The sequence below is a fragment of the Agelaius tricolor genome, unplaced genomic scaffold (genome assembly GCF_023055355.1).
Source record: "Agelaius tricolor isolate 1412-34295 unplaced genomic scaffold, bAgeTri1.0.p SCAF_12, whole genome shotgun sequence".
Classification (NCBI taxonomy): domain Eukaryota; kingdom Metazoa; phylum Chordata; class Aves; order Passeriformes; family Icteridae; genus Agelaius; species Agelaius tricolor.
This window is the reverse complement of record NW_027269272.1, coordinates 25,350,300-25,596,884: the sequence shown is the minus strand read 5'-3', so window position 1 is coordinate 25,596,884 and position 246,585 is coordinate 25,350,300. Positions and strand designations below refer to the sequence as shown.

The window sequence follows — 246,585 nt, the reverse complement described above, 5'->3', positions numbered from 1 at the left end:
ATCTCTGATACAATAACTTTGTTGGCTGCACAGCTGTTCCTGTAAGAATCCGATCTGGCTTGGTTCTGCTAACTATATCCATCCATCTGATCTCATGGAAATAATTTCCAGCAGGAATCATGTATTCCTGACAAGACAGTCTGACCTTCAGGGGCTGGGATCCTTCCAGGCCCAGCTGCCACAAGCAAGGGCAGCAAGTCATTGTGCTCACACCAGTTTGGGTGCTGCTCACACCAGTTTGGGTATTGCTCACAGCAGTCTGGGTGCTGCTCACACCAGTCTGGGTATTGCTCACCCCAGGTTTGGGTGCTGCTCACACCAGTTTGGGTATTGCTCACACCAGGTTTGGGTGCTGCTCACCCCAGTTTGGGTATTGCTCACACCAGTTTGGGTATTGCTCACACCAGTCTGGGTGCTGTTCACCCCAGTTTGGGTATTGCTCACACCAGTCTGGGTGCTGCTCACCCCAGGTTTGGGTGCTCTCCCCATGAGTGCTGCCCTGCACGTCCACAGCTGGACTCAAAGGAGATCAAAGCTGGAACTGCAGCAAAGACAGTAACAATATAGACATTATTTAAACAACACATCTTCTGTTGGGAACTGAGGAATGAACTGCAGACATCAATTCCACAATAGACCTCAGTCCAACAGCCCAAAAACAAAATAGCAGAGGGACAGTTTCAAAATATAAGAACAAGGAGAGGACACAAGGCTTAAGAAAACACCCAGAATGATCTGTGGTAAAATGCAGCCACTGCTCTGCAGCTGAAGAACAATCCCCAAGAACAATCCCCTCATTTCTATTTGTGTGAGCAATTACGTGCCCTTGGTTGATGTTTGTCCCCCTCTGTCTGGGACACTGAGACACCCAATCTGCACAGTCACACGTGGATGGGCAGCTGGGCTCAGAAATGAGATTCCTCTTTAGTCTCCAGCTCACTGAGGTGCTCAGACAGATTGGGCTCAGGGCAGCCTTTGGGGCAGCCTCCAGGGCTTCACTGCCATGAACTGCTCCCAGCTGGGAATCCCTTCAGATGCTGTAAATGTCTGCAGTGCTTCAAGGGAGTTAGGGCCAGCATTAGGAGGAGGAGCAGGGTAAGGCAGCAAGGCTTTCTGTGAGAGAAGTGATTTCAAGGGGAGAAATCCTTTTAGTGCCTGGTGTTTGGGCAGGAACTGTCAGAACCTCACTGACCTCCCCCACTTTGCAAAGCAAATTGGCCATTTTTAGTGTTAAAATACCCAATACGTTCAGAGCACATCCCAGTCTTCATCACTGTATCAGTAGCCAGAGATCAAATACTGGAATGTCACATTTCTGTCTTTGTTGCTGTACTTGTAACCTCTGGGAATCTGAACCCACGTCCAAGAGGCTGGCAAAGAAATGTTTTGTTTTACAAATTCTATATGATCCCGATAAATAACTGCAGCCTACACAGCTTTAGAGGGGATTAGAAGGACAGACCAACTCATCTTCACAAAGGGAATGCTCCAAGCAATAAAATCTTTATAGCTTTGTAATACTGGTATTAATTTTTAAATCATATTTCTTTTAATTGATCTTTTTTCCTTTAAGAGAAAACCCTGATTTATTAGTGAATCAAAAGCCAAGTTTATATGCCTTGAATTATTTTATGACTTTCCCATACTCTCTTGTGACCTGCAGACTAACATATGAGAATATCAGATTATTGCATTCACAAAATAGGTTTATGTGTGGAGAATTTGTCGAATGACATGCATTTTATTAGTCACACCAATCTTCACATTTGAAAGCTCCCTTAAAAATTGCTAGACATTACTTCTAGTCACATTCACATCATGAAAATAAAGGCTGATTTATTTGATAACTATGCAGCCAAAGACCTGAAAAAATCCATGTATTAAGCTATTAAATAATTAATTCCACATGCTGCTTCCTAAGGCTCTGGGTGTACACATCCTTTCTGCTGGCAGAGAGCAGCATCACTCAGCTGAGTGCTGAGGTACCTGCAAAACCCAGCAGCAGATATGAGGGAAAGAGCAGCGCAGAGATCCCCATGAGCACTGCTGGGCCAGTCCCCACTGGGGTCCCAGAAGAGCAGTGAATGAGGTTAATAATTACTCCATTCTGTTTCTCTGGATGAGAAAAAAGAACCTGCAGTGCACTCTGTGAGCAGCAAAGAGCTTGAGGAGGCTCCCTGGCGCAGGCACAGGGGGTGGTTTTGGCCCCAGTCACCCCTTGCACAGCTCCATGGGGCTGGCACCAAGCTGGGAAGAGCCCCAGGGCACCCCCAGAGCACCCCCAGGGCTCCCCAGGGCTCCCCAGGGCACCCCCAGGGCTCCCCAGGGCTCCCCAGGGCACCCCCAGGGCTCCCCAGGGCTCCCCAGGGCACCCCCAGGGCTCCCCAGGGCACTCCCAGGGCACTCCCAGGGCTCCCCAGGGCACCCCCAGGGCACCCCCAGAGTGCCCATCAGCAGCCACAGCCCAGTGAGCAGCGCTGCTCAGCTGCCAGGGCAGGCTCAGGCGCGGGCAAAGCTTCCCCCGGAGGCGGCTGGGGAGGGGAGGCACAGGGCAGCAGGCTGGAGCCACCGGGGACGCTCCCCCAGGGCTCTGACCCCGCTGCTCTGCTGATCTGAGACTGGCACACGGCTCTGGCTGCTGCTTTGTTCCTGCTCCTGAAAAACAGGGGATGTGCTCAGCTGGGATGTGCGTCCCAGCTCTGGGTTCAGCCCCACGATTCCTGGTGGAAAACAGCTGAGTGAAGATGCTGCACTCACAAACCACCACTGACCTGTGTAACTCAGCTCATGTGCTGGGCAAAGTCAGACTCAGGCTGAAAACATCTTTATTTGATCTTACTGTGTCCTCTGAAAGAGCATGGGCTTGTGCCAGCAAGGAACACAATGGCAAAACACAAACTGGCTGGAGAAAAAAGGGTGTGCTCATAAACTGTGAAAGACTTTCTCAAATGTCATGTTTGTCTAAGATTTATTTCTTGATTTGACCATTCTAGTTGACCATAAACACTGGATAAAATGGAGCAAGCTAATTTCAATGTCCTCTTTAGAGCAAAATGAATGATTTCTTCAGGATCTTTTATTCTAAATTTTTGTAGAATCCGGGAATGGTTAATGTTGGAAAAGACTTTCAAGATCACCAAGTCCAACCACTGGAGATGTTCCTTCCTTTCCATCTACCTGAAGGAGAACATGAGAGTGATCCTTGTCCTTGCTTTTCCTATAGCTTATATTCTCCTTTTTAAATGAACCTTCTGTGCTGGGAAAAATGCGCTTTTAAATTTACCATGGCAAATTAATTAATTCAAAAAAGCCTTTTCAAGCCTTAAAAAGCTGTGAAGATATTACCAAGTTTTGCCTGACCAGAAACAAAGTTCTCAAAAGCAATAAAAATGGACAATTTCATGCACGAATTAAAAGACAATCTTATTTGTAAGAATGGAGCAATTTTAGGAGGAAGATGACGGCAGCCACCGAGTCCTTGCAGAAAAGGTGTGTGAAGAGCAGCAGCTCCAAACTGGTGCTGCAGTTCCCTCTTGTGACAGCCAGAGCGAATTCCCGTGTGCAGGGAAGCAGAGGCTCGGTCAGCAGAGCCACACACAGAGGTGTGGGCTGGGGGTTCCCTGCTGGCTTTGAAACATCCCTCAGGGAAGATGTGCTCACTCTTTTGGGGCTTTGGAAAAGGAGATTCCCCACCCGGGGTGCCTTTGGCCCTGTTCCCATGAATCTCACAACAGCTGGAGGAAATGAAGCCCCTGAAGCCCCTGAAGCTCAGCCTGAGGTCCCTCTGGCACTGCCAGGATGCTCCAAAGTGAGAGGCAAGGGCACTCTGCCTGCTGGTGAGACCCCTGAGTAACCAGGGCAGTATTTGCAGGCAGAAACAGAGACTGGCTGCTGGTCTGGCAGGAGTTCTCCCTGCCCTTCTCATGTCTCCAGGTTCTTCACCATATTTCACCCCAAACTGAGCTCCCAGAACTGACTGGGTTGAGCTTTTGGAAGCCAGTTCTTGGTTTAGGCTCTCTGGTTTCACCCCCTGCCATGGGCAGGGACACCCTCCAGAGACCAGGATGCTCCAAGCCCTGTGCAACCCTTTAATGTTTGCAGGGATGGCACCGAGTGCCAGGGACACAGCCGAGGGTCAGACACCTGCAGGGTGGCACCAAGTACCAGCTGTGCCCTGCTCACAGCTGTCAAACACCTGCAGGGTGGCACCGAGTGCCAGCTGTGCCCTGCTCACACCTGCAGGGTGTCCCTGAGTGCCAGCTGTGCCTGCTCACACCTGCAGGGTGGCACCAAGTACCAGCTGTGCCCTGTTCACAGCTGTCAAACACCTGCAGGGTGTCCCTGAGTGCCAGCTGTGCCTGCTCACACCTGCAGGGTGGCACCAAGTACCAGCTGTGCCCTGTTCACAGCTGTCAAACACCTGCAGGGTGTCACCGAGTGCCAGCTGTGCCTGCTCACACCTGCAGGGTGGCACCGAGTGCCAGCTGTGCCCTGTTCACAGCTGTCAAACACCTGCAGGGTGGCACCGAGTGCCAGCTGTGCCCTGTTCACAGCTGTCAAACACCTGCAGGGTGTCCCTGAGTGCCAGCTGTGCCTGCTCACACCTGCAGGGTGGCACCGAGTGCCAGCTGTGCCCTGTTCACAGCTCTCAAACACCTGCAGGGTGGCACCGAGTGCCAGCTGTGCCCTGTTCACACACAGCTGTCAAACACCTGCAGGGTGTCCCTGAGTGCCAGCTGTGCCTGCTCACACCTGCAGGGTGGCACCGAGTGCCAGCTGTGCCCTGTTCACAGCTCTCAAACACCTGCAGGGTGTCCCTGAGCGCCAGCTGCGCACTCTGGCTCCTGGCACACTCCAGGCCCCCAGCCCTGCCCCAGGCCGTGCCCCCGGGCACTCTGGCAGCCCGGAGCCGCGGGCCCTGTCCCTGCCCAGCTCAGGGGGCCCTGCCGGGTGCCAGCAGGGGCTGGGCACTGGGAATGGCCCCGGGGAGCTCGGCTGCTCCAGGCAGGGCCTGCTGCCTGCAGAGGGCAATCCCTGCCCGCAGAGCCGGGCCTGCCGCGCTGCCAGCGCCTGGGAAAACTCCTCGGAATGGGTAAACAAATGACAAATAATGAAGCATTCCTAGAATTAATTACATTACAGGATAAATATTATATTGTCTGTGATTTCTGGATGCAAACCCCTCCTCTTGGGATACAGAACCTACAGAGAGCAAACAGCGCGGCGGCTCTCCCCGCCCCTCAGCCACCTCAGGGAATTATTTAAAATAACCACCAGGGAGAGAAGATCAGCCCTGGAAAGGGAAGGGAGCCCCTCCTGCCCTGGAAAACATTTCCATGGCCCACATTTCTGTTACCCCACCTCTCCAGCCCTTCACTTGTTTTTAGGGAGCAAAGAACAATGCCTGAACTCACCTGTGTCACCCCACAAATCAGCAATTCAGTGTTCTGCAATGCTCCTCAAGTGACAAAAGAGGTCACAAGTGACATTTCCCCAAATTGGTGCTATATTTTGAAGAATAATGGGTCTATAAAATCCTCCTTCAAAAGATAAAAGGCCAATGATCCTTTTTCCAGGCCCTTCCCCGCACACAGAAATTTACCACTTTAATTACTCCATTTTTAAGGTAATTGCTGCAAAAATACTGAAATTCTTATTTCAGTAAAAGGCTTTCCTTGGAGTCAGTTTATTCTGGGTTCATTTAAATTAATCTGAAATAAGCTATCTTTAAACCTCATCAAGAGCATGTTATCTTTTGTAAGGACTTAAGAGCTTTATGATCATGCTGCCAGTAAAAGCACAGGCAGAAAAGCCTGAAGGCTGGGAGGAAAAAAGATAGTTTTTAAGGTTTTTATAGGCATATCATCTCTAAAAATAGTCTTTTGATAAGTTATCTTGAAGTTTGGATTTAAAGCAAAAATGGAGGCAAATCACCCTCCTGGGGTGTGATAATCTCTGCTGGATCATCTTATCAGCAGATAGCAAGATCTTGTTTTCTAAATGAGTGTCAGAACTTTTCATGGATTTTTACCTGAGCACCAGCCTTTGCCATTCAGCAGGTGCTCTGAACTGCCATCGAGTTTTCTAGGCTACAAAAATCCCCAAGAATACTGAAGTCAAAATATTCCACGTGTTACATGAAGAGTTACCATCATCACCAACCAACAGCAACAGTTTAGACTATACAAAATCCCCAAAAGAAGGACAAAAATCACTTACTTCCCCTCTCCAAAGAAACTGATGCTGCTGCAGCTGATACAAATATATTCAGTGAATGTTATTGTTATTGTTATTGTTGATATTATTGTTGTTGTTGTTGTTGATGATGATGATGATATTGCTGTTATTATTATTAGATACATTCCCTCATGTAAATTGAGGATTCTAAAACCCCAAGGCTTATTTTTGTATGAGCAGACACATGGGAAGGGAAATAAAGCAACAGTTTAATTTCCAAATAGTTTGGGATTTTTCAGACATTCCCTAAGTGACTTTTTTCCCTGGGGAGTTACTTCTGAATAAGCAACACAAAGTTTAAATGCTGTCAAATGCCAAAGGATGTTTTCTTCTAAATGAATGCTAATTAAATTAGTAGCAAAGGTAATTACATTGACCTTAAATTCTGGATGCATGAAGCGACATTCAAATGGAGACAGTTAATATTCAGTGTCATGTCTCTCTGTGCTGACACATTAGCATACAATTCTTGATGTGCAGTTATTAAATGAAGGATGTGTGATGTACTGACCTTGTCCTTGATCTGTGTTTGTGCAGCTCCTTGAGGCACTGACAGGTGACACAGGTGACACAGGTGACACAGGTGACACAGGACTTGGCGCCATGGCTCTGAACTCCTAAAATAAGCTCAGGTGAGTTAAAACTGATCCCAGAGAACTCCATTCAAAACAGTGTCCTTCACACAGCTTAAAGGAGCCTTCAGGCCATCCCTTCTGTGTCTCCTTCAGGAGTCTGGAGCTGTCACAAGGATGCCACCCTTGTCCTTCCAACAGCTGCACGGCAGCAGGGCCCAGGAAAGGGCACAGGAGCCTGGAAAGACCAAAGGAGCTGGAGGGACAGGACAGGGGGAATGGATTCCCACTGCCAGGGGCAGGGCTGGATGGGATGTTGGGAGGGAACTGTTCCCTGCTCTCCATGGGGAAGAACAAGGGCAGCCCAAACCTCAACGTCCAGATTTACTCAAATCCCATCACAGCCTCCAGTGTGCCAACGCTCACGGCAATGACAGCATTAAAAACCCAATGAAAACAGAGTAAAACAGTCCTAAAAGGCCATTCTTTGGCCTTTGTCCTGTGCCTGACAACTGCCCCTGCCAGCTGGAGAGAGAGGGGCCTTTGTGGCACCCAGAGCAGCCCATGCCCTCACGTGGAAACAATTCCAGACGGGCATTTCGGGCAGCAGAGCCGAGCAGAGCTGCTCCCTCCCTCATTGCCAGGGCACCTGGGGCTCCTCTGGGACAGCTGACTGGCAGTGCTGAGTTCAGCTTTGTTGATGGACAGGCTATTTCTAGCTGATTTATTTTTAATTTGCTGTCTGCACTACACTTACTGCTGCAAGGTCCCTGGAGTGCATTTCCAGTGCAGTGCTCACCCTGTCCCACTGCACCTCGTCCCCCAGCCACTCCAGAAGCATGACCTTAGGCATGTATTATATTGGTTATATATTGGTGTGCATAGGAGTCACTAAGATCACAGCTTTGCTCTCTTTGTGCTCTGCCCTAAGCTCTGACACTGGAATGATGACATAAAAAAACCTACACAATGGAGATATTGCAAAGTTTGATCCTCTAGCCTCCCCAGAGTAGTCAATATGTTTTAAAATGTCAATAAATTAATTTTCTCCTACTAAAATTAAAAGTTTTGGATGGTTCTCTCCAGGCTGGTCAATAATACTGACAGAAGGAGCTGCTTTTGGAGCTCTTCACTGATTTAGACAAACATCACAGGAGAGCCTGGGCCTTAAACCACAACTATTTCTATTGCCTCTGACAAACTATTGATTTCCTTGCTTTTCTGGCTGTGAGGAAAGCTCTCCCTGCCCATACAGGTATATCCACCAAGCTCCTCCCAACCTTGTCTCACCACAGCAATATCTACCCAAGCACAGCTCAATCCCATCCCTGCAGTGACAGCTCCCAGCCACAGGGAAGCCAATGATCCCCCCACTTAAACATCCTCATCTTTAAATGCTGCACCTGGAAATGCATTTTAAATTTTAGCATGAGATATTATTAACAAATTCCCAGTGTTGCACTTATCCCTTATTTAAAAGGCTTAAGATATATCCCTTTCTCCTTGTATAAACCAATTCAAGTTATATAATGTATGTGGATTTACTTTGCCCCAGCTCCAGCTGGCAATATATTGCTAAGCCAAGGCTGTACAATTGCAATTTGGCAGAAAACAGGTCAGGGTTATATTACACATCAAAACTCTCCAACTGTTCTGAATGCTTCGAATTAAAAAGGCAAATATAAATAACCCTTGTGTCAGAATGAGCCTATTCCATTACCTTGCTCATAAATTTATACCGGGGACGCTTTTTATTGGTTCTTTTGCTGCTTTTCCACATCTGTAGGTGCAGTTTGCTGTGACAGATCCTGGGACAAAGGGAGGCTGGGAGTGCATGGGTACAGGAGGGGGGACACCTGCACCCGGCCACTCCTGCCCTGCCTGCCACGGGAAGGGCTCCGGCTCAGGCCCTGCAGGGAAAAGGAGCAGGGAGGCAAAGAGAGATGGGGGAAACACCTTACAGTGCTGGGCTGAGGCTTTGGTCATCCTGGCTGGACACTGGGCTGTGACCCTGGCAGTGAGGAACAATGGGCTGTGACTCTGGGCACAGGGGGACACTGAGCTGTGACCCAGGGCATGGCAGGGACACTGGGCTGTGACCCTGGCAGTGAGGGACACTGGGCTGTGACCCAGGCCACAGGAGGACACTGGGCTGTGACCCAGGGCATGGCAGGGACACTGGGCTGTGACCCAGGGCATGGCAGAGACACTGGGCTGTGACCCAGCCATGAGGGACACTGGGCTGTGACCCAGGGCATGGCAGAGACACTGGGCTGTGACCCAGGGCATGGCAGGGACACTGGGCTGTGACCCAGGCCACAGATACCCAGGAAATCCAAGGATCTGCAGCCCTGTCTTTGCCTGGCACAGGGGGTAAATGCTGCCTGTGAGCTGTGGTGCTGCTTTGGGCAGATTCACTTTGCCTTGTGCCACCCCGCTGCTCAGCCTCTTCCTGGCCTGCCTTAATCCTCTCAACATTATATTTTTAGCATAATTACAGCTGTTCACTAATTTGCTGCTAACAGATGATTCCAAGTTCATTGAAGGAGATACCAGAACTACAAAGAGACTCTTTATGCTCCACTGCCAATTTTAACAAATATTAAGGAGTCTCTAGTAAGTCATGTAAATACTGAAATTAAGCTGCATATTGGCTCTTTTGGGAAAATATCTTCCTAACAATATAGATCTTGAACTAATTACAGATCTTAAATTATGGGACTGTCTTCCACCAAACATGACATCCCAATATAAGCATGTCTCAATACAAGTTCCTACTGCCTCTGAACTCTGCTTACTCCACCCTTTGACCTCTGTGATGTCACACTGTGGGCCTCAATTTCATAAACAGCAGCTGCTCCTGGAAAACAAAACACAGATCATTTCCTTCCTCATTAAATCTCCTTCCCAACTTGTCTTCTGGGTTTTCAAACAGCCTGCTGCTGAATGATCCCTCTACACATGTTGATATCCTGAGCCTCAGACTGCTTCCCTGCCACACCTACACATTGATTTTTTGAGGAGAAAAACAGGACTCTTTTTTAATTTTTCCTCAATACATTGCAAAGCTGACAATCTAATCTTAAAGCCAAATGAAAGCATGCAAAGGCTGGAATGCTGTGCCCCTGGCTCGGGGCAGTGCAGGGTGGGATGGATGGATGGATGGATGGATGGATGGATGGATGGATGATGAATGGATGGATGGATGGATGATGGATGATGGATGGATGGATGGATGGATGGATGGATGGATGGATGATGGATGGATGGATGATGGATGGATGGATGGATGGATGGATGGATGATGGATGGATGGATGGATGGATGGATGGATGGATGATGGATGGATGGATGGATGGATGATGGATGGATGGATGGATGGATGGATGGATGGATGATGGATGGATGGAGGGATGGATGGATGGATGATGGATGATGGATGGATGATGGATGGATGATGGATGGATGATGGATGGATGGATGATGGATGGATGGATGGATGGATGATGGATGGATGGATGATGAATGGATGGATGGATGGATGGATGGATGATGAATGGATGGATGGATGGATGGATGGATGATGGATGGATGGATGGATGGATGATGGATGATGGATGGATGATGGATGGATGATGGATGGATGGAGGGATGGATGGATGGATGATGGATGGATGGATGATGGATGGATGGATGGATGATGGATGGATGGATGGATGGATGGATGGATGGATGGATGGATGATGGATGGATGGATGATGGATGATGGATGGATGGATGGATGGATGGATGGATGATGGATGGATGGATGGATGGATGATGGATGATGGATGGATGATGGATGGATGATGGATGGATGGATGATGGATGGATGGATGATGGATGGATGGATGGATGATGGATGGATGATGGATGATGGATGGATGGATGGATGATGGATGGATGGATGGATGGATGATGGATGGATGGATGATGGATGGATGGATGATGGATGATGGATGGTGGATGGATGATGGATGGATGATGGATGGATGATGGATGGATGGATGATGGATGATGGATGATGGATGATGGATGGATGGATGGATGATGGATGGATAGATGGATAGATGATGGATGGATGGATGGATGGATGGATGGATGATGGATGGATGGATGGATGGATGATGGATGGATGGATGATGGATGGATGGATGATGGATGGATGGATGATGGATGGATGATGGATGGATGGATGGATGGATGGATGGATGGATGGATGGATGATGGATGGATGATGGATGATGGATGATGGATGGATGGATGGATGGATGGATGGATGGATGGATGATGGATGATGGATGGATGGATGATGGATGATGGATGGATGGATGGATGATGGATGATGGATGGATGGATGATGGATGATGGATGGATGGATGATGGATGGATGGATGATGGATGGATGGATGGAAGGATGGATGGATGGATGGATGGATGCATGGATGGATGGTGGATGGATGGATGGATGATGGATGGATGGAAGGATGGATGATGGATGGATGGATGGATGGATGGATGGATGGATGGATGGATGGATGATGGATGATGGATGGATGGATGGATGGATGGATGATGGATGGATGGTGGATGGATGGATGGATGATGGATGATGGATGGATGGATGATGGATGATGGATGGATGGATGGATGGATGGATGGATGATGGATGGATGGATGATGGATGGATGATGGATGGATGGATGGATGGATGGATGGATGGATGGATGGATGCATGGATGGATGGATGGATGGATGCATGGATGGATGGATGGATGATGGATGGATGGATGATGGATGGATGGATGGATGGATGATGGATGGATGGATGGATGGATGGATGGATGGATGGATGCATGGATGCATGGATGGATGGATGGATGGATGGATGATGGATGATGGATGGATGGATGGATGGATGGATGGATGGATGGCACCCCAGGGGTGGGCAGGGGCGGTTTGGGCAGGAAGGGAGCCAGGGCTGGCAGGGGACAGAGGCAGGGACAGGGAGCAGCTGCAGGGGGAGGGCAGATGGAGGTGAGCACCACCGGCTCTGCTCTGGCTACCAGAGCAATGCTTGCTCCAAGGACACAATGATGCACAGGACCCCAGCACTCACTGCTGGTTTTTAGGGCCAGGGAGGGATTTCTTAGCCTGAAGTGAGGCAGAGCTCCCCAGGGAGAAGAGGAAGGTGCAGCACCTCTGTCTGCATGGCTGCACAACCCACACCTGAGGCTGCCCACCAGCCCAGGGCCTGGGCAGCATCCCAAGGGAATTCCGGGTTCTGCCACGGCTCCTTGGCTTCAGAGAAAAGCATTCAGAGCCCCCCTCTGCCATTAAACTGCCTGGAAGAGTAAGGGTGGCTCAAGCCTGTCGAAACAGTTGTCATTTATTAACTTATGTTTTATGGCACCAGCTCTACTGCTGCAAGGAATTAGTCATTTATTTAGTACTGACATTTCCTCTCCTGTCATTAAATTCAGTCTTCTGTATAATACAGAGAAAAGAAAACAATTCCCCCATAGCTACTCAAACTTTATGTATAACAATTCTCTGAAGGAGATGATGATTGTGTGGGCTGAAATCTCACAGAACTGCAGTGCGACTCAGGATCGTTTCCAGATAACTTTAAAAATCCCATTAAAATTCATCCATATCCATTATTCGTGCCTCCTGACATGTGACAACTCATTGCACCACAAATCAATGAATTTTCATTGCCACAAATGCATTTCCCAGCACATCTTTGCACTCAGGGCTCGTTCCCTTCTCCCTCCCTGCTGGGAGGGATTGCTGCCACACCAGGGAGCTGAACATTCCTGTGCACACCAGCCAGACCCTGACATTCCTGGGCTCTGGGATGCAGTAAAACACACTCTGCTCCACAATGCCCCATTTCCTGCTGGCACGGGAAGGGTGCAGGGCATTCCCAGCCTGCAGGGCACTCCCAGCCTGAGGAGTGAGGCAGTGGAGGAGCAGGAAGCCATGGGCTCTCCTTAAGGGATGGCTTTATTGCTGTTTCACTGAACTATCTGCTCCACATCCAGGAAATATTCTCTCTTCAGTTCACCTCCCTCCATGGAGGGAAGCCAGGAGTGCTGGAGGGGAGAGTTCCTGCTGGGAGCTGGGCCAGGGCAGCTCAGCTGCCTCAGGGATGTGCCCTGGACACTGAAATCACAGACCCCAGCTCTCTGGGGGACTCGTCAGCCACAGACAGCAGGGAAACTGAGCTCCTACCATGAATTACAGAAATAAAACACCCGACATTTTTCTCTGCTGCCATATCCCAAATTAAACACACTGCGATTCAATGCTGAGGAAATAAATTCTGCTCTCTGAACATGAATGTGAGGAACTAAGGATGACAACAAAGTTGTTGATCATCTAACAAAACTAAGGCAAGACCATGTGCACATTTAGCAGAATGATTAGCTCAAGATGCAGGAATGCTAAACAAAGTCAGGCTTCACTGCACTGATCCTCAGAGCTCTCCCCTTCAAGCTGGACCTGGCACAAAGCAATCCTGCCACAGTGGGAACAATTAATCATGGCAAGTCAGATGACAGAGACTTTCCTATCTCTATCCAACAGTTTACAGATTCAAATATATGTATGACTAATGAGATATTTTCCATCATATTTTTCCACCTCCTCAGTTTCTGTCATTTCCAGGTACAGGTCATCTTGCTTTTGTTTTATAGAGAAGGAAGAGATCTGCTGTACCTGCTCATTTTCCTGGCATATACCCTCCATGTTCAGAGCAGGGGCTGTGGGAGAGGAGCTTTGGAGTTACCCTTTGTTTTCAAATGCAGATCCACTCACGTTTATCCCACTGAACTTTCATTTGAAGTGTAATATTCTGCAGGTGCTGCTCGGATTCCTTGTTCCAGTTTCCCGACAGCAAAAGGATTTGACAAGGGGCCAAAAGAGGCAGAAATGTCTGAGCGAGTTCCAGCTGCACCTCGATAGCTCCAGCTCTGCTTTAGGAAGCTCCTGGTCTCCATGGTTACAGAGGAGTTGAAAAATAATGATCAAATCTCACCTTAAATGCTCCCATCCAGCATGAAAAAATAACCCTGCCCAGGATGCAGCACACTGACAGCCCAGTGGAGCATGACCCCACACCCTGCACATCCTGCCCAGGGCTGCTCCAGAACGAGCTGCTGATGGACACGGCCCTTGATGCTGCTGGGCACTGCCCCTGCTGCTGCTGGGCACTGCCCTTGCTCCTGTGCTGGGCACTGCCCTCGATGCTGCTGGGCACTGCCCTGGATCCCCTTGGTCTGAGCCCCCAGAGCTGCCCAGCCCAGCCCCTGAGCCCCCAGCCCAGCCCAGCCCCAGCCCAGCCCCAGCCCCAGCCCCAGCCCAGCCCCAGCCCAGCCCAGCCCCAGCCCAGCCCCTGAGCCCCCAGCCCAGCCCCAGGGACAGCCCAGCCCAGCCCCAGCCCCAGCCCAGCCCCAGCCCAGCCCCAGCCCCAGCCCCAGCCCAGCCCAGCCCCAGCCCAGCCCAGCCCCAGCCCAGCCCCAGCCCCAGCCCCAGCCCAGCCCAGCCCAGCCCCAGCCCAGCCCAGCCCAGCCCAGCCCCAGCCCAGCCCAGCCCCAGCCCAGCCCCTGAGCCCCCAGCCCAGCCCCAGGGACAGCCCAGCCCCAGCCCAGCCCAGCCCCAGCCCCAGCCCAGCCCAGCCCCAGGGACAGCCCAGCCCCAGCCCCAGCCCAGCCCAGCCCCAGCCCAGTCCCCCGAGCCCCCAGGCCAGCGCCATCAGCTGGGGCAGCAGTGGGAGGCTCCAGTCCCACCCTGGGTCAGAGCCAGCCCTGGAGCCCGAGCTGCTCCTCAGGCTGAGACACAGGAGGGAAGGACATGCCAGGAGAGCAAAGCCACCCCGCAGCTCCTCCAGCACAGATGGCATTTGTTTCATTTATTAAAGGGCAAAGAACAAAGCCGCTGATTCACATTAAAAAAAACCCCAAGGAACCAAACTCCAAAGCGCAAACCAAACCCCCAAACATTTCAGAGAGCCCAATTCTCCCCACGCTGCTCTCCTGGAGCAGTGGGAGCTGTGATGGAGCCAGGGAAGGACTGACCCTGCTCACCTGGTGTGACTCAAGCCCATCTCTGCTGCCAGATCCTCTCTGGCTCCTCCTGCTCACACCTGGGTGAGGGTGAGCAAGAGTAAGAGGTCCCCAGGGTGGAGGGGCACTGACCTCATGTGTGCCACCAAGGAGAGCTCGCTCATCTCTGGCTCCTACAGATGCTGACTCAGACATTTATGTTCACCTACTATCCCAGCTGATCAACAGGTGTACTGAGTCTTGACAACATGATGAATTCACCAGTGAGAAGTGACATTCACCAGTGAACAGGGACATATGCCAGGGATGCCACATGGAGACACCATGAGGGTAGCTCAGTGACAAAAAACAAAAATCACCATTTTTTTGTATATAGCATGGAATAGCAAAAAAAGGGGGAGCCACACATGAGAAATTGAGGAGAAAAACTCCAGACAAATTCTGACCCCAGAGAACACATCACTTCATTGAGTCCTACAAACCTGACACCCCTGAGTATCTGCAAACAGGTTTATGAAACACACTGGGGTTTAACTGTCCCCTGGAAACAAAGGCTCATTCCAGCTGGAGGAGCTGGGTGTTACTCAGACACTCACAAGGAGGCAGCAAGGTGGCACCACAGCTGTGCCAATCTGTTCTGCAGACACTCGGGTCCCTGCCAGCACTGGCAGCAGACAGGACAGTGACAGAACCCGGGTGTGCAGCCCCAGAGCTGGATCCACACTCAGAGGCTGAGGGATTAATTAAACTTTAACGAGTGTCTGGCTGGCAGCTATTTAGCTCTTGTGCCCAGCTCCAGCAGGTGTTTTGTGGCTCAGGGAGCCCAGTTAAACCCAAGGGGTTTCTGTGAAATCCTCCCCTGCTGCTGCTGCCACCCCCAGTCCATTGCTGCTGCCTCTGAGCCCTCCAGGCCCGGGTGTGCCCAGGTGTGCCCAGGTGTGCCAGGCCCAGGGTTCAGCAGAGAGGCTGCAGTTGCTGAAGAGATACAAGATCTGGAGAGACTCCCAGCCAAAGAAAGCTGTGTGTGTAATTCTGGGTGGCTCAGGAGCTGCCTGGATGGAAAAGCCTTTGGCAGGAGGGTCACATCCATGTCAGATGGGCAGCCCTGGGCTCCCTCGGCCCCTGAGCTTCCCCATCACATTCTGGATTGGTCTTGGAAAGGTCTCCAGCCATCCCTGCTCCTTTTTTCTTCTTTATTTCTTTAAGCTTCAGAAAAGGCTGCTGCCAATGCATTCAGCAAAGCCCTGTCAGCCAGTCTGCCTTGCTGTGCAATATTAGCAAACAAGCACTGATGGTAACACAGCCAAGTTTAACAAGATCTCCACTTATTATCCTGTCAATTTTGGTAGGAGAATATGGCATTGCTGTTGGATCCATCTGTTCAGTGCACAGCCCATGCATAGAAATCACCTCGTCTCACACTTGGGGAAAGATTGGGGAGAAATCTGATGGTAAGAGTGGAAGATTAATTAAAGATCTGTTAATAAATATGAGAAGTCAGTTAAGGTAATTGACCATCTGAGGGCAGCCAGGGTTTGTTCTGGTGTGGGGGGGTGAAAATTCTGTCTCTCTGGTGCCACACAAACAGGATTTGTTGCAGCCTGCACAGATCAAATGTTATCCACAGCTTGCATCACCACAAAGTGATATGGACAGGAGGCACAGGAGCATGGCTGGGAAAAGCCATGGAAGGAAAGCCTCTGAGAAGGTATCGATTTAAACATGTTTGTTTTTTTAAATCAACAAATTAACCTGCTCACTGGTCATGAAAATCACTGCTGAAGTTGGAGTAACTTCCTAGGAAGAAGTGGAAATTAAATGGAAAAACTAACAAATGCTAGAGAAACTTCTGGGGAAACAACAACAAAGAAACTTCAAGAAACTAACAGAATTCCATTATTGTTTATCCTGTTCCATCAAAGAGGCTGAAGGAAAGCTGCTGGGCAAGAGAAGAGCTGGTGGAATGAATTCCTCAGCAAAAGCTGCCATTGGATTCTGCTGGGGTGAAAACTGTGAGCTCCAAGGGGTTGTGTTCCTGTCCCTCCTGCAGAGGAGATGCCTCAGGAAAAGTGTCTGGGAAATCCAAACTGGAGATCACATTCCAGTTCTCATCAATCAGTAATGGTTTGACTACTCTAAAACCATTTCAATAAAAAATTAAGAGAAATACATTCAGCAGCTGCAGCCTCTGGACTGTTGAGCCTGGGAAGGCTCTGGTGGATCAGCACTGCAGGACTGCCAGCACTCCCCACAATTCTTCCACTTGGTAACAAATGAGAATATATGGGATGTGAATGACCACCAACTCAGAATTTTGGCCTCATTTAGATTATTATATACCTCAAACCAAACACATGGAGTTACTCCTTGTTTAAAGCTTCTCCTCAGAGCAGCACAGGGCCTGCAGTGTGAATTCCTCCTGCTGAGCTTTCAGCATCTCCATTATGTGCAGCAGGAGGTGCTGCCAAAACCATCCCAGAGAGAGGAACCATTTCCTCCTGCTCTGGACTGAATCCCTCTGCACCGCTCCTACAGCAGAGCAGGGCCTGCAGATGGATGGACCTGAGTTACTGCAAGTGAAACACCTCCCTTGAGTCAAAGCAAGGGCTTTTGTGCAAGGAGATCAAAGGGGCAATCCTGGACATGTGTGCATCAGCCCTTTTCCCTCGCTGCTGCTCTCAGTGTGCCTGGAACACAGAGCAGAGGAGCTGCTGAGGATTTATCCTTCCAATTAAAAACTGCATGGATTGCTAAATCTTGGTTTCTCTCATGGAAGCACACGCTGGTTTCAGGAAATGTTGAAAGATGAAATCCTCTGCAGTTTTCTCTCTCAGTTTGGCTGGGGAAGGATCTCACTGCAACCAGGGCTGCATGGCCCCAGTGCTTCCACAGCTCCCCCTCTAAATTAGCTTTAGAGAGCCAACAAGCACCCAGTTAAGAGCAGTCCCCCTGCACACCCTGTGCACACAGCCAGAGCCCAAATCCATCCAGGAGGCTTAAGCCATAGCAGAAATGTGGCTCACCCTTAGAAGGCCAGGCACATTCTAAATATTTAACATCATAGTCCCAAGACAAAACAAATACAAGAATATTAATTACCATCTGACTCACTCAGCACCACCTCTGTTTGGAAATCAAATATGAAAGAGTACAAGAAACCTGACACATGCTTTAAACCAAACTGCCACCTCTGGTGCCTTTGGAACAGCCTTAGATGGACCAAGCCTGGACAAGCAGACAAGAAACAGAGCCCACCCCAGCACGCACCTGGGGAAACTCCACCCATTGCACCAGTTACACTGAGTGTTACATTTGGGTGCTGCTTAAAGCACCCAAAACCCAAATTTAACACAAATTTAACACTCAGCTGTGTTCCCTCATCCTGCTGAACTCTGCACTGCAAGAGGATCCTCTTGGATGCAGCTGAATTTCCATGTTACTGAAAAAATGTTACCAGCCCTGGAAATAAGAAAGTCAAATTAACATGACTTGTAGCACTCTGCAACTATTCATATTCTGTTCTCTGAGCAGTGTTCATTTGCAGAACTTCACTGAATTTAAAAGTATCACTTTAGACAAACACATCCTTAACTGAAATAAGATTTTGACTATAAATGTTTAAGACGTGAAACACTAAATTAAAAAATCCACTTTAAAGAGCTTGTATGTTAAATGAGTGCTTGAAAACTCAGCACAAATTAATCATCTGCTTCCAGACATCTGTTACCTTAAAAATGTGCTTCCTTGAGTCTATTACTCCTTGAAATGGGATCACATAAATACTGTCTGACTGCACGGGGAGCTGCAGCCTGCCCCCAGCTGCACTTTAATTATCCACCCAAGGAATGCCTGGAGCTGGGGCTGGAGCAGAGCTGCAGAGCTCCAGGGGCATCAATCAGTGCCACCCCCAGGCCTTGGGGAGCTCAGTGCCCCAGGGCAGGTCCTGAGGGGACCCTGCAAATCCCCCCGGTGCTGCAGCAATGTTTGATTCATCCCAGCTTCCCAGGAATCTGCTGCTCCTGGTGCAACAGCCCAGGGCAGCGGGCCAGGGAGGGCTTCCTCAAGGAAGGTCACAGCCCTCCCTCACACCCACAGGGCTGCACCACACCCAGAGTTTGGGGCTGTCAGACACCAGAGTTCCCAGCCCTGGGGTCACTTTGTACGTGGCTGCATTCCCTGTGTGCTGGGATTAGATTGGAGAATAGTGGGGTTTGGAAATGACCTGACCATAAAGGAACTGTTTCTGTGTCATTATGAACTGTTTCTGTGTCATTATCAAGTCCAACATGGCAGTTCCCATTTCTTCTAAAGGCACCCACCAGGAAGAATGGGATTTATCTTTCTTTGCAAGTGCCCAGCCAAGCAACCAGTGAGATTCAGGCTGTTCAGAGCCTCGAGCTCCCTTTTCAGCATCCCTTAGCTGTGTTTTCACTGCACACACACACACACGGAACCAGAGCAGCAAATCCAAGTGGCTGCACCTGCAGAGAGGCTGCAGAGCTCCTCAGGCAGGAGCTGGACCCTCCAAACACTGCTGGGATGCAGCAGTGACAGGGCAAGGCTCTGCTGCAGAGGCTTTCATGTTAAACCCCCAACTGCTCCTAAAGCAAGGACTAACAAAGCACTGACTGCAGCTCCCTGCATCCCCCCCTACACACAAACACAGCCGTGCCCATCTGCCAGGCCAGCACTGGGAGGAGACACAAGGCCAGGTAACTCAGCTGCACCCAGACTGCAAACTCTCCTGGCTGGTCCACAGCTAGACTAAAGTCACGTGCAAAAGAAGATATTTCCACTTCCATGGCTTTCTACAAGCACAAAATCCCACCTCAACTAGGCCAGCCAGGCACTGTTCATTTTAATTTCTTTCTGTCTGAACCAACACAGGACTTTAAAAGATAATCTCTGGTAGAAATTCAATTTGTTTCTCCTCTTGCATGTCTAAGCAGATCTGTAATCAGTGTAATCACTGTGCCACTGTCTCATGTGACTGAGGGTCCTGCATGATTTTCCCTGTTGCAAAAAGGAACAGCATTAAAATCTTATCAAAACAAATCCAAATGAGCATCAGTCCAAGAACAAAATTGATCCAACATGCTCCTGGGTGAAAACCTGGCTGTTCTTTCACAAAATGTTTTATTCCTACGTACCTTAATCTCATTTACGATGCGAATGGGAAACTCAGGATGAAAGCCCTCCTACCTAAAAATCAGAACAGGGGCTCCTGTGCAGGAGTGAGTGATGTAGAATGGCTCCTGACACCTGGAACATTCTGTACAACTGTTTAAAGCAGGGGCTGTTGATATTCCAGTAAACAATCATATAAATGTAACTGGACACTCTTCCTGGCTTTGAATTAGAAAATATATAATTTCTCAAAAGTAATATTCCAAACCCATCTGTTCTCTGCAGATTCTTGAACAGCTTAATTTATGCCTTCTGTCATGAATTAGCAAAGCAATTTAAGCCTGCTAACCCAGGATGTGAGCCACAAGCCTTTACTAGGCTGAAGTGGTTGTTTATTCTGTGTTGGTGCAGATTCTGCACCAAAAAAGTCTTCACTAGATGAATGTCCAACAAGCTGCAGCCTTGTTCAGACAGTTTAATTAATCTGGGGAGAGAACTAAAACTGAATGGCCATCTAGATGTCTGAAGTGCAGATTGCTGGTCTGTCCCACCCAGGAGTGTAAAACCCTGGCTCTGTACAGTGCTGCTGGGACCACACACCAGCTGTTCCCAGAGTTTCAAGGCTGAATTTCTGAACCCAGCATCCCTTCAGTTCATGATGCAGGGCACAAAGCTGGAGAAGGAGGCATTTGCAGTTCTCCCAAAGTGCCCCATTCCCAGGGAGTTTTGGAGTTGCTGCTCAGAGCATGGCACCCCCAGGCTGGATTTTCTGGGACCCCAAATTGCTGCAGCAGCAGCATGGATTCACAGTGACACAAACATTCAGAGTGTCCCACACCAGCTGGGGGCTGGCATCACCAGTACTCACCAGTAACACACATCACTGGGCACAGGAGGATCAGCAGGGTGGTTCAGGTACCCCAGGGCACTGCATGGCAGGAACATCCCCACAGGAGCAGCTGGATTGGCAGCAGGTGCATTTGTTTGTGTTGCTTCCACTCCATGAAAGAAAATGAAGCTTGTTCATTTAAACTAAAAACTGAAGAAATATTTTATATATATAAAGGCTGATGTGTATTTGGCTTCTGGACTACAGAAACCCTGCCCTGCTCCATTAGCCAAATGTCACTGTCATACAAAAAACTGTCCCCATCTGGATTAACTTCTAAAATTAAGAGAAATATAAGAGATTATGTGATAAAACACTGCTGCAATAATCTATCCTGACCTCCTGCAAGCGCCATACAATTTTTCTAAATTAATTCCAATTAAAGCAAGTTTTTTCACCTCTCACAATGAAGATCTCATTTGCTTCCTTACCAGGCACTTTTGCTAGGCCTCAGTCACACCTCCCAAACTTCATCCTGGCTATGAGAAATCCAGGTCCAAAGCTTAAGGGGTTAATCCAGTGTCTGGTTCTGGTCCTCCATGGAAAAATGCTTTTTGTGTTAAAAATCCACTGTTCTGTCCCAAGTGATGCCACAGCACTCTCCTGTTAGAGCCTGAGTGGAGCAGTCAGACAAACTCAAGTGTGGCTCCTGACCCAGAAAGGAGGCCAGAGCTCAGCTGCCACCTCCAGCCAAGAACCACCCCGTGAAATGAAGGGTCCTCCCTCCTTGCACCTCCTGCCAAGACAGATGTGTGCAGCCACTAACTGCTGCTGGATTCAGCACCAATCTGTTTGGATAGATTTTTTTCAGAAAACATGTAACCAAGTGCTTAAAAATCTATTTTAATGACGTTTTCAAGAATAATAATATTCTGCATTACAAAAGAAAGAGGTAAAAGGTACGTCTTTGACATATCAGAAAAACTTACAGCAAAGGCATAGAGTATCTTCCAACCAAAATAAAGCTATGTTGTTCCCTACGGGGAAGCTTTAGGTGTCTGAGATTCCTTCACCCAATTCACTTTCAGCCTTCATAGAAAAAGGTGAACAGTCAAAATAGTCACTCTACCATGTCAGTTTAAATATTCCACTGACTATCGACAATTTAGCAATAAAATTACAAATATACAGAAAATGGATCTACTGTACCGAAGCTACTCACACAACCAACAGCAAAAATACATAACAAAATAAGCAGAAATAAAGTGTTTTCATTCATAAAAGCAGAATTACTCCCACATTCCACTCTGTCCCAAATCAACACAGTAACCAAAAAGGAAGACAACTGTTGTCACACTTTGTAGAGAGGGCAGAAGACAAATCTACACAGGACTCACAAATCTGGACTAACCCTAATTCTACAAACCATTTGCTGCAGACTCACAGTTCATACATGAAAACATGTAAAATTTATAGTAACAATTCAGAACAAGTGATGCTAATAAAGGGTTGCTGCCTGTTGGGCAGAACAAGCCCCAGTCCAGCATTCCAGACACCACAGTGCTTTGGAGAATCCTCACAAAAGGCCAAAAGTGATCACCAAAAGTGTTTTTCCAAGCAGGAGGACAAGACACAAGGAAACCAGTATTGCCTTCAGTGCAACGTCAGGCTTTGGAGCACGGCACGACAGACACAGAACGCTACAGATGCACACGGGCTCCATCAGCAGCACCCCTAAGGATGGAGGGCGGCTCCTGCCGCCCTGAGCTCCGGCAGGAAAGGACGCGTTAAACCGCCCCTGACTCCTTGGCATCACACTGCGTTCAGAAATACCCCGTGGGCTCCGAGCAGCTCCTGTACCCCTGCAGAGCAGCAGCCGGGCCGTGCCTAGAGCCGGAGCAGGAAATAGATCTCGGGCTGCTCCTGCGCGCCGGGCGGCAGCGGCAGCTCCCCGCAGCCGTGCTGCTGCACTGCGGAGCAGGCGCCCTCGGGCACGCCGCGCCGCTCGCCGGGGCAGCCGCGCAGGTAGCGGCCGATGCAGGAGCCCGTGGAGTGCCGGTTGGCGGCCAGCGGCGGCCCCGGGGCCTTGCTCCGCAGCACCACCCCGGGCACGGCGCCGCCGCCGCACGGCCGCGGCTTGCCCGCCGCCTCCTGCCGCTCCCGGGCGCGGCTGGCGATGTTCCGCACCCGGCTCTGGCTGCGGGACGACAGCTTCCTCACCAGGGCCCGCGGGCAGTCCTCGTCCGGCTGCCTGGGGCACAGCGGCTCCCGGCCGTCCTCCTGCTCCGGGGACAGCAGCCTCCGCAGCTGCTCCGTCAGCGCGTCCGTCGAGTGCGGCCTCACGCCCTGCACGGCGGCCAGCTTCCCGTCCCTCAGGCCCGAGGAGATGAAGCTCCTGCTGATGTACTGATACTTACTCTCAAAGTTGCAGGAGATGTCCTCCGAGGTCAGGTCTCCCAGACTCTTGGACTTGCAGGGGCTGCTCTGCTGGATGGCCGGGTATGTGGGGAACGGCAGAGCCCCGGGGCGCAGGGGGCAGGCTGAGCCGGCCTGGAGGGCACACACGGCGGCCTTGTGCTTCTCCGAGGGCTGCTGCCGCGGAGCCCCAGCGCTCTCACACGCGGGGACAGCCAGCTGGCTCCCTGCAGCCCCGCAGGTCTCAGAACGGTGCCGGGCAGCGGCACAGAGCACGGAGGTGGAGCTGCTCCCCGCGGTCCTGTCACCGCCGTGCCCGGTGGAGCTGCTCCCCGAGGCTCTGTCACCGCCGTGCCCGGTGGAGCTGCTCCCCGAGGCTCTGTCACCGCCGTGCCCGGTGGAGCTGCTCCCCGCGGCCCTGTCACCGCCGTGCCCGGGCTCCTGCCTCTGCCTCAGGCTCACGGGCGAGGCCAGCTGGCTCATGTCCTCCCGTCGGTACTCACGGGCAGTCACCAGGAGCTCCTGGCAGTCCCCATCCACCTCCAGCAGGCTGCTGCTGGCCGAGTGCTCCCCAGGGCCAGGGCATCCCAGCGGCTCCTCAAAGATGAGGCTGTTGGATCCAAAGGAACTGGCAGGCTCGGGGGCTTCCCAGCTTGGTCCACACTTTGTAGCACAATTCCTTTTGGGATTTGCATTTAGCAAACAGAGGGATGAAGAACAAGAAGAGCTGGGCAAGTTACTTTCTAGATTATTTAATCTTTTCTGGCAAACTAATGTCCTATGGCTCTTACATTCAGAAGCTGGAGATGCCTCATGGATAATTGTGTATGTGGAATACTCTCTATCCTCCAGGCTGCAGAACATGGCTGTGTCCGGAGTGGAGAATAAAGAGGATTTGTTGGATTTTGTGGGAGTGAAGTTGTGCCTACAGGGGCTGCTCAGGTCTGCAGCAAACACATGTGGGAGTGCAGCCCCCACCCTGGGGATCTGGCTGCTGCTGCCGTGGGGGCTGGAGACAGGGGCAAGGGGAGTTTGGTCATCTGTGCCATCGAGCTGCCCAATGAGAGTGGACACAGCGCTGTCCAGCTCGCTCTCAGTCGAGAGAGAGACTTCATCGATGAGGTGAGAAATGTCACTGTCCTGCAGGGCCACCATGGAGTGACAGTCAGGGTCCTCGGAGCAGCCGGCAGAAGAAGAGGAAAGAGGTGCTGCAGTGCTTTTCTTCGTGTCACATTTGTAATTCTCCACCTCTGTGCTCTGAGAAACAGAAGTCCCCATCCCTTCCTTAGATCCTTTTGTGTCATCTTCCTTTTTACTGTCTGCACAGTTTTTGTGGTGTAATTTTTCTGTGGGAAGTTCAGAGTCAGACTCTTGCGTTAAGGGGACAGTTCCATCAGAAAGATTATTCTCCTGGTAATCCACAAGGTGATTTGCTTGAGCTACACCATTTGCAAAAACCAAATGTTCAGGTTGCTGCTGTGGAGGTGGTACTAAACAGTCAGCTGTAGAATCCCTCTGGTCATTCTCCTTCTTGAACTGAGATACTAAATTTGAAGCATTTGACTTTTGCTCCGAACGTGGAAAACCCAGTTCTTTCAAGCTTGTTTCCTTCTCGTTTGTATTGTCATCACTGTTGACTAAATTAAACAAGAAACATATTAGTGGCATACAAGACTCTGCTCTGTCTATCAACAGCTATTTTGTCCTTAGACAGACAAATGGAGAACGCAAAACCAGGTACAGTTGTGACAGAACTTAATCATGGGGTTGTGCAGGTTTAGTACAAATTATCTGAGTGACATGAATAAATGGAAAAATACAACTGCAGGCACTTCATTGAAATTTCCTTGGAATGTCTATTACATCAGGCAGGTGATGTAATATTTGTTGTAAGTAATGTTAATGAGGTACCACATCATAGCTTGCACGTGGCATTACCTTCAGCTGTGTTCCTAGTCACATTTGTACTATAAAGAAGCGTGGCAATAAAGACAGAACAAAACAGCTCTGTTAAAACACACAACACTTGAAAACAAGATGCATGCTTCAAGCTGAGTCAAAAGCATCGAGTAGATGGACTCCAGACTGGTTTATATATGTGGTTACTGCAAAGTGTTACAGTACAAGGATTTTGTTTGGATCTTCTACCAGCAGGCAGCATTCACAAGGGCAAGGGTTTGAATTCCTCGAAAAACACATATTGTATGTTTTCTCCACAAATCCTCTTGTCTTTCTATGCCAGATTTGAGCTCTGTGACTCACTCCTTTGGAGATTTAATGAAGCAGGGACTATAGAAGTAAACTTGGTGTAATAGATACTGGTTTTAATGCTTGCTAGAAATCAGGTACTCTTGGAAGAAGCGAGGGGAGCCCTGACTATTCACCAAAACTAATTTTGGAAGCACCTTACCAGATGTGTTGTCCTCTCCGTCGGCCTCCTGGGCAGTGTCCTCTGCAGGGCCGGGCAGCTCTACCATGAGGAATCTGTCCACGGGCATGGACGCGGGGCGCGCCTGCGAGGCGCGGTTCGGCCGCCGCAGCACCCCTTCCTTGTCCTTCAGGTCTGTTGGCTCCGAGGCGCTGTCCTTCATCTCAGCAGCCTCCAGGAAGCCCATCTTGCTCTTCTTCCTGCCCTTGGCCGGGGCGCTGGCCGTGCGCCGCAGGATGCGCTCGCCGATGGAGCGCTTGCGCACGTGGTGCCCGCTGGGCTCGGCCGTGCCCGCCTTGGGCGCCTTGGAGAACAGCCCTCGGAGCCCCATCAGCTGCTTGCTCTGCAGGGACACAACAGCACAGCCTGCCTGAGCTGACGCTCGCTCACAGGGCAAGGAGCTGCTCTCACAGTGCTGATGAGCGATGACGGCAAAGTTCAAAACGCAGCAAAGCAAAAATCCACACCAAGCCACTCACAGCTACTCTGAGCAAGGAGCTCCCAGCACAGGTCTCCATGGATTCATGCATGCCTGCCTTTCTCCTCATTAGGATGGCAGCCTGCCACAGTTACAGAGAGCTTTGCTCAGTCTCCTAATGGGACCTGACAAGGCTCTAGGAAGTGCTCGGCCGTGACAGGCAGCACGTTAACGTGGAGTTTTCTATGCATGGGTTTCATCAAAGCAATATGCAGATGTTTCAGAGCCTGCATGGAGAATGGTTCCAGTTTGGCAGTTGCAGATCATGCGATTGGGAACCACTGGAAAGTCTGTGCCCAGCAAGTGCAAAGTGCATGCTCAATGAGCTCTACCTTTGTGGCTCCTAGAAAGTGCATTATTGTGTAACTGGGATTGAGGATTAAAGGGCTCCACTGAAAGGCAAAAAGAAATGCAAATCCATTTGGCTAATGTTTTCAAGACTGCCACGCAAGCAAATAAGGTAACAGTACATCAGCTGTAAACAGAACCACTCTACAGCAAACCATTTAAAGCTATTTCTTAGCTGAATATGTGTCCCCCAGGAACTGAGCAGATCTCCTCACTCAGCCTATGAGAAACAGCAGCGTCGCAGACATCTTTTCACTAAAAATCCTTTCTTTAGGATTTTTCCTTTTGAGAAGCTGAGAGGCCTCAGAGACAGAATGTAAACAGTGGTTATCTGCTGCTGTGGAATGCAACAGGTGCACCTGTGACTGACCCATCTTGGATGTTTATAATTAATGGTCAGTCAAAGACTGAGCTATCTCAGACAGAGTCCGAGACAGGTGCCTTTGTTATCATTCTTTTCTATTCTATTCTTAGCTTAGCTAGCCTGCTGAAGAAACCTTTTCCTTTCCTATTTCTTTTTAGTATAGCTATAATGTTATATATATATATATATATATATATATATATATCATAAAATAACAAATCAAGCCTTCTGAACATAGAGTCAACATTCTCATCTCTTCCCTCATCCAAGAACCGCAGTGACCACGGTCACACAGCAGTGCAGCCCATCATCGACTGAGAGCAGCATCAGGGGAGCAGACCAGGGACAGCAATGGAATCCCAGCAGGTGTCCCCTCCTGCTCCCCTTGCCTCCCCTCTGGAGTTACACTGCTGGTTTTCTTGAGCATATTGGTTCTTACAAGGGCAGCAGCCAACCATCCCCAAGGGGTGTGATCTCCCAGACATGCCCAGATGTGCACATACCAATACATGAGATCCCATCCCATGATCTGAGGGGATCAGGGAGGAGAAAGGAAGTGGAGATGGGAGAGGGTCTGGACAAGAGCAAACCTCAGCCCTGGGCCCTTCTCTCTGCTGTTCTCTCCCTGTTCCCCTGAGCTTTCTGTGGGTGCTGCACAACTTTGGGTTCATGTTTGTCATGACATTCTCTGCATCCTCTCAGAAGGCGCAGAGATTGAGGGCTGAGTGTCCTCTGCAACCTCAAACCTCACAAAGGTCAGGGTTTTGTGTTTATCTTTGTTTCTTAAATCACTGCTAGGATGCTATTTTACTTTAGCATTCTGCTGAACATGGCCTTAATTTCCTTGTGCTGCTTATCTCCAGATAGAAACAGCTAAGGAAGAGCAGTTGAAAGCACAGAAAAAGCACTGTGCTTTCACTTTCACTTTAAAAACATTCTAAAATTAGCAAACTTACAGAAAAGCAAAATCTATGCACTAAAACCTAAAAATAAATTAGGTTAATTTAAATTAATTAAATTAGCTGCTAAAAATAGCTTGTCAAATATTATGTTCTGGTGCAGCGACAGTTCTCAAGATCTACTTGCAAAATAAGATCAGTTTAGCACACTGAAGAAATGTACCTCTTGTACCTAGACAAGATAATTGTTAGATGCTAACAGTAAGAACATCTGCAAGTATGTGCACAGCAGGAGTGGAGTCATGGTATGGTGACCCTTCCTTGCTGATCTCCTGCAAGGAAACTCCCCACACACTCTGAGCCTCCTGGGCACTCCAGCACAAATCCTGGGAGGTTCTGGGCTACATTTAAATCCATTTTTATCAGAAGGAAGATGTAAATTTCCAGCTGTACCTACCTTTCCATAGGTCTCATTAATGATTATATGAACAAATATGGAAGCTTCTGTCAGTCCTTCTAAATACACGTGGCGGTAGCCTGGGGAAACAGAAATAGGAATATTTCCACACAAACCTCCACCAAGAACCAGCAGTTTGCATTTTATGCCCAGCTAGGAAAGACTGTACATCACTATAAAAGTGATGTACACACAGGAAGCCACCTGGTGCCTTTAGTAGACTTCTCTGGGTTTTCTGAGCCCCAGTACAAATTGCATCTACGTTATAAAAAACACACCAGCAGTAATTTCTAAAAGCATAGACAACCAAACTCCTTTGAGGAATGGTGCATAAAGCACCCTAAGAGAAGAGAAGATTTGTTCAAGCTTCACATGAAGTCACAGAGATAAGATTTATAAAATCTATCATCTCGTGTTGGTAACATCTCCCGGGGTTTGAGGGTGGATTTGCACACCCAGGAGAACAGGGGGACTCACCAGGCACGAGGCTGCTGAAGGCCACAGTTCTCTGCCCCACAAAGTCCCTCCCGATGGGGTCGTGGTCCCAGACCAGGAACCGCACCAGGGCAATCTCGGGCATGTGGATGGTGAAGGTGAGGGTCTCCTCCCACACAGGATTGAACCCTGCAGGGCAAACAGCGAGCGCCTGCCTCAGTTCCAGGAGGCACAAGGACACAGCAGCAGCAATGTGACAATTCCATCATGTCAGTCATTAAATGTGACAGATCTGCCTCTAGGATTGCTTTAAAAACAAAATGGGTCTGCCTGGGAGCTGGCAGGGATACCCAGGCAAGCCCTGAGATAGATACAGATACAGATACAGATAGATTTGAGCCTCTGCATAAAGGAGATTTAAGAACAATTTGGTTAAAAGGCAATGTGGGGAACAGCTCCTGCCCTTCACCTCTAACTTGTTTGTCTCCACACCAGAAATTTTGTCTGGGAAGCAGAAATAATTTGTTAAAATACAATCATTTGATTTCATCAGATAAGAGGCTTTGCAATTTAGAAAGCAATAACAGACAGTAATTCATTTGCACTTATTTGGCATTTTACTCTAAGAAGAAGAGATCACTTAGATTATCTTACCATTGTCATCCACCACCCTGGTCTGATCTTTACAGCAGTCAACAGGTAACCCAATAATCTCCACCTCAACAAAGGGATCTATTATCTGTTTTTCAAAAACACAACATTTTAAAAGCAAGCCAGCCATACAAATGAAGGTGAATTTTTTTAAAAATTAATGAAGAGGGTTGATTTAAATTCATATGAGAATTCAGACTCCTTTGATTGACATGAATTTTCAAGCAGCACTATCATGGGAATTGGTTCCATGAAGTCCATGTTGATGTATGATTTGCATCAAGAGCTATGGACAGCTATGACTAATTTTCATAAAAGTCACCCTTTAAAATACAAAACAAATCATGAGTGGGATACAGGCTGGGGGAAGGGTGGTATGTAGTGACCAAAAGCTTGACAGTATCTGAAATTTACTGGTGTATTTGAGTAAGGAGAAGGTTTGAGTCCCACACTGCCCGTCACTGCAGGAGCTCCCCTGGCGCCAGAGCATCTCACCTCTCCTCTGTCCCCCAGCATTGAGTCAGGAGGCTTGGGGAGCTGCTGCCCACTGATGATCTTCAGAATCAGCTGCTTCTTAGGACTGGCAGGAAGTGGATCAGCAGAGTAGGGGTTGAATGTGCCTGAAAGATGGCAAGAATAAGATTGTAAGGAAAAAGATAACACAATAATAAATATCACCCCCCAAGACACACACAGACAGACTAATTCAGTCAGAAATGAGAAACTATGAGTGTGGAGCAGCTGCTTAGTAATTTTTAAATTCTCCTCCTCTTTCTTAACAACCTTTTCTGAGAGAAGACCCCTTGGTTTTGTGATTCCAAGGCAGAGCTAGACCAAGCCCTGGATACTTGCTCCTGGGCCACTGCAGAGCTTGCTGTACTTTCCTGCAGCTGGTCATCCTAGGTCCCCTTTTTCCTCTTTTAAACTCATATTAATAAGGCAAAGACCTCAAAATACACACACACACACACACACATATATATATATAGATATAGATATATGATCACAGTAAGAGATTGCACACTGGTACAAGTCTAAGAGCTGTGAGTGCATGGAAATATGAGAGATTCTAGATTTGTTTGCACTTTCCTTTCTTGTGCCTTTGCTGTGAAGGACACTTTGTGAAAGGCCTGGCAGCTACAGTGATGACTACACTGAACCTTACCTTTGCACATCTGCTGAGGTTTGAGGACATAACCACAGTTGCCATTTACCCTGAATTTTGCTTCATTTAACTGCATCACACGTCCCTCAGACTGGTAGTTTAGGGCCACTGAAAGAGAGAAGTGGGGTGCCATTAATACAGATAATATTACTGGGCACATACACACCAAAAGGGAAGGGAGCCTTTGATGCAGCTCCTACCTAACTGGCAGCCCACATTCCAGTAGGGAACAGGGTTGAAGTTGCTGGAGTCGATCCGGTAGGCTGAGGGATAGACCCGGGTCAGCTGCCTCTGGTTGTAAAGCATGAACTGCTCAGCCTTCTGCTGCACTGCCTGGTGGGCTCTGGTCTCACTGAACGACAGCACGTTCCCTGTGGAGCCTGTGTGCCATGGTACAACCAACAGACAGGTGACAAGCAGTCCCAGGGCATGGGCCTGAGCCCAGACCTAATTACCTGGGTATTCATCAAGGGCAACACGAGATTTAGTCCTGTGTTCCAGGACAGATTGTCTTGTCTTACACAAATCAGGCACCCTGGGTAACTGCAGGGCACCAGCTCCCCCTCTCCCCCTTCTAGGAGGGTCTGTTGTTCTCTCCTCAAACCTGCACACTTGAAAGGAAAGCCAAGTGAGAGCTCCAGCTAAAAAGCCCAAGCTCCAGGGCTCCTGCTGGGACCTTTCCTCCTGCAGACCCCCAGACGTGGCAGCTCTGGGGAGCCTGCACCAAAATCCTCTGCTGGCAGCAGGGCCAGAGGAGTCACTGCCAGGGAGGGAGTGCCCTGCTGGGCTCTGGCTTTGCCCTCGTGCCACCCTAACAGCGGCACTCAGCCCCATGTCTCACAGTGACAGGGGACATGCCAGCCCTGTGCCAGCCTAACAGCGGCACTCAGCCCCTCCTCTCACAGTGACAGGGGACATGCCAGCCCTGTGCCACCCTAACAGCAGCACTCAGCCCCTCCTCTTACAGTGACAGGGGACATGCCAGCCCTGTGCCACCCTAACAGCAGCACTCAGCCCCTCCTCTTACAGTGACAGGGGACATGCCAGCCCTGTGCCAGCCTAACAGCGGCACTCAGCCCCTCCTCTCACAGTGACAGGGGACATGCCAGCCCTGTGCCACCCTAACAGCAGCGCTCAGCCCCATGTCTCACAGTGACAGGGGACATGCCAGCCCTGTGCCAGCCCTGTGCCACCCTAACAGCGGCACTCAGCCCCATGTCTCACAGTGACAGGGGACATGCCAGCCCTGTGCCAGCCCTGTGCCACCCTAACAGCGGCACTCAGCCCCATGTCTCACAGTGACAGGGGACATGCCAGCCTTGTGCCACCCTAACAGCAGCACTCAGCCCCATGTCTCACAGTGACAGGGGACATGCCAGCCCTGTGCCAGCCCTGTGCCACCCTAAGAGCAGCACTCAGCCCCTCCTCTCACAGTGACAGGGGACATGCCAGCCCTGTGCCACCCCATACCATCATCCACGATGTCCTGGGCTGCCACGGAGTTGGTGTACACCACCAGGTCAGACAGGGCCCGGCACAGCTTCACTGTCTTCCTGCGGCGGGCCAGCCTGCGGGGTGAAAGCAAACAGGAATGGGCACTTGCAGGATTGAAGGTGCATTTCAATCCCCCTTTCTGTTCTTTTCAACAACAAGGAAATGAAGAATTGTGAGCAGAGTACCCTGTGTGGCAACTCTCTTGGAGAGGGCTCTGGAATGACTGCTCCCCTCTACCTCCACAGCCCATCCACACAAACCAAATTTTTCATTTAAAACATAATAGAATAGCTGCACCATGGCTGTTCTAGATAAAACCAAGGAGCATTTCAGTGACAGCAGGCACATTCTCAGTGGCACTTTTTTGATTGCTTTTTTTCCCATTCTCAGATGCAATAAAGTTGCCTGGACTGTGATGCACGTTCTGTAACCTGCACAGTTTGCTCTGTTTGCAGCAGGTGAAATAGGGCCTGGCACCTTTCCATGAGCAGTGGCACTGTCACACTTCTGTGCAGTTAATTGCTGCTTGCAGCCTGTGACAGGTGACACAGCCAAAACACGGGGCTGCCAGCAAAGGCAGCTGACAGCTGTCACGTGTGACAGACACATCACACGTGACACACAGACACATCACATGTGACACACGGGACCTGCTCTGGCACAGCCTCACACGCTGGTGGCACAGAGCAGCCCTGGCCTCACCTGAGGGGCTCCAGCTCACCTGTGGGGCTGCCCCAGCTCCTTGCCCAGAGGGTGCTGCTGGCCATCCTCGTCGTCCGAGGCACTGTGGGCTTTGGCTGCCGCCTTGGCAGCTCTCTGTGGGGAAAGAGCCAGGCAGGGTCAGTCACTGGGGGCTCCCTTACTGTGGCTGGGGCTGGGCAGGAGGCTGAGCTGGGCTCTGCAGCTCCAGGGACAAAAGTGACCCCTGGGGCTGGGCCAGCAGAGCTTCCCTGCAGTGGAGAAGGGAAGGCAGCACAGAGCACACTGCACCCACAGCAGGGATTCCAGCTGTGGGCATGAGCAGCTCTGGGGGCTGCCAGGCCTCAGGGGTCATTTCTGGGTGCTGCCCGCCCAGCCAGGCCTCAGGGTGTTATTTCTGCCATGGGTCTGTCCAGCACAGGCCGCTCTGTGCTCTGCCCCTGCCCTGCTCCCTCCCAACTCCAGAGGACAACCCCGCTCCCCTGGCTCCAGGGCACTGCTCCTGCTGAAATCCCAGGGGATTGTGTCCTGTTCAACAAACAGCAACACACAGCAGGGTCTAAATATACAGAGCACTGCTTATGCCCACCCGTGCCTCTCCCCAGTTCAGAAAATTAAACATATTCATTAGTGAAGGTGTGAACAGAGTCTGGGCAAAATGTTCAGTGTTCAAAATGTTCTTCCTGCCCCATTTTGAGCCACATACAAATATTCAAGTGATTCTAAATTATTACACTATAAAGAAAATAGCTATGATAAAAAGATTGAAACCTCAAAATCCCCTTTTTTGTAAGCACCTATGATTTAACAGTTTCCCATTTCAACATTACATCTTTTGTAATGCTAAACACAGCTTCAAGTGAGAGTTACTTAATCCCCTTCTCATCAAGAGGTAATTAATATAACTGAGAGCTCCTTATCCTTTTGCACAGGGCTCACTGATTTCTTTCCTCCTCTTGTCACACACCCTATTGGACATAATTCAGTTTGCTGTGTTTGGTGCTGACATGAAGCTGACTGTATTGGAAATCATTTGCATGGTTCACTTTGGAGTCTGAAGGTCTGCACTGAGCATGTTCCATGCACTTAACTTTCAGGAATTGCCAGCTTTAGTGTCTTTGTACCTCCCCAGTAGTTTTTAAAGCGTTTATTCATTTGGCACAAGAGCTGGCTGAAAATGTCATGTGTCAATATTGTTGGGTGGATAATTCTATATCTGCAAAAAGATAAGAGTAACCAGTCTTCCCAGGCATCCCTTCAGCTGGAAGGGCATCAGGGAGCAGTTACAGGATGTCTCTGTTGCCTCATAAAAAAAAAATCTATATATACTCTTATTTTTTTCACCAGAGATGAAATGAACAGGCTTTCCAAACCTGCTACATCCATTAGGATAACTAGCTGAAGTAATTAAATTATTGACTGACTTTCAGCCCTCAGCAGAACCAGAGGATTCCCGTGGCTGACGTTTGCCTGTGACATGTCAAACCCAGCATTTGTGTGGCCAGCAGCAAGCACAGGGTGCCAGGGGCAGTGCCCACTCTCAGGGACCACAGGGACCCATGAGGGGGAACGTGCACTGAGCTGAAGGTGCTGAAGGAAACACGAGCACTGTAATTGATGCAAGCTTGGAACTGGAGTGTAAGTATGAGCCCTGGTACTCTCTGCTTAGGGAATTTTGATGGCTCCTAGCTGGCTTCAGGGCAGATGGACTGGTGGCTGATTAGGTTCTTTGAAATGTCTCTTAATCATAAAAAACTGCTCAGATTCTCAGTCCCAAAGCTGGGTGCAGCCCTCACCATGGAGAGCAGAGTCTGGAGGGCTGGGGCAGAGGGCTGCTGGTGGCACAGGGGCTGACTGGGCTGCAGAGCTGCCTCTGTGCTCAGGCACACACTGCAGCTCTCCCTGGCTGGGCTGCAGAGCTGCCTCTGTGCTCAGCCACCCACTGCAGCTCTCACTGACTGCAGAGCTGCCTCTGCTCAGCCACACGCTGCAGCTCTCCCTGGCTGGGCTGCAGAGCTGCCTCTCTGCTCAGCCACCCACTGCAGCTCTCACTGGCTGGGCTGCAGAGCTGCCTCTGCTCAGCCACACACTGCAGCTCTCACTGGCTGGGCTGCAGAGCTGACTCTCTGCTCAGGCACACACTGCAGCTCTCACTGACTGCAGAGCTGCCTCTCTGCTCAGCCACACACTGCAGCTCTCACTGGCTGGGCTGCAGAGCTGCCTCTGCTCAGGCACACACTGCAGCTGCCACTGGCTGGGCTGCAGAGCTGCCTCTGCTCAGGCACACACTGCAGCTCTCACTGGCTGGGCTGCAGAGCTGCCTCTCTGCTCAGCCACCCACTGCAGCTCTCACTGACTGCAGAGCTGCCTCTGCTCAGGCACACACTGCAGCTCTCCCTGGCTGCAGCAGGAAGGGGGCTGGCAGCTGCAGTAGTTCAGGCTGAGGCTGTAAATCCAAGTTCAGGGTGCTGTGGGAGTGTGGCAATAGGGGAGGCAGATGACAGGGGCACATTTGTCAGGGTATGGGATACAGGAGGAAACGTGGGCACTGTCCCTTGTGGGGGCTGCTCTGTGCCCAGCTGTGAAATGAGAGCCCTCAGCTCCTGCCTGGGCCAGTGCAGACACCCCTGAGGAGCAGCAGAGCAGGCAGTCCAGCCCAGCAGCTGCACAAACATAACCAGGACATGAAAACCAGGAGGAGATCAGGCAGGACTCATCTGCACAGAGCAGGAGCCCAGAGCCAGCACTCAGCCACAGCAGCCCCTGGGAGCAGGGACAGCCCCAGCACGGCCCTGCCCAGGGTGGGACACAGCAAAACTGGGCCCTGACTGAACCAGGCACCACCATCTCTCTGGAAAACAAGGTATGCCAAGACATTTGTCTCTGCTGCTCTTCTGCTGCTGCAAGTTTGATCAGAAAATCAGCAATTCCATGTGATCTTTTAGCCATGTGATAAGGTTTTGTTCATCTTAAAGGTTCTCAATCTTCTGAACAGATTAAGACACCAAGTGTAATCACAGAAGCTCCCTCCTTGCTGCCCCCATGCCCACCACACTTGTCTGGAGCACTAAAACATTGCCAGGGTCTCTGGAATGCTGCCAGTCCTCGAACAGCATCCTCAGCTCTCATTTATTTCACTCACCTTGTGTTTACTGAAGTTGCCCATTAATGATCGACCATGAGACTTTTTTCCACCTTCTTTTGTGTCCAGGTTCTGTGCAGAAAAAGTGCAATAAAAAGCATAACTAAATACCTTCAGAAATGTCTTTAAGGAGTCTGCTACAGTCTCCAAAAGGCAGCATTTCAACCTCATACAAGTTCCTCTATGTCACCCTGGCTCACTATTAGGAAAGTAAATTATTGCAAATGAGACAAAGTGAGTTAAAACCTGATCTGTGAACAAATTGAAATCCAAAATCTCATTACAGGACTTTTCTAATTTCTTTATATGCTTCACAGTTTAGAATCATCTAACTGTAAGGAAAAATACTATCATTAGCACTCAAGACAACAACAAGCCATGTAGAAAAAGCAGTCTAGCAAAACCAGGCAAATAACAACAAACCAAGACATCTTGAAAGCAGCCACAAAGGGAAAAAGGGAGAGGAAAAAGAATTTCCTAGCAGATAAATGTGGACTTCTCATAGGCAGCCTGCAGGCTGAGTTCCACATTCCCAGCCATGCCCCCAGACATCAGCTGGATAACTGCTGGCAGCATCTCACTTCTTCTGTCAGGAACACACAGCCCTTCATCTTCTGAAGAGCAAAACAAAACTGAAGAATATTCCCCCAGCATTTCAGCTGGGTGAGTGCTTCAGTGCTGTGAACTCCAGCTACTCCCTGCTCAGGGCTGAGCTGCACTCACTTTGGGCTTTCATGACGATGAGGACACTGGGGGCCCAGTAAAATCAATGCCTGTGTTCAGAGATTTGCTCAGAACTCAGGCTGGAAGTCTCTGTAACATGTAGAAAAGAATCTTCAGCAGATTTTTACTTCTTTTAATAGCAATTATTTGGGAAAAATCGAAGGCAGACCAGTAATGAAGGAAAAATAAATGACCAGTAAAAAAAACAGGAAAAAACCCAACTGCTCCCTTTCTAGTCCATCAATTACACAGTAACTCCCAGAAAAGAGCTCAGTGACACTGGTTCCAGAGCAGGCACATCTCCACAGAAAATTCACTCTGTATTTAATGTCCCTGGAGTTTGCATCCAGTTCCTCAGTTCCTGGCTCTCTCATTGAGACATCTGCAGCACATTGCACTGTTCCCTCCTCACAAGGGCTGTGAGGGAGAGCCCACGTACCTGCTTCAGGTTCACACTGAAGCTCTGGTGAGTTGCCTTCAGCAGGGCTCTCACAGTGAAGCTGTCAGGATCCTCTTTGTCCCTGATTTGGGACTCTTTTAGCAGAGACTCCAGTTTTGTCCGTATGAAAGATTCCACCTGGTGCTGAGTTGCACCATTGCTCTGAAAGACACCAGGAAATCCCAGCTCAAGCAGGGGTTTGTGTCCATCCCATTGCACACTGAGGGTCACACAGTGCTCCCATTTCCTTCCCTCTGCAAGAAAAGACTCCTTGCACAATCCTGCCTGATTCTGCCCTTTCTGCCTGTGGCTTTCACTGCCATTCCCCTTCTCCCTTTCCCCTGAGCCCTCCCAGCTCAGCTCCCAGTCCCCCCACGGATCCCCAGGACCTCGCCATGGGATCTCTGCCTCACAGCTGTCACAAGCCCCCCCTTCTCTTTCAGAAGAGCATGAATTCCCAGCTAATGCACTTACAGACACCCTAAGCATTAGATCCCTGCTCCAAGCAGTGAAAAAAGGAAGTGATTTCTTTTAACAGTCATCCAGACTATACAGACTCAAACCAGTCTCTTACATAAGGCACTTAAAGTAAAAATTAATCCTATGGAGCAGCATGAACCTGACACAGGAATTAAAAACTTAGGAAAGAAAAACTGCTAACAACTGTAAGTAGGACATGGAGTGTGCATGTAAGAGATGCAGAGCTGTCACACTCTGGGAACTGACTGTGTGCACGTACAAAGCAGGGCTTTAACTTGCAGTCGTCCTCAATTTCATCAGCACTGTCCTCTTCGGAAACCTCTCCTTCCTCAGCATCTGCTCCAAGGCTGCAGGGCAACTTCTTACCCTAAAATGAGGAAAAAACACTCCCAATAAATGTGGTCAGTGTTAGTTAGTGCACCCAGTCTGCTCCTCTTGCTTCACCATCTGCTCCTAAATAAATCACCTACTAAACTTCTGTGATATTGCTCCTGTGCACAAAGATGTTCTCAGCCCACCTCCTTCATCAGTGGGAGATAGGAATGACACTCAGATTTCTGCAGAAATGCAGAGGATTGATTTTTAGGCTGCATTTTGAAATTAATAATGCTGCTGCTAATGAGTGGATCAAATTCACTTCATGCTGGTACCTTTACACAGGCTTGAATCCCTGAGTGTTATTAGATTGACTTTTTATATGCACTTACAGGATGAAAATTTCGCCATTATTTGAAATTGTTTGGCTAGTGAATCAATACTGCCTTTCAAAGGAAAATGTATAAAAAGAGCAAAAATAATAGCAAAAAGATGAGAAGCTGGCTTACTTCTCAACAAGGTACTGATTCCTAAATCTGATTTTATCTTTTCCAACAGAGCTGCTTGAATTGAGCAGGGGATGGGAGACAGGCTTTGTGCAGGGATCCTGTGATGCTCGAGATAGAATTTCTCATTCTGAAAGCAGCTCAGCTCCACAGCAGTCTGCACCCACAGGGCTCCAGCAGTGAGAGCTGGAGGATCACACTGCAATGACAGCCTCAGACGTGCTGAAAAGGCAGCTCAGAAGTTCAGGTAAGAGCCCAGAGCACCCAGCCTCTGCTGCCTTTCAAGCAGTGCCATGGGATTTCTGCAGGAGTGATGCTCCATGACTTCCTGTGGATCCCTCAAACACCAAACTGTGTTTGCACAGTTCATTAACCAGCAGCCACCCCAGAAAACTGATGCAGTGAAATGCAGAATCACAGCTGAGCACTCAAAGGGCTCCTAATTTAGGGTCAGCTCTGTACTGTGCACTGCAGCATGTTCAAACTAACCTCAGACAAACTGAGAATCCCTGCAGCCAGACTGATGCCAAGGATGGGGGGAAGCCAGAGTATCCTGAGAGTTCACACAGAAGTAACTGCCCCCCTGTGTCCAAGTAAATTAGACAATCTAATGGGGCAGAACTCTATTAATCATCCTCCCAAAGGTCTGCCTTATGCTTCTTCCCTGTTCTGTCCATCCTTTGGAATTCCTTTCAGAGCAAATCTGTTTGGAGTGAGAGGCTCACACAATTAATCCTGCACAGAGCTCTGGGGCCTCCTCAGCTCCTCCTGAGCTGCTCTTCTCCCATGAACACAGCAGATGAACCATGAAAAGAGTTCCACCCCATGAACTGCAGCTCCCTGCTGGGTGAGGGGAAGGGCAGGAAAGCTGCACTTTTCTATCACTCCAAAGTACTTTGTCCAAGGAAAGACTGTCAGATAATGTTTAGATGCTAAAGGGATATGAACTGGTCCTCCAAAGAAAACCTACAATAAATATCACAAGCTGACTTTTGTTGCATTCTGAACATGCCCAGCAGCAAGTTACCTTCACTAGGATTTTCCCTTTTAAATCCTGAGGGCTGGGAAGCTGTCTGGGGTCTCCAGTGCTCACAGATGACAAGTCCAGTTTGTCACCAAATATCTCCTTCATGTACTGAGCAATCTTCTTTTGCTGTTGAATACTGCAGTGGTTCTCAATGGACAGGATCACTGGAAACCTGGAAACCAAGCCCCAGACACTCTCAGAGCTGTGTGTGCAGAGACAACACCTGCACTCTTACCACCCACCTGGCAATGGAACTGCTGAGTTCTTCCACAGCTTTGCCCCACTGTTTTCTAAACTCTTGGCAGCCCCAGGGTTCTATAACAAGGAACCCCACACTAACCCAAACCACCTCCTTTAGTTTTGAAAGTACCACCTTGTACTTCTTATCAATGACACCAAACTTTTGGGCTTGGTTGTCTTCTTTCCCACAAATCCATTGTTGGGTGCTTTTTATTTAAATAAATGAAGTACTTTCCTTTTATTCTTTTTAAGCTACTCAAAATTCTCGACACCCACTCATAATTTGAGACTGCTCTGTGTGTGTGTATATATATATATATATAAATATATATAGGTAAAAATCCACAGTTTTCATAATAAACTGTTATAAAGCACCGTGGCAAATGAAACAGATTCAGAACACTACCCCACACCTCAGTATTTCCTCAAACTACACATGACATCTTTTCAATTTTTCTGCTGAAATAAAGTATTTTCAGTAGGTAGAGAACATCACAGTATCGATTTTTCAGGAGTTTCCCTGTGGATGTGAGTGGGAAGTTCTATTGAAAGATAATCAGCATTGTCAGACTGTCCAAAGCCTTGCTGAGTTCAAGAGCACAAAAAGGTTCAACTTAGGCAGAACTCTCTCCCTCAGCTGATGGGAAGAGCTTGTGCAGCTGAACAATAAACACAACATGGGCAATAAACAGGGGAACAGAATCTACCCTGATGTGCCTGAAGGAATATTTGCACTTCCTGGGCTTGATGGTTGTTTTCAGTGTGGGACTAACTACAGAAAACAGGTATAGCTTCAAATCTGGCTCCACACTTACTCGTTTTTGATGAAGGCATATTTGTTGATGGTTTCTGCCACGTCCCGGAAGGGGATTTTGGAAGTCAGGGTGTAGCCATGGTGCACCACTGGCTCCCCATCTGGGCCATCCCAGCAATCCACTGTCAAGAAACCAGAAAAGTCACACATTAAGAGATGTCCCCAATCTCATCCATTCCTGTGCTCCTGCAGTGCTCCTCCCGTACAGCCCCATGCAGCCCCATACAGGCCCCGTGCAGCCCCATACAGCCCCATACAGCCCCATACAGCCCCATACAGCCCCCATACAGCCCCCATACAGCCCCATACAGCCCCGTACAGCCCCGTACAGCCCCGTACAGCCCCATACAGCCCCATACAGCCCCCATGCAGCCCCCATGCAGCCCCATGCAGCCCCATGCAGCCCCGTGCAGCCCCATACAGCCCCATGCAGCCCCGTGCAGCCCCATACAGCCCCATACAGCCCCATACAGCCCCGTGCTGCCCACCTTCGACGCAGCGGCAGCCGGCCTGCAGCACGCGTGCGTACATGTCGGCGCGGGACTGGGAGAGCAGCTGGTCCCCGCTCAGGTAGGTGTTGTGGGACGAGGCGATGAAGTAGTGGCACAGGGGCTGCTGCATGTCCTGGTGCACCTGGCGGTGCAGCGGGTTGGACACCTCGCACGCCGGGCTGCGCATGAAGCTGGTGAAGCCTGAGGGCACAGGGACGCATCAGGGCACAGGGAGAGCGCTCTGAGCCCTCCCAAACTGAGCCTCTGACAGTGGCTGCGGATGCCAGGGCACAGCGAGGCCACCCTGGCTCAGACACAAATGCCTTTCCCAGCAGAGCTCCTTGGTGGCACTCCTGGGCTGTGAATGGCAGTGCCCTCAGCACGGATGGGGGCACGCAGGGCAGCAGCTGCCCAAAGCAGGACCGTGCATCAGCAGCCAAGGCACTGACCCATCATCCTCACTTCACAATTCTCTTTTTCCTGCAAGTTTATTCAAGAAGATGGCACTTCATTTATACCCTCTAAATAGAGCAGCACTGTACAGAGAAAGTTTTAAAAATACCTCCTTTAAGAATGAAATGTAAAATATTTGCAAAGGATGGTGCAAACAATACCAGCCCTGAAAGCAGCTCAGAGATAAAAGCAGCTGCAGCAGCAGGTTAAGAGGAGCAGAAATGCTTGCAGAAACATTGTTTAAGTGTCACAGCTTGTTTGTTTTACTTTCCTTTTTCAGTCTGAGTGCAGCGCCCTGGGTCACATCAGAAGCTTGTTGAAGGGAGGCCATACCCAGGATTTAAATACCATGTGGAGGAAAATTCCTACTTCCCCCCTCCCCAAATCACCACGTACATTATGCTGCTCCACAAAGCTTCCTTCTGGGCAAAGGAACACAACATGGCTTTTAATCTATTTCACCTCAGCTCTGAGGCTGATCTGATACTAAATTGGATTCTGAATAAACATACAATTTACAAGTGCTTCCACAAGCAATGGGAATCAGGTATTAAAGCCCAATGAAAATGGAGCTATCTGTACTTTATTTCACAGAAGCATAAAAGAATGGATTGTGCAGGATCCCAGAGCCCCAGAGCCAAGGCAGAACGAACACTTTGCTCTCATTACCTGACTGGGAGCAGGCTGTAGATAAACTGCATGGTACAGGACAGTTTTGTAAGAGTGAGCAATAAATCCCCACAGCCTCAGGCATCCAGCCCCACTGCTGAGATGGCTGTGATGGATGGCTGAGAGCTGCTGCCTCACCACACCTACTCACATCTCCCCCCTGACTCACAAAACACACCCACACTCCCGACTGCTGATCCAGGGGACAGCAAAAGCCTCACCAAAACACCATCAAAGCACTTCCACTCCACTGCAGCATGGCAACACAAAACTCACTCTGAAAACAAAACTTTTACCTTCAATCCCAAGAACATTTTGCTTCTTGTTTTCTTCTGACACTTCAAACTTCTGTATGATGTCCAGACAATATTCTGGTGTCACATTATTCATCTGCACAAAAACAACAGCGGAGGTACACTCATTTTTAGCATCACCAGCATGTGAAAACCTACTTAACCTGGAGGAGACAAACAGGAGTGAGAGGCAGCCATCAATTAAAACCTATGTCATTTTAGTCTCAAGATTAAAATTAGCTATTTAGCAGCCTTAATAGTTGTACTGGCCAATACTGCTGAAATGAGAACTATAATATTATATTTTTTAATATAATCTTCTTAGACATGCAAAAAGATTTGGCAGGCTTGGATTTCATTTTCATGCCTTTTCCACTCCTATGATTTCATTACTTCCAAGGGAGTTCACTGTAACACACAGGCTAGGAGAGAAATAATTACATTCTGAAATGAAAAACAGCAGCTTTTCTGAAACAAATAGGAATTTTGTCAACAGCTTCAGCTAGGCCACAGCTGAGGTTCCAACTGATTTGTGGGGCACTTACAAGTATTCATTTATATTTCCTTCAGAACTAAAGGAAAGAGTAGCTCCCATCTCATCTTTCCTCACTGCCTTGAGTTGTAGAGAACCAAAGGGAGACTGAGGACTGGGTGGATTTCATTTCTCCACTACCAACATCACAGGAAGACAATACTGGCTCTCAAACCTTGGGCACCTTTCTTGTGCCATCATCCTGTTCACTGTTTGTACTGTCCCAGCTAAGCCAACCATACTGAGATGCTGCAGAATTACACAGGATAATAAAAAAAGAAGAATTCAGTAGAAAAAATAACTGATTATCCTTGCTCAGGTTGGTGTTTGATTGCAAACACTGCTCAGAGCAGGCCCTGTTCTGGTACAAGCTGGCTCAAATTGACTTTTTCATTATCCTCCATGGCTCCTTGCTGGCCCAGTGTGGGGCTCTCATGTGCTTGAGGAATGGAAATGTCTAATCTAGTCCAAAGCTGCATCTGCTGGGGAAAAGTCCACACATTTGTGCTTTTTTAATTGTAGCCTGAGAGGTGATGACTTTGGCCATTCATTTTTTTGTTATACTTTAGAGTACTCCACTAAAAATAATATGGGGTGTTCTCCTAAACAGGGAGTTCTCCTAAAAAAGCCAGTTTAGCAAGCTAACAAAAACCCCAACCCGCTTTTGTTCTGTCCTCAGGCTGCAGAGTGTTTCGTGTCCTGCCAAATGAGTAGCAGATGGAGCAGAACAGACTGTACACAGATTTCCAAGCACCCAGACAACAGCAAAACCAAGATGCTGTTTGGGTGCTGAGGGCGCTGGGGAGCTGCCTCCTGGCTGGGAGCACAATCAGCTTTTGGGGCAATGCTGGCACTGGGGACATTCAGGGGAATCTCCTGAGCTCCCAGTGCTGGCACTGGGAAGGGGCACAGGGCTGCAAGGTGCCTCCAGCCTGCCCAGCCACGAGGTTCACCTGCAGGAGCTCCTGTTTCACTGTGTGTGCTTTGTGCTGGAGCAGTGCTGAGCAGAGCAGCTCCCCAGACCACGCCGTGCTCCAGGAGGGCACACAGGGCACTGAGAGCATGCAGCATGCCAGGCCTGACAGCCCCAGGGTTCTGCTGCATCAGCAGGTCCATAATGTCCCTGTGCAGCCCAAAGGCAGCTCCCCCACCTCTGCCACGTGTTCCTCTTCCTGCTCCAGGTCCTTGAGCACCCTCTCACATCGCTATCCTGGGCACTTCAAAAATCATGCAAAGCAGCTCAGACTCCTTCTAGAAGCATTTCAAAAAACAATAAAACCTTCAGAACTCTCTTCTGTCACATCTGTGCTTTGCCCTCTGCCCCAAGTTAATATTTTCCATAAAATCCTTTCCCTACAGTCAAATGTAAGTGCATGGCCATAGACATGGGTGCAGATATTGCCCTACCTTCTGTTCCACCCTCAGAAACTGGGCCAGCTCCTCAGCAGTGAGATGATCCTTCTTGTCACTGTAGCTTAGGAGCAGCAGGTACAGATCTCGACGCAAGGACATCATCTTGTAAAACACTGAGAATTCTTCAAAGTTCAGGGTTCCTTGGTTCTCATCTGTGTCTGCCTCCTAAGAGGTAATGACACTCAGGTAAACATGCTCAGCACAGGAGAAATCAGGGAATAAAACAGAGCAGGACTTGTGTACACCAACAGAAAGGTAGTAAATTCTAGTCTGTGAGACTGTTCAGACACAAAATCTAACAGGCTAAAATAACTGCAAAATTATATCATCATCTCGGGGGTTTCTGGTGAAAATGGTTACTAAACTAAAGCCACAGATTCCCCATTAAACTCTAATTTCCTTCTTTAATTCCATATTTATTTCCCCCAGAAAGAGGCTCACCCTGGGCTTTATTCTGATCTCTTGCCCTCCTGTATGCCCTGCAGTTATCCTGGATTAAAACACAGCAAGAGGCATAACAATATCACCCAAGGCTTCCCCAACAACAGTCTGATGTCTTAAACCATCCAGGACAATGGCAGAGCCTTAAATGCACATTATTTAATCTGCAGCACTCTCAGCCCCAGCAGCACTCTGCAGAGGGGACAGCTCTGCAGCAGCACTGAGGCTCCCCACCAAAACATACACCCAGCATCTCCAGGCTGCATTTGATGCTTCTCCTCAGAGGTAGGAAGAGAAGAAAACAGTACTTAGCACACACTAATACAAGCTTTTTTCCTGTGAACATCTGCCTAAGAGGATTGCTTTGGATTTTCAAAACAAAGAATATATTCTGGAGAACGGCTGGCAGGCACTGTGTGGGTCCCCATGCAGAGAGGAGCTGCAAACTCCTGTCACAGCAAGGCAGCTGGGAGGAAAGGAATTCTCAGCTAAATGGTGTTGAATGGGGTTTTAAATCATTTTAGATCTATTACATACCTTAGATGACATTTATAATCTGTGGGAACTAGTACAACCCAAACTGATCTCTGCAACACCGCCCCACCAGTTTCCAGGTCTTTGGGAGTAACTCCAGACTCCAAAGATGTATCTCTAGTGGGGAATTTATGAGGAACAGAAGATTCTTCAACTTTCCCATATTTTACAGCAAACCAGCTTTGAGCTGGTACTGGTTTAGAAAAGTGAAGATGACCTTTTTTGCTCTCCATTATGTCCTTGGTTTATCTTTCCTTTCCTGCAGTAAACACAAGGACTGGTGGGAAATGGGAGCTGTTTTCAGACAACAGAAGTAAAAAATTGATTCTAAACCAATCAAATCCGAATGGCTAAATATGAGGAAGTTGTTAAAGAAAACTTAATTACTTGCATAATGCCAGTTTCTATTAAATAATTCTCCATAAAGGAAATTAAATAAACATTTCAGTAGCAACAGAGTGACTTCATTGTCCATCGATGCCAGCATTGAACGGTTCAGTTCACGGAGCTGAATCCAACAATGCAGCAGAAAGAGTAACACTGGTAACTTTTCTGAGTGCTTCACGCCATTTAAACAATGTCCTGATGCCTCTTTGTCTACAGAAAGGTAAGACTTTGAGGAAGCCTGTGAGTGCTGTGGTTTTGGTCCCAAGCTGCAGAGCCTGCCCTGGCTGTGCCCAGAACTGGCTGCTGCCTGGTGCTGCAGGCACGCACCTGGAACATCTGGCGGACCTTCCTGCGGGGCAGGCTGACGTTCAGCTTGTGCATCAGCTGGTGGATCTCCTCGATGGTCAGCAGCCCGTCCCCGTTCTTGTCAGCCTCCTCGAAGGTCTGCTTCACCCAGCTGCCAGCGTGTCAAGGACAGGCACACAGGGCTCTCCCCATGGACGGGAGGCAGGGCAGCTCAGGAAAGAACCCTTTTGCCCCTGCCCTTACTACAGCTCAGCCAAATGCTTGAACCACAACTGGTTTATGGCAATTATTCACAGCTCAGCCCCTCTGCACTCCCATTTCTGGTGCTGGTTCCTCCTCTGAGAACGTGCTCCAAAGGTTTCACATATTGCTGGGCTTACTCTGGGATCTCTTCCACCTGTCCCTTCATTCTACCTGAGCTTCACCTCCCAACAGCACCTTTCACCCCCTCCTTGCACAAATATCCCTCAGCACCTCCTGCTAAGTTCTTGCAGTAGCTGGGAGTGGGACAGGGCCATTCTGTGTGCAGGCTCCCAGCTGCCACACTGGATAAAACAGGACTTGCAGTGATGTTTCACCAGGAGAGAAGATACAGCAGACAGGAGCAGCTCAGAAAAGCCATGGTTAAATATAGCAAGCTGAGGACAGGTGCAACAGAGCATGCAATACAACCCCAATGGACCTGTGCCTGCTGTGAATCGGAATCAAACATGGGAGATATAAATTAAAAATACCTGAAATATGTATATTCTCCAGGAGTACCACTGGAGAGTTCCATGAGGCAGAAGAACAGACAGGTTACAATTTTAATTAAGATGGCCTTGGGGTTTGGTTTTTGGGGGAAGAGTGTTCTTTGTGTATAAAATTTTAGTCATCACTGTTGTGAAAAAAACTATTGGAAAAAAAAAGGCACATGAAGAAAATATTCAGAGAACATGAGGTTCTCTTTGGCTACTGGGCTACAACAAACATTTAAGGAGCTTTAAGGATTTGTGCTGGAAAGGACACAGGCATCTGACTTACACAAGAGCAACAGAGATGGCCAGGAGTTACTGAGATATTGAGATAACTAGAAATAACTGGTTCTCCCCTTCAAAAAGGAATTCATTAACAAAATGCAAGCCTATCCCCTGACTCCCATGCAGTTTGATCCAGTCCCCAAGGCACAGCCCATGGTTTATCACACACAGAAGTGTCCGTGTCAAACCTATTGCTCAGGTTTCCATCGCAATCAGTGGAAGGGTTTTGGTCACTTAATAGGAGGAGAAAGGACAGGCTGTGCTGGGGTGCCTGGAAACCAAGGCAGGAATATGAGCCAGGAGGAGGCCTGGCCCCCCAAAGGATACTGGTCGTGCGTCCTCTGGCGCTTGGCCAGCGAGTCCTCGTCGCTGATCCCGGCCAGGAGGTACTTGAGCCCCGTGATCCAGGTGCGAGCCTCCTCGGGGTTGGACGTGATCAGGTCCAGGCTCTCCAGGTGGTTGCCGTGGTAAATGGTGAAGCAGCAGCTGGGGTCGAAGCTGCCCTCGGCGTGGCGGTGGAAGATCTCCGACTGCCGGCCCTCGCTGACTTTGTAAATGGAGTCGATGACAACTGGGGGGAAAGGGAAGCCAAAGGCCACGCTGGGACAGCCAGCCAGCCTCTTCCTGCTTCTCCCAGTTCTGAGTTATTCAGGCTCAGAGGCATTAAACTTTACTAATGTTACATCTTCACATCCCAAAGCCCTGTTGGACTGAAGGTCTCCCTGCCATGGCTGTGCCACGTGCCGGCTGCCCCAGAGGCTCTGAGCACTGCCTGGAACATCACAGGGCTGAGGCTACAGAAAGGGAGTGCAGGGGAGAGACCAAGCATTTCCCATCGGCCCACGAGTCCCTGTGTGGCTCTGTAAGTCACACTCTAACGCTGAACTGCCCCAGAAATTAGAATAAATATGAGGAGGTTACTTTTTGCCTTTTCGCTCTTCCGGGAGGGCCTCCATCGGATGCAGGTCCTGTGCTCGTCCAGGTAGAAGAGACGGACCAGCCCCTTGGTTCCACTCTTCAGCTTCACCATCTGCGTCCCAGACTGCATCACACTCATGCATCTTTCAACTGTGAGGCAGAGCAGAACAAATTCAGCTGAACGGCCACCTCACCCACTAATGCCATGGCTAACGGGCTGCCCAGCATCTGCCAGGCACACCCCAGCTCTGACCTGAACCTCCAGTGACAGAAAGTGGGCAGTGCTGGGAGACTGTTCTTTCTTCACTGCCACCTTCTGCACACAGGAAAATGGAACAGCTCATCTGTCTGAACACCCTCACAACAAAGGAGGCAAAGAAAACTTTCATCTATGTTGAAGGAAAATATTTTATAGTTGTTTCATGCTCATCTTATTTACATTTTTTCTATTACTGCACACAGTGCTGTAATTTAAACCCCGGCACTCCGTGTACTAGGACTGGTGAGATGCTCATTCAAACCCCCAGTCCTCTGGGCTCAGTAGCCCTGGAGTTTGTCCCTCATGCTGTGCCACTGGCAGAGCTGCTCACAGAATGACACAGACACATTCACACCTTCTCCATGCTGCCACCGACCTTCCAACTCACACTGGGATGATTTCCTTTTATCCACCCGTCCCATCCGAATGATAAGGCTTTATTCCTCCTCTGTGTTTTGACTAAAATAAACCCATTTCTTCCATTTCACCTCCCATCCTCCCTCCTGCAGCCTTCCAAACACAAGGATCAAGATAAGATTTCCTCTTGATCTCAGTATATATTCATGCTCTTAAATTACCTTCTGGTTTTATCCATTCACAGCCTCTCCTCACTTGGTATCACTCCAAATTCATCTCCCTGGGTGATTTGTTTACACTCTGGCTGGCTCCCAAATAAACTCTCTGGGTCTGTCTTTATTTCTTATCACCCTTCCTCTCTCCAGCACTTCTCTCTCCAGTGCTCCTCAGTGTCACAGCAAAGACTAACCCACACTCCCACTCCTCTGACAGAGCTGGGATTTATTTATTTATTCTCCCAGCAGCTCTGACACGCTCACGGGCAGTCAGAGCAGCATCTAAACATTGAGGAAACCAGGGCTGAACAGCCCTGGGCAGTGGAATGACCTCCCCTGGCTCCCTCACTCACCAGGAGCTGGCAAAGCAAACCCCACATGGAATAAACCCCATCAGGAGTCTTTTTCCTGAGTTCTCTTTTTGGAGGAAGGAGGGGACTGAGGCTGAGCTGAACAGAACCAAATTCTTCTGAAAGCCTCATGTGAGTGCAATAAATTTGTCCTTCATTATGTCCATAAATAATGGCACCCCTGGGTCAGCACACACCGAATGAAGGTGAGTTTGGAAGGGCTTTAAATAAACCAGAAATGTGACATAAATCAAGCCAGAAGGAGATGTTAGACCATATCCACATGTTGGCTGGGGCAGCATTAACTTGGATCTATCTGAAGATGCACAAAATACCAGGAAGACAAACATTTACACCACAAGGGATGGAAAACTCCAAACCTGAGAGAAGAAAGATGAACTGAAGCAAAAGTAGTCTCTAAAAGTCCCTATGTACATCCACACAGGAATGCCTTTTCTTGGCAGAGCCAGCCTTTCCCTGTGGAACTGAGTCTAGATCAGGTTTGCCTTGGACTCCTACCAAGACAAACAGGACTTGTCCCAGCACAGCAATGAGGGAAGTCACCCCTGTGAGTGTGAGTAACCAAACGTGCCCTGCTCCATCAGCCTGGCACCTTTGATTTCACTAATAGAGAGATCACTCCAGCAGGCCTTTAGCTCAGTAAGAGGCTTAGCAACGAGCTACTCCACACAGAAAATCTGCTTCTTTGCACCTAAGGCTAGCAGTGACTGGTGAAAGTCTTACAAAAAGATCTAATTCTCACATAAGTCTCTCTATTAGCACCAGCTCAGTTTCAGAGAAAAAATCCCAGCCCGGTTTCACTGAGATGCCATTGAGGACAGCCAGCAAAAGGCAGAAGGGAGAATATCACATTTATTCAATACAAGAAAAGCAGAGAATGGGCCACAGTCAGGTAACTGCAGCCAACAAAACTGTGGGGGAAAACAAAAACTATAAAAGGCAATCCAGTTCCTTCTTCACCATTTCAATTGCTTCAACATTTCTACATCACATTTGGAATTGTTATGGGTGCAGTCACATTCATGCTTCAGGCACATTTCAGTCACAGGGAATAGATTTTAAAACACTTTCCTTTACAAAGTGGAAGAAACCCAGTTCCTACCCAATATCTCAACAGCCTCCACTCCCAAACTCCACTTGCAGCAGGTCCAGTGCCCCAGGGAGCACCATCTTTGCTGCTTGCACTTTCCCAATTCCAAGGAAGTACCATGAGAATGCAAACATTTAAAGAATAGTAAACATTTAAAAAAAAAAAAGTAAGAGAGTTCACGGCATCATTCCTGCTGTGTAGGTGTTAATAACAAAGGCTCCACGTTCGAAAGGGACTGGGGTAATGGAAACGCCACAGCAATCACGAGCCCACTGGATCTCAGCTCTGCAAACCATTTACAAAACACCCCATCCTCCCCTTCAGGCTATTTATAAAATATAAGCACGCAAATAAAAAAAAGACTTTTTCAAATCTATTCTCAGTATGCTAATGCCGGTCCCTTGCCAGACACCACACATTAGCATCTGAATCAGGGAAGGTATTGAGCGGTGCAGGGCAGAATAAAGCTCCAGAAGAGCAGTTCAGGAAGGATTTCACTAAGGAATAGGGAAGCTGGTTCCAGAAAAACATCTAATCCTGTAGATAAACCAGGAATACAGAGTAAATGAAGCAGCTCCTCAATGCAGACATAGATTAAAATTTGGGGAAGCAAGACATGATTCCCATTAAAAGATATTCTTCTAACACAAGGACTAGCTGTGCATTTTTTGCTCAAAGTTTGAAAATGAATTAAATTAAACTAGAACACAATGTAGTTTATGTTACAAGATCAAAGAAAATTAATCTGGAAGTTTAAATAAAAAATTATGCTTATGCAATGTGTAAGGAAGGTATCCCTGCCCATGGCAGAGGCCTGGAACTGGGTGAACCAGTGAACCATTCCATGATTCTATGATAGTTGAAGCTTTAATTTAAAATTAAAAACCCCTGAAAACTACATTCACTTCTGTTTGCAGAGTTATGCAAACTTGACAGTCTAAAATCATCCCAACAGACATCGTGGAGTTTAACAGGATTTAATAATGAAAGACCAGTCTACTTTTCTTCCTCCCAAAATAACCTTTAAAGCAACACAGACCTTTAAAGCAACACAGACCTGAATTCAAATAGCCCTTTTTAATTTAGTGCAGCCAAGAGAATCACTCCTAACACAAACCTCTCCTTACGGGAGGAGCTGCTTTGGTACCTGAGGGTAAACCAGGCACAAACCCACCTGTGCCAGCTCGACCCTCTCTGGGCTGGCCACGCTGCCCAGCACATGGCAGGCCTCTGAGGCCAGGAGCAGAGCCTGGGATGTCCCTGAGAGCGGGGTGCCAGGCAGCTCTGGGGGTGCCCCTGCCCACGCTGCGCTCGCTGCCCACGGAGCTGGCACTGCTGGGCAGCTGCAGCCACTCCATGGCACTAATCCCCAAACCAGCCCGTGCCACCCTCCGTCCCTGGGCCACCCTGCATCCCTGTGCCAGCTTCCATCCCTGTGCCACCCTCCATCCCTGTGCCAGCTTCCATCCCCTTGTGCCACCCTCCATCCCTGTGCCAGCTTCCATCCCCTTGTGCCACCCTCCATCCCTGTGCCAGCTTCCATCCCCTTGTGCCACCCTCCATCCCTGTGCCAGCTTCCATCCCCTTGTGCCACCCTCCATCCCTGTGCCAGCTTCCATCCCCTTGTGCCACCCTGCATCCCTGTGCCAGCTTCCATCCCCTTGTGCCACCCTCCATCCCCGTGCCACCCTCCATCCCCTTGTGCCACCCTCCATCCCCATGCCACCCTCCATCCCCTCGTGCTACCTTCCATCCCCTCGTGCCACCCTCCATCCCTGTGCCACCCTCCATCCCTGGGCCACCCTGAATCCCTGTGCCAGCTTCCATCCCCTTGTGCCACCCTCTATCCCTGGGCCAGCCTCCATCCCCTCGTGCCACCCTCCATCCCCTCATGCCACCCTCCATTCCCGTGCCACCCTCCATCCCCATGCCACCCTGCATCCCCTTGTGCCACCCTCCATCCCCTCGTGCCACCCTCCATCCCCTCGTGCCACCCTCCATCCCCTCATGCCACCCTGCATCCCCTCATGCCACCCTCTGTCCCTGTGCCCCTAATCCCTCCCCGTGCCCTCAGGTTATCCTCTGACACCCAGGGATGGCTCAGCACCAGCCCCCAGGATCCCCACAAGCCCCCATGGCTCGGAGCCACGGCTGTTCCCTGCATCCTGGGAGCTGGGAATTCTCTGCTTTAAAGTTCATTTAATCCCAGCAGTCACACCGGTGAGTGCACTTCTGCCTGCCTTGTGCCTCACCACAAGGACTTCAGGCTGTGCAGGACCCTCCCTGCAGGTGATACCAGAGGAAATTATTTGGGGAAGTAAGACATTCCACTGAGCAGCACTTTTCAGCAAACACAAGAGCATTTTGCTATACAGGGCACATCCCTGCAGTGAAACAAACACTCCCTCCCATAAAACATGTTCTCTGAGGTTAAATAAATATCCTGGCTAATTTTTGCTACTATATTTTGGGGTTTAGTTATTCAAGAAAACATTAGCAGCACAACTCTACTGCCAAGAGTATACAGCAAAAGGAATTATCTGTCTCACCTCTCTTGTGAGACAGATAATTTTACTTAAAGATCAAAACAAATTTCTTATTGCCATCCACAAACAGTTCTTTGATTTTCCTGTATGTTAAGAAATTAATATTTCAAATGACAAAAGGTCTGGTCTCCTCTTGCTTTTATGGACTTACTGTTACAGCCATCTGACAAATCAAAAAGATTAAACAAGGTATAAAGAGCATTACCAAACACTGAGAAGTATAATTATGAAAGAGGATATAAACTGGGTTTCTAAATGATAGGCATCAACTGCATTAAGCCAACATTAAGCTTGAAGAGATAAAAAGGTACCCATGAGATGCAGGAGTTCCTTTTCTGACTGCAGCAGCCGCTCTTCTCCCCTGCACTCAGTATTTTGGGGTTTACTATGGATTTTGTGAAGGGCTGTGAGGCCCTGGCACAGCTGCCCAGGGCAGTGGTGGGGCCGCTGTCCCTGGAGCATGTGAAAAAATGAGTGGATGTGGCTCCTGAGCACCCAGTTTAGTGCTGAACGCTGTGGTGGTGCTGGGCTGATGGCTGGATTTCATTATCTGAAAGGTCCTTCCCAAAAAAGCCCCCACCCCTGCACTGGAGACCCGCACACAGCTGCACTGTCCTGTCCTGCAGTGAAAATAGCCTGGATCCAACCCAAGCCCAAAGCAAACCCCAGAGCCCCACCGTGTTCTCAGCTGTCTGCTCTCTCCTCATGCCCTGTCCTGCACCATTCCCCCACCCTGAGCCTAAGTCTGCCCTCCCAGTAATGCCATCAAACACCATTCTCTGCCAGGCCCACCCAGAGAGCACGTTTCATCTAAATCCCACAGAGCAGCACTAATGCCCTCAGGGTGCTGATTGTCGGGGGTTACATAACAGCCAAAGAGCCCGGGAGGCACAGAGGGCACATGCAGGCCTGGGGCACTGCAGGGCCCCAGGCAGGATTGGGGTTTGGTTTAAACAGCCACAGCTCATATTTTATGCCAGTTTAATTTGCCTCACAGCAGCTCTTCCAGCCTCACGAATTTCACAGTAAGCTTCTTACAGCGGGTTTAATGGTAATCTCTGGGAAGTCCATGGACATGAGATGGACAATCAATCCCTCACACTTCTGCATTTCCCAAGAAACCCTTGAGGAAGCCACACAGCACCAGCAGAGACACCAGAGGCTGAAAAGGGCACAGGCAATTCATCTCAGCCCTGGAGATGCAGAGCATCAACACAAGTAACCAAACACAAGTTGAGACTACTCAAAACAACTGAATGGTGTCTAATAAAAGGAAATCACTGACTCTAGGAAGCAGCTCGTGCTTGTAAAGTCATTAATAATATGCAAACAAAAAAGGGATGAAGCTTAAGAGCACAACCACTCACTATCCAGAGTGGAGAAACAACCCCAAGCACAACCGAAATCTATCAGCATGTTTCGGCTCTTTGTAAGTCTGAGAACTGTCTGATGGTGTCTTTTTTTCTTTCAAAATAACCCAAAACAAATGCAAAAACGTGGGAGCAGCAGCTCCCAGAAGTCATGTCTGAGTAACACATAATTCACAGGAACTGTCTTTCAGCCTCCCCTGTTGACACTGTGGGCTCAGTGCTTCCAGGATGACCAATAACTCATCTTATTTTCACATTACAAGTGAAAGGTCTCTGCTCTTCACCTTTTTAAGCTGATCCCTGACAACCCTTAGTTATTCTTGCCATGGGAGAACCCAGAGCTCCTTCCCAGACTGAGGGCCCCTCCTCTTTTGCTCTTAGAGATCAGAAAGGAACCAGAAGTATCCAAACAAAAGCTTGGCACTACAGTCTAATCCAAAAAGAGCCTGAATGGTCCTTAATGACAAGCTTTGTTCCCTCACCGAGACTTCACAGCACTGTGCAGTGCAGAAATGTCCTGCCAGGCCAGAGCCTCTTTCACAGGGGCTGTGCTGCCCTGCTGGACACCATGAATAATGCATGTTTTCCAGCCCTGCCCAAGGACCCCTCCTCCTGCCAGCTCAGCAAAGTTCCACTTATTATCTTCAAGCAATTAGCCCAGGTTTCATCCTTTCTTCAGAAACAACTCCTCCAGAGCTGTGCATTGTGAGAGCCCTGGTGCCACAGCAGCACGGTGGCTGAGGACTGTACGTTTTCCATTAGGACTATGGAATTAGTCCTTTGTCAACACTGAAAAGCACAATCGTTTAAGCACAGCCATGGCCAAGTGCCAAGGCACATTGTCACATCAATGGGGTGAACAAGGAGCACAGATTTATTAAGCAAACACAGTTAAGTTTGCACATCCTAATCCTCTTTCTTCCCCGAGGATCCCTCAGCAGGGAGGGCACAGCAGTCGATTATGACACTCCAGAAAGTGGAAAAAGCAGGAGGTGGGAAGAAAAGGAGGAGGAGGAGGAGGAGGAGAGTTTCCGCTGCCCCTGCCAAGGGGAGCACCAGCACACAGGTGTGTGGTGTCACTGTGCCAGATCCGGGGTGGCTTTCAGGAAAAGCATCCTCCCCCTGTGTGACCATGGCCCAGAGCACCAGGCACCATCCCCAGGTGGCTTTCAGGAAAAGCATCCTCCCCCTGTGTGACCATGGCCCAGAGCACCAGGCACCATCCCCAGGTGGCTTTCAGCACCCTCCCCCTGTGTGACTATGGCCCAGAGCACCAGGCACCATCCCCAGGTGGCTTTCAGCACCCTCCCCCTGTGTGACCATGGCCCAGAGCACCAGGCACCATCCCCAGGTGGCTTTCAGGAAAAGCATCCTCCCCCTGTGTGACTATGGCCCAGAGCACCAGGCACCATCCCCAGGTGGCTTTCAGGAAAAGCACCCTCCCCCTGTGTGACCATGGCATGGAGCACCAGGCACCATGCCCAGGTCTGTGCCCATGTCCCCAAAGGAAATTGCAGGGCTCCCCAGGCTGGGGAATCTCTGCTCAGGAGGGCAATCCCTCCCTCAATGCAGCTGAGGCACCTCTGCAGTGCCAGGGGCTCCTCCTTTGAGGCCTCCCCACTGGCAGAGAGCACTCTGAGCACCCCAGGAGCTGTGCCTCTGGATGCAGAGGTGGAAGCAGTGGGCCACGAGCTCTTTCTCTGCCAGAATCCCATATCTGCCCTCTAAAAAAACCAGTAAGTACCTAAATAAGGATCAGTGAATCAGATCTTGTTCTCAGCCTCCCTGTGTTGTATGATGCAACAAATACAATTCCCACCACAACACACTGAGCTAGGGCAGACCTCCTCATTCACCACACCGCCCTTTGTATGTCACACCTCCCACTGAACTTCACCAATTTAACAAAAAATAGGGAAAAAAAACCACCACCAAAAGGCTGTTCCTAGAGCTCACTCCTGTGCCCACACAGAGCCGTGCAGAGGATGAACTGTGCCAGCCTCAGAGCAAACAGCCAGCTCTGATGTCTGCAGGTTGATCAGCAAACAGCCAGGTGTGGCAGCACCTCCTGGGAGGGGAGTGCCCTGCTGACAGGGCACAGGAGCAGCTGCACTGGGGCCAGGCTGCAGGGAGCACTGCTTCCCTCTAGGCTGCCAAACAAAGCCACATCTGGGGCCCGGCTACAGACTAGGAAGAGGGGAAAAAGCAGAACAGAATGGAAGGTGAAGTTAATTAACCTTTAAAAGTAATGAATGGAGACTGCAGTGCAACAGATGATATGAACTGATTTATTCACCCTCCTCAGAAATAGTCATCTTGCTAAAGAAACATGTTTATCTATTCTATTTTAAATTACCTCTGTGCAAGTCACCGACAGTGAGTCATCTGTGGGCAAACAATGAACTGACAGTCTCAAACACCAAAGTGATTTTATTACTGAAAATGATGCTGGTTTGTGCATCTGAGTTCCAGGCTGATCAATGTTTCTGTTGGTAACGTGGGAACACCTGTGAGCCTGTTCTCTGCTGTATTGATAACCTGCCACAGCACAGGCTCCAGCTCCCTGCCCTACAGCCAGGGAAAAGCCAGCCCGGGCTCCTCACAGCTCCCACTTCAGTCAGGCAAGGGGACACGAGCAGCATGTGCTCCCTGAGGCACCAGCTGCTGGAGGAAAGAGGAAAAACCAGCACACACCCGCCCCTTGCAGCCAGCTCAGTGCTGGACAGAGCTGGGAAGGTTTCTGTCAGCACGTTCTGCTCACAGCCCCTGGTGTCCCCAGGCTGCTGTGTGCCACCACTGAGCCCAGTGTGGCACTGGGGCAGCTCTGGCTCCAGCTAAGCACTGAAGGAGTTGCCTCAACAGTTCTCATCTATGCCCCAGGGTTTTGGAAAGACAGCAGTTCTTCAGCAAATGACAAAAACGACCACAACGTTTCCCCTAACACCATGACAGTGTTCTGTGGATTTACTGAAACGAGTAGATTTCATTCATAAGCACCAAACCCACGAACACTAAGCAGTTAGCAAGTGAGCACATAACTAACAACTAGCACATAACCTAGTTACTCCCTGGCCAGCCACATCCTCTGCAGAGCTGGTGAGACACTGCCCCTGGAGCCATCAGCATCCAGCTCCAGCACCCTCAGCAGGGCCATGAGGGACACTTGGTGGTGCCCCACTGTGACACTCAGGGCAACATGGGGCAACCTCCTCAGGATGCACCAAACCATCTGGAGGCTCTCCACCTGCCAAAGCTGCCATGTGCATGTGCTACCTTCTTGTGAGTGCATTTAATGCTGAGACAGATTTAAGCTGTTACTGGAGTGAAACCTCTGGATGACCAAGTTCTCCCCAGGAGATTGGTGCCCTCTGTATCCACTCAGACCAGTTTGCTGTTCTAGGCTAATTCCCTTACATACCAGGATTCCAGAGCCTACAGCCAGTGCCTGGACAGGTGTCTGGCCAGCTGCAGGCACAGGAGTCTCAAAGCAGCACTAATAAGGACATTAAACAGGGCAGTGCCATCATCCCTGCTGCAGGGGGAGCCCGGCCATGACCCCACCTTTGAGCGGCCGAACCTCAGTGCCAGGGACACCCCAGGACAGCCAGGGACAGCAGGGACAGCCACTCACAGCTCTACAGCGCTGGCTGCCCTCCCCACACACAGAGATGGCACTGCCACAGCCAAGGATGACCAGCTGGCACTTGGCCTTGCTGTCACACCTGGGTGAGGAAGGGACTGCAGAGTGACCTGGAGCGGAACTCCACCCTCAGCTGTGCTCTCCAGTGTGGAATGTGCTTACCCACACATACAGGGCCATGAGATTCAAAACCTGAACCCGATGCTCTCCTTGCAGGCCTGTCCCAGCCCCTCCAGGAGCGCTGGCTGCTGTGAATTATTCAGTGGGGCCATATCCATTACCTGCTGCACCTGGGAAGGCAGATGGAGTAACACCTGCCCTCCTTTAGCCACGGCCAGCAGAGCTCCATGGAGAGCTCCAGGTACCCAACACCAGCAGCCTTGGCACCACAGCTCAGCAGCCCCAGCACAGGCAGCCCTCCCCGCAGGGCATCCTCAAATAACTCACTTTTGCCTAAAATAGCCTCTGGTTTTTATACAATAGCTGTCCCTATTCCCAGAGACCTCCAGCAGATAAAAAATATCTACTAAAATCAACTATGACAGATACAAAGGAAAAAAAGTATCAACTGCCAACACTGCCCTGAAATTTTCTGACATCTTATAATGGGAAAGATGATATTTCAAAGTATAATGCATGACTTTTGATGGCTTTATTTTAGATTAGCTTCTTTGATTTAAAATTACAGACAATCTGGTCAAAAAAATTTCTTCTGCACTACACAATTCTGGCAAGAAAGCTCTTATGCTAAATGTATTTTCTAAGTGTTTGCTTTAAAAGAACATAATCCAACATCCTTAAGGATGAGCAAAATACAAAAATTAACTTGAATCTACCATGATTTCTCCTTCTCTCTACAGCATTCACTCTCTATCCACTTAGAGGCTTAAGCTAACTGCCACTTTCCATTCAGCACTGACTTAAACTGAAAAAAATTAGACGTTATAAACTACAAGATACTGAAGAAAGTTATTCAAGATGTCTTCCTTTTTTGTGCCATCTCCTGCAATTCTTGGAAAGACATCTTTTATCCAGTGCTTTCATTCAAATTTTACATACCACTTGCAAATGTGCTATACTATTTATAAGTGCTTCTAAAAAAACCAACAAACTCTTCTCCACTGAAAGCCACAGCAAAATTCCCAACAGATGAAAAGGTCAAGAATGTTTTCATTGAAGGCAAACACATTTGTAATAATTTAGGCTAACACAGAAGTGCAGTTTGTTCTCATCAAAAGAGCAGTATCTCAAACACAAGCTACATGTTTTCATAGGGAAATTGACTTGACTTTCAAGTCAATACAAACCCACCACGTTTTCTTGTTAAACATTCAGGAATAGATACACACTTGTTATACCGACAATGTCCACATAAACACTGCAATTTACCAAACCCAAGGGTTAAGTTACCTGATTTTTCTATAACTATTTGCAGACACACTACCAGCTCATCCTATGGCAATTCCAAACTCAAACATCCTTACCTTTTTCTGGACTTAAATTTTTATATACTTCAAGGTCTGCCATTAAATTTGTAACTCGGGCATTATTGGCAAGCAGAATGGAAATTCTCCCTTCGGGAAAGGCTCAGTTTGATCTTCATGTCTTCAGAGCCAGTAATCCTTGGAAGTACAGCCGAGCACCACTCCTCAGGATGAGCCAGGAGCCCTCGGTGATCCACAGCACAAATCCAGAGGGGAGAGCAGGTAACTCCGCTCACGCTGGAGGAGCGCAGGCTGCGCGGGAGCCGCCAGCATCTGCCCGTGCTGCAGCTGCGGGGCGGCGCTGCTCCCGCGGCCCCGCACACAGCGCCGGCCACGGCAGCGCCAGGGGCTCCGCGAGGGCTCCGGGCTCCGCAAGGGGCTCCGGCCACGGCAGCGCGAGGGGCTCCGCGAGGGCTCCGGGCTCCGCTAAGAGCTCCGGCCACGGCAGCGCGAGGGGCTCCGCGAGGGCGAGGGGCTCCGCTAAGGGCTCCGGGCTCTGCTAAGGGCTCCGGGCTCTGCTAAGGGCTCCAGGCACGGCAGCGCTCCGGGCTCCGAGCTCCGCTAAGGGCTCCGGGCTCCGCTAAGGGGCTCCGGCCACGGCACCGCTCTGGGCTCCGCAAGGGGCTCCGGGCTCTGCTAAGGGCTCCGGGCACGGCAGCGCCCCGGGCTCCGAGCTCCGCTAAGGGCTCCGGGCTCCGCTAAGGGGCTCCGGCCACGGCACCGCTCTGGGCTCCGCAAGGGGCTCCGGACACCGCGAGGGCTCCGGGCTCGGAGCGTGGCCGGCCCCGGGAAGCGCAGGGACTCCCAGCGGGGCGCGGGGCGGGCAGGGATTGCCACAGTCCGGCTCAGGAGCGGCGGAGTGACGCAGGCTGAATGCGGGAGGGGAAATCCAAGCCCGCTCCAGAGTAACCCCCGCATCTGCAGCCGGAGGGGACAAGCCCCCAGCACCTTTGTGTGCCTTTGAGGGGCTCCGTGCCCCTCGTCCCGCCGCTGTCCCACTGTCCCTAACTCCGGGAACAGCCACCCTGCAGGGACAGGCCAAATGCACTCGGGTCGGGCTGTGCACCCCTGAGCAGGGCAAGGAGCAGGAGTGCCCCGGGAGGTGCTGAGCACAAACTCTGCCAGCAGCTACAGAAACCCCCCGTGCCCCTGGCAAAACCCTGGGCTGGTTTAAGGCGTCCCAGTGCTCCTGAAACCAGGGGGTCACAGGCAGTGTGGAACAACGGGCAGAAGCATTCAGACCTGCAGAAATTGCACTTCCTTACAACGGAGCCCAAGGGCTCGCAGGGCTGGAAAGCACAGCAAGAACGAAGTCAGCTCCACATACAATGCTTCACATCTTTCATTTATTGCATTTTCTAATTCTTTCCCTCTTCAGCTGGCTCTTCCACTGTGACATTTACATCAGCACAGCAAAGGAATTCCCAGCTGTATTCCTAAACATTGTGACAGCAATAAAAGAGACAGAATTTGTCAAGCACAGGCCAGGAAAAAGTTACATGAGAGACAACGTGACAGAGGAGGAAAACAAATAAAAACCACTCAAAAAACCACCCCTCATAGTTCCACATGCCTGCAGAACTTCAGTGGCATGGGAGACAAAAATCCAAGTGGAGCTGACATGTTTTACTTCCTGAGAAATCATTATTTCTTAGCTGTTGGTAACGCAGAGAGCCTTCCCACAGCCCCCACGATGGAGCTCAGCACTCTGTGGGGTGTCCATGGACCATGTCCAGCACCCTGGAATGTGAAATGAGACCCCAGACCCACTGCAGGATCTCTAGGCTGCTCAGCTGTGGCTCTAGTGGCACTGTCAGCAGGGCATGGCAGGAGGGGGCACAAGTCCCACTCTGAGGAGGGAGTGTCACCCATTGCCAGCCTGAGCAAGGGAAATGGGGTGGCCACGGTGCTACCCCAGCTCTGGTTCTCAGCTCACCACGTTCATGGCTGAAATCACCACTGTGAGGCCTCTAGACAGCTACACCAATGCCTGTGCTTTGAAATTATGCAGTTCAACAACAAAAAATAAACTGTCACTGCTGTACAGTTTAATTATTGATATATCAGATTGCACTTGATAATGTGTTAAATGCAAATTACTCACACTCCTACTGTTCTGTTAATTATAATACAAGCTACACACAAGCACCTTCAATGCCACAGCTGCTCTGTAAGAAACCTTACACAATCACCAATACACTCTTCATTATTTTGTCTCCAAAATAAGCTTCCTTTTAAAACCAGACGTGCCTAAATGCTACATGTCTTTAGAAATTCAAGCATGTTATATAGATTAGAAGAACATTACAGCAAACAAATGAAGATGTTGTGTAATTCAGTTGACAGGTGCCAAATGGTATAAGAGGACCTGTGGGTTTATTCAACTTCAAAAAACCTCCAAAATCAATCCCCAAGACAACTCCTCAGTGTCAAGCCAGGTTTTGCATTTAATCCCAGGCCCTGTCAGTTGGCTTGGCTTTTCCCTTGCTCCCAGGGCTCCCAGGCTGCTGCTGGGAATGCTCTGCAGGGCCACAGCTCACACAGTTCCAGCAGTCCCAGGGGCGATGGTGACAAACAAGCTTTCAAACAAAACCTCATTTCCCTTTACCTGTAGCTGGCTGACATCAATGATCACTGCAAGACAAGATCTTTTCAGCCACCACTGCTGTCCTGGGGGTGCTGCACAGTCCCAGCTAAGGTCTGGCAGGAACAGTAACAGCCTCACCTCCATGCCTGTTTTTCCTGCTTGAGTTTCCTGCCCACACCTCACGAGGCTCAGATTACTGGACAGAGACACAACCCTGCAAGTTCTACTGCAAAATATCCATTTTCCAATAAATGAGAATATGATTTAACTAACAGTTTGGAAATTACAGCATCAGAGGAAGGTTCGTTTTCTAGTTCATTGGGTTTTCCTTTATCACTGTCAAAATAGCTGGAAACCAGCACAAAGCCTAATTCTGCTAAAGAGCAAGAAAAGCTGATTAGAGAACTAACACCTCTTACAGGGAATAGATAATGAAATAAGGAGATAACAACGTCTTCATAATCATCTTCCAAGTGTAATCTTAGATCTGAACTGTGAGACAATCTCCTTGTGAAAAGTCAGCCAGCAATGAATAAAACTTTGTATCAGCTGCACAGAAAACTTGTCATTTTTATCAGATTAAAGCTTTTATCAACTCATTTATCGTTAATGAAGACATGGTTCTACGGAAAGCTGAGAAACACACAAAAATTAAAAGGGAAAAATACTTGGCATTAGAACACGAGGACCTGAAACATTGTCTGGAGACAGATCCCACATGAGACTCCTCCTTTCATTAACAGATGCAGAGACAGACACAGTTCTTGAACAAAGCAGAGAGAGTTTCTTCAGGCACTTCAGGTCCTTTTCAAACCTCAGTGGACTTCAATGCATTAATTCCTTAATGCTCTTCTAGCAAACACATTTCCATTTACATCTGTTTGTCTCAAGAAATGGATTGTGGATATTTCACATAAATCAGAACAGAACCCAAACACAAATTCCTGCACTCCCAACTCGTTCTGCTTTCCCAGAACCATTCTGAAACTCCAGCTGAAGCGGCTGCACATAAAAGGCTGAATCCTGCAGCCCACAGCTGGCATCTGTAGCTGTGCCCCCAGCCCTGCACGAGGCTTCAGCAGAGCTAATTATAGAGCACTGCCCATCAGCAAACACCAGGCCTGAAGGGTTTGTGCAATCTGGCAAAGCTCCAGGGCTGCTCCCCCAAAACTCTTGTGCTCCAATAACCAAAATAGCCCATTTGACTGCATTAAAAAGGACAACAGAAGGCATTTTATCTTCTCATTGGGCACAATAGTGGAAGGCCACTGAAGCAAGGAGAGGCTCTCCGTGGTTTCCTCATCAGGATGTTGGACAGCCAAAGCCACCAGGGTGTGCCCAACATGACTTAAGGACCTGTGTCACCTGTCAGGCTCAGACCCACTCACACCTTCCAGGCAATTCCCATTCCAAGGTGAAACACAACCTGCTCCACCCCTGCTTCCCTTCAGCCAGAGGGTTCACACCAACCACCACAAGTTTTGGGGTTAATTCCCACAGATGGTCACAAGCATAAATGAATTGCAAATATCTTCTGGAAAAAAAATAAAACTATCAGATGCAATGAAAAAAACTGGAATTATCTAGATGCAGTTTTGGCTGGGGAAGTACTTGCCTTGCTGACTGGGAGGCACTGGGAGCCACAGGAAGGGCTGCTCTGTACACTTTGGGTTTTTTTCCCTTTATACTTCTAGCCCCGACCATCTAGCAGCAAAGTTAGATGGATGTTTGCTCTGACAGCACAGCCATTCCTACATTGTTACTGCCAGCAAACAAACAAAACATGATGCACATTTACAGCTTAAAACCCCTGCAAAAATAAAAAAAAATCTCTCTTCTTCCAAGCCTAGAGGGATGCTGTACTTTGTATTTTGGAACTGCTTGCAAGAGGAAGGAAATGAAAGTGGGTTCATCAAATCCTCAAGGCTATTCCAAACATTCTAATTGCTTGTCTTCTCTGCTCTGCAGAAACTGCTAAAACAGCTCACCCCAGCCCCTGGTCTGTTATTCTCTGTGTGCACACACACTGCTGTATCTCACTGCTGCTGCTGCTGAAGAAAACTGACATTTTTGCTTCTGGGCAGATAAGACTCCCCAGAGTACAAGGCACAGCAGCAACCTCCACTTCTGTAACCAAAAATTTCAGACATAAACAGATAAGAATTTTAATATCCTGCAAATGCAGCCATTAGCAGCTTTTCTTAATAAAATTATGAAATGATGAGAGAGCCTTAGGCAATGTGGATGCACCCAGTACTTCATTACACACATGAATCTCAGTCATTATTTAAAGACAAGCCAGCAGAGCCCCGTGGAAAGCCCCACAGCTGTGTATCAATAGTGCTTGTGTACCAGCCTGCAAGTGTCTCAAAGCACCATTAAAAGCCAGCAGAGAGCAGCCTGACCCACGTACAGCAGCATCTCCTGAATGCACTGGGAGCACTGCTGCTTGTAGCTGAAGTTCACTGGACACAGGGATTGAACTGGGACCGCAGAGAGTTCTCCAGCCTTGTTTCCCATTAGTCAATACATTGCTTGCTAATCACATTTTCAGCTTCAGAGAAAGAGCACAAATACAATGCTGTAACAATTTTTCCAAAACCTGCCAATCTCCCACTCAAAATACCTTAGTTTTTCCTGGGCCTGTTTCATATACTTGTGGACAATTTTCAACTTGCTCTGGTGCCAACTTCCCCCATCAGCTCAAATAAGCTTTTTCCTCTCTGAGCCTTCCCTTTGCAATGCACTCTGAGCTTTCCCTTTGCAATGCACTCTGAGCCAGCCTCTCATCGCCTCTCAATCTTTGATTTCCCAAACTAAACAAGCCTGACTCATCTCATCTCCCCTTCTGTACCCTTCTCCCTGTTCCTGAGCTCCCCCTGCTCAAACTCTGCTGCCCAGCACTGCATTAGCCTGGGCCCTGTGGCACCAACACCTTCATCTTACTGAGTGCTCAAAACTGCATCTTCCTTCAACTGATCACAGAACCAGAGCGCTTTGGCTTGGAAGGGACCTTAAAACTCACCTTGTTCCACACCCTGCATGGGCAGGGACACCTTCCACTGCCCCAGGGTGCTCCAAGCCCCCTCCAGCCTTGAACACTTCCAGGGATGTGCCATCCCACACTACTGCAACCCACGGGGCAGGTGCTGTCCCCCTGCTGCAGGGGCACTGCACTGCAACAGGGCTGCAGGCTCTGCAGGCTCCCCTGCGTGCTTCTGCTGCAAGCTGAGCCTTTTTTCCTTTTGCTTTTATTGGGGAGCTTTGCTTTTGTTGGGGTTTTGTTGGTGGTCTTTTGGGTTTTTGGTTTTTTACACTAAACAATTAAACCACTCCAAATAGACACAGGCTTCAGCATTTTTATTAATGCAGTCCATGAGTTCTTGCATTTGAACTCCTCACAGGAGGTGAACAAATGCAACCCCATCCGCTCAGGTGCTCAAACTAATGCAGGTGCCACAAGGGTGTGAAGAAAACACCAGAGATGAGCACAGCAGGGCAGCAAAATTCCTCTTGTGCACCTCTGCAGAACTTCCAGTTCTCCTAAGGATGCTCCTATGGTTTTTAAGAACACCAACTGGGCCTGTGGGGTATTTTTACTGGGCTGCCCAAGGTGCAGCAGTTCCTCCAGCTCACAGGTTCAATTCCAGACAATCACTCCAGACAGCCCTGATGCCACTGCCCTGCCCCAGTGCTCCCAGTGAGGGTGCACTTGGATAATGTGAGCAGCCTGAATTATCAGCACAGCCCTGGAGGAGCCCAGCCTCTCTGGAGCACCAGAACACCACACTAGTTCCTGGGATGTGCACACATCCTTCCCCGTGCTGTGGGACTGTCACCTCTGCCACTGTCCGGGGGGAATTCAGCCCCTCCATACACCCAGAGGGAAAGGAACTGTCCTGCAGTGCCTTGCTTAGGTTAAAGGAGGCAAATGGGAAACCCTGATGGATTCTGTCAGGGAAAATTAGTTAATCTTTTCTGGTCATCAATCAAAGATAGATAAATTAGGCCATGAAATCTTTCTGGTCGAGGATTCCTGCTAATTATGCCCTGGGCTGTAGATGATTATCACTTTGCAGACTCATCCCTCAATAGCTGTTCATGGATTGCTGGGCTCTGTGCTGATGGATCATTATCCAGCCTTTGCACCATTAGCAGGACAAAGGCGAGGTGCTGCTCTGAGCTGAAACACACCTCAGGTCCCAGAGCATGGGCCAGACTTCTCTTGCACTATTCTGGAGTGGCAGAGCTTCACATCCACACCCCTGTGCCTGTTGCAGTCACACACTGGTGGAGGGAGCAGGGAGCTGCCTGGGAAGAACAGGGATTAACAGGCATCCACCAAAACACTGCCACAGTGCCCAGGGGCACCTGGGTGAGCACCTGCCTTCCACAAGGTCAGAGGGAGCTCTGAAGGAACATGATCCCACCAAAGCCAGTGGGACCACGCAAGTGGCCTGATAAATGCCAGGAACAAATTCATCTCATTGGAGAAGCAGAATGCTTCTGCCTGGAGATGACAGCACTTTTCCTCTAACACAAGTCCCAAGTGCAGCACACACATGAATTAATGTGACACCACCACTGTCAGACTTACTTACAGAAAGTTATTAATATTCTTCTGGTGTCCCAAATAGGACCAGAACTGCTTGTGGGCAAGGAAAAAAGGCAGTACAGGGGGAAATGGGGCTCTCTCTGAACCAGCTTTCATTAGGAAGATTCACAGACTGAAAAATGATTAATTGTCCCACTAAGCCATTAACTTCATCAATGGTGACATAACCACAGTGACAAAAATGCAGATACAGTTTGTTTTACAGTGGGCTACAAACCTCTCCAGTCCTGACAGACACACTGAAAATGGAGCTGTATGTTCTAGAGGGAAAAAAAATCACCTTTGCTTTGGATGAGACGAGTATTTCTATCTTTAATTCATAGCCATTCCATGCCGCTGTTATTAATAGTTCCGTAAATCTGCCCTAAAGCGATGGGCTTTAATTACTGACCTCAAAGGGAATAAAGAATACAAGGTGTGTGCCTCTCAGAGCAGCATTAGGAAGTCACTCCCTCAGCAGACAGACGGGTCCAGCTGCCTGATTAGAGCAGACCTGCTGGAGCCCCCAGCCCGTGTCACCCAAGGCACAAGGAGCACCGACCCCGAACAGCTGAGCTGCAGCTCCTCTGGGGCCTCGGTGCTCCACCGCGCCCAGCAGCTCTGCCTGCCCGGGGCTGCCGGTGCTGCACGGGCCGCGAGGGAGGAGCACCGGCCACGGGCGCACTCCCGCGGGTCCGCTACTGGCAGGGTCAGTCGGACCCCGGTGGCTCCAGCACCGGCGGCACCAGAGGGCATCGGTGCGACCGGGGGGGGATCGGTCAGACCCCGCCCCGGGGGATATCGGTGGGACCCGGTGGAATCGGTCGGATCCAGCCCCGGCAACACCGGGTGGGGACGGTCCGACACTGGCAGATCCAGCCGGGCAGCCCCAGGGGGGATCGGGGGGACTCAGGCACGGCCACACCGGAGGAGATCGGTGGTACCGGGGGAATCGGTCAGACCCAGCCCCAGCAACCCCGGCAGGAATTGGTCGGAGCCGGTACCGGGGGAAGTCTGTCAGATCGGGAGGGAATGGCCGGAGCCGGTACCGGGGTACATCGGTCGGACCGGGGGGATTGGCCGGAGCCGGTACCGGGGGACATCGGTCGGACCGGGGGGGATCGGTCGGAGCCGGTACCGGGGGGCGGCGGTCCCGGAGCGCCCCCTGGCGGCGCCGCCGCAGCCCCGCCGTTCCCCCATCGTTCCCGGGGGTCCCGCGCGCCCCCGAGCGGAGCGCGCACGGCCGCGGCTCGGCCCCGCTGTCCCCGGAGCAGCGTCCCCAGGAGATACCCCGGGCATACAGAATGTCAGGCGCCGCCGGCAGCAGGAAACACCGACAGCCGACAAGCAGAATATCTGTAACTCACCGTGGAACACGCCGTTGTCCGCTAGGAAGTGTCGGCAGTACTGCAGGCAGCTCTTCTTATCCAGACTCCAGTAACTCATCGTGAGGCAGCCTCCCGCTCACCATCAAAGGCTCTGACCCTGCAAGGGAAACGGGAATGAGTAACTGGGGCTTAATTTACAAAAGATGTCCCCAGCTACTGCTGGCACTGTAGTTATTTGAGCCCTTCATGCAAAACGCTCAGTCGGCTTCACACAAAGATGACAACAAAGGTAGTTCTTCGCTCTCCAAACGTGTCCATCCCCACGGACACATCACCTGCATGGAGCCAGAGCTGCACTGCACTGGTGCCACCAGCCAGCAACTCCCAGGGTGCTGCAGGGAGCAATGGGCACCTCTGTCACCATCACCCCCCCAGCCAGCGCAGGCCACTGTGGGGCCTGGAGACACGATCAATTTAATCCATTCAGTGATGCTGTCCCATATTTAACAGGCTACAGACACATCTGACAACACCACAGAACTATAAATCCTCCCCAAGTGAAGGTTATAGTAATTAAAGAGGTGACTCAGAGGTAATCACCCCCTGACTTTGAGACCAGAGCAGAGTTATGAGGACACAGGGCCCCTGTGCCCTTGCCCTTGGCAGGGATTGGCCTGAGGCACTCGGGGTGAAATCGCCCATGGACTGGCAGCTTGAGCCTGGGGAGGTGCAGTTACATCAGCCACCCAAAATTAACACTGACGGTTACAGGCAGACACACCAGCATTTCATACTTCTTTGAAGCCATGGAATTCTTAATCTCCTGTCCTGACACCAAATCCTTTCACTGGATCCTCCTTCTCCCTTTGCTATTTTATGAAGTTCAGGTTCTGGTTTCAGCAATTCAGACATCCCTTCCTGTTACAAGCCCACTTTGGTCTCCCATTTTATCTCCCTCCCACCTTCACTCTGGCCAACCCAGCTGCTTGCTCGCCCACACTTGGCACAAACAACTCCAACTGTCTTTATCCGAGCAATTCTAGCAGGATACAAGGACACTGCCACCCAAATCTCCTCACTAAACTACTGCCAGGGGGCCTTAGTAACAAAGCCACCCCCAAATGAAGCACCACAGCACATGAAGGGCTTGGCCTGCAGCTCTGCTGAGAGACACAGATCCATTTCATTCAAAACAAAAAGGACAACAAATAATCTGAAATCCCAGCCAACAGGACTCCTCTGATCCTCAACGACCGATTTAGCCACAATCCATTCCTGGGGTGCAGCCAGCTAACAAAGGAACAGAAGGACCTGGAGAACATTTCCCCTGTCCCCATGCAGCCTCAGTGCCTCAGTGTCAATGCTGATGCTGATTGCAAGCGTTAGAGACCCACAGGGCAGTCCCAGTGTGACACCGTGCAGGATCAGCAGGGATGGTCTGGATGCTCTGCTGCAGGTGGGAGCCACAAACACTTGTTTGTGCTTTACTCCATCTTAAAACGTCCCCAGGCTCCACTGAGGGTGTGTTTTGGGTATGGACCGTGTGTTGCTTACACTAAAGGCATGTTTTCCCAGCTTTGGAACCCAAGCAGCAATAGCCACTACCTCTGCCAGCCTTCATCTTCTACATTTCCTGCACTTTCACCCTCATCACCCACGAGCTTCCCTTATAGCCTGCACTAAGGCCACTCTGCTTTAAATAGCAGGACACAAGATGTTAGTTACCTTTAAAGCACAGGAATAGCACCACAGTCCAGCCTAGGCCAGGCTTTTTGCTTTAGGCTACAGAAGTCCAAGGGGCAATCATGTTTTAATTAAGGAAACGATATCAAATATTCACCTCCAAGAATTTGCACACAATAAAAGCAGATCTTATCTCGTGCTCGGCTCCCACACAGATCTCTCCCGTATCACAGGGGAGGTTTACAGGGAACTGTGGCTGTCAATACCGCCCTGCAGTGCCTCTGAAAGAGCCCCCGAGCCCCCTCCCCTCCCTCTCACGGCCGATACAATCCTCCTTTGTTCCTGCACAAAGGGTTCTCCCACACCGCGGTGGCCCCTCGGAACAAAGGTTCTCCCGGGCACATCAGGGATAAAGGCAGACTCCCGAAGGGGTTGCATCAGCTGACACAAACATCCCACCAGAAAACCTTCCCAAGAAACACCAGCAGCTTTTTGGATAGTCCTCGAAGTTATTTGCTTTACAGGGTTCCAGTAGAGCCCAGCCAAGATCATGCCTTACCCTACAGTACAAAAAAAAAAAAGCAAACAAAATCCCAACCATCCCCACGCTTGGGCCAAGTACCATAATTTCAAAGGAACACACAGGAACTTAACTGTATACAAATTTGCATCATGTCAATACAGGAGAAAAAGGACATTCTGTCTATGCCACTAACTAAAATGCAGGCTGTACCTGTATCACTTATTTTGAAAACATAGAATAAACTATTGAGGTAAAATTGTCCATAAGTATATAATTACTTTAATTAGGACTGTAACAACAAAAGTATTTTGGCAAAAAGTTACCAAAATCCTGACCAGATATAAATCTGAGTTCAAAACCAGCTTGATAAAGCAGCCAATTCAGAGAGAGTTGAAAACACTCCTCACTTTTCCACTCTGCAGGTTTCTCAGCTTGTGGTATCATTTTCACAGTAAGCAGAATTCCTGCAGGTTCAGCCCTGAGCCTGCCACATTCATTCCAAAAGGTAAAACAGTTGGTGCTTCACTACCTGAGAGCAGAGATGCTAGTGCAGCGTGTCAGCAATCCACCCACTTTGGATCTGGATAAAGTGTATTATTAACCTGGGCCTTGAGCAAGGTGTCCATTATGTGCTGTGCAGAAACACCGCACCTTGGGAGAACTGCATCTGCTATTTCAGCTGATTCATTTCTATTAAACCTGTCAGCTGTCTTATTTTTGTGCTTTGAGCACTGTGTTCCATGAGAGACACTTTTCCAAAGAGCTTTGATTAGCTGTACAGAGCTGTACTTTACAAGAGAGTTATTAATGGAAGGAAACTGATACTGTTCAAGTTATTAATGGAGGTAAACTGGTATTGCTTGTTATTAATAGAAGTAAGCTGACATTGCTCAAAGTTGGATACAAGGAATAAGTTAACTTATAAGTTAACTTATATTCACGTGTGCACACATGAATAAACAGTGCAGATACAGATGAGATGAACAGATATGATCCTCTTTGTTACCAGAAAGTGGGGAAACTCCTCACAAGGAGCGTTTCATTCTACACATGCTTTATGAAGTTATTTGATTCTAAAAGCAGTGGAAATGAGTGAGGCATTCTGAATGCAGCAGAGGATGCACATGCCCTGCCTGGCTTGGCAGAGATGCTTCTCACGGCAGGGGCTCAGCACCAAGTGCAATGCCTGGCCCCCATGTCTGTGTTCTGCAGCTTCCCCTCTCACACAGAACAGGCCTGTGTTGTGCAGGGAAGCAGGGAATTCCCTCATTCCAGGGAATCACCGTGCTGTTACCAGCAGCTGCAGGCTGAGCTGCTCTGAAACCTTCTCAGCTCAGGCTGTTGGAAAGGCTCAGCACAGACCTGTTCTGGAGAGCAGCAGCACAACCCAGATGTGCCCGTGCATTGTGTAACCCAGACCCTGAGCAGGTGCCCGGGCTGAAGAGGGAATGAGCACACGGCCAGGAAGGTGTTTGAGCCCAGGGCCAGCCCTCAGAGCAGCACTGAGTGCTGATCCTGCCCCTTCTCACCTGCCCTCGGCCCTGCGGTGCCGGGGCACTGCACAGGGGACAGCAGAGACTGCATCAGACACCAGGGACTGCTCCTGATGGCAGCCAGAGCTGCAGGACACTGGCACAGGTGACAGCAGAGACTGCATCAGACACCAGGGACTGCTCCTGATGGCAGCCACAGCTGCAGGACACTGGCACAGGTGACAGCAGAGACTGCATCAGACACCAGGGACTGCTCCTGATGGCAGCCAGAGCTGCAGGACACCAACACAGGTGACAGCAGAGACTGCATCAGACACCAGGGACTGCTCCTGATGGCAGCCAGAGCTGCAGGACACCAACACAGGTGACAGCAGAGACTGCATCAGACACCAGGGACTGCTCCTGATGGCAGCCAGAGCTGCAGGACACTGGCACAGGTGACAGCAGAGACTGCATCAGACACCAGGGACTGCTCCTGATGGCAGCCAGAGCTGCAGGACACCAACACAGGTGACAGCAGAGACTGCATCAGACATCAGGGACTGCTCCTGATGGCAGCCAGAGCTGCAGGACACCAACACAGGTGACAGCAGAGACTGCATCAGACACCAGGGACTGCTCCTGATGGCAGCCAGAGCTGCAGGACACCAACACAGGTGACAGCAGAGACTGCATCAGACACCAGGGACTGCTCCTGATGGCAGCCAGAGCTGCAGGACACCAACACAGGTGACAGCAGAGACTGCATCAGACACCAGGGACTGCTCCTGATGGCAGCCAGAGCTGCAGGACACTGGCACAGGTGACAGCAGAGACTGCATCAGACACCAGGGACTGCTCCTGATGGCAGCCACAGCTGCAGGACACTGGCACAGGTGACAGCAGAGACTGCATCAGACACCAGGGATTGCTCCTGATGGCAGCCAGAGCTGCAGGACACCAACACAGGTGACTCCATCAGACACCAGGGATCATTCCTGATGGCAGGGCACAGCTGCAGGACACTGGCACTGTCCCTATGGACCAAACCACAGCTCCACTTTCAGAGCTCAGATCTGCCCAGTGAACACACGTGGGAAGTATGACTTATAAAAAAATTATTCCTTTCCTTAGCCCCAAATGGTGTATAAGGTTCATGTTCCTGGTATTTAAAGGAAAATCCAGAAAATACTGAATATTAAGTGGGCTACTGATTTTGGAAGCTTGTGCCCATTAATGACAAATTTTAGCATGAAAAATAGTTCAGAGATACTGGGCTCTCCAATTGACATAAAGGAAAAGTATAACAAAATAATAATATGAATTTTTAGAAAGGTAAGAAATGAGAAGAGCAATCCAGAGTCGCACAAAGGCCACCCCAAGTGTGTGGTGGAAATAACGCTGTGATGGAAATGATGCTGCATTGGCCCAGCTATGGCCAGAGCCCTGTGATGAGCTTTAGAGATCTCAGTATGGGAGGGAGGACAGACCATCTGGCTGGCACTAAGCAGCAGGAATAGAGTCCAGAGAGAAGGGCTGGGCTTTAGTGTGGCAGCTGGGATTGTGGTGGGGGCATGCAGCATCTCTGGTGACATCACCTCGTGTGGGCAGCCACCTCCCAGCCCCTGCAAGCAGAAAATAAACACCAAAGGACAAATACCACTTTGAACTTTCCCTGGAGAATCCTGAAGTGGTATGGAAAACCTAAGCAATTCAGCTTCACAACAAACCTTCAGTGTTATTAGAAGGGAGGAAGTGAAGTGAGAATAAGCAAGAGATTCACTTGCTCTCCTCAGGAACAGAGCAAGGGCTGCCCACAAGGGATCACTGGGTTTTCCCTACAGTTTCTTAGCTCAGTAAAGAAATGCTCCCCATCAAGCTCTACATAATTTCCCAAGGTGCCATCAGCACTCAGCAGCTTGGCAAGCACACTGCAGGGCACACAGACACTTGTGCAGGACCTGCCCCCAGAGCTCAGCCCTTTGTTCCACTGGTATTAGGAATAACAGCACTGACCAGAAGGAGAGCAGTCATCTGCATTTCTGTTCCCACATCAACCTGCAACCAGGAAACTTCATGCCCTCCCCAGCTCCCTTTCCCCGGACCACAATTAAAATATGCTGCAGGCTCTCTCCTAGTTAATCAGTAGCCACCAACAGGAACTTCCCAGTCCATGATTTTACTTTCTAACCAAAGTGACAACTCTGGTAGAACAGCTCTCAAGCTTTCAGAGACCAGTTCTGCACAACAGGGGCTGGATTTTTTGAAACAGTACCCATAAACCAAAGAAATTCTTGGATGAAAAGCTTAGCCATAGTTAGACCTAAAAAGCACAAATCTGAAGAGATTATAAAACCTTAATATGACAATATTCCATGGGGCATCCACCCATCTGCAGTCTTGGGCTTCTTATTCCACTAAGCCACTAACAGTCACCCAAATATTGCTAAGCATTTAAGCTGGTCTAAATTCATGCAGATTTAGATTTAATTGTCACACAAGCCAGACTCCAAGGGTTCCACACATCATCTGTGCAAATCTCCACTTTAATCAGAATCAAATATCATCATTCACTCAAAATAACTTGCATAAACATTGCTAAAGTTACACATATGGGAGCCAGGCAGAATAGGCGAGGCACACAAGATGGAAGTTCCATACTGCTGACACAAAAAGACATTTTTTCCAACAAATTGATATAATACAAAACAAAGTTTTACCTACCTATGTTATTAACTACGTCATTAATGTATGGCTACTTTCAAGAGTTAAAGCATCTTGTATGAAACAAAAAGCTTAAAAAATATCCTCAGTGTTACAACCCCTTTTGAACAGCAAATATTTAACCATAAATATTACCAGCATGGAAAAAATATCAACAATGTTTGGCAATAGAAAATAAAACCATCCAGTACGGGATCTTTTTCTTATTTCTCTAGGAACTGGTCTGGAGGAACAAAAGCAGAGATTTTAGCTTGGTTTATTTTTCTGACAGATGAGTCCCCTAATCAAATGTGCCAAGAGGCCAGAACAGCTGTGCTGGCACCACACTGGCAGCAAAGGTGTCTGAAGGGGCAAGCCAGAGCAGGAGCAAAGGAACACATCCTGGGGATTTCCCTGGGAGCTACTGCAAACTCAGAATTCAGAGATGTCTCATCAAAGGGGAAAGGTCACAACGGAGTCTGGGATGCAGATACTGCACTTGCATGCTCTTAGATAGAGGACACTTACTGAAATGCAGGTTTTTAGACATTTTTACTGGGTTTAATCTGGTGTTTTGGCTATTCCCCCAGCAGAGCACTAAATACATCTTGCATCGCTCACCAGATGAGGACAGAGGCTCAGCCCAACCCTGACTGCAGCAGTTTGGGTCATGCTAGAGGACAAATTCCCAGGATTTGCTCTTCAGGAGCACGAGGAACAGGCTGGGCTCCCTGCACAGCACCAGGCCAGGGTCTGGCACACGAGTTCCCCAGCACCCACCCCTCCCAGGCAGGCAATGTGCAAAGGACACCTCTACCTGTGCCAGCCCAGCCGGCCCACAGCAGCCCCTGCTGCTCCTGGGGCTATTCATTCCCATGCAGCTTTTGTTCCCAGTTGTTCCCCCACTCCTTCTGGAAGCCATGAAAAGCATGTGTCAGCACAACTTGCTGCTGAGGAAGGCATTAGAAAGGATTTGAACCCACTCCCCATGGCAACGGGCCCTGAAAGGGAATTAGCATTTGCTCCCCATTCCTCCAGAAGCCTAGATGGAATTTGTTTTTCTCCTCTTTAGGGAATTATGTGCAGGAGGGCAGCGTGCTGCTGCCTCCAAGGTCCAGCAGGCACAGTTTCAGCTGGCACCTGCCTTGCACACCCTGTTCAGGGTAACACTCATCCCACCAGACACAGGATGGGTAAATATCAGTGAGCATTTTCCATGTTTTCCTTACACAGACCTCAGTGCTCTGCACACCTTCCTGCTGCCTCTGCCAGCTCTGTACACCCATTCACCAATCAAAATCAGGTTTGGGTTCACTGCACAGAGAGTTTCAAACTGCAAATGAATGCAGGAGTTTGAAAATGAAAATCTGAAGTGTACAGAGACAACTCACAATGTGATAAACTGTGGAGATGAGAATAGGACACCTGGAAAGGATTGTGCCAATGCAGCCACGTCCAAGGCATGGACATGGATGACCTGCACCTTGTGTACCTGGTCACTTCCCAGTGTGTGCATGGTTCCCCCAGGAGTGGGCATTTCACTCCATGAGATCTTCTGTGCTGAACATCAATTAACACAGCTGGCAATTGCTAACATTCTTCCTTTTTTTCTTTTTTCTCACCTGTGGGTGGAACAACAGCCAAGCAAAGAAGGAGGAGCTCATGGGGCTCAGCACTGCCTGGCGTGACCCACACCATGCCAGCTGACACATCCCAGCCACACTCTGGGTCACACTGGGTGTGCAAAGGAACAGGAACTCTGTGTCAGTCCCAATAAATCACGTCTGTAACAGAGCACACACCACTCTGCACCACTGCCTGCCTCCACTTGAAGTTTCTTGTAAGGAGCCTCGAGTTACTTCAGCCTGAAGAAACTCACATGGGCACCTCATGCCAAGACCTGTAACACACACACCAAACACCCTTGGAGTGGTTTTACATCCTTCAGTGGTTGACTGAGCCTCCACCAGGGCACGTGGCACCCTCAGCACCCTGTGCCTCACTTCTTCCAGCCCTGCAACAGGCATCTGCTCCAAACTCTGCCCTCCTCTCCCTGCCCCTCCTCTGCACTTCACTGCCCCTGGGGACCCTTTGTGAGTGCCCATGTGCAGTGCCAGGTACTTCCTCGCATTGAGCATTCCCCAGCCTGCCTGCCATCCCTCAGATCCGTGCTCCACATCACTCTCAGCACCCAGGCACACCTGGACAGTCCTTCTGTAGTGTCAGATGAGCAGCAAAAGGCTCCAAAGTCAGGAGAGCAGAGGGCAAGCTCAGATCTCTGGAGTAACAACAGTGCCCACCGTGACCGTGGAGACTGGAACAAGAAAGGCACCTTTGTTACAGAAAACAGTTCCAGCTTCCTAAAATAAACAAGAAGGGAGGAAAACAAACGCGAAGGAGTACACAAGAGCACACGGCTCCCTGCTGGCCGTTAGCTCAGTCTGGCACCGGCTGACCCCCGCAGGGCTCCACCAGCGGCACCTTCTGCTCACGGGCTGGCAAACAAAACCAGATTTGTCACTGGCACAGCCCAGAGCCACAGGTTCAAACCAGTGAATCCACTGCCCAGGGAGCCACTGGCTGCTGGCCAGAGCCTCTGACACCTCCCAGTGTGGCAACAGCCACGACTGCTCAGAGCAGGCTCTGCATCTGCCGTGCCACAGGAAAACACCCCCAAACAGCAGCACCACAGGGCTTGTAGAGCGCCCTCCCTGCCACAGAGCCCAGCACCCGGGGTCACCCTTGGGCTCCCGAGTTCCTGTGAGAGCCCCCAGGGCAATCAGGCCTGACAGTCTCACCTCCTCCGAAGGCACAGGCAGAAAATGCTGTCCTGCTGCAGGCAGTACAGCAGGTCCCCAGCAGACCTGGAAACAGACGTTTGCTTTCCTAATTTGGAGAGTTTGTTTTTGTTTGGTTTTTTTTTTTTAACACTCAGGCTTGTTAAAAGTTATTAAAAAGCCCAGAGCAAACAAATGAAACAAATCTCCACACCACCACACTACCCCACGTGGCTGTGCCCTGACTGTGCCACCAATGGTATCAATTTAAATCCAATTGGATCTTGGGTGGCACCTTAGAAAAAAACTCAGCCTATTCAGATTTCATTAAAGGAAAACTGTTTCATTTATAGAAAGATTATTTTGTAGAGCCAACAGAAACACACAGCTTAAGGCCTTTCCCAGAAATAAGGGGAAGCCAGATCTTGAACAGAGTACTAATTTTCACTCTACATTTTGATGGTCATGAAACTGTTTTAGTGTCACGGGTATTTCTTGACAGTGTTTCAAATTACAGATCAGCTCATGCAAAACTGGGAGCTGTTAATAGCGGGTGACCTCTCCTTCGCTTTTATGGAGTGAAAATTTTATTCTCCTTCTCAAATACCGGTGATTTTGATCAAAGTCATGGCGGGACACCCGCCTCAACGGCTGAAAGGACAGCAGCATTAAATCAATTCCCTAGGCAACCTCCCAAGCCGAGCCCCTATTGTTAAAATAATGAGTTGTGCGCTACTTGATCCCAACCCACCAGCTGATCCCCGTTTTTACAGACAATAGGTAGCACAGAACCAGAAAGCACCAGCGAATGGATCATTTCTCACAAATCGTGCATCTTCAGCTGATAAAACTCAACATTTCTTTCTGTAACAGCGTACCGGCATTTTTAAATGTAGGAAAAGAGCATCCTTCAGAGTTAAAAACAGATTTTATACAAGTAGCACTCTCAAACTTATTGCAGGGAGCTGATGCTTAAAGAACCAGGAAGACTTTTTAGCAGCGTGCATGCACTCTGCTGCCTCTCGCCTCCCAAAAAGCCGGGATTTTCTTTCCATATCGCACATTATCTTAACTCAGGTGCCTCACTGCAGGGTTGAACCCTGTCTCTCTTTTCAGTACTGTTACCTGCAATTATTCTTTCACATTTCAGAGCAAACACCTTAACTTTTCTTTCATTTCCTAAGTTTTGCAACATGAGGGCCAGAAGTCCCAAGGACAAGTAAAGCAGGAGGGCCCCCTGAAAACAGGCAAACAGTGTGTTTTATAACTCAGGAGTTAAAGCACACTCTAAACAAAGAGCCTATGACTGGTCCATCAGATAAGGCTTATATCTTTCTCCCTGGAATTTAATAACACTTCTTCTAAAACACTTTTTGGCCAGCTGGAGTTGAAGTTCCCAGAATTGCAGAGTAGCTGAATCACAGCAAAACGTGCATGGAGTTTAATTCCTACCTCATTGTACTTCATTTTTTTAAAATGGTTTATGGAGTAGGCAATTAGAAATAAGGTAATTTTAGGGAGGACTCAATCCAGCAAGAGGTTTGACTCTTCTCAGCACCGTCCCAGCCGCTTCCAGGTGGGGACAGGCACGCTCCCACTGCTGGCTGCTGTCCTGCGCTCCTCAGAGGGGTCGGGAATTTCCACAAAGCCTCGCCGAACGCGGGCTGGGCTGGGTCTGGGGCGAGCCCGGCGGCTGCAGCTCGCTCGGGTTTCCCTGCTCGCGGCCCAGGTGCTGCCCTGGCAGCGCCGCGGGACAGCGCCGCCCCGGCCCATGGCGAGCGGGGCAGAGAGAGCGGCTGGAGCTCGTCCCGGCGATGCTCCCCGCGTCCAGCAGCACAAACACGGCCGAGGCACGGGGCGGCCCCCGGGAGAGCCCCGGAGCGGCGGCTCCGCACGGCGAGCGCTCGGGGCACGCGGAGCCGTCTGTGGAACGGGCTGCAAAGAAACTCCAGCTCGCAAAGCCCCGGCCGCGAACACCGGGAGAAACCAGCACCAACCGCATGGGAAAACCCAGCGGAGGCTCGCAGGGACACAGTCCCGTCCCGCCAGGAGCGCCCGCGGGGCCGCGCACGGGGACGGGGCTCGGGGGTCCCGTCCGCCCTCACTCACCGCGGCCGCCGGGATGGGCTCGGTTCGGTCCGGTTCGGTGCTGGGCCTCGCCGCCACGGCCGCACGCACAGCCGCAGCCCGGTGCGGGTGCTCAACCTGCTCCGTTCAAACCCCAGCGCTGCCGCCCGCCCCGCCCGGCCCAGCCCGGCGCGGCCCGCCCCCGCCGCGGGCCCTGCCGAAACCCGGAGCGGCCGAAGAGCGGAGCGGAGCGTCCCGTCGGCCCGGGAGCGGCTGCGGCGGCCCGAGCCGAGATCCAGCCCCGGTGTTGCTGCGGCCCGGAGCCCGTTCAACCTGCTCCATTGCTCCATTGTGTGTGCGCTGCGAGCGGCGGGGCAGCGCCGCCCGCTCCCCTCAGCGCCATCGGGACTGAGCGCCCCGCTCAGCTCCCCGCAGCGCTGCCCAGCCAGGGCTGAGCCCCCCGCTCCGCTCCCCTCAGCGCCGCCGGGACTGAGCGCCCCGATCTGCTCCCCTCAGCACCGCCCAGCCGGGACTGAGCTCCCCGCTCCGCTCCCCTCAGCACCGCCCAGCCGGGACTGAGCTCCCCGCTCCGCTCCCCTCAGCACCACCGGGACTGAGCCCCCCGATCCGCTCCCCTCAGCACCATCGGGACTGAGCCCCCCGATCCGCTCCCCTCAGCACCATCGGGACTGAGCCCCCCGCTCCGCTCCCCTCAGCACCATCGGGACTGAGCCCCTTGATCCGCTCCCCTCAGCACCATCGGGACTGAGCCCCCCGATCCGCTCCCCTCAGCACCATCGGGACTGAGCCCCCCGATCCGCTCCCCTCAGCACCATCAGGACTGAGTCCCCCGAATCGATCCCCTCAGCGCTGCCCGGCCCGACCCCCTCCCGCCCGGCAGAGTCTCCTCCCGCGGGACTCACCGAGCTCCCCGGCCGAGCCGTGGGGAGCGGTGCCGGTGAGACGCGATGGGAACAGAGCGAGAAGCGGCCCCTCGGGGCGGCCCCTCGCCCAGCGGGTGCCATGGAGACCCCCGGCCCTCCCACCCCACACTGCCGTGGCAGGGACACCTTCCTCTGTCCCAGGCTGCTCCAAACCCTGTCCAACCTGGCCTCGGACACTGCCAGGGATGGGGCAGCCGCAGCTTCTCTGGGCACCCCGCACCAGGGCTTCACCACCCTCTGAGTAAAACAATTCTTTCTTAAATCCAATCTAAACCGATCTCCCTTCGTTTAAAGCCCTTCCCCGTTCTCCCATGACAATAGCCCTGCTCAGAAGTTTGTTCCCAAAGGATGCAAAGAGCAGCCCGGTGCCCACGCTGCCGGTGGGCTCTGAGGGATGTTTATTGCCATTTGCCTGACATGCCACACCAGCAATAAAAAGTCTGTGCAGTGTCGGAGGTATTTTTCTTGGGCCATTTGGAGGCCGGGTTTCTCCTTTCATTCCCTGAGGTCTTTTGAAGATGTTGCATCGCTCACGGCGCATTCAGAGTTGGGAGGGCAAAGGCACAAGTGCTAAACAGTTTAATTCTTGTCCCTATTCCCAGCCACAGAACTGCCTTCTCTGTTGGAAATCTGCTGGGCACTGCTGCGGGTGAAGGGAGGGATGGAGCTGCTGAGAGGCAGCCGTGGGGTTTACGTAGGGGGGAAAATGCTGCTTCTCCCCCAGCCAGCTCCGCCGGGGGCTGCAGAGATATTTGTCTCTGCTCCTATTACTGCTTTTCCAATAGCCAGGCCTCCCACAGAGACAGGATCTGCAACCTCTCAAGCCCTGCACAGATGGAAAGCACAGCTTTGAACTGAATTGGGCTCTTTCTGAGGGGGGAGGGTGTGCTGGTGGGTTGGGGTTTTTTTTAAAGATAAGCCCTGCGTGATAAGGAAAACAGCATTAACAAACAATTACAGGACCTGACCCTCAAGAAATCATTTGTCACTGCAAGCCCAAACCCATGTGAGAGAACAACACACTCTGTTCACATTCGCCCACACCTCACCTCTGCTTGCTAGAAATGTAGCATGTGGCTTCCTGAGACTTTTCTCTCAGCTTTACAGTGGATTTTTGTGATAAATCCTCCTGTGACTCATCTACAGAACAGAAGTGTGAAGTCCAGAATTATATTTAATTATTACAGAAAATAAATCATCAGTGTACAATTATGCCCAGCTTGGAAAAGCTCCTCCTACTTCCCAGACGTAGGAACACCTAAAAACCCCCAGAAGTGGATTGTTGCTGAGCCTGAATGCGTACTTTGGGGTTAACAATCAAGAGTTTTGCTCTAGAGGGTGCCACAGCCAATCCCAAATCCCTGACTGCCTTATGAGTTTCATGTCCAAGAACCACAGTGGTGGCTGGCTCAGCCCTCCACTGTCTTATGCATAAACCCAGGATCTCACTTTTCCTATTTTCCATTTTCAAACAAGCACAGACACCTGGTTTGCTGCCCCAGAGCTGCCTCCCCTCTCTCCCACACTGGGTTCCAACACTGCAGGTATTTCATGGCTCGCTGCTCCCTAGCACCAGCCTCACCCTGGGAGGACCAGGAACAAAAGGACTAAAGAACCACTAACATCTATTCTTACCCAAGGAAACTGGATTTTTTTTTGAGGATCTCAAGAGTCAAAACTTTGCCCTGAAGTCAGTAGAGAAAATGCTGATGTAGCAACAGATACATCAATTGCCAGATAAGCAGTGGTCAATTATTAAGGTTTTTTTGTACCACACTCTTCTACCCAGTGTTTCATTGGAAAGCAATCACACAGAAAGAAAGAAAATCTGTAAAACACTTCACTTTTAATAAATATTGGGACTGTGGGAGGTTAAACAAAGGTCAAGGGCTAGGTGTATAAAACATGTAACAATGAACTTGAGAAATTCAATCTTTATTCTGAGAATATTTAAAACATAAATAGTAATACACTCATATACTTCACACGTGTATCAAAAATAAAGCAAGAATTCAAGTTCTTAGCACAGTCTGATCCTCCTTGTCAAATTTCATGTTTAAGCTTTATATTAATCTAATTTTAGATACAGAACCATCAGAAAAAAAAAAACAAAAAAAACCACAGGTTTTTTCCTCTTCAAATGAAAGTTGTCTTTGAAATATTTGGATTCCTGACATTATATTCTTTGATGCACCAAGTGATGTTTTTCCCCTGAGGAACTTTAGTTATTACAACCTTATCAGCTTTTTAAGATCAACCATAACAAATCACCTTTTATATCACTAACAATGCAACCCATCATTCAAGATGAATGAGTTTTAAACCACAAATTACACCAAAAAGTAGCATAAGAACAGAATTCAAACCAAAAGGTTGTGTTTAAACGCATCCCATGAGCTTTGTCAAGGCCTGACATGGGGTTTGTGTCCAGTGTGGGCTCAGCAGCAGTGGCACATTACAGAGGTGTGAAGGGACCCTGCCCCTCAAACCTGCACTGGGCAGCCTGGAGGAAAACTGTGTGCAGCAGGTGGAAAACTAGACAACTAATTGAGGACATCACTGTGGAGAAGTTTGGCATCAGAACATTTTCACTGGTGGCCTGCACACTGCTACTAAACTGCAATCCCGTGGGGGTTATGATATGGGATATATTCTAAATAACCACGAACTGGGGATTTCCATTCTGTGTAACCATGAACTGTGGGGTTTGTGCTTGAGACAGGGACCCTCAACATCATAGCACTGTTTGTGATCACAAACATACACATTCCCCACAACTTGGGGAGCTGCATTTCCCACCCTTTCACCTCTCAGTAGAGCTTCTAACCCAGCTCACAAACTGTTTCAGCCTCTGCAGGAATTTATTGCGGCTTATGCTCTCCTGGACTCTTTCAGAGTAGCTCTGCTCTTTCCATATGCCTTTATTTTTCTTCACAGCCTTTAACTCGGCCTGGAGGAGCCTTTTGTGCAGTTTCCAGTAGAGGCGGGAGTGGTGAGGCAGCCCCTCAATCCGGGCTGCTCTGGCCAGCCCTTGGCTCAGGAGCTCTTCGTTCAAGCACATGCTGAAAAAACCACCCTAGAAAAACCACAATAAATAGATATTCACCATTGAAACAGGGTTATTTGGGGTTTGGTGTGAACTCCCTCAGAGGTACAAGCTTTACTCATGGCTGTACCTACACTTTGTCAGGAGAAGTTAGAAGTGAAGAGGAATCCAGGTGACTTCAAACCCAACCCCAGTGTGAGGGTGGGCAGGCCCTGGCACAGGTGCCCAGAGCAGCTGGGGCTGCCCCTGGATCCCTGGCAGTGCCCAAGGCCAGGCTGGACACTGGGGCTGGGAGCACCTGGGACAGTGGAGGGTGTCCCTGCCCATGGGCTGGGACTGGATGGTCTGGAAATCCCTTCCAACGCAAACCATGCTGTGATTCTATAATGCAAGGCATTTGTGAGGGAACACTGGATAACAAACATTAGGCTAATCAGAACTACAGATGCCTTTTTGGCACAGGCAGAGAAACACAAAGCTGCCATGAATCAGTCTGAAAAACTACTGCTCCTGCAATCAGATTTGCAAATGCAACATTTAAAAATCACACTAAGGATGATAAATCATAAACAATAGCATTTGTTAAATGCACTGAGAGAACTGTGTGACTACAGTCACATCTAAAACTGCAGCTGAGACAGTGTTTGTGTGTCTCCTTACCTTATGGACTAGGACGAGGCAGTCCAGGGCCGAGCTGTCCCTCCCCAGGAGCTGGAACCACAGGGGCTGTTTGGGGAGCAGCTCCCGCTGCAGCCAGGCCGTGCCACCTGCAGCCAGCTCCACCCCGGCCAGGCGGATCAGCAGGAGCCCCTCTGGCTGCCCTGCAAGGGAAAGGACAGATCTGCTGCTGGGGCACAGCTCAGCCTTAGCACCACCCTCAGCTGCTGGGAATGAATTGATTCCTGTGCACTAAAACAATCCCTTTTACTTCCTCAAAGCAAACAGGAATTTGGTCTCATCTCTTCTTCAGGGAAAAAAATATATCAATTCAAGGTTGCCCAATTCATAATTTGGCTTATTGTGCATGCAAAGAAAAAGATCTGTCCCCACTCTCAGTCTCTATCTTTCATCCACAGGGGCAGAAGCATCAGCACCTGCTGGTGTTTGCACAGCCAGTGTGAGCCACGGATTGATGGACAGTTTGTTTCTGACAGAAAAACTGTCCCCAAAAACTGGTGTCTGAAATAAAAGCACAATCTCAACAGAGGCTTTTTGCCAGGAATGAGATGAGCTGTGCAAGCAGAAGCACTGCCTGCGTGCTTACTTCTGCTACTGGAAACTATCACAGTAACTGTAAGGATTAACACAAACACTGTAGTGACAAACTCTCTGTCTCCTCATGTTTTTTATTTCCCAGTTTCCCACCTGCAAAGCACAGAAAGACCAAAAGGCAGAGCTGGAAATGTGCCTCAGCCCTTCCTCTCAAGCTTGCAGCCACTCTAAGAGCAGCACATTTCATTTCTGCCTTTGCTCTTCACACTCTTTTCCTCATTACTCACATTTTCTCTGGATGGCTGAGATGAAAGGAATGCTGATGGGAATGTGCTCAACTTCCAGGCCCTTCTCTGTGATGTGATGTAATTTCCCTCTCAGTTTCACATTCTTTTCTACAAACTCCACGGGTATTTCCAAAGGATTTGTGAATTTCGTTGTCTATTAATGGAAGGAAGACAAAGACAAAATTTTAAGAAAAAATACAGAGCAGTTACAGCCACACTAAATCCAACATCTTAAAATAGTTTGGGAAATTCCACCTCTATTATTACACACCATGGGCAAGTAAATATAGATATATATTTAATAGTGATCAGCTGCAGAAGCTGTGCCAGCCTCTCCACATTTACCATTTTCCCTGTTTTACAGGGCTTGCAATGTCAGCACAGACATAAAAACCAGGTTTAGAGAAAGAACAGAAACTGCCATTTTTTGAGCAATGCCTATTGAAGTTCACTTGATTCCCCGAGAAAAGTGTTTTAGAAGCAGCCTGAATGGGGCTGGGAGAGGGGTGAAAGGAAGCCAGAGGACAGACACGCTGAAAACAAAGGCAGAGCAGGGAGGGCAGAAACAACCCCGCCTTTGATGCCCGAGGAAACCAGGAGAGGGACAAAGGCAGGTGAACAGCTTTGAGAAGATCACAAGATGATTAAATTTGATACTACAGCCTGGGAGGATCCAAAGGGGATGGTTATGTGATCACACAGGAAAACCAAGCTGAGCAGCAGCAAAGACTTGGGCCCTGGCACAGGAATGGAGCAGCCACAGGTCTGGGGTGAGGCAGAAGGACATGTGAGACCCCAAAAAATTAAGACCCCCAAAATTTCAGACACTGTGAGAGGCCTTAGCAGAGCACTGAGCTACAGAGCTGTGAAACTCACTGAGCAGTGCTGTACAACCGTGGGAAATAAACCCCCAAAACACCACAACTAAATCTGTCTCCTGTGTGTTATTTATTCAGCAAACCTCCCCCTCTGCGGCCCATAGGGCCTGCCACTGGGAACAAGGGAATTTGGGACCTTGCAGGCAGGAAACCTGGAGGTTTTTAGGAATAAAAGTTGTTCAAAGCTGATCTCGTTTGCTCCACCAGCCAGGTTAATGCATTCACAGGCACTTGGGTCAAAACCAACCAAAAAAAGACAGAGAAAAAGCATTCTGGCAACATTTGTAGTTCAGGTTTCCTGGTAGGATGTTTAAGTAAAAACACCACACAAATGTTCTTTTGTATCATTTGGAATTGTGCAGGGGGAAGATGAAGGTAACTGTGATTTTTTAAGCAGCTGGAACCCTGTGGGAGCACGGTGGAGGTTCAGCTTCTCCAGGAGTGAGCAGCATGGTGTTAGCCCAGCGTGCCCTGACCATCCTGAGAGCGAGGGAAGATTTGGGTGATGTTTAAAGCCATTCAGAAGCAGTTCTGCATGTGGAAGGACAGAGAATACTCAAGGCAAGCGGCTGTTTCAGCTGTGTTTGGACAAGGGAGGGTGCTCGAGCTGCAGTGGGACAGGCAAAGGGGTCATTACCCCTCCCAGGGGCCTCAGGAACAGGCGAGAACAAGGGACCCGTGGAGATGCCACAGGACAGCGATATCGAGCCCCTCAGGACCTGAATCAAACTCTGCTGTTTTTTTCACTTGTTAATCAGTAGCTGTAGCAGGACCGTTATGATTAAGCAACCGCACTGTGAACCTTGCACGCTTGGCTAATCTTTAGTTTTAAGGAAAAGGGAAGACAATGCCGAGATGAATGGGCTGTCTGGGCGGGAGGCACCAGCCGTGGGGGCAGCCGGGCTGAGCCGTCCCGGGGAAAAGGCAATTGCAGCAGGGGGACAGCGCGACCACTGAGCACTGAGCACCGGCCACTGAGCACTGAACACTGAGCACTGAGCACCGGCCACCGACCACTGAGCACTGGCCACCCGGGCCAAAGGGACCCCGCTCTCCGGCGGAGGGAAGGGCTGGGGCTGATCAGCATGAGAAACTACAGACACAGCTGACACAGAAGGGCTGAAAGCGAATTGACGGAAAAGTTACAGAATTTGTAAGCAGCGAATGCTGATGGTTTGTTAAAATATATAAATATTGTTAAGTACTGATGAGTGGGCAGCCTTTCGCGGGAGCCTCCTGCTCCCGCTTTGCGCAAACCCGAACAAAACACGGGAATGCCGCGGAACAGCCCCGGGCGGCACAGCCACGGCCGTGAGGGAGGGCCGGGCACGGCAGGGCAGGGCAGGCCCGACCCCTCCACCGCGGGCCCGAGCGGCCTGCCTTGGTTCTGAGAAGCCTTGCCGGGTTCTCCCGCATTCCTCGGGCCCATGCCAGGCTGCCCCCGGTTCTGAGGGGCTGTGCCGGGCTCTCCCCCGACCCCCGGGCCCATGCCGGGCTCTCTCCGTATCTCCCGGTTCTGAGCGGCCGTGCTGGGCTCGCCCCACATCCCCTGCGCCCGTGACGGGCTCACCCCGGCTCTGGGAGGCCGTGCCGGGCTCTCCACTTATTCCTCCGTTCCGAGCGGCCGTGCCGGGCTTCTCCCGCATCCCCCGGGCCCGTGCCGGGCTCTCCCGCATCCCCCGGGCCCGTGCCGGGCTCTCCCGCATCCCCCGGGCCCGTGCCGGGCTCTCCCGCATCCCCCGGGCCCGTGCCGGGCTCTCCCGCATCCCCCGGGCCCGTGCCGGGCTCTCCCGCATCCCCCAGGCCCGGCCCCGCACTCACCACGCGGAAGCTCCGGGCCAGCAGCAGCACCCCGGCCACGGCCGCGCCGGCGATCAGGCCCTGCGGAGGAGAACGGGGCTCAGCCGGGCCCAGCGGGCCCCCGCGGCCCGGAACCCGCCCAGCCCCGGTGCCCGCCCAGCCCCGGTACCCGCAGCAGCCCCAGGTGCGCGTCCGCCCACTCGGAGAGCCGGGCCAGGGCCAGCGCGGCGCGCTCGGAGCCGCCGCCGCCCCGCTCCGACATCGCGGCGTGCCGAGCGCCCCCGCGGGAGCCGGGGAGCGAACAGCGCCCGGTGCTGCCCCGCCACGGAGCAGCCGGGGAGCGAACAGCGCCCGGTGCCACCGTGCTACGGAGCCGGGGAACGAACAGCGCCCCGTGCCACCGTGCCACGGAGCCGGGGAACGAACAGCGCCCGGTGCCACCGTGCCACGGGAACGGGAAACGAACAGCGCCAGTGCCACCGTGCCACGGAGCCGGGGAACGAACAGCGCCCCGTGCCACCGTGCCACGGAGCCGGGGAACGAACAGCGCCCCGTGCCACCGTGCTACGGGAACGGGAAACGAACAGCGCCCGGTGCCACCGTGCTACGGGAACGGGAAACGAACAGCGCCAGTGCCACCGTGCCATGGAGCGACACCGGCCCCGAGCAGCCCTGGCCAGGACACTGACAGGGATGCAGGGGCAGCCCCAGCTGCTCTGGGAATCCCAGCCCAGCCAGGAATTCCCAATTCCCAATCTCCCACCCAGCCCTGCCCTCTGGCACTGGGAGCCATTCCCTGGCTCCTGTCCCTCCATCCTTGTCCCCAGTCCCTCTGCAGCTCTCCTGGAGCCCCTTCAGGCCCTGCCAGGGGCTCTGAGCTCTTGAACTCTGCATTGATCTCCTCAAACCTGTAGCACACCTCCTCCGACCCTTCGCATACTCCTTTCTTCTTGGCATTTCAAATTTGTTTAGTTTGTTATTCTTGTTGGTTTGGGGTTTGGTTTTTGGTTTTTTTTAACGCTAAAGATGTTTAAGGCTGTACGAATTCTAATGTTAAAAAGAAAAGCCACTTTTGATCAGAGCTGGTAGAAAAAAAGTAGCAAGATCAAAATTTTATGGGTGCTCTTCAGCAGCCTGCTAAAGGGCTGGCACAGCAGCAACACTTCCAACTTACAAAATAGGTACTTAAATTAAAAGCACTAATCCATAACTTGTTTCACCAGTTTGAAAAATAACACAGTTATTTATTTCAGGTAACATATCTACTCCTACCTATTTGGAGTTTATGTGCAATTTTGACATTGTTGATTATCTAATTATTGAGTTAATCCTTAAGCCATCTTTATTAGTGACAAGTTTCACTGGCACCTTTAGAAATAGTGAAAAAAAATTGCAAAGTAAAACCCAAATCTAATACACAGCAAATTTAATTTATCAGCTTGTGCACTTGAAGTTTTTCCTCACAATCAGAAAAGTTAAAACAACCCCTCTAGGTATGCAAGATATAATTCAATAAGCAGCCTATGGTTCCAGAGGGGATACAGAACTGAAGTGCTTCACAGAGTTACTACAGTGGAGCTGGTGGGACAGGGACTGAAAGGGGCAGACATAAATCTGATATATTTTAATGTTTTGTTCTTATGCAGAGGGGAAATTGGAAGAAATTCGGCTGGGGCAGTAAAACCCATGTGATTTCACCTAGCACGAGTAGTTTTGCTGTGCTTGCAGCAAACTGTGAGGTGTGTGTCCCTTGAGGGAGGGGACACGGGACAGGAGGCAGTGTCCAGTGAAGCACGAGGTCCCAGTGTCCTCTTCCAGTCCCCTCCTTACCCCTGATGCCAAGGAGACCCTTTGTACACCCACCCACCCCCCAGCACTCCAGAGGTGGTACTGGGTCACCTTTCCCCCAACACACAGTAGGAGAAGATCCCAAACCCCCTCCCAGCCCAGTCCTTTCAAATATTGACAAGAAACGTGGCAGGGAACCTCGTGCACCTTTGCAAGGGATGTTTAATAGTTTTCCCTTTTTAATACCAATATTCCACATACACCCAGCGGGGTCCGAGTGCCTCTGCAGCACCTGTGGGTCCCTAAGGCACTCAGGAGGGAGCTCAGTGAGAGAAATCCAGCAGGGATGTTTCCACCACATGGCACCAGCAGTGAATTCTGCAGCAGCTCTGCCACAGGACTGTGCCCCTTGGACTGGTGTGAGGGCGAGTCCTGCACCAGCTCCCTGGAATTTGGCACCTCTGTCATCACCACCTCACTCTTCTCACCCCTGCCAGGGGGAACTCTCAGTGCTCCCACTGCTTTTGAGAATGAACATTCAAATTTTAGTAATACACTTTGGAAAACCAATGGATTGGTTTTCCCCTGTCAACTCACCCCTTCCAAAGGCCCACGTGCCCTCCCTTGGGAAGCACCTCCAGCTCCAGCTGCAGGACTCAAGGCTCAGAGGATTGTGCGTTATTCCAGCCCTACCTTACAGCATTTTGCCTTCAAGAAATTACCTTGAACATAAATCAAACTGCCTTGAAACAGCGGAAATAAATTAAACAAATGTAATTTGCTTATAAAAATAGTTTCTTATAAACCTTTAAAGCTTATAAAAGCCAGAAAATACATTTAAAAGAATCTCCGGAACATTTCATCCTTTGAGGCGCGGTTACAGTTCAGAAAGTGAGAAGAAGCAAAGCCCACAGACATCTCACACTGATCTTCCCACAAGGAATTCCACAGTACCATGCTTAACCTCCAAGTCAGAATGCCTTGGGCATCCTTCCCTGGCCCAGCTGCCCTGTCAGATCATTTCTGTGTGAAAATAAAAGCTGGCACTCAGCTGGCAATGCTGCTGCCTCTACAGCCACGGCACCAGGAGCTTTCCCAGAGGTGCCCTATGGAACCAGCAGCTCTGGAGTCAGGGGTAAGTAAGCATGGGGCACGGAGGTGCTGCTTTGGCCATTCCTTTCTGAACTGCTGTGCTGTGGGAGGGCAGTGGTGCCATGCACAGCCCTGCCTCGGCCACGCAGATCTGGCGTGGCACAGAACACCGAGATTCCGGGGTGCTGATTAGGGGGTACGTCTTTGTAATAAAACTAAAACCATCTCGCTGGTCCATCCAACACCTAAGTGCATCAATTGCTCCTCTTGCACTTCCACGAGGACTGTCCTTCGTCCTGCAGCTTTTTGAATTTTGGTCCAAGGAAGAACCACCAGGCAAAGCCCAGGATGACGCAGACGATGGACTCCACGTAGTACCCGTCCAGGGTGGTCACACAGGAGCCCCCAGCTGCTGTGCACAGCTGAAACAGAGCACAGGGAATGCACTGAGCACCAGCACTCCAGAGCTGCCTCCCTGCTCCTGGGCAGGACTAAATAGAGTTCTTTACTCTTTGTTGTTTCCTATACAGTATGTCAGAGAGGCTTTCGATCTTATCAGCAGCATGAAAAGTAACAAAGTACCAAACCTGCCCTAAACATGTGGGAAATGGAGCACATCAGCCCAAAGGGCAAACTCCAGCAAACAGACACAGCCCCGCTGTCCGTGCTGGCCTGCAGGTGCAACCACTGCTCCCCAGCTCACAGGCAAAGATGATTTTTTTCTCTAGCCATCCATATTGTGGACTCCCCAGACCTGGAAATGTCCAAGGCCAGGTTGGACGGGGCTGGGAGCAGCCTGGGACAGTGGAAGGTGTCCCTGCCCATGGCAGGGCGTGGCACTGGATGGGCTTTTAGGTCCTTCCAGTCCAAACCATCCTATGATTCTGTACCTGGGAGAAACACGCCCAGGATGGCTTTGAACTGGAAGACAAACCCCTAGCATTCACAGGGTGATTGTACAGCCCAGGATTGTTTCTGCTATTGTTTGGCTTTCAACACTGCTCTAATCCCAGGATTAATCAACTCTCTGAGCTGAGGCTCTGCCAGCATTTTCATTATTCTGAGACACGTCAAAATCAGATTAGGAATAAGAAGGGAGTGGTGGTGGTGGTGGTGGTGGAATGTCACCAACCAGGAGGATGTGAGAAAAGATCAGAGGAGTGAGGTGAAAGAGGAAGGACTCAAGCTCAGTAGAGGCTGAGACACAAGGAACCTAATTAGTGACAGACCAATGAGTGAGAGGCTGGGAAAGCATCTACTGCAGAAGCAGTTTCCCTCTGCACCAATAAAAACTGCAACTCCAGTTCAGACAAATAATGATGGACTCCAGAGCACTTTGATAATTTAGAGAACCTCCATGTCCTAGAGCATCCTGGCATTCAGGAGTGAAATAAATCTCAGTCATGAGCACAGAAAAAAAGAAACCCCAAACATTTCTACTCTTCAGCCATGTCAAATGTCTCATTTGCTGTGAGGAGGTGAATTTGAAATGTTGCTTTCCCAGCAGTTTTGTGTTTGATCTGTGTACAGCAAGTTCTTTGTTCTCTCCCACAGGGCTCCCAGAACTGGGCAGGCAGCCAGTCCCACTTGATTTCATGGGGAAAGTGGACACCAAAATCAGAGAGCAGAGCAGCATCTTGGAGAAGGTATCAAGGCAGGCAGATAAGAAGCCTCCAGGGAGACAGGAGGAAGAAAAACCACAGAAATGGAGGCCCTGGGGGAGGGACAGAGAGCCTGCCAAGGACAGAGCCCCTGACTCAATCCACACCTCCAGGCTCCTCACACTGCACAGAACGTGGCACCAGTCTGGTGCTTCTACTCCAGGTGAGCATGGGAAGAAAGGGCTCACTACTCTGCAGCTGCAAGCCCTGGGTAAGGGGTGCTTATTCAGAGTGCACAGCTGCTAACAGCCTGGATTTTATCAGCCAGGAAAGTGAGCTCCATCAGTGGGAATTTTTAAGCACAGGCCATACACTGTGAGGGCTCCCAAAGGAGCCATTTCACTGATCTATTGAGCAGAGACCCCCAGCCCCCAGGCTCACCTCTGTGGCCGCTGCAGTGGCACAGGTGTGGCCCTGGGCCCCAGCACACTCCTTCACTGTCAGGGGGTCCACCAGCCACAGGGCCACCGTGGAGGGCCAGTTGCCACCCAGGTTGGAGACGGTGTTGAGCAGGGTCATGTAGGTGCCCCCGATGAGCGGGTCGCTGACCTTGGCGTTGAAGGCCATGATGGCCACGTACATGCTGTACAGGGTGATCTGGGGACACACAGACACACAGACAGACACACAGACAGGGCTGAAACCCCCAGCACAACCCTGCTGAGAGCTCCCCTGAGCTCAGCAGCAGTTCCTGCTGCAGCCTGTCCCTGTGCTAACTCGGGCAGTGGCCTTGCTGCCTGTCTCAAGTCATGCTGCAACAGACCCAGCCTCACATGCACCAGCATGACTTGGGTTAACTGAAACACAATCAGCCAGCTAAAACAGCACCTAAACACAACCCCTCTGCATTTAAAAATCACCTCTCAAGGCTCTGCATTCCAGTTCTGATCCAAAGACCACGCTGTATCAGGTGCCTGTTTCCCAAGTCTTTGGATCAGATCCATTATGATGTTCCTCTAACAACTGAGTATTTTCCCTAGGACCAGGATCACATAACTTTGTTTGCACAACCATCAGCATGCCTATCAAGCTCAGACACAGTTCTGGGGTTTCTCCAGGTCCTCTGTGCTTTTGAGCTTCTGGGTCTGGGGAAAAAGGAATCTGGGGAACTACACCAGGCATGGAGAACTCAAAAAGCAGCTCACAGATGACGTCCAATGGAGCACAGGGAATAGGGAGGAATAACACTGGCAAGAGTATTAGAAGTCAGTCCTGGCACACAGCACAGGTCAGGCTTGGAGGGATTCCAGTGTGACCCAGGACAAGACAGGGAAGAGCATTTCCCCTCCCCACACCGTGACTGTTACCTGGTGTAGAGCATAGCTCAGCACCACCACAGCGTAGTAGTAGACAGGAAATCCTCCTTCATGCTTTACTTTAGGAGCCCACCACACCAGGAAAGCAAATTCCAGGCCAAGCAGCAGCCTGGAGGGATGAGAAAGATGATTTGTCATTCCAAGTAATTCTTCCCATGTGTTTCCTCAACACAAATCAACCATTGAACAGCTACAGAGAGTACATTACCAGAGTTTAGATCCAAATAGTTACACCTATTTCTATCTCAGAATTAGATATCAAATATTTGACAAGCAGTGGCATTGTTAGTTAGGAGCAGGAGAGCACTGCTCTAATGCTGCTGTACATGCACATCCCATGCTTCCACACAGTGACACTGCATGAACCAGACAGTTCAACTCACTGTGACAATCCTGACACACTTCCCTGGACCTGGAAGTCAGAGAGTTACACACAAAACCCTCCAGGTGATCTGAACACACAAACTGAGCACACATATCACTGTGTTCCACTAAAATGAGGCTTTACCTGTAAGGCATTGCTTTGTAGAAGGTGTTCAGGGGCTGGGGGCCCGCTGTGTATTTGCTGATAACCAGAGGCAAGATGATCTGCAGAGGAACCATTGGAACTGCCAGCAGAGCCAGGTGCTCCTTGGGGACTCCCTCCTCCACCAGTTTGAGTCCTGTTACAGCATCTGCTGCTGAAAACCCAATCTGCAATGTCAGGGAGACAAAATAAGCTGAGGAGAACAGGGAGTTTGGCTGGAAATTCAATTTACTCCCTATCACGTAAATTGAGAAATGGGATACAGAACACACTGTCACTGAAGTCACTTCTGCCCCTGATTTGATTTCCAGATTAGTTCTACACTTGCACACTCTTACTCCTCACAGCCAAAACTATTCCAGGAACATTAAGCAGCACTGCCATTCATTCCTGTGCCTTCCCTGCTGCTGGCATCTTCAGTGTCCAACTAGCAGCCATGGAAACCCAGCTTGGACAGAGCTAGGGATTCTGAGCTAAAAACAAACATTTCCTGCCCTTTTAACTGCAGGCTATGCAGACTGTTTAAAAATGTTCTTTACTTTAATACCACATTGCCACCAAACTTCTCTTCAATGCTTGTGTCAAACACAAAAGCTCTCACAAAGCTTTTCTGCTGCACAGCCCTACTCAGCACAATGAGATAACCCATTCTGCTTGAATTTCATGTGAAAATTCACAGCTCTTGTGACAGCCAACAGCAAAACTAAGTTACATCCCGGGGACTCAGCAGCCTTCCAGACTCTGATGCCAGCATTTAACAATTCTTAAATGTATTTACTTACTTTTGAAGTGAGGATCAAGAGACAGAAAGTAAGAACTGCTGGCATCTTGATTATTGAGAATAGCAGCCTGTATGTGTCAGTGATGCCTTTTGTTTCCTCCTTTGCTGGTATTAGCTCCTCGTTTTCCTTTTTCAAAAAGGCAACCAATGTAGTGGTAACTAAGAAGACAGCTCCCCAGAAAAACAGGAAATCTGGAGGGGAAAATAAAATAAAATAAAAATCTCTTTGTAGCAGCCATGATTGACAGTTGTAGAATATAAACCTAATAATCAAACCATAAGCACAGAGTGAGTGACACAGCTCTGCCCTCCTCTGCAAGGAGGTGTTTGCTGGAGCTGAGGCAGAGGAGCAGCAGCAAACCAGGCCACCTCCCTGCTGCTTGGTGGGTTCTTACCACAGTGAGGAGGAACAGAGGCAAAAATGAACGTGTTGAAGGATTACACACAAAAGCACTACAGGCTGATAAAGGAGGAAAACCACACGTAATAGTCAGAAAACAGGGAAGAACCTCCAGAGGCAGAGCTCCTTCCCAGCTGTCAGGGTAACCTCTGTGCCTCAGCTCTACAGCCCTATCTAATATCCACCTCCCACCTGCAGGAAACAGGCATTTAGGAGGGTGAAGATGGCCCGAGGAAAGTTTTTACAGAGTTGTAAGGAATCCTCAGATTTATCTGGCTGAAGTGGATCCTTGGCAGCACTCCAGTGCTCTGTTTTAAGCAGATCAGAATCTGCTAAATCATGGATGTGGGCCAGTAAAAAATCACCAACAGAGTACTTTCTGATTGAGTGAATGGCCAGTTCAAGATCATCCTATCCTCTGCCTCTAGGACAGGGGCAGGGAAGAACTCAGCCTGTGCAGGGGGCAGGACAGAAGCAGCCTAAGGAACCCAGCCTGTGCAGGGGGTAGGACAGAAGCAGCATAAAGAACCCAGCCTGTGCAGGGGGCAGGACAGAAGCAGCATAAAGAACCCAGCCTGTGCAGGGGGCAGGACAGAAGCAGCCTCTAAGGAACCCAGCCTGTGCAGGGGGCAGGACAGAAGCAGCCTAAGGAACCCAGCCTGTGCAGGGGGTAGGACAGAAGCAGCCTAAGGAACCCAGCCTGTGCAGGGGGCAGGACAGGGGCAGGGAAGAACCCAGCCTGTGCAGGGGGTAGGACAGAAGCAGCCTCTAAGGAACCCAGCCTGTGCAGGGGGCAGGACAGAAGCAGCCTCTAAGGAACCCAGCCTGTGCAGGGGGTAGGACAGAAGCAGCCTTTAGTCCTCCTGGTCAGGAGCAGCTCCAGCAGCCTCCAGGAAACCCAGCAGGAGCAGCCAGGGCTGGTGAAAGGGCAGAGACAAAGGTTTGGTCAATCACTGCCTGCTTCTCCTACACAGCAGGGAAGAAAACGTGCAAGGACTGCTCCAGGTGTGACCCACCATTCCTAGGGTAACAGAAAAAAGGCTCCTCATGCCATTTCTGCTACTTTTCCCTTTCCTAAAATAAACATGACCTCAGAAGCAACGCTGTCAGATTGCTGTCTCCTAAAAACACAAGGTGCCCTGAGCAGACATTCTCAAGCAAAGATGCATTTTCTGAGAGTCTCACGACTCACAGCTGCTGGCTACAAAGGATGTAGAGGAGCAGCTCTCTAATAATAACCCTGAGCATTATCACTGCAGTGAGAGACACACAGTGCAAGGATGGGGATAGAAATAGCTCTGAGCATCATCACATGAGTGCTCCTGATCAGGCCAGCCCTGTCAGCTGCAGCACAGCACTGCAGGGGCTGCATCAGCAACAAAGCAAAGCAAGAAAAAAGAAAAAAAACCACCATATATATATATATATATATATAGTAGTTCAGACAAGAAAAACTGGGGTTTTTGAGGCTGTAGGCAGTTTACACAAAAATAAGGTACATTTCCTTTCAAATACAAGGAAACTCACTAACAGGCTACAAGCAGAAGAACTTTGAAATTCGAGTTTACATAAGGGATTTCAAGGACAAACTTTCTGGTCCCACCACTGCTGCTTCCCCCATCCCTATTTTGTTTCTGCAGCTACACTGCTAGTAACAAAATAAACCACTGAGATGGGGCAAGACAAGTTTTTGAACTAGATCAGGGATGGATCAGGCTGGCAAACAGCCTGAAGAAGGTACCAGGTGGTACAGGTACCCAGGATCCCAGGAGGAGGGGTGCTCCACGGTCCCTGGCACAGCTGAGTGGGGGAGGCCTTTAAGGGGCACATTTGTTCTGTGTCCACTCTTTCCCTGTCCCTCCCTTCCCCAGGAATGGGCAAACCAGGCAGGAATCACAAACTCAGCCAGGGAGCTTCCCCTGCTCTTCAATCAACTGAAGTCACCTGCACAGCAAGTGCTGAATAAACCCCTGGACGTGCCAGGACAATCAGCCCACAGAAGGGTTTCTCCTGTTTCCTTCTCTGGCACTCAACCTGACACAGCCCAGCACAGCCTCTGGTTTGGTGAGTTTGATGATGGGTTTACATCTGTCCATATTATTTCCTGAAGTTAATGAGAACAACAAATGCTGCTGCTGCTTCTCAACAACTCCAAGCTGACTCAGGATCACAGAATATCTTCAGCTGGGACAGACCTACAAGGATCATCCCAGCTCTGGTTTGGCACAAGACAACCCTGGCAGTGCTGCCCAAAGGCTCCTGGAGCTCTGGCAGCCCCGGGGCTGTGCCTGCACCCTCTGGGGGAAGAACCTTGCCCTGATATCCACCTAACCCTGCCCTGGCCCAGCTCCCTCTGGATCATGGAGTGTTGACTTGTTTTCTCCCTGGCACAGGGCTCAGCCTACAACAAAAGTGCTCAGAGTTCTGAGCTGGCAGAGAACATTCACCTTTTCCAGCAGTGAAGTTTTCTGCTGCTTTACCTGCCCAAACCTGCTCATCACGAGCCCATTACAGCCAGGGCAAGGACCAATGAGCCCCTGTGCTCCTTGGTGAGCTGGTTACTCCCACTGCTCTCAGCTGCTCCAGGGAAACACCAAACTGTGCCACTCACACGACTGAGAAACAGACATTTCTTACAGTTTTACCACCTGAAAAACCATATCCTGCAACTATAGTGTCAGTTATTTGCTGTTCTTACTCCACCCACATCAATACTCCAGGGCAGGTTAAGGAGGTGGCATTGGTGCTGTTTGGGTTAGGGGATAATATCTTTTAAAAACAGCACTTTGGTAATAGTAAAACCCATTTATACAAACAGCCCTGAGAGGAAAAAACCCCAACCAACCAAAACCCTGGGCAGTGAGGGAAGTACAGCCAAGCCAGGCTGTCTGAACAGCAGTGGCTGCAAGTTGCATCAGCAGCAGAGACGTCAGTGTGCACTGCAGTGAGAGGGATGGACACCCAGCCCAGGAGCTGCACAGCCCCAGGGAAAGCCAGGAACCAGCTGGGACACTTGCAGGGCCACTCTGTGCTCCTTGGCACAGGCCAGGCACCAGGCTGGCAGCTGGGAGCACAGGGAGGACTGCTGAGCAGTGCTGGGAGCTGCAGAGACCAGGCAAGCACAGCAGTGTGGACACTGCTGTCCTGGCTCATCCCTAAGGGGCAGGACAGAAAGCAAAGCTCCCCTTCACACCATTCCAGCCTGTTCTGGCATACCTGATCTCTGAGATGGCACAGGCAAGGCAATCAGTGTGAGGGAGCAGAGACTGAGACCTTGGGGAGCTGCTCTCCACTGCCAGGGTCACCCTGAGGCTGCAGCCAGAATGGTGCCAGCATTTCCTGTCCTCACTCAACCTTGCAACCAAACCAGCTGCACTTCCAAGCATCGCCAGGGTAATGCCCCTAACATAACTACCACACAGAACCTTTCTGAGAAAAATCCCAAACCCCAGCAAACAGAAACATCCCTCCATCCCTGACAGCCAGTTATGCTTGGATTACCACACTCCATTTAATTCGCTAAAGAGAAAAAGCAAATCCCTCTTAATTTACTAAAATAAGGCCTTCCTTCAGAAACTGGCTACATGCTCAACCCTGAACACTTTCACTTCTATTCTGTGAAAAATATCATATTGGAAGAATCTTTTTTTTTTTTGTTTGTTTCCTTCTTTCTTCTTCCCACATGGAGACTTTGGCTTGCTTTTCTTAAAGAGTAATCTAGTCCATGGCCATTAAACCAGGAGGAAAAAAAAAAAAAAGATTCCTCCAAAGTGCTTAGGTCAGCCAAGATAATGACAAGGCAGGTTAAAGCCCAGAAAAATCTGAAGTCCAATGCATTTACCAGTGGGCTCTGCCAGCCTCCAAGCAGGCTGTGCTTTCCCACGGGGCAAGGGACACACCAAATCTGTTTGGTTCCCAGCATCAAACCACAGAGGGGTCCAGGCACAGGGAAGAAGCATCCTGAGGAAGATATAACCATTATCATTAGGAAAAAATCCTTCCCTGGCAGGGTGGGCAGGCCCTGGCACAGGGTGCCCAGAGCAGCTGGGGCTGCCCCTGGATCCCTGGCAGTGCCCAAGACCAGGCTGGACACTGGGGCTGGGAGCACCTGGGGCAGTGGGAGGTGTCCCTGCCATGGGATCGCTTTAGTCCCCTCCAAACCAGCGCACTCTGGCTCTGTCCCAGCACAGCGGGCGGCACACCCGGCCGTACCTGAGAGGGTGACGATGCCCCGCGGCTGCGGCTCGAAGCGCAGGTACTTGTTGCAGAAGGAGGCGGACTCCAGGGCCAGGAACAGCACGTTTCCCAGGAAGTAGCCGGCCGTCTGCCCCACGGAGTTGCAGGTGGAGGCGTAGCCCACGTTCTCCCGGGACAGCATGGTGAGCGCCCAGCCGTCCACCGCGATGTCCTGCGTGGCCGCCAGGAACTCGAAGAGGAAGAAGGTGACGGTGAGGGCCGCCACGTCGGGGCCGCGGCCGTGGCCGTCGCCCAGCAGCGCGTCCACCTGCGTGGACATGTAGATCATGAAGAGCCCCAGCACGTACTGCGTGGGCACCAGCCACGACTTGCGGCGGCCGAAGCCGCGCAGGTACACGGCGTCTACCAAGGGCGCCCACAGCAGCTTCAGGCTGAAGGGCCAGAACACGAAGCTGAAGAAGGCCTGGTCGGTGTAGCTAGCGCTCTTGCTCTGCAGGATGAGCGGCACGCTGCCCGCCAGCCCCAGCGGGATGCCCTGCAGCACGTACAGCACCAGCAGCAGCAGGATGCTGCCCAGCTCCGCGCGGTACCCCCGCGCCCGCCCCGGCGCCGGCAGCAGCGCCTCGGTGTCGCCGGGGAGCCCGTCGGGGGGCGGGTCGCCCGTCAGGTCCAGGCTGTGCTGGCGGGTGGCGGCGCGGCGCTGCCGGCCGCCCTCCTCGGCGGCGATGGCGGGCGCCATGTCCGGCACGGCCCGGCAGCGGCCCCGGCACGGGCGGGAACGGCCCGGAGCGGCCCCGGCGCCGCCGCCGCGCTGAGGGAACGGCCCCACCCCGCGAGGACCAGGCGTGGCCGCCCCTCATTGGTGCAATGGAGGTGACGTCATGCATAGCACCGCCCCCTGACCCTGATTGACGGGGCAGGGGCAGCAGGAGCGGAACCGGGAACGGGAACCGGTGAGGATCGCGATCACTGGAGCCTCCGTGCCCTGGAAAGGCTGAGGGAGCTGGGGCTGTTCAGTCTCAAGAGGGACTCTCAGCCCTGACTGTCCCCGTCTGTCCCTGGGTGCAGGGAGGGTCAGAGCTCTGCTCTGCCAGGGCTCTGTTCCCGAGACCCAGCAATGGCACCGGGACTGAGCCCAGGAAGTTCCACCTCGACAGAAGGAAGATCTCTGCTGCGAGCACTGTAACAGAGACCAGAGAGGGTGTGGAGTCTCCTCACTGGGGATACTGCAGACCTGTCTGGACACAATCCTGTGCCATGTGCTGTGAGATAACCCTGCCTGAATGTCAATGAAAATAGAACTGTAAAAGAAGGACACATCCCCCCAAAAAAAAACAGACCAGAAAGCCCGACTTTGAACAAAACCTGTACATTTCTATAAGGCTCAGGTCAGAAGTGTTTGGAATCTGACAGCAGAATCCGAATTCCTTTACCAGAATTCCTTCATTCACCCCTTCTTTCATTCCTTCTATTTACACTGATGCTCAGGGAAAGGCATCAAAACCGCCCCGGGACCGCTCCAGGAGGGTTCCACGGCTGCAGTCACGTTCTCCGGTGTCCGCTGGGGAATTCACCCAGCAGGCACAGCAGGTTCAGTGTCCAAGGCCGGGATGGACCTGGTCGATGGAAGGTGTCCGTGCCCATGGCAGGGGGTGGGACGAGATGGGCTTTAAGCTCCCAACCCAAAGCAGCCAGCGATCCCATGGTACCACAGGATGCTCACGCACAAACCCCCACTCACTGCAAAGCTCCGATTTGTTTTTACCCCGATAACCGAGCAAAATGCGCTGTCGGAGCGCAAACCCCGCGGGGCGCTGGGCTCTCCGGCCGTGTCCCCGCCGTGTCCCCGGCCCGCCCCTGACCCCGCCGCCGCTCCTCCCCTTCCGCCGGAGCGGCCGTGCCGGGCGGCTCCTCCTCCCGCGGGCGGCATTAGCTCATCGGCCGCGGCTCCTCGCGGCCCTTTCTTCGCGCTGCCCGCCGCCCCCATGGCCCTGTGCAACGGGGACACCAAGGTCAGTGCTGCGGCCGCGGGGCGCGGGGCTGCGGCCCGGCCCGGCCCGCCCGGGCACATGGCGGGGCCCCGGGGCCCGGGAGGGGAGCGGGACCGCCCGCGCCGCAGCCGCAGCCCTGGCTGCTCGCAGAGCGCTAATTCATTAATTAACTGATTAACCCCCCGAGCAGGGCTGTTCTAACCCTAACCCCGCCCGGCCGTGTCCGCAGCCGGGCCGGGGGCTCGGTTCATCCAGCGGCACGGGCAGGGCTCCCAGCCCCGGCGCGGGTGTCCCCTCACCGGCCGTGTCCCGCTGCGGCCGCGTGTCCGTGTGGCCCGGGCACAGCGGAGCACGGAGCGAGCCGTGCGCCGCGGGAACTTCCAGCGCTTTCTGATAATGCAATTTCCCACCGAGCTGCCTCCAGCCGCTGCTGTGGCGGGATTAAAGACTTGTTCTGGTTTCTTTATCTAGTTTGGGAAAACCCGGGGGGACTCGGGGGATTCGGGCGCTCGGTTCTGGGAGCCCGCTTGGTCCCGTGTAAGTTTTCTGACACGCTTTCCCTTGGCCGTGTTCGCAACCTCCCCTCCTGGCCAGGGCTGCTCCTCTCCTCCCTCCTGCTCGGCTCCATATCTCATTTGTAAGAAGCTGTGCTTCTGCAGGGTTTCTGAGTACTCGGTTCGTTCCTGTGTGAATTTTCTGGCCTGTTTTTCCCCGCCGTGGTCACAGGCGCCTTCCCTGGCCGGGGCTGCTCCTGGGGCTCCGGTTCTCCTGGCCATGGGGTGTGCAGCCCCGGCTCATCCTGCAGAGTGAGAGCAGATTGTGCAGGGACCGGCTCCTGCTCCTCCTGCAGCCCACCGACACCTGCAGGACACACCTGTCTGTTAAAGACAGAAAGATTTGGGGGCTCTTGTCTCGCTCCTGGCGATGGCCTGAGTTTGACGGAGCTGCTTTCCTGTTATGCTGTGAAATATGAGTGAGCATTTTTAGACCTGCTTAATTTTAATACCACAGGGAAACAGTTAAACTCTTGTAAAACCTGTGCTGGCTTGAAAGTTTAAGATCAAGGCTCCTGGTTTAGGCTTGTCCTGAGTTACCAGTGTGGGTGAAAGCTCAGGGCCCGGGGCTTGGACAGAGGAGCTGCTGCTATTTTCCAGTACTCCAGAATGGGACTGGTCTGTATGGAAATGTGGTTTATAAATTGCATTAATGACCAACCTGCAAGCATGTGGGTGTGTGAAATGCTGAAAAATCCCCTGATTCTGCACAAGTGGGCTGCTAGGAGCTTGCACACTCAGTTTAAGGCACTTGGTAGGATTTGTGGTGTCGTTGGCTGGTGACCAAGCCTGGTTCCAGTTCTCCTACCTCAGCTCACTAGAGAACTCAGAATTATTTGTTTTTTGATGCAGAAGATCAGCAGTGATGGAAGATTCTGTCCTCCAGTGCTGGCATGGTGGAGCGGAGGTGCTGGGATGAGGCTGGCAGCACAGCTGGGGTGACCACGCGGCTCAGGTGGCACCTTGGTGCCATGTCCCGGGTCCGTGGTGTTCAGGGTGACTTGTGACTTGAATTAGCTGAGCAGAGGCTTTCTTCTCTCAGTGTGCAGGAGGTTTTAGCCTGTTTTCAGTCCCACTCTGAGACAGCAGTGTGGTGCCTCTGCCCCGTGCCTGGACCGCTGGGACAGGTGTCAGAGCAGCTCCACAGGAGCTCTCAAAACCCGTGCGTTCTCCTGACTTTTGTGTGATAGACCAGAAGACAAGGAGCTCTAGTTGTACCTGTACTGAGGGGAAAAGGGGTTTTCATTAGGGCTGTCAGCCCCCAGCAGGAGGAGGTGCTGGCTCCATAAGCCCTGTCTGTCCCTGCAGGAGCTGGGCTGTCTGCTGTCCTCTAAATCTGCTGGCACGCCCTGGTGTGCAGAGCTCAGCTGCCGTGCTGGCTGCACATGAACAGCATCTGTTCCTTTTGGGATTTCATCAAGTGACGTTTCCCGTGGTAAATTGGGGTTTAAAACCCCTAGCCTTGGAACTGTGCCTTTCAATAAGTAAAGCCAGATCCTGTGATGACTCTTCTCCCTTTTTCCTTTCCTCTTTATGCCTGTGATTTATGGTGGTGCACATTGGGCTCTCTTAGTTCTGAACCCCCTTACAGTTCTGCTTGTCTGGTGAGTTCACAGGAGTCTGGATTGCTGTCCTGCCTCTGCTGGGGTCTGAGGGAGATGCAGGTTCAGACACAGACCAACTTATGCTGCTTTAGCAGTGCTTCTCAAGCTACTCCTGGTGTAACTTCAGGCTCTTTCTGTTTTCACGCTCCTGTCTCCCCCATAACTGTTGCTTATGCCCCCATTAACCACACCTGCCTGCCCAAAGCACCAGGGGGTAGGGCACTGTAAACCAGATTTATTCATTTATTTATTAGCTACAGGTGTGGATGCTTGGTTATCAGTCCAGCTGAGCTGACACCAACAGTAACTTCTGTTTAGTCGTTTTTTTGTGGGTGGGCTGCAGAGCTCTGGCCCTAAATGACACAACCTATTGCTCTGAAACAGTTAAAGACTTGAAATAAAAACATGGCACTGCCAGGAATAGTGTTTTCCCCAAGATGGGCTCAGGAAAGCACAAGGATGTTGGTCTGTCTGGCAAGAGCTGCTAATTTAGAAATTGCCAGGTGAAAATGCCCAGAATGACTGTAAAAGTGATTCCCTCCCTGCACTGGAAGGGAGGACAGCTCTGGTGACTCTGCCTCGCTGGGGGTGAGGCTGCTCAAGTCTGCTCTCTTCCAGCATGTGTACTTTTTGTTGTGTAACCCAGGAGTAAATGTCATTAAGAGCTCCCCATCAGGCAACTTGGCTGCCAGCTGAAGGGCAAAAATTAAATATCTGAGTTTGACCTGGATTTAGGCTTTTGAGGGATTTAGCACTATTTTTTCCCCCACTTATGTTCTTTAATTAAGATAAAACCTCTTGCAGCTGGTGTGAACTTTGGACGTTTCCAGTGTGTTTGTTGGGAGGCTGTGTCCCAGCAGGATGATGCTCTGCAGAGTCACCTGTGGCTGCTCTGGCCTGAATCCCTGCCCCAGGTGGACGTGGCTGAGCAGCAGTGATGGGAGCACAGGCGAGTCCTGGGGTGGAGGTTCTGCTGCCTGGGCCAAACCAGCAGAACCACTCCAACCTGCCATCAGTAAAACTTGAAATGGGGCTCCAAGGTGTTTGGAGGCAGCATTTGCCAAAGTAAAACCCTTCCTAGTTTGTCCTTCACCAAGCTGCATTGGCAAGGACAGGGTAAGCTTTAAGTTAGGGGAAGAGCACCTTAACAGAATTCAATTCTTTAGGCAGTGGATTTTTGGTGTTGGAGCATGGCTGTTGATTCTTACTCGGGGATGCTCTGATAAGGACACTTCCGTGGAATAGCTGCTCTCCTCACAAGCTTCTTTAATGAGGAAATTTGGCCTTGTGTATTTTAGCACTCTTTCAGATTTGGCTGAAGTTGGCCTGGCAGTTCAGGCGTGAGGGGCTCAGAGGAAACCACTGCTTTGTTCTGACGTGCAGCCTGCTCAAATGCTGCACTCAAAATCTGTTGGGTTTTTTTTTTTAATAATTTAGCAGGGACATTTGTTCTTAATTTCCCCTTTTTAGTCTCTCCAGGAGGTAATGTCAAGTGAAGTTCAGCATACGAGCCAGCATGACGGGGGGAAAACATTTTTTGTTTGGTTTTTTGCTGTTTTGCCTGAGAAAAAGGCTGATGCTCTCATGGGCTGTGCTGGGGTTCATGTGGAACTGGAAACTGGAAAGAGATGGAGAGGCTGCAGATGGTGATCAGGGCATATGAGCTCTTGCTTGTGGAAAGCTCTGCCTTCATTAGATCATTAGCATTTTTCTTCCCTAATTTATGCCGTTTTGTTTGGGGGATGGGGGTGTCATGTCTGTGTGTCTGCTTGGGGTGGATGTTCTGTGCTGGTGTCCAGCACCTTTATCTTGCCAGTGCCTCAACTGGTCCTTATCATCTTCAAGATTTCTTTTTTGTTTTTTTGCATTTTGAAGTTTCTTGGCCGGTCTTTGTAATTTTTATCATAAATTAGCATAGTTAATTAGCAAAGCCTTGCACATGTTAGTTGTTAAAGGGATCTGGCTTAGTCAGTGGGCTGTCAGTGTAAAGCCAGAGAAGGTTTAGGCTGGATATCAAGAGACGTTTCCTGACAGAAACATTTGTAAAGCATTCGGGGGGCTGCTCGGGGTAGTGGTGGGGTCACCATCCCTGAGAGGGCTCTGGAAATACGTGCAAGCAGCACTTGAGGGCACAGTTCACTGGTGAACAGGGTGGTGGGGTTGGGTGGACACCTGGACTCTGGCCACTCACAGAGGCCTTTTCCAGCCTCGTGTCTCAGGGACCCTGTGGGATTGCTGAGGGGTGTGGGTGACTCGGTGGGACATGGGTGTTGGTGATTCCATGGGATTGCTGAGGGGTGTGGGTGACTCGGTGGGACATGGGTGTTGGTGATTCCATGGGATTGCTGGGTGGCTGTGGGTATTGGTGGTTCCATGGGATTTCTAACATGGGTGTTGGTGATCCTGTGGGATTGCTGGTGTGGGTGGCTCTGTGGGATTGCTGAGTGGGTGTTGGTGGTTCCATGGGATATCCGACATGGGTGTCTGGTTCCATGGGACTTCTGACATGGGTGTTGGTGATTCTGTGGGATTGCTGAGGGGTGTGGGTGACTTGGTGGGACCTGGGCATTGGTGACCCCATGGGATTGCTGAGTGGGTGTGGGTGATTCTGTGGGATTGCTGGCGTGGGTGGCTCTGTGGGATTGCTGAGTGGGTGTTAGCAGTTCCATGGGATTGCTGAATGGATGTTGGTGGTTCTGTGGGATTTCTGACATGGGTGTCAGCAGTTCCATGGGATTTCTGACATGGGTGTCAGCAGTTCCATGGGATTTCTGACATGGGTGTCAGCAGTTCCGTGGGGTTTCTGACATGGGTGTCAGCAGTTCCGTGGGGTTTCTGACATGGGTGTCAGCAGTTCCGTGGGGTTTCTGACATGGGTGTCAGCAGTTCCATGGGATTGCTGAGTGGATGTTGGTGGTTCCATGGGATTGCTGAGTGGGTGTCAGCAGTTCCGTCGGGTTTCTGATATGGGTGTCGGCGGTTCCGTGGGATTGCTGAGTGGCTGTTGGTGGTTCCGTGGGGTTTCTGACATGGGTGTCGGTGGTTCCGTGGGGTTTCTGACATGGGTGTCAGCGGTTCCGTGGGGTTTCTGACATGGGTGTCGGCGGTTCCGTGGGGTTTCTGACATGGGTGTCAGCGGTTCCGTGGGGTTTCTGACATGGGTGTCGGCGGTTCCGTGGGGTTTCTGACATGGGTGTCGGCGGTTCCGTGGGGTTTCTGACATGGGTGTCGGCGGTTCCGTGGGGTTTCTGCCGCGGGTGTGGCTGACGCTGTGGTTTCTGCCGCGGGTGCTGTTGGCAGCCCGAGAATGCCGGGGCAGAGCTCAAGGATGGGCAGCACCACTACGAGGGCGCCGTGGTGATCCTGGACGCGGGCGCGCAGTACGGCAAGGTCATCGACCGCCGCGTGCGCGAGCTCTTCGTGCAGTCCGAGATCTTCCCGCTGGAGACGCCGGCCTTCGCCATCCGCGAGCAGGGATTCAGGTACGGCTGACCTTCCCTGGCCCTTCCCTGCTCCGTGCTCACTGCCTGGGCCCTGCCCCTGCCCTGCTCTCTGCTCTGTGCCCACCCCCTGGGCCATTCCCTGCTCTCTGTTCCCTGCTCACCTCCTGCCCCTTCCCTGCTCTCTGTTCCCTGCTCACCACCTGGGGAGTGGCTCTAATGTTGCAACAAAGCACATGGGATTCCATTTCTTCACATAGGGAAAGCCAATTCTTTATTCACATAACTCATTTTATGTAGTTTTCACAGACCTTGTGTCCAGCTCCAAGTGGCTGGTAGTTTTCTTGCCCAATTCATTGGTTCAAAGGTGTTTTTGTGGTAAGATTCTCTCTTCACCAAGGTGTTTACATTTTTCGAAGATTCTCTCTTCACCAAGGTGTTTACATTTTTCTTTGTGGATTTTTATGGGACAGATCTTCTGTTACTACAGGTGCAACCTATTTTTCTTACTAGAATAGGTTGTTGTGCTAACTGCTTCTTATTCCTTTGCCTCTTTCTTTGATCCAAGCTTACAAGCCAGCTGGTTAGCTGCACTTGGAGGAAGCAACAGGCTTAGTCCCTGATTTTATAAAGCCTTTCTTTTATAATATCTCTGCCTGTGTACAACACTCTAATGCCAATGGTGTGAATGATTCCATCTGAGTGTGGCCACAGGAACACCTGAGCTGTGCTGGGGACACTTGGGCAGAGATCCATCCAGTACATTTGTCCCTCCATGCCTTTTTGGACATTTGTTTCCTAATGTCATTTTGATAATTTCAATTGCAGAACATCCTTCAGGAGGCTGCATTTTAACTATCTGCCAAAATGTAAATGATTTTGCTGTTTTACCTGCTGAATTTTTTGTAGGCTTCTAAAAATTTTTTTTAACTTAATTTTTTTTTAAATTAAACTAACTTGAATACTGAAGGTATTGTGGTAAATCGTGCCAGATGTTCCTGGAAAGCAGCTAAAAAAATCCCTAATTGACACTGCCACTCAGTGTTTGCAGCAAAGAAGGGTCTCACAATTACTTGGTAGTTTGTACATTAATTTTTCATGTTTTGTTAGGCTTTCCAGGATATACATCTCTTCTGTGTGTGGAGAATAAATACCCTGAAGTCTACAAATCACCAAAGATTTGTACTTACTTGTCAGTTTGGTACAAATCCAGAAATGTGGTGCACGTGGGATTTTGGTTGTGCTCTGTAACAGATAAGACAGTGCTGCAGAAGTGCATTTTCCCAATCAGTGATAATTAGCGAAGCAGTAAATAGTTTGTGTTGATGCAGGTTTGCAGTGGGAAGAATTCAGAACAGTTGAAAGTTTTTCAGAGTATTGGGATCAGGCCTGTGGGAGCTGTCATTGCAAACAGTTGCTGTCTGAAATGGGGCAGAGCCTTTTCCCCCAGGTCACTTCCCAAGGTTGGGGTGGTGGTTTCAGGTCACCCAGGCTGGTCAATAACTGTGTTTGTGTCCACAAAACCTGTTTGTGTCCAGTGTCAGTCAGCAAACCCAACAGATCCACAGCCATGGTCACTGTCAAACTGAGTCTGTGGTGTCACTGCAGGGTTTGGTGCATGTTCCATGTCCTGGGCACAGTCAGGCTCCCACACTGCAGCTCACACATGGAAGGGCTGAGGAGCTGCAGCTGTGCTGAGCTTTGAGGTGGCAGCAAGAGCCAGCACTTTGCTAAATCATGTTTACATGGTGGCTTTGAAAAGGCAGCTCCTCGACGTTCAGAGCACTCTCCAGTGACAAGTGTCACCTAAATGTGGATGAGCATTTCCCACAATATCCTGGCTCTGGCACTGGGCTCTGGCAGGAGTCCTGACCTCAGGCTGTCGATGCACACATTTTCCCTGGGTGTTTTTATGTGTTCCTGAGGTGCCTGTAATCCACTGCAAAGGGGCTTTCCAGAGCTGGGTCAGGTTGTTTGGGAAGGGGTTTAGGGTAACCAGAGAAAGGGATATTCATACCAGCACAGACAAGTGTGCAGGAAACTACACAGTGCTGCAGGAAAGCTGGCACAGTCTGCATCCTGTGCAGGTTCTGACTTCTCCTGCACAGCTGAGAAGATGCAAGTCCTCTTAGTCTAAACTGTCTGGTTTTTGTATTTTTTTGTACTTCAGTACTTGGGCATATTGCAAACCCCTCTGTATTATGCCAAATTTCAACTGGCATGGAAAAACGCCAGGTGTTTAAGACTCTACTTTTTGACTAGAGAAGTGTGTAACTATTTTGACTTCTCATCACAATGTTCAGTCTATAGGTGTGGCTGTATTCCTTCAATTCCTTCCTAGAACCCCAGGGAGCACTGGAGCTGTGTCAGGGGGGTTCTGGGTTGGAGATCAGGGAAAGGCTCTGCCCAGGCTCCCCAGGGAATGGGCACGGCCCTGAGCTCCAGGAGCATGTTCTGTGGTTCTAATTAATATTAAATAATGTTCTGTACATTTGGCACTTGAGCAGATGCTTCTGTGCATGGAGTGGTTTGGAGCAGGAGCAGCAGCAGCCACAGAGAGAGTTCAGACTCCATGGCAGTCCAGGGTCAGGAGATGCCCCGTGTCTCCAGGCTGGCCAGCAGTGCCTGTGCAGGAGCTGCAGGGAGCAGCTCTCAGGGTGGTTCAGTGTCAAACTGCACCCACATCAGCTGTGCTGGTTCCAGAGCTGGCCTGGAGGTGCCAGCAGGCAGGGGAACAAATGCTGCCCCTTGCAGCTCCATCCCTGCTGGCTCAGGGGCTGCAGGTGACCTTGGTGCCAGGGCTGCTCCTGTTGGTGGCACGGGCAGGAGTGGGCAGCTCCTGCTGCTCAGAGCCAGAACAGCTCTGTTCTGTTCATCCCACTTGTGCAGCTCCTGTCTGGTTTGGGTTTGCACTTCTGGCTCAGAGCAAGTTTGATGTTCTCTGCGAAACAAACAGTTCTGAGTCCAAGGTCTGGTACAGCCCTGCTCCATCCCAGCACGAGGCCAGAAGTGTTGCCCAACTGGTGCTTCTGCAGTTCATGGTCCTGGAAATCACTGTGGTTTGCAAAAACTCTCTCTTGCCCTTTTAGATGGTTTAATTTTCTTTTATAGGGTGAAGTATTGACTCCAAACCCTACATGATCATGTGTATTGTGCTTGTAATTCCCAGCCTGTTGCTAATGCCATCTCTGCATAACCAGAATGGACAAAGGGACTTTTTTTCAGCAGATTTAGGAGTTAGGGAGTAGATTTTTTGACTGCAGGTCTCCTCCAGATGTCATAAATTGTGTGTGTATATATATACATATATAAAAATATATATCTTGATGCTAATACTCTACATTTGTCCCAGCCATCCTGCTTCTCTCATAGCTGCTGGTTGGCTATGAGAAATTTAAAATTTAAATACTTTTTATGATGGTTTGTGTTTGACTTTGTTTAAACTGGGGAAATCCCTCCCTGAAAACCTGCTGGGTCTGACAGCAAAAATCAAGTTACCTGTAATGATATCTGTGTTGAAATGTGTGTTAGAAAGTATCTGTTCTAAGAGTGGTGTGAGACAGTGCCAGTGCTTGCAGTAAATAGATTTCAAGGCAACCAGTGTGTTTGGATTAACGATTTCTTCCTGTTCTGTCTGCAGAGCCATCATCATATCTGGAGGACCAAACTCTGTGTATGCAGAAGATGCACCATGGTTCGACCCAGCCATATTCACAATAGGAAAACCAGTGCTTGGCATCTGCTATGGCATGCAGGTGCTGCTGGGGAACAGCACGGGGTCCTTGGGGCTGGGCAACACCTCCAGGAGCCAGTGCAGCTGTTAATGTGCCTGTCCACAGCCTCCTTCAGGCTCATTTCTGCATGGCTGCAGGGCAGGGCTGCAGGAGCTGCTCTCCAGCCAGAGCAGAGCCACAGCAGCGTCCATGCATGAGCTGAGCTTGCTGTGCGTTCCTCTCTTGGCTCTGCCTGACCTTGTAATGGCCCTAAACTGAACGAGGCCAGGTTTGGGTTAGACATTAGGGAGAAGCTCTTCCCTGGCAGGGTGGGCAGCCCCTGGCACAGGTGCCCAGAGCAGCTGGGGCTGCCCCTGGATCCCTGGCAGTGCTCAAGGCCAGGCTGCACAGGGCTTGGATCAACCTGGGGTAGTGGAAGATGTCCCTGCTCCTGGGGATGGTGGAATGGGATGAACTTTAAGGTCCTTCCAACCCAAACCAGTTTGGGATCAGTTGCATACATGGTTTTTCTTTGCTGCAGTGCTGTGAATTGAGCTCCACACTCCCTGTTCTTGTCAGGGTGAATATAACCTGTCAGTCACTCATTGATTCTGCCCAGGGGGTGCTGAAAAAGGCACCTCCCCTGGAAACAAGGGGGGCAGTGTCTCAGGCATGGGCTGTTCCTGGCAGAGTTCTTCAGAGTGCTTAACACTCCCTCATGAGAAAAGAAATAACCCTTACTTCCCTTTGGACTCTCTGGTGGTCCTGCAGGGAGCTGGTGGATCCCAGCTGAGCAAAACCAACTTCCAGGGAGACAAGGGCTGCTTTAGGTGCATGGCTTCTGCTCCTGCATCTTGGTTTTTCCAGGGTTAGTCCCAGAATAAAACCAAGGGAATAAATTCAGGTTTTTGACATGGCCTCAGGTACTCAGCTAGTTTGCAGAGCAGCCGTTTCTGAGGGAAGGGGCTGCACACTATGGAATATACAGAATTTTGCAAACCTCTGCCTGTGGGGCTCTGCTCCCTGTGTGTGGCAGCTCTGCTGGCAGAGGGGAACGAGCCCAGTACAGAGCCAGGATTAACTCTGAAGGGAATCCTTACAGCTTTGGGATGTGGTCAGGTGTTTGGAGGTGAGGGATGATGCAGGTGGGGATGTGCTCTCTGATGGATCCCTTTGCTCTCAGATGATGAACAAGGTGTTTGGAGGTGAGGGGTGGTGCAGGTGGGGAGGTGCCCTCTGATGGATCCCTGTGCTCTCAGATGATGAACAAGGTGTTTGGAGGTGAGGTGAGGGGTGGTGCAGGTGGGGATGTGCTCTCTGATGGATCCCTTTGCTCTCAGATGATGAACAAGGTGTTTGGAGGTGAGGTGAGGGGTGGTGCAGGTGGGGAGGAGCTCTCTGATGCATCCCTTTGCTCTCAGATGATGAACAAGGTGTTTGGAGGGACGGTGAGGGATGGTGCAGGTGGGGAGGAGCTCTCTGATGGATCCCTTTGCTCTCAGATGATGAACAAGGTGTTTGGAGGTGAGGTGAGGGGTGGTGCAGGTGGGGAGGAGCTCTCTGATGGATCCCTTTGCTCTCAGATGATGAACAAGGTGTTTGGAGGGACGGTGAGGGATGGTGCAGGTGGGGAGGAGCTCTCTGATGGATCCCTTTGCTCTCAGATGATGAACAAGGTGTTTGGAGGTGAGGTGAGGGGTGGTGCAGGTGGGGATGTGCTCTCTGATGGATCCCTTTGCTCTCAGATGATGAACAAGGTGTTTGGAGGTGAGGTGAGGGGTGGTGCAGGTGGGGAGGAGCTCTCTGATGGATCCCTTTGCTCTCAGATGATGAACAAGGTGTTTGGAGGGACGGTGCACAAGAAGAGCGTTCGGGAGGACGGAGTGTTCAGCATCACCCTGGACAACACCTGCTCACTCTTCAGGTGCACACACATTTCCACTTATCAAAGCACTATCAGCCTGGGAAGGGCTGTCTGGATGAGAGGAAGGTTATTTTTTTTTTTAAACAGTGAATTAGCTGATAATTTCTAGTAAAACTTTTACAAGTGTGGTCACAAATAAGCAGGTTACTCACTGAAACAAATACTTAGGGATAACTTTCCACTTGGCTCTAAAAAAGCAGGTGTATTTGCTGGGAGTGTTGTATAAACTCCTTATTTCAGAGTCTTCACTGAGAGCACTGTAAGTGCACCATGATCTGAGAATATTTGAGTTAAGCTCTTGTCTCCTGCTGTGCACTGCTCTTGTATTTGTTGGTGCCCATCCAGTTTTGGAAAGGGCGCAAAAAATCCAACCCATTCCTCTTCTACCTTCCTTTAAAACTGCTTTGTGACGTTTTATAAACCAGAATTAGACTTCTTGATAATTCTGTTGATGGCTTTCAAGTTCCTTGTGAAAAGTCTGACAGTTTACTCATCCCTGTTGTTCCAGTTTTATTATCTTCCCTCTGTAGGGCTCATGCAGAGCTGTCTGATGTGCCCAAATTGTCCTGAAAACACCTGGTTTTGAACAAGAAAAGTTCACTTTGTTGAAATAAAAAGCAAGACTCCCATTGTCCTGACTGACTCCAGATGGCTCCCCATGTCCCAGAGGGGACTTCAGTACTGGGGTGTCTGTAAGGAGAAACCCACACACCCTTCAGAGTAAATGTCAGTTCCCTCTTGCAGGAGGGGTGTGTTGGACAGAGACGTGGGCAGTTTCCGAGGGAGGCATCTCAAATCTGCAGATGGCTGTTCCTGGGAAGGAAATCCTGCAGACATTTCAAATGTCCTGGTCTGTCGAGATGTGCTTTTGTGGGAACCCCTCGAGGCATCTCTCGGAAAGGCACAGAGTTCAGTCTTTGTTCTTCCCTGAATTGATTCTGGTTTTTAATCCTGGTTTAGAGGCCTTCAGAAGGAAGAGCTTGTGCTCCTCACTCATGGAGATAGTGTGGATAAAGTGGCTGATGGATTCAAAGTGGTGGCACAGTCTGGGAACATCATAGCAGGTATTTATTTTATCCTGAATTTGTCTTCTGATAGTGTTTGGTAAAGAATTATGGCAGACAGGAGTTAGAACCAAATGGGACCAGAGTAATAGCCCTTGTTATTTGATTGCCAAATAAATGGATTGTTTTTAACAATTTCTGGAGTGTGTTTGTATGTCAAGCTGTCATGATTATAAAGAAATAGACTTTAAAAGCAATGGTCCTGATTTAAATGTGGTTAAAGTTAACATTATTTATATAGCTTATATTGTTCTAAAGCATGCATGTGTTGTTTGTCTTAGAAACAAAATCTCCTGTGCCCTTAAGGCAGGGGAGAGGGAGACCTGCACTGTGGTGTGCAGTGCCAGTGGGGTTTGGGCTCTGCACTGTCACAGTACAAGTCAGGCACTGTTTAATTATTAAAGCTTTATTAACTTGTTACTGTATTTAATATTGCATGAATGTTCAACTGAGCAGGAATAATGTAGGTACTGAAAGCAGGGCTTTAACATCACACAGAGATTGTCACAGGAAATTGTGGGACATTAGAATTTGGAGTTTGAAAGCCACTGGAGTTACCAATCCCAAAGAGCCACTTTGAGTCTCTTGCTTGACTTGGCTATGCTTTCAGTTCCAGCTCAGTTATTCATTTCTGTTTTGCCACGTGTGCCAGGCATAGCAAACGAGTCTAAAAAGCTGTATGGAGCACAGTTCCACCCCGAGGTGAGCCTGACAGTGAATGGGAAGATGATCCTGAAGAACTTCCTCTACGACATCGCGGGCTGCAGCGGCACCTTCACCGTGGAGAACAGGGAGCTCCAGTGCATCCAGGACATCAAGGACAAAGTGGGCTCCTCAAAGGTCCTGGTGAGTAGGGGCAGAGCTGGGGGCTGCTTTGCACTGCCTGGGGTTGATGTGGAGAATTGTGGTTTGGGTGCTGCATGCCCAGGTTTTGGGGGAGTCGCCCTGTGACCGTGTTCTCAGGGGTCTGAGGATGAGGGAAGAGACGAGGAGCTGACTCCATGTTTCAGAAGGCTGATTTATTATTTTATGATATATATTGTATTAAAACTATACTAAAAGAATAGAAGAAAGGATTTCATCAGAAGGCTAGCTAAGAATAGAAAAAGAAAGAATGATAACAAAGGCTTGTGGCTCAGACAGGGAGTCCGAGCCAGCTGACTGTGATTGGCCATTAATTAGAAACAACCACATGAGACCAATCACAGACCCACGTGTTGCATTCCACAGCAGCAGATAACCATTGGTTACGTTTTGTTCCTGAGGCCTCTCAGCTTCTCAGGAGGAACAATCCTAAGGAGAGGATTTTCCATGAAAGCTGTCTGTGCCATCGCGCAGTGTGGGGCACAGCTGGGGCAGTGTGTTGTTCACTGCAGGTGGGTGCTGTGTTGCCCCCAGCCCAGGTGTGACAGGCTGTTTCTGTGCTGCAGGTGCTGCTCAGCGGGGGTGTGGACTCCACGGTGTGCACGGCGCTGCTGAACCGCGCGCTGAACCGCGAGCAGGTCATCGCCGTGCACATCGACAACGGCTTCATGCGCAAGAGGGAGAGCCAGGCCGTGGAGGAGGCCCTCAGGAAGCTGGGCATCCACGTCAAAGGTACCTCCCCCTGCTCCCTGTCCTTCCACCGCTGCCACTTGGGAAGGTTTCCCCAGAATCCACCCTTAGGGTTGGGCTTTGTTGAGCTGCTGTTCCAGACTCTGGTACCGAGGCAGGGTCGGTGATGTGGGACCACCTGAACCTGAGCACAGAATTTAAACCTGGAGTGTTAGGCCTTGTTTCCTTGATGGGAGCACACAGTGAGCTGCCCCATCTCTTCAGATGTTGGTGTCTGTGCGGGGGGGGGCACAGCAGAGCAGTGGGTTTGTGCCTTGGTCACTTCTCTGCTGAGGGATCCTGTTCAGCTGCTGCAGAGCTCACTGCATTTCCATTTTCTCCAGTATCTTGATTACCACTTCGGGCTTCATTTCTTATCCTGAGACTCTTTCTTTGTCGACTGTGAGCTCATTTGGGTGACTGAATGCTACTATAGGCAAAATGACTTTCAAGGCATTTTCTCTTGCTTTGAAAGAGGTGCATTTTAATGGATTTGGAGTGGCCTTTTGAGAACAAGGTGTTGATTGGTCAAAGGCTGGACTCAGTGATCTGGGAGGTGTTTTGCAGCCTTTATGATTCTGTGAAGGAGTTCACTGAGAGAGCAGCAAGTGCCCAGACGTGGCTGATGAGGAGGCTCAGAGGTTTTTGGTACCTCAGGTATGAGGAGGTCAGAGAAGACCAAGTTTGTGCCAGCAGCACGAGCTGCTCTGAGCTCCCTGGTGAACTCCTGAGCCAGGGCTGCCTCTCCTGGGGCTCTCTGCCTTGCCCAGGGGCTCTCCTGTGTTCTGGCACTGGGTGAGCAGTGCTTCCCTCTGGCACAGTGCAGCCTGGGCTGCAGTGTCCTCAGCTTCATTCTAAACACATTTTTCTACATTTATCTTTTTTTTTTTTAGTGGAAAATCCATGTCTTATTCTTGTAGTCCATGGAGCAATAAACCTGGGCTCTGGCAGGCAGCCAGAGGAGCAAATTGAGGGAATCCCTTTGCTGCAAGTGCTCCTTGTGCAGGTCAGGGAGTTCAGTGCTGGTGAAGGATGCCAGAGAGCCTCCCAGCTGATCTCTGGGTTGGGAGCCTCTCTGAATTAAGTGGCATAATGTAGCATGAGTAAATAGTGCATCATTTAATTTTGGTTGCAGAAAGGCCTTGGGGAAACACTGTCTGTAAACTGTTTAAAGCAAGTAAATTATCATCTGAGAGGGAAGCAAGAACTGGACTTGCATGTGGCTGCCTAATCTCACGATATGGAAAAAATAATAGGTTAATAAGAGAAATAAAAGGCTCTTGTTAAAATCAATTTTTGAGGTATTGAGCAACCCTATTAATGCAGTTAGTCAAAGGAAATTATTTTTATTTTTGGGTGGGTTTTTTTTTAAAGTAATAAAGTGAAACTTCTATTTTGTAACCTGCACAAAAATCTTTATTGATTTTGTAAAAAAAACCGAAAAACTCCCTGTGATTTCCTGCAGTGGTGAATGCAGCCCATTCATTCTATAATGGCACAACAACTCTGCCCATCTCAGACGAGGACAGAACTCCACGTAAAAGAATTAGCAAGACCTTAAATATGACTACAAGTCCTGAAGAAAAGAGAAAAATTATCGGTGACACCTTTGTTAAGGTAATGTTTACTGGTGGTTTGGTTGAAGTTTTTAAATACTGTGATTCCTGGGTACATCTTTTAGTGTGTCAGGAGTTTTGTGTGAGCTGTGGATGACCCCAGAAGGGTTTGGGAAGGTCTGGGAGAATATTTAACAGGCACTGATGTTCCTGTGCTCTGGGGGTGCTTTTCCCATTTTCTGCTCAACACAAGATGGGGTTACAGGAGTGTTTCAGCAGTGGGACAGTGGCATCTTGAGTTTGCTGGTTGACTGTGCTTTTCCAGCTCCCTGCTGTAAATTTCATTCATTCTTGAGATCTTTGACAGCCCCAAAAGTGCCGGAACTCTTCCTCTTTGTGCCCCTCCTGCAGATTGCCAACGAGGTCATCGGGGAGATGAACCTGAAACCCGAGGAGGTGTTCCTTGCTCAGGGCACCCTGAGGCCTGACCTGATTGAGAGTGCTTCCCTGGTGGCCAGTGGCAAGGCTGAGGTGATCAAAACCCACCACAACGACACCGAGCTGATCCGCAAGCTGCGCGAGGAGGTGAGCCCGGGGCTGCTGCTGGCACTGCCCCTGTCAGGAGCAAACCAGGGACTGTGCTGCCCCAGCCAGGAGCAAACCAGGGACTGTGCTGCTCCTGCCACAGCCAGGAGCAAACCAGGGACTGTGCTGCTCCTGCCACAGCCAGGAGCAAACCAGGGACTGTGCTGCCCCTGCCAGGAGCAAACCAGGGACTGTGCTGCCCCTGCCCCAGCCAGGAGCAAACCAGGGACTGTGCTGCCCCTGCCCCAGCCAGGAGCAAACCAGGGACTGTGCTGCCCCTGCCCCAGCCAGGAGCAAACCAGGGACTGTGCTGCCCCTGTCACAGCCAGGAGCAAACCAGGGACTGTGCTGCCCCTGCCAGGAGCAAACCAGGGACTGTGCTGCCCCTGCCAGGAGCAAACCAGGGACTGTGCTGCCCCTGCCCCAGCCAGGAGCAAACCAGGGACTGTGCTGCCCTTGCCCCTGCCAGAAGCAAACCAGGGACTGTGCTGGCCCTGTCACAGCCAGGAGCAAACCAGGAGCTCTGCTGCGCCTGCCACTGGCACTGATGGCTGTGACAAGGTCCCTGAGAGTCCATTGTCATTGTAATTTATTGCATTTCTTCTATTACCAAGGGTCTGTATGCAGTCCAGAACAGCCTTTTAAACACCTTTCTGTGCACAGCTCTTTAGTGTTAGCATGTCAGGCAAAGGTGGGAGGCTGCCTGGTTTGTTTTTCTGGCACTGGAGTGGTGAGTTCTCTAACTGTGTTATACTCAGAGAAGGAACCAGCACAGCAGAGGGGCCTCACCCAGCAATCTGATGGAAGGTGCTCAGTTTCCAGCTACCCACAGGAGAGAACTAATAATCCCATTTTTAGGATTGCTCCCTGCACAAGGTGCTTTCAGGGCTGTGGGGTTGCTCTGAGCATCCAGCAGAGACAAGAAAGGTCTGAGTTCCTGCAGGCAGAGCCAGCTTGGCCTTACAGGTCTGTCTGCCCTGCTGGAGCCACGGATTCTTCTGCCACAACCTGGGGCTTCCTGGTCTCACCCTCTGTCCTGCAGCTGTTCTACAAAGCCCACATTCACCTGGGATTTCTTTCCAGTGTTTATGGAATCGTTGGCACTGGTGCTGTGAGGTCAGGCCAGTTTAGGTGCCAGGACCCGAACATTTGAGGCTTTTTGTTGGGATATGTGAGCTGGAGTGTAAATCGCCTCTTTTTTTAAATGTTCTTTTTTAGGGTAAAGTAATAGAACCACTGAAAGACTTCCACAAAGACGAGGTGCGAGTGCTGGGCAGAGAGCTTGGTCTGCCTGAAGAGCTGGTGTCCAGGCATCCCTTCCCAGGTATGGAGCTGCTGGGTCACAGCAGGGCTCTTCAGCACATCCAGAGTCACTGCAGTATGGAACTGATCCTCAAACACAGAAAAAATGGATTTAGGCTTTCACTTAGGCACAATCTTTCAGGAAAGATGACTTGAGAGCAGCTTGATAAATTCACATAATTTTCTATGATTGAGCTTTGTTTGGCTTTGCTGGGGGAAGCCAAAGGAGGAGTTCTCAGTAAGTGCAGTGAGCTCTGCCTGAGCTGGAATAATGGCCTGGCTCTGCCTTTCCAAGGGGCATTTGCTGTCTTGAAAGTAAATATTCAACATTTCCAACACGAGTTCTCCACTAGAAAACAGCAAAGATGGCAATTATGGGTTGGTTTCTTCCTGTCCTTGAGGGTGTTTGTGCAGCTGAAGCTTAGATAGAATGGCAGAATGCACAGAACTCAGTGACTGACTCACTGTTCCACTCTTCCAGCTGAAAACCAGCTTCCTGTCATTTGGTATAATATCTCTTCAACGTTGCTTTGCAGGCCCTGGCCTAGCAATCAGAGTGATCTGTGCTGAGGAACCTTACGTGTGCAAAGACTTCCCAGAAACAAACAACATCTTGAAAATAGTGGCAGATTTTTCTGCCAGTGTGAAGAAGGTAAGGAAATCCTAAATTTTAATTTTGAGTGATGGCTCTGAAGTGAGCTGCAGGGAGGCCTAGCCTGCTGGAAGGTTAAAAGGAGGTTTAGTCTGCTGAAAGGTTGAAAGGTTTGTGCTCCTTGAGGAATGCTGCCTCCAAGTGCAGCTCAATTGAAGCTGTTCAGTGGAATTTTTAGTGCTGTCACTGGTGCAAGTGTTTTGAAGCATTTCTGGAAAATGGAACTTTATTTACCTTGCAAATAATAAACAAATGCTGTTGTAGTTAAACTTTGTGCAGATGAGATCACACAGTGACAGGAAAAGGTCTTCCCCCCCTGAAGGAGTTGTAGCATTCCAGGTTTGCTCACCCCAAAGTCACTGGGTGTGTAAATGCAAGTGCAGGAGCCAGGAGCTGCCCAGGTGCCCTGATCCAAAACCTGGAATTTCCAGTGGCTGATGTTTGACTTCCCCATCTCCTACCTGTGCTGACCTTTGTGGAGGCTGTCAGGCATTACTGGGGTCTGCTCTGAGGTGTGAGTTCAAAACAACTTCCAGAGCCTTTCTGGTAAATCCTGAAGGGCAGGGATTTCCATCTGCCTTTCCTTTAAAAGATGGAATTGTGGCGCCATAAAACTGGAAAGTGCAGCTTTGTGAAGGAGAAAATGAGCACAGGAAAAGAGCTTCCCCTATGGCCTTGGAGAGCTTCAGCCTCAAACTCAGTGTAATCACAGAGAAGTGCTTCAGCTGATGTTTAATTGTCAGATGAGGGGTCTGCTTTAAATAGCTCCAAGGGGTAAATGTAGACTAAGCAAACAGTTATTTAAATTACAATTTTATTTGTGCCGTGCAGGTTGTGTTTGAGGGGCTGGGAGCTGTGTTTAATTTAATGTATTTAAATTTTTGTTCTGCATCCTTGGCAGCCCCACACGCTGCTGCAGAGGGTGAAGGCGTGCACGAGTGAGGAGGACCAGGAGAAGCTGATGCAGATCACCAGCCTACATTCACTGAATGCCTTCTTGCTGCCCATCAAAACTGTGGGAGTGCAGGTACAGGGCTCCCCCAGCTGTGCAGGGAGCAGGGCAGGCTTGGGGAGCCCCTGTGCAGCTGCAGGGCTGGGAATGCAGCCTGGCTCTGCAGGGAAGCTGTGCCAGCCCTGCCCTGGTGGGTGCAGGCAGGGTTGGGGTTCCTGACTCGGTGCCAGGGGCTCTCTGGGGGCACTGTCCAGCCTGGGGGGGTCACTGCAGCCCCTGAGCTCTGCTGTCACCCTGCTGGCCCCAGCAAGGCTCAGGAGAGCTCTAAAACCCCACTCTGCTGCTTTTGGGCTGCTTGTTGCCCTTTCCAGCACTTGTGTGAGCTGTGCTGATCCCTGAAGAGCTGGAGCAGTGCAGGGCACTGGGATCTGGGCAGCAGCTGAGCCCCTTCCCCTTCCCTGCCCGTGGGACAGACACAGCCAGGTGCAGGTGCAGGGCTGGCACTCCTGGAGCTGTGTGCAGTAACTCTGGGATTGCCTTCCTGAGCAGTCAAGCACCTTTCTCTGCACCCTCAGTGTTGAATTCCTCCTCATATTTTATCTTCACCTCCCTAATGGTGCGTGTGGCTCTTTGCATTCAGCTTTGGTTACTGTCTCAGGCTGCAGTGTCACCAAATTTCTGTGTTTTGTCACCTAAATACCAGCACTGGCCACTGGAGATGAGCCTTCCCAGCCTGACTATTTCCCTTTACAGCTCTCTCATCTTGCTGTCTTTTTTCTGACCCACTCAGTCTCTCAGTGGTGTCAGCAGCCTGGTGTGTGCTGGATGTTGTCCCCAGCTGTGCTGCTGTCACCTGCAGCATGGGCAGGAGGGGCTGTGAGTGGCTGTGGCAGCAGGGCTGGCCCTCAGTGTGGCTGTTGTGTCCCCAGGGTGACTGTCGCTCCTACAGCTACGTCTGTGGCATCTCCAGCAAGGATGCCCCACACTGGGAGTCCCTGATGTTCCTTGCCAGGCTCATACCACGCATGTGCCACAACATCAACAGGTGAGTACTGATCTACCTTTATTTTTAGTTGTCTCATTCACATGTGGAAGTTTAGCAGGTGCAGATGTTTCTCTGTTTAGTCTGGGCTGTGATATTTTTATATGTTGGACAGGTGTCTCATACAGAGGTCACAAAATACACACTACATCAAAATATGGATTTATTTCCTTGAAAAGAAATTGCTGGCCTATATCCTTGGATTAGGCAGCCCCCACTATAATTTATGCAAATCTCTTCTGCAGGGCTGAGCTGTGATGTGCTGCACTTTGCTTTGCCTTTGTGTCAGGAAGGGATTTGTGAGGGGCTGTCAGTTCTGATGCACAGGGAGGGCTCCAAAGCTGGGCAGTTTGATCTCAGCTGAGCTCTCTGAGGATACATTTCCTGCCCACTCGAGTCCATAACTTTTCCAGCAGCTGAAGGTGCTTAGACATGAAATCAGCTCTGGAGAATTATACCCTCCTTGCCTGGCTGTGAGATTTCTGCCAAAAGTGCTTAGAATTGCTTATAGCAAAACTTCATTTTCTCACGTAAGTGACACCTACTGACAGAGCTTTTACTCTGAAAGGTGAGACCTGGAATTGCAAGGCACCTGTTTAAATTAAGTGCAGAGGGGACAAAAGAAGGCGTAAATCAGGATTGCCTGTGCAGTTCCAGAGTGTGTCAAAAAATGAAAATAAAAGCCAGTTTGTGGCTTCAGAGCACTGCTGATTTCCTTGAGCTCTGCTGGGTTCAGCAGTGCCCTCCTGAGCATCCCACAGCTCTGGGAGCTCTGCTCTCGTTGCAGGCTCCTCTGCTGTTCCAGCCACACTGAGGAGGCTCCTGCCCAGCTGGCTTTGCATTCCACACAGAAATCCACACACAAACTGGTGTATCTGTGTGTTTTGGGCCTCAGACAAGCACTCCTGGTTTGTGTCTGCAGGCCCACACAGCAGCTGGGAGCCCCTCGTGGTGGATCCATGCACGAGGCCTCTCCAGCTCTGCTGCTTCTCCTGCAGCCTCTGAAACACAAGGAACAACACTAAAACCATGAAGCTGATGTGACTGCTCTGAATTCACAAGATGTTTTGTTGCAGATGTGCTTGTGTAGATTTATAAATTGCAGTTAGTGGCCTCTGCTGAAGCCCTTTGTTAACAGTGAGGTGCAGCATTTCACGGAGGCCTGGTGCTTTCCTGTCCAGAGCTGTGGGCAGAGTGAAGCCTGGCGCTGGCTGCCAGCTCAGTGCTGGCTCTGCAGCAGCAGCAGCTGGAGGCAGGGTGCTTTGTTCTGTCTCTTTCAGAGTGGTGTATGTGTTTGGCCCCCCTGTCAAGGAGCCCCCCACGGATGTCACCCCCACCTTCCTGACCACAGGAGTCCTCAGCACTTTACGGCAAGCTGACTTCGAGGCTCACAACATTCTCAGGGAGTCTGGTAGGTGCTCCACCTCGTCCCAGGGGTCACACCCGTGTTTCCAGACCCTGCAAACCCAGTGGGCACCATCAGAGTGGTGCTGTCAAAATCTGCAAGCAGGTGTCTCAAAAAAAGTGATCAGTTAGTGGAATGGCAGTGAAAATTTGTGGAAGCTGGTAGCCAAAGGCCAGGAATTAATTTTAGGGGATTTTGGGGACTGACTTGCTTCTGACACATCATGAAGCTCAAAGCTGTGCTGCTTCACTGCGGACTTGTGCAGGCAACTCAGTTACCCAAATCCCTTCTCTTTGCTGAGCTCAGTGTTTACCTGAGGTGAAGGAACTTGACACAGTTTTTAAATGGTGTTGGTTTTGGTGAAGGCCCAGATGCCGGGTTTCTCGTGGGGGTGATGCTCACAGCCTGTGGTGGTTTCAGGTTTCTTAACTTGAAGTCAAAGCTGCAGCCCCAACCCTGCACTGCCAGGGAGTGTGGGGTCCCCTGGATGTGCTACACAGGCACAGCCTGGGAATAAACAGTTCTGAGGTTCAGCCTCTTCAGGTTTTTACTTAATTACCTTTGGAGATGTGATCTGTGTGGGAAGCACTGCACCAGCCCTGCCTGTATTTGCTATAAATCAAGTTACAGCAGATCCCTCTCTCTGAGGATCCATACTCAGTTTGCAGAGCTGTGTGAACAGAATTTGTACAGAATTAACCTCAAAAGGCTGAGATAACACTGTTGGCTGTGTTGGTAAAGCTGTAGCTGTGTCTCGCTAACTTTTGGTGACACTTGGCTCTGTGTGAATGAATTGCTCCTAAAAATAAGCCTGGAGTTGTGGCTCAGTGAGAAACCCTCCCTGTGCAGCAGCTCAGGCCAGGGCTGGCAGAGGGAGGGAGCCTGAGCAGTGGGAGCTCCTCACACCTGGATTTTGGACCTTCAGCTCCTTGAAACAGGGAAACTGGGGAGCTGTGCATTGCCTTTCAGGAGCAGATGCTGGAAAATGAGGGAAATGTCTGGAGTTACCTGCCCACCCCTAGCCAGCAATACTGGAGAGCTTTCTCCTGAGTGTTTCAAAGACTATTTCAAAGAATAGTATTTCAAAGACTAGTTCAAAGACTATTTCAAAGATTTATTTGGGAATATCTCTTTATTGGGCTTGAAATGGGGACTGATAAAGCCCCCTGGTTTTATGTTATGTGGGAAGGAAAGTGGCTCTTCCATTGATTCACAGTGAGTTACAGGGATAACACAGATTAGCTGGGATTTTTTCTGCGTGCCTGCAAAGGCTGAGGATCATCTCAAGTGGCAATTTATAGAATCTCAGAACGGTTTGGGTTGGAAAGGACATCAGGGATCATCTGCCCCAGGCCCTGGGGACAACTTCCACTTATCCCAGGCTGCTCCAAGCCTTGTCCAGCCTGGCCTTGGACCCTTCCAGGGATGGGGCAGCCACAGCTGCTCTGGGAACCTGTGCTAGAGCCCTCCCAGTGCTGTTTGCAGCTGTAGAGCTGCACCACTGCTGTGGGACCAGAGGGAGCAGAATCCCACAGGGTGTGGGGGGAGCAGATCCCATGGGGTGTGGGGGAGCAGATCCTGTAGGATGGGGGAGCAGATCCCACAGGGTGGGGGGGAGCAGATCCTATAGGATGAGGAGCAGATCCCATGGGATGAGGAAGCAGATCCTATAGGATGAGGAGCAGATCCCACAGGAGGTGGGGGAGCAGATCCCATGGGGTGAAGGGAGCAGATCCTGTAGGATGAGGAGCAGATCCCAGAGGAGGTGAGGGAACGGCTCCCACAGGATGGGGGAGCAGATCCCACAGGGTGAGAGAAGCAGATCCTATAGGATGAGGAGCAGATCCCATGGGGTGTGAGGGAGCAGATATCCCACGGGGTGAGCAGCAGATCCCACAGGGTGAGGAGCAGATCCCACAGGGTGTGAGGGAGCAGATATCCCACAGGATGAGCAGCAGATCCCACGGGGTGAGGAGCAGATATCCCACGGGGTGAGGAGCAGATATCCCACGGGGTGAGGAGCAGATATCCCACGGGGTGAGGAGCAGATATCCCACGGGGTGAGGAGCAGATATCCCACGGGGTGAGGAGCAGATATCCCACGGGGTGAGGAGCAGATATCCCACGGGGTGTGAGGGAGCAGATATCCCACGGGGTGAGGAGCAGATATCCCACGGGGTGAGGAGCAGATATCCCACAGGGTGAGGAGCAGATCCCATGGGGTGTGAGGGAGCAGATATCCCACGGGGTGAGGAGCAGATATCCCACGGGGTGAGGAGCAGATATCCCACGGGGTGAGGAGCACTCGTGGTTCAGAGCAGGAAGCGCGGGTGGGAGCATTGCAGAGCTGGTGTCACCGTGCCCGCGTGTGCCCCGTGTGTGCTGCAGGCTATGCTGGGAAGATCAGCCAGATGCCAATAATCCTGACCCCGCTGCACTTCGACCGGGACCCCCTGCAGAAGCAGCCCTCGTGCCAGAGGTCTGTGGTCATCAGGCCCTTCATCACCAGCGACTTCATGACGGGCATCGCCGCCACGCCGGGCAGCGAGGTGCCCGAGGAGGTGAGGGCACCCCAGCACAAGGGATCCTGTGTGTGCACCCTCACAATACACAGAGAATGCACCTTGGCTTTTCTCCTGCAGCACTGCTGAAAAATAAGAATGGATGGTTTTTTAAATATTGATCTGTCCTACATTTGGGAAATGTTGGGGAAAGCCCCATGTGGATTTCAGTGTGGATGCTTTACTCTGACCATAACTTATTTCATGTCTATCCCATGAGATATTTGCATATCAATACAGCAATGTATTTTGGTTTTGGTGCTAGATGATCTTGGACAAAGCACAAAAGGTGATTCTGGTGGAAATAACACAGAAATACAACTTTTTCTGTGCTGGCCTCTTCTGGATGGATGCATATTCCAAAGTCAGGGAGCTCATCTCTGGAGCACTCATTGTTCCTTGGTGTTCCAGCTCCCGTTCCCCTCCTGAGCCCTTGCTGCCCCTGCTCCCCTCCTCAGTCCCTGCTCTCCCTCCTCAGCCCCTGCTCCTGACTCAGCTCTCCTCTCACTGCACTCTCACCCCCGCTGCCTTCACCTCGAGTTTATTGCTGTTTTACCCTGTTGTAATTAATCATTAAAAAGTTGTGGCATTCTGGAAAGAAAAACCAACAAATTGAGGGGCTGGCAGGTGGGTATGACAACTCAAAGGCTCTCCAGCAGAGCTGAGCTAAAATACCACCAGTTAAAAGGAAAGAATACCCCAGCCATTCCTGGGATTTGGAGTTAATTTTTGCATCAGTAGTTGGAAATTTCCTGACGTTAGGAATTGCCTTTGTTTGGCACTTCTGCTTTTACTGGAACTTGCAGTTTAGTATCTCAGTGCCCTGTTTGCTCTTTAGGTCACTAAGGGGACTTAAGAGTCAGGTTCAAGCTTTTTCTTTTTTTCCTGACTTTATCCATGTCCAGTCAAGTACTTTGTCCCTCTGGGAATGCACTGTAGGAGGAGGATTGACCTTTTATTTTAAACACACTTTAGGAGCATATGAGCATTGTTTAGTAATTGTATATAATTGAAGTCCTCTACTTTAGGGCAGCCTATCCATGGAAAGAACAGCTCAGGTTGCCATGTAAACTACTGTCCCATTGCATCAAATGAGGATTCATTTGTCTTTAAAAACAACCAAACACCACAAAACCCACCCCCAAACAAAAACCCTGCATTCTTCAAAAGGAAAAATGGTCATTTTAAGGATAGGTGGTAGTGTGGTGGCTAAGTGATAGAGGTTATAGAGAATAATCATAAATAAATAAATGAACAATATTTATGGGGGAAATAATGAAATTTTTCTATGCAGAGCAATGCAGCGTTAATTTGTGCTTTCACTATAAACAGAACAGCAGGTCATGTAAGTGGTGCTGGGAACTGGGGGATTTTTAAGGAAGCTGAACTTCTCAGGATCATCAGATTCTCGCCTGGAATGTTGCTGCTGACCTGGATTAACTGTGAGCCCTGGAAGATGGCTCTCACTGGAAAGCAGAGGTTTTCTTCCAGCTGATTTTATTCCATGTCTGGTGGCAAAGTGCTGGTACCAACAGGCTCTGGTGTCCAGCACAACTGGTGTCAGCAGTTTGCCCTGCAGCCTTTCCAGGGTGATTTTTGTCACTGAAGGACACGAAGTAACACAAGTGCACACCACTGTTCTCAAAGTGGAAAAGGGGGGGGTTATTTCCTGGCTCTAACATTTATAGATTTCCAAAAGTGACAGTGGATTGGAGGGTGACAGTGCCACCTCTCCAATGACACTGGACAAACCAACAGCCCATCAGATTTCTTTTATAAAAGAATGCGAAACAGTGAGTTATTTACAGAAAGTGTGTGAGAAAGCTCGTTACAAGAATGCAAACATCAGAAGGTCTAGAAAATCTTAAAAAACCAGGGCGACAGATTTTCGTCAGGTCTGTTTCACACGCTGTTTTCCTGATACTCTGCCTCCCCTGCCCCACAGGTGGTGTTGAAGATGGTGGCAGAGATCAAGAAGATCCCTGGCATCTCTCGGGTGATGTACGACCTGACATCGAAGCCGCCGGGAACCACGGAGTGGGAGTAACTCCCTTTTCCCTCTGCAAGTACTGTGTGCAGTCTAAACCATATCAGAAACCATTCCCAGTGTTGACATGCAGTACTGTGAAAGAGCGACTGGAGCTGCTGCAGGGCGCCAGCCTGCCCTGCTGGAGCAGAGGTGCAGCCCAGGGCTGAGACTGTACGGGTAAATGACGGTGCCAGCGCTGCCAGCCAGGCCCCTCTGCTTTGCCTTTGCCTCTCCAGTGCCCCCAGTCCCCCGTGTCCTGTTGCCTGTCATTTCGGTGTCTCTTTGTTTTTGTACACTGTGGAAAAAGAAGCAGTTTATTTACTTCTACCAAAAGCATTGTTACAGCCCGGACGTGTAAGAGGAGTTGAATCTTTGTGACCAACCGCTTTGGGACGGATTTATTATAAATAAATATTTTGCCAAATGGAGTGGTGGGTGCTGTTGAGTCGTGGAGTGGCTGCGTGTGCCCTGTGCTGTGCCCTTGCTCTGTGCTCCTGGGCATGGCAGCGAGGGGGAGCAGTGCTGGCCTCTCCTGGCACGGCCTGTCCGTGTGTCTGTCCCTGCAGAGCTCCCAGCTCCTCCTGCCCGTGGCTCTGGCGTGGCACAAGGGCAGACTGGGAGTGCAGCTGGCAGGGCAGAGCTCCTGGGCTGTGCCTCCTGTGTCCCAGCACTGCCCTGTGCTTCCCTTGTACCTGGTGATGGTTTGTGTTCTGCAGCTTGGCTCTGGCAGGGCTTCTGGTGCTGGTTTGTGTTCTGCAGCTTGGCTCTGGCAGGGCTTCTGGTGATGGTTTGTGTTCTGCAGCTTGGCTCTGGCAGGGTTTGGGGTGTGCTGTGCTTAGCTCAGTCTGTGAGACCATCCCAGGTGTGTGTGAGCTCCCCAGCCCTGCAGCCCCTCCTGTCCTGCTGCTGGTAGCGAAGCAATAATTGGAGGTGGTTGCTGGACAGGAGCTTTCTGGTGTTCTGAGGCAAAGCCATTTCCATCCCCCTGAGCCTCTGTGACAGGAGCAGCTGGATTCTGACCTGGGCAGGTTCCAGGAGCCTGCTGGCACCCCTCACTGGGGCAACTGCAATGTGCACCCACCCCTCTTATCCCTGGTTTCTCAGTTCAAGCAGTTGTGTTTTGTTCAGCTGCGAGATCACTGCAGCGTTATGGGGTGAAATACTTGCTTTGAACTGTTCAGTAACATGGAGTATTCCATGGCTGTGCCTCCTCTCTGCCCTTGCCTGGATTTGTGAACTGGAATCATACTGAAAGTGTTCTATATTTTTGGTGGCAGGCATTTTCCTGCTCTTACATTCCCTGCCCACACGTTATGGAAATGGGGTTTGGAAATTTCTGCTCCTAGGAAATGCCCAGCTGGTGTAAATGTGTTTTCCTGCCTGTGTCACTGGGGGCTGTTCTGCACGAGGGGGAGGAGGTGCCACGTCCCAGCCAGTGCTCCCAGGGCTGCTGGGGACATGGGGGCAGGAATTGGGGTGGGGGCTCTGCAGCCTGGGCACGTTGAGCTGAGCTGCTCAGTCAGTCACCTCCTTTCCAAAAGGGGGTGGTGATGTGCACCCACAGCTGTCACAGCCTCTCAGAGCTGCAGTGATGTCAGGCATTATTGATTCCTGTGCCACAGGATGGCTCCGTGCCTGCCTGCACCCCGCAGGGGCTGTTGGCTGGGGCAGCACCTGGCCTGCAGGTGAGGCTGTCCCCACAGGGAGCTCCCCAGGGACGTTCTGTGCATCCAGCCTTGCTCAGGAGGGGCTGGGGGCAGCTGCTGTCGTTTCTGGGTGATGTCTCACTCCAAAAAGGGTGCAGAGCCAGGAGCTGAATCCCTGGTGAGAGGCAGAACCCCCTCAGTTCTCACAGCAACGGGCTCGTCCTCGTGGCTGCTGTGTTGCCTTGACAGCAGCAAACAAGCAAAGCTGAGGGAATCACTAAAAATAATGCAAATAATCCAGAGAGCTCTGCAGCCCAGCCCCTGCTGCATTCTGCCCGGGCTGTCCCCGTGCAGCTGCAGCTGCAGTTGGTGTGTGAGGGGTGAAATGTGCCCCCAGTGAGGGCTGGGGCTGCAGGGGGCTGGGACAGCCCTGGGACCCCCCTGCAGCTCTCCTGGGCAGGAGCCTTTGGTTCCCTGCAGCCTGCAGCCCTGGAAAAGTCCTTGGAGCTGAAATCCTGACCGTGGGCACCCCGTCTGCCATGCACTGCCACCATCCCTGGAGCCCTGAGCTGCTCCCCTCTGTGCTCCTGGGGCTGGGCAGCACCTCCTGCCCTTCCTCAGCTCAGAAAGTTGGATATGGAACATTCTAGGCGTGAACTATTGCACTATGAATCAGAATGGCTCACGGGAGTGGAGTCTGTGCCCCTCAGCCCTGCCTGCAGCTGTGCCATGCATTGGAGCCCTGCTGGGCTGGTCTGGGAGGTTGCTGTGCTCAGCCCAGCAGTTCTGGGTGTTTTTGGGAGGTTGCTGTGCTCAGCCCAGCAGCTCTGGGTGTTCTGGGAGGTTGCTGTGCTCACCCCAGCAGCTCTGGGTGTTTTTGGGAGGTTGCTGTGCTCATCCCAGCAGCTCTGGGTGATCTGGGAGGTTGCTGTGCTCACCCCAGCAGCTCTGGGTGTTTTTGGGAGGTTGCTGTGCTCATCCCAGCAGCTCTGGCTGGTTTTTAGGAGGTTGCTGTGCTCATCCCAGCAGCTCTGGCTGGTTTTTGGGAGGTTGCTGTGCTCAGCCCAGCAGCTCTGGGTGTTTTTGGGAGGTTGCTGTGCTCAGCCCAGCAGCTCTGGCTGTTTCTGTGCAAGCCCTGTGTACTGGACAGCCAGAGTGGAGAGAACCATCACACTCTGCTCACATTTCTCAAGAACCAGTTCTATCTAGCACCTAGTTTACAAACTAATACCTGTAGCTGCCCCTGTACAGTTGTTCACCTCGAGTCTTCAGTAAAACATGTCAGCAATTAGAGGAATTTGTATTGGGGGCACTCCCCAACAGTCTCAATTTTTAACATTTTTCTGCTTGTGAAATGATAAAGTACTGTGAGCCTTAATTTTTATCCACAAATAAAAATATTATGTTTGAGCCTTGGCGTGACTTTTTTTTCATTTTATTTTTTAAGGACTGATGTGTAAAACTATATTATGAATAGGAGTGTATTTTGGGTTGAGGAAGCTGGTTTTATGGATGTAATTAATTTAAATGTGTGCTCAAGAGCCCCATTAGGGCTCTTCAGAGAATATTCCTCCTTTCCCATGTGGTTGGGAATACAGAGATTAATATAAAGCTGCTTGCAGGATTTCTTCCCTTTTTTAAATGTTAGGGTGGAAAAAAACGTTGTGGGGTCAATGAAACTTTGGAGAGGGTTCTGTGGGTTTATCAAGGGGAAGGTGTCTGAGCTGTGGGTTTATCAGGGGGAAGGTGTCTGAGCTGTGGGTTTATCAAGGGGAAGGAAGGGTGTCTGCTCCTCACAGGATGTGGCCCTGCCCTGCTGGCTCCTGAGGGGTTTCTGCCCAGGAATGATGCTCTTGAGCAGCCTTTATCCCCTGGGAAATGCTTTGAGCGCTGCTTTTGCAGAAATTCTGTCACCATTTGGGCAAGGTGACCTGGAACAAGTCACTGATGAGGGCCCAGCTTCTCTCTTGAGGGCTGGGGCTGGCCCAGCTGCCGGGGCTCCCTGGCGTTGAGGGGGAGATGCTGCTCAGGGAACAGGAATGCAGCAGGAATTGGGGGAATCTGGGGCTTTTAGAGGAAAAGAGGAGGTTCCCTGGATGAACACTGGGGTGATGCCCACCTGCTCCTGGGCACCCTCAGTGGCAGAGCCTGGGCTGGACCCGGCTGAAGGCAAAGCTGAGGGGGCGGCCCTGGCTGGGCAGGAGCAGGGAGCAGCACCCACAGCCCCAGGCTGGGGCTGACTCAGGGCTGGTTCGGGATGATCTCTGCAGAGCTGGGGTTTATTTTTAGTGCCTGTGTGGTGCTGATTGCCATGGCAATGGCACCACGGGCTGCAGGGCTGTGCCTTTGGGGCGGAGGGACAGCTCCGTGTGCCCGGCCTGCTCCAGGGCGTGGGGGCAGCTCCCAGCCAGAGCTGGGCCTCTGCCAGCCCCAGACACAACCCCCAGGCACAGGGGGCTGGCCAGGGACAGCATCCATCCTCAATGACATTCTGAGTGCATCCTGGAGCCCTCACCTGCCCTGCAGGGAACCCACTGCTCTGAATGCAGCCTGGAGCCCTCACCTGCCCTGCAGGGAACCCACTGCTCTGAATCCATCCTGGAGCCCTCACCTGCCCTGCAGGGAACCCACTGCTCTGAATCCATCCTGGAGCCCTCACCTGCCCTGCAGGGAATTCACTGCTCTGAATCCATCCTGGAGCCCTCACCTGCCCTGCAGGGAACCCACTGCTCTGAATGCATCCTGGAGCCCTCACCTGCCCTGCAGGGAACCCACTGCTCAGAGCATGGCCAGACCTGCTCTGAGTTCCTCATTCATCATTCTGAATCCATCCTGGAGCCCTCACCTGCCCTGCAGGGAATTCACTGCTCTGAATCCATCCTGGAGCCCTCACCTGCCCAGCACTGCTCAGAGCATGGCCAGGACTGCTCTGAGTTCATGATTCATTCTGAATTTATCATTCATCATTCTGAATCCATCCTGGAGCCCTCACCTGCCCAGCTCCAGCAGCTGGAAAGCAGCTGAAAAGTAAAGGGCATGTGGGTGCTTCTGCACCTTCTGGTGCTGGCTGAGCTGGTCAGGGACCATCAGGCCCAAGGGCCTCCCTCAGCCCCTTCCCACATTGCTCCAGAGAGGTCTGAGTGCCTGGGCTCTCCTTGGCCTTGGAAACCTTTCCCCTTTCTCATCATGGGCTGCTTGGTCACTGCTTGGTGCAACTGAGAGCCAGCCCCGAAGAGCTGCTCATGAGTGACCTGCCTGAACTCAGCAAAGAGGGAAAAACGAGTTAATTAACACAGCCAGGAATTCTGCTCCTCACTTGGGTGTGCTGGGACTGCCCTTTGGCCCCACAGTCACATCCAGAAATTACTGGAGAAGATAAAAGGCTGGAGAGAGCCACTTCCAGTGCAGCTTTTAATTTCATCAGATGGGCTGATGAGGCTGCTGTGCCCTTCAGCTGGGAGCTCTGGGGGGCTGCCCTGGGGTTTGGGGTGACAGGGGTGTGGTAGTGGCTCTCTGGCCACAGACAGCCATACATAACTTTCCAATTGTCTCAGCAGGCCATCCCCAAATGAGTAATAATTAGCATTGACTCTATGATTTACAGAAGGCTGATCAATCTCTTTGTTATATAGATCATTATTAAGAAACTCATTGCTTTTATAGACAGTTATGATACACCTGGACCTTCAATTATAATTGGTCCTTCAATTATAACACTATTGCCATTGGTTAACTAAGAAACTGCTCTTTGGTAAACAAATCTCCATACCACATTCCACATGTTCCCAGTACCAGGTGCAGTGAGTTCAGATGAGAATTTTCTTTTTCTCTGATCTCTCGCAGCCTTGCCCAGAAAGGCCTGGGGCAGTTGTGCTGCTCTCGGTGGCCAGGGAGCTGCAGGTGCCCTCAGAGGTGCTTTAGGAGCTGCTGCCTGCAGGGTTCCCTCTGTGGGAGCAGGTTTGCTGGGACACAGAGCTGCTGTGCATACCCACTGCATCTGAGCGCTGCCAGAGCGGGGTGAGCCGATTAAACCCGATTAAACCCCTGAATGAACCTTTCCCTGATGGGGTTTCACTCACCTGGAGCAGAGGAGGGCTGGGAAGAGCCTGAGCTCCACGGCTAATTGGATCAGGAGGTGGGAATGGCTCTGCTCCCGTGGGACCAGACCCTTTGTCTGCTGAGGGATCACTGCCAGGCACATCCCAAATCAATCTGTGCCTGGCCAGGGCTCCTGGTGCCTCAGCCCCTGGACAGGAGCCGGCAGGTGCTGGGCTGCTGCTCCTCTGGCTGGCTCAGAGCTGGGAGCAGATCCTGGCAGCTGCTGTGGGAGCTGCAGGGCACGGGGGGATTCTGAGAGCATTTTAAGGGAGGATGAGCTGTGAGCGTGTTTTAGTGGAATTACTGGAGGATTGCAGGATCAGACTGCGTGTCCTGCATTCCTTCACCCTGGAATTCCTTCACTCTGCAGCCCCTCTGGAGCCAGGCTGGGGCACCTGGGGGGGCTCACCTGGAGAGGAGAAGGATCCAGGCAGAGCTCAGAGCCCCTGGCAGGGCCTGAAGGGGCTCCAGGAGAGCTGCAGAGGGACTGGGGACAAGGATGGAGGGACAGGAGCCAGGGAATGGCTCCCAGTGCCAGAGGGCAGGGATGGGTGGGAGATTGGGAATTGGGAATTCCTGGCTGGGATGGGATTCCCAGAGCAGCTGGGGCTGCCCCTGCATCCCTGGCAGTGCCCAAGGCCAAGCTGGACACTGGGGCTGGAGCACCTGGGGCAGTGGGAGGTGTCCCTGCCATGGCTGGGGTGGCACTGGAGGGGCTTTGAGCTCCCTTCCCACCCAACCCATTCCTTCATCCTATCAAAATCAGTTTGTGGGGCAGAAAGCCAGGTTGGGCTTCCTGTGTGTGACATTGTGGGTGGGGTCACACATTGGCCAGCACAGAGTGTCACTGCAATGGCACATCCAGCTGGGAAACTGCTCAGGAGATTTCCAAAGCAGGTTTAAGGGACCCCGTGTGCAGTGCATTCACTCATCCCTGCTGCTCCCCCGAGCAGAAAACAGCTGCTGCAGGGGGTTTAGAAGCTGCTCTTATTTACATCTGAAAACAGGAGGTTTGGCTAAAAGGGCTCCCGAGCCATTGGAAAATGGATTAATGCTGAGCTCTGATCCTGGGGGCTGCAGGCTGCGAGTTACTGAAATGTTCTGCTTTAAAGCCAGTGGCACAAATAGCACTGGGGGGGTTTCAGGGCTGCTCTGTCCCTCTGCACCCCTCAGTGTTCCTGAGCCTCCCCTGGCTCCAGGATCTGGGGGTTGTGTTGGATTCCCTGTAAACAGGGCACGGCTCTGGGCACAGCAGAGGGGAGCCCTGGGCAGGAGATGGTTCCCCTTTCCTGTGTCCAACTCTGGGGACTGCAGCTGGAACGAAAATCAGACTTTAGAAAGCATTTTATGAAGAGACAGAGAAATTTTAAAACCCTGGTGTAATTTCTTAATTAATAGAAATTCTATAATATCATATAAGTAATATAATAATCAGTAATGTTAAAATTCACAATGTGCTACACGTAGAGAGCTCCTAGATGTGATTCTTTATGTTTATACAGTGTACAAGCAAGTTAGAAATGCATGGGTTTATTATATATTACTTTAACAGATGTTTGCCTGGAAGAAGGAATGCAGAAGGAATACGGAAGGAATATAGAAGGAATATAGAAGGAATGCAGAAGGAATATAAAAGGAATTCAGAAGGAATACGGAAGGCAGGAGCAGCCCAGCCCCGAGCAGGGATCCCTTTGAGGTGTTGCTCCCTGGCGCATCCCAGCCTGGTCCTGGTCCTGGGCCATCGCTGCGGCAGCCGGAGGGGTCTGGGGGCGTTTGTGCCCCCAGGAGATGCCCCCGGCCCTGGAACCGAGGGTTCCAGTATCGACGTTTCACGGCAGCTTTGCTTTCAGGAAATCAATCGTGCTGCAATTTTTATAAGGCGAGCCGGGCTCTCCTTTCGGGCCGGGCTATAGAACGGCCTGAGCATCGCCCCAGGGAACACGCGGAGCACAATGGCCCCGACACCCCGACAGTGCCACTCCCGGAGCGACAAATCGCCCGCAGCTGCTCTGCTTTATCCACCTGAGAGTGAGGGATCTGGGAGCTGCTCTCCTTTATCCACCTGAGAGTGAGGGATCTGGGAGCTGCTCTCCTTTATCCACCTGAGAGACTGAGGGCCCTGGGAGCTGCTCTCCTTTATCCACTGAGAGACTGAGGGCCCTGGGAGCTGCTCTCCTTTATCCACTGAGAGAGACTGAGGGATCTGGGAGCTGCTCTCCTTTATCCACCTGAGACTGAGGGCCCTGGGAGCTGCTCTCCTTTATCCACTGAGAGAGACTGAGGGCCCTGGGAGCTGCTCTCCTTTATCCACTGAGAGAGACTGAGGGCCCTGGGAGCTGCTCTCCTTTATCCACTGAGAGAGGCTGAGGGCCCTGGGAGCTGCTCTCCTTTATCCACCTGAGAGGCTGACAGCCTTGGGAGTAGCAGGGAATTCCTGTGGTTAGCAGAACGATAAACACGGGAGGCTGGGGAAGCACAAAGTGCCTTTATGCAGCTCTTTGGGAGCTTTATTTGGCTTTGGATAACCAACTTCCACATGGAATTGGATAACCAATGTCCATGTCCTTCCCCGTGGAAGGTCCTGCAGGATCTCGTGAGGCTTCAGCTCGTGTGTGTGTTGCTTCACTGCTCAGGGCTGGTGTAAAGGCTCCTGGAGCTGCTGGAAACTCCAGGAAGAAACCTCCTCCTTTTCCTTGCTGTGAAGCACTTTAAAGTTTAAGGATAAACACGTTGGATCAGGCACAGGACTAAAATGTTTTAACAGCTCAAAGTTTGAGCTGTTTTTCCAGACTTTTGCAAAGTTTCCAGTGAATGTTTTAGTGCCATGTCTGCTGAACAGGTTGGATAGTGCCAGTTCTGGTTGGAGGTAAATTTTGTAGGGTTTATTCCAAAAGGTGACGGAACTGCCTTCTGGAAAAGCACCAAAAAGGGTTTTCTTTGTCCTGTAACCCCTCTGGCAGCACAATGAGCCTCCGTGTGTGCCTGCAGAGCAGCAGGAGCCCCTGCCAGGCTCCCGGCCCCCCTCACCTGCACTGGGACTGGCCCAGGGCATCCCCGGGGCTGGGGAGAGCCCAGCAGGGCCCACCTGGCTGGGAGGGGACCCGCAGGGCAGGGATGGATCACGGCGGGGACCCAAACCCTCCTGGGAAGCGCCTGGGGGTCAGGCGGGGCCCCAGGCACAGCCTGGAGCCTTGGGGTGGATGCTGGGAAGAGGCCGGGGGAGCCTCCAGGCTCGGGGCAGGGAGGGGAAACCATCCCGAGCTGGTGCCGGCCCTGCTGGGAGCGGGACACTGCACCAGGGCCCCCGAGCTCCCTTTGCCCCATCCCCGGGACACCCTGCGGGGCACGGCGGCGATGGCCCCGCTTTGGGGTGATCACGGCGCTTTTGGGGCAGCGGCTCTCAGACCCCGCTGCCTCAGAGCGCTCTGGCTCTGGCTCTCTCGCACACGGCTCTGCCCGTGCTCCCGAAGTGGCCGCTGTGATTAGAGCTGTAATCTCCGTGCCAGCTTTTACATTTCCGACCGGAGAGGGGAATTAATGCGATTCCCGAGTCCGCCCTTTCGTGCATTTTACAAACACCGCTTGCCCGGGAGCGGCCGGAACTTTGCTCTCATCCTAAGGGGGACCAAATCCCCAAATTCCTCCAGATCCCGTGGGGAACAGAAGTTCCTGCTGGATGGGGCACCCGAGGAGCCGCATCAGGAGGAGGAGGAGGAGGAGGGGAGCGATGGGCACGGGGATGCTCCGGGGATGCTCCGGGGATGCTCCGCGCTGCAATTTGCCCGGGCCAGCCCACGTGGGGCAGGGCTCGCCCTCAAGGTGACACGTGTGGCTTCACCTCCGATGCTTGCGGCGCCGGGCAGCCGCACGGCTTTTCCAGAAGCCTCCAGCGGATGCCCTCGCTGCTCCGAGGCCGGCAGGGGCGCGGGGCTGTGCCCGGGCTGATGCTTTTGGAGCCCCCGGCACGCCGCAGCCGCCGCAGATGGTTCCATGAGAAGGTCGCAGCTCTCCTTGCCGCTTAAGCCCCGCAGCCGCGTCTCTAATTACAGCTCAGAGGCCGGCGTGAGGCCACGGAGGGAGAAGGAGCGCGGCGGTCACTTGGGATGACTCGAGGCTGAGCGCTCTCGCTCCGAGATGCTGGCGGCGCGCACCGGGACCGTGGGCGGCAAGAGCGCCGAGGAGTCGCTGAAGCTGAGGAAGCCGTCGGTGCTGTCCCTGGGCAGCCGGGAGCGAGCCCTGCGCAGCTCGGCCGACAGCAGTAAGGAGGGCCAGGCCCGGGCCCGGGCCGGGCAGCCCCAGCAGCGGGCGCGGCGCCTGGCGCTGCTGCGGGAGCTGGAGATGAACTGGTACCTGCGGGTGTGCGAGCTGTCCCACGAGTTCACCATCGCCTACACCACCGGCATGCCGCACAGGTACGTCCTGCCCGCTGGCCCCGTGTGCTGCTGCCCGCGGGAATCCGGACAATAATCATCACAGCGATGGTAATAATCATAGAAAGGTCTTTGGTTTTGTAAGTCTGATTTTTCTGGTTATTCATGCTGTACAGAGATGAATATCCTGCAAACTTCTCTGTTGGTTTCCCAGAACTTCTCCAGCACAAGCTGCGCGTGGTTGTTGAGCCTTGTTTCTAATTTGCCCGAGTGAGTGTGGTTTGGTTTGAATAGAGCACAGAAGTTGCTGCTGTCGAGCAGGGACCGTGTGGGTGGCAGGAGGGTCCCTGTCCCCCCTCCCTGCCCGAGGGCTCAGCCTGGGAAGGAGCCCCAGGGAAGGGGAACCTGCAGAGGCTGCATCTCCCATCCCATCGGTCTTAAATGTCGCAGCCTCCAGAATCTGATCTGCTCCTTTAAAAAAATATAAGGGGATCTTGGTATTAGTGGAAATTAGACGTGCGAGTCTCTGATCTCCTGTGCGGGGTCAGACCCTCACTGAAATCCGAACCGCAGCAGGAACGGCCCGGCTGATGCTGCCCCAGCCCCGGGAGCTGCACCCGGGGCAGCTCCGGGACCGCGGGGACGGGAGGGCTCCTGCACCTGGCCCGGGGCTCCCCTTCCCCTCCCTTCAGTGTCCGCCCGGGATTCCGGTTGAGAAGCGGCCGAGAGCCTCCCCAGCCCCGGGCAGGATGGGGGTGCCTGCAGTGCCCGGCACAAACCGAGCTCTCACAGATGTGCTTGGGTAAGAAATGAATCAGAATGTCGGGACAGTAACCAGGAGGGATGGGATAAGTGGAAGGAAAAGGAAGTAAAAGTGGGAGAAAGAGCGAGTGGGTGTTGATGCAGGAGAGTTCACCGGCACCTGAGGGGAGCAGGAGGGGTCTGGGGGCTGGGAGGGGGCAGATTCTGGGCCCGGTGTTCCCCAGCCCCTCCTGCCTGTGGCTGGCACCCAGGGGCTCCAACAGCACCATAAACACAAAGGGCTGGGGAATAACTTCGGGGAGAGCTGAGTTTCTAAAGATCCATACAAACCCTGATCCTCCAAACCAGCAAAACCCTTGTGTGCAGAGAGCTGCAGGGACATTTCTCAGTGCTGGTTCACCTTTATTGCATTATAGATGAGCTGGGGCTGGCAGGAGGTAAAACCAAAGGCAGCTGCAGCAGAGATCCCAGGAACAGCCCTGGAGTTACACTGCAGGGAGGAAACACAGAGCCCAGGAGGGACAGCCCTGGGGACAGGGCAGGGACAGCCCTGGGACACGCTGCCCTCCCTCGAGTGTCCTTGGGCTGCAAAGAGTTGGGTTGAGGTCCCCCTGCACCCACAGGACCCCATCCTTGGGCAGGACCCTCCCGGGGACACCCAGGGCCACCCACGCCCTGGTGTGACAGTGACACGAGAAGAATAACGGGGTAATGCCACTGTTCCTGCCAAACTCCCCTCTGTGACATTGAATTATCAGCTTTTCAAATATATTCTGGGGCTGGGATCAGTCTTTCTTTATCTGCTTTGAAAGATTTAAGGATTAGTTGAGTTCATGATACATCCATCACTTGATTATTTAACTTATTTTTCTAATGTATTTGGGGCTGAAATGGGGTGAGTTTTTAAAATAGAAGAGTCTCAACATCTGCCTCAGTGGCATGAACCAGACCGTGGCAGGATTGTCTGCTGTGACCAGAAAATGTCACCGTGGCCCTTCTGGGATGGAGACCATAAAAGTCATCCCTGGATTGTTCCAGGCCAGGTTGAACACTGGGGCTTGGAGCAGCCTGGGGCGGTGGAAGGTGTCCCTGCCATGGCAGGGGAGTTTGGAATGAGATGGTCTGTAAGGTCCCTGCCAACCCAAACCATTGTGTGGATCTATGAGCCAGAACCTTTTTGTTTGCTGTTCAGCAGTGGTGAAACCATTGTTAACATCATCATTCAGTTCAGATGAGTTGTCACACCCCAGGAGGCTGCAGATGCTGGAGAAGTTCCCAGAGCAGGTAACCCCAGCTGTGAGAGCTGGCAATGCCCTGTGACAGAACAAGATGTTCCCATGGGCTGCAGAGGAGATGCCTGCAGAGTTCATCTGGCCAGCCCAGGGCCTGAAATACACCCTGGGAGAGTATTTGGTGTATGTTTGTTGGTCTTGGGTCGAATCCCAGGCAAATATTTCTCATTATCTAAATATAAAACCTGGGGAATGGGGTCAGTGCTCTATTCCCACCAGCAGCCCTCACCCCTTGGAGAGCCGGGCCAGGAGAGATCTCAGCAGATGAACAAGATTGCTGATCTTGGCTAAAATCCACCCTGGGCATCTCCCCAAAGGGGCTGGTTGCAGTGGGGTGAAGAACATCCAGGGGAGCAGCCCTGCCCAGCTGGGGACCCGGCACAGGGACAGCTCTGGGCTTGGGACCCAGCACAGGGAGAGCTCCAGGACCCAGCACAGGGACGGCTCCAGGACCCAGCACAGGGAGGGCTCTGGGCTCGGGACCGGGCACAGGGAGGGCTCCACGACCCAGCACAGGGAGGGCTCCGGGCTCTGCCCCTGCAGGAGCTGCTCAGTGCCAGCCCAGTGGTGGCCCTGGTGGCCCCGTGGCCCCGTGTCCCCATGCACCTGTACAAGGCGGCGTGCACCGGCATCCCCCCGCCCCGGGTGTGTGCCCGGCGGGCGGGCGAGGCCCCGCGGGCACGGAGCGCTGCCAGCTGGGCTGGGGCACGCGGCCCCCGCGCCGAGGGGACACGGCTGGAGAGGTTCCTGCAGCTGCACGGGCTGGGGCTGGCCCTGAGCGACAGCGCCCGCCACCGCAGCACCATGAGCTACAGGTACGGGGCACCATGGGGTACGGGGACGGGGACGGGGGCTGTGCCACCATGGGCTACAGGTACAGGGCACCATGGGGTACAGGTACGGGGATGGGGGCTGTGCCACCATGGGCTACAGGTATGGGGCACCATGGGCTACAGGTACGGGGACAGGGGGGCTGTGACACCGCGGCACCATGAGCTACAGGTACGGGGACACGGGGGCTGTGACACCGCGGCACCATGAGCTACAGGTACGGGGCACCATGGGGTACAGGTACAGGGACAGGGGCTGTGCCACCATGGGCTACAGGTATGGGGACAGGGGGGCTGTGGCACTGTGGGACCATGAGCTACAGGTACGGGGACAGGGGGCTGTGACATCAGGGCACCATGAGCTACAGGTATGGGGCACCATGAGCTACAGGTATGGGGACAGGGCTGTGCCACCGCGGCACTATGGGCTACAGGTACGGGGACAGGGCTGTGGCACCATGGCACCATGAGCTACAGGTACAGGGACAGGGGGGCTATGCCACCGCGGCACCATGGGGTACGGGGACAGGGGGGCTGTGCCAGCATGGCACCATGGGGTACAGGTACGGGGACAGGGGGGCTGTGCCACCATGAGCTACAGGTTGGGGACAGGGCTGTGCTACCATGGCACCATGGGGTACAGGTATGGGGCACTGGGCTGTGCCACCGAGCATGCACTGGGCATGCCTTGGGGGGCTGGCAGCATCCTGGGCTGCCTCAGGGGCTTCTCTGATTTCTCTGGGTGCTGTGGGAATTAGGGTGGCTTTGAGCAAAGCTGAGTGAGTGTGAGCTGCTCTCTTAAAACACTGAATTTGATCTTTCTCTGCTGTGGTGTCACATCATGGAATGGTTTGGGTTTGGGTTGGAAGGGTGACAGTCCATGGGGAAATTTGGTGACAATGCCCAGGGATGAGTGGGGCTGTGAAAGAGCAGTTTTGGAGTCAGAGCAGCAGAAATAGCAAAGGGCTTTGTGCCACCGTGCTGCTGGGCCAGCTGGGCATCCTTGGAGCACACTGGGGTTGGAGAAAGGGAGTGAGCCCACAGGGCAGGGGGATGAGATGGGAGAGTGTGCCAGGGCCATGGGTGGGCATCCCAGGGCTGCTGGGCTCGGAGCTGTGGCAAGAGGAACCCCGGGGCTGGCAGGGGCACTGCTGTCCCCAGAGAGATCCCCTCATTCACTGGGGCTTCTGGCCTGGAAACTCCACACCCTTTAATGAGAAATTCCTTTGCTCCTTCTGGTGATCCTAATCCCATGTTGCAGTTGTATTTGAAAAGGTTGGTGTCCTTTTCAGGACAGGAAAATCCCCATTTACCTGGTTTCTCTCTGATTCTGCACTTCCCACGGTGCCAGCCCACGCAGACACGATTTAAAATTTTCCCCTCAGTGAGGAGCAGAGGTGTGGGTTCCCAGTGCTCCCATGAGGGGCTGTGATCCCCTGTCTGAAGTGTGTTCTCTGTGTTCTGCTGCACCAAAACGTGCCCAGCCCGGGGAAGAACCTGCAAAGAGCTTGGGGAGAAAATCTCTGCAGGGTTGGATTCGGATGGAGAGGGAGTTTTAAAGCCATAGAAAAATGTGATTAATGAGAAACTGGTGTGGGGGCAGCTGGGGCTGCCCAGGGCTGTGGCTGCAGGAGCCCCTGCACACACCTTCAGCCACCTCTGTTTCCTGGCTTAGGCAGTGGAGTTCCCTCGTTCAGCAGAGCCATCAATCGTGGGCAAATAAAGCATGTGCTGAATTTGTGCTGAAGCTGATGGATTGGAGCCCCTGCTCCATTGTAAGTGTTCACATTTCTCACAGATGACAGAAGCAGCTGTAACTTACTGAGATTTATCCTGTGGGACAGGAGCTGGGCAGGGATGCTCCAGCAGCTCCCACCTGCTGCTCCCACAGGGTATTTCTGTTCCAGAAGTACAGGGACTCTTTTATCTCACTGTGAGCTTGGGCATTTTCTTCTTCTGCCTCCTGGATGTGTTTTCAGCTCTCTGTGGGTCCCGTCTGAAGCCAGCACAGTAGCAGCTCCTTTTTTAGTAGGATTTATTCAATTACACGTGGGAAGTAATGAATTGTGAACAAGAAACACTTACTAAACTCTTGTAAGCTGGTTCATTTGCAGGCTGAGCAGCTCTTCTCCCTTTCATTGCTTCAGCCAGTGCAGCACAGCTCTGCTGTCACAGAAGAGCCCAAAGTGCAGCAGTGCCTGAGCTTGGCTCGTTTCTGGTGACAACAGGATTTCCCTCCGATGAAACACCATTCACAAAGCAAATTTGGTGTTTTGTTACCCAGGGAGGTGCTTGCTCACTGCACAGCTCCTCCCCGTGCACTTTGCTGGGCTGAGGCTCAGGCTGTGGAACCTCCCAGGGTTCTGCTCCCTCCTGATTCCAGCAGGGTCTGTGAGCTCGGGCAGCTGCTCAGGGCCTGGGGGGGAAATCTCAGAGGAGAGGAGGATGTGTCTGCAAGAGCACCCAGGCAGCCCTTGCCGAGCATGCTGCTGGCAATTGCTGGGCTGGAAAGCATTCATGGAGCTCACAGGGCCCCAGGCAGGGCTGGGTTAACCCTGCTGCAGCTGGGCTGGGGGCTGACTCCTGCTTCATCTGTGTGTTAGCTGAGGCTCTGCCCAGGAGGGAGAGCCCTTCCTGCCCACAGCACAGACACCCCTGGCAAGCCCACAGCCTCCTTGGGGTGTGCTGGGACACCCTGAAAGCAGGGACACCCTGAGCTCCTGCAGCCCATCCCAAGGGAGCACTGTCCTCCTTTGTGACCCTGTTCACAGGGGTCCGAGGATGAGGGAAGAGATGAGGATCTGCTGCATGTTCCAGAAGGCTGATTTATTATTTTATCATATATATTACATTAAAACTATACTAAAAGAATAGAAGAAAAGGTTTCATCAGAAGGCTGGCTAAGCTAAGAATAGAATAGAAAAGAATGATAACAAAGGCTCTGTCTCAGAGAGTCCGAGCCAGCTGGGCTGTGATTGGCCATTAATTAGAAACATCCACACGAGCCCAATCCCAGCTGCACCTGTTGCATTCCACAGCAGCAGATAACCATTGGTTACATTTTGTTCCTGAGGCCTCTCAGCTTCTCAGGAGGAACAATCCCAAGGGAAGGATTTTTCATAAAAGATGTCTGTGACACACTCCTTCTGTTGCTTTTGTTGGTTAAACAACGAACTAAAACCTGGCAATTGAGGATTGTGGAACTCTGGTGCAGACTGGCCAGCAGGCAGCCCTTTGCAGGATGTTCCCTTTCCTTTCTCCTTTTCTCCTTCCCCATTTTCCCTCTTCCTGTTTCCTTCTCCCTTTCCTGCAGTGGGAGCTGTGAGGAGCTGTCACCAAGTCCTTGGCCAGTGCTGCCCATCCCATCCCAGGGGGATTCAGCCACCTGGGCTCTGGCAGGGGGTCTGAGGGATGGGATTGTCCTGCCCTGGGAGATTAAACAGGCTTTTGGCTTAGGGAAAGATGATGGACAGGGATTACAGATGTGTTTAAATCAGGAACAGCCTGCAGCCAGTCACTCACCGTGTCCCACAGCACAGGAACTGGGGCAGGGGGAGCAAAGGACGTTTTGTACCACAGGGTTGAGCACAGGAGAGCTTTCCCAGGCTCTGTAATGGAACTGGGGAGCTCCCTGGCACAGGATGTGCTGTGGGCTGCTGGAACTCCAGCAGGCTGAGGGTGTTACCAGGTATCAGCCAAGGCCGATTCTCCATCCCAGGTGCTCAACACCAAGGGGAGATTTAACCCCGAGCTTACACCCCTGCAGAGCTACCCCAGAAGAGGGGAATTTGGGATTAATCCCTTTGCCATAGCTGCTCTTCCAGGCTTCCTCAGCAAGGCCCATTTTGTGCATTGAAGCTTTAAAATACCTAATCTTTAGATGGCAAAATATAGGAGGGCTCTTGATGGGGTCCTGTAATCCTGCCCTGTAATCCTGTCCTCATCTGCTCTGAGTGCTGCTGCATTATATTTATTGGGATATATCTCCCAGCCTTAATGTTTCCCCTACTTCCTGTGCAGATTGATCCATGGAGCTGCACCCAGCTGTGTCCTTTTTTAAGCAGTCCCTGCCAGGCATCCTAAGTGGTTTTTCACTCTTTTTTAGCCTGTTCAAAGGACACAGCAGCTACCTGGTGCAGTGGTGACAGGACACTTCCCCACGTCTGGCCTTCTTCCTGATGATCTCAGTTCCTTGGGGTTTGTGTTATTTTTGTAGGGTTCTCCCCCTGCCCAGGGATGAGCTTTAAGGTCCCTTCCAACCCAAACCATTCCAAGATGATTCCCTAAAGTCCTCACAGAGCCGTGCTCAGGCTCAGTGTGCTGCTGCTTCCAGGGCCATTCCCACCTTCCTGAGGGAAGTTCCCATGCTGTAGGTGTTCAGGTTTTGGGGAAAACAAAGCAGATTTTGCCATTTTACCCTCCCCATTCCCCACTGCCGCAGTGGATCCCAGCTGACCCTCGGCTGCTCCGGCTGCTGCCCAGCAGGAATTTGCACTTTTTTTGCTGCTTTTCCCCACTTTTGCTGCTTTCCCCCAGCCCTGCTGCACCCGTGGGGGTCTGGCTGGCCGGGCTGGGCCGGCAGGAGCTGCTCCATCCCGGATGCTGGGCAGGAGCCCCTGCTGAGCCTCCTCCTCCTGCTGCTGCTGCTGCTGCAGCCGCTCCTGCACGGGGCTGACTCTGGAATCTGGGATGTTCCTGGGTGTATTTATAGACAGGTTTGAAGGCTGCACCCTGGGATGGAGCCCAGCCACGTGGTCCTGGCTAAAAGAGGTTTTGTCTGGAGTCTTTGGGCTGACTTTGGGATGTGCTGAGGAAGGGATGCTGCCGGATGCCGCGCCGACACAAAGCGCTGAGCAAATCTGGGAGCAAAACCTCCTCCCGTGGCTTGCAGCTTTATTTCAAGGCTGCCTCCTTTAGGAATGATGATAAATGCAGGCCCTGGCAGGGCTCAGTGCCAGGGGACAGCAGGGCCTGTGTCACCAGCCTTGGTGCCAGCCGTGCCTGGCACGGCTCAGCTGGGGCTGCTCTTTGCACCCCTCTGTGAGCCAGAACTTGGCTTTTTTGCAGTCCAAGGCAGCCAGAGCACTCAGCTGAGGTGTGTTTGCACTGCTCTCTGGGTGCTCAGTGGAGCCTCTGCCCTGCTGTGGGGAGGGGGAGCCTGGAGGAGAGGCAGCTTTGCCATGGACAAAGCTCCTGTGCAGACCTGTCACTGCCTGATAAGCCTTCTCCTCCTTGTTTCCAGTGTATTTGCACGGTTGCTGGCTTCACCCCTGTGCCAGAAAGGCTCCAGAAGCCAGCACAGTGTTTCCATCATTCCAAGGGCACGGGGGCTGCTTTTTCCAGAGGTCTTTATGGAGAACACGGGGATCCTTGGAGGGTCGGGGGGACAGAGGCTGCAGGGGGAGCTGCTCCCTGTGACCCAGCTGCTGCTGGGCTGGGGCTCTCCCCAGCCCCACTGTCCCACCCCAGCTGGGGAGAGGGAACCGTTTTTCACCGCAGAGAAAGACACAATCTGTAGATTGCAGGAGCAATTATTCATTTCCCCCGAGGGCCTAATGAGCGGTTATGCATTTGGCAGTAAGTAATGATCCTCTTGCAAATCTTTTTGTTAATTAAATGGGCGCCTTTCCAGTGCAAAAGTGGTTGTTCAATGTTTGGGATGTGCCCAGAGATCAGGGACTACTTGCCTGGCCTGGGAAATGCAGAAATCCTTGGCTTGGACGTGCTTGGCAGTGGCTGGAGGTCACCTGAAGTGATGCACTCGATTTGCTAAAACGACACTGCCCCTGCATCCCTGGCAGTGCCCAGGGATGGACGTTGGGGTTTGGAGCACCTGGAGCAGGGAAAGGTGTCCCTTTGGCAGGGTGACACTGGAGGGATTTGAGGGCCCTTCCAGCCCAAATAATTCCGTGCCATTGTGCTGCTCTCAGGTACATGGTGCTCTTGCCTCGTGGGCCAAAAAGAGCATAAAAAAAATGAAAAGCCTTTGCAGAGGATTCTGGAAGTGAAGAGAGCAAAGGAAAACTCGGGAGCTAAAGAGTCACCCCAGGCTCCTGGCTGGCAGCAGAGTGCTGTGCCTGCACCTGCCCAGGTGAAAAGCACATCCAGAGCTCCTGAAATGCTGATTTTTAACCAGCAGTGTGGGCTGGTAACTGGGAGGCAGGGAAGTGCTGACACAGCAGGTTTTGCCAATCCCTCCCCCAAGAGGAGCCTGGTAGAGGGAAAAGGATGCATTAAAATTAACGGGGCTGAGGATGGTTCCCTGGTAATCTGCTGGGTTTCAGCACAAACCATTGTCCTGGGTGGCTGCTAATTCCCCTGGGTGATTAATTCCAGCAGATGCCTGGCTCTGTGGGGATGCTGGGGGGTGAGGAGCAGGGAGCAAGGGCTCGTGTGCAGCTGATGGGATTCACAGCCTGTGACACTCACGTTAATAATTAGAAATGCTGCTGCAGCTGAAAGGGAGGCTCTCAGGAGAAGACTTAAAATTCTTCTTTGAAAAATGCAATTTGGGAAGGTGGTATTTTTAATAGTGCTTATTATGCAGGGGTGACTTATATAAGATAATGACTGATGGAGACACTTGGCTTTCTCTCAGTTGCTCAGAGGGGCCAAGTCCCTCCTTTGGCTGTAGGAGGAGGTGAAAGCTGAGGGATTCCAGAAGAGGGGGAAGGTTTTTTGATGGGGTGTTCATTGGAAAAGAGTTTCCCAAACAGCACAGTATGATGTAGCTGATCTTTGTGCTGCCCCTCTGCCAGTTAATGTCACAGAATCAGAAATTTCTGCTCCATAATTGCTCTCAGTGTGCTCCAGTGTGTCCCAGAGCGTGCAGCTGGAGCTGTGTGTGTTTGTACCCAGATCCAAACCCTGCTCCTCAGCAGCCCTTCTCCAAACAAGCTAATTTGGAGCTCTAAGCTGTTACAAGCAATGCTCGGGTGAGATCTGATGTGTGTGGATAACACAGCAATGTTCATAATTGCCTGAAATCTGCTATTCAACGAGCACAGCCAAGCTGCAAGAACACAGCTTGGGCTGGGCTTTATTTGGAATACATTTATCCATCGGGTGATGCGAACCACGCGGGGAAATTGTGCATTTTGTGTATGCTCAGGGTAGAACACGAGCATGGCAGAAGGGAAAATCATTTCTTGGCCTCGAGCTGGCACAACAGCCCTGAGTGCCCGAGGGTGCTGCTGCTGCTCTGCTGCAGGCCTGGCATGGATGCTCAGTGCCTGGATACCACGTCAGGGCTCCCAGGGGGAATAAAACACAAAACCCTCTTGTACTGTGCTGTGGAGCTTCATGCAGCTCTGAGTGTTCTGATACCACAGAATCACAGAGTGGCTTGAGCTGGAAGGGACCTTAAAGACCATTAAGTGCTCAGTGTAGCACGATACATTAATATAATGGTGACTTCTGGAGCCCTTCATGTGAGGCACTGGCTTGCAGTCAGCTGAGAAATGGAATAGATAGCATGGGAAAATTGAATTACCTGCTTAGGAGCAGGGCTCAGCAGCTCATGGGCAGCAGGCTCCTGGGGGGGTGTTGTCTCCAAGCAGCCCATTAATTGGATTGGGCTCTGATGAGTCCCACCCTCCATGTCAGACACGGAGAGCTCCGCGCTGCCTCCCAGGGCTGACTCCTTCCTGTGCATCCAGAGATTCTTTATTTAATGTTGCCAGAGCTCCTCGGGGCTCCCTTGGGCCGGGGGTGCCCCCACACCCAGGGTGGGGCTGGCCTTGGATCCTGGGGGAGTTGGGGATGGGATGGGAGTTTGGATTTAGAGCAGCACAGAGTTCCAGCCTGGTTTGGGTTGGGAGGGACCTTGGAGCCCATCAGGGCTGCCATGGCAGGGACACCTCCCACTGTCCCAGGCTGCTTCAAATCCCGGTGTCCAGCCTGGCCTGGGCACTGCCAGGGATGCAGGGACAGCCCCAGCTGTGCTGCTGGATTGATCCCAGCCTTATCCCGAGTGCTGGCAGGGCAGCGAGCAGCCCTCAGAGCTGTCACACTCCCGGGTTGGGTCCATCCCCATGGATGGAGCCCTCGGGGCTGTCACACTCCCAGGTTGGGTCCATCACTGTGGATGCAGCCCTCGGAGCTGTCACACTCCCAGGTTGGGTCCATCTCCATGGATGGAGCCCTCGGAGCTGTCACACTCCCAGGTTGGGTCCATCCCGGGCAGGAGGAGCCCTCAGAGCTGTCACACTCCCAGGTTGGGTCCATCCCTGTGGATGCAGCCCTCGGAGCTGTCACACTCCCGGGTTGGGTCCATCCCCATGGATGCAGCCCTCGGAGCTGTCACACTCCCAGGTTCGGTCCATCCCGGGCAGGAGGAGCCCTCGGAGCTGCCGCGGGTCCCGCAGGTGACAATCCCGTGTGTCACCAGAGGAACCCGCTGGGGCGCTGCCCCCAGCCTGGCTCAGACCCTGCCAGAACGACGCCTTTTAACTAAAAACCGTTTAATGGGAATTTGGATCAGTTTTCCTCAAGTGCAATTACAAATGCAAATGGAGTTTTTGATGTGAAAGCAGCGGAAATGTGATGGCTGTGGGCTCGATAAGCGCCGGGCTTTTGTTCTGCAGCTCATTTCCCCGCGCAGCTTCCAGCAGCGTTATCAAAAAGAGCCAAAAGAGCCATTCCCGGCGGGGCCGGCTGCACCCGAAGGGCTCCGAGCGCCGGAGCGGGGGCTGGCCCTGCCTCGGAACCGGGACGAGCCCCGGGAAACCCGCCGGGAGCTGCCCGCCCTGCTCCGGGGACAGCTCAGCCCGCCCTGCCAGCCTCGCAGGGCACCGAAGGGTCCCCGGCATCCCGGAGCTCTCCCTGCGGGAAACCGAGCCCAGCGGCTCCGGGCAGGAGCGACGGGCACGGGCTGGGGCTGTCCCCGCTGTCACCGCTGTCACCGCGGTCCCTGCGGCCCCAGGGAGCTCCCACTGGCACTGGGACCGGGACTGCCCTGAGCTGTCCTGCGGCAGTGACGGGGCAGGCTGGAAATCAGGGGTTTGGGGTCATTCTCCCACTCCTGGTGTCTGGAAATCAGGGGTTTGGGATCGTTCTTGGGCTCCGGGTGTATAGAAATCAGGGATGTGGGATCGTTCTCCCACTCCTGGTGTCTAGAAATCAGGGATGTGGGATCATTCTCCCACTCCTGGTGTCTGGAAATCAGGGATGTGGGATCGTTCTTGGGCTCCTGGTGTCTGGAAATCAGGGATGTGGGATCGTTCTCGGGAACCCACTCCCGGTGTCTGGAAATCAGGGATGTGGGATCATTCTCCCACTCCTGGTGTCTGGAAATCAGGGATTTGGGATTGTTCTCCCACTCCTGGAGAGAGGCTGCTGCCCACAGTTTCTGCACTGGCTTTGGGGAATGTGGCTCTGGGGCCCTGGACAGAATGTGGCCAGCTCTGGGCTGTTGGATAAAGTAAAGAAAGGCCTTTTTTTGGGTGGAAAAGCTCCCAGGGCTCAGATTTTGGAGTAGGATCCTGCCCCCATGGCACTACCAGCAGCATTTTCAGTGCTGCCATGCCATCTCCCGAGGTCTGGTCCATCCAAGGGCATTGCATGCAAACTCTCACTGAGCATCTGTCTAAATGTCCAGTGTGGTTAAAGCTCTCCTCGTGAAGGCTGAAACCATATTTTTGATGTGTCCCCAGCCTGGAAGCACTGACTGTTCCATCCTGCTGCATCTGCCTGGTCCTGGGGCTGCCTCCAGCCCTGGGAGCAGAGAGAATGTCTCTAACATTGATCACAGAGTCCCACAATGGTCTGGGTTGGAGGAGACCTTGTTGTGCACCTTGTTCCACCCCCTGCCATGGGCAAGGACACCTTCCACTATCCCAGGTTGCTCCAACCTGGGCTGGGACACTTCCAGGGATCCAGGGGCAGCCACCACCTCTGTCATGGGCACTGCTGCAGGTTTGCTGCTAAATTCAGTTGTTGTCCTTTCTCAATATAGAAGAATTTCAGTTAAAGAGCTTAGGCAGGCTGGGTTGGCATCGTTACTGTGACCTGGATTGCTGGAATCACAGGCTGCTGTGGCTGGAGGGGGCCCTAAAGCCCACCCAATCCCAACACCCTGCCATGGCAGGGAGGGTAAATAATTTAGCCTGTGACTGCAGCCACGAGAAGCAAAATCTGCAGCCAGACTTGGCATCCTATTTCAAAGGAGCTCCACTATAAGGTAAAATTTAAAAAAGGAAGGAGCAATCAGCGTGCTCAGCTCCAGCCGTGCTGGGCCAGGGCTGCAGCAGCTCACGAGGTTTCACCCAGCCCAGACTGCAGGACCTTGATTCATGTTCATATTTTGGGCTGCAGAAGCATCCTCCTGCCTCTGGATGCAGCCAGAGCCGTGCTGCCAACTGGCCCTGGAGCTCTGGCCCTGCAGGGAAGGGAAGGGAAGGGAAGGGAAGGGAAGGGAAGGGAAGGGAAGGGAAGGGAAGGGAAGGGAAGGGAAGGGAAGGGAAGGGAAGGGAAGGGAAGGGCTCCTCCCTCAGCCCCGCTCTGAGCCCTGCCCCACAGCCCCTCCAGCTCTGCACGGACCCCACCGGGGCTGCACAAAGCATTTATTCCCTTTTGGGGGTTTCCATCCTGCTCACCGTGGGGTGTACATCACCCTGCCCCTGCAGGGGACGGCCCTGGGGCCATGGAAGGGTTCGTGCAGAGCCCCAGGCAGCCCCTGCTGCCCTGGCCCTGCTGCCCTGGCCCTGCTGGCTCTGGATTTGGCCCCAGGGCTGGGCTGGGGGGTCACAGGGTGGTCACAGGCAGCCGTGTTAAACCGCATTTGCTTGATGAAGCATTTTGAGCGAGTCGTTTAATGAGTGCTCGCTGTCTCGCTCAGGGGGAATTGCATGGGCACGTTGTCACAGTGATTTGGTGGCGCTGAGGTGTCACAGGGAGCCCGGGCTCGGCTCGTGGCTGAGTCCTCTGCCAGGGTTGTCACGTACCTCCTCTTCCATAAGCTCAGGGTTTTCATCATGCAGAATTATGTGACTCCAACGTTTCACTCTAGAAGTGATTATCTTGCTCAGGAAATGAAATAAATCCCATATTTAAATACATCTTCTGTGGAGAGACTGTAACCCCTCCAAAGCTAAGCAGCTTGAGGTGAGGTGCTCTGTGGGATGTGCCAGTGCAGATGTGGCTGTCCCTTTCTGTCCCCTCCCCTGGCACCGCTGGCCATGGGCAGCCCTGGCCGTGGGGACCCGGGTGCAGTGACCTGGGCTCATCCCCAGCACGGAGTCACAGCACATGGCAGCTCTGGGGCAGTGGGAACTCTCCAGGACGTGCAGGACAGAGGCAGAACAGCCAGAACGCCCAGCCCAGCCAGGGGTGTGAGGCCAACAGGGAGGGGAATGTTCCAGGTTTGTCAGTCCTGCTCTGGGCTCTGAAACACAGCTGGGCTCCAAAACCCCGTGGGTGCTGCCAGCAGTGCCCCAGCTGCACCCCCAGTGCCAGGGGGACCCTCAGGCTGTGAGGGGCACCCTGGGCTCGGTGACCCAAGGCTTGTGCCCCCCGATGCCCACTCTGCTGGGTTTACTGGTGCCCTTCAGCGCTGACTCACTGGTGAGGGGTCTGGAAACTCTCCCGGGGGTCCTGCTCCCCCCAAACCCTGCCTGAGGGTGACTCCAAGGAGACCACTCGGAGCTGGGAGTTCGTGGCTCTGCTGCATGATTAACTGTTAATCCTCTCTGGGGAAATATCACACGGCAACTGTCTTTGCTGGGATTTAATGCTCTCCAGCCCCAAAGGGATGTGCTGGGTACCTGTTAATGAGCCATCCAAAGGAGCTGGCCCTGTCAGGGCTGGTGGGTGGCCCTGGCTGGCTGCCAGCCTCCCCCAGCCGCTGTCACACGCCCCCTCCTCAGCAGGGTGGAGGGGACACACGCCGTGGTGCGCCCCTGCTGCAGGGCAGGGCAAAGCTCTGTCACCCTGAGCTCGAACCGGGCTGTGACCGCCCCCCAGCACCCCCAGCTCGCTCTGCCACCGCTCCTGCTCCAGCCCGGGGTGCTCGGGCGGGTCCAGCAGGGGGGTCCGGCCTGGGAGCTGCTCCCACCCCGAGGGGAGGGTCAGGGGCCTGGCAGTGAGCGGGGTGGGCACCAGGAGCTCCGGGGGTGCCCCCAGCTCCAGCTCCCCGGGCAGCCTGGGGCAGGGTGGGGTCTGGGGAGCCCCTCTGGACCATTTCCCGTGGCCAGGGTGACCCTGCCCTGCCGCCCAGGGGCAGCCTCTGCTGTGGGGCTGCACCAGGGGCACGCACTGCCCGTCCCTGCGCAGGGCACTCTGCTGGTGACAGTGACAGTGATGCACGGGGGTCCCCAAACCCGCCCACCCTCCACGGCCTCGGGGTGCCCTCGGTGCCCAAAGCCAGCGCCCGGGAGGGGTGACACAGGGCAGTGCCGGGCTGGGAGGGCAGCCTCGGCCGGGGATGGGATGGGGATGGGGATGGGGATGGGGATGGGGATGGGGATGGGGATGGGGATGGGGATGGGGATGGGGATGGGGATGGGGATGGGATGGGGATGGGATGGGGATGGGATGGGGATGGGATGGGGATGCTTTGATCTGCTCAGGGATGGGGATGTTTTGCCTCCAAGCCTTGCGCTGCGGCTCGTTCCGCTGCCGATGCTGGGGGAGCGGGATTAACCCCGGCCCTGCTGCCATTCGGGGGCTGCGGGCAGCGGCTCCGGGAGCACGGCATTAAGGTGTTAACTGCCTCACACACCGGAGCACAGCCATTTTCCTCCCCCTCCCCCTATTTTTTTTTTTCCTTTCCCCCACAATTAACCCATTTTAACAGCGGATTGCTGCCCGCTCTGGAAGACCTCGCTGAGCGATGCCGGCAGCGATTTTTGCGGGCGGATCTGCCTGAACGCCTGCCTTCCCTGCGAGCACAAAGGAGGCCCGTCGCTCGCATCCTCCCCATCGCTGCCATCCTTGCCATCCTTCCCGCAGGCTCTGGCGGGGGATCCCGGCGCCGCTGCGGAGCCGCTGCCAGCGCTCGGCGGGCTGCCATGGGTGGGAGGTAGCGCTGCTGCGCCTGGGCGAAGGAAGGAGGGAAGGAAGGACGGACGGACACCGATGGATGCTGCCGCTCCTTAGGGACGCGCGGCGAGGTTCGGGGCTCGGCTGTGCCTGCTCAGCGCTCGGCGGTCCAGCACTCGCAGGATGCTCGCGGTGATTTAAAAGCAGCGGCCGGGAGCCCGCAGCGAGGCAGAGCGGCTGCGGAGCGATCAGCATGAAGGAGCGGCGCTCCGGGAGCACCTGACTGGATGGATGCTTCTGGCTGAGCAGCAGCAGCGCCTGAGCCGCCGAGAGCCCGGAGCGAGCCCCGAGCCGCTCCCGCGGTCGCCGCCGCCGCAAGTTCGCGTTCCGGGGCCGGCGGCAGCGGGGGCACCCAGCGCGGCTCTCCCGGAGCCCCCGGCGCTCGGGGGGTCCCAGCTCCGCGCTTTGCCGGCCGTGCCGGGCAGCTGAGCCCGTGGGGTCCGCCCGCCAGCCGGCCGGGGCGCCGCGGGCGCGATGCAAGTGTCCATCGCCTGCACGGACCACAACTTGAAGAGAAATGGTGAAGACAGGCTCATCAGCAAGCAGAACACCACCACCCCGAACGTAGTGAATGCAGCCCGGGCAAAATTCCGGACAGTGGCTATTATCGCTCGCAGTTTGGGGACATTTACCCCGCAGCACCACATTTCATTAAAAGAATCCACCGCAAAGCAAACGGGCATGAAATATAGGTATGGGCACGGTCTCGGTCTTTGTTCCCTTGCAGTGTAATAGCTCTGTACTTTGCCTGCCTGGATGCACCTGGTTTTGCAGAGGAGCTCTCTCCTCAGGTTATTAATAGATTTTTGAACTCGGGCATAACTGGGAAGCTTTGGGGTGTCTATGTTTTTGCAGGCATATGCATTTTTGGTTTTGTACCCAAAACCCACTTGCTCGGGGAGATTCTGTGCAACGCCGTGAATTTGTGACAGTGGTGCTAAGATGGTTCCTATGAAGTGTTCAGTGTAACTAATACTGGTGCTAATGAGCAGAAGAATCAATTAGCCAGGCATGCCTGGGGCCGGGCAGGGAAAGTTGGTTCGCAGTGCGCTGTGTGGAGCAGAGGCGTGTGCCGTGGGTATCGGCCCACCGCGGGGGCGGCTCACCGACTTCTCACCCGCTGCACTCGGGCAAGATGAGATCAAAGCCAATTTTAGGCAAATGCAGAAAATAAAATCTCGGGCATTCTTATGGAATGCCTCCTGCTTCTCACAGGTTTTTATTTCTCCTAGCCTAGGCAGCAAAAATGAAGAATGGCCGTGAGTTGGGTCTGAGGTGCTGAGTGTGCGAAGCTGATCGGCTCCTCTGTCCTGCCTTTGGCTGTGAGTGAGAAGGATTTGTGTGCCTTTGGGGCTGGCTTTTGCCTGTCCAGGGTGTCCCTTCCAGCCACCAGTGGGGGAACAAGGGCACAGCCTGGGATCTCTGCACCCCGTGCCCGAGGTGGAGCTGCTGCTGGGGAGGCAGCTGGCGCAGGAGGGCTCCAGGGCAGGCTGAGGGGCTCCAGGCAGCTTTGTCCTGCCAGCCCCCAGCCCGTGGGACACCAGCCAGGGCTCCCGTGCCCCCAGAGCTGCCCAGGGGAGCTGCAGGCTGCAGTTTTGTGGTAATGCTGGCTTTGGGGTCCTGGGACAGCTGCAAAGGCACTCTGGGCTCAGCAGCCACTCCCGGACCCAGGCGTGGTGCAGCCAGGGCAGGGGGATCCTGCAGCCTGGGAAATGCCGGTGCTCACTCTCCAGGAGCTGCAGGGCTTGGAAGCAGCGTGGATGGGCTGCTCAGATGTCATTTTCTGTGGTTTCCTTGGATGGCTGGTCAATGACAAGGAGGCTTTGCCCCAGTGGAAGCCCAGCCTTTCCAGCTGCTGGTCCCTGTCCTTCAGCCATGACCAACTTCCAGCAGGGACGTGGCACCCTCCTGCCCTGGTGCTGGCAGCAGAAATCCTCAGTGAGCCCCTGGCCAGGGCAGAGCTGCTGGTTAGTAAATGTTCCTGGAGCCAGCTCCCAGCTGGGCAGGGGCTGGGGTGGCAGGGCAGGGCCAGTGCCCATCCAGGGGATCCTGGCAGGGGCAGTGCCCATCCAGGGGGATCCTGGCAGGAACAGTGCCCATCCAGGGGATCCTGGCAGGGACAGTGCCCATCCAGGGGGATCCTGGCAGGGACAGTGCCCATCCAGGGGGATCCTGGCAGGAACAGTGCCCATCCAGGGGGATCCTGGCAGGGACAGTGCCCATCCAGGGGGATCCTGGCAGGAACAGTGCCCATCCAGGGGGATCCTGGCAGGGACAGTGCCCATCCAGGGGGATCCTGGCAGGGACAGTGCCCATCCAGGGGAATCCTGGCAGGGGCAGTGCCCATCCAGGGGAATCCTGGCAGGGGCAGTGCCCATCCAGGGGAATCCTGGCAGGGGCAGTGCCCATCCAGGGGATCCTGGCAGGAACAGTGCCCATCCAGGGGGATCCTGGCAGGAACAGTGCCCATCCCGGGGGATCCTGGCAGGGCCAGTGTCCATCCAGGGGGATCCTGGCAGGACCAGTGTCCATCCAGGGGGATCCTGGCAGGGACAGTGCCCATCCAGGGGGATCCTGGCAGGAACAGTGCCCATCCAGGGGGATCCTGGCAGGGGCAGTGTCCAGGGGGATCCTGGCAGGGCCAGTGTTCAGGGGAATCCCAGTTCCCAGGCCATGGGGAGGGCAGTGCTTGGGGCATGGCAGAGGGCCTTGCCCAAAGGCAGAACATGCAAGATCAGTGTAACTTGTCCTTTAATCACCTTCCCAGTGGAGCAGTGGCAGCCAGCAGCTCCTGTGACCCCTGACCCCTCTGGCAGCCCCATCATGCCTCAGTTTCCCCATCTGTGGGAGCCGAGTCTTTGATGGTGTCCCTCAGAGACAGCACCTGCTCCCAAGCCACGCTCGCTGGCTGCAGGGGCACTTTGTGTCAATTGCCAGCACTTATCTCCTGATTTCCCCGGGCTCCCCGCCCTCTCCCAGGGCACCAACACCGCGGAGAATCGCAGTCTTTGCTCCTGCAGCCTCCAGACTGCAGGAGGGGCCTTTGGGAGTGCTTTCTGCCTTATTCCTGGATGAGGTTTGGGAGTGAGGGTGGCTTGTCCCACCGGAGTTCTCACAGCCCCGGCGCTCCGTCTGCCCCAGACCCGGGAGCTGCACCAGGAATAGCAGCTCGTTGGCGACAAGGCTGAGGTTTTATCTTTATGACTAATCTCTGTTTCTGCTCGCGGATCTCTGCGTGTGCAGAGCTGATTTCTCCCCAGGAGAAGCAGCTCAGGGGAATTTGGAGGAATGGCTGAGTAACCCTCGGGCTGAGCTGTGCCCTGCCAGCCTCGGGAACCTTTGGGTAGGGAGGTGCCAGTGGAGCTGGAATTCCGTGCTCACCTTGGGACCCGTTCCTCAGCCCGAGGGGAATTCAGAGCCAAAGGCTTTTCCCAGCGGCTGCAACCATAATTCTGCGAACTCCTCAGCTCCCTCACATTTTGAAGCTGAAGTCCTTCCCAATTCATTTTCTGCCTGAATTACGTCCTTGATGCTGAGCTCTGCAGCGCGGGCTGCTCCAAACGCCATCCCAGCCAGGCTGGCCCTCGACTGACGCTAAAAATACCGAGAGCCGCCCCCCGCGCCCCCGGCAGGGCTGCCCCGAGCCCCGCTCCGCTCGGGATGCTCCGGGCCCGGCCGCCTCCCCCGGGCCAGCGCTCCCCATCCGCTGCCATTATGTAAAAGGGAGAGACAGCGACTACGGCTGTGACAGGGCTGGGGGCGGGAGAGGAGCCAGCTCGGGGGCTTCTCAGCGGGTGACATGTTTCTGGCCCCGCTCCAGCTCGGGGAGCGAATTGCAATATGAAAGGCAAAAGTTTACGGGAATAAACGCGTTCATCCGCCGGGGAACAGCTGCAAGTACGAGGGCTCAGGTGCGTCCCCGCGGCGCTCACCTGAGCAAACCTCGGCTCTGCCTTCGCAAAACGAGCTCTGCGCTTGGCCTCCTCCCCGGCCGGCTGTGGCAGAGCCGGACAGGGGCTCCCAGGCATCGCCGCCGCTGTCCCCGCCGGGCACAGCCTCGCTGCCTCCTCCTGCGCCAGGCGAACGGGCACAGGGCTGCTCTCCTTTATCCTTTGTAATGCTCCAGTTCAGTCCCGCTGGGGAGCCGGCCCGGAGGCTCGGGGGGAATATCTGGGATCACTTCAAGCCTTTCTTTGAAAAGGATGCGGTTGCAGCTCTCGGCTTGGGAAATTGCAATCTGCCGCACCGCTGCCGGAGACAAAGGATGAGCCTTTGCTCCCGAGGTGATGCACGGCGGGAGCAGGGACGGCAGCCCGGCTCTCCCCCTGCTTTGGGCCAGCCACAGGTCACTGCCCCGCCTCTGCTCCCTCCTAATTTGCCGTACCTTCCTTAAAATTCTTCTCAGTAAAATGGATCCAGCCCCGCTGCTGGTGCTGGGGGCTGTTTGAGACGTGGTGCTGCTACCGCAGGAAAAACTTCTCCAAGTGAGACTGGCACCGGCCTGCCTGCTCTCAGACTTCCCATCACACCTCTGCAAGAAGTTCTTACAATGAGGCTGCAGATGCCTTGGCAAGGGTCTTTAAGGTCCCGTGTGGCACAAACCATTCTAGAATTCCCATATTCTTTGATACCACCCCTATCCATTGCAGCTGCAGCACTGCAAGCCTTGCCCAGAGCACCCCACGTACCCAGGAGCCTGCTCTGTGCCCAGGGTGTGCCCGGAGCTGGGATGTGATGGGAACTGGAATGTGCCCGGAGCTGGGATGTGCTGGGATGTGCTGGGATGTGCTGGGAGCTGAGATGTGCTGGGATGTGCCCGGAGCTGGGCTGTGATGAGAGCTGGGATGTGCTGAGATGTGTCTGGAGCTGGGATGTGCTGGGAGCTGGGCTGTGCTGGGATGTGTCCGGGATTTGGGGCCATCAGCAGTTCACAAATAACCCTTTTTGCCGAGCCCTGCCCGCGCATGGGCACGAGGGGCCCAATTTACAGAGCACAACTCTCTATTTGTGCTCATCCATAATTGATGGAGGCAGCTTTGACCATTAACTGCGGCGCGAGCCTAAACAAAAAATTTTATCTGCAAAGGCGAAGTGGTGGAGTTCATGTTCCGGGGAGCCTGGGCAGGGTGAGGAGAGGCCGGGCACCATCCCCCGAGGGGAGACCCATCCTTCCTACCCAAAGGGGTGAGAATCTCCCCTCATTGGAGAGGTGTTACTAACGTTTGTAAGATAAGAGCTGAAGAACAAGGGAATAACGCAGAAGGGAGGGCAGAAAAGGGCTGTGTCCCTCCCCAGCATTGTTTGCAAATCTGAGGGCAGCTGAGCGTGTGGGGACGGTGAAGGTACAGGGAAGGATCTGCGGAACAAAAGCTGCTGACACTGGAATTACGTAAAGGTGATCTGGGCAGATAAACCTTGAGAAGTAAAGTTTGCTTTCTTCCTCTTCCCCTGGGAAAGAGGAGAGATTTAGAGAAGGTTTTTTGAAGGAATTGTTCTCTGTGAGGGGGAGGCCCTGGCACAGGGGGCTGCCCCTGGATCCCTGCAGTGCCCAAGGCCAGGCTGGAGCAGCCCGGGGCGGTGGAAGCTTGGGGTGGATGGCAGGGGTGGCACTGGGAGGGCTTTGGAGTCCCTTCCTAGGCTGCGATGATTCTGTGATTGCGCGGAACATCCCGAGCCCTTCCTGGAGGGGTTCCCGGCGCAGCTGCCGAGCGCTGGCGGAGGAGGAGGAGGGATGGGAGCCCTGCGGAGCCCCGGCTGTGTCTGAGGGACCGAGCACCCCCGGCCTCCGCCGGCCTTCCCCGCTCCGAGCGCGCCCCGGGGCTGGAGCTGAAGGGCTTTTGTTAAAACGCCGATTCCCGCTGGGGCATCGCGCAGCGCCTGGCGCTGGGGTGCCCTGCAGAGCCCAGAGCAGCCCGGCCCGACGGGCTGGGACACGCACACGGGTCACCTTGGGCTGCGGGATTCCCTTGGGAATTCTGGGCTGTCTTGTGCTTGCCAAGGGGTGTCAGTGGAAGCAGGTATTTCTTAGCAGCGTTCCGGGAGCTGTGTCTTTTCCCTGCGTTTCATTTTCCAAGCATTAACCATAATAACTACCTCACATATTTAGGAAATTGTGGTTTATTTAAGTCTTGCTGCAATTACGAGCAGTTTTAAACTCTCGCATGCAAATGGCACAATTATTTTGGTATCGAGTTCCATATTGTTTCAGTACTCTCCTCATCAGGCTGACTTTTATGGCTCATCGTCTGATCTTCATTTTCCTGCTGCAAATTAAGATTAATCCAGTGAACAGAATGGATTTACGCTGAATTCACAATGCTTTTCCCCCTAGGACTGTAGCTTATCATGGCTACAAAGGAGGCAGGAATAACTCAGAGGGGAAGGAAAAGGAACCATTGAGTAAACAAAATCTGCTGATTTGTGCTGCCTTCACCTTCCCAGGGGCTCCCGGGAGTTCGCAGCTCCCAGGTGAGCCTGGGGTTTGGAGGGGTCTGGATTTCTCTGCTCTCCTCACACTGCAAGGTGAGCTTTGGACACACATTCATCCACAGCTCCCCTCCAAACCCAGGGCAGTGCCCGGGGCTGGGCAGGGCCCCTGTGCCTGGCACTGCTGCCTTGGGGCTGGCTCTGCCATTCCCCAGCTCTTCCCAACCTCAGCAATTCCACAATTCCCGGGCAATCGGGGCCTTTGCAGGTGCCTGTGCTGGTGTAAGCACTGCAGGTGGATCTCCTCCTCCAGGTGCCAGGGGAAGCTAAGCTGGCTCTGCTGGGCAGTGCCTGCCCTGCCCTTCCCTTCCTGCCTGTCCCTGCCCTTCCTGGCTGTCCCTGCCCTTCCTGGCTGTCCCTGCCCTTCCTGCCTGTCCCTGCCCTGCCCTGCCCGTTCCCAGCCCGGCGTGGCCCTGGGGACAGCCCTGGGGACAGCCCTGGGGACAGCCCTGCCTGCCGTGTGGGTGGCACTGTGGGCACTGGGCACTGCTGTGATCCCGAGGGGAGCTCGGGAGAGCAGGGCAGGGTTCCCACGGCTCAGCTCTGCGTGAGGAGAACGATGGGATTGGAGGAATATTTTAAATAATGCACTGGAGCTGTGGGGGCTGCGCTGTGGAGCCACCCACGGCCGGGGGGCACGGGCGGGACAAGGGCACTGCTGGGTGTCCCTGTCACCCCTGGGTGCCCTTGTCACCTGTGGGTGGGTGTCCCTGCCACCCCTGGGTGTCCCTGTCATCCTTTGTCACTCATGGGTGGGTGTCCCTGTCACCCCTGGGTGTCCCTGTCACCCCCTGTCACCTATGGGTGGGTGTCCCTGTCTCCTGTGAGTGGGTGTCCCTGCCATCCCTGGGTTTCCCTGTCACCCCTGGGTGTCCCTGTCACCCGTGGGTGGTCGTCACTGTCACCTGTGAGTGGGTGTCACTGTCACACACGGTTGGATGTCCCTGTCACCCATGGATGACTCTCCCTGTCACCCACGGGTGCTGTCCCCATCACCTGCAGCTCTCTGTCCCCATGCCCCACGAGTGGCTGTCCCAGCAGTGCCCCTCGTGTGTCCCCAGCCCTGTGTCCCCTGTCTGGGCAGTGGCAGTGGCAGTGGCAGTGGCAGTGGCAGTGGCAGTGGGTGGCTGTCCCCTGCATGGGGCACCTCCAAGGCTGGGCCAGGTCCTGCCCCACAGCTGCTCAAACCCAGCCTGCTCCACCCTCCTTCCCTGCAGCCTGGTATTTTCCATCTAAAGGCTGCCTGACAGCTTTAATCTAATGCTTAAATGGATGGGAGAGGAGCTGTCGTGCAGGAAGGCTGTAATTTAATTACTTGGGAAGCGCACAGTTTAAGACATTTCAAATGTATTATTTTAGCCTGGCTGCTTTGGCAAAATCCAATTGGAATTTTGAGTGTGCTTATTTTTATTTCAGACTAAGGCTACAGAATGCCTTCTGTAGAATGTGTTTGTTAAGAAATTAATTGTCTTTGAGGAAAGGAAAATGCCCTGGGTGGGACTTGCTCCTCGAAGCACCCAAATGAGTTTGAATTGTTTCTCAAACTATTTTTGTAGCACCATAAACCCAGCTCAGACAGGAGGGGAGCAGGGCCTGGTGTCCTGCTCCCTCCCTGGGCTGGCCCTGTGCTCCCTCAGGGGAGCTCTGCAAACGAGTTTTGGGAGATGTTTATTGGCAAAGCTCTGCCCAGAACAGAAATAATCACTGGGACACGGGGTGTGAAGAGCAGGAGAAGCAGGAAGCTTATGGAAAATAAGGTCCTGAAGCTCCTGGATGCCCCCTTTGAAGTCCTGGTGCCCTGTCCCTGGCAGCTGCTCAAGAGGGAAGCCAGAGCAGGCTTATCCTTGGTTTTGGTTACAAAATTCAGGATTGGTATGAGAGCCTGTGCAGGGCCCACAGCACAGGGGGTGCTGTCTGTGCACAGAGGGTGCAGGGCAGGAGGGCTGGGCTGGGCTCTGGATCTGCCCTCAGAGCTCCTGAGCCACCAGGGAAATGTACCCTTCATGTAAACAAGCTGCTCTGGAGATATTTTGAGGATGAAGTCATAAAAGTTCTATGGCATACCTATATTTTCCTTTTGGCATTGAATTCACCATAAAAACTGACACAGAAAAGCATCTTCAGCTGTGCTGGCTGGGAAACTGCTGCAGCTGCTTCTCAGAGCCATCAAAGCAGCCCACAGTGGGCTGGGTTGGAAGGGCTGCCATAGGCAGGGACACCTCCCACTCTCCCAGCTTGCTCCAAGCCCTGTCCAACGTGGTGATTTTTTCCCAGTATTCCATCCATCCCTGCTCTCTGGCCATGGGAAGCCATTCCCTCCTACCCTGTCCCTCCAGGCCCTTGTTCAGCATTTCTTCAAATCTTTCAAAAAATTTATTTTCTCTGTTAAAAACCAAAAGTCCCGTGCAGTAGTTAAAACATAAATTCCATTATTTTCCCCAGTGGTTCCCCTACCTCAGGCTGCTTGTTTTTATAACAACTCCTGCAAATCACCTTTACCTAACTATTGTGGCAAGGATAAATTGTCCCTCCAAAGGGCAGTGTCCCCTTCCCGGGCCATCCCTGAGGGTGCTGCTGGAGGCCAGTGGGATGGAGCTGTGCTGAGAGCCCAGAGTTCCCCTGGGGCTGCTCAGATCCCTTCCCCAGCCCCGGGGTTGTGTCAGAATCAGCCTCTATTGACTATGGAGAAAGTTCCTGGTTCTCATTTCCAGCTGATCACCCACTTCAGCTCGGTGACTGATGCTTCCCACGGTGGGCCAGGGGATGGGGAAGGCAACCCCTGAGAGGCTTTTCCTGGTTTCAGTTTGTCTCTCTGGGTGTGAGGTGGCATGGACAGGAGGGCAGGTGGCATTTCTGCTTCCAGCCCTGAGGGGTTTGGTGGCTGTGCCCCCTGCACGCAGGCATGACTCGGATGCTGATTTCCAGAACTTGGGATGCGGTCAGCGGGCAGGGCAGGGCGTGTCCCAGGGCTCTGTGTCCATCCCCAGCAGGGCTGGGGACCCCAGGGGACGCTGGGGACAGCAGGGACAGCGATCACCCCTCGCACGGACGGGACGGGATGGAGCTCTCCCTGCTCCCCTTATTTCTGGCAGTAACTCGATTCCATCAAGGGTGTTTTGCACGGATCACGTAATCCCCTCAGCCACCTGAAACCCTGCACTTTAAAAACCTCGCTGCAGAATGACAAAGAGGGTTTTTATCCCTCGCAGCCGGGGTCGGGCCGGTGACAAAGCGCAGCGGGGGCAGCGCCGTGGGCTGAGCTGGGATGGGCTGGGATGGGATGGGATGGGCAGGGATGGGATGGGATGGGATGGGATGGGATGGGATGGGATGGGATGGGATGGGATGTGCTGGGATGCACTGGAATGCGCTGGGCTGGGATGTGCTGGGATGTGCTGGGATGTGCTGGGATGCACTGGGATGTGCTGGGATGTGCTGGGATGGGCTGGGATTGTTCTGGGATGGGCTGGGATGTGCTGGGCTGGGATGTACTGGGATGGGATGTACTGGGCTGGGCTGGGATGGGCTGGGATGCGCTGGGATGCGCTAGGAAGGGCCCTGGGCAGGAGCTGTTCCCATGAAACCCCCACCCTGGCATCCCCGGTGGCCCCACAACTCTGGGGGTCCCCGGGCAGCCGGGCACAGCTCTGGGCGGGCTCGGTGGCCGCGGGCTCGGGGCCATCTCCTCTGCCTTATCTACATTTAATGCGTCATCTGCAACTTGTGCGAGCACTGAGCCCAGGGAAGCGCTGGGGAATTGCAGCTGAGGCGCCCACCCACACAGCCCGTGGCCCTGCGAGCTGGGAGGGGAGTTGGGAAGTGAGGAGGGAGCCAGGGAACGGGGGCTGGGCGCCCTTCAGGCACCTGCCCGTCCCCTGTGCCATCCATGCCTGGGCTGGGTGCCCAGCTGGGTGCCCACTGCTCGGGAGCCTCCTCCTGCCTCCCCCAGTGCCTTCCCAGCCTGTCAGCACGGCCCTGTCTTGTCTCTGCAGCTCCTGCATGAGGAGCAGTTCCCTGGTTTGTGTCGCTGACCCAGCCCTGAACATCCCTGTCCTGCCTGCAGCGGGGCCTGTGTGCCAAGGAGGATGCACAGAGGAACACCTGGGATGGGCACGGGCTGGAAGTGTCCCAGGCTGGGCTGGACAGGGCTTGGAGCAGCCTGGGACACTGGAAGGGGTCCCTGCCCCTGGCAGAGTGCAGTGGGATAATCCTTAGGGTCCCTCCCGCCCTGAGCCATTCTGGGGTTCTGTGATCCTGCCCTGCCAGCAGGGAGGCAGCGCTGCTCCAGGGGCTCCCCCCTGCACTGCCACTGCAGCACGAGACCCACATCCAGCTCCCTCTCATTTCTGTAACAGGTAGGAGATCACACAGCAGTGTGCAGAGCAGCAAACACGAGCGCAGTCACACAGTGCAGGTGTCAGATTGAGTGCCAGAGCAAAGTGAAGGATGCACGTGCTCAAGAAAGCAGAAATCTGCGTTTTCAGCTTGCACAACTTGGGCCACCTACGCTGGTCCAGCTGCTGCAGCTTTGTGTGTTTATCTGTGCTGCTCATCAGTTGGGAACAGAGGTAAAAAATCCCTGAAATTGGTGCTCTGCATAAACATCCAAACTTCATCAAGCCAGAGCAATGCTGTCAGGGATGCACAGGTGGGATTGCTGGGGTGGCTGTGCAGGGCAGGGCTGGGACTGGGTGATCCCTGTGGGTCCCTTCCAGCTCAGGACATTCTGTGATTCTGGTTCTGTGTCTGTGCTGCAGCTTTGTGGCCTGGAGCTCTCCTCACCTCTGTCCACACAGGGAACCTTGCCTGGGTGTGGTGCCTTGCTCTGGGCACACAAAGGTGCCAGGGCCACGGGCTGCTGTGGGGAGGAGGTGGCACTGTGGGGACAGGTGCCACTGTGGGGATGAGGTGATGCTGTGGGCACAGGTGGCACTGCAGGCACAGGAGGGCCCCTCTCAGCTGGGCTGTCTCCGTGGATGGGACGGGGCAGTTTGGGTCGTACTGGGGTGAAACAGGTCCCATTTAGGAGCAGGGGATATTTCCGAGGCACGAGCAGGCAGGGGGGCTGTGCCAGAGCAAGCAAAGCTGCCCAGCAGGGTTTGCTCCACCCCACCCTTTTTATTTTGCATTATTGACGGCTTTAATCCCATCCTCGCCGAACCCAGCAGTGAGCGCTTTCTGCAGCACCCCCAGAGCAGTGGGAACGCTGGGCTTTGTCCCTGCCCGGGGTGCTCATCACCCCCATCCGTGCAGCAGAGGGGTTTGCAATCCCGGGTCAGCCCAGAGCTCGGGGTTTGCAATCCCGGGCCAGCCCAGAGCTGTGGCTCCATCACTGCAATCCCGGGCCAGCCCAGAGCTCGGGGTTTGCAGTCCCGGGCCAGCCCAGAGCTGCTGCTCTGTCGCTGCAATCCCCGCGGCACGGGTGGCAGTCCAGGCGAGCTGCTGTGTGCCTTGGGAAGTGTTTTGCTCCCGACGTGACACAGAAAGCTTTATTTGCCTCTCCTGCCACCCACGGCACGCAGAGACAAGCTCCTGCCACCGGAGCCCGGCCCGGGGCAGCTGCTGACGGCCCGAGAGCCGCAGGGCTTTGGGAGCCAAGGGAGCGGAGGAACCCGGCGCTGAGAGCAGGAAAGCACCCAACTTAATTAACGGCGACAATTAGCAGCTCCGTGGGGCTCAGCCTCGGCTCCCTGCGAGCCTGACCACTGTGGATGGTGACAAATGGATGTACCCGAGGTGTCAGCACCCGCTGAGCATCTTCCAGGACGTGCAGGGAGAGCAACTTTAGACACAGGCAGTGATGGGACACGGGGGAACAGTTGAAACGAAAGGAGGGGAGATTTAAATTAGATGCTGGGGAGAAATTCTTTGCTCAGAGGGTGGGGAAGCCCTGGCACAGGCTGCCCAGAGAAACTGGCAGTGCCCAAGGCCAGGTGGACACTGGGGCTGGGAGCACCTGGGACAGTGGGAGGTGTCCCTGCCATGGCAGGGGTGGCACTGGAAGGGATTTAATGTCCCTCCAACCCAAACCATTCTGGGATTCTGGGATTTTGTTATTTTCCCCTCCAGGAGCCAGGGATGGAACTGGGGTCAAGGCCAAGCCAGGTGTCATTGTCCCCACTCCACAGGTGACAGGTGAGGGACACCAGACAAGCTGCAGCAGGAGAGGGAGTGGGGAGGGTCTCTGCTTTCATCAGGATTTGGTGTCTCTTGAAACAGTCTCTTTTTTCAGGGAATAAATTACATATTTTATTCATTTTCTGCACAGAAAGGAGTGGTTCTGGAGCCCTGATGGGGATGTTTCTAAGCAACGTTGTTTTCCTACCACCAGCGTCAGGAGCAGTGACTTTTTTACTTCTTTTTTTTTTTCATATTTTTGTAGCAATAAGACAAACTCTGTGCAGTTTATATCAGGAAAGCTGTGCCATGACTTCCCCAGTTTGGCTGTATCCCCCACCTGCAAGGGGGTGTGTGAGGGGTCCCCTGGGGGTCACCTGCCCCCGGGTTCCTGCGCTGGGACCATCCCCTCAGGTTTTATTTTGGTAGAGTTTGGCTGCTGTGGGCACAAGCACAGACACAGGGCAATGAAACCAGGCTTGGAAGGAGCCAAAAGCAGCTTTATCTGAATTCTGTGGAGCTCTCCCAAGCCTGGAGGTTCTTCTGTGGGTGTGGACTCAGAAATGTTTTAGTCATTGTATGTGTTATTGCAGAGATTTTATTTAAAACTTCTGGTTTTGCATAGGGGGAAAAGCCTCTCCTTTTCTGTCTCATTTCTGATAGACGGGTGGGTGAATAAATGGGAGATGGATGGATGGATGGATGGATAGATAGATAGATAGGGGGATGGATGGATAGATAAATCAATAGATGGATGAATGGATAGATAAATGGAAGGAAGGAAGGAAGGAAGGAAGGAAGGAAGGAAGGAAGGAAGGAAGGAAGGAAGGAAGGAAGGAAGGAAGGAAGGAAGGAAGGAAGGTGGATGAATGGATAGATAAATCAATGGATGGATGGATGGATGGATACACATATAAGCAGCTAGGATGGTTATTCTGATCCCCTCCAGCTGGGAATGCTGCAGGGGAAGGGAAGGTTTGGGCTGATTTGGGGGGTGTTAATTGGAGAGGCCAAGCCCAAACTGTCCCTGCTCCAAAGAGTGAAGGGAAGCAAATCCCCACCTGGGAATGTGTTGTGCTGTAATTGCTCTGTCCCTGAAGGACACAGGAACCGTTGTAGGTTAACGAGGTAATTAAGCAGCACAAGTGTCTCAGGCCATAAATCTCTGCCAGGGAAGGGGGTGGGTGTTGGTTGTGTGCCTGTGTGGGGTTTGTGCTGCTGCTCCAGCTCTGTGTGCCCTGCAGGAGCTGGGCTGATGGGTGGGGAGGCATCCCAAGGAGGGGAATTGGAGGTGGATGGTGAGGGTTTCCCAAGGAGGGGAATTGGGAGATGGATGGTGAGGGTTTCCCAAGGAGGGGAATTGGAGGTGGATGGTGAAGGTTTCCTGAGGAAGGGAATTGGGAGATGGGTGGTGAGGCATCCCAAGGAGGGGACTTGCCCTTCCCTGCTGCTGGCTGAGGGGTTTGCCTGGGGCTGGGCTGTGTTTGGGAGGATGGAGGTGGCCCTGCAGGGACAGGGACAGCCCCTGGGGCTGCTCCCAGCTCCCCCAGCCATTGCAGAGCACTCAGTGCCCCTGCTGGGCTCTCACCATTCCCCTGCTCCAGAGTTAATTACAGCCTCACAATTACAATTGTTTTCTGTGGCACGGGGTGCTTTGCAGGGATGTTTCACCCCTGATTTCTCTCTTTTCTTTGGCTGAAGAGCCTCTTGGCTGTGTCCCCTCTGCAGTGCCTGTGTTCCCTGTGCCTGTGTTCCCTGTGTTCCCCGCAGGGCTCTGCTGTCCCTGTGGCCTCAGCAGTGGGTGGTCACACAGATGTCACCACGCTGGGTTTTTCTCCTAAAGCCTCAATTTGTCTGCCAGAACTGAGCCTCCTCCTCCCACAGCCCTGCTCTCCAGTTCTCCTTTCTCCTGGCTCCCCAGGATCCTGTGCCTGCTCCCCTGGGAGCTCTCTGCTCCGGGCTCATCCCACATCTCTATGTACATATATATATTACAATTCCTTTCGTTCTCCTTCAGCTCTGCCTGCACACTCAGCACTTGCCCTTCCCAGGGAATAATTCCACTCCAAACTCCCATGAAAAGCATGAAGGAGGCATGGGGTGAGGGAAAGGCACAAGGAGGGCTGGGAATTTTCCATGTCACGCTCAGTCCTCGCTGCTGCCCTGTGCTGAGGGAGGTTTAGGCTGGGCACTGCTGGTTTAAGGCAGGATTCTGTGCAGCATCCACTTCCCAGGAGCAAGAGAGGGTGAAACCAAATCCCAGGGGATTTTTCCTTGTAATGTGGCCCTGGTTGAAGATTGGATTATGTGTGTAATGTTGACTTCAGTTAGAAGACTCTTGGAAACCTGTGATATTTCCCCCTGTCTTTTTGCTGTCAGGTTTTATCCCAGATACCTCTGTGCTGCTGCAGGATGTGTTAGTTCTCCCTTTCCCTTTGTGCCATTTTTGACTTTCTGATGTTGAACCTCAGGGCTCCTGAAGCCACAAATGGTCACCTTGCCCTTTGGTGTGCATGTTGGACCCTGGTGCTTTCTTTGGCCACAGAATGGGCCCCCCTCACCCAGCATTCCCAACTGGGTGCGTCTCTGTAGGATTTTCCTTGGTTTTGCCCATCATCTCCTTGCAGTTAGGTGGCTGACAAGCAAAATGATGGCTTTTCCCCCAGATTTGAGGAGCTGGAGGGTTTTGCAGCTCAGGGCTGGATCTGGTGCCTCCGTGTCCTGCACAGGCCGGTGTCAGCCCCTGAGCCCCCTGCATTTAACAAAACAATTAACTTGGGCTTTTCCAGCTCTGAAGCAGAGCCCAAGTGTCTGTTCTGAGCAGCATTTCTGCAGTGTGGGGAGGACTGGGGTGGCTTTGGGCTGTGGTGTTTCTGTGGGGGCCAGCTGTGGTCCCCACGGGGGCTGAGGAGCTGTGTGTGTGCTGGGACTGAGCCACAGGCAGGGTGGGTCAGAGCCTGCGAGCCCAGATGTGATCCCTGCTGCCAGGGAGGGCTCTGCCCTCTGCTGCAGCCTGGCCAGGGCTCTCCAGGTCTCTGTGCAGCTGGAATGGCCCCTCCAGCTGCAGAGCTGGTGCCCACCTGGGGCAAATCCCTGAGCTCATCCCAGGGAACAAGAAACCCCAGCAGGCAGTGGGCATGGAGGCCCTGGTGTGGGTGAGGATGAGGAAGGGCAGCATGGCTGGCATTGTCCCTGGCAGAGGGGGTGACCAGCCCTGGGGATCCTGTCAGCAGGGAGGTGCCACCCGGGCTGGGCTCACAGCTCCTCACCAGCCTTTTCCCTGCCTGGCACCTGCCTCTGTGGGCTTGGCACAGCTCCTGGGGATGCTGCCCTGGCTCCCTGCAGGGCTCCTGCCCAGCCTGCCAGGATCCCTCAGGGGCGAGGAAAAGCCTAATCCAGGGAGATGCCAGCCCTGCTGGGTGCCCCGGGGCGTTTCCAGCATTGTGCCAGGCTCCAGGCTGTGTTTGCTGTGACTCAGAGCTGGCTCTGCTCGCCAGGCTGTGCTGCAGGGACCTGCTGCCAGCCCAGGCTGCTGCTGGGCAGGGAAATGGCACCCTTGGGTGCTGCCAGCACAGCAGGGCCCAGCTAGACCGGGCCTGGGGGAGCAGAGGGGCCCGGTTAAACCGGGCCTGGGGGAGCGGAGGGGCCCGGCTGGACCGGGCCTGGGGGAGCGGAGGGGCCCGGTTAAACCGGGCCTGGGGAGCAGGGGGGCTGAGGTCCCCTTGTCCTTGGCTGTCCCATGGTCAGTGCCAGGCACCAGCACAGACACTGTGCTCACCTGTCCCAAGGCTGCTCCCTGGGGAAGGAGGCTGGAAAGGCTTGAAGTGAAGTTAAAATGCATCTTAGAGCTACAAACAGCAGAAGGACTGGGGTGTCCCTTCTCTCCCCAGACTAAAGCAGTGCCCTGAGGCTCTGTGGGCTGAGGTGGCTGCACCTGTCCTGCCTTGGAGGTTTTGGTGGCCTCAGGAGGTTTGTACAGCTCCACTGTGGGCACTGAGAGGGGCTGTGCCATGCTCTGCCCCAAAACCTCTCCTTGTGCCCCTTTCCCTGCCCCATCCCCCTGTGAGGCCTCTGCAGGGCCAGGCTTGGCTCAGCTGGAGCCCAGCTTTGGGCAGCACAGCAGTGTGATGCTGCTTGGCTTTGGGCTCTGGCTTTAAAAGAATTCCAAGCTGAGGTGCTGAGCACCTCCAGGCCTGGCTTGTGGTGCAAGTCTGGGCTTAAGGCAAGGAAAAGGAGGCAGTTCCAGCCTGGGGGTGGGGGCTGTGTGAGGGGGAGCGGGGTGGCTGCAGGGCTGGGGCCCAGCACAGACAAACCCTGTGTTCTCTGTGTGCTGGGCACTGATCTGTGGCAGCAGAGCCATCACAAAGCACAGGGGGCTCTCGGCAGCAGCAGCACACTGGCTGTGCTAATGGAAAACAGGAGAGGATGGATCAGAGCTGACTTTCAATCAGCTGCTTTGGCCAGGCAACCTGATCCTCAGAGACCAGAGGCTCCTGCTTTGTCCTCTCTAATAGCTGCTCTCTCACAGAGAGGAATTCCTTCCCAATATTCCACTAACCCACTATTCCCACTAATGGGAAGCCATTCCCTCTTCTCCAGCTCTCCTGGAGCCCCTCGAGCCAGCAGCTCCAGGTGAGCACCCTGAGCTCACTGGCACAGGCACCCAGCAGCTTCCCAGGAGGATGCTCAGCTGTGCACAGCCAGAGCAGATGGTCCTGATGGGCTGGGATTTGTTCCCATCCCCATCACCTCCCAGGCCCTGCACCCAGCACAGCCATCCTCGGGGAGCTGTGGGGCTGCTGCCAGTTCAGCTGCAGGCACGGAGCTGCCTCATTGTCCCCGAGCCCAGAATAAGTGCAAGGCAAGCACAAAGAGCTTTTACTGCCCCGTTACTTGGAGACAGCCCATTGATTGTACTTGGCAATTGTGCAGCTTCAGGCACGTGTCTGTCTGTCTGTGTGTCTGTCTGTCTGCTCTGTCTCCATCTGCATCCTCCTGGCTGCTGCAGAACGGGTGTAGATGGAGATATATGTGAGTATTTGCGTGGTGGGTTTGTGTGGGTTTGTTTCTTCTGCTTTGGGAGGCAGAGGAGAAGCAGGTCTTGAATGACAAATTCCTGCCCTGCAGGAGGAACCAGGGCTGGGCTGAGTGAGCTCTTACACAGCACCAGGGCTGGGGCCAGTTCCCCCAGGGTGACCAGCTCCCTGTGCTGCTGGGGCCTCTCTGCACACCTGGGGGTGTCTCCAGGCTGGCCCATGGGCTCAGCAATCCCCCTGCCCAGCACCTCCCGGCTCCCTTTGCACAGGGACCTGGCCCTGCGGGGATTTGGCATTTCCAGCATCAATTTCCCAAAGATCCGGGTCAGGTGTGTGCTGAGCAAATGGCAGAGCTCTGGAAATCCAAACACAGCATTTCTGCCCGCATTTGTTGGCTGGGCAGGCTCCTCACAGAGCTGGGTGTTGCTCCCTGGAGCAAACCTGGTGTGTTTTACCCCAAAAAGGGGGGAGCAGCCCTGGCGTGGTGGCACAGGGGAGCTGTGGGGAAGGACAGGACCATCACTGGGGTCTGGGCTGATCCCACTGCCAGGGGTGGTGAATGCTGTAAATGCAGGCAAACAGCTCAGAAATGCACTCACACTGTGTGTTCCTACAAATGGACTTATCTAGGGATATATACAGGGGTGTATGGAGAGGATCTGCGTTTGCACATAGGTACTGGGAATATCTCTGTGTGTAGATATAAAAAGGGGTTTATATAAAGGGTGTGCCCATGGATATAGAGATTTAAAGGGTATATGTGGGTATTTCCATAAAAGGTTACACATAAAGGATCTGTATATGCAAAGAGCTGAAGGGCATGTGTGCAAAGGGGGTATGTAAAATATATATATATGTGCAAATATATATAAAGGGTGCATGTGTAGATGTGTATTGATATTTATGTGGAGAGAGGAGTTCATGGCTGAGCTGTGCCCACAGACTTTGAACAGCAAAGATCAGGTTGGTGAGAAATAGGATTAAAAACCTATAAAATAATTGGAAGCTGTGAGGGAATGAGCAGCAGCACTTGACTCCAAGGGGTGTTTTGGGGTGGGTGGGCTGTGTCCAGAAGGAATGCAGAAATCCCCATCCCATGGGTCTGGGAGTCTGGGATTCCTGCCCTCAGTGCTGCAGCTCTGGGGCTTTGCCTTTGAACCTCCCAAGGGTTCCAGTCGTGCTGGGGAGGATGGGGAGGATTTGTGCTGCTGGTGGGCAGGCTCCAGCTGTGTTTGCACTCAAAAGATGGGGAAAAAAAAAAGAAAAAGGGAAAAAAGGAAGGAAAACTAGAAAAGGAATAAAGAAGAAAAAATAGAACACACAGACAAAAAAAAGAGGTCAGTGCCTGCCCTAGCTGTGCTGTGAGCCTGGGGGCTCGTGGGGCTGGAGATGCAGCTGCAGCTTTTCAAACAGACCTGCAGGCCAGGTTCCTGTGTCTCCCAGCAGCTGAAATCCCCATTAGCAGCACTGAATTTTGGGTGCAGCAGTGTGTTAAGGGGTGCTGGAGTGGTGGCAGGGTGGGCAGGCCTGCCCCAGGGTCTGGCTGGTGCTGGGCTGGTCCTCCTGCCCCCCCCAGGATGCTCCTCAGGGAAATGGTGCTGTAGGAATGAAAACCTGAACCAGCCAGGAAATCCAGTGTGGAAAATGGGACGGGCTGGGAGCACAGGTCAGAGCCTGGCTGTGCTGTCCAAGGGCTGGAAGGGTTTGGGTTTATTGGCAGCCCTGAGCACTCAGGGAGGAGGAGGAGGATGGCAGCACATCCACCCCTCCCCAGCCTGGGTGCCCACCATGGGAGATGTGCCCCTTTTGGAGGAAAACCCACCTTTGGGCAAAAGCTGTGGCTTGTCCCCTTCAGCTGCTGGCTCCCCATGGGGTTATGTTGTGTGTCCCTCAAGGGCTGAACTGCAGTCTCTAATTATTTTCTTTTCCTTCCAGAAACCTTGGCAAGTCTGGGCTGAGAGTGTCGTGCCTGGGGTTGGGTGAGTACCTCTGGCCTCTGTGCTCGGCCCTCTGGGGGAGCTGTGGGAGGGTTTGTGCTGTAAAACCCTGGGGTGTGCCCAGTCCTGGGGAGGAGCAGCCTGCAGGGATCCCATGGAGTGTCCCCAGGACCCCCCAGGGCCAGGGCCAGCCTGGGCTGGGGCAGAGCTCAGTGTCCTCCCATGGATCCCATCCCATCCCATGGAGTGTCCCCAGGAACCCCAAGGGCCAGCCTGGGCAGGGGCAGAGCTCAGTGTCCTCCCATGGATCCCATCCCATCCCTTGGATCCCATCCCATGGAGTGTCCCCAGGAGCTCCAAGGGCCAGCCTGGGCTGGGGCAGAGCTCTGTCCCATCCTGTGGATCCCATCCCATCCCATGGAGTGTCCCCAGGAGCCCTGAGGGCCAGGGCCAGCCTGGGCTGGGGCAGAGCTCTGTCCCATCCCATGGATCCCATCCCATCCCATGGATCCCATCCCCTCCCATGGCTGCCATGCCCTGTGTGCCCTGTTTTCCCCTGGCTCCAAAGCCCACAATTCCACACCAATGGTTCATCCCCCACCCCGTGTGCTGTTTCCTGGGGAAGGGCTCTGCTCAGCTCCTGCTGCCTTTACTCAGAGCAATGCTCTGAAGTGCAGCCCCTGGACACAGACTGAGCTGTGTGATGGACACCCAGCCCTGCAGGAGGAGGAGCAGGGTGAGCTGTGCTCTGAGCTCCTCCTGCAGTGCCAGGCTGGGCACCAGGACCCTGCAGCAGCCCAGGGATGGCACATTTTGGTTTGTTGCTACCTAGGCAGAGTGTGTGGAGGGAAATCGGGTTCAAGTCAGGTTTAAATCAGTGTGCAGTGGTTGGAGTGGATGCTGGCCACAGGAGGAGGGGTGCAGAGCAGGAGGGAGAGCCTCCCCTGGAGCCCTGGGGTTCAGAGCAGCCCCAGCACCAGGCTCAGCTTCAGACTGATCAGTGCCTCAGGCCTGGGGGGTTTAGCAATGCTCCATCAACACCACAATAGCAGGCCTTAATCAGTTGACTAATTTAACATTTATAAAGTGACTCAAAGGATTTGCTATAAGCACAACAGGCGCTTAATTATGAATCTAAGCTAATTACCAATCTAAGATGGCAAGGTTCATTCTACACTTACTCAGAGTATTTAAATCAATTGATGTACCCACAGATCCAAGGAGTCTGCAGCAAGCTTTAAACCTGTGAAACACTTCAGGGAAACACTGCTGTCTGTAGACTCACAACCTATGGCATGCTTGGCTTTAGTCATCAGGAAATTTCCATCCTGGGTGCAATTTGGCTTGGGAGTTACTGGAATTTTCTTTGAGAAGTCCAGTTATAATAATAATATTATTATTTAACAATTCTATTATTATTATTAGGTCAGAGCAACCTGGTCTACTGGGCAGTTTCCCTGCCCAACAGAGGGGTGGAATGGGATGGGCTTTAAGGCCCTTCCAGCCCAAACCATTCCATGATTCTGTGATTATTCTGCTCAGGCTGTTCAGACAGAAAAATAAGGCCTTGGGGCCGTTTGTTGGAAACCAGGAGTGTGGTAGAGCACAAGCTGTGAGAGCAGAGGGAGTCTGGGGTAAGTTCCAGGGGTCACCTGCCCAGGTGAGCATTGCCAGGGTGAGGAGGTGCTGCTGCCTTGGGGCAGGTGAGGACCTGGGGGGCTCTGCCTGATCATCCCTGCCAGGGATCCTCCCAGGGCAGCTCTCAGCCCTTTGGGATCTGGGCTCACACTGGAGGGAATTGTGAAAGTCACCCTGTAGCACAAGTGGGACAAGCAGGGCCCGTTCTGCCAAGAGCTCTTCTGGTTAAAATAGCCCCAGCCTTGGAAAGAACTTGTCTGGTCTGTGCAGAGGCTTTATTTATCAGTTTTATTTATCAGCCTCACAGCTTCCCCAGGTGCTGCTGCTGTGGTGGAGGAGAAAGCCACGGGAAGGAAGCAGCAGCAGGAAAAGAAAAAAAAAAGCAAAAACAGTTTTGCAGAGCTTTTCTTTGATTTCAAGTGGAACTGCAGCAGCATCTAAATATACTGAGCCTTTGTGAGTGCAGCTGTGCAGGGGCTGGGGGGGCTGCTGGGCACCTCCTCCTGCTCCAGCACAGGGAGCCCTGAGCCCTGCCCTGTGCAGGGAGAGAAAGGGAGCTGGGAGCCTGAAATCCAGAATTCCACATTCCCTGGGGTGGGCAGGTGTTCCTCCTGCTGCACAGCACCTTTTCTTTTGGGTGCTTGGGTTGGGTTGGAGGGACCTTAAAGCTCATCCTGGTCTCTCCCTGCCATGGCAGGGACACCTCCCACTGCCCCAGGTGCTCCCAGCCCCAGTGTCCAGCCTGGCCTTGGGCACTGCCAGGGATCCAGGGGCAGCCCCAGCTGTGCCAGGGCCTGCCCACCCTGCCAGGGAAGGATTTCTCCCCAATATCTGATCCAAATCTCCTCTCTTTCAGTTTAAAACCCTCGCCCTGGTCCCTCCTGCCCCTCTGCACATCCTCTGCTCCCACCTCTGCTTTATCTGACTTTCCTAAATGCCTTCTCTCTTGCAGTTCCCCAAAAGATAAATGTGTTTCCCTATGTTCTCTGCAGCATGAAAATCTAATTTAGGGCTCACTGAAGTTTCTGAAGGCTCAGCAGTCTTCCTCAAAAGCCTTGCAAAATCCCAGCAAGGTGGGAGTGTGCTTCACCCTGCGGGATGGGAAGTGCAGGAGAAGGTGAAGGGGGGCAGAGATCCGAGGTGAGCAGGGACCCTTTGGTGGCACCCTGCTCCTCCTGGCTCAGGGGAACGAGGGAGGGCCCTGAGCCCCTCAGAGCAGAGCTGAGCATCATTCCTGGGGCACTGAGCTCCCGTGGAGCTGGGCCTGCTCAGCCAGGCTGAGCTTCCCTGGGAACAGCCCAGCGCTGGGTCCTGCTCCTGCCTGGCTGAGTTTGGGCTGAGCTTTGCCCTCCTGCCTGGCTGAGTTTGGGCTGAGCTTTGCCCTCCTGCCTGGCTGAGTTTGCTCCAGGTGAGCCTTTCAGGGACCTGCCAGCCTGGCCCTGGGCTGCTGCCAGGCTCTTTGCTTGGTGCTGGATCCAAAATGTGCTTTTGATTCCAGGGAAAGCCAGGCCGTGGTTTTCACCTGTGCAGCTCAGGGGGACCCTGCCTGTGGGCTCCTGCAGGTTTTGAGAAAACCTTGGCCTCCAGAGAGAGGATGGGCCCTGACTGCAGGGAAAGGAGCAGGGCAAAGCTGCCATCCCAGTCCCATGGACAGAAGGTGACAGCTGGCTGCAGAAATGGTGTTTTGTGAGCCCAGAGGGGGCAGGCAGGTGCTGCTCTCCCCTTGGTGCTTGCTCTGGGGCGGGGTTTGGCACAGGCACCGTCCCTGCCAGCAGCAGCAGCAGGGGCTGGGGCTCAGCCCTGCTCCTGCACAGGTGACACTGGGGCTGTGACACTGGGGCTGTGACACTGCTCAGGTGGGCTCTGCTTTGGCACCACGCCCTGCTGGGCTGCAGTGGGAGCCAAGGCTGGGCCTCGGGCAGGAATTCCCCTTGAGGGTGAGGAAATCCACTTGGAAAACCTTTCAAGGCAGGAGGGAGGAAGGTGATGGGCAAGAGGCAGTGGTGGAATTCTGTCTGCCCTGGGGCAGAGGATGCCTTTCCAAACCATGAGCTGGGCTGGGTGAGAGAGAGACACTCACTTGGACAGGGGAAAGGAGCAATTTAAAAAAATATATATCTTTCTCCAGAATATTTTTCTTCCCAAATGAGTGTGTTGGCTGAGGTTGTGAATCATCCTTGGCTGTTGTTTGAAATGCCAAATGCTCCTTGTGCTTTTTTTTGCCTTTTTTAACGTGCAGAGGGAGGGGAGAAGCCTGTGCCTCTGCCTGGATGGGGGTGCCTTCCCTGCTCCTGGCTCCTGGAGCAGAGCCCTCCCCTTCCCCAGCTCACCCTGCTGAGCCCAAACTCACATCCCTGCCTGGTCTTTGTGATAATAATGGGGGAAAACCCCCTTGGAATCCCCAGCTGTGTGCTCCTGCTGGTGCTGCTGTGCCCAGCTGGGGCTGGGGGGCTCAGGCAGGGCTGCCCAGCAGCACAGACATTTATTCCTTGCGTTTCAGGGGCTTTCAGGTGCCTGTTGTTCTGATTCGAGCTCTCCCTGTGCCCCGAGCACATTGTCACTCAGTGGGATGTGCTTTGTGTCACAAGGTGGATTCTGAGAGGATGTGCACTCTGTGGGGAGGATGAATAATCCTCTTCCTTCTCACCTGTGCACCTGTGTGCTGCTTATGCAAAAGGGAAAAAAAAAATCACTTTGAGATAAACAGTCTCAACCCATTTTTTGGTACAAACACATTTTAATGTATTCCTGTAAAAATAACACCTCTGAAGCTTTAACATGGAAATCAGGCTTCATTCGGTTATTTTTTTATCTGCATGAAGAAGCTTAAAGATAAAATGAAAACAGGTTTCAGTTTTATCTTTGTTGTGCAGGACCAGAGCATTTAAACTCCAATAATCAGAGAAAATACCTCTCCTGAGCTCTGTAGCCAGCAAGGTGCAGCAGGGGTACTCCTGTCCCATTATTGTTGTCCTTACAGAGCTAAAGAAAATACAAAATTAGCCAGAAAATGTGTGCTCTTTGCTCATTTGTTTAGTTTCCATTTCATCTCTGTTCTGTGGCAAACTTGGCTTTTCCAGCTCGGGTTGTTCTGCGGGAAGTCAGGAGTTGCAGTTTGAACTCACACTTTGTGCATCTTTAAATAGCTTTATTTGCACTGAGAGAAACCTGACGTATTAAAAAATTCAGATTGGCCTTTTTCTGAGGGAAAGGGAGCGAGCTGCTGCTGCCAGAGATGGGGAGGGGCTGTGTTCTGAGCAGGGCTGATCAAAGCCACCCCAGCCCTTCCACCCCTGCTCGGGGTTCATGTCCCGGCACCCAAGGACCCCATTCCTCTTTGATGAGGGTCTGGGAGCAGCTTTTGCATCTTCTCAAGTGCAGGCAGGCAGGGGAGCTGCAATTCCTGTCCCTTGGCAGCATCAGAGCTCAGCCCTGGCCCTGCAGTCCCCGTCCTGCTCCATCCCTGTGTCTCAGGTGGGCTGGGAGGGGGTCCCCCAGTGCCACCCTGCCCTGGCAGGGGCACCTCCCACTGCTCCAGCCCTGTGCAGCCTGGCCTGGGACGCCTCAGGGCTGGGGAAATCTCCCTGGGTGTCCCAGCTGAGCCCCTCAGTCAGTCAGAGCTTTCAGTTCTGGGCAGTGGTGAGGCCACGTGAGCTCTGCCCCATCCATCCGGAGAATGGCTGAGTTTGGCCTCTGGGGTTCTGTGGGGCCCTGCAGGGGCTCAGAGGGGCTGTGCTGTGCTGGGCTCAGAGGGACCTTGGGCCAGGCTGGCAGGAGGCCCAGGGCAGCAGGGGTGTCTGGGCACCTGTGACCTGCTGCTTGCCCAGCTCCCTGCGGCCTCACCCGCTGCCTGGGGAGATCTGTACTCCTAAAAGGAGTAATACATGCATGCAAAATCTAGATACAGAAACCCTGTTCCTATGGGAATTCCTTGGGGTTGGACCAGCTGACCTTTAAAGGTCCCTTCCAACCCAAACTGATTTATGATCTGGTTAAATCCACATGCTGCTTCCACCATTTTTTTTTTTAATTATTTTTTTTTATTAAGCAATGATCATAAAGAGATAATGCCCCAAGTTTTCCTAATAATAGACCAGAGTCAGCAACTGAGCCTAAACTGCAGCAGCTTTAGGAGCCAGCCTAGGGAAGGCAGTGCCCTTGGGCTGGGCTGGCACTGGACATTGGCTTCATGGAAAAGCTCCCAGGGAAAAGTCACTTTGGGTTGGAAATCTTTCCTGTCAGAAGAAATATTTCTCTTTTTAATGTCTTTTTTTTTCTTTTTTTAATTCTAATTTTGACTTTCAGGATGCTAAATGCTGAAGTACATATTTAAGGAGAGTTTCATTCCTCAAATGATGTGCTGTGGCAGCATCACAGATTTTTTCCAATTTGTCAAATTGAAGCTTTGGAAAATGATTTCTGACTTGGAAAGGGCTTCAGATTTCAGGGCCTGGAAGGGTCCCAGGCCAGCCTGGACAGGGCTGGGAACGCCCTGGGACAGTGGGAGGTGTCCCTGCCATGGCAGGGGTGGCACTGGGTGGATTTTGAGGTCACTCCAACCCAACCCATCCCATGATTCAAATCCAGCTCTGTGTTGGGCACCACAGCATCCCCTGGGTGCTGCCCTGGGCAGCTGCCGGTGCCAGTCCCACCTGGGAGCAGGTGCCCTGTCCTGCCTGGCTGCAGGAGCTCTCTCAGGGCTGCACCCCCTCTGAGCCAGCTCACCCCATCTAAAACCCATTTAATCCCAAAGGGAATTCTGGTGAAGTCTCATTTTTGATGTGGAAACCCTCTTGTAGTAACAGATGATTTTGCTTTTTCCAGGGACCTGGGTCACTTTTGGAGGTCAGATCTCAGATGAGGTGAGTGCATGGAACAAACCACACTCTGGGGGGGGTTTAATTTCATTTTTAAATTAAATTGTGGCTCCTGGAGCCTTCCTGCATGGAGAGACAGCAGGGAGTCACTACACAGAGCTCTGCCACAAGCCCCTGATGAGCCTGACTTTTCCAGAGATGGACTCTCACAAGCTCCATCCACCCCTCAGGGCCATCTCCTGTCCTCTGCTGTCCCCAGCAATGTCCCCTCCTTCCCCTGGGCTCCTGCAGTGGAGTTGGGAACTATTTTTGCGTGTGGACATAATGGACAACAGTCCTAAATACAGTCATGGCTGGCCTTACCAAGGTGATTTATTTTTGACATAATAAGTTGAAACCGCTGCAAACAAGCTCAGGTTTGCCCCGTGCTTTTCCCTGGAGCAGATGGCTCCTGATGCAGGGAATCACCCCCGGAGCCTGGGCTGCACGTGGGCTCCTCTGCAGCCCAGGAGTCACAGATGTGAGTGCCCAGGGCCAGCAGCTGCCTGTCCCCAGGACGTGGAACAACCCCAAAACAACTCTGGCGTGAGGAAAAGAGCCCAGGGGCCTCCATTCCAAGGGATTTTCCTTTAAATTCACTCCATCTGTCAGGGTGTCACTGCTTCTCCTGGTGATCCCCCGGCTTTGGTGCCGGTGGCTCCCCCGGCTTTGGTCCCATGGATCCCCCGGCTTTGGTCCCATGGATCCCCCGGCTTTGGTCCCATGGCTCCCCGGCTTTGGTCCCATGGATCCCCCATCTTTGGTCCCATGGCTCCCCCGGCTTTGGTCCCATGGATCCCCCATCTTTGGTCCCGGTGGCTCCCCCAGCTTTGGTCCCATGGATCCCCCATCTTTGGTCCCATGGCTCCCCCGGCTTTGGTCCCATGGATCCCCCATCTTTGGTCCCGGTGGCTCCCCCGGCTTTGGTCCTTGGATCCCCGGCTTTGGTCCCATGGATCCCCCAGCTTTGGTGCCAGTGGCTCCCCCGGCTTTGGTCCCATGGATCCCCATCTTTGGTCCCGTGTTATGGCACTTTGGGATGATGACCAGTCAGGTGATGCTCAGTCAAGGCCAGTTTTGATGTCCACTTTGCTCTCTGGTCCTCCTGCCCCCCTTGCTCACCGTAATTCCGTGCAAAGCAGGACAAATTCCATGGAAAAGGGGGACAGAAGCACAGCCCTGTCCTTGGGGCTGCTCTCCTCGGGATGCTGAGCCTGAGCCTTCATCCCCCCGGGGGCAGCAGGAGCCCCAGGACTCCTCTGGGCTCCACAAATGACCCTCAGGCATTTCCCCACCCCACGGCATCTCTGGGGAGCTGCAGGAAGGCTGGCAGGCAGCCAGAGGAACGCTAACCCCCCAAATTCTGTGTTAAACCCTGCAGAGCATCTCCTGTAACCCTGTTAAATTCCTGGCTGCCTTCCTGACGGGAAGCTCCTGCGGGAGGAGAGGAGTTCCTGCCGGGCTGGCTCCGGGGGGAGTTGGTGTAAATCCGTGTTTTGGTGTCCCTCAATCCCTCCCTGGTGCCCTGCCGGGGGTGTTCCTGGGCAGGGGCCGTCACAGCCCCGCTGGGCTTGTCCCGCTGTGGGGCTTTCCCTGCTGGGTGTGGTGTCACCCGCTGTCCCCCGTGCTCCCCAGGTGGCCGAGCAGCTGATGACCATCGCCTACGAGAGCGGCGTGAACCTCTTCGACACGGCCGAGGTGTACGCGGCCGGCAAGTGAGTGCCCGGGGGCAGGGTGTGCCTGGAAAGGGCTGGGACAGAGCCACAGCTGGGCACAGAGCCACAGCTGGGCAGGTGTGCCCGGAAAGGGCTGGGACAGAGCCACAGCTGGGCAGGTGTGCCTGGAAAGGGCTGGGACAGAGCCACAGCTGGGACAGAGCCACAGCTGGGCAGGTGTGCCCGGAAAGGGCTGGGACAGAGCCACAGCTGGGCAGGTGTGCCCAAAAGGGCTGGCAGAGCTGCACCTGCCTTCCCTGGGCTCTGGCTGTGCTTGGAAAGCCTCTTTGTCCCTGAGTGGGACAGGAGAACCTTTGTATTTGGGGTACCCATCAAATAAACCCAGATAATTAACCCAAAGCCTCTTGTACCCAGCAAAGGCTGGAGAGCAGCACCGGTGTCAGCACAGGGAGAGAAACCCCCTGAACAAATGGGAGATCACTGTGGATCCCAGTGCTGCTGGGTGCCTGGGGCTGGGACAGATCCAGGCAGGAATCCTGGGGGGAGCCACTCTGGCTGCTCTCTGAGCCACTGTGGGGTGGGGGACATCACCTGTGCTAAATGGGCCTGGGGTGACCAACAGGGCTCCCAGCTGGGCTGGACAGCGTGTCCTGCTGAGGGGCCAGCCCAGCCCCAGGCACCAGGGGCCTGGGAAGGGGCACCGGGGGACAAGAGGCTCTGTGCTGGATGGATCTGTCCCATCGGGGTCACTGTCACCAGGGGAGGGCAGGGCAGCTCAGGCTGGGGGCACTGAGCATCCCTGCCCCCCTCACACCGCGCTCTTCCTGCACAGGGCCGAGGTGATCCTGGGCAACATCCTGAAGAAGAAGGGCTGGAGGTACAGTATGGCACTCCCTCTGACTCGGGGGATTTCCCTCCTTGGGGCCCTGGTCCCACAGGAGCAGCCACACCTCCCCTGGGATTTGGGGTATCCCACACCCCTCGGGGCTGTCCATGCCCTCCCGGGTGGGAGGGTGGCTGTGGCACCTCATCCCTGCTGGGGTAAAGGATGCAGAGCCCTGCCAGCCCGGGAGGAGCTGACACCTCGTTTAAAGGATGCACATTAGCATATGTTGTGGGTTTTAAGGGATTTGCATAATCCTCAAAGGCCTCCCCTGTGTGTGTGTGTGTCCTAGGCAGGTTCAGCTGAAGGGGGCTCTAGCAGGGCTCTCTCCACACCCAGCCTAGGGGATTAGAGGGGTGAGTGATTACTTGGTAAGAAATACTCTGGGTGATGTGGAGGAAATAAAATGAAGTCCAATAAAAGCTGGGGAAATTGTGTTGTACATGTCTGGTTATGCAGCAAGGTAGCTGGAGGATGATAAATCTTTGATTTAATATGGTGTAGAGTTTACAGATTAATTCAGATGTCTCACACTGGAGTTTAACAGCTCTGGCAGTGAGAGGCACAGGGCAGGATGGTAGGAGGGAACAGCACTGAAGGAAGCCCCTGGAGAGAGGGCTGGGTGCTGCTTACTCAGTGATTACAAATGTCTGGGGGTTTTGGTCCCCTCACTTGGATTCCATTTGGTTTCTATCCCAATGTCCAATCCAAACTTCCTCTGACTTCATTCAATTTCCTCATGCCCTGACTGTTTATGGGCATATTTTACCAAAACACCTGCAGGATATTTCACTTTCCATCTTCTGAAGGAGCTAAAGCCTGGATTCCTGTGCAGCTTACCCCACTGGAGAGGGACAATGCCCTGAGCACAGTGGTGCCATTCCCTGAGGCACCTGCTGATTCCTGGGGTCTCCCTGGCTGCCAGAGTTCCATTTGCAGGGAATTCCCCCCAAACCAACACTGGAGTCAGTCTCCTCAACATTTTACAGCTGCTCTTGGCTGTTTGAGCATCCCCAGCAGAAACCCTGCACCCAGGTTTTACAAGTTGCTGATCGGCAGCATCTGTGTTGTTGTTGTTATTATTATTATTATTATTATTATTATTATTATTATTATTATTATTATTATTATTTTAAAGAAATTATATTAATTTTCCTGTTCTTTTTGCAGGAGGTCCAGTTTGGTGATAACCACAAAGCTGTACTGGGGTGGCAAGTAAGTGTGACAGTCACTTGTCCTGGGCTTTGCTGCCCCAGCCCTGCAGCCAGAGGAGATCAATGGCACCTGGGGTGCTTTGCTGCTGTCATTGCATTTCTGTTTATTTTACCAAGTGTTTTAAGGAGTTGGAGTTTCTCACCTGGAGAGGAGGAACTCCAGGGAGAGCTCAGGGCCTGAAGGGGCTCCAGGAGAGCTGCAGAGGGACTGGGGACAAGGATGGAGGGACAGGAGCCAGGGAATGGCTCCCAGTGCCAGAGGGCAGGGCTGGGTGGGAGATTGGGAATTGGGAATTCCTGGCTGGGATGGGATTCCCAGAGCAGCTGGGGCTGCCCCTGCATCCCTGGCAGTGCCCAAGGCCAGGCTGGACACTGGGGCTGGGAGCACCTGGGGCAGTGGGAGGTGTCCCTGCCATGGCAGGGGTGGGATGGATGGGATTTAAGATCTCTCCCAGCCCAATCAGTCCGGGATTCTGTAATTTTGGGGGTGTTTAAATCAGAGCACAGCTCAGTGCTCCCAGGCTCTGGGCACCTCTCCCAGCTGTTGCTGTTTTTCCCTTGCAGAGCAGAGACTGAGCGAGGCCTTTCCAGGAAACACATCATAGAAGGTACCTGGGCTGGGCTGGGCTGGGGCTGCCCTGCTGGGCTCTGTGCACCTGATCCCAGTGCTCTGCCATGGGCTGGGGTCTGTCAGGGGCTGGGGCTGCCCTGCTGGGCTCTGTGCACCTGATCCCAGTGCTCTCCCATGGGCTGGGGCTGCCCTGCTGGGCTCTGTGCACCTGATCCCAGTGCTCTGCCATGGGCTGGGGCTGCCCTGCTGGGCTCTGTGCACCTGACCCCAGTGCTCTGCCAGGGGCTGGGGCTGCCCTGCTGGGCTCTGTGCACCTGACCCCAGTGCTCTGCCAGGGGCTGGGGCTGCCCTGCTGGGCTCTGTGCACCTGACCCCAGTGCTCTCCCATGGGCTGGGGTCTGTCAGGGGCTGGGGCTGCCCTGCTGGGCTCTGTGCACCTGATCCCTGTGCTCTGCCATGGGCTGGGGTCTGTCAGGGGCTGGGGCTGCCCTGCTGGGCTCTGTGCACCTGATCCCAGTGCTCTCCCATGGGCTAGGGCTGTTTGATCCCATTGCCCCTGTACCAGTCCCAATGCAGATCAGTTCCCAAACTCATCCTGAAATGCCCAAAATGCACCCAAGGATTGTTTTGGCTCCCCTCAGAAAGTGTCAGTGAATGGACTGCACTGGCAGCCCCCTCACTCCCTGGGGCCTGCTGGCTTTGGGGAGCTCTCTGCACACCCCAGCCCTTCCCCATGGGGCCAGATGTGGCCAGGGGTGCCTGGGCTGCCTTTGGAGCTGGGAGGGATGAGGATGAGGATGTGGCATGATGTCAGCCTGCAGAAATAGCCTCTGGAGGGCTGCCAGGCCCCAGCTGGCACAGCTGAGCTCTGCTCCTGGTGCTGCTGCTCCTCAAGGGCTCTGTTCTGCTGCCCCTTCCCTCACACTCCATCCCCTCCTGGGGTTCCTGACTGAAATCCCTGCTCCCCATCCCTTCCTGGGGTTCCTGACCCCAGTCCCTGCTCCCCTCTGGAGTTTCTGACCCCAATCCCTGCTCCCCATCCCCTCCTGGGGTTCCTGACCCCAATCCCTGCTCCCCATCCTCTCCTGGGGTTCCTGGGCCCAGTCCCTGCTCCCCATCCCCTTTCCCTGCTGCTCTGCCTTGTCCCTGTGGCCGTGTCCCTGCAGGGGAGGGGACAGCAGGAACTCTGTGTTGTGTTTGTCCACAGCAAAGCCTTGGCTGTGTGTGCTGGGCTGGACCCAGAGCTGGCTCTGCAGGCTCAGCTCACAGCACAGGGAGAGCAGTGCCAGGAACAGAACCGTGCCTGGGGACCTGAGGGTCACCTCCTGTGACATTGTCCCTGTGCGAGGAGCCAGCCTGGGCTCTGGAGCAGGAGCATCCTGCAGCTCCTGGGCAGGGGAATGCTGTGGAGGGGCATTGCAGGGCAGTGCCAGCCCCCAGCAGGGCAGTGCCGGCCCCAGGGGAGGATTTCTGCCCCAGCTCCCTGGCTGTGTGCCCCATTTGTGCCTCCTGCCCAGGGGATGTGCAGAACCTGCTGCTGGGGCTCAGGGATGGCATCCTCGGGGCACAGCTCCTCCTTTCTGTGCTGCACACCTGGGAAATGGGAGCCCCAGGGCAGTGTCTGGCTCAGGTGGGGTGGGTGGGGTCAGCAGCCCCTGCCTGGGGTGCAGCTTTGCCTCCCTCCATCCTCCTCCTTCCTGCTCCTGGCAAGTTTTATCCAGAATTCCCTGCAGAGTTTGATCTTGGAGTGTTTGCAGGATCCTGGGACTTGCCCAGTAAGGTAATGCTGGAGAAAGCTTTTCTTGTAGCAACATTTTGTTGGATTTTCATCTGAATAAACTTCAGTGAGGTGGTGGCACTGAAGGAGCTCAGGGAGGTGGCAGATGTGTCACAGGCACTCCAGACACATCCTTTCCCATTTCTTGTGGAGCTGCTTCATGAAATGACAGAAAAGCACTGGCAGGAGTTGGAATAATTTCACAGAACACCCAGCAAACAGCGTTAAGGTCAATGAGAGATATTTTATATTTTTATATATATTTATATATATATATATATCTGTGTGCGTGAGAGAGAGAAGAGGATTTTGAACAGTTATTTTCTACAAATCTTCCCAAGAACAAAATGTTTTTATGAATGTTCATGAAGAATGAGTCAAAATAGAGCAGGCTGGAAATGTTTGCTGAATTTTGAGCTGGATAAAATGCCCATCCTCTGCTCGCCCTCTCTCATACACTCATACATGGATATATAAATATATCTGCAGGGGTTTGATGCCATCTCCCATCAGATCCTCACAGGAAGGCTCTGAAAACCTGGACGTTTATGGACTGAGCTGCAGAGGGCTGGGGCTTGCTGTGCCCAGGTCCCTGTGCAGTGTGGGTGGGCACAGGTTGATGCTGTACCTGCTGCCCATGGGCACCACCTGCCCTGCAGTGTCCCCTGGCCTCAGGAGCTGGGCTGGAGCAGGGGAGGCTCTGGGGCACAATGCAGACTGGATTCCCTGCAGGGCACTGAAGCAGCGCCTCTGCCAGGCTGACAGGGACAGCTCTGTAACCAGGACTGGTCAGCACGAACCCTGGAGCTCTGAATAAAGCACATTCCTGGGCAAGGAGGGGCTCTCTGTGGGGCCACACTGGTGCTTTCCTCTCCAGGTGGCTGCAGGGACGTGGGACAGCATCATTCAGCACCCCTCTCACACCCTGACTGTGTGTATCTCTATAAATGTGTGCCTATATAAAAATACATGTATTTAAACACAGCCAGCTGCGTTTGATCCCGTTTTGGGTCTGTTCCCTGCCTCCCTCTGACCCTGCCTGTCCTTGTCTCTGCTCTCCCATGCCCAGGGCTGAAGGCTTCTCTCCAGAGGCTGCAGCTGGAATATGTGGACGTGGTCTTTGCCAACCGGCCGGACAACAACACCCCCATGGAAGGTTGGTGGGAGCTGCACTGCAAAGGGTTAACCCTCAGTGCCTGCTCCTGGCCTAAGGGCTGGCACTGAGGAGGGCAGGAAAGGCAATTTGTAATCAGTTGTTCAGGTGGGGCAGTTTAAATGTGAAATATCTCATTTTGGTAGCCAGCTCCATGGAAGGGGTCCCTGCCCATGGCAGAGGGCTGGAATTAAGTGTCCTTTAAGGTCCCTCCCAACCTATTTAGGGTTTCTCTGTCTACCCTGCCATGACGTGAATTTGTGTATTTTGGAAGGAAATGGAAGTTTCCTTTCTGTCCCAGGAGTGGCTTCAATGTTTGGAGTATTTCCTTTCCCAGTTCCTTCAAAGAGGATTTGTGGCTGGATTTGAGGCAGGTGTCCATGGCAGGTGGCACAGGAGCTGTGGTGGATGTTCCATGGGAATCAAACAGGGCTGCAGCTCCGTGTCAGGAGTGCTGGCACCTTGCTGGATGTGGGGCTGTGCCACCCAGGGTGGGTCAGGGACCAGCCTGGGATTCAGGAGCTTCCCCAGGAGCTGCTGAGGTCAGGGCAGACCCTGTGTTGTGTCTGGGAGGGAGCTGTGCCCTCTGTGCTCGCTCTGCTGTCTCTGAGCAGCGTGGAGGGGCTGCCCTGCCCAGGGCACAGCTGCTCCCACACCCCAGTGCCAGCCCTGGCACCTGGCACAGGCCCTGGCACTGGCTGAGGCTTGAGCAGGGTGAAAAAAGGGACATTTCTCTTATGAATGGCATGCTGGAGATACTTCCCATCTTCTTCCTGCCTTTTTTATGGCTCACCCACTAAGGCACTTCCATCCCAGAGCATCTGCTGGGCCATCTGTCAGTGCTGCTTGCTGAGCCACTCCATCCTGCTCAGCACCACACACGCCTCAGCTTCTCCCACAGGGAGCCATGCAAGGCGCCTTGGAGCTCATCCCACTCCCTGCCACTGTCCCAGGCTGCTCCAAGGCCTGTCCAGCCTGGCCTGGGCTCTGCCAGGGGTGGGGCAGCCCCTCCTGAAGGAGGAGGTGACCTTGAAGTGTTCCCTACTCGTGGCAGCACCTCTGGGTCAGGCTGAGCAGCCAGCACGGTGTGAGCAGGGGGGCACAACCAAACCAAACCAAACCAAAACCTGAATGTCCTGTTTGTTTTCACTGCCTGCTGCTTCTCCAGATCCTTCTGTGAGCCCAGCCAGGGCAGATCCCTCTGCCCAGGCTCTGCTCCTGCCCTGGGGAAGGAGCAGATGAGCATCCATGGGGGTTTCTGTGCTGGCACTCGCTTGGGCCTCAGGGCACCTGGCAAAGCTGCTTAACCTAACCCCCTAAATGTATTTCATGTTCTTAAAGGTCTCTGAGCAAATTAAAATAGTAAAAGCAGGGAGTGTTGGAGGCAGGGAGCAGCTGGAGAGGAGCACCTTGGGCAGCTCGTGGCACGTGGGTCTGGCTGTGCCCCCTGTGCCCCAGGGCCAGGCTGGGGCTGAGGGCTGCCCACCCTCCCTGGGGCTGGCTCAGCTGTGTGTGTGTCCCTGCCACCCTCTGCCAGCCCAGTCCCTGCTCAGGGGATGGCTGGTGGCAGGGATCTGTCCTCTCCACAACCCCTGTGTGCTCTGTTCCTCAGGATGAAGATCTCACCCCACAGTGGGCAGGCAGGGCTTGTCCTGCATCCCAAGGGGCTCTTCCAGCAGGGGAGAGGAGGGTCCCTGGTGTGTCCCCAGTGCCACAGAGCCAGGTGCCCACGCGTGCCCAGCAGCCACACAGGGAGGGAAGGTGGCAAGGTTCCTACCAGGGAACTTTATCCTACCCCAGAGTTATTGTTATGGTGCCAGGGGCTGGTATTGGGATTTGCAGCATTGATTTATCTTTAAAAAAAACCCCAATTCCTGTTCTTGAGTGCTGCCATTTGGGCATCCAGCTGGCAAGACAAGAGATGTGGGCCTGTGCCCTTCCCAAATCCCATTGCTGTCCCCTGGCTCTCTCAACAAGGAGATATCTGTGTATAAATATATTTATATACGGTTTCTGAGTTGACTTAGGAGTTTTTTTGAAAGGAGTAGAGGCTGGAGAAGTGAAAACAACCCCGGGCTGAGATGTGTAAGAGGCGTGTGACGAAATGTTTTCCAAAACTCTGAAATGGTGGCAGGGCAAAAATAGAAAACTAAACCCAGGGAGAAGCTGCTGAGGAGGGAGGGAGGGAGGAAGGGAAGGATCACTTACAGGCTTAGGCTGATGGTGGTAGGAAATGAAAAACAAATTTTAATTAAATATTCAGATGGAGCAGCTTGCAATTGCTCATAATTGAATTCTGGAGCCCTGGTCAGGTGGAAGGTGTCCCTGCCCACAGCAAGGGTTGGAAGAAGAAGATTTTAAGGTCCTTTACAACCCCAACCAGTCTTTGATTCTATATTTACACTTCACTGAAATGAATTGGTGTTTTTCAGGAAGACCTGGAAGTTTCCTTTGCACGCCAGTGCTGGCTTTAACGCCCTCTGGGGTTTTTATTTCTTTCCCTCGTTGCCTCGGATCAGCGGGTTTGTGTTTGGGTCGGAGGCAGGTCTGTGTGTCAGAGCAGCCCTGTGGGTTATGCATGGAGCCTGCAGGAGGGTCCCAGCAGTGCCCAGGCTGGCTCTGGAGCTGCTCTGTGCCAGGCTCGGCTTCCCTGCCATAAGCAGGGTGAGAGGGCAGAGCCCTGCTGGGCTCGGGGCAGCAGTGCCTGCAGCCCTCACCTTGCCCCTCACCCTCAGGGTGCTCTGGGCACTGCAGGCTCCAGGGCAGCCCCTCAGAGGCCTTTGGGTGCTCAGAGCTGCTGGGGAGGGCGGGCAGTGCCCCCTGACCATGGGGTGCCACAGGCAGCAGCTGCTTTCTGTCACTTCCCATGTGGGTTCAGCTCATTTCCCCATTCTGTGGGCAGTGGTTGTGGCCCTGCTGCAGCCCTGCCAGAAACAGGGTTTGTCACCACAGCCAGGGCAGGGCTTGGCTGCTCATGGGGACTGTGACACAGGCAGGGATGGAGATGGGATATTGGGAATTCCCCTGGGAGATGGGGAAATCCCTGGCACAGGTGCCCAGAGCAGCTGGAGCTGCCCCTGGATCTCTGGCAGTGCCCAAGGCCAGGCTGGACAGGGCTGGGAGCACCTGGGACAATGGGAGGTGTCCCTGCCCAGGACAGGGTGGCACTGGGTGAGTTTTAACATCCCTTCCAGCCCAACCCAGTCTGGGATTCCTTTAAACTCAAGTTCTCAAGGGTTTTTTCACCCCCAGGCAGGCAGGGAGGTCTGAGGGGTGAAATTCAAGATCCTGTCCTGGTGTGTGTGGCCTTGGAAGCTTCCATATCCCAGAGAGCAGCAATGGGGACCAGGGCACTGCTGTGGTGCAGGGGTGACACCTGAGGGTGACAGGGCCCTCGGTGGAGTCAGGTTCAATCAGCCATTCTGGCAGCTTTGTCCCTGGTAAAGAGAGGCAGACCCAGATATGTGCTTTCAGGAAGAAAATTAAAAAAAAAAAAAAAAAGGAATTTATTTTGAAGTTTATTTTTCCACTGTGCTGCCCTCTTGTGTTCCGTTTAGGAGGAAATGTCCTCCTAAGGCCGTGGAAGGCAGGAGCCAGGTGGGAAAAGCAGTTTTACCCAGCTGCAGGGTCAGTGTCTCGATGTTTGCACTGAAAATGCTTTTCCAGCCACCCCTGGGCAGGAGAGCAGAGCAGGAGCGTGCTCAGAACTGTCAGTGTGGGGTGTTTGGGAGTGGGCTTGGTGGAAATGTGGCCTCTGGGCCCTTCTCACACTCCTTTTTTTGCTTTGCTCTCCTTCAGAAATCGTGCGGGCAATGACACATGTGATCAACCAGGGCATGGCCATGTACTGGGGCACGTCCCGCTGGAGCGCCATGGAGATCATGGTGAGGGTCATGGTGGGTCATGGAGATCATGGTGAGGGTCATGGTGGGCCATGGAGATCATGGTGAGGGTCATGGTGGGCCATGGAGATCATGGTGAGGGGCCTGGGGGCCATGGAGATCATGGTGAGGGTCATGGTGGGGCCATGGAGATCATGGTGAGGGGCCTGGGGGCCATGGAGATCATGGTGAGGGTCATGGTGGGGCCATGGAGATCATGGTGAGGGTCATGGTGGGGCCATGGAGATCATGGTGAGGGTCATGGTGGGGCCATGGAGATCATGGTGAGGGGCCTGGGGGCCATGGAGATCATGGTGAGGGTCATGGTGGGGCCATGGAGAAGGTCATGGTGGGGCCATGGAGATCATGGTGAGGGGTGTGGAGGTCATGGAGATCATGGTGAGGGTCATGGTGGGCCATGGAGATCATGGTGAGGGTCATGGTGGGCCATGGAGATCATGGTGAGGGTCATGGTGGGCCATGGAGATCATGGTGAGGGTCATGGTGGGGCCATGGAGATCATGGTGAGGGTCATGGTGGGCCATGGAGATCATGGTGAGGGTCATGGTGGGGCCATGGAGATCATGGTGAGGGTCGTGGTGGGGCCATGGAGATCATGGTGAGGGTCATGGTGGGGCCATGGAGATCATGGTGAGGAGCCTGCCTGGGGGTCATGGTGAGGAGCTTGGGGGTCATGGTGGGGCCATGGAGATGATGGTGAGGGGTGTGGAGGTCATGGAGGAGCATGGAGGTGATGGTGAGGGCCACAGAGGTCATGGCATGATAACCTGGGGCACACTGGGTTCCTCTCCATCCCGGCTTTCCACCTCAAGTAATTTAAAAGGCTGTCCCAGAATGAGCCCAGTGCTAATTAGAAGATGGGCTGACGTGTGGGGGTTTGGGTGGTTTGTTTGGGTTTGTGTCACTTTGGTTTGACTGAAGGCAAGTCCTTCAGTTTGATATCACCCATGGCAGGGGGTGGAAGGAGATGGGCTCTAATGTCCCAAAGCAGGCTGTGAGTCCAGGAGATGCCAGCATTGCAGCATCCTTCTGGTGCCACTTGCCCTGGCCTTGGCCATCTCCTGTACCCTCCTAGAAGGTGGCCTGGCGTGTGCTGCAGACATTTCCATTTTCTGAAGGGTTTTCTCCCTGGTTGCCCTCTGCAGGAAGCCTACTCCGTGGCCAGGCAGTTCAACATGATCCCCCCCGTGTGTGAGCAGGCCGAGTACCATCTGTTCCAGAGGGAGAAGGTGGAGGTGCAGCTGCCAGAGCTCTACCACAAAATCGGTGAGGCTGAGCCTGCTGGGCCTTCTGGCTGGGCAGGATGGCCTGGGTCTGCAGGTGGGACCTGTGACAAAGCCAAGTCTCTGTCTCATAGTGACCCAAAAGAAAAACCAGCTTACTGTGCCTCTGATGGATTGCTTAATATTATCTGTTAATAACTAAAGTACGTTAATGAACATATTAAGTATTAATTGGCTTGGCTGCTCCTTGCCCTCTGAGATTCATGTGGTCCATTAAGTGAAATAAATCCTTCAGGGCATCAGCAGCACATTCCTGCAGGACCAGCTGAGCGTTGCTGCCCGTGGCAACAGAAACAAGCAGCCACCAGTTTGCTCTTGCTTTAGTTTTTGAGTGGAAGCTGTATTTTTGCTACAGCTCTGATCTGTCCCACTCCCCTCAAAGCCCTTTTTCTGTCCTCTCTGCAGGGGTGGGAGCAATGACGTGGTCTCCCCTGGCCTGTGGGATCATCTCAGGGAAATATGGCAACGGGGTCCCTGAAAGCTCAAGGGCTTCACTCAAGGTATTTCTGGGGCACCTTTGAGTTGTGCTGCTTTTGTCAGGGCAGGAAAACAACAAAGGGGAAAGGGCTCCCTCGTGAGAAGGAGGGCTCTGCTTGCATGGATCAGCTTGGTTTCTCTGGCAACCACACTCCAAAGAGCAGCAGAATCTGGGTTAGAGCCAGCCCAGGCTCCCCACGCAGGGAGCTCGGGGGGCTTGGGGCAGGTCTGGGGGCTGCAGGGGGCTGCTGTCCCCACCCTGCACCGAGGGACATCACCACGAGCCAGGGGCTCTGTGGGGCTCCAGGCTCCTCACTGATGTTAACCCTGGAATTTTAAGGTTGGAAAGGACCTCCAAGGTCACGGAGTCCAAGCCTGAATGGATGCAGCTGCTGCCACTTGCAGCCCCCTGAACCACGTAGGTCCCACAGGCTTGGACATCGTTCCCCTGGGTACCAGCCTGGGCCATGGGGGTGCTCAGCCCCCCAGGATCCCCCCAGGCCAAGGGCAAGCCCACTGAACACCCATGGGCTGCTGCCCTCTCTAACAGGTTTTGGGATTCTGGTGTCGCCACAACTAATTGTGGTTTCTCCACAATTATCCTGATTTTATTCTTATTGAGAGTTATGGGATCCAGAAAGAAAACTGGGGAGATTCCAGGTTCTGTAGTGAGAATAAAGCCAGAGAGCTGAGGACAACAGGAGACATTCTGGTCCTGCCCTAATTGCTTTGGGTAGCCCAGCTTTGTGTTACTCAGCCCCACGACCTTCTGGGCTGGACATGGCTTTTCAAGTGCTGCTATTTATAGATTATAATTACAAATTGCCTTAAACTCCCCACTTTGGAGGCTGAAAGCTGACAGCCTGATGTGCTGTGATTGCCCTGCAGTGCTACCAGTGGCTGAAGGAGAAGATCATCAGCGAGGAGGGCAGGAAGCAGCAGGGGAAGCTGAAGGACCTGTCCCCCATCGCCGAGCGCCTGGGCTGCACGCTGCCACAGCTGGCTGTTGGTGGGTGCCTCACAGCTGCCAAAGGCTAACACAGGAAATCTGCTCCCTTTCCACCCTGGTTTGGGCTGGACCTGCAGCTGGAGATGTGTTTGTTGTTTAAAATGTGTCAAAAATTATTGATCCCGCAGGGGTTTGGGGTAGAAAGGAATTTAAAGCCCATTTTGTTCCAGCCCCTGCTATGGGGTTCCACTGGCCCAAGTTGCTCCAAAGCTGTCCAGCCTGGCCTGGGACACTCCCAGGGATGCAGGGGCGGCCACAGCTGCTCTGGGTAACAATTAATTAAAACAGGATTGTTTCCAGCAGCAGCACCAGGCTGTGACTGACAGGGTCAGAGTGTCCTGGGCATCCCCAGGGGTCCCACTTCCCTGTTCCCCTGGATATCCCCCCTCCATGAAGCCATCACCTTTATGGTGCTGGGCTGGCAGGCAAGATAATGCTGTTCTAAATGAGATCTGGGTTTTTTTCCTAATAATTCTCTCAATGCTGCTGAGAGCTGAGGCTGTAAAATACCACATGTCTGTCAGAAAGGTGATCCCTGGTTCAACATCCCTGCAGTGAATCCTTGTGATGGGGAAAATCCAAACCCCACAGCCAGAGAGGTGCTGGGGCAGGGAGCAGGCTCAGGATCCTGGAAGATCTGTGGGGTTTGATATTTGATCTGTGCATCTTCCCCTGGATAGTGCCAGAGGAGCAAAGCTGAGACAGAGAATTTCTCTGAGATTATTGCCAAGAAGAGACAGAGGCTCTGTCAAACACCAGGGACTGCAGCAAGGCCCTGTGAGCCCCCCTGTGTCCTGACCACCTTGTGCCTTTGTTCCCAGCATGGTGCCTGAGGAATGAGGGGGTGAGCTCTGTCCTCCTGGGATCCTCCAACCCCGAGCAGCTGATTGAGAACCTCGGAGCCATCCAGGTGAGTGCAGGGAGACACCCCCGACCTCAGCACCCCCTTCTCTCAGCACAGGGTTCTGTCTCTCAGCTCCATTCATGCACCCTCATCAGGCCCATCCCTGCTGTCACCATGGCTTAGCACCTTTTGGGGCATTGCAGGCATGTCCAGTGACAGCATCAGCAGCTTTCATGCACCTGAAAATGCGAGTGAGTCCAGGGCATGTTGTGACAGATTCTGTGCTGCCACATGTCACCTGCACCCTCCTTAATTATTCCCTGTTGTTTTTCCCCATTCAGAGCTGCCTCTGCAGTCCTTGCCACCAGCTCCTGTCCCAGTGCAGCCGAGCAACATTCCACACACAAAGCTGAGAGGCTTTGCTGTGATTCTCTCACTGAGTAAAGATCCTCCAGAGGTTTTTCTTTTAAGGGAGAAAGTTATTAGATGAATGCTTAATATCTGTCACACAAAAAGCCCAGAGGAAATGTACTTTGATAAAATCTAGGTTTCATTTTGGAACTATCTCAATTAAGCATCGCTTTCTTCCACCCCAGGTCCTTCCAAAGATGACATCCCATATTGTAAATGAAATAGATAATATCCTGGGCAACAAGCCCTACAGCAAGAAGGACTACAGATCCTAATGCAATGCATGAATTTCCTGGACTGCATGGTTTAGAAGTGCTCTGTACTCCAGTACAGCCCTGAATTACTCTCATGAGAATCATTCAGCACTTGCTGCTCGGTGTCTACTGTCACTGGATCCTTCGAGATGTGTGCTCTTGCTACTACTCTGCAGTGAATTTAAAAGCACAGTTGATCTCTCTTCTAACCAGGAATAACCTTGTATTTTCTTACCTTCTTGACCGAGTTCATTAATTTTTACTTTACTCTTTGCACCTCATGCTTGTGCTGTGACAAACACTTGTAAAGCAAAAAAAAAAAAAAAAAAAGAAATAATTTATAACCTTCAGGTACTTGGTAATTAAAGAAGGATGTACAGATCTATTTTTTCAATGAAGAAAAGCCAGATACAACTTCAGGTTTTAATAAAACCATGTTTGGGAAATCTCAACTATAAAGTTTCTTCAGGTTAACAGATGGAAGGGGCAAGCTCAAACATTGCTTTTTTATGCTGAATATAAGCTCTAGGATTTCTTTGTAGTTGAATAAAGGCTGTGAGACAGAGAACTAGTTAGCAAGTAGATAGTTCAGCTCCTAATTTTACAGCTGTTCCAGCTGTGGAGTGCTCCTGGAGCAGTGCTAGGAAGCCCAAACACGCATGTCAGGTTACTGAGCACGACAGCTCTGCAAAGTTCTACTTCTCCATAAACCTTAAGCCAAGAAAGCCATGATTAAATATTGGGTTTTGCATCTATAGAAACCTGCCTCTACTTCTGCCTGCTTGTAGACAGAGCTACTGCAAATTTCAATATTCAGGAGCTTTTAAGGATCTAGATACTATAAATATATACAATATATAGCTGCTAAGAGCTGCAGGAACAATCAGGTATGTACTCCAAAAGGCTACACCTGCTTCCACTTGCTTTGGAACCGGGGATAAGTAAATGCACAGACACATTTTAAACAGATTTTTGTGAGCATTTACAGGAGTTGACAGGAAGAATTTACATCTGGATTTGCCCAGCTCAAGCCCACATTGTACCTTCCCAAGGATTTGCTTTGTACCATGCTCCTCTGATTGCAGTCTGTATTTCTCCCGTCCCTGCTGGGACACAGCTCTGTACAGTATTTGTAGGACCCTTGTACTCCCCCCTGCTGCACCCACCTGGGCCAGGTGAGCAGCTCCCCACACCCGAGTGCTCTCCTCCTGTATTTGAAGCTGTGGTGTGTGTAAATGACTCCTGCTGTACATGAGAAATGCAGTCTGACTGGAATTCTGCTTGGACACAATAAAAGCATTTTGTGCATCTACCCTGAGAGCTGCAGACCCGTTACTGACACTGGAGCTGTTCTGGGCCAGCAGCAGGGCCTTCTGCTGAGGATGGGGGTGATGTTCCCCAGGGAATGTTCCAGCTGTGCCCAGGGAATGTTCCAGCTGTGCCCAGGAGGGACGGCAGGGAGCTGGGCTGGCCCCAAGGCGCTGCTGGCCCTCAGTCCCCAAGGAGCACAGCAGTCCCAGGTAAGGTCTGTCCTGTCCTGGCCTGACAGGGATGGGATGGGATTCTGGAGTTCCTGGGTCAGATGGGATTTTGGGAAGGAATTCCTCCCTGGGAAGGTGGGCAGGCCCTGGATCCCTGGCAGTGCCCAAGGCCAGGTTGGACATTGGGGTTGGAGCAGCCTGGGGCAGTGAGAGGTGTCCCTGCCCTGGCAGGGGTGAGGCTGGGTAGGATTTAAGCTCCTTTCTAAGCCATGTTCTGTGATCTGGCCTGGAAGGAGCCCAGTGCAGCTGTCCCCAGCCTCCCCAGGTGACACTGCCAGTCCCAGCCAGCTGGGGTGGAGCCCACCTTGCCCTGCCCTGGGAACATCCCCACTGCTGCATTACCACTAACTACTGTTAATTTTTACAGAGCTTCAACCATTTCACAGTTAACAGCTTTATTAATTTAATATAATTATCCTCCCAGTAACAGACTAATTCCTTTTCCTCCCCCTGGAGGTATAATTTAATGTTCTCTCTTCCCCTTCTCATGTACTTGGGAATCCAGTAATGTATTAAAACTAGATCAATTCCCAACTTTAATTGAGGAGATGGCATTGTCCCTTACGGGCTCTGAGGGCAATATGGGGCTGAGCAGCAGCCCTGCTTCAGGTTAACCCTCAGCATTAGACTAGAGAATTATAATTTCAATGTTTTATAATGAAATTTTATTTATCATTGTAGTGGGGATTGCAAGGGAAAAACCAAACACTGCCTCTTAAAGAACAAAAAAACCCAAACTGAAAAAGTGAACAAAAATCCAAATGCCAACCAAAAAAAAAGGCCCAAACTTTTCTGTGGAAGCTCAAGATTAGTTTTTTTTCAGAATACATCCCACCCCACCCACCCACCTGCTTTTGTTTCAGGCTGTCAGTGCTCAATGTTCCCTCTCCAGGAAAATTGTGACATGCTAAGCTCCAGGCCTCAGCAACTGTCAATACCAAAAAAGCCTTAAGAGAAGATGAAAAGCTGGTAATAAAAGACTCAGTGAGCCGACAGTAATGGCAGAAGAAAGTGCTGCTTCCAAGCACTCTGCAGACAGCAGATTTCCTGGGGAATACACCTGCTAAAGCCCTGCCAGGAAAGTGAGTATAACATTGTCTGTTCAAGGCTTTCAGTTCAGCTCTGGGGGCTCTGAGAGCAACAGAGCAGAAACAGCAACATCAAAGTCCTGCTGCTCCCAGAGGAGCCAGCCTGGCTTTGAGCTGGGCTCTGGATTTTGGAGAGGGCTGTTAAAAATCTGCTCTATGTGAGCTAAATACTCAGCTAAAACCCAGCAATTCTATCCCTTATAAGAAGTGAGGCCAAGGAAAGGGAAACTGGCCAAGGCAGGCAGCAAGTTTAGGGAATGTGTCCTTCCAGTGCTGAATAGTCAGGCAGAAAGGATAAAGAGAAATCCATGTATTTTGAGAGAAAACAGTTAATTAAAGAGTATTAAACGAGCAAAAGTACTTGAATTTGTCAGAAATAGAGCCATTACTGTCTCCTGCTCATCACATTCTCTCCATTTTACTCTATTTTCCATTTAATCTTATTGAAGCCAAGATTAGCAGAGTAATTGTTACATTAAATCTCATCAAAAACTTTCTTCTCTCTTTAGGATCCCAAGTCTGTAATGGCAGGATCTGTAACTAGAATTCCATTAGTATCAGTAGAGTTTGGCATTTAAGTGAACAGCTGCTCCAGTGATAGCCAGAAAATAAGGCACAGGATTGTCTGATAAACCCATTATGAAGAGCCAGCTAAAGCATTTTTCTTAAGCTGTGCAGGGAGACTGGCAGGGTTTTTTATTTATTTACAACTTGGAAGATTAATGGAAAAAAGTGCATTCAAACCACTTCAAAAGTGTTTTCCTAGGAGATTCAGGTTTTGTCCTGACTCCATGTTACTCAGAAATGAGGAGTGCTTCCAAGGAATATATTAGATGTCTCCTCTCTTCTGGAAGCAGAAAGAGTTGACAAACCTAGACATGAAAATCCCTGGTTTTTAAAAAATGAAGAATGAAAATACAAGGAATCAAATGGCAAAAAAAGCTCCTTTTAATTACAACTTTTCAAGTTACAATGATAAATGGGTTGTCCCCAGGGTGGAGCTGCAGAAAGAGGATGTCTGCTCACAGCTCACACACCCCACTCCCTCTCCTTGCTAAGTAAAAAAAAACTGAGTAACTCCAATATCAAATACCATGTAAAGATACCAAAAGTAAATACAATTCAACCATTTTGGATTCAAACCCTCCCCACGTTTTCCTCATGCTAAAAAACAAAAATATTCCTATTCCACCCTTAGGCATTTTCATGGCAGCTGAAGCCTCTCTCAGGAACTGCTGAGGGTTTTGTGTCTACTTGGATCCTGTGGACAGCAGAGCAATCAGTCCTGAGGAAGCACTGATAGAAAGGATGTAGTTTCTGTAGGGAACAGGTTAAGGAATTGTCAAGATTGTTCTTTGGTACACAACATTTGGTAGGAGTTTTATGAAAAGGAAGGAATCGAAATGATCTTTCTCTGGAGTTTTAAAACTGGAGTATTGCAAACACAGCTTCAGAACTCACCTTCAGAATTAAGGCACCCATAAGGTTCAGCCTTTTCTCTTACAAGTTTTATAAATACAGACCTTGAATTAACTGCCCTGTTGGCAAAACTAATATCCTTCAGGAACAAAACACTTTACATGTGAGCTACTGGAGCTGAAGCATCCTGTCAGGGAAGAGCTCCTGGCACCCAACACTGACACAGTGTTTGCAGGAAACTGAGCTGTGTCCTCACTCCAAAATTACAATGGAAATGGCAAAGCCAGGAGAATTCTTATACACTGTCCAAGCAATATGCTGAAAACATCTCATGTTTTAAGGGACTTTAATTGGGAGACTTTAGTTTGGTAAACTCTTATTTTTGTTTCAGCATTCTAAGCTGCTGTACTAACCATGAGCTGCAGGTACCAAGAGAGGAATGCCACAGCCCACAGCCAGTGGTGACAGCCAACAGGAGCAGGGCTGTGGGGGCTTTAGGGTGGGGATAAAGGATACACAGTGGGGTTGAAGTTCTTCAGCACGAAAAAGGAAGCGATGATAACCAGCACCAGAAAGAGGGTGTTGTTGTAGAAGATGGAGAAAGTTGTTGCTTCATAGTCTGCAACTTCATTTTTCTTCCACAGAATCCTAGGAGCAAGTGGAGATAAAATTTCAGATATATTTAAATCAATGGATATCACAGAATCCTGGAATGGTTTGGGTTGGAGGGACCTTAAAGCTCATCCCACTCCACCCCTGCCATGGCAGGGACACCTCCCACTGTCCCAGGCTGCTCCAGCCCTATCCAGCCTGGCCTTGGGCACTGCCAGGGATGGGGATATCCTGGACACCCACATGATGAAGTGTGCAGTAGTTTTTCCAGAAGACACAGAGTCTGGCTCCCAAGCTCCCCTCCTGCACAGTCCCAGTGGGGATTCCCTCTAACACCGAGTGCATCTGAGGCCTTCCCTTGACAACTCACCTCAAAAGCTGAACCACGAGCTACCCTGCAGCTGCTGCTTCCCAGAATACAGCAAAACAGTGCAAGCACAGTCCCTACTGCCCCACCCAGAGCCTCCAAGACATTTAAGGCCCTCCTACAACAAGGGAGAGGAGGAGGAGGACAGAGAGATCACCTTTCATCCTTCTCCTTGCGGGACATCTTCCTGTTGTCCGCCTCAGACAGCTTGCGAGTCACCTCCTTGGAAACAGCATCTTCTCTTTTCTGGGCTACTCTGTAAGTACCACCACTCATGTCACACTTCAGAAAGGAAAAAACCCCACAGCCCAGCCCTGGCTTTACAGGAGGTTTTATGCACAGTGAAGAATACAACTTAGCCAAGATACCCAACAGTTTTGTCAAGGTGAAGGGATAAGAATTAGTAATATAATTCACATCCAATAACTAAAATAATTTATAATTTAAACATAATTTGTGGTGATACCCAGGGAGCATGATGGTGGATTTACTATTTCACCATACTCTTAGCTGACAAGATCTGACTATAATTACAAGAGAAACCAATTACGAGGTACTTCTAAAAATATGTTTGGAAAATATGTTTTGGAGTAACATTTCAGGCATTCTTGTTAATAAAAAACTACAGTAGTAAATGGCAGTTTTGTTCAATTGTTAAATGATAAATTCAAAGAGGCACCAAACTTACTTGTGTTTGAGGACAAACTTGACGTTTTTATACGCAAAAGCCACGAGATAGGTACTGATGAGGGTCATGACGCTGTACAGGACTGCAGACTGAACAAGATCCATATGCCATATTCTCCAATAAAGCCCTTAAAAAAAAAAAAGAACAATGATACTTGAAGCAGTTTCTCTCCAAGAAAAACGCCCCATACTGGAGACCCATAGAGGATCTGAGCTCTGTAATTACACAGTCTCTGCCTGAGCAAAGCCAACTCCTCCAAAATCACTCGGGGCTCTTTGAACTGCATTGAAAGTACTTTGGAAGGGGGAAATGAGCTTTGCGCGTGGCTGGAAGGGGCTCCGTGAGAGCACGGCCGAGCCTGCGGGCAGCGCTGCTGCGGTGACACGTCAGTGATGCTGCCCTGCCGGCCGGAACCGGCACCGAACACGGAACCGGGAACCGATAGGGCTGGAACCGGGACCCGGCACCGCTCGGAACCGGGATCCGACACGGCTCGGAACCGGGACCCGACACGGCCGGAACCGGGACCCGGCACGGCTGGAACCGGGACCCGACACGGCTCGGAACCGGGACCCGACACGGCCGGAACCGGGACCCGGCACGGCTGGAACCGGGACCCGACACGGCTCGGAACCGGGACCCGACACGGCCGGAACCGGGATCTGACAGGACTGGAACCAGCACCCGATACGGCCCGGAGCCAGGATCCGACACGGCCGGAGCTGGGATCCGATACGGCTCGGAACCAGGATCCGACAGGGCTGGAACCAGCACCCGATACGGCCCGGAGCCAGGATCCCCCACATTCAGAACCAGGACCCGACACTGCCCGGAGCCAGGATCCGCCAGGGCTCGGAGCAGCAGCCTCGGGATCTGCCGCGGGCAGCGGGACAGAGCCCGCGGTGGGCAGTGGGGAGCCCTGATCCCTCTCCCCAACCTCCTGATCTCCTCTGGGGCTGTTGATCCCCCTCTTCCACGGTATTCTGCTCCCCCCAAGGTTGCTGATCTCCCTCTCCCAGGGTATTTTGCTCCCCCCATGGTTGCTGATCCTCCTCTCCCCTCAGCACCCCTCACGGCTGCCGCCCGCCCTCGCCCGCTCACAGATAGGGATGGCGGAGACGATGAAGGCGTTGCCGAAGAAGAGCGCGGAGGACTTGGCCGAGAGGTTGCGGCTGAAGTCCTGGAGCAGCAGATCCTCCTCGGACTGCTGCCGGCCGCCGGGGCCGCCCTTGGGAGCCATGGCGGGACAAGGCAGCGTCAGCGCGGCCGAGAGGCTCCGGGTCAGGCGCCACGGGGCGGGGCGGGCCCGGCGGGCCGGGAGCGCTTCCGGAGCGCGGCCCGATCCCCGCCTCAGCCCGGCCCCGAGCCCGGCCCGATCCCCTCCCTCAGCCCGGCCCGATCCCCGCCTCAGCCCGGCCCCGAGCCCGGCCCGATCCTGTCCCGATCCCCTCCCTCAGCCCGGCCCTGAGCCCGGCCCGCTGCCCTCCCTCAGCCCGGCCCGATCCTGTCCCGATCCCCTCCCTCAGCTCGGCCCGATCCTGTCCCGATCCCCTCCCTCAGCTCGGCCCGAGCCTGTCCCGATCCCCTCCCTCAGCTCGGCCCGAGCCTGTCCCGATCCCCTCCCTCAGCTCGGCCCCGATTTTAGGTCCGATCCCCATCCCGATCCCATCCCCATCCTAGTGCCGACCCCGTCCCGATCCCAGTGCCGATCCCATCCCGTTCCTATCCCGTTCCCATCCCGTCCCGATGTAGCCCCTCTGCCCGCGGGGCTGAGGCAGGTGAGTTCCCGGCGGGCCGGGATCCCTCCGGGCTGTCTCAGCTCTGCTGGGAAGCACTGGAAATGGGCCCTGTTTTCTCTCGTGTTTTCCCCCGCTGTGATAAACCCCACCCTGCAGCTCCCACAGCCGTGTTTCTGTCTTGTAGGCTTTTAGAACCATTGCTGCTCTGCACAGCTCCAGCCCGGCTTGGGGGGCAGTGCAGAGTGCCCCATTTTTCACTGTTTTTAACGTTCCCTCTGCAGTTTGTGGTGACAGATTGCCCGCAGAGGTGTTGGGGATGAACATCAGTGTCCAGCATCATGGGGAGCACTTGCCAGTGGGGTACAGGCGTTGTCCCGATGGCCTGGGCTGGCTGCAGCACTCCTTGTCCCCTGGACTGCCAATTCTCTTCATCTCTTTAATGTTTTGGTGTCAACTTCATTCAGCAAAGCATGTATTTCTCTAAAATTTAATTCAAGTAATCTCCCCCATTTATTTCCCTCCAGTTACTAGTGTTCTCTGCTTCCAAGAAAACACTCTCTGTGCATGCCATGAGGAAATGTTACATGGAAATGAGATTAAATTTAAATGAGGTTAAATAGGATCAGAAAGAATGCATTGTGATAGAGCTTTATACAACACTCGAGTGCAGTAGGACTCTGAGCTCATAATAAATTCCCAGGACCAAGCAGAGCAGATTTTCAGACGGAGAGTGTGTTGATGCAGTGTGCTAACAGGATCTGTTGATGTCATGTTATCTGCAGCAGCTATGGGAGTTACACCTCTGCTAGCCAGACCTTCCCCCATGCTTGGCAATCTGTCTGCTGCAGGGATGCCCAGGCTGCGTTTGCGGAGGCACCAGCCCGTCAGATGAAGCTCAGGAGCTCTGAGGAGCAGCAACAGCACCTGTGAGTACCATTGTGGCCACCCCTGCTGCCACAGCAGGCAGGCAGCCCTCCCCTCAGCACGGGATCATGGAATGGCCTGGGCTGGAAGGGGCTTTAGAGCTCAGCTCATGCCAGCCCTGCCATGGGCAGGGGCAGCTTCCACCATCCCTGCCCAGCCTGGCCTTGGACACTGCCAGGGATGGATGAGCCTCTCCTGAAGTGCTGTCAGCAGTTCCTGGATGCACAGGAACTGGGAAAGGCAGTTTGCCCACAGGTGGCATCCCCAAACGTGTGCTGAGGATGGTTCTTCAGCAAGAGTGGAGATCTGGGTTGGTTTATTTGTAAAACAGGTTAAACCCACAATGTCCCTGCCCATGGCTGTGGGGTGGAACTGGTTGGGCTTTAAGGTCCCTCCCAACCCAAACCACTCTGTGATTCCAGTAGAAAACATCAGTAATTAATCAATGCTGCCAATCATGTGATTTTTTTATTAAAGAGCATGCTTAGAGTTGTATAAAGTAGTTGGAAACTGTGGGGAAAATTAACTTTAAGATGGTTTCAAGATTTAGATTAGTCATTATCTCTGCCCTTGCCCAGATTTCTTCCTTCCTCTCATCTGGCTAAATTTGTTTTGTGTTGTGGTGGGATGCAATTAAGTCTTTTTGTTCTTGGTTTGGCTTACATGGGAAGGATGCTGTCATTTTGGAATGAAATCTGCCCAGTGACCATCTGTCTCCCCATTAGGATGAAACAGGACATTGATTTAGGCAGTGGAATGATGAAAGATTTTCTTGAAAAAACAAATGAGCACTTTGCTTTTTTAAAGCCCCTGCCACTGGCAAAGTGTGGCCCCAGGCAGAACTCTGTGTACAGTGAGAGCTTCATACCCTGAGTGTCACAGATGCTTTCCCAAAAATACACAGGGCCACCACTTTATTTATTTGACAATAAATAAAACAATCCCAGGTTTTGTTTAAATGCCTACATTTGTATCTTGGCTACATCCTCATTCAGAAGCTGTTGGAAGTGTGAGGCATCAAGGTCAGAGGAGTGATGGCTCCTTGAACAAGAAGCAAAAGTTCTCTTGGTAATAGGAAAATGAATGCTGTTGTCTTTGTAACTTAGCAATTAGGTTTCTTATCAAATTTCTTCTGAAGCACAGCAGCAGTGATAAATATTCTGAAAATACATGGATTTGTCTTCACTCCTCTTGCTTTTTCTCCAAATTTATAGGTGGACTAAGCTGGAAAATTTAAATGAGGGCAGTGACATTTCCTGGCAGGATTTGCTTTGTTTATTTTATTGTTGCCACTTACCTGTGTACAGACTCAAAGCACCTTTGTGTCAGATTACTGCAATTTATGATGCAGGAAGGGATTAATGTGCTGAGTTTGGGATCAGCTGATGGGGAATTGTTTAAATACAAAGGAAAACCTCCTTTGGATGAGCGTGACACTCATGAGCTGAGCAGCTTCTCCCTGTGTGTGAGAACTGGGTGAGTGAGAGGCTTTCTAGTTCTTCTGTGTGCTGTGCTTTCCCTGTAACATTCTGTGGTGTCTGAGGTTTAAAATTGGAGCCATAATCTGTGTTATTTTCCAGACAAATCAGTCCCTCCATGTGGTTTAGAATCCCAGAATGATTCGTGTTGGAGGGGACCTAAAAGCTCATCTCCTTCCAAGCCCTGCCATGGGCAGGGACACTTTCCACTGGAATGTAGCCCCCCAAAGAGGTGCCAATCATATCTAAAATCTGGGAATTGCTGGATTTCTGTGGCATTTGCTGTCAGTGAGGGAAGCTCAGCGTGTAGCATATGTGACCCATTTTTTGATGTCTTGAAATGGTCTCATCTGCTCCAGTTTCCTTCTTTAGCATTTTTAAGGTTCTTGTGCCTGTGGACCACATGAATGAAATCATGTCTAGGAATAGATTCAGCCTTGCTCAGCATTTATTCTGGGAACAGTTAGGAACTGGCCACTTTTGCAAAGCAGCATCAGAGGCACTGTTTGGAAGATAACCACAGCACAAAGGCAGTCAAGCAGCCATGTCCATGGGGGACAGTGAGCTCGTGTCCCTTGGGCAGCAGCCCCACAGGGGCTGTGTGTGATGCCACGCTGGGAGGGGTGAGGTGAGGATCCTGGTGCAGCTCAGCAGGCTGGATCCCTGGCAGTGGGAGGGAGCAGGCAGATGGCATTGCTGAGGCAGGATGTGTCATCCTGGCACCTGCCCACGCCTGTGCTCCATCCCTCAGCACTGTGGGATGCAGGGCTCGGGGTGCTGCTGCCACTTCCCACCTGGGTCTTCTCCAGCCTTCCCCACTCCTGCAGCCTCCAGCCTGGCCAGCACCTGGGCCTGAGCCACAGGAACGTTTTGGCCTGTGGTGTGTGGTCAGAAGAGCTGAGCACCCCTGTGCTGAGTGCTCCTACAGTGCTAATACCTAAAGTAAGAAGCATGAGCTAAAGCTGAAGTGCCACGTGAGGAATGTTTGGCTGGGGGAATAGAAGGGGGTGTTACTGGCTGCTTCATCTCCTGGAACAGTTGGGGATTTATGCATCCACAGAAAATTTGTGTTATCCAGCTGACCAATCGTGGCTCAACCTGAGCCTGGTTAGAAAAAAACCTTCCAAGTTTTTTTTTTCCTAATTTTAAAAACTTTAGGAAATGGAAAAGACAAAAAGTCATGAACAGAATGAACACAGTAAGGCAGTATCCTGTACCCTTTGGGAATGCTGGATCCAGCAACACACAGATGGATGAATCCCAGGAATAAAGCATTTCTGGTGTGCTCCCACACAGAATTCTTGTGGAAAGAAATGTCCAAATCCAGATTCTCATTTGCAGAGCAAAGCATCTCCTACTCACAGCGCTTCAGGCTGTTTCCAAGAACAGCTGCTGAGCAGAGCAGGCATTTGGCTGTTTCTGCATCATCCTAGGTCTGGTTTTATTTAGGTGTTCTGCAGCCTGGGCCCACCCAGCTGCTCCCTGAGCCTCACATTTTGGTCCTTTAGTTCCTTCATCTTACAAGAAAAAGTGTTGTTGGATTTAGCGTTGATTTTGTCCATTCAGTTACGTTATTCTCAGTTTAAGGTGTTTACACTCCTGTCCTGTTTCCCTCCTTGCTGTTTGACTCCTGCAGAGCCTGGGAGGAATTCAAAGTTACAAGGCCTCTCCCTTTACTCTTGTGGGATTGACCTTTTCCAGGGATATCTACAGGGATCTTCTTTCACACCTTCAACTTCTCCAGGAGCAGCTCTTAGCTGGTTGTCACATGTAAAACAGGCCAGTGCTGTTACCTTCCAGGCATCCTTTTGTTAAATTGATGGAATTTGGGGTTGAAGAATGAACTTTATTTGCATGTATGTAGTAAATTACCTGTTAGTAAAATGGAGCTAAGTGTTAATTACATTATTTATTTGAATGTAGATAGTGACCTGTCTGTGTGCTAGGTAGAACTAGCTGGTGATTTTAGAAAATATTTTGCTTTTGGTTGGCCAACACTGCATTGTAAAGGAACATTCCCATTTTGTTTAGTTTGAAAAGGAGTTGGCCTAAAGGAGAAGGACTAAAACACTGCCATCCACACCCTACTGCCCACGTGGTGGCAGGATCCACGTGGCAAGTGTCCAGAATCATCATTATCCTTAAAAAATCTCAAAAGTTCAGTGGTGTTTTATGAATCAGTTTGTTAAGGATTGGCAAGTGTTGCTTTGGCCTTGAATAAATTTCCAGGGTTTACAAGGATTTAAGAGACTTCCACGAGAGGGTGCAGCAGTTCAACAAAATCCCATCTAAACCAGCTGAGCCTGTCCCCACTGTGGCCATGTTTTGACTCATTTCATGTATTAATTTGGGTATTTACACCAACTTCCAAATGTATTTACACCAACTTCCAAATCGGGTGGGTGCTTCAGCAAATCAGTTCAATGTCCCAGAGTGTCCCTCCAGTCTGGTACTTTCTGGTGTCCAGTGTCACCTGGTCTCAGTCTGTCCCTGATTCCCTGCAAGTGCTCACTATATGCATTTTAAAAGTAAAGTGTAGGGATTTTTTTTAAATATTATTGTTTTAGTTTGGAAACATCATTAATTTCGCCCTCAGACTGGTCCAGCTGCAGAAGGAAACTCTATCTAGAAGGCTGAGTTCTGGAGAAACTGCTGACCTGAGTGTGAGTGATAGAACAGAAAGAGAAACAAGCTCTGTGCCAAATGATTTCTTGTTCCATGAGATAGTCAGGAGTGACCCAGCTCTCTGGATGGCGCTGCTGTGCTGACATCCTGAAAGCACAGAGGTGGTGTCTGCTCATGGCCAAGGGTCAGGGTCCATTCCTCTGCCTGGGCCACTAAAATACCTCTGCAGAAATGATTAACTCCTGACAAATTTGCAGGAAAAGGGCCCACCTCGGAAACACGTGCTCCCTGTCCAAATTCATCTGTCCTAATCACTTCCTGAGATAAGATTATTTGACAGTGAAATAACCAGAGGTGTGGTGATACTCATGTACAATACATGACTGATAAATGCTGTTTTTACCAGACTTGATATTCAGTGGGAGAAACAGCATGCTGTGCTTTCAAAACTTTTAATTACTAGTACAAGATGTTAAAAGAGGGAGAACTTGAAACCAAATAAATTACTTTGGTTACTGCCAGCTGCAAATGTAAAAGCTGGGTCGGAATTCGAATGGTTTCATTGATTAAGTGGAACCACTCTAGTTTTGGGACTTTTCTTTTGAGCAGTGTAAAAAAGAAAAATATGAGGTTTACTAAAAAATCTCCAACACCCAGTGAATATGTAACCAGCAAGACAATTTTTATTTTAAAGATTAGCGCCGCCTTCTTCCATTGACCTGCTCTAGATTATCAGGTATAAACAGATAAGGTCTGGAGATTAATAGAATGAATGAACAGAACCAAATGAATGAGCAGGAAATCATTATAATGAATAGAAATTCATTAATGAATTTAATAAATAGAGAATTTCATCTTGACATGTTTTGACTGTGACGTTTCTGCCTTCCTTGTCTTGAGGACTGACCAGAGCAGGGTGAGCCCAGTAGGTGTCAGTCCAGCCAAGGCTTCCTGAGTGAGTGGAGCTGTGAATGAACTCTGCTGCCCTCCTGCCCCTTCCTTCCCATCAGTGAAACCTGGCTGGCATCATTTCCCAGCACAGAGACACAGCCAGCACATCACAGGTTCCCTTGTCCCTCCTGTTCACTTTGGATTAATGTCCCTCCTGTTAACTTGGAATTAATGTCTGCATCCTTGACCTTTCCTTTCCCTGGGTGCTCTCCTCCCCTGGTAGAGCTTGGGGTGGTGTTTGCAGGCATTACCATTTGCCATCAAGCACTGGGATGAAAAAGCACAAATCCAGGCATTGGGAGCTGCCCTGAGCATTTGAATTTGGGAGCTCCACATGGCCTGACCTGGCCCAGAACCTTCCCTGCCCCATGCCCTGGGCTGAGCCCCAGCGAGGGCAGCAGGGGAGGGGAAATTCTGCCCCACTCAGGTGAGACCCCACCTGCAGAGCTGCCCCCAGATCTGGGGAACACCATCAGGAGGATGTGGAGGTGCTGGAGAGAGGCCAGCGGAGGCCAAGGAGATGCCCCGGGGGCTGGAGCCCCTCTGGAACCAGGCTGGGAGAGCTGGGGGGGCTCACCTGGACAGGAGCAGCTCCAGGCAGAGCTCAGAGCCCCTGGCAGGGCCTGAGGGGGCTCCAGGAGAGCTGCAGAGGGACTGGGGACAAGGATGGAGGGACAGGACACAGGGGCAGGGATGGGTGGGAGATTGGGAATTGGGAATTCCTGGCTGGGATGGGATTCCCAGAGCAGCTGGGGCTGCCCCTGCATCCCTGGCAGTGCCCAAGGCCAGGCTGGACACTGGGGCTGGAGCACCTGGGGCAGTGGGAGGTGTCCCTGCCATGGCCGGGGTGGGAATGAGGTGAGACTTAAGGTCTTTGTCACCCAAACCATTCTGTGATCCCTTTGTTAGTTGTCAGCACGGTGCTGTTTGTTGCCTTGTGTGAAACGCTAGAAAGGACAATGAACTTTCCTGTGCTGGGATGTGTTCTAGGAAGTGAAGAATGTTCATTGTGCAAGAGTTGAGGTGGAAAAGGAGTTCTGTCATTAGAAAAAAATGTGTTGAAGCCTGAGAGCTTTGTTGTTTTATCACAAACATTTAAGTCAGATGTTTCCCCTCTTTTCATCAGCGAATTCAAGTGTGCATACTGATTATCCTGTATTTGCAAGTCAGAGTTGTAAATTGCTGTATTCAGCTGGGGCCGTTTACCATCTGAAAGAAATAATTAAATCTTTCTTTCTCTTGCTTAAGATTTAAACATGTATTTAAAGATGAGATCATGCTTTCATGGTGGTCAGAGTTTCTTTCTATATTTGTGTTGGGTGGCCTCAGAAATGGGTGTCCAAGGGTCTGGTGTGCTGTGTTTCCTTTAATTATATATTTGTTTGGGGAAGGATGGCTATTCCAGCCTCTGTCTTTGCCTGGTTCCATCCTCCCAGCCCCAGTGCAGCGGGAGCTGTGCCCATCCCACTGTTCAGATCAGCCATATGTGCCTCTTATTTATAGCTCATGCGTGAAGGGAGCCATTCCAAAGTGGTAATTTCTGTTCTGGTGGTGGCACATAAATACAAGTGTGTGTGAGCAGCTCCTTCTCCCTGAACGAGGATGTGACACATCCCAGTCACCCTGCTCAGGAACGCTCCAGTCCAGACAGACTGGGAGGCTCTGTCTGATGCTTCAGACACTCAAGAGCTCAATTAATTTATAGATGATAATTTGTTTTCAGCTCCTGCAGATATAGATGCCACCTTTACTCAGCCTCTCTTGAGTCATTCTCTCTCCAGCTGCATTGGAGAGGGACTATTTACAAGGACATGGAGGGACAGGACAAGGGGGAACGGCTTCAAAGTGACAAAGAGTAGGTTTAGATTGGATCAAATTCTCCCTTCTGAGGGTGGGGAGGCCCTGGCACGGAGAAGCTGTGGCTGCCCCATCCCTGGAAGTCCAAGGCCAGGTTGGACCGGGCTTGGAGCAGCCTGGGACAGTGGAAGGTGGGACTGGATGGGCTATAAGGTCCTTCCCTACCCCAGAAAGTCTGTATGGATTCTATGGAGCTCCATTTCTGTAATTTGTTGGGGAAATGGCATATCCTACCTGCACTCTAAATGCAGCTGTGCAATATTTTCCAACTGTGCTGTACAGTTTGTGCCACCTTAAAACAAGTTTCCTTCCAGCTGCCTTTGTTTTCTGTGTGCATAATTTCATAAAGTCACTGGGCACAAGGAATGAAAGACTGGCTTTAGAAAGAAAACAAGAACACGAGTTGTGGGAGGGAGCCCAGAGCGGTTTGGGATGGAAGGACCTTAAAGCTCATCTTGATCCAGCCCCTGCCCTGGGCAGGGACACCTTCCAAAGGTCAGGTTGCTCCAAGCCCTGTCCAACCTGGCCTTGGACATTTCCAGGGATGGGGAATCTGAGGCTCTCCGGGCAGATGATACAATAGGTGTCATCAACACCAGTGTTGCACTCTGAAGTTATTGCCTCCTTCCCAAGTTATCTTATCTGGCCGTTATTAGCGCTGCGGATGCGCCGGCTGTGGCTGGTGTCCGTGTGAGCGGCTGGCCGTGCCCCGCTGGGGTTTCTCGGGAGCAGGCGGTGATTCAGCAGGGAAGCATGCCAGGCCGGCACGGACAGCTGAACCGGCCGTGCTCCCGCACACGTACAGCCAGACGGCGACAGCCCGGGCACGGCTGGGACACAGTGGGGCTGGCTGCTCTTAACCAATCCCACCTATAAAACGCTCTGTAAACAAACACGAGCTGCCTCCAGTGCCTTGTTACAGCGCGGCTTGGGTTGGGAAGGGACCTTAAAACCGGTCTCATTCCACTCCCTGCCGTGGGCAGAGACACCTCCCGTAGCCCAGGTTGCTCCAAGCTGGCCTTGAGCACTTTCCGGGCTGGGACAGGCAGAGCCTCTCCGGGAAACCAGTTCCACTCCACGCTCGCTTTTCCGGAGTGTGTCACCGGCAGGAGCACAGCCCCGATCGGGGCAGCGCCGTGCCAGGGGCTGCGTGTGGGTGCACCGAGTGAGTCAGGGTGACTTTGTTCTGGGACGGGCTCCCTGGTTGTCTCTTACTCATTAATTAGCGCGGCTGGAGAGGAGAGCTCGGCGGCGCGGGGAGGCTCAGGGAGCCGTGCTCGCCTTCTGTGAGGACGGAGTGTTCCTCGGTGCTGCGTGACTGGAGCGCCCGGGCTGACACGGCCCGTCCCCGGCTCGCGTGCGAGCCCCACGCACGCAGCGCCGTGCTCGGGGACATCGCTCCCTCCCCGCCGGCCCGAAACGAAACGCTCGGTGCGTGATAAACGAAACGCGAAGGGGCCTCGCCGTCCTATCGCTCTCGGGAACGGCCTCGGGCGGCGCTTTCGGTTCAGGCCGCTGACACCGGCGCGGGGCGTGCTGCAGCCTGGCCGGCGCCGCGGGGGGACCGGCCCCGGGGCGGGGAACCGGCCCTGCCCGCCCGCGCTCCGCCCCGGCCGCGCTGCCCTCGCGGCTGCCTTGGCAGCGCTATTTAAACGGGCGGCAGAGCGAGCCGGGGGAGCCGGGCGAGGCAGGGCGGGATGCGCGGCCACACGCGGCCCTCGGTGCGGACACGGCGGTGCTGACCCCGCACCGGCCGCGGGCACGGTGTCCGGCACCGCCCGCCGCGTTTATTGCAGCCCCCCCCACTTGAAAAGTGATTTCGCTCTGGAGTTACCGTGGATTTGGGTCAGAAGGCGGGAGCAGCGCCGAGGGAGCCCGCGCCGGTAGGTCCCAGCTGCGGGCTGGCTGCCCGGCAGCTCGGCCGCGCTCAGGGTCTGTGTCTGGGCTCCGCGTCCTTTGTTGGTTGTTGCAGCGTGTGCGACCGGCGGAGCGGCTTTCAGCGCACAGGAGGCGCGGCTCGCGTGCCATGGCGAGCGCTCGGGGAGCGACCCCGGCCAGAGAGCGGCGGCTGCGGGAGCATCGCTGCGGGAGCGCTCCCGCTGCTGCTGCTGCTGCTGCTGCTGCGGCAGGGCTGAGCCTCGTCCTTCCTGCCGCTTTATTTTTAGAGCCGTTGGGGGATCCGGCTCTGCTCACTGAGGCGCTGCTGTAAAAATAGCAGCCAAACTTAAATGCTGGTCGAGCGAGGAATATGAATGTTGAAATGGCAGCGAAGGTATGGCTGAAGGAGATCAGAAGTCACTTGCTCAGCACCTTGGCGCTGCAGGGATCCTTGAGCCCTGGCGGATCCTCTCGCTCCTCGCCAGGGCAGGGAGACCTGGGCTGCAACTGCGGGAACGTCTCATTCTCTCCGGAGTCGAGGATTTTTAAACCTTTGGAGTTACCTGAAGGTGCCTTTGGTGGTTTGGAGGAATTGCCTGGTGTCTGTGGAAGAATAACAGATACGCCGATTACCTTGGGGTTAACTGCCAAACAGATGTACCAGTTGCTTTAAATTTAATCTAAAAATGGGAAAACTGACGGGGCACAACTTTTTTTTTCTTTTCCTGGCAATTGTGACGTGCTGTTTCCCAGGGAAATGGAAAAGCCTTATAAATGAATGTTCCAAAATACAGAAGGCTCAATGAGAAATTTTCCAGGGGAAATCATCAGTAGTAAGAGATTATTTCCAAATTTTCTCTGGTGTTTTGGATTTTGTTTTGAAGCGAGGAGTAACTTTGCTCGGAATGCATTTATCCAGGAAGTAATCCTTAATGTGCTCCACTCTGAGCATTGAGCCTGCATGCGAGATTGAAGAAGGTTTAATTAGATATAATCAAATATTACAGGATTCCTGATTAAAAGGCATAGCACTTGCTTTTGGTGACGTGCGAGACACACTGCTTATTTGTGCTTTAAAATAATACAATTCTGCAGCTTGCAAGCGATGCCTTTCTCGGTTCCTGAGTAACCATCACCCTCCTGTTTGCTTCCCTGCCCAGTTTTAATTCCTGGTGCCCAGCGTGGCGAGAGGAGCCGGTGTGTCACGCCGGGTGCCACAGGGCGGGGACAGGGACCGGGACAGGGCCGGGCTGGGAGCGATCCCGGGCTGGGAGCTCAGCGATCCCGGGAGCCCCGGCAGGGCCGGGCTGGGGGCGATCCCGGGAGCCCCGGTAGGGCCGGGCTGGGGACTCTGCGATCCCGGGAGCCCCGGCAGGGCCGGGCTGGGCACTCTGCGATGCCGGGAGCCCCGGCAGGGCCGCACGGCGCAGTCCGTGGGAAGTTGGCCGTGGCTCTCCGCAGGCAGCGGTTCGGTTCCGCCGGGCCGTGGGAGGTGACACGAGGGAGGACACATGCCAGTGGAACGGGAACGTGTAGGTTTGCTCCTCCGGTGGGAGAGGAAACGGTGCAGGAATGTCTGAAATGCGGGCGGGGGACGTGTCTCATGCTGCTCAGGTCTGTGTGTGAGGGAGGCACAGGAATCAGCGCTGTCGTGTTCTCTTTTGTGGGATAGAACGAAGCCAAGCGCTCCCGTTTGTGGAACATCCTGACAGGGAGGAGGCGTCGGACCATCCCCCTTTCCTGCCCACCCTCGGGGGACTGCGTGTGCGTGCCGGAGTGTCTCAGAGCCTGCATGTGCCGGGAGAGGAGGAGTGGGGGTTTGGGATTAATTAGTCTGACTTTAGCTGTTTTCATGCTTTACGTGCCTAAGGGCTACCCGCAGTCACAGCGAGGGGAGGAGTTTGCTGTTGCTGGCTCAAAATCCTCTCCAGGGGTGATCTTGTTCGTGTCAACCATGAGCAATTAGAGAGATTAACTGTCTTGTTTTCCTTTCTGCCCTAGGTTGGTTCCTGGGAGACTCTGGGACGTTTGAAAGTGATTTGGAGAGAGCAAAGTCTGTGTCCGATGGACACCGAGCCGCAGCCGGCGTGCGTGGTGCCCCAGGTTCCCTGCCCAGCCATGAAGTGCTCTCCTTCAGAGGACTTTTCTCCCCAGGTGAGGCTGGCTGATAAGATCCCCCCGGTGAAGCCTTGCTTCAAGAAGAAGCAGCAAGTGCAGAAGAGACTGGACACACAAACTCTGCGGGCTCTGCGGCCCATCTTCACCAGCCTGCTGGGAGCTGGGGCCTTGGACAGGGTCTTTGTGCCCCGAGGCCAGCGTGGGGGCCATGGTGATTTATGTGAACCTGCTGTGAAAAAGACTCTGGACCTCGGTACCTCTTGCCCTCAGACAGAAAATAATGTGACTGTGCTGATGCCAGCAGCTCCAGATGTGCAGGGTCAGCTGCCAGGAGCTCGTCCTTCCCCTGGGCATCCTGAGCAGGACGTGCAGTCAGGAGAGCAAGGTTTCTCCCCAGAAACTCCTGGAACTGCTGCTGATAATGGTAATGAATCATTCCAGGATCATCCTTTGCACCCAAGTGCTGCTGATGGTGCAGCTTGTCCTTTGTTTCCTGACAAGGTTCTGGAAAGCTACACATCTGGCTTACTCCAGGAGAACAGCTGTCCAGTGCAATACAACTTGACCCCGAGCAATAAATTCAGTGCTGGGATATTCCAGGACAAAAGTGAAGAAGCTTCCCTTGACCTGGTGTTTGAGCTCTTGAACCAGCTGCAGTATCACACCCACCAGGAGGACGGGATTGAAATCTGTGTGGATTTTCTCCAGGGCACTTGTGTTTATGGCAGTGATTGTCCCAAGCATCACACGGTGCTACCCTATCACTGGCAGGTGAGGAGGACAGCAACCCAGAGGTGGCAAAGTGTGACCAACGATTCCCAGGAGCACCTGGAGAGGCTTTACTGCAACCCTGACAACGACAAGATCAAAGTCAAGTATCGGTAGGTAACTGAATCTACTCCCTTGCTGGGAAGGGTGCAGAAATATAACAGGATGGGCCTTTTTTTTCCTGATACTTGTATCCAAGCGTGTTATAAACACTGGCATGATGTTTCTTGATTTATATCCAACAAGTTTAACTGGGCAAAAAATTTTGTACACTTGTAAAACTGTAATTTAGCATCTGGAATGTGTTCTTTGAAGCTGGAGGACTTGGAGTGTGTGAAATAAGAAAACTTCAGCTCAGTAGGAATTCAGAGACTGTTGTGGAATGCTGTGCTTGTTCTTGGCGTTCCTAATTAGTGTTTCCTCTGTGTTGGACAAAGTGGCAGCATGAAAGCCTTGGCAGCGCTGGGGACAGGGATGACAGAGCAGTTGCTGTGTGTCACTGTGAGCACAGCCTGCATCCTTCCCTCCCCAGCAGCTAAAGCAGAGGGGAGCTCTGCAGGGCCCTTGGGAAGGGGCACATCACTGTCAATAAATGGGGATGTTCCAGCTCGTTCCCTGTGAGCAGCCTGAGCCACACGGTCAGAAATGCTGATCATCTCCACTGTTAAAGCAGTTATTGAAGTTATTGTTTTCCCTGTACAGCTTGTTTATTGACTCATTTTCTAAAATTAGCCAGCAGCTGTTAGGTTGATGTGGTTGTGTGACCTGTGTGGGCTCCTGCACCCCGAGAGCTCATTCTTCAGCTCCTCCCCTGCAGGCTCCAGTTCGAGGAGCAGTGGGGAACAGTGATGTTTGCAGGGTCCAGTTAGTGCAGGGTGCAGACTGGTCTGGTTTGTTTTTTTGTTTGTTTTGGGAGGAAGTGTGTGGTGCACGTTGTGGCAGGGCAGATAAGAGAGGAGAAGTTTGCCAGGCTGGCACAACTCCAGTTCAAAGTGACATTTCTGGAGTGAAAACTGCACACTGCCTTTGCCACCTGAGCCCGTGGGGGTTCTGCTCACTGCCTCTTCCTTTCAGTTCCTGAAGCATATCCCTACTTTCTCAATATTTTATTTTCATTTATTCAGCTGAGATTTCTCATTTGGCACCAGACCAAATCTAGTGCTTAAAGTCAGCGTGAGTCTTTACTTTCACTTAATTTGATGTTGGATTAGACACTGAATTCAGCCTTTGTCATAGACTGGTTTGGGTTGGGAGGGACCTTAAAGATCACACAATGCCGACCCTTCCATGGGCACCTTCCACTGTCCCAGGTGCTCCCAGTGTCCAGCCCAGCCTTGGGCACTGCCAGGGATGCAGGGGCAGCCACAGCTTCTCCAGGCATCCTGTGCCAGGGCCTTTTTAGTGATGGCAATATCAGAATATGGATGCCCCACACTGAAATGAAAATGAAGTGGGGTATGTAGTAGGGAACAACTACATTTTATAGAATTGTCTTGAAGAAATATGCCAGTCTTTAATAAAAATAAAATCTAAAATAAAAATCTTCTAAGTGCATAGCAGATAAAATGTACTGTATTTTACAACAGAGGAACTTTTATTTCTCAAGTGTTAGAAATGATTTCTGAAAACAAAACAGCACAGCCAGAAACAAGCCCCTTAAATGATTTAACTTTGAATTCAGTGTCAATGAGCAAATGGTTTTCTTTTAGAAGTTGTGTCACCAAGTCCATCAATGCACATGAACTCTGTGTCCTAAAGGATGGACTTGGGAATGATTGATGGGAAAGGACACAGTGCTTGGTCATGGCTTAGTCAGCCCCGGGCTGGGAGGCTGCTGTGCAGTGACATCTCCCTGCCCTGGCTGTGCAGGTCCCAGCCTGCTGGGGCTGCTGGCACATGGGTTTCTGCCTGTCTGATCCAGCTGGGGACAGGTGTGTGCCAGGGACAGGACGTTCCCTGAGCGTGAGGGAAGGGACAGGAGCAGCCTGGGCTGGGCACAGCCCCGTGGGACCCAGCCCTCAGAGCCTGGCATACAGACCTGGCCTTGCTGGGCTGAGTGGGTCCTGCCAAACTGCGGATTCACACTGGCTGTTGGGGAGAAATTCCTCACTGCAGGGTGGGCAGGGTCTGTGACTGTCCCTGGATCCCTGGAAGTGTCCCAGGCCAGGCTGGAGCAGCCTGGGACAGTGGAAGGTGTCCCTGCCATGGCAGGGGTGGGATCAGCTGATGTTTAATATCCCTTCCAACCTTGGAAGAGCCACATGGCTGGATATGTGTCAGTGAGACCTTTGGAGGGAAGCTCTATTTAGGACCAGAGCTTCTGATTTCAAGCTTTGAGTCTAATCCTCCTTGGATCTTTGGCTTGCCAAGGTTTTAAGCCAGGTTTTGAGGTGGGAGGTCAGTGTTTTAGTGTGCATCATCGGCAGCTGCTTCTTGTGCAACATCACCTTGTGAGGAACACCTGGCAAGGTGTGGGGAGCCCCAGGTCCCTGGTGGTCACTCAGGCTGGTGGCAGTGTCCCTGTGCCCAGTGTCCCTGTGCTGTGTCCCTGTGCCCAGTGTCCCTGTGTCCCTGTGCCCAGTGTCCCCAGCTGTGTCCCTGTGCTGTGTCCCTGTGCCCAGTGTCCCCAGCTGTGTCCCCTGGCAGTGGCAGCCCGGAGCTGTGCCCGTGCCCCATGGTACTCAGGCTGGTGGCAGTGTCCCTGTGTCCCTGTGCCCTGTGTCCCTGTGCCCAGTGTCCCCAGCTGTGTCCCTGTGCCCAGTGTCCCTGTGTCCTGTGCCCAGTGTCCCCAGCTGTGTCCCCTGGCAGTGGCAGCCCGGAGCTGTGCCCGTGCCCCGCCAGCGCCGCGTCCCATGGTTACAGCGTTATTTGTTAAAGCCATTAATCTGCCGTGGTCAGACGAGCTTTGCAGGCCTGTCTGCTCCCTGGCAGCCAGAGGAAACGCCTGCTCAGCACTCTGCCTGCCCAGCCAGGCTGCTGTTTGTGCTGCTCCGTGTCCCACAGCTCTGGGGTGTGGTGGCTGCAATGATCCTGGCTGCCCCCAGGGCGCTGGGCCCTTCCACAAAGTGTTGGCCATCAGCTCAATTAGGGAATGAGCTCTAAATCAGGGTGTTCTTCAAGGAGCTATTTATATAAACCTTCCTTCCTCTTAATTATTGGGATGAGTAATGATGGAGATAAGTTATTGAGATGAGTAATGTAAAATACACATTAAGTTGTTGCCTCTCACCTAAGGGAATGTGATCTCAGAGGAGTGGTAAACCTTGTTTAGTTACTTTGTAATGCAACTCCTTCAGCTGCTTCTTGCAGTTTGGCCTCAAACTACAATCATAAATTACTTATGTGTTTTTTTTTGTATTCTTGAGTCTGCCAAGTATGTCGAGCCACATACCAAGCTATCTAAACAAATGGGGGAACATCAGCTTAAGCAGGTTAAAGTATTTAGGAGCACTCAGTTTTCTTCATGGATGTGAGGAGAGGCCCTGGGAGAAGTTCCAGCTTTCAGCAAAGAGAGAGCAGTGCCAAGTGCTGCTTTCCAGCAGGAGATGCCCACGTTGGGATATTTTAAGATGCTCTTTGCTAAGGTGAAATACTTGGCTGAGGAGCTGAGCAGGTTTCCCCACACTCACACACCTGTCCCATCATGCACACATTGCTTTTCAAAACAAGCAGCAGCATTAGAGATTACAACAGGATTTGTTTAAAACAAACTCTGCAGTTCCTGACCCATCAGTTCCCCCTGCTTTGGCTGAAAATTCCACTTTTCCTCTTGGCAAAAAGGGCTCCCCACTCGCCTGACACAGCAGCTTCTTGCTGTTGCTTTGATTTCTTTCCTTTTCCCATTTTCCTTTGAATTTCTGTAAGTTTATGGGATTCCTTTGAATTTCTGGAAGTTTATGGGATGGCTCCTTGTAGCTGGGAGAGGGGCCAGAGTGGAGTGGCTGCAGTGAGGAAAAGCAGGTGGCTCCCAGTGGGACGTGTCCTGCTGGGAGCTGTTCTCCCTGTGCTCACCCCTGGCCCTTGGGTGAAGTCAGGAAATGACAGCACAGGGAGGAAACTCGAGCTGTCCTGGGAAGGTTCAGCTCGGGTATCAGCAGGAATTTCTCCTGGATAGGGTGGCCAGGCACAGGAAGGGTCTGTCCAGGGAGGTTTGGAGTGCCCATCCCTGGAGGTGTCCCAGGAATGATGAATGTGGCACTCGGTGCTCTGGGCTGGGCTGGACTCAGTGTTCTTGGAGGGCTTTTCCAACCTCAGTGATTCCATGACTCTGTAAATACAGAGTGTTCCACTGCAGTTATCAGGGGCATGTGAAGGGACTGGGAAGGAGAGGCATGGACACAACAAAATGTACAGGAAACTGGTTTTCCTTCATTCCTCTGTGTGTGGGATGGCTGCTCCTCTGGTGCTGACAGAATGTGCCTGACGTGTTAAAATCATACAGAGCACGGTGGAGGCATTTCAGGATGGAATCATGGAATCACAGTGTGCTTTGGCTTGGAAAAGACCTTAAAGCCCAGCCAGTGCCACCCCTGTCCTGGCAGGGACACCTTCCACCATCCCAGGCTGCTCCCAGCCCTGTCCAGCCTGGCCTGGGACACTGCCAGGGATGGGGCAGAGCCGCAGCCTCTGGGGCAGCAGCTGTGTGGGGAGTTCTGCAGGTCCTTGGCCCATCAAACAGTTAAATTTCAGGAGTTTTCCGTGTGATCCACACAGTGCCACAGCGTGTGAGATAAGGCGTGTGTTAGTGATAACAGGGAGATGGGAAAGCAGCTGAGAGTCCCTGTGTCTGAGTTTGGGGGAGGTTCTTGGCTATACCCTCTGAGTGGCTGGGAGCTGCTTTTCATTCCTTTCCAGCAGGAATGCGAGGCACAGAGCCTCGAATGAAACTCCTGAAGTGCTTTTGGAAGTGTTTGCCTTGTGCTGTGTGGGTTCCTTTTTGCTGCACTTGGCAGCACCATTTCCATATGAAATGGAACTAATTGGCTCGGAGCTGTACAAAGGCAGGGAGGCCCTGAGCCCGAGGAGCCGGCAATCGCTGCCATCCCCGCTCTTGTTTCCTGTCAACAAACAGATTGCACTTTGGGGAACAGCTGTCACCTGGCTGAGGTCAGCCTGTCCTGGCCATAAAGCAGCCCCTCCTGACACGGAGATCAGGGCTTGCTCTCAGGAGCTGCTCCCAGCTAGGGCAGCAGGCTGGGTGCTGTGACAGGAGTGCCCTGCCAGCACCCAGGGACACAAAAGGGCTGTGACAGTGCTGTGCTCAGCAGGAGCAGTGATCGGGAGGCTCCTTCCTGCTGGGTGCTCCGAGTTGTTGAATCAGAAGGATGAGTAATAATTGGGAATCTGATTCCTGTAGTCATGTGCACAGGAGTGGTTTCTTTGGGGAAGTTGGTTTTGGAAGGTGTGATGGGGAGCATTCATTTTTAGGAAAAGCCTGGAATGACAGGACAGAGGGGATGAATTTCCACTGCCAGAAGGCAGAGGTAGGTGGGATGTTGGACAGGAATTCCTCCCTGGCAGGGTGGGCAGGCCCTGGGTCCCTGGCAGTGCCCAGAGCCAGCTTGGAGCAGCCCTGGACAGTGGGAGGTGTCCCTGCCTGTGGCACTGGGTGAGCTTTAGGCTCCGTGCCTGTACCAGCCCTGCAGCACTCAGAGCTGTGCTTGTGCTCCTCTAAAACACCAACAGTTTAGGTTGGAAAGGACCCTGAAAGGTCATCGAGTCCCACCCCTGCCAGGAGCATCTTCCATCGATTTAGCAATGAAACAAACAAAGCAACCCCTCCCAAACAGACCCACATCCCAAACAGACCCACATCCCAAGCACATCCACATCCCAAGCACATCCACATCCCAAACAGATCCACATCCCAAACAGATCCACATCCCAAGCACATCCACATCCCAAACTCATCCACATCCCAAGCACATCCACATCCCAAACAGACCCACATCCCAAGCACATCCACATCCCAAGCACATCCACATCCCAAACTCATCCACATCCCGAGCACATCCACATCCCAAACTCATCCACATCCCAAACACATCCACATCCCAAACACATCCACATCCCGAGCAGCTCAGAGCCCCTGGAGCCCAGCAAGCACAGGACCCTCTGTTTGTGCTGCCCTGCAAACAGCTGGGGTTGGAATTAGGAAATAGGGTGCCTGTGCAATCCTTGGGAGAGGGGGACGTGTTCAACATCCTCATTGCTGTGGAGTTTGAGAGCTTACCCATGCCTGCACCCCAGCCCCCCTGTCCTAGGACCTCATGTTCAGGAGTGGCCAGGAGTGGGTTCCTGGGAAGAACAAACAACTTCTGGTACAGCCTCTTCTCCTCCAGCAGCCCTGCCTCAAGGACTTCCTGATCCAGAGTGGGGGGAACATTATATATATTTTTTTTTTTTTTTTTTCCCTGCCAGGCATTCATCCAAGCTGTACATGTACACCTACATATGCAGGCCAGTGTGTCAGCAGTTGTTTCAGGTTCACAAGCTGCCCCCCTGGCTGTGAAAATTCCAGAAGATTGCTTTTGCAAGCACCCCAGTCACCAACTGTAAAGGCAGGGGAAAACAGTGTTTCCAGCCTTGAAAAAATAAACACAGGAAAAGCAGAAAAGTCACTGCTTTTGGGTTCTTTTGTCCCCTGAGGACAGAGCCTTTGAGCTGAGAGGGAAATGTGTCTGCAGCATCTTTCCCCAGTGTGAGGTGTCACCTCCCACGTGGCCCAGGGTCACCACAGAGAGCAGCATGACTTGATGAGAGGGCAGATGCAGTAAAATCTGAAACTCACGTGCTGCCCTGGCCCTGGTGCCCCTCTCTGGGGTTTGAACTGAGAGGCCCTGATAAGATCAGGCTCAGAGGGGTTGTTTGTGCTCTTGGCCTGCTGCAGACGTTCCTGTGTGCCTGGCACAGCCCAGTCCTGGTTCCTGCTGTGCTCCCACTGCTGTGTTGGGAAGAGCTGCTGCTGAACATCCATCCCTTGGGAGCGTTCCTGGCCTTTCCTCCTGCTGTGCCTTTCCATGGCAGCACATTGGCTCTGCTGTCTGAGCTCTGCTGTTGCTATTTCAGTACCTGTGCTTCCAAACTAAACCCTTGGTTGGGTGCCCAGCCCTGGCACAGGCTGCCTGGTGGAGCCCCATCCCTAGAGGGCTTTGACAGCCCTGGGGAGGTGGCACTTGGGGACATGGTCAGTGGTGGCCTTGGCACTGCTGGGGGAATGGTTGGACTCATGGGTCTGCGGGAGCTTTTCCAATTTAACCAAATCTGTGATTTCCATGATCTTTTGATACCAATATCCTTTAAGTGATGTTTGGTTTCATACAGGAGTTTGAACACTCAGCCCCCCCACCCAAAGCTGGGCCCATCTGTGGGAGGGCCCTTCCCCTGCAGCTTCCATCAAGTGCACCAAGGAGATAAGATCTGCTGCCGTGGTGTCAGCAGCAGTGTCAGAGCCTGTGCAGTGGCTGAGCTCAGCGTGGCTCCCCCAGCCCTGAGCACAAACGTTTCTCATGCCTCCTCGGGGGCCCTTTGCAGCCCCTGGCTCCGGGGCCCGCCGGGCTGTTGCTGGTGCAGGGAGGAACTGGTTGAGTCAGAGAGAGAAGCTCAGCAGTTTCAGCAGGCAGGGAGCTGGGCTGTGAGCCGTGCTGTGTCTCACAGCTGTTCTGCTGGGAGCAGCTCTCATTTCCTGCTGGGCCCTGCTGCTCGCAGCGTTTCTGTTTTTCTGAACCTGTTTGCGGTAACTGGCGCCACGTCCCCGAACTCGGAGAGGAGCTGCAAACCACACATCCTCCTCCCAGAGCACTCACAAACTGATTTCTGTGCTCATCTCTGTGTACGTGATGTCTGGAGAGTGTTTGTCCTGCTGGGGGGGAAAGAGCCCGGGGGATTCACAGACTGGGCTGCAGTTCTGCAGAAGGATGAGAGGAAGAGCCCAAATATCCTTGTTGTGGCTGCACCAGTCTGAAAACATCTATCAGTACTAAAACTTGCCAGTCAAGGAACCTGCTCAGTCCAGCGTCCTGCAAAGTTTACACCTTCTGTTATTTCTTACATTTAGGGAACAGAGAAAATGAAACTTATTATTGGGGTCACATTCTGCTGTTGAGAGCTTGTGGGGTTTTATTTTGAATTGTGCTGTTCTGCAGCACCAAATTTGGGTTGTGTGCCCTGTTCTTCTGAAAGTTCAACGTGCTCATTCTCGCTGTGCAAACAGTTCCACTGAACTGCTTTATTTTATAAATAGAGACCTTTATTTGGTGAGTTGGTAAGGAGAAATTCTTCAGAAATCTGTTCTCACCTCTCCACCTCTCGAGTCTCTGTGGGACCTTTAACAAGGGCACTTAGTGCCAAGACAAGGGGAAGGCTTTAAACTGCTTGAGGGCTGGGCTGGATGGGATATTGGGAATTAGGAATTGTTCCCTGGGAAGGTGGGCAGGCCCTGGCACAGCTGGGGCTGCCCCTGGATCCCTGGCAGTGCCCAAGGCCAGCTTGGACACAGGGGCTGGGAGCAGCCTGGGACAGTGGGAGGTGTCCCAGGGCACTGGATGAGATTTAGGCTCCCTCCAACCCAAACCATTCTGGGATTCTACACCTCAGACATCTGCTGGGTTTGAGGTTTTGTCCCTCTGTGCTGAAAACCACGTGTTTAATGGCATACAAAAGGTGAGAATTGTCTCTTTCTCCCATTTTCCCCAGGGGCCAGGAGTGCTGGGTGGATCTGAACCTTATGAAGTTTTATGAAAGCGCAGAGTTCGACCAAATGCGGCGCCTGTCCACAGCCTCCTGCCCCAGCTCCAGCTCCAACTGCTACACGGTGTGGAAGTACTTCTGCAGGGACCACTTTGGCTGGAGAGAGTACTCCGAGGTATGGCCCTCCCCAGCCCTGCTGCTGGGCTGCAGCACACTCTGATACATCCATGCTCAGCCTGGTTCCTCTGCAGCTGCTCAGGGAGCAGATTTGGGGATCCTGGGAGGACGAGGAGTCAGTGTTGAGCTGAGAAAGCAGTGAAGGGACAGCTCTGCTGGCCTGGGCTGTGGGTCTGTGATCCTGTGACTTGAGTTACCCTGGAAGCATCAGAGACACCAGGGCTGGCCAGGCTGTCCCTCTGGGGGGCAAACCAGCTTGTGGCAGTACCAAGGAAGCTCTTCTGGAGCCTGATTTGGTTTTATGGCAGTGGGACAGCTTCTGCAGCCTTCAGAACAGCACCTCCATTGACCTTGGCAGCTTTTAATTGATTTCCCTGTCCCCAGAGCTCTGCTGAGGCAGGACATGCACTGCCCGACCTGTGGGGTGCAGCCCTTGGGCTGATGTTTGGAGTGAAACCTCATCAGTGCTGGCAGTCCCAGAAATAACTCCTGAGTGTAAGAGCTGCAGAGAGTTGAGCAGAAACACCACAAACAACACAGTGAGGGTGTTTGAGCTGCGAGGAGAGCTGGGTTTGTGCAGTGTAGAACAGGAATATGAATTTTGGAGCGTGTGATTTCTCATGTGTACATTTTCCTTCCCCATTTTCCCCTCCTTTCCCCCCTTTCTCCTGTTTTTCCCTCTCCATTTCTTCCTGTTTTTCCCTCCTTTTCTCCCCTGTTTTCCCCTGGTTTTTTCCTGGTTTTCCCTCCGGTTTTCCCCCCATTTTCCCTGTTTTTTCCCTGTTTTTTCCCCCGTTTTTCCCCCCTGTTTTTCCCCCATTTCCTCCCCGTTTTCCCTGTTTTTTCCCCATTTTCCCCCCGTTTTTCCCCTCTGTTTTCCCCCCATTTGCCCCTGCAGCCTGTGGTGAGGCTGATTGAGGAGGCGAGCTGCCGCGGGCTGCGCGAGGTGCGCTTCATCACCTGGCACAACCAGTACATCCTCAACATCAAGGATGGCTTCCAGCAGAACTCCTGCTTCCGCAGGGAGATCAAGAGGAGGCCCCTGCTGCGCTCCTGCCTGCTGCTCATGCCCTTCCTGCAGTAGGTATCCCCAAAACTGGGCCATTCCCACTGCCCTTCCTGCAGTATCCCCAAAACTGAGTCATTCCCACTGCCCTTCCTGCAGTATCCCCAAAACTGAGCCATTCCCACTGCCCTTCCTGCAGTATCCCCAAAACTGAGCCATTCCCACTGCCCCTCCTGCAGTATCCCCAAACTGAGCCATTCCCACTGCCTTTCCTGCAGTATCCCCAAAACTGGGCCATTCCCACTGCCCTTCCTGCAGTATCCCCAAAACTGAGCCATTCCCACTGCCCTTCCTGCAGTATCCCCAAAACTGAGCCATTCCCACTGCCCCTCCTGCAGTATCCCCAAAACTGAGCCATTCCCACTGCCCTTCCTGCAATAGGTATCCCCAAAACTGAGCCATTCCCACTGCCCTTCCTGCAGTATCCCCAAAAATGGCCTATTCCCACTGCCCTTCCTGCAATAGGTATCCCCAAAACTGAGCCATTCCCACTGCCCTTCCTGCAGTATCCCCCAAACTGAGCCATTCCCACTGCTCCACATGGGGCTGGATGGGGGAGTTTAGTTCCAGGCTGTGACATGGAGCAGGCTCTGTTGAGTGGGAAATGGGAACGAGAACCCAAAATCTGGGTCATGCTGGCAGCTTTTTCCCCTTCTGCCACTTTCCAAAGGAACATTTATCTGAGGAACTCCTTGTTTAAATGTGTAATGTGCCTTGTGGATGTTGGAACATTGGCTTTGCCAATTCCTGTCCATTTTCCAGCATCCTGGGCTGTGGGAGGTGTCCCTGCCATGGCAGGGGGTGGCTCTGGATGGGGTTGGAGGCCCTGCCAGCCCAAACCATCCCGTGCTGCTGCAGTGGGAGCACTGGGTGTGCTCACAGAGCCCTCACCCCTCTGGGGTTTGGTCACAGCCTCAGCACACGTGGGCTGAGAGGTGTTTTTAGATTGAGGGTTTTTTAGATTTAAGGTTTTACAGGAAGGAAACCCGAGGTTATCAGAGAGAAACTGGAGGATGCCAGTAAAACACCAGTGGACGTGCTGGTTTGAGCAGTCCTGCTTCTCATCCTAATGAAAAATGAGGATTTCAGGGTTCCTGTTTTACCACTGCTAAAATTATGCAATTCCCAACTAATTCCCAGCTAATTTTCTTGGACCTTGAGGGCTCCACACTCGTGAGGGATTGACCAGACCTGTCTGTGTCAGCTACCAAACCTGGAGGCTAAAATCTGAGATTCTTTTCTGTACCAAACTTCATTCTGATTTTATTTATCCAAAGACCTTGTAAAGCTCACTTAAAATCATGGATTATTGGCAAGAACAAGAGTATTTTAAATATTTATGGGATCTATCCTTGGATCTATCCTTCAGGAGACAGTGTTGCCTCCGCTTCCCACATGATGCTACCTGAGATTTGTTCTTTCCCTCACCTCCCACCTGCTTAAATCTGTTCTAGAATTGGAAAAGAATCCTTGAGTAGGAATGAAAAATGTTGACTTTTTAATGGCTTCCCCTGTAGAATAAATAACATAAATATTTTACACCAGTCAGAAGAACTGAACAAAGTACAACAAGGGATTGCAGGATTTTTATTGGATTTGATTCTTCCTCATTAATCCACAATTTACTGGCAATCTCTGCTTGCTCTTCCAGTCCAGTGTGAGTGAGGCCCTACAGGAATATTTTTTTCCTCATTTGCCCATCAAAGAGGAACACCAAATTAAAAACAAATGCCCACTTTGGTATTGGATTGCTATTTTATTAGCAATTTGTAGAACAAGTTTCTGGGTTTCTGCTCAGCTGTTAATAACCAGTGAGAGAACTTGGAGTTGAGTCAAATCCATGCAAATGAAGGGAATCCTGGCCTTGGCCTGGAGCAGGAGGGAACAGCCAGAGAACACTCAGAGAGTGTTTCTGCCCTGAAAAGTGGGAGGGCTGTCACAGCTTTCCATGTGTTGGTTTAAAAATAGACCTTTTTCCACTAAACTTCCCCTCCCAACGCTTTTCCTTGGGCTTGATTTGGTTTCTGGCCATCTGTGGGGTTTGGAGAGCAGCTCCACCCTGGGCTGGCAGCAGCCAGGCTCTCTCCTGCTGCCTGCCCCAGGGCACTGAAGGGTTGGCAGCTTTTCCCAGAGAAACGCTTTGGGAAAATCCTCCTTGGTGGACTTTGGAGCTGGCCCCACGTGTTCCTGCAGCTGCAGGAGCTGTGCTGGTGTGAGCCAGGGCCCTGCAGGTGCCACACGGTCCCAATGGTCCCCTTGGCACAGGGGGGAGAATCCAGGCAGCGAGGAGTTACTCAGCTGAGTAAGGGCTGCTCTCTCAGGTGGGATCAGGGAACACAAACCACCAAGGGCACTTCCCTCAGTTCAGCAGCTGCCAGAGTGTGAGGATTGCACAGAGCTGCAGGGGTAGGAGCAGGGTCCTGCTGGTCTCCTTTGCTGGTTTTCCCAAGGGCTTTTTCCTGGCATCCATGGGGCATCTTGGCCACAGCTCCCTCCCTCAGCCCTGCCTGTTCTCCAGGCAGCATTCCCAGAGGAGGGGCAGGAAAATATCCAGCTGCAAATGCAAATCCACCTCTGGCTGTGTAAATGGCAGTGAGAATCTGCCTGTTTGGGAAGGGGCCTTAAATCTCATCCAGTGCCACCCCCTGCCACAGGCAGGCACTTCCCATTGTCCCAGGCTGCTCCAAACCCTGGCCAACGTGGCCTTGGACACTCCCATGGTTATCAGAGGCTTTTCAGCCCCGCTGGGGATGAACTGGGGGTGACTGGAGGCTGCTGAGGGTGTCTGAGCACAACCTTTGTCCTCCCCAGGACCCTGGGTGGCAGCTCTGCCGTGCCCTCGCCGTGCTCCGACCCCGCCGCCGCTCACGACCTGTCCCCAGCTGCTGTCACCTGTCCCAGCTTCTACCCCGAGACCTGGATTGGAATGGATCCAGCTCAGGACTTCATCCAAGTGCCTGTTCTGAAGGAAGACAAAAGCTACAGAACCATTTACAACCTGTTCCACAAGACTGTGCCAGAGACCAAATACAGGATTTTGAAAATCCTGCGAGTGCAGAACCAGTTCCTTTGGGAGAAGTATAAAAGGTAAGAGAATTGCAGTTCTTTAATAATGGATATTCCTAGAGGAGGACTTGTATAAGAGGGATTTGCATCTCCTCTCACAGCTGAGCTCCCTCAGAGGGTGATACCGTGGTGAGACCTGCAGCGCACGCTCACCTTCGTTCCCATTTTGCGTTCCAGGAAAAAGGAGTACATGTCCAAGAAGATGTCAGGGCTGGACAGGATCATGAACGAGCGGCACCTGTTCCACGGCACGTCCCAGGACGTGGTGGACGGGATCTGCAAGCACAACTTCGACCCGCGCGTGTGCGGCAAGCACGCCACCATGTTCGGCCAGGGCAGCTACTTTGCCAGGAAGGCCAGCTACTCCCACAACTTCTCCAAGCGCTCCCCCAAGGGCGTGCACTTCATGTTCCTGGCCAAGGTGCTCACGGGCAGGTACACGGTGGGCAACCACACCATGAGGAGGCCGCCGCCCGTGGAGCCGGGCAGCATCACCAGCGACCTGTACGACTCCTGCGTGGACAATTACTTCGAGCCCCAGATCTTTGTCATCTTCAACGACGACCAGAGCTACCCCTACTTCATCATCCAGTATGAGGAGGTCAGCAGCACCGTGTCCATCTGACGGCCTGTGCTGCTCCCTGCCACAAACCTCTCGGTTTCTGTGGGAGAGGTAAAATCTGGACACTTCCTAACTGGTGGAATGACTTGGAAGGAAGGTCACTGAGGTGACCAACTGTGCACTTGCCGGTTGATTCCCTATGTGGAAATTGTACATATTTTTCCATTGTTTATAGTTGAAAATCTGTGCCTTTTGTTATAAAACACTGTTTATTTATGTTAGTAAATATTCATGTTTCAGAATGTGCCTGTGGTTGTCATTTCAGTGGCGTTCTGTGCCTGTCACGCCCTGATCTCAGTATTTCAGTGTGGCTGTTTCCAGGGACTCAGAACCACATTTCATCCCAAGCATATTAAATAAGACATTCCCCAACCGCTACTTCTTATTATCATATATCCAAGAGACTGGGGGAGACATCACAAAACTACCCCCTCCTCATGCTTTGCATTATTGAACAGGACAACACAAATAGATCATTTTCTAAATGCAAGGAAAATCAGGAAGAGAATACCATGGTCTGGGAGGAGGGTTTAAAACCTGGGATGGCTTCCCAGCAGGAGCAGGGACACACAGTCTGTCACTTGTTGGTGTCCCTGCCGTGAAGGGGCTGGTGCAGGATGGGCTCCAAGGTCCCTCCCCTCCCAAACCACTCTGTAATTTTCACCTCCAGGCCTGTGGTTTGGATGTACCTGAGGTGCCCTGTCCTCACTGGGACCTTTTCCAGGGATTGTGTGTCCCTGTGCAGCTCCTGCAGCAGCCCAGGTGTGGCTGGGAGCCCTCACTGCCCTTCATGGAGCTCCTGTGGGGCTCAGGGGATGGGGAGGGACCCTCAGGCTCTGTGTCCCGGGGCTCTCCCCAAACTCAGCTGTGCCCTGCTCCTGTCGGCTTCCTGGGGCCTCAGGGAAACCTGTTTTACCGTGGGAGAGAATTCCCTGCTCCCACCAGCACCAAGAGCTGGTTTCTCTCCTGCTTGCCTGGGATCAGCTGCAGGTGAGCAGAAGGGGAGGCACCACCAGCTGGATCCAGTGACCCCAGCGTGGGCAGCGCCCACTGGAGGTGGAGACGCCGGCCCGGAGGGTGGGAGCTGCAGCAGGGATGGGCAGCGTGGAGCTGCTCCTGCCCAGGGCTCAGGCCCCACGGGATGGCTGCAGAGAGGTACCGGGGCCAGGGAGGAGGGCTGGGGGCTGCCCCGGGAGAGTGGAGTCACCAAGGGGCTGGAGGTGCCCAAGCTGTGGCACTGGGGGCTCTCGGCAGCTCCGAGGGGGTCAGCACTGGGCTGAGGTGGCTCCAGAATGGAGATTTTGGGTTGACTTCGGAGCCAAAGCCTTGGAATGAGGGTTGTTGTTCTGTGGGGTTGTGCTGAGTCGTTCCTCGCTCCAGGCTGGGCCTGGCATGAGCAGGATGGGAGTGGGAGGTGGCACAGCTGCTCCCCCCGGGTGGGGACACCCTCTCCTCTCCCGCTTCCCACAGGTAGCAGTGCTTTTCCTTGGATGTTGTCATGGGGTTTTGCGTTTCTGGGTCCTTCTCCTCTGCAGTGCCTGGGGACACTCCCTGGGAGGGCCTGCCCCCACCTTCCCTTCCCTTCCCTTCCCTTCCCTTCCCTTCCCTTCCCTTCCCTTCCCACCTTCCCTGGCGCTGTGGGATGGGGCGGGAGGCGCCGCTGACAATGCACTGAAAATATTTATGGTGTTTCCTTGCCAACGTGCTGAGTGTCTGAGCCACCCTGCAGGGCTGAGCCCACGGCGGCTCCGCCTCGGTGACACGGCCTGGGGTTCCCTTCTGGGCCACCTGAGCCTGGCCCGGGGATGGTCCCGGGACTGGACATGGGGGCCACAGCCGTGTCCCGGTGTCACTGTCCCGGTGTCACTGTCCCGGTGTCACTGTCCCGTGTCACTGTCACCGCAGGGCCCGGCCAGCGAGCACTGGTGACCCCCATGGTCCATGGGGGATTTGTGGGATCGCTCCCAGCTGCCTGGGCAGGGGCGGTGGGGCAGAGCGTGCCCCTAATCACGTTAATTGTTAATTGCGGCCCGCGTGCGCCGGCCGTGGCACCGTTTGCTCGAGGGACACCTAAGCCGGGCCTGAGAAATCGCCCATTCCCAAATCCTGCCCCTGACAGGGACCCTGACATGGAACGGGCCCGAGCCCGGCTCTGCCAGGGGATGTCCCCGCTCTGCTCGTGCCGGTTCAGGTGACAACGGGCGGTGACATGGATGGAGCAATAGTGCCCCGCTCCAGCCCCTGCCCTGTCCCACCCGGGGCAGCCTCTGGAGCCCCCAGCCCCTCTGGGGTCAGTCCTGCCGTGCCCCTGCCCTGCTTTCGCTGCTGTCAGCGGGGGAAGGATGGACCTGGTGACAAAGTGACAAAGGAGTGTTTGCGATAAGGATCTCGCTGTGTCACTGCCGGGGTGGTGACACACCTTTGGGCAAGGCCGGCGCTGGAAAAAGCCCATCGGGGACCTGGTGGCCCTGAGGGGGTGGCACCGGTGGTGACATGGCCGAGGGGGCCTGGCTGGGCTGGCTGGGCCATGAGCGGTGCTTCTCTTCCTGTAGTGGGGTGTGGGGTACCCCAGCAGCCTGGGATGGTGTGGGGTACCCCAGGAGCCTGGGATGGTGTGGGGGTACCCCAGGAGCCTGGGATGGTGTGGGGGTACCCCGGGGGCTGTGGGGTGTGGGGGTACCCCAGGAGCCTGGGATGGTGTGGGGTACCCCGGGGGCTGTGGGGTGTGGGGGCCCCCCAGGGGGCTCCGGTGACTGCCTGGGGACCCTGCACCTGGGGGCTGCCAGGTCAGGGAGGCACAGGCGGGCGGTGAGGCGGTGCCAGTGAAGGGTGAGGTCACCCCTGCCGCGGTCAGTGCCGTGCCTGGGATGTGTCAGGAAACAGCCTGTTCTGGACAGCGGGATAAAGGTGCCCCAGAGGCCGGGAGGAAGGAACAGCCTGAGCAGGAGCTGATCTGGGAGCTGGGCAGAAGGGCAGGAGCTGTTCCTGGAGCAGCCTCTCGAGTGTCAGCAGCCCAAAGGTGCTCAGGAACAGCCAGACCGTGCCCCTGCCCACAGGGCACAAACAGGAACAGCCAGACCGTGCCCCTGCCCATAGGGCACAAACAGGAACAGCCAGACCAGACCGAGCCCCCTGCCCACAGGGCACAAACAGGAGCAGCCAGACCAGACCGTGCCCCTGCCCACAGGGCACAAACAGGAACAGCCAGACCGTGCCCCTGCCCACAGGGCACAAACAGGAACAGCCAGACCAGACTGTGCCCCCTGCCCACAGGGCACAAACAGGAACAGCCAGACCGAGCCCCCTGCCCACAGGGCACAAACAGGAACAGCCAGACTGAGCCCCCTGCCCACAGGGCACAAACAGGAACAGCCAGACCGTGCCCCTGCCCACAGGGCACAAACAGGAACAGCCAGACCAGACCGTGCCCCTGCCCACAGGGCACAAACAGGAACAGCCAGACCGAGCCCCCTGCCCACAGGGCACAAACAGGAACAGCCAGACCGAGCCCCTGCCCACAGGGCACAAGCGCTGCTCCCGGGGCAGCCACCCTGGCCAGGGGCACACACAGTGCTCTGCCCTGCCTGGGGTTTGTTCTGGTGACTCTGGGGCTGTCCAGCTGTGGGATTTCACCAGAGAATGAGCCTGGAGTGGGAAATGCTCCTGTGCCCTCCTCCCGGGCTGCTGGGCAGAGCTCTGCAGGGCTCTTTGGGGAAGTGGCTCCAAGGAAGGCGCAGGCAGAGGAGGGGAAGGTTCCCGGGGAGGTTCCTGTGAGTGAAGGAGCCTTGGGAGGTGTCTGCACCAACGTCCTGCTCAAAGCAGGGTCAGCTCTGAGGTCACACCAGGTCCTTCAGGGCTGCATTGAACCAGCCCTGGGAAACTGCAGGGCTGGGCCTGCCCAGCTCCTGCACAGCCTCCAAGCACAGCAATGTCCCCGTGAGGGGTAAAACCCCCTTAAATGCAGGATTGTGGTGGCCCAGGATGACACACCCCAGCTCCTGGGCTGCAGCCTGGGTATGTGACCTCCAGACTTGGGGCAGGGGCTCTGGGAGAGGGGCTGGAGGTGAGTGGGACCATAAATGGGTGCAGTGAGAGGTTTCTTGGGAGCAGGATGCCAGGGCTGGGTGGCTCTGCCAGGACTTCCACGGGATTTCTATGGCTCTCCCATAGCTCACCAGAGTTTTGCCTGCAAAAAAAAAATCCCTTTGCTTTCTGCTGGGAGAAGCAGAGTGAGACAAGGCCAGGGTGCCTCGGTGTCACAGCAGGATGGGCACAGCATGGCCCTGGGTTTCCTTCTGCTGGAGGGGAATTTGGTCCCTCATGAGGGGCTGAGTCATGGGTGGCACAGAGCACAACACACCAGGGCCTCGTGATCCCAGCACCAAACCCTTGCCCAGCCTGGGGGCAGGGATCTTTTTATTTGGAGTTTTTGATGTGCAAATCTGAGGTTCTCACACAGGAGTGAGAAGTGGGGGGTGGACACAGGGAGCATCTCTGGCTGCCCCTGGGGTTCCTCCATCCCCACCGTGTCATCCCCATCCAACCATCGCAGCACATCCTCTGCATTAATATTTATTTTTCTCTTATGGCTACAAAGTCTGTTTTTATGAGAATAATTTCCCACAGACCCAACAACAAATGTCAGGTTGACCCAAGGGTTGTTGTTGCCTCAATTTTCTTCGGGCTCCCTCTCGTCCAACCAGCCGGGTACAAGTTGTCTCATGCGTAATTAGCCCGTGATAAATCATCTCCTGCCTTCTCCCCGTGCACGAGGAGCACATTCCCATGTGCTGATCCACGCTGGGGTTTGTTTGTCTGTGCACTCTGTGCACTCCCTGTACCTCTGCAGCTCAGCAGGGCCAGCCTCGCCCAGGCCCCTGCAGCTGCACGGGGCAGGATCCATCCAGAGCCTGGGCTGCAGCTGCTCTGGGATGGGCTCCTGGCAGGACACGGGCCCAGCCTGGGCGAGATCCTCCCCAGAGCCTGGGGCTGCCCCTGCATCCCTGCCAGCGCCCAGGGCCAGGCTGGAGGGGGCTTGGAGCAGCCTGGGACAGTGGAAGGGGTCCCCAAGGGCAGGGGGGCACGGGATGGGATTTAAGGTCCTTTCCAGCCCAAACCATTCCGTGGTTCTGTGACCCATGGTGGAGGATGGATCTGCTGCCCAGCTCATGGCCCAGCCTGGAGCCTGGCCCCTCTCTTAGTCCATCCCCAGTGCTGGGGCAGTTCCTGGCTGTTCCCACCTCAGCTCTCCTCCAGAGCCGGGTGTTTCCCAAGCCCTGTCCAGCCTGGCCTGCTCGTGCTGCTCCCCCAGGCCGGGTGTTCATTGAGAGCCACCCCAGACCCCCTCGGCCGGGTCACAGGAAGGACAGGACAGGGAAGTGCTGCAGTAAATACCACTATGGAATCAAGTTGCTGTTTGTTTCCCATGAACTCGGTGTTTGCACAGGCAGAGCAAAGGGCTCTGCCTTGCACTCGGATGCAGCTCCGAGGCCAAGGCACCCACTGATGCCTCTTCCAGATAATCTCAGCTGGGATCTGCTGAGCTCAGAACTCTCCTGCTGACAGACATGTTCCAGGTGCTTTCTGTCTCATTCCTGCCCATTTTCCAGAGCATTAGGCATGGGAAGCACATTTCAGAACTGCCTGATAAAACCACACAAGTGTTTATAGTGCCCACATTTGTACCACGTTCTGGAGGCCATTGTAGTGCACAAAGAGCAATAATTATTGCAGGCAGCAAAGCAGGGAAAGGAGGAATATTGGTTTGCATTCAGGGCACCCCGTGTGTCCTGGCCTGGGGCTGCAGGGGTCAGGCTAGAGGAGGCCAAGGAGATGCCCTGGGGGCTGGAGCCAGGCTGGGGCACCTGGGGGGGCTCACCTGGACAGGAGCAGCTCCAGGGAGAGCTCAGAGCCCCTGGCAGGGCCTGAGGGGGCTCCAGGAGAGCTGGAGAGGGACTGGGGACAAGGATGGAGGGACAGGAGCCAGGGAATGGCTCCCAGTGCCAGAGGGCAGGGATGGCTGGGAGATTGGGAATTGGGAATTCCTGGCTGGGATGGGATTCCCAGAGCAGCTGGGGCTGGGTCGGTGTCCTGCCAGGCTGGTGATGAGCTCCTGCTGATCTCGGGGTTTATCTGTGTCCGTGCTGCTGCTCCAGGGGCCGCGGCCGGCCGGGCTGGCTGGGATCGCACGGAGCTGCCCCGCTCCATCCCCGGGAGCTCCTCCCGGCTCTTCCCCGCGTCCTGCCCCTCTCCTGCAGCCCTCCCGAGGGGCTGCAGCACAGCTGGGCAGCTCCAATGGCTCGTTTGTCACTGATAAGGCTGCGATAACGCCGCCGAGAGCAGCACGGGATGTACAAACGCTGCCGGGGTTTGTTCTCCCCGACCTCTGCACGGCTCGGGCTGGCCCAAACCTCGGCACGGGCGGTCACAACACAGCCCGGGGAGCACAGCTCAGCCTGGGCTCCTCCGAGGGTGCCGGGCACGGGCAGGGAACCTGGTGAGGCACCGAGGAGATTGGGGCACCGTGGTGCCTCCGAAACCCTCGTCACCTCCCACGCCAGGATGTGAGCAGGGAAAAGGCAGGATTCATGTCCCTGGCTCTCAGGGATGTGAGCAGGGAAAAGGCAGGATTCATCTCCCTGGCTCTCAGGGATACAAGAGGGAAAAGGCAGGATTCATCTCCCTGGCTCTCAGGGATACAAGAGGGAAAAGGCAGGATTCATGTCCCTGGCTCTCAGGGATACAAGAGGGAAAAGGCAGGATTCATCTCCCTGGCTCTCAGGGATGTGAGCAGGGAAAAGGCAGGATTCATCTCCCTGGCTCTCAGGGATACAAGAGGGAAAAGGCAGGATTCATCTCCCTGATTCTCAGGGAGGCAGCACCAAACCCCCCATTCCTGCCTGGGGCATCCACCATCCCTGGAAGGGTTTGAGATGTGGCCCTTGGGGATAGGATTTAGTGGGAATGGGGGTGCTGGGTGGAAGGCTGGGCTCGGCAGATTCTCGGAGCCTGGCTTGGAAGTGCAGCGTGAGCATCAGCTGCTCCTGTGAGCTCCGTGCTCCCGGCTCGGTGTTGCAAACATCTGGCAGGCCCTTGTTTGTTTGTTTTTCCACCTCACACACATTTTCGTCATTTCTGCCGGGGGTGCTCCGGGGAGGCCGCAGGAAGCCAGTCTAGCCAGGGCAAATCTGGGCTTGCTTTGGGAGGGAAGTCGGGAAGAATGAATATTTGCCCTGTGGCATCAATTTCCTGTCTAGCATTCTCCAGAACGCAGCTGGAGAGGGCCCAGGAGCACAGATGTGTGTGCTGTGTGTGCCTGGCACCCCTCTAGCAGGGCTGGGAAGGGCCCTTTGCTCTTCCCCTCCTCCTGCCAGAGCCCTTCCTCCCTCCAGAATTCCCAGAATCAGCACTTTGCTGGGGAGCTCCTCTGCTCGGGAAACACCAGTGCATTATTCAGTTTAATGGCCCATGTGGGAAAATGCAGATGCTGCCTCGGGACACAGAGTGATGCAAGGGATGGGTTGGGAAGGAGGGAGGGAGAGAGAGAGGCTGGGCCACTGCTGGTGATCCCTGAGCCCCCTGGGCTGGGCAGGCACCTCCTCACTGCCTGAGCTTTAACTGGCAGTGAATTTTAATGATCTCCTTCAGGAGGCTGAGGAGTGGTAGCTCAGTGCCAGGTCCATTGCTGGCATCCTGGTGGGGTGGGAGGGCACAGGAATTGCTGCTGGTTGCTGTGTAGTTACAGTAATAACAAAAAAACCCACTCTAAACCTGATTTATTTTAAATGTGCCTTGTCTGTGACTGAAATTTTGTTGTGGGCTTCATGTAGAAGGCTTTTGATGCCTCGGGTTTGGCATGTGTCAGGTTTTGCTGGATCACAGAACATCCTGAGCTGGAAGGGACTCACAAGGATCATCGAGTCCAGCTCCTGGCCCTGCACAATCCCAATATATTCCATCTGATCACAGCCTATGATTCCCACAAGGACAAACATCAGCTAACAAAAGCTGGCTTCATGCAGGCCCAAACGAAACCTCTCACCCTCATTTTCACCTTCCTTCTCGCAAAATTTATTTGAGAAAGCCTTTCTTTGTCACTTCACAGAGCGCTGGCAGTTGTTGGTTGTGGTTATGGAAATGCTTTATTTGAATAGTTATGGGAACGAGTTTCAGCTGAGGGCTGGTTTGGCTGCAGCCCCACCCAGCAGAGCTGGAACTGCCCTGGCAGCACTGGGTGGGTGGCACTGCCCGGGACACCTCGGGAGCACCAACTCCCTGCAGCCACCTCCATCCCAGCTTTGTCCTGATCTCCTCATCCTTTGTCCTGATCTCCTCATCCTTTGTCCTGATCTCCTCATCCTTGAGGGCTGATGGAATCAAAAACCCTGCCTGGTTATGGTTGGGAGGGACCTTAAAGCCCGTTCTCCCCTGCCCTGGGCAGGGACACCTTCCCCAGACCAGGTTTTTCAGAATTTAAACTTTACTTACAAATCAAATACATGCTGAAATTCAAGTGCTCCCCTGATACCGTTGTGGGTTTGGATTTTATTCTTCTTTTCCTATTAAGTCATGTGCTGTGACAGCATAAGTAATGTGACTGAGTGTCTTTGGCAGTCTGGTCATCTGCGGTGTGTCTCGAGGCTTTTGAGGGGGTAAAGCCAGAAGAGCTGGAGCTGTTGGACTGAGCAAGGCTGTGGAAAGGGGATCAGTACCCGGCTGCACAAATAAGTTGATTTTTTTCCATCTTCCAGCGTCTGTTTTCCTTTTGCTGTGTCTCTTATAAGGCCAATTAACATTAATGGGAGTTGTAGAAACAGACCCTTACAGGAGGACCTCGTTAGCTCTTTCTTCCTGTGGTTTTCATGCTGAGTTGCTAAGTTTTATGGATTAGCAAGAATGCTAAAAGATATGGCAAAGCAATGCTGGCTCTTGCCATACTGAAGTGCTTAGTGAGTGAGTTTAACGAGTCAGGTTTGGGAACAGATTGGCAGGTCCATAAGCTACCAGACCTCTGGAAAATCCATACCAAGGCAACCTGATCGGCCAGCTGTACAAATATCCCACTGACCTCTTCCTCCCGCTCAGCCTAATTCCTGAGAAACTCTGTTTCCAGGGGAAAACCACAAGAAATTCCCACAAACTTTGCTTTCCCAACCTGCCAGGGAGGGAGTCACAGCCGGGGGCAGGCCCGGGGGATCTCCTTGGCTCAGCAGTGCTGCAAGGATTGCTGATTTCCTGGGATAACTGTGAGTCCCAGCCATCCTCCATCCAACTGAGCTGGGATTTTTGTGGGTGTTGTGTATTTAATTCAGCTGTGAGAAACCTACAGCCCCTGACATCACTTCCCTGGCCTGGGGATGCTTGATTTTTCCCACGTTATGGTGGGATAATGAGATGTGTTTTCCTGTGTGGTCTCCCAAGGGGCCCTCAGGCAGGAAAGATTCTTCCCTCTTTCCCCTTTTCCCCGTGAATTTGAGGGAATGCAACAGCATGAAGAACCTGGGTTGTATCACAGAATGTGAATTTGCAGGTCAAAGAGTGAAATAGCTGAATTTCAAGTCTATCCATGTGGATTATTTATCAGGATCACGGGATAAATGAACGTGGTTGAGCAGGAATGACAGAACTGTGATGGAGAACATGGAGGTTGGGAAACGCCCTCCTTTTTAGAGAGGCAAGTTTAGGAAATCTTAAATAAATGTAAGATTTAAACAGAGAAATGCCCCTGTGCAGTAGCTATTTTGATATTGCCAGCTCACCTTCCAAACCCTGTTGCTTTGAAATGAGCTCTTGGGGTTGAATTTAACATCCTTGCTTTCAAAAAACCAAGCACACAAAAGGACAAGGTTTCCTTTCTCGTTTTTACTGCTGTTTCCAGTCCAGCTCTGTAATGCTATTTTTAGAACCCTGTGTTTTAATGCTGTGGCATGAACTGCTGAGATTTCCCCTGGCTGGTTTTTAAAAGAGAGGATCTGCACTTTGGTATTAGCAGTCAGCCAGGAAATCCGTGCCTGGTGCCAGAAATGGGCCTTCCTTCATAAATCTGTATTTATTTTCATTTCCTTGAGCAGCGGTGACGTGCCAGATCAGCTGTGCTGCTGTCCTGACACATTCTGGAGTGCCATGGAGCAGGGGAGGCTGGGCTGGGAAGCAGAGACAGGATTTGCCTCTGATTCACTGGGGACACGCACAGCTGGGAAGTGCTGCCTTTCAGGGAATTGGGGACGGGACTGTGCTCTGATCCCATAAAGAACTGGCAAAAGGCACTTCCACAGGGAGCTTCACACATTTGCAAACATAAGTGATCAGTCCTGCCTGATTGCCCTCACCACCTTGACAGAATTGTCTGTTGTTGATCATAGATTTATTACAAAGCAGGAAAGCTGTGATCCAGTGGGCTGAAATCAATGGAACAATCCCTGGAAGTGTCCAAGGCCAGGTTGGATGGGGTTTGGAGCACCCTGGGATAGAGGAAGGTGTCCTTGCCCACTGCAGGGTGGAATGAGATGAACTTTAATGTCTCTCCCAAACCAAACCATTCCATGATTCTATAATCCAGAGATCTGGATGCTCTTTCGGCTTGGCCTGTCTGAGCAAACCTTTCTTTCAGTGTAAAATGAGGATTATTCTGCCAGTTGATCATTTCACCATCCCTGGAGGTGTCCAAGGAAGGCCTGGCATGGCACTCAGTGCTCTGGGCTGGGGACAGGATGGGGATTGGTCACAGATTTGGTCTTGAAGGGCTTTTCCAGCCCCAGTGATTCTGGGATTTTATGGTTCAATCCACTTTCTGTGCAGTCTGTGAAGGAAAAAGGCTCTGTATAAATAACCTCCAATTACACTTCTTTTTGGCTCCAAGTTAATTCCCAAAACTCCTGTGTCCTGTTGCTGGTCCCTTCCCCTCCACTGGGAAGGTTTTACAGGGTAAGGGTTACGTGAAGCACTTTCTAAAGTTCTATTTTTGAGAGTTCTGAAAGGTGACACCTGTGTGGAAGTCATTGCCATCCTTAAAATAACCGGGGTGGCAGCTCGGGGCACTGTGACATTGGTGGTGAGCAGGGACACACATGGCACGGGGGGAGTGGGACTGGCTCTTATCAGGGTTTTAGAGCACCAGGTACCCTGGAGCTCAATCCTGACAGGGCCTCAAGGTGTGACAGCTCGATAAATATTGAATGTGCCCTTAATCTCGGGGCGGGGAGTGCTGTACCCCCAGCAGGAAGTGCTGATCCTCCCTGTGTGAGTGCAAGATACTACAGCGAGTATCTCCCACCCTATCGGCCCAGATATGGGAAGTGTACTCAGAGGGATATTGTGCAAAGAGCAAACAGCAGCAGGGAGAGCTTTTGTTCTGCAGGCACCGAGCCCAGGTCAGCAGGTGACACACTGCAGAGCTCCCAAAATGCAGGCTTGGAGTCAGATCTTGACTTGGTCTGGAAAGGGAGGTTCCCTCCCCAGAAAGGGGGGCTCAGTGTGGTGCCCTCCCGTGAGGAATGGGAGAAGGGAGAGTGCAGGCACAGTGGGACACGTTGTGAGCTGATCCCAGCGCTGGGCACCCTAAATCCTGCTGGGGGACGTGGCTCTCACCTCGCAGAACAACCCACGGCCCTTCCTCTCAGCGCTGGGGGAAAGGCCAGCAGGTAAAGGTCAGGGAGCTTGGTGTGTGTGTAACTGTGGGTCCTGCAGGGAGACAGCCATGGCTCGTGAGGGGAGGCTGCAGGGTGGGATGCCGGGCTGGCTGTGCGTGGTTCCCGTGGCGCAGCCGTGACTGATGCCCTGTGACAGCCCGTGCGTGGCGCCTGCTGGTGCAGCTGGGGACTCTGTCACTTCTCACCATCACCACACGACAGCAAAACTCTTTGGGAATGAAATTTTCTGCCATGAAATGGGGACTCACGAAAGCACTCACTGCAAGCCCTGGGAATGAATTCACTTTTACTTTACTACAGTGCCATGAGAAAGCAGTGAATTCTGTAGTGCACTGTCCCTGTGTGGTGTGATGGGGCTGTGGGGTCCTGAGTGGCACCTTTGGCTTTAAGCCATCAGCTGCTGCACTTTAGGATGGACCCACAGAGTGTGGCAGCAGCCTGAATCCCTGCAGGAACCCCAGGTCCAGCCTGAGCTCCCAGCAAGGCTTGGTCTTGCACACAGTGATGAGATCCCAGGATCCCTGAGGCTGGAAAAGCCCTCGTACAGCTTTGAGTCCAACCTGTGACTGATCCCCACCTTGTCCCCAGCCCAGAGCACCGAGTGCCACCTCCAGCCCTTCCCTGGACACCTCCAGGGATGGGCACTCCAAAGCTCCCTGGGCAGCCCCTGCCAAAGTTTAACCCTTCCCATGGGGAAACTCGTCCTGGGGTCCACCCCTGGCCCAGCCTGAGGCCGTTCCCTCTCCTCCTGTCCCTGTTCCCTGGAGCACAGCCCGACACCCCGGCTGTCCCCTCCTGTCAGGAGCTGTGCAGAGCCACAAGGGCCCCCCTGATCCCCCTTTTCTCCAGGCTGAGCCCCTTCCCAGCCCCCTCAGCCCCTCACAGGACAGACTGGATGCAGGTCGTTGATGCCATTCCCTGAGGAGCAATTCCCTGTGACATATCTGGGCCACCCTTGGTGTGCCCTCCCTCGTGCCCTGGTAGCTGCAGGCTGGGGCTGCATCTCCTCCCAGCCCTCCTGCACTGCAGCATCCTGTGGCAGGGCCGGGTTCTGTGTGAGCTGGGGACCTCTTCAGAAACCCTCTGGCAGTGTGTTATCACCATGGTGTGTCACCACGGCTTCCAAATGGTGGTTGCAGGCCACCAGAGATGGGGACAAAGCTGCTGGTGCCATGTTGTGTAAACAGGAAGAAAATCTGCCTGTTCCCTCGGTGACTCCATGGTGACCAGGAAACACTGGCCCATTTCACAAGCCTCCCCTGCCTCTCATGGGTCACACACAGGGTTTGCTTTCCCCAGAGCCATGGACACCTCTCTGTGTGCCTCTGACAACTGAGTCACAGCTGCTTGGGCTGCAAGGGACATTAAAGCTCAGGGATCCCCGGCAGGGAGTCCCCACTCTTGATCCCAAACACATCAACAGCTCTGGGCCTTCTGCTGGCAGCTGTGCCAAGTCCTTCAATAGCTTTTATTTGGGATAAATCACAAAGAAACCTAAAGATTTTAAAGCAATTTAATCTAAAATCTCCTTCCTTAAACTATTTAGGATACTTTGAAATAGCAAACAGCTTATGGAAACCATCACGTGCTGACAGATTCCCAGGAATGGGGGCAAAGTTTGTGATGCTGAGCAGTGCTAGATGAGCCCCAGAACAACCACGCTGAGGGGTCTGTGCAGGGTTCTGCAGCAGAGCCCTCAGGAAGCAGCCAGCACATCCCCAGGCTCCATGAGCTGCCAGCTGAGATGGCATCGGGCCATGGGTCACCTCAGGTGGCCACGGGTCACCGCGGTGTCCTCAGGACACGACGGCCGAGCTCTCGGTCAGGGCAGTACAGGGAGCCGTCCTCTGGCCATCACCTCCCCCAGTATCTACCTTCAGAGAGCACAAATAACCATTTCTGCACTTCAGTAAACATTATCTCTGTTTGGATGTTAGCTGCAGTCTTGCCCTTGCTCCTTTTGAAGTCAGTGGGTTTGACAGATGAGCAAACAGGTTCTAAAGCAAAGCAAGAAAAATCCTATCCCGCCTTAGTTTCATCCCAGTTCCGCACATATAAGGGTAGGGCTGCTTCTTAACAAGTCTGTTGTAGCAACAGCCTGCAACCAACACACACGTGCGGTTATCTCTTTGTGGGAGATAAATTTACATTGTCAGGCCATGCCATGGAAATGCAACATTTGCATTTTCCTGTCAGGATGTGCCAGGACGCTGCAGGGCAATCCCAAAGCAGGAGCTGGGCACTAAGGTGAGCTGGAGGAAGAAGCAGCCTGACCTCCTGCCAGGCACTGCCTGCTGCTGTTTAAAAGGGTTTACAAGGGGATGGAGAGGAGCCCAAACAAAGCTCCAGAGCTGTGTCACCACTAAATATCATAACACAGTCTCAGGGCTTGCAAAGACTGTCCTCACTAGTCCTTACTTGTATGGGTGTTCTCATTCCTTGGAGGCTTTCCTTCTAGGCTGGGAGACCCAGGGATTGTTTTTGCATGCTGGATCTCAGAATGATGCACACACACTGATCTTGCCCCCTGGATTCGAGTGAGCCCCACCATCCTCCTTGGGATGCTCCATCCTCTAAACATCCTGGCTTCCTTCACTTTTGTTTTCTCTTTATCTTTTCCTGTTTGACAGTGACTCCACAGTTCCTTCATCACTGCCCGGTGTTTCTTCCAGTAGCTCACCAAGGCTGTAACATCTGTCTTGTTTCATCCATCCTTGTCCCCTTCCAGTCAGTGGGGAGGGCTTTGTGTGCAGTTTCTGTTTTGGCAGGATTTTCAGGTTTGTTTTTTTTTTTTTTTTTAAGGCATCAGTAGAAACGTTTTGCTCCCTCCAGCTCCTGTGTTTAAATTAGGAAAGAGCAGATTGCTGGTGGCTGGGGGGAGCAGGGAAGATTGATGGGGTTTCTGCCATCCCATGGGAGTTCCCTGGCAGGCTCCTGGGAAACTGCTGAGTCCTGCACCTCACCCTCATGGTAACAGCTCTGTTTTGCCTGAGGAGCCATCAGGAGTGCCACCATCATTGTCACCCAGGAGCATTAGGAGATCTTACAGCTATGCCCTTGAATGCCTTAAAAATAGAGAACAAAACCTCCCACCCCTCTGCACCATCTCCCAGGGGTTGGGCTTTTGCTTGGACCTTTTGACACAAGAAGAGGAACCAGCCTCAAGCTGTGCCAGAGGAGGTTCAGGTTAGACATCAGGTGAATTTGTTCATGGAAAGGGTTTCTCAGCACTCCAAGGGGCTGCCCAGGGAGGTGTCCAAGGAATGACTGATGTGGCACTCAGGGCTCTGGGCTGGTGACAGTGCAGGATTTGGTCAGTCAAAGGGCGGATTCCATAGTCCTGGGGATCTTTTCCAGCTCTAATGATTCTTTGATTCCCTCTCCAGATTCCATCCTGCTGACTGATCTGTGCCCTCTGCCCCTCCGTGCCCCTTCCTGACTGCCAGAGCTGCCTCTGTGCTCTGCATTCCCTCCTCACTCCAGCCCTGTATCCCTGACGCTTTTCCTGGCACCCTTCCCAACTCCTCTTGCTGCCAAGTCAGACTCAATACAAGCGTCTTGTATTCCCTTTCAAATCCTTTCCTATCGTGGCAAATAAACCCACTGTCCTCCACGCACACACTCCTGATATTACCCTTGACAGCTCTTCACTTCTGGCACTCAGCTGCTGCTTAATCATATGGTTTCTTTCTCTGAGTCACCTCGTGTGCTCTTGCAGCCAAGAGCTTGACTTTGATTTGGCAATGTCACAGCAGGAGCACATCCCTCGGGATGCCGGTGCTGCCCCGCATGTCCCACTGCCACCAGCACGCTCCTCTTGCTCTGCTGTGGGGCCACATCGGTGCCTCTGGGGAGTGGGACCATTCCCTCCCCTCTGCCCTCCAGCACACACCACCAGCACCCCGCTCCATCCTGCTCTCCCTGATTTTATCATTTCCCTGCTGCTTTGCAGAGTTTCTGTTCTTAGCACAGAGCGACCTGCCTGACCTTGACTCCCAGGTAGCCCTGGCGCTCAGATCCCTTCTCCAAACATCCTCCCACTGAGGCCCCTCTCCCCTCACTCTCGTCCTTGTGACATTTGCAAAGAGGGGGCAAACGGAGCAAACCAAACAAACCCAGCAAATAGCGCTGGAAAAGGGGAACCAACGCGATGTGCAGGGAGCACCGGGAATAAATAACCTCACTGCCTTGCGAGCCCTGTCCTTCCCCTGACCCCTCCTGCCGCACGGCTGCTCCGTGCTGCGGGGCCGGCACGGGACCCCCCGCTCCTCCCCAAATCCCCTGTGTACCTACGGAGCGATAACCGAGCTCTGCTCCTCCCTAGGAAAACAATCGGAGCTTCCCAGAGGAGCTGTTTGCAGACAATGCTGCAAAAGCGCTTCCCCGCACCGCTCCTTGTACCGAGCCAATGTAAGGGCAGCCTAAAGCCAGAGGGCTGGGATAAAGTTGGATTTCTCACTGTCCAGAGAATGCTGCAGGTGTGGACACACCTATTCACCCTCCCAGCCCCTCGGCCGGTCCCGCTTTGTGCGAAGAGGGTGTTGATGTTTATTTCCTTTTTCCCCAGCTGCACACTGGCACGGACTTTGCTCCTCTGGGCTGGGATTTCTAAGCAGCGGGGAGGCTTTCCACGTGTGTTTGAGAAGGTACAAAGCCTGCCGGAAAACAATGGAAATAGCTGCCTTATGACTGCTGCGTGTCACGCACTCGATTCTTGCCCGCTCGTTTGTCCTTGGAGCTGCTCGCGCCGCCTGGAACCTGATCCCGAGCGGTGCCGGGAGCCGGGGCTGGCACGAACAGCGGCACCGTGCCACGGGCACGGACACGGCCATGCTCCGGCCCGGCCGCGGCTCGAGGCCTCGGGCAGGGCTGACCGCCCCCCTCAGCCCCCGGAGCCACCGCGGATGTGTGGAGCGGGCGGTGGGCTCCGTGAGGAGTTTGTCGGGGCTTCCTGCCGGGAGGAAACAGCTGCTTCAGAGCTGAGTGCTTCTCCCGTGCTCTGCTTCCCACAGGGCTCTGGCCTGGGAGCATCCCGGCTGGCCCAGCATGGCTCTGCCAGGGTCTCCACACCTCCAGGACAGGATCTCCCCCGATCCCCTTGGACATCCCCTCAGCCTTCCCGAAGGACAGGCTCCCTCTGTGCAACCTTCCCTCAGACCCCCAAAGACAGGATTTCCTTTATTTCCTCTACGATAGCCTCCCCTCAGCCCTCCGGGACTGGATCTTCTCATCCACAGGCACCCCTTGGTTCATCTCTTTCAGGTCCCCAAGCACAGGATCGCCTCCATCTCCACAGGACTGGATCCCCTCACCTGCTCCTCCAGCACAGGCTCCCCTCAGTCCCTGCCAATAACTGGATGCCCTCAGAACCCTCTGGGACAAGCTCCCCTCAGCCCCTCCAAACACGGGATCCCCAAGACCGGATCCCTTCAGCTCCCTCTGGCCAAGCCCCCTCCAGCCCCTCCTCAGCGGGCACAGCCGGGGGGCCGGGATGCAGCAGCCTCCGTTTCCCCGTCCCTCCCTGCCTGCCTGCCTGCTGCGTGCTGCAGCCCGCCTTCCCCCCCGCCTCCCCCGCCTGCCCTGCCGCGCTCCCCCCGCTCGCCGCCCGCGGTGATCCGCGCTGAGCTCACGGCCGCGCCTCACGACACCCCGGCTCGGCACGTCAGCCCCGCCATCGCGTGAGAGCCGCCGCCCGCCGCCGCCCCCCCGCCCGCCGCCATCACGCACGGCGGGAACAGCTGCCGGCACGGCGCGGCCAGACCCCGCTCCCAGCCAAGGCGGGCTCTCGCCAGCTCCTATTAATGCAGATCTTAATTAATGACCCCCGCGGGGGGCGAGCCGCCCTTCACACGCAACGCGCGCTCCCCCCCGTTCGCCCGCGCCTGGCGTGGAAGCACGAAGAGGTTAAAATGGAGGCGGGGGCGTGAGGCGGCTGCCAAGGCGGGATTAGCGCGGCTCGGAGCTCGGCACGCAACGCGGGACGGGGCACGGCGGCCACACGCGAGGGACCCGCGGTGACACGCGTGGCACCGCCGTGCCAAGCCGGGGGGGAGGCGGAGGGCGCCGGGAGCCCGAACGGGCGCACTGTGCTGCCCTCCGTCTCCCCCCGGTTTAGCATACCTCTGTTGAGACAGCACTTATTCACCCATTTTTCCTTTTTTTCCCCCTTACTGATGCAATTTTCCTTTTTTTCCAATAAAGCTTTTGTTTCTGTCCCCTAAAATTCACCACTTTCTTCAATCCAACTCCCCTTTTCTCCCCTATACGTCTCCCAACCTTACTGATGCTTCACCTCAGAGATGGGTCGTGCATAAATTTAATTAAGGTCACCTCGGGTTTTTTTTTTTTTTTTGCCATGGCCTGTCCCCAGTTTTGTGTGTGTGTCCCTAAATTACGGTTTTGGGGGCCTATTGTTTTATATAAGGCTGCAGGGAATGTTTTGGGGATGTAGGAACTGCTTTGGGGATGTAGGAATTCCTTTGGGCAGATGGTCCCTGCTGTCTGATAAAGCCAAGTCCCAACAGGGACTGGGATTTGGAGGAAACAGGAACCCATCAGCGCTGGAAAGAAGGGCAGAAAGTGGAATTAATCCCGCTGAAACTGCCGAATCTCGCTGCCAATCCTTCCCTGATTTATTTATTTTCGTGACTGTGTGTTCACTCCAGTGGGTCTCACCGGGAGCTGGCGGCTCCCGGTTCATCCCGAGGTTGAGCTCGTGCCTCGGGTGTGACACGCAGATGACCCGGCTGGCAGGGCCGGATTTGGGGTGGCGGGGACTAATTGGGGGTGTCAGGGGTGGCTTTGGGGTGTCAGAGCCGAATTGGGGCTGGTAGGGCTGAATTAGGGGTGCCAGATGCAGGTTTGAGGCGTCAGGAGGGGCTTTGGGGTGTCACAGT

General features: G+C 52.8%; 7 protein-coding genes across 68 annotated transcripts; 3 read left to right on the top strand and 4 right to left on the bottom strand.

Annotated features, from left to right (window-relative positions):
- Window positions 1-21,760: 21,760 nt before the first annotated feature.
- On the bottom strand, window positions 21,761-80,087 carry PLCH1 (phospholipase C eta 1). Of its 7 annotated transcripts, XM_071438223.1 has the most exons (25): window positions 78,957-79,780; window positions 67,729-67,846; window positions 47,852-47,998; window positions 47,258-47,501; window positions 45,933-46,062; window positions 44,238-44,408; window positions 42,302-42,395; window positions 40,881-41,084; window positions 40,394-40,514; window positions 39,339-39,510; window positions 37,750-37,857; window positions 37,011-37,172; window positions 35,849-35,920; window positions 32,729-32,823; window positions 31,984-32,081; window positions 30,714-30,893; window positions 30,514-30,621; window positions 29,844-29,968; window positions 29,352-29,436; window positions 28,740-28,886; window positions 28,263-28,342; window positions 26,527-26,586; window positions 25,699-26,059; window positions 25,227-25,255; window positions 24,793-24,925 (listed from the first exon to the last, which is right to left on the bottom strand). In XM_071438223.1, exons 2-24 carry the CDS (start codon window positions 67,805-67,807, stop codon window positions 25,245-25,247), a joined length of 3,054 nt encoding a protein of 1,017 aa, XP_071294324.1. In that variant the 5' UTR covers window positions 67,808-67,846; window positions 78,957-79,780; the 3' UTR covers window positions 24,793-24,925; window positions 25,227-25,244. The 7 variants fall into 7 exon arrangements, with proteins under 7 accessions (XP_071294318.1, XP_071294317.1, XP_071294319.1 ...); XM_071438217.1 differs by lacking the exons at window positions 25,227-25,255; window positions 78,957-79,780 and adding an exon at window positions 79,838-80,087 and having other exon boundaries at window positions 21,761-24,925; XM_071438216.1 differs by lacking the exon at window positions 25,227-25,255 and having other exon boundaries at window positions 21,761-24,925; window positions 78,957-79,779.
- A 1,597-nt stretch (window positions 80,088-81,684) lies between these two features.
- Window positions 81,685-87,478, bottom strand: CUNH3orf33 (chromosome unknown C3orf33 homolog). Its single transcript, XM_071438252.1, has 5 exons — window positions 87,251-87,478; window positions 87,103-87,162; window positions 84,404-84,557; window positions 83,565-83,725; window positions 81,685-82,934 (listed from the first exon to the last, which is right to left on the bottom strand). The coding sequence occupies exons 1-5, from the start codon at window positions 87,341-87,343 to the stop codon at window positions 82,662-82,664; spliced, it is 741 nt and encodes a 246-aa protein (XP_071294353.1). The 5' UTR covers window positions 87,344-87,478; the 3' UTR covers window positions 81,685-82,661.
- Window positions 87,479-88,490: 1,012 nt separating this feature from the next.
- Window positions 88,491-99,693, bottom strand: SLC33A1 (solute carrier family 33 member 1). Of its 2 annotated transcripts, XM_071438238.1 has the most exons (6): window positions 98,858-99,690; window positions 94,247-94,437; window positions 93,447-93,631; window positions 92,930-93,047; window positions 92,004-92,219; window positions 88,491-90,383 (listed from the first exon to the last, which is right to left on the bottom strand). In XM_071438238.1, exons 1-6 carry the CDS (start codon window positions 99,579-99,581, stop codon window positions 90,216-90,218), a joined length of 1,602 nt encoding a protein of 533 aa, XP_071294339.1. In that variant the 5' UTR covers window positions 99,582-99,690; the 3' UTR covers window positions 88,491-90,215. The 2 variants fall into 2 exon arrangements, with proteins under 2 accessions (XP_071294339.1, XP_071294341.1); XM_071438240.1 differs by lacking the exons at window positions 92,930-93,047; window positions 94,247-94,437 and having other exon boundaries at window positions 98,858-99,693.
- Window positions 99,694-100,720: 1,027 nt separating this feature from the next.
- Window positions 100,721-129,865, top strand: GMPS (guanine monophosphate synthase). 50 transcript variants are annotated; one of them, XR_011680908.1, is made up of 19 exons: window positions 100,721-100,854; window positions 106,292-106,473; window positions 110,072-110,186; window positions 111,971-112,068; window positions 113,029-113,132; window positions 113,785-113,978; window positions 114,563-114,728; window positions 116,191-116,342; window positions 116,693-116,866; window positions 118,085-118,190; window positions 118,705-118,820; window positions 119,722-119,847; window positions 120,702-120,817; window positions 122,095-122,225; window positions 124,608-124,780; window positions 126,726-129,217; window positions 129,259-129,298; window positions 129,340-129,379; window positions 129,463-129,865. XR_011680908.1 is itself a non-coding variant. In XM_071438229.1 (16 exons), the coding sequence occupies exons 1-16, from the start codon at window positions 100,828-100,830 to the stop codon at window positions 126,825-126,827; spliced, it is 2,082 nt and encodes a 693-aa protein (XP_071294330.1). In that variant the 5' UTR covers window positions 100,721-100,827; the 3' UTR covers window positions 126,828-129,865. The 50 variants fall into 50 exon arrangements, 1 of the variants encoding a protein (XP_071294330.1); XR_011680923.1 differs by lacking the exons at window positions 129,259-129,298; window positions 129,340-129,379 and adding exons at window positions 129,299-129,339; window positions 129,380-129,420 and having other exon boundaries at window positions 126,726-129,258; window positions 129,546-129,865; XR_011680913.1 differs by lacking the exons at window positions 129,259-129,298; window positions 129,340-129,379 and adding exons at window positions 129,299-129,339; window positions 129,380-129,420 and having other exon boundaries at window positions 126,726-129,258; window positions 129,505-129,865.
- Window positions 129,866-152,411: 22,546 nt separating this feature from the next.
- KCNAB1 (potassium voltage-gated channel subfamily A regulatory beta subunit 1) lies at window positions 152,412-195,681 on the top strand. Of its 2 annotated transcripts, none has more exons than XM_071438243.1 (14): window positions 152,412-153,537; window positions 172,420-172,463; window positions 178,884-178,921; window positions 180,551-180,630; window positions 181,424-181,468; window positions 182,645-182,689; window positions 183,253-183,296; window positions 186,106-186,192; window positions 189,988-190,073; window positions 191,237-191,357; window positions 191,780-191,874; window positions 192,740-192,860; window positions 193,682-193,770; window positions 194,301-195,681. In XM_071438243.1, exons 1-14 carry the CDS (start codon window positions 153,320-153,322, stop codon window positions 194,388-194,390), a joined length of 1,203 nt encoding a protein of 400 aa, XP_071294344.1. In that variant the 5' UTR covers window positions 152,412-153,319; the 3' UTR covers window positions 194,391-195,681. The 2 variants fall into 2 exon arrangements, with proteins under 2 accessions (XP_071294344.1, XP_071294345.1); XM_071438244.1 differs by lacking the exon at window positions 152,412-153,537 and adding an exon at window positions 163,957-163,979.
- Window positions 195,682-197,923: 2,242 nt separating this feature from the next.
- Window positions 197,924-201,451, bottom strand: SSR3 (signal sequence receptor subunit 3). The gene is made up of 5 exons (XM_071438255.1): window positions 201,186-201,451; window positions 200,085-200,211; window positions 199,554-199,652; window positions 198,934-199,065; window positions 197,924-198,315 (listed from the first exon to the last, which is right to left on the bottom strand). The coding sequence occupies exons 1-5, from the start codon at window positions 201,322-201,324 to the stop codon at window positions 198,249-198,251; spliced, it is 564 nt and encodes a 187-aa protein (XP_071294356.1). The 5' UTR covers window positions 201,325-201,451; the 3' UTR covers window positions 197,924-198,248.
- A 56-nt stretch (window positions 201,452-201,507) lies between these two features.
- On the top strand, window positions 201,508-228,283 carry TIPARP (TCDD inducible poly(ADP-ribose) polymerase). Of its 5 annotated transcripts, none has more exons than XM_071438235.1 (7): window positions 201,508-201,862; window positions 202,609-202,749; window positions 213,538-214,535; window positions 223,117-223,285; window positions 224,186-224,367; window positions 227,165-227,440; window positions 227,597-228,283. In XM_071438235.1, the coding sequence occupies exons 3-7, from the start codon at window positions 213,601-213,603 to the stop codon at window positions 228,042-228,044; spliced, it is 2,010 nt and encodes a 669-aa protein (XP_071294336.1). In that variant the 5' UTR covers window positions 201,508-201,862; window positions 202,609-202,749; window positions 213,538-213,600; the 3' UTR covers window positions 228,045-228,283. The 5 variants fall into 5 exon arrangements, with proteins under 5 accessions (XP_071294336.1, XP_071294335.1, XP_071294338.1 ...); XM_071438234.1 differs by having other exon boundaries at window positions 202,606-202,749; XM_071438237.1 differs by lacking the exons at window positions 201,508-201,862; window positions 202,609-202,749 and adding an exon at window positions 210,904-211,089.
- The last annotated feature ends 18,302 nt before the right edge of the window (window positions 228,284-246,585 follow it).

Coding starts and splice junctions, on each gene's coding strand:
- PLCH1 (XM_071438217.1), bottom strand. CDS start 67,807: ATGAGTTACTGGAGTCTGGATAAGAAGAGCTGCCTGCAGTACTGCCGA. Junction 35,921..37,010: donor TCAGTGTGAACCTGAAGCAG/GTACGTGGGCTC, acceptor TTTTCTGCACAG/AACCTGGACACAAAAGAAGG. Junction 26,060..26,526: donor ACTTTCTAGGAGCCACAAAG/GTAGAGCTCATT, acceptor GTGTCCCTGCAG/AGCAAGCAGCTGATGGGGCT.
- CUNH3orf33 (XM_071438252.1), bottom strand. CDS start 87,343: ATGTCGGAGCGGGGCGGCGGCGGCTCCGAGCGCGCCGCGCTGGCCCTG. Junction 87,163..87,250: donor CGCACCTGGGGCTGCTGCGG/GTACCGGGGCTG, acceptor TCTCCTCCGCAG/GGCCTGATCGCCGGCGCGGC. Junction 82,935..83,564: donor GCCTCGTCCTAGTCCATAAG/GTAAGGAGACAC, acceptor TGGTTTTTCTAG/GGTGGTTTTTTCAGCATGTG.
- SLC33A1 (XM_071438238.1), bottom strand. CDS start 99,581: ATGGCGCCCGCCATCGCCGCCGAGGAGGGCGGCCGGCAGCGCCGCGCC. Junction 94,438..98,857: donor GGGCATCGTCACCCTCTCAG/GTACGGCCGGGT, acceptor TTTCCCCTCCAG/ATTTCCTGTTTTTCTGGGGA. Junction 93,048..93,446: donor TACAAAGCAATGCCTTACAG/GTAAAGCCTCAT, acceptor TCATCCCTCCAG/GCTGCTGCTTGGCCTGGAAT.
- GMPS (XM_071438229.1), top strand. CDS start 100,828: ATGGCCCTGTGCAACGGGGACACCAAG. Junction 113,979..114,562: donor TGGGCTCCTCAAAGGTCCTG/GTGAGTAGGGGC, acceptor TCTGTGCTGCAG/GTGCTGCTCAGCGGGGGTGT. Junction 118,821..119,721: donor TTTCTGCCAGTGTGAAGAAG/GTAAGGAAATCC, acceptor CATCCTTGGCAG/CCCCACACGCTGCTGCAGAG.
- KCNAB1 (XM_071438243.1), top strand. CDS start 153,320: ATGCAAGTGTCCATCGCCTGCACGGACCACAACTTGAAGAGAAATGGT. Junction 181,469..182,644: donor CTGAAGAAGAAGGGCTGGAG/GTACAGTATGGC, acceptor TTCTTTTTGCAG/GAGGTCCAGTTTGGTGATAA. Junction 183,297..186,105: donor CAGGAAACACATCATAGAAG/GTACCTGGGCTG, acceptor TCCCATGCCCAG/GGCTGAAGGCTTCTCTCCAG.
- SSR3 (XM_071438255.1), bottom strand. CDS start 201,324: ATGGCTCCCAAGGGCGGCCCCGGCGGCCGGCAGCAGTCCGAGGAGGAT. Junction 200,212..201,185: donor CGTCTCCGCCATCCCTATCT/GTGAGCGGGCGA, acceptor TTTTTTTTTAAG/GGCTTTATTGGAGAATATGG. Junction 199,653..200,084: donor AAGTTTGTCCTCAAACACAA/GTAAGTTTGGTG, acceptor TGGTACTTACAG/AGTAGCCCAGAAAAGAGAAG.
- TIPARP (XM_071438235.1), top strand. CDS start 213,601: ATGGACACCGAGCCGCAGCCGGCGTGCGTGGTGCCCCAGGTTCCCTGC. Junction 214,536..223,116: donor AAGATCAAAGTCAAGTATCG/GTAGGTAACTGA, acceptor CATTTTCCCCAG/GGGCCAGGAGTGCTGGGTGG. Junction 227,441..227,596: donor CTTTGGGAGAAGTATAAAAG/GTAAGAGAATTG, acceptor TTTGCGTTCCAG/GAAAAAGGAGTACATGTCCA.